General features: G+C 39.6%; 5 protein-coding genes across 10 annotated transcripts in view; 3 read left to right on the top strand and 2 right to left on the bottom strand.

Moving 5' to 3' along the window:
* Window positions 1–86,450: 86,450 nt before the first annotated feature.
* LOC133616770 (fetuin-B) lies at window positions 86,451–105,128 on the top strand. Its single transcript, XM_061976357.2, has 7 exons — window positions 86,451–86,734; window positions 92,040–92,150; window positions 96,156–96,243; window positions 99,308–99,474; window positions 99,676–99,783; window positions 101,944–102,030; window positions 104,492–105,128. The coding sequence occupies exons 1-7, from the start codon at window positions 86,510–86,512 to the stop codon at window positions 104,972–104,974; spliced, it is 1,269 nt and encodes a 422-aa protein (XP_061832341.2). The 5' UTR covers window positions 86,451–86,509; the 3' UTR covers window positions 104,975–105,128.
* A 13,774-nt stretch (window positions 105,129–118,902) lies between these two features.
* LOC133616423 (G-protein-signaling modulator 2-like) lies at window positions 118,903–148,851 on the top strand. Of its 2 annotated transcripts, none has more exons than XM_061975659.2 (16): window positions 118,903–119,044; window positions 128,926–129,147; window positions 132,322–132,457; window positions 132,686–132,825; window positions 133,144–133,267; window positions 133,745–133,860; window positions 138,342–138,497; window positions 138,889–138,997; window positions 139,248–139,401; window positions 139,577–139,641; window positions 139,729–139,911; window positions 144,583–144,685; window positions 146,094–146,279; window positions 146,350–146,465; window positions 148,136–148,158; window positions 148,238–148,851. In XM_061975659.2, exons 1-16 carry the CDS (start codon window positions 118,905–118,907, stop codon window positions 148,464–148,466), a joined length of 2,202 nt encoding a protein of 733 aa, XP_061831643.2. In that variant the 5' UTR covers window positions 118,903–118,904; the 3' UTR covers window positions 148,467–148,851. The 2 variants fall into 2 exon arrangements, with proteins under 2 accessions (XP_061831643.2, XP_061831642.2); XM_061975658.2 differs by having other exon boundaries at window positions 118,907–119,044; window positions 144,523–144,685.
* On the bottom strand, window positions 148,765–170,302 carry mcoln3b (mucolipin TRP cation channel 3b). Of its 3 annotated transcripts, none has more exons than XM_061975660.2 (15): window positions 170,179–170,229; window positions 164,093–164,178; window positions 162,669–162,892; window positions 162,431–162,598; window positions 162,060–162,213; window positions 161,908–161,983; window positions 159,210–159,306; window positions 158,871–158,970; window positions 158,669–158,781; window positions 157,222–157,371; window positions 157,038–157,139; window positions 154,981–155,103; window positions 154,657–154,863; window positions 154,431–154,558; window positions 148,765–149,121 (listed from the first exon to the last, which is right to left on the bottom strand). In XM_061975660.2, exons 3-15 carry the CDS (start codon window positions 162,888–162,890, stop codon window positions 149,082–149,084), a joined length of 1,680 nt encoding a protein of 559 aa, XP_061831644.1. In that variant the 5' UTR covers window positions 162,891–162,892; window positions 164,093–164,178; window positions 170,179–170,229; the 3' UTR covers window positions 148,765–149,081. The 3 variants fall into 3 exon arrangements, with proteins under 3 accessions (XP_061831644.1, XP_061831647.1, XP_061831646.1); XM_061975663.2 differs by having other exon boundaries at window positions 164,096–164,178; window positions 170,179–170,206; XM_061975662.2 differs by lacking the exon at window positions 164,093–164,178 and having other exon boundaries at window positions 170,179–170,302.
* Window positions 170,303–170,335: 33 nt separating this feature from the next.
* Window positions 170,336–214,141, top strand: dnai3 (dynein axonemal intermediate chain 3). Of its 2 annotated transcripts, none has more exons than XM_072914726.1 (22): window positions 170,336–170,398; window positions 172,182–172,269; window positions 184,777–184,961; window positions 185,208–185,312; window positions 186,634–186,762; window positions 186,840–187,039; window positions 187,923–188,039; window positions 188,316–188,512; window positions 188,831–188,934; window positions 189,526–189,615; window positions 189,695–189,784; window positions 191,538–191,657; window positions 192,142–192,215; window positions 193,184–193,334; window positions 193,641–193,731; window positions 197,630–197,712; window positions 200,220–200,280; window positions 201,039–201,181; window positions 201,372–201,579; window positions 201,779–201,870; window positions 208,522–208,629; window positions 213,261–214,141. In XM_072914726.1, exons 2-22 carry the CDS (start codon window positions 172,215–172,217, stop codon window positions 213,375–213,377), a joined length of 2,520 nt encoding a protein of 839 aa, XP_072770827.1. In that variant the 5' UTR covers window positions 170,336–170,398; window positions 172,182–172,214; the 3' UTR covers window positions 213,378–214,141. The 2 variants fall into 2 exon arrangements, with proteins under 2 accessions (XP_072770827.1, XP_061832342.2); XM_061976358.2 differs by having other exon boundaries at window positions 197,630–197,742.
* Window positions 214,142–270,923: 56,782 nt separating this feature from the next.
* The window catches only part of syde2 (synapse defective 1, Rho GTPase, homolog 2 (C. elegans)), a 72,059-nt gene continuing 54,624 nt past the window's right edge, over window positions 270,924–288,358 (bottom strand). For both annotated transcript variants that reach the window (XM_061975664.2, XM_061975665.2), the window contains exons 7-8: window positions 285,285–285,516; window positions 270,924–274,541 (exon numbers count right to left, since the gene is read on the bottom strand). In XM_061975664.2, coding sequence (XP_061831648.2) covers window positions 273,928–274,541; window positions 285,285–285,516 — 846 coding nt within the window. In that variant the 3' untranslated portion in view covers window positions 270,924–273,927. The remainder of the gene's footprint in view (window positions 274,542–285,284; window positions 285,517–288,358) is intronic.

The raw sequence follows: 288,358 nt of genomic DNA, 5'->3' as shown, positions 1-288,358 counted from the left end.
CAGAGGGGGGGGGGTTGATGTGTGAGGGAGCAGGGTTGGGGTGGGGGCGGGGTTTGGTGGTAGCAGGGGTGTATAATGTAGCCCGGAAGAGTCAGGGCTGCATGGGATTCTGGGTATTCATTCTGTTGTGTTTATGTTGTGTTAAGGTGCGGATGTTCTCTCGAAATGTGTTTGTCATTCTTGTTTGGTTTTGGTTCAAAGCCTGGTGCATTATTAGTAAGAGTCTTAAAGTTGTTTTATATGGTCACCGTCAGTGTAACCTGTGTGGCTGTTGACCAAGTATGCCTTGCTGTCACTTGCGTGTGCAAGCAGAAGTTGCTTATATCAAGAGGCTAGGCTGGCACGCTGTTAATACAGATTGTAGAGGGTGCTAAATACTGTACCATCATGATACGCCCTTATTATTGTTGTAAGGGTGAAAATCGGAGAATATTAATCCCGAGAGTTTACTGCAAGAGGCACTGTAATCCGGAAGTCTCCCGGGAAAATACGGGGGGGGTCGGCAAGTAAACTGCTGAGCCGCATCAGAGTGATCAAAGAGCCGCATGCGGCTCCGGAGCCGCGGGTTGCCGACCCCTGGTCTAGTCTAACTGTACAGCTCATGCTAAACAAAAAAGGAAAATGCATATTTTGAGATTAATTCCTTTGAAACTCCTATGGCCAGTGGCGGGCCGTGTGTATCCCACCTAGGCCTTCGGTGATCTCCTCCGACTTTAATGATTACCTCTCAAAATACCATAATTGATGTCACCACATGATCATTGCTGGAAAAATACTATTCAGGAACACATTTACACCCTACTTTGTATTGAATCACATCAAAAGTATACAAAACGGATTATTTTCTGCCGCATTTGAAAATCAATTAAAAGGCATCAGCAATTAAAACATATACCGTAAATTTATCTGCTTGGCTTATGCAACTTCCGGTCAATGAAGTTTAATTCAAAGTTAATGGTAAATGGGTCGTACTTGTATAGCGCTTTTCTACCTTTCTTTTTTAAGAAACTCAGAGCGCTTTGACACTATTTTCCACATTCACCCATTCACACACACACATTCACACATTCACACACTGATGGCGGGAGCTGCCATGCACGGCGCTAACCAGTCCCATCAGGAGCAAGGGTGAAGTGTCTTGCTCAAGGACACAACGGACGTGACTAGGATGGTAGAAGGTGGGGATTGAACCAGTAACCCTCAGATTGCTGGAACGGCCACTCTCCCAACTTCGCCACGCTGTCCCCAAAGTACACCATACTTGCCAACCTTGAGACCTCAGAATTAGGGAGGTATTCAAAAGGCCCGCTGAGGGTCACACACACACATATATATATATATATATATATATATATATATATATATATATATATATATATATATATATATATATATATATATATATATACAGTATATATATATATATCCATCCATCCATCCATCCATCTTCTTCCGCTTATCCGAGGTCGGGTCAAGGGGGAAGCAGCCTAAGCAAAGGAAGCCCAGCCTTTCCTCTCCCCAGCCACTTGGTCCAGCTCTTCCCGGGGGATCCCGAGGCGTTCCCAGGCCAGCCGGGAGACATAGTCTTCCCAACGTGTCCTGGGTCTTCCCCGTGGCCTTCTACCGGTTGGACGTGCCCTGAACACCTCCCTAGGGAGGCGTTCGGGTGGCTTCATGACCAGATGCCCGAACCACCTCCTCTGGCTTTTCTTGATGTGAAGGAGCAGCGGCTTTACTTTGAGCTCCCCCCCGGATGGCAGAGCTTCTCACCCTATCTCTAAGGGAGAGCCCTGCTACCCGGCGGAGGAAACTCATTTTGGCCGCTTGTACCTGTGATCTTGTCCTTTCGGTCATAACCCAAAGCTCATGGCCATAGGTGAGGATGGTAACGTAGATCGACCGGTAAATTGAGAGCCTTGCTTTCCAACTCAGCTCCTTCTTCAATACAACGGATCGATACAGCGTCCGCATTACTGAAGACGCCGCACCGATCCGCCTGTCGATATCACGATCCACTCTTCCCTCACTCGTGAACAAGACTCCGAGGTACTTGAACTCCTCCACTTGGGGCAAGATCTCCTCCCCAACCCGGAGATGGCACTCCACCCTTTTCCGGGGTGAGAACCATGGACTCGGACTTGGAGGTGCTGATTCTCACCCCAGTCGCTTCACACTCGGCTGCGAACCGATCCAGTGAGAGCTGAAGATCCTGGCCAGATGAAGCCATCAGGACCACATCATCTGCAAAAAGCAGAGACCTAATCCTGCAGCCACTAAACCGGAACCCCTCTACGCCTTGACTGCGCCTCGAAATTCTGACCATAAAAGTTATGAACAGAATGGGTGACAAAGGGCAGCCTTGGCGGAGTCCAACCCTCACTGGAAACGTGTCCGACAATCTGCCGGCAATGCGGACCAGGCTCTGACAATGAACATACAGGGAGCGGACCGCCACAATCAGACAGTCCGATACCCCTTACTCTCTGAGCACTCCCTTCTCCAAGTCCACAAAGCACATGTAGACTGGTTGGGCAAACTCCCATGCACCCTCAAGGACCCTGCCGAGAGTATAGAGCTGGTCCACAGTTCCACGACCAGGACAAAAACCACACTGTTCCTCCTGAATCCGAGGTTAGACTATCCAGCGTAGCCTCCTCTCCAGTACACCTGAATAGACCTTACCGGGAAGGCTGAGGAGTGTGATCCCACGATAGTTAGAACACACCCTCCGGTTCCCCTTCTTAAAGAGAGGAACCACCACCCCGGTCTGCCAATCCAGAGGTACCGCCCCCGATGTCCACGCGATGCTGCAGAGTCTTGTCAACAAAGACATCCCAACAGCATCCAGAGCCTTAAGGAACTACGGGCGGATCTCATCTACCCCCGGGGCTTTCCACCGAGGAGCTTTTTAACTACCTCAGCAACCTCAGCCCCAGAAAGAGGAGAGCCCACCACAGATTCCCCAGGCACTGCTTCCTCATAGGAAGACGTGTTGGTGGGATTGAGGAGGTCTTCGAAGTATTCCCTCCACCGATCCACAACATCCTCTGGGCCTTACTGACAACAACTCGTGATCTGATTGGCTATCGCAACTGTCTATCACTGTATGTGCCCGTTCGCTTACAGTGCACAGTGCCTCTGGCAGATTTCGTACAGCATGGCAACATAAACTAGCTGAATTCTGATAGGATACAAACTAAAACTAAAAACAGCACTGGAACAAGCATAATATGACATGAAGAGAACATGAATAATTTTAGATATTTAGGGAAAGTAAATAAAAAAATAATTTTATCTTTAATTATGATCATGATTTCTGGTTATGTTGGGCCAGCAGAGAAGGCCTTGCTGGCCTTGACGGCACACCACTGCCTGTGGACATAGTTAATCCCGCACATTTTTAAAATGACAATTCTGTTGCATGATGTCATCTTCAAAAGCTAAAAAAGGACCCAAAAAGGTCCTGGGTCGCCTTGAGGTTTAACCCTTGTTTGGTTTTGTACTGGTTCTGTGTGGAAAATGTATTTTCTGTCATTACAGTTCTCACCACATGCTCACTCAACACCAGTGTATTCATTTGTTTAATTTTCCATACATCCATCCATCCATTTTCTACCGCTTGTCCCTTTCGTGGTCATTTGAACATAAATGAATACATCTGTTAAAAATAATCATATAATACCATTCCGTCAAAGCAGTTCAACTCCTCAATTTAAGAGAAATAATATGAGAAATAGAGAATTGGGTATCTATTGACTCACAACACTGAAAACCTATCAACGTCACAGCATTTTAATTGAAATACCACAACAAGTTAGCTATGTAACATGTCGCATAACGGGTATGTTAAACTGGGCCAAGTGCAGTTATATCATGTTCCTTATTGGACATTTTGGTAGGCTTGTTTCCAATACTTCTTTATAGAAGAAGAGGTCAGATGAGCTAAATTGTCCTCCAATCTAACGGATGGAAGAGTGAGTGTCTTTGCAGCACTTTGCACAAAGTTTAATTAGTCAGTGTGGGCCAAAGCCCAGTCAGGCGTGTTTGTGGGTAGAACAACATGGTGCATGAACTCATCACAGGCAGAAATTGTCAGTGAAGAAGGGAAAAGGGGGAAGAATCAATGCAGGAAGAGATGGAAGCGCTTGTGTGTTTTCCTCACACAGTGAGTCATCGCAACACAACCTTACTATCACACTCGAATCCCCAGATAAATAATTAACACTCTTGTTTCTGACTGTGGCGTCTACTGGTTTACAGCATTTTTTTTTTTCTGGGCACTTGCCAAAAAGGAGAGTTGTCTCAGTCTCACTGTCTCTTTCTGTGTCACCGTCTCACCTCGCTTGTCCCACACACAACTCTCTGCAGGCAAGCCGCAATGGTGAGGCAGCGAGCTGTTTATTATTGACCTGCAGTCGGCAACCGTTGTCTCTATTGGCTAGGCGAGGAAAAATAAATACATAATCACCAGACTTACATATAAGTCTAGACACAATATGTAACATAAACACAATAGTGCATAATAAGATTCTCACATGATCACAAGGATGTGCTCAATCGTTTTAGAAGAAAGTATAAATGGAAGAAAGTATAAATTGCATACACCCTTAAAAATTGTATGTATCCTCTTCATTTTTGTAAAGATAGAAATATGTATTTTTCATATTTCCTTTTACATTGTTTGATGTTATTGCCTTGTTTGATTTCCTCATTGAATTGATATCACAGAGTCACTCCACCAAGTGATAGGCACATGTTTTAGTCCGGCCCAGGGATGACACCAAACCGGCCCCCAAGTTCAGTTCAAAACTTAGGAGACAAACATTTTTTCTGAAAATTACCTGTTGTCTCGAGGAACTTGGACCATGTAAACACATTGACAGATCATTCCATTGACATTTTATACAAGCTTAATTTAACCAGATAACCCAGGGGTCGGCAACCCAAAATGTTGAAAGAGCCATATTGCACCAAAAATACTAAAAACTAATCTGTCTGGAGCCGCAAAAAATGAAAAGCCGTATATAAGTCTTATAATGAAGGCAACACATGACGTGTCTATTTTAGCTAAAATAACAAATCAAAATGACTGTGTCGCAGGCTGAAGCAAATCTTCGTTGACAGAAATGTTGAAATGTAATATTTATTCTACACATTTTTACAACATTAGAAACCATTAGTAAATCAGAGGCGACTTAGAAGGTGAGATAACTCCTGGAAATTACTGGCTTTTAATGGCCAAAGGTATAGATGTGTGTGCCCAAGTTAAAAGAAACGGCAGGCTGTCTTCTTCTAATCGATTTATTACAATCTTTAGCAAGCTCGGTAATGTTTGCTGTGGTCTGGAACAACATGGCACACAAACAACTATCAGAAATGCAGCCAACATTACTAAATTATATACAAAGAGGATAAAAGTAAAGGATATCAAATGAGCTCAAATATACCTACAAATGAGGCATAATGATGTAATATGTACATACAGCTAGCTTACATAGCATGTTAGCATTGATTAGCTTGTAGTCATGCACTGACCAAATATGCCTGATTAGCACTCCAACAAGTCAATAACATCAACAAAGCTCACCTTTGTGCATTCACGCACAGCCATACTTGCCAACCCTCCCGGATTTTCCGGGAGACTCCCGAAATTCAGAGCCTCTCCCGAAAACCTCCCGGGACAAATTTTCTCCCGAAAATATCCCGAAATTCAGGCGGAGATGGAGGCCACGCCCCCTCCAGCTCCATGCGGACCTGAGTGACGTGTTGACAGCCTGTTCACACGTCCGCTTTCCCACCATATAAACAGCTAATGATCGAGGGCGAGTTCTTGGTTTCTTATGTATGTTTATTGTTAGGCAGTTTCATTAACGTCCTCCCAGCGCGGTAACAACACACAACAAGAGCAGTCAAGTTTTCGTCCCCCGTAAAGCAGTTCGTCTGCCGTAAACAGCAATGTTGTGACACTTTTAAAAAGGACAATACTGCCATCTACTGTACATGCATATGTGACCCACCCATAATGTGTCACATTTTTGTGTTGATTTATTTATTTTATTTTGTGGTTTGAATTCGTTTTTGGAGCTGTCATTACAGATTTATCAGTATTCACATTGGTCAGTAGGGGGCAGTAGGGCGTTTCTTCCCAATTGAATGCTATCACCTGCAGACCAGAAGTGTCTTGTCATTCTGATGAGAGCGACTAGTCTGTGAACAATTGAAACGTCTTGTGTGCTTTTTCCTCCTGTATAACGGGTTAGTTTTGGTGAATCAACTCACTGAATAATATCCATGCGATCTTTATAAGTTTAAGTACACATTCTGATGGTGGAGCCTAACTCTAATTGTTTGTGAGTTGTAGTTTGTATTTGTGAATGAATCCAGTGCACAGCTGCAGTAATCAATACAAAAAGGCGACGTGAGTGCGCAATGTTTATATAGGAACTTCTGATCCTAATTCAGACTCCCAAATCAGAGCTCCCGTTTTCTTATTGATTTTATAATGTATATTTGTATAATGTGTGTGTTCTGAAATAGTGACAGAGAATAGAACAAGGATGGACAATTCAACCCTTAACTCAACAATGAGTAGATGAGTGTTATGTGTGTGTAAATGTGTAAATAAATGAACACTGAAATTCAAGTATTTCTTTTTTTTATTTATATATATATATATATATATATATATATATATATATATATATATATATATATATATATATATATATATATATATATGAGCCGTCGGCCCCCGGACATGGCGACTCCAAAACCAACAAAGGCTGTAACTGTCGAAAGAAACCTGATTGCCCTCTCAACAGGGGTGCTTACAAACATCAGTTGTCTACCAATCTAAGGTAATACGCAAGGACATTAACACATCCGACACATATGTAGGATTAACCGAGGGAGAATTCAAAACCAGATGGAACAATCACAAGGCTTCTTTCAGGAACCAAAACCTGCGGAATACCACAGAACTCAGCAAACACATTTGGGACCTCAAAGACAATAATGTTGAATATTCAATAACATGGCAAATTCTTGCATCCAGCACACCTTACAATAGTGGTAATAAAAGATGCAACCTATGCTTGAAAGAGAAACTGTTTATTATTTACCGTCTAGACCTGTCATCCCTCAACAAGCGCAGCGAAATTGTAACAGCATGCCGCCACAGACGGAAACACCTCCTAGGTAACACATGAGCCAATCACCACGCCCCTACGCCAGCCTGTACCCACCCACTCTGTGCCCTATATAAACCATGATATGTGAATGCTCCCATTAAAATCTCCTGATGATTGAGGGAACCCCCCCTCATGAAACAGGCCTGTAGAGATGAAATAGTCTTGGGATTTTTTCCCACACATACATATATATATATATATATATATATATATATATATATATATATATATATATATATATATATATATATATATAGCTAGAATTCACTGAAAGTCAAGTATTTCTTTTATATATATATCTTAACCACGCCCCTAACCACGCCCCCCACCCCCCGAAATCGGAGGTCTCAAGGTTGGCAAGTATGCGCACAGTATGAAACTTTTGGTGGACAAAATAAGACAAAAGAGTGGAAGATGTTTCATGTAAACAAACTGTTGTGTCACAGTCCACATTATGGTGAGTTCAAGAACCGCCGAATTTAGTTGGACAAAACGATGTTCACCAAATACTCTCATCAGTGAAGCATACACACAAACATTAAACAGTGGGCTTTCTAACAATTGGGAAGGTTTGTGTCATGTTTGTCCTCACACATACTAAACAAAAACATACTAAAACAAAAAAATGATTTTCCCCCCATCCCTTTCCATTTTCAATCTTTTAAAAAAAATACTTTAGGGAACCACTAGGGCGGCACTAAAGAGCCACGGGTTGCTGACTCCCGAGATAACCCATTAAGATCAAGATCTCTTTCACAAGGGTGACCTGACCAAGAGGTCAGCTAAGTAAATAACTAAAATAATAAGTCAAGACACACATTTTAAGATGCATAAAAGGGAACTGTAAAACTACAAAACAATTTAAACCTCCTAGAGCAGTGGTTCTTAACCTGGGTTCGATCGAACCCTAGGGGTTCGGTGAGTCGGCCTCAGGGGTTTGGTGCAGCCTCCGCCACGGAGGTAAAGACACATCTGACTTATCGTGTAAATAAAAACTTCTCCCTATCGGCGTATTAACGATACCCCCAAACAATGTTCCCTTTAATTTTCCATCTGATTTGCAGGTTTTTTGATTGCAATCTTCTAGTAAAAGTTTCAATCGATCAAAGGAAGAGAATACATTATATGAAACAGTACAGTTTACACAGTACAGTACATATTCCGTACAATTGACCACTAAATGGTAACACCTGAATACGTTTTTCAACTTGTTTAAGTCGGGGTCCACGTTAATCAATTCATGGTAATGTGTGTAAGGTGTGTCATTTGTTGTGAGTTCATGCACTGTGTTGGTTTTGTTCTTTGAACAAGGTGATGTTCATGCACGGTTCATTTTGTGCACCAGTAAAAAAACATATAACTTTTTCTTGAATTTGAAAAAAAACAACATTTTATTTTTCACTAAAGAAGGGTTCGGTGAATGCACATATGAAACTGGTGGGGTTCGGTACCTCCAACGAGGTTAAGAACCACTGTCCTAGAGGCCAGCGTCCACTTATATTTTGCATACTGGGGCTAATTTCTTAAGAAATCTGTAACTGATAAAAGAAATAAACAAAAAACAAATGTCCACTGCAAAGGATGCTGGTTCTAAAAATAATAATATTGAAAGGAGAAGTCCATCCCTCCGGTCCGTAGCTTTTTGGAAATGTGGTTCCTAGAACAATTCGGTGGTAATAGCAATAGAGGAGTGTTTATTAAGGGTCTGACAAAATCCCGTGGCAAAATTAAAATGTGACAATATTCCTCAATGCGGGCAAAAGTCTGGTCGTTTCAGGTTTGTTTTTAATATTCAGAAGCACATTGGTCTTGCTGTGAGCGAGGGATTAGAAGCACACATTAAGTGCTTTGCGCAACGAGAGTTAGCAAACTCATTTGAGTTCCACAACCAAGTGTATGTCCATATAAAAAACGATCAGTCGAAGATGCCATTCTCCACGGCAGAAAAGCACTCCAAACACACTGGATTGTTTCTCCCAGCAGCAAGACGTCACTGCAGACATAACACAATACAGCTGAATCACTGCTACACTTGACAGCTGTGATATAAGAGGTGTAAAAGACCTTGCAAAGCATCTTAAAAAAAGACTATTTATTGAATTTACTTGCACTTGTTTTCAGTCACTAAGATGTGCTTACCTATACTTCAGATATTTCTAAACTCTTAACATGGACTCACACCTAAAACACAGTTGGCCAAAATGGATAATTTTCTTCTCAAAAACAGATTTGGCTAAATATAAACTAATTCTTAATTTCCAAATAGAACACATCTTTCTTGAACACTCTGACTTTACCAAAACACTGGGAATCTGTCTCAGAATGACATTATTCTGTCAAAGAATAACACTTGTTTTCACTTGACGAGGGGAATACAGGCAATCAAAGTACACCAGGTTTCAAAATACTGGCTATTGCTGAAATGACTAAAACTGCAAAGATTTTTATGTTTCAGTTTTACAGGTATTTGCATGCAAACAATCCACCATGTTTAAAATAATTTCTTGGTTGGGAACTGTATGTCCACATGTAATGTTCACAGTCAAAATCATTCCAGGAAAAAGCTAATCATTTGTTTCCCTTTACTGTTTAAGTTAAAGTTAAAGTACCAATGATTGTCACACATACACTAGGTGTGGTGAAATTTGTTCTCTGCATTTGACCCATCACCTTGATCACCCCCTGGGAGGTGAGGAGAGCAGTGGGCAGCAGCGGTGCCGCGCCCGGGAATCATTTTGGTGATTTAACCCCCAATTCCAACCCTTGATGCTGAGTGCCAAGCAGGGAGGTAATAGGTCCCATTTTTATAGTCTTTGGTATGACTCGGCCGGGGTTTGAACTCACAACCTACCGATCTCAGGGCGGACACTCTAACCACTAGGCAGGTACTACAGGAGGTACTGTAGACCTACTCTTTACAATATGATAGAACAGGGGATGTCAAACTCAGGGATTAATTTTTAGATCGGGGGCCACATGGAGAAAAATCTACTCCCAAGTGGCCCGGACTGGTAAAATCCCGGCACGATAACTTCAGATTGTTTTCTTTGTTTCTCTCTACCAACCGGTATAGCTCGGTTGGTAGAGCGGCCGTGCCAGCAACTTGAGGGTTGCAGGTTCGGTCCCCGCTTCTGCCATCCTAGTCACTGCAGTTGTGTCCTTGGGCAAGACACTTTACCCACCTGCTCCCAGTGCCACCCACACTGGTTTAAATGTAACTTAGATATTGGGTTTCACAATGTAAAGCGCTTTGAGTCACTTGAGAAAAAGCGCTATATAAATGTATTTCACTTCACTTCACTTCACTTTAAAAATAGAACAAGCACATTCTGAAAATGTACAAATCATAATGTTGTTAGATTTTTTTTTACACTCACATATTGCGGTCAATAGTATTCTACCTTTATTTGTCGTTATTTATACTTTCTGAATCAATTATGTGATAATGTTCATCAGTCAACTAATTGGTGTTAATTTTCAATCTATCAAGACATAAAATAATATCAAAATCAAATTACAGGATGTTATTTATGTAGTTTGCTCTTTTTCCTCGACTTGTGCACTAACATCATGTGGTTTATTTTTTTTACATATGTAGCATAATCTACAAAGATACAAAGAATTTTTCTTGCGACATCTAGTGGACACATTTAGAACAGCAGTTGCTTTCATTAAAAAATGTTGGCTAATTTTTATACTTGGAAAACTCATCGTGCGGGCCGGATAAAACCTGTTCGTACTGGCCGTACGTTTGACACAAACAACAAAATATTCATAAAAATTGTGAACAAAAAAACCCAGCAAAAAATCCAGATATGTGTTACTGTATGGCCTTATTGACATGTCAAGTGAGAATGGACACAATTCATATAAAATGCAACATCGAACTTATTTTGTGGGTTTGTTGAAAGATCCATATAACGGAGGCAAACGTTGACCGCCTCAAATTGAGCTGCAGTCTCTCACCAGTCTTTTCTGAGTGAAAGAATGTGTTTGATTACATGGTCAACGATAACGGCACCAATTACATTACTGACTACTGTTCTTGCAGCCCTTGGAATGCCACCACCACACATTTTTACACCGCTACCTAACCCTGTTCTTAGGCCTGCTCTTTCCCCTGGGCCCCTTGCTCCTACTCCTCTTCGTCCAGACAGTTTGTTTTTTTCTTTTTCCAAAAACATCACTTCTTAACGTCTTTTTGACCACTGCCACCGAGTCTAAGCCAAAATGGAATTAGCTGTGGTTGGCCCAATTTACCCAACATAAATTAGCAGTGTGTCAATTATTCAATTGTTTATCAGCTGAAATGTATTGTTTTGGAACTGATATCATTGCAGAAGCAGAGGTTTTTATATTGTATCTAAGGTTTGGAATATTGTTTTTGCTATTGTGGGATGTTGTGTGTTACCATTAAATAATACAAAATGAATCCATAATTTTGTTGTAAGATGTCGGTGGCACAGGGGTTAGTGCATGTGCCTCACAATACGAAGGTCCTGAGTCTGAGTTCAATCCCAGGCTCGGGATCTTTCTGTGTGGAGTTTGTATGTTCTCCCCGTGACTGCGTGGGTTCCCTCCGGGTACTCCGGCTTCCTCCCACCTCCAAAGACATGCACCTGGGGATAGGTTGATTGGCAACACTAAATTGGCCCTAGTGTGTGAATGTGAGTGTGAATGTTGTCTGTCTGTGTTGGCCCTGCGATGAGGTGGCGACTTGTCCAGGGTGTACCCCGCCTTCCGCCCGGATGCAGCTGAGTAGACTCCAGCACCCCCCGAGACCCCAAAAGGGACAAGCGGTAGAAAATGGATGGATGGATGTTGTAAGTCTGTTCAGAAAAGCATTGGGGAAATGTGTTCACTGACTGCATATTGTGTGAAAATAACATGAAATGTGTGAATGGAATGGCCACAAAAGACCGATGTTGTGCTTGTGTTTAGAGTTTTGAAAATGTGACAAGTGGTTGGAAAAACGCTTGTTAGCGATTGAAAAAAACTGCAATATTTATGTTCATACTTTTTTGTTTTTAATTGTGCAAACAAGTTCAACTGTCAAGCTCATGTGTAGGTCATGCATGCAAAGTTATATAGATTACAAACCCCGTTTCCATATGAGTTGGGAAATTGTGTTAGATGTAAATATAAATGGAATACAATGATTTGCAAATCATTTTCAACCCATATTCAGTTGAATATGCTACAAAGACAACATATTTGATGTTCAAACCTACAACTATAGTGTTAATGTTCACAGTTGCTCAGACAGCAATATGTTGAAAGTTTAGTTTGGTGTACGTTATTTCTTAATGAGTAAAGGCGTTAATGCCTTTACTCATCACAGGGCCAACACAGACAGACAACATTCAAACTCACATTCACACACTAGGGCCAATTTAGTGTTGCCAATCAACCTATCCCCAGGTGCATGTCTCCTCCACCACCCACAGGTTTAAATAGATGAGTTGGTGCAGTGTGACTCAATAGCCTGAGCGTCAGTTGCAAAGTGTGTTTTATTTTGTCCAACAATTTATTTCCTCACCGCGTACCGTAAGTAGCCTGCCAATCAAGAATGACTCAGTTAATTAAATAATAATCCGTTTAGAGTTAAAGCTTATATTTTTTTTGTTAGTGGAGAAGCGAGGAGGGTGGACACGATTGGCAATCAGCTCCTTTTGTGTTCACACCAAGAGGATGTCAGTGTGTTCCTTCAACTGTGCAACCCCATGGCTTGCTATCTACCACTAGTCCTGACAGATTCTGGTACTACGCTCAAGCTAGCTTTATAGACGTCTTCTTGGATTGCATTGTTGCTCCCAAGTTATTTTGTTGGCGTTTTTAATCAAACCGTACTAACTACGTTGCACTGTTTTTTTTTCTTTTTGTCATACTTACTTCTGTAACATAAAACTTCAGCTGCAGTAAAAAATACTCTGACAAATACAATTTATCCAAAAAGTTAGTATCACCAATATTGATCATGTACGCATGTTTCAGGATCATTAAATTATTTTGTAAATTTGTATTTTATTTTGTTGAATGTTATTTTATGATAAGAAAAAAAACACACCATAAAGATTTTCAGGCCAAAAAAAACACACTTTTTAGCCACCAATTTAACAACAATGTAACAATATCAACAAAATAACTGTCAGGACGTGGATTTTTACGCAGCTTGCTGCGAGATTTGTTCTCCCGTGATGCAAACGGACATGGCTTGTAGGTAAAAACATGATTTAATCTTGACTATAACTCAACGAAGTACAAAACAAAAAAGGCACGAACTTGGCGCAGGGAACAAACTAACACTTTAACGTAAACTTTGAACATAAAACAAAAAACACTTACTGTGGCTTGAAAAGAGCAGCATGAACTATGACATGAGCAGAGCATGAAATGAACATCAACAGAGCATGAAACTATCATCAAGAACTATGAAACGAACAATGTTGACAGGCAGACTAACTGACAAAGACAGGCTTGAATAATAATATCATGATTAGAACAGGTGCGTGCATAAGGCAGGTGAAACTAATGAGTAGTCATGGAAACCAAAACAAACAAGCGTGCACAAAAACAGGAACTATTTGGAGTCCAAAAACCAACAGAACATAACCAAACAAAACATGATCTAGACCAGTGGTCCCCAACCACCGGGCCACGGCCCGGTACCGGTCCGTGGATCGATTGGTACCGGGCCGCAAAATAAAGAAAAAAAGAAAAAAAAGAAAACTTTTTATTTTTATTTTTTTATTTTATTAAATCAACATAAACACAATATATACATTATATATCAATATAGATCAATACAGTCTGCAGGGATACACTCCGTAAGCACACATGATTGACAAGATCATGACAATAACACAACTATTTCCTTATTCCCGTTTATTACATACAATTGTCATTAAGCACTACTATCAACTCTTATTTAAATCTTTTAAAGGGACTTATTATGCAGAACCGACTTTTCTTACCTATTGGTGTCTGTTTTTGTGTATTTGGGATCTGTATAAATCCTGGAAATTTAAAATCAGACCAAAGAGGCATGGCCGAGATATTTATAGAACAATCTTGCCTCCCTTTATACTTCCTCCAAATGAGCCTTTTGGAATTCACCCTATTTGTGACGTTTTTCCCACATGTGATGTCAGCTGATATCTCCATATATGGTAAAGTTTTAGCTAAAGAGCTTCGAGCGTGTCCGCCATTGTAGTCCGATGCTGTAGTCCAGGGGTCACCCGCGGGCCCCAGGTAGCCCGTAAGGACCAGATGAGTCGCCCGCTGGCCTGTTCTAAAAATAGCTCAAATAGCAGCACTTACCAGGGAGCTGCCTCTATTTTTTAAATATTATTTATTTACTAGCAAGCTGGTCTGGCTTTGCTCGACATTTTTAATTCTAAGAGAGTCAAGATTCAAACAGAATTTGAAAATCCAAAAAAATATTTTAAAGACTTGGTCTTCACTTGTTTAAATAAATTCATTTATTTTTTTACTTTGCTTCTTACAACTTTCAGAAAGACAATTTTAGAGAAAAAATACAACCTTAAAAATGGTTTTAGGATTTTTAAACACATATACCTTTTTACTTTTTAAATTTCTTCCTCTTCTTTCCTGACAATTTAAATCAATGTTCAAGTAAAAAAAATTTTTTAATTGTAAATAATAATAAATACATTTTAATTTAATTCTTCATTTTAGCTTCTGTTTTTTCGATGAAGAATATTTGTGAAATATTTCTTCAAACTTATGATTAAAATTCAAAAAAAATATTCTGGCAAATTTAGAAAATCTGTAGAATCAAATTTAAATCTTCTTTCAAAGTCTTTTGAATTTCTTTTAAAATGTGTTCTGGAAAATCTAGAAGAAATAATGATTTGTCTTTGTTAGAAATATAGCTTGGTCCAATTTGTTATATATTCTAACAAAGGGCAGATTGGATTTTAACCTATTTAAAACATGTCATCAAAATTCTAAAATTAATCTTAATCAGGAAAAATTACTAATGATGTTCCAGAAATTCTTTTTTTATTTTTTTCAAAAAGATTCAAATTAGCTAGTTTTTCTCTTCTTTTTTTCGGTTGAATTTTAAAGAGTTGAAATTGAAGATAAACTATGTTTCAAAATTTAATTTTCATTTTTTTCGTCTTTTCTCCTCTTTTATAATTTCACAAGACTGTCTTAGAAGTGATCATTTGAAAATGTTCAATTTGAAAAATGTGCACTTAGAGAAAATATAAAAATAAAGTGTTGCATATTGATATTTATCTGTTTCTATATATATTTATTGTGAGAAATCATTAAGATGATCACTGTTTCCACAAAGATAAATATCATTAATTATTAATAATAACATAGAGTTAAAGGTAAATCGAGCAAATTGGCTAATTCTGGCAATTTTTTTAAGTGTGTATCAAACTGGTAGCCCTTCGCATTAATCAGTACCCAAGAAGTAGCTCTTGGTTTCAAAAAGGTTGGTGACCCCTGCTGTAGTCAATAAGCTCCTTCTTTTTTTCTATCCTCTTATTGTGGGGCAGACTGGCTCGTACATGCACATGCATCCTCCACTGTTGCCATTTCTAATAAAAAAACAGCATACAGTTGTAACATATATCTGTCAGTAATCTCGCCACACCTAGTGTGTGTGTGACAATCATTGGTACTTTAACTTTAACTTTAACTTTAACCTCCATATGGAAGCGTTAAAAACTACAACATGTCTGACGGGGAGAAGATACGGTCAAAGTGGAGGCACATAAATAAGATCACCCACAAAATGGTGCGTTATGATGAGACGGTCAGAAAGCGGCTTGAAGATGGTCTGTAAAACATGATTTATGCAAACATTTGACCACGTAACCACTATTACATGTTTATGACCACAAAAAAGTGTTTGGAATGTAGGGGAAAAAAACATTGTTTGACCCCTTTAAATTCTTCAAATGACAAATCATGTGTCCAACAATTGATTCCCTTTAGTTTAACAGTATATAAATGTATCAATTACGCTTAAGATACCAAGCAATAACCTCACATTTTTGTGCAAATTAACATACAAATAATAATAAAAATATCGATCAGGTATAGATAATAGCCATATTATGATCTACAGTATCTCCCCACCTACTTTAAAAAGGACATTTGATTTTTTTTTTTTTTTTTCATTTAAAACACTTCCTTGTGGTCTTTTTAACATGTAATGGTGGCTTTTTGGTCAACATTTTGCATAAATTATGTCATCTTCAAGCTGCTTTCTGACCATCTCTTCAGGATGCGCCGTTTTGTGGACGGTCTTATTTACGTGCCTCCACTTTGATTGCACATTCTCCTCGTCAGCAATGTTGTAGTTTTTAGTGTGTTCCATACGGAGTCTACTGACAGATATAAGTTACAACTATACGCTACCCTGTATTAGAAATGGCAACAACACAGGATGCCTGTGCGTGTACGAGCCAGTCTGCCTCACAACAAGAGGATAGAGAAAAAGAAGGAGCTTATTGACTACAGCGTCGGACTACAATGGCGGACTCGTCGAATTGATTAACGTGTACACCGACTTAAACAAGTTGAAAAACTTATTTGGGTGTTACCGTTTAGTGGTCAATTGTACACGTTGTGCGATTCAGAATCGATTCTCATTTTTTTTAAATCGATTTTTTTATTTATTTTTTTATTTTTTTAATTAATCAATCCATCAAAACAATACACAGCAATACCATAACAATGCAATCCAATTCCAAAACCAAACCCGACCCAGCAACACTCAGAACCACAAAAAACAGAGCAATTGAGAGGAGACACAAACACGACACAGAACAAACCAAAAGTAGTGAAACAAAAATGAATATTATCAACAACAGTATTAATATTAGTTACAATTTCAACATAGCAGTGATTAAAAATCCCTCATTGACATTATCATTAGACATTTACAGAAAAAAAAAAAAAGAATAGTGTCACAGTGGCTTATACTTGCATCGCATCTCATAAGCTTGACAACACACTGTGTCCAATATTTTCACAAAGATAAAATAAGTCATATTTTTGGTTCATTTAATGGTTGAAACAAATTTACATTATTGCAATCAGTTGATAAAACATTGTCCTTTACAATTATAAAAGCTTTTTACAAAAATCTACTACTCTGCTTGCATGTCAGCAGACTGGGGTAGATCCTGCTGAAATCCTATGTATTGAATGAATAGAGAATCGTTTTGAATCGGAAAAATATCGTTTTTGAATCGAGAAACGCGTTGAATCGAAAAAATCGATTTTGAATCGAATCGTGACCCCAAGAATCGATATTGAATCGAATCGTGGGGCACCCAAAGATTCACAGCCCTAGTAGGTAGGTAAACAAACTGTTCTGGTTATCAGTTTTGACTAAATACAATGTTAACTTGGCTATCTTATAAAAGCATTAAAAGATTACAGTTGGTACAAAATGCGGCTGCTAGACTTTTGACAAGAACAAGAAAGTGTGATCATATTACGCCTATACTGGCTCACCTGCACTGGCTTCCTGTGCGCTTAAGATGTGACTTTAAGGTTTTACTACTTACGTATAAAATACTACACGGTCTAGCTCCAGCCTATCTTGCCGATTGTATTGTACCATATGTCCCGGCAAGAAATCTGCGTTCAAAGAACTCCGGCTTATTAGTGATTCCCAGAGCCCAAAAAAAGTCTGCGGGCTATAGAGCGTTTTCTATTCGGGCTCCAGTACTCTGGAATGCCCTCCCGGTAACAGTTGGAGATGCTACCTCAGTAGAAACATTTAAGTCCTATCTTAAAACTCATTTGTATACTCTAGCCTTTAAATAGCCCCCGTTTTTTAGACCAATTGATCTGCCGTTTATTTTCCTTTCTCCTCTGCTCCCCTCTCCCTTGTGGAGGGGGAGACACACAGGTCCGGTGGCCATGGATGAAGTGCTGGCTGTCCAGAGTTGGGACCCGGGGTGGACCGCTCGCCTGTGCATCGGTTGGGAACATCTCTGCACTGCTAACCCGTCTCCGCTCGGGATGGTTTCCTGCCGGCCCCACTATGGACTGGACTCTTACAATATTATGTCAGACCCACTCGACGTCCATTGCATTCGGTCTCCCCTAGAGGGGGGGGTTACCTACATATGCAGTCCTCTCCAAGGTTTCTCATAGACATTCACATCGATGTCCCACTGGGGTGAGTTTTTCCTTGCCCTTATGTGGGCTCTGTACCGAGGATGTCGTTGTGGCTTGTGCAACCCTTTGAGACACTTGTGATTTAGGGCTATATAAATAAACATTGATTGATTGATTCATCTTTAAGTTGTGTATCCTGAGTTCAAAGCCATAAAAGTCCAAAAGTTGGCAGGAAAACAACAACAGCACAGCAATAAATGATGCGTGGGAAAACTGCGACCAAAGTCACAGAGGACATTTCTGCCTTTTGTGTCGCTTGTTTTGCTGTCAAACATCCCACTGGTATGTGTCCTAAATCACTTGACTTCACAGCAGGTGCACTAACGGAGAGGTTAAAGAAAACATGTCAAAGATTTCATTGTTGGGTTAATATGCTTGTTAATATGATGAAGGGAATCCCCTTTTCAGTATAAAAAAATGATTTCCGCTGCTGTGTGATGTGCTGCTGCATAAATCATGTTGAGATTACACAGCCAAATAATTAAAGTTGCATGATAAGCAGCTACTCGTTAGGGTTTTAACAAACCTAATCAGCTAGATATGAGTAGTGCTATGAAAATGTTAATGGGTTGGATACAAATGGTGTAGCTTTAATCACATTCCTGGCCCAATATGTGAAGTGTCAGAGGTCAAAATGTTCCTTTGCAATTTTTGCCTCATCTGCATTTTCTCCCCCCTCGTCTTCCCCTGCAGCCCTTCCTCCCAGCTCATTGCCTCTTTACCCTGCACACTCCAATCCCCCCTCACTTTCCTGCCTACGATTGTTCTTTCTCTCCTGAAGTCTCTGAAGTCTATATTTAGCAGGTGATTCTTCTGGAGGGACCTGCGCTTGTGTTGTCTTCCTTTGGTGCCCTCAGTGTTGGCAGGATGTATAGTTTAATGTGTGTTTTTCCTCATCTGAGGATCTCAAGCTCCTTGATAACATCGTCTGTATTTACTCACAATACTGACAGTGAATCACTCCAACAAATATTAAATTCCAGCTTTCGCCAGGCCACAAATGTCTGTATTTTTGTTAAAAATTATTTTAATTTCAGAAATTTGCTCAACAATAGGCAATTTTTTACCGCAGAATACACATCTAGTTCACACTCAGTCGATAATAATTTATACATACAAGCTTAACTGATTCTGTGACAGTGCTCTTAACTCAAAACACTCAAGTCAATGCCTCCCATTGATATTAATTGAAATCAATTGAATTGTTTAAAAAAAAACACTATTTTAACTAGAGATGTCCGATAATATCGGCCTGCCGATATTATCGGCCGATAAATGCGTTAAAATGTAATATCGGAAATTATCGGTATCGTTTTTTTATTATCAGTATCGTTTTTTTTTGTTTTTGTTTTTTTATTAAATCAACATAAAAAACACAAGATACACTTACAATTAGTGCACCAACCCAAAAAACCTCTCTCCCCCATTTACACTCATTCACACTCATTCACACAAAAGGGTTGTTTCTTTCTGTTATTAATATTCTGGTTCCTACATTATATATCAATATATATCAATACAGTCTGCAAGGGATACAGTCCGTAAGCACACATGATTGCTGGTCCACTAATAGTACTAACCTTTAACAGTTAATTTTACAAATGTTCATTAATTACTAGTTTCTATGTAACTGTTTTTATATTGTCTTACTTTCTTTTTTATTCAAGAAAATGTTTTTAATTTATTTATCTTATTTAATTTTATAATTTTTTTTTAAAAGTACCTTATTTTCACCAAATTGTCCAAATTAGGCATAATAATGTGTTAATTCCACGACTGTATATATCGGTTGATATCGGTATCGGTTGATATCGATATCGGTAATTAAAGAGTTGGACAATATCGGAATATCGGATATCGGCAAAAAGCCATTATCGGACATCCCTAATTTTAACATGTAGCATGCCGTTTAATAATAAAAACTAACTTTTAGGTGAGAAATATTGTCTAAAAACAATACAATGAATGTACTACAAACAAGTTAAAAGTACCATTGATTGTCACACACACACTAGGTGTGGTGAAATTTGTCCTCTGCATTCGACCCATCCACTTGTTCACCCCCTGGGAGGTGAGAGGAGCAGTGAGCAGCAGTGGTGGCCACGCCCGGGAATCATTTTGGTGATTTAAAATGAACAAGTAGTTTTATGAAGTATCATTTGGAGAGTGGACCTCAGTCAAACATCAGCAGCTTTTTCATAGTTTCATGGATAAATGTTCACCATTTACATATTTTAACATTAGACTCATTCTACTTCAGCATGGTGCAGACTAGCAGTGCTATGCTCTAACTGCTTCGCCAAGTTAGCTAGCTACACCCACTCTCATGTTTTAATTATTTATTTAATTCAAATATTATCCACTTCCTTTGTCCTTCACATGCACTTTCTTCATTCCAATTCTTGGAAAAACTAAGTTATGTCGATCTCTAGCTATAAGATAACGCTAAGGGGGTTCATTTGTCAAGTTCATTTGTCAATAATGGCATGGAAGCTTTTAAATCAAATTTCTGCGTGCAACTTAAAGCATAACAATCACCCGAGAGACTGCTCTTATCTCAAAACACTCTTAAGTTGGGGCGCTCTTAAATTGAGGTACCACTGCATCAGGGGTGGCGCGGTTCACAAAATCTGGTTTGTATCTTGTCACGGTTTTGTGACACGATTGTTGGTTCGGTCTGGTGTACATTGTTGTTCTTTTTAACACCCCAGAATACTATATATATATACTATATAATATATCTCAATAATCAACCATTACTATTTACCAGTTGTGGTTCTTACAAAAAATATTTTATAAAAAAACAAAAAACTAAATATGACCCCAAAGCTCTGACCCTTCAATTAGTATATAAAAGACAAACTATATCTCTATAACCACATTATATACTGTACAATCAACATAAAAAAAAGCACACATTTTATTGGTTTTCTTCTGTTTGAATCAAAGCAAAAAATGTCTGTTAATTAGATGCGAAATCTGTACATTTATTGATGCAATTTTGACCCGTATCTTAAGTTAAATTATAATGCTTTTGTAACATAAATATAACAATGAGTGCTTTAAGTAAAACATGTTTGTATGTAAGTTATTTTTTTGATGGGCAGCACGGTGGAAGAGGGGTTAAGGGGAAGGGATAAGCGGCAGAAAATGGATGGATGGATATATATATATATACAAATATACAGTACAGGCCAAAAGTTTAGACACATCTTCTCATTCAATGCGGTTTTTTTTTCTTTTTCATGACTATTTACATCGTAGATTTTCACTGAAGGCATCAAAACTGTGAATGAACACATGTAGAGTTACTGTATGTACTTAACAAAAAAAATTATCTTCTGGTTTCTTCAAAATAGCCACCCTTTGCTCTGATTACTGCTTTGCACACGCTTGGCATTCTCTCGATGAGCTTCAAGAGGTAGTCACTTGAAATGGTTTTCACTTCACAGGTGTCATAGTTATAATGCTTTCAGTGACAATCTAATAAATACAACTCACTGAAATTAGAAGGTATGTCCATACTTTTGGCCTGTACTGTATATATATGTGTATGTGTATGTGTAACAAAAATGTTGCTGTTTGGCCACAATACCCAGCAATATATTTGGAGGAGAAAAGGAACCATGGCTACCGTCAAGCATGGTGGTGGTAGTATTGTGCTCCGGGCCTGTTTTGCTGCCAATGGGACTGGTGCTTTATATAGAGTAAATGGGACAATGGCGACAGGGGGAGCGGGAAGAGGGGAGCCACACTGGCGACATGTTTGTACTTTGAAATAAGTTATTTTTTAAACTTATTACAGTGTTTCTCATCTTCTTTATCAAAGGGCTGCCACTTGCAACTTTTTTTGGCCCCATAGTGACTTTTTTTTTGCAGTCCCACTCAATACAAAAAAAATAGAGAGACTAAATCAATAACTTGTGGGATTCTATGTTTGGGCACATGATTCTGGAACGTGGCGATCGGGCAAACAAAGTCATACAAAAATTGGGCTGTATGAAAATCGACAAATACTTATTGTGAAGATGTCTCTGTCTCGGGTTCTTCTGGGACCACAGGAAAGGGCACAACACTTTGGATCGGCGTTTTACAATTCTTTTAATTATATTCTCACACAAGTCTCTGTCGGCTTTTCAGCTCTCCTCCGCCTCACAATGTCTCTCTTTTCGGCTTTTCAGCACTCTTCCGTGGCTTTTCAGCTCTCTTCCGTGGCTTTTCAGCTGCTTTCCAGGTCCCCTCTCCCTCATGGTCTCCGACGCTGCTTAATAAAGGAACAGGTGATTAGATAACTCGTTCCAGCTGAGTCATCCACTCACCTGTCTGCTGCTTCATGGCCGGCCTCCGCACACACCCCGCCCGCAGAGAACGCGTGAACCACGCCCCTCTCCACATGCCTCCACCGCCAGATTCGAGGCCGGGCAGCCGTCCGGCCGCGCTCACTTCCCCCCACCCCCTATAGCAGGCCGAGAGAGAAAATCGGCCACGGCCATCTGCGCGCCCGGCCTGTGGACCACCCGGAAGTTATAGGGCCGTAATGCCAGATACCACCGGATGATCTGTGCGTTGGCGTCCTTCATGCGGTGGAGCCACTGGAGAGGTTTGTGGTCTGAGCAGAGACTGAAGGCACGCCCCAACAGGTAGTAGCGGAGGGCCCCGACCGCCCACCGGATGGCAAGGCACTCCCTCTCCACCGTGCTGTACCTTGCCTCCCGGTCCGAGAGTTTCCGGCTGATATACAGCACGGGGCGGTCGACGTCCCCCACCCGCTGAGACAGCACCGCCCCCAGTCCCCGGCCCGACGCGTCCGCCTGCAGACAGAAAGGGATGTCAAAATTAGGCATGTGCAGCACCGGCTCCTCGCAGAGTGCTGTTTTTACCTTCTCAAACCCCCGCTGGCACTGCTCCGTCCACTGGACCAGTTCTGGAGCACCCTTTCGGGTGAGGTCAGTCAGTGGGCCGGTTAAGTCCGCGAACCGGGGAATGAACCGCCGGTAATAGCCCGCCAGTCCCAAAAACTGCCTCACCTCTTTTTTTGTCTTGGGGGGTGGACAGGCCGCGATTGCCGCTGTTTTGTCTACCTGCGGCCGTACCTGTCCCCCTCCCAAGTGGTACCCCAGATACTGTACCTCCCTCCGGCCAACCGCGCACTTCGCCGGGTTGGCGGTGAGCCCTGCCTGCCTCAGGGACTCTAGCACCGCCCCCACCCGCCGCACGTGTTGTTCCCAGCTGCTACTCTGGATGATGACATCATCCAGGTAGGCAGCCGCGTATGCAGCGTGGGGCGCAGCACTCGGTCCATGAGACGCTGGAACGTGGCGGGCGCACCAAACAAGCCAAACGGAAGTGTCACAAATTGGTACAAACCGTCCGGAGTGCAAAAGGCCGTTTTTTCTCGGGACTCTGGTGACAAGGGAATCTGCCAGTAGCCCTTGGTCAAATCCAGTGTCGTGAAAAATTGAGCAGTGCCTAGTCGATCCAGGAGCTCGTTGACCCGAGGCATTGGGTACGCGTCAAACCGTGATTGTTCATTCACCCTGCGGTAATCCACACAGAACCGCACAGTCCCATCCTTCTTCCCAACCAGAACAATGGGACTGCACCACGCGCTGTGGGATTCTTCTATCACCCCCAACTCAAGCATAGTTTTTAATTCCTCCCGAACTACTTTGCGCTTGTGTTCGGGAAGCCGATATGGCCGAGACCGCACCGTAACCCCCGGGCTGGTCTCAATATGATGTCGGATGAGATCCGTGCGACCGGGCCGCGAGGAGAACACATCAGAGAAGCGCCGCTGTAACTCAGCCACATCCGCCCTCTGCGCTGATGTGAGCTGGTCGTCACAGGACAGCCGGGGGGCCGGGCCAGAGCGCGGGACCTCCGGCCCCAACTCCTCCTCCTCCCCCACTACTGTCACCATGGAAGCAGGCTCCGCCTCTTTCCATGCCTTCAGCAGGTTCAAATGATAGATCTGAGTGTCTCCGCGTCGGTCCGAGCGCCGAACCTCATAATCGACATCACCCACTTGCCGTGCGACCTCAAAGGGTCCCTGCCACTTTGCAAGTAATTTGGAGTTTGAGGTTGGAAGTAATACAAGTACTTTTTCTCCCGGTGTGAATTTGCGTAGTTGGGTCCCCCTGTTATACGTGCGCCGCTGACGTTCTTGGGCACGGAGCAAATTCTCACGTGACAAGTGCCCCACCTTGTGGAGTTTTGCTCGCATGTCCATGACGTATTGAATTTCATTTTTGCTGGAGCTTGGACCCTCCTCCCAGCTTTCTTTAATGACGTCCAGCACTCCGCGAGGCCTCCGGCCGTACAACAACTCAAAAGGTGCAAAACCAACAGAGGCCTGGGGTACCTCCCGCATCGCAAACATTAGGGGGTCCAACCATTTATCCCAATTCTGTTTGTCCTCGTGCATAAACTTACGGATCATGGTTTTCAGCGTTTTATTTAATCTCTCCACCAGCCCATCCGTTTGCGGATGGTATACACTGGTGCGGATCGCTTTAATTCCCAGTAACCCGTAGAGTTCCTTTATCGTGCGTGACATAAAGGACGTGCCTTGGTCAGTCAGAATCTCTTTCGGGATTCCAACTCGGGAGATGACCTGAAACAGCGCTTGCGCAACACTCTTGGCAGAGATGGAGCGCAAAGGTACTGCTTCGGGATAACGCGTTGCATAATCCACCAGGACTAACACAAAGCGGTATCCCCGTGTGCTCGGGTGGAATGGTCCGATGAGGTCCATCCCAATTCTTTCCAACAGGACCTCCATGAGCGGTAATGGGCGCAAGGGCGCCTTTGGGGTGGCCGCTGGGTTCACCAGCTGGCAGTCCGGGCAGGCAGCGCACCAACGGCGCACGTCTGCTCGGAGGCCTGGCCAATAGAATCGGACCATTACCCGATTAAGTGTTTTATCATACCCTAAGTGGCCAGACATGGGATTAAAATGCGCCGCCTGAAAAACCATTTCCCGGCGGTGTTTTGGCACCAACAACTGGGTGTGTTCCTCCCCGGTTTGAGTGTCACGGCCCACTCTGTATAATCTATCCCTAATAATTGAAAAATGGGGGAATACCCGCGCTTTCCCCGGGCGCACCAGCTGACCGTCAATATAATCCACCTGGTCCCAGGCCTCGCGCAAGGTTTCATCACGGGACTGCTCGAGGGGAAAGTCCTCGGTAGGTTGCCACCGGGGGGCCGGGGGGGCCTCCCGCGAAGCCCCCACCGGTTCCCGCTCGGCAGCACCGGATGAAGCCGCGTTGCCGCTGAGAACCGCGCGGATACTCCCCTCGCCTACTGTCCGTGAACGCAACCCCACACATTGTGTCACCAAATGGTTAAATCCCGACCAATTCGTCCCTAGAATTACGGGGTGCGTAAGTTGCGCGCTTACGGAAACCTTAACCTTATGCTTTTGTTCCTTATATATAATTTCCACTGGCACCATAGGGTACTCGTGCACATCCCCATGAATACATCTAATTTTCACCCGTGTCGCCTGCCTCAACGCCCCGGGCCAAACCAGGTTTTGGTGGATCATGAACTGTTTGCAGCCCGAATCCACCATCGCCCGATATGTACCCCCTTGTACCCTTACCGGGACACAGTACGTCTCCCCCCGATCGGGGGCAGGTGCTGGAGGCCCGACAACCCGCAACACCTGCCCCACCTCCATCATGGAGCACTCCTGGCGCACGTGCCCGGGCCGTCCGCACCTCCAGCACACCGGCCCTGGGGTTTGAGGTGCCATCTGCGAGGGAAGCCCTCTCCCCGCAGCGTCGGTACCCTGCAATGCACAAATCACAGACATTTTATGACCCCGTGTTCCCCCCCTTGTCGTCTGTCTCTGGGTGTGTGTGGGTGCGAGTTCTTTTTTTATGTTCGTGTGGTGAACCTGTTCGCTGGCTCCGGGTGGCTCAGGCTGGCTTGGTTGCCACTGCGGAGATTCTCCCTCCACCCCCCCCAGAGCGGGGCGAGTCGTCGGCGGGGTGCTGGGGTGGGTCCCTTGGCCGTTTTAGTTGTTGTCTCCCGCTGTACCGCCAGGTGTTCCTCCGCCAGTTTCACCGCAGCTTTGACGTCCGGGGGGCTGTGGTACCGTACCCACGCGGAGGTCCTGGCCGGGATTGCCTCCACGAATCGCTCCAAGACGATGGCCTCCAGCGTTTTTGGGTCCAGTCCGTTTGGCTGGAGCCAACGGGTTGCTGCAACTCTCAGTTGGAATGCCAGTACGAAGGGTCGGTCCCCTTGCCCCAACATCATGGCCCGGAACTTCCGGCGATGGTCTTCGGGGCTGCTGCCGACCCGATCTAGTATGGCACAGCGCAAGTTTGTATACTGCATGCGGGCGGACGCCGGGAGACTCACCGCCGCCCGCTGCGCCTCCCCCACCAGGAGCGGCAGCAGCTTCGCGCCCCATTCCTCCTCCGGCCACCTGCACGATGTCGCCGTGGCCTCAAAGACATCGAGGAATGTCTGGGGGTCCTCCCCCTCCACCATGCGTTTCATGGCGGACATTCCTCCTGCCGCCTCTGCTCTGTCCATTAACGCCTGCAGCACTTGTGTCTGCTGCCGGCTTGCCGTTGACACCTCGGCCAGCACTTGGCCCACCGCCTCCAGCGGGGATGTTGTCGACATTCTCTGTGGTCCGTTCTGTTGGGCGCCACTGTGAAGATGTCTCTGTCTCGGGTTCTTCTGGGACCACAGGAAAGGGCACAACACTTTGGATCGGCGTTTTACAATTCTTTTAATTATATTCTCACACAAGTCTCTGTCGGCTTTTCAGCTCTCCTCTACCTCACAATGTCTCTCTTTTCGGCTTTTCAGCTCTCTTCCGTGGCTTTTCAGCTGCTTTCCAGGTCCCCTCTCCCTCATGGTCTCCGACGCTGCTTAATAAAGGAACAGGTGATTAGATAACTCATTCCAGCTGAGTCATCCACTCACCTGTCTGCTGCTTCATGGCCGGCCTCCGCACACACCCCGCCCGCAGGGAACGCGTGAACCACGCCCCTCTCCACACTTATTTTAGCACATTCTACATATGTCTGTTATTTGCAGAAATGTTATATTATGTGAGATAAGGATATGCTAAACTTAGATTAATCAGTTCCATATCAGTTTTTGATATCTTACAAATCACGTTCATTACTTTCTAAACCCCTCAGGCAGTACAAGAGTTAAATTGATTATGGAGAAAGCCCACCATCATGTGAACAAGTCAGTATACAGACTTTGATTTCAGAGATGGAATTGTTGGAGCTTGTTTTGGAATACCAGACAGAATAAATATTAGTAGCTGTCTTTGTCCTCGTCTCTATATTCTCTCCAACCTGCTTTGAACAAAACTGGTTTGTACTTGACAGAAGCCTGTGCAGTCCCCGGCCTTGTTAATATTTCACATGGTCACAAGGCAGAGCACACGCCTGATAGTGATGTCTTCACCTCATTTAACCTCCGGCTACTGATATTAAGCAGCAGTGTGGCATGAAGCCCGATGAGGTACATACTAACATTTACATTTTCTATGTTCTTGTGCTTCTAGACTACATATTTAGACTTGGATGTGTGGTTTTGCTTACATAGAGCACTAGTGTGCCGTGAGATACAGTCTGGTGTGCCGTGGGAGATTATCTAATTTCACCTATTTGGGTTAAAAATATTTTTTTGCAAACCAGTAATTCCATCCATCCATCCATCCATCCATCCATTTTCTACCTCTTGTCACATTCTATAGTCTGCAAATGATGTGTTGTTGTTGAGTGTCGGTGCTGTCTTGAACTCAGCAGAGTAACAGTGTAATACTCTTCCAAATCAGTAGTTGGCAGCAGGTAGCTAATTGCTTTGTAGATGTCGGAAACAGCGGGAGGCAGTGTGCAGGTAAAAAGGTGTCTAATGCTTAAACCAAAAATAAACAAAAGGTGTGTGCCCCTAAGAAAAGGCATTGAAGCTTAGGGAAGGCTATGCAGAACAAAACTAAAACTGAACTGGCTACAAAGTAAACAAAAACAGAATGCTGGACAACAGCAAAGACTTACAGTGGAGCAAAGACGGCGTCCACAATGTACATCCGAACATGATATGACAATCAACAATGTCCCCACAAAGAAGGATAAAAACAACTGAAATATTATTGATTGCTAAAACAAAGTAGATGCGGGAAATATCGCTCAAAGGAAGACATGAAACTGCTACAGGAAAATACCAAAAAAAGAGAAAAAGCCACCAAACGAGGAGCGCAAGGCAATAACTAAAACACTACACACAGGAAAACAGCAAAAAAGTCCAAATAAGTCAGGGCGTAATGTGACAGTACACCTACTTTGAGACAAGAGCTATATTGATGCATGGTTTGTTATGGTTTAAAGTCCATCCATCCATCCATTTTCTACCGCTTGTCCCTTTTGGAAGTCATATCCAACAATTGCGACAACGATTTTTTACTGTCAACTGAGGTTTTTTTTTTAATGATTTCTGCTGGTGGTGTGCCTCCGCATTTTTTCAATGCAAAAACTGTGCCTTGGCTCAAAAAAGGTTGAAAAACACTGACATAGAGTGTAGATAGAAAAAAAACTCCATCTTTGAGGTGTCCATACTGGAAAATGAACATAATCTGAAAAATATCAAACAAAACAATAAAATATAAAAAAAACTAATCAATAAAAGTATAAAATAGTAAAACATAATAGGAGTAATGATAGCAAAAAATACAATAGAAAATAACTCAGTAACAGTCAGTCTGTTCAGTTCTCGCCTTAGTTAAATACATCAATACACTAGAGCTCAAATTAGTCAGTGAATTATTCCAAATTGTCATCTTCCAGTGGATTATAATGAGGACTCCAGAGATGTTTGACCCTGATGGTAAAGTAAGGTTCAAAGGTCATGACCACAGATAAGATAAGCATTAAATAAATGACAAATTCATACATCCTTTTTTTATTAGGACTCCTTGTGATGGAGACTCTCACAAATGTGGTTCTTTCTCACCACAGTTGTATTTATACCAAATTGTATTAAACTCTGAAAATATAATTCTGTCCTACTTTGTATTTGGTTGGAAGAAGTAATCTGCGGTCAGTCAAACCATTGTCACAAAACATACATTATGGTCCACCTCAATGTTGTCTAATTGGTATTTTTTTAGAATGATTCCTTCATTTAGTTAGGGCTGCAGCTATCGATTATTTTAGTAACGGAGTAATCTATTCATTAGTTTGTTCAATTAATAAAATGAATGGAACAAACACACTTTGTAGCCTCAATGCATATTTTAGGGACAACGGTTGAAATAAACAAAAAAATATTCTGCTCGCCCTAGCCTTCATCCTCACTGTCAACATTGAAATTGTACTACTTTTTAACTTACACTTAAATAAACGTTCCGCTACTTGCCACGACACAGGTCACAGCACCCACACACCATTGCTCTCATGTGTGCTCTATTGCAGTGGCCGTGTGGAAAATATGTCTGTTTATTTACAGTTCTATTTTTTTACTTTTATCAATTTTTATTGGAACAGAATATAAACTGAAACGTTTTTCTAATAAAATAAATTGATTAATTTTTGGATTCCTACATTTAGTGCATAATTATGATGCATTTTTTTCCTGAGAAAATCCCAACCCAGCAAGCTGCAAGACATTAAAACAACGTTGAGGACTTGTTGAATTCAGTCCTTACGTTGAGCAATTCAAACCTAACCTTGGATCAACATGCTTTTTGACAATGTTTAATAAATGTTGGGTTCTGACGTTGATTTGACCATTGAATTTTGGTCATTTGCCAACCAATCTACTACACAAATGCAAAGTTGAAACAACATGCTTTTTGACGACGTTTATTCAATGTCAGGTTGTGACGTTGAATTGACCTTTTAAATTTGGTCATTTCCCAACCAACAATGTGGATCCAACATTAAACATCAATGTCTCAATTTACAAATACAACTATTTTGCAACGTTGTTTAGAAGTCAGTTTAAAAACATATACAAACCCCGTTTACATATGAGTTGGGAAATTGTGTTAAATGTAAATATAAACGGAATACAATGATTTGCAAATCCTTTTCAACCCATATTCAATTGAATGCACTACAAAGACAAGATATTTGATGTTCAAACTCATAAACTTAATTTTTTTTTGCAAATAATTAACCTAGAATTTCATGGCTGCAACACGTGCCAAAGTAGTTGGGAAAGGGCATGTTCACCACTGTGTTACATGGCCTTTCCTTTTAACAACACTCAATAAACGTTTGGGAACTGAGGAGACACATTTTTTAAGCTTCTCAGGTGGAATTCTTTCCCATTCTTGCTTGATGTACAGCTAAGTTGTGATTCCGTTGTGGTATTTTAGGCTTCATAATGCACCATACATTTTCAATGGGAGACAGGTCTGGACTACAGGCAGGCCAGTCTAGTACCCGCACTCTTTTACTATGAAGCCACGTTGATGTAACACACATGGCTTGGCATTGTCTTGTTGAAATAAGCAAGGGCGTCCATGGCAACATTGCTTGGATGGCAACATATGTTGCTCCAAAACCTGTATGTACCTTTCAGCATTAATGGCGCCTTCACAGATGTGTAAGTTACCCATGTCTTGGGCACTAATACACCCCCATACCATCACAGATGCTGGCTTTTCAACTTTGTGCCTATAACAATCCGGATGGTTCTTTTCCTCTTTGGTCCGGAGGACACGCCGTCCACAGTTTCAAAAAACAATTTGAAATGTGGACTCATCAGACCACAGAACACTTTTCCACTTTGTATCAGTCCATCTAAGATGAGCTCAGGCCCAGCGAAGCCGACGGCGTTTCTGGGTGTTGTTGATAAACCCGTTTTCGCCTTGCATAGGAGAGTTTTAACTTGCACTTACAGATGTAGCGACCAACTGTAGTTACTGACAGTGGTTTTCTGAAGTGTTCCTGAGCCCATGTGGTGATATCCTTTACACACTGATGTCGCATGTTGATGCAGTACAGCCTGAGGGATCGGAGGTCTTAGCTGCTTACGTGCAGTGATTTCTCCAGATTCTCTGAACCCTTTGATGATATTACGGACCGTAGATGGTGAAATCCCTAAATCCCTTGCAATAGCTGGTTGAGAAAGGTTTTTCTTAAACTGTTCAACAATTTGCTCACGCATTTGTTGACAAAGTGGTGACCCTCGCCCCATCCTTGTTTGTGAATGACTGAGCATTTCATGGAATCTACTTTTATTCCCAATCATGGCACCCACCTGTTCCCAATTTGCCTGTTCACCTGCGGGATGTTCCAAATAAGTGTTTGATGAGCATTCCTCAACTTGATCAGTATTTATTGCCACCTTTCCCAACTTCTTTGTCACATGTTGCTGGCATCAAATTCTAAAGTTAATGATTATTTGCAAAAAAAAATCAATATATGTTGTCTTTGTAGCATATTCAACTGAATATGTGTTGAAAATGATTTGCAAATCATTGTATTCCGTTTATATTTACATCTAACACAATTTCCCAACTCATATGGAAACGGGGTTTGTATATAATCAACGCTGAATAATGTCTTGTGCCGGCTGGGAATAAATCTTCATGACTGTTGATTAGCTAGACTTATTTCAATTAGTTAATAAAATAAAATGGCACGTATGATTCTATCATCGGGCGTGGCTTTGATAAATGTACTTAAACTTGTTAAGTATTAGAAGCTGCTAGAAATGCAAAATTTTAGGCAGTTGTGTATATTGTCTTGAAATTCATGGTTTGAAAGGGTTGAAACTAATCTCTCACTCTTCATCTCTGTCTCATTTTCACTCTTTGTATCGTTCTGTCTGAGCTGCAGCCGTCATCCAATTGGTCACAGTTTTCACAGAGGGTTTCACATGGAGGATGCACAATGAGCTTACAGCACCATCTTTTTGTTTTTGTTGATCTGCATCCATGCCTCCGTCTATTTTTTAGACCACTTGCACTCATAAACTGGAGCCTTTCCCAGCTGAACTTAGGTGACGCGGCCAATCACAGGACACATAAAGACAAACCACCATTCACACTTACATCTTTGGACTAATTCCAGGGGGATCTCCAACTTGCCAAATGTGGTGATCTTGATTGCCACTAGACAGAACACTACAATCACAATGTGAACACAACATGTAAGAACGCAACCATATACATATATATATATATATATATATATATATATATATATATATATATATATATATATATATATATACTCCCGTTCAAAAGTTTGGGGTCACCCAAACAATTTTGTGTTTTCCATGAAAAGTCACACTTATTCACCACCATACGTTGTGAAATGAATAGAAAATAGAGTCAAGACATTGACAAGGTTAGAAATAATGATTTGTATTTGAAATAAGATTTCTTTTACATCAAACTTTACTTTCGTCAAAGAATCCTCCATTTGCAGCAATTACAGCATTGCAGACCTTTGGCATTCTAGCTGTTAATTTGTTGAGGTAACCTGGAGAAATTGCACCCCACGCTTCTAGAAGCAGCTCCCACAAGTTGGATTGGTTGGATGGGCACGTCTTGCGTACCATACGGTCAAGCTGCTCCCACAACAGCTCAATGGGGTTCAGATCTGGTGACTGCGCTGGCCACTCCATTACCAATAGAATACCAGCTGCCTGCTTCTTCTCTAAATAGTTCTTGCACAATTTGGAGGTGTGTTTTGGGTCATTGTCCTGTTATAGGATGAAATTGGCTCCAATCAAGCGCTGTCCACTGGGTATGGCATGGTGTTGCAAAATGGAGTGATAGCCTTCCTTATTCAGAATCCCTTTTACCCTGCACAAATCTCCCATCTTACCAGCACCAAAGCAACCCCAGACCATCACATTACCTCCACCATGCTTAACAGATGGCGTCAGGCATTCTTCCAGCATCTTTTCAGTTGTTCTGCGGCTCACAAACATTCTTCTTTGTGATCCAAACACCTCAAACTTAGATTCATCCGTCCACAACACTTTTTTCCAGTCTTCCTCTGTCCAATGTCTGTGTTCTTTTGCCCAATCCTAATCTTTTTCTTTTATTGGCCAGTCTCAGATATGGCTTTTTCTTTGCCACTCTGCCATGAAGCCCAGAATCCCGCAGCCGCCTCTTCACTGTAGATGTTGACACTGGTGTTTTGCGGGTACTATTTAATGAAGATGCCAGTTGGGGACCTGTGAGGCGTCTGTTTCTCAAACTAGAGACTCTAATGTACTTATCTTCTTGCTCAGTTGTGCAACGCGGCCTCCCACTTCTTTTTCTACTCTGGTTAGAGCCTGTTTGTGCTGTCCTCTGAAGGGAGTAGTACACACCATTGTAGGAAATCTTCAATTTCTTAGCAATTTCTCGCATGGAATAGCCTTCATTTCTAAGAACAAGAATAGACTGTCGAGTTTCAGATGAAAGTTCTCTTTTTCTGGCCATTTTGAGTTTTTAATTGACCACACAAATGTGATGCTCCAGAAACTCAATCTGCTCAAAGGAAGGTCAGTTTTGTAGCTTCTGTAACGAGCTAAACTGTTTTCAGATGTGTGAACATGATTGCACAAGGGTTTTCTAATCATCAATTAGCCTTCTGAGCCAATGAGCAAACACCTTGTACCATTAGAACACTGGAGTGATAGTTGCTGGAAATGGGCCTCTATACACCTATGCAGATATTGCACCAAAAACCAGACATTTGCAGAATAGTCATTTACCACATTAGCAATGTATAGAGTGTATTTCTTTAATGTTAAGACTAGTTTAAAGTTATCTTCATTGAAAAGTACAGAGCTTATCCTTCAAAAATAAGGACATTTCAATGTGACCCCAAACTTTTGAACGGTAGTATATATATATATATATATATATATATATATATACAGTATATGCACTATATTGCCAAAAGTATTTGGCCACCTCCCTTGACTCACATATGAACTTGAAGTTCATATGTGAAACTATTCAGTTTACAAACTCTTGTGCCAAGCCAAATGTGTGCAAACGCTTCATTCATTCATTCATTGTGTGTCCCGCAGGCCGCAGGCAGCCATCTTGTGCTTTGTGGCATTGAGGAAGTCAGCCTCCTGCAGCAGCTCGTCTCCAATTGTGACAAGAAATAACTTTTTTTTTCGCAGTCAGAGGAGGAAACTTGTCCTTCCAGCGCACACACAGCCCTCATTCCCGCTCCCCTTTTCAGCTCATTCTCTTCTACTCTCTCTATCTCTCTCTCAGTTCTGCACTCAGCAAGCGCACAGCCCCCTCCGAGCTCCGAACTGTGAATTGATTTTTATTTTTAAATGTTTATCATTATAGCAATATGGAGGGACAAGCGGTAGAAAATGGATGGATGGATTGTTAAAGTTAAGAATTTTTGTGTTTTGTGAGACCACCAGAGAGACTTCTGTGTGTGTCCTCTTTATGCGCTGAGCTTGTCCACGTCATTGTTTTAACCTGTTAAGAAAGAGAAAGTTGATCCATCACTTCCTTGTTATGTTTGTTTTGTTACCGTATTTCCTTGAATTGCCACCGGGTATATAGTATGCGCCTGCCTAGAGTTACTGCCGGGTCAAACTCGTTTTGCAAAATAATTAGCGCATGCTTAGCAGTACCCCCGGCTCAGGATTAACGCCGGGTCAAACTCGTTTCGCAAAATATTATTTTTATTAGCACATGTCTAGAATTTCCGCTGGGTCAAACTCGTCACGTCACGAGTGACACTTCACCTGTCATCATTTTCAAAATGGAGGAGGCTGATTTCAATAATTTGAAATCGCATAAAGGGAAGAAGATTAAGAGCTATTCAGTAGGATTTAAGGTCCAAGTTATTGAATATGCTAAAAAGAACGGTAAGCAGCTATGTTTTATTAATATACCGTAGCTGCGTGTGTCAAATATGAGTCATTAAATGACTCCCGCCTCTTTCTCTCATTAAAAGCCGCTACAGTGTCATCTTAAATTGTGAAGATCGCTGTCCGCGGGTAAATCTCAAATGTATTAAAGTACGTCCACAGCGCGGACACGCTGCCTCCGCTCCAGACAACTCATAGTTAGACTTAGACTTAGACTTCCTTTTATTGTCATTCAAATTTGAACTTTACAGTACAGATACGAACAACATTTTGTTGCATTAGCTCGTTGTAGTGCAGGATAAAAGAGCAATAAGGTGCAGGATAAACCACAGAAACCTTGACTATATATATATATATATATGTATATACACAGTATATATATAGTGTGTGTATATATATATATATATATATATATATATATATATATATATATATATATATATTACACAGTATATATAGAGTGTGTTTATATATATATATATATATATATATATATATATATATATATATATATATATATATGTATATATATATATATATATATATATATATATATATATATATATATATATATATATATATATATATATATAAAATCTAATCAAATCACGACCGCAATTTTGAAGAAATAAAAAAATCGCAATTACATTTACTTTCAAAATCGTGCAGCCAGTGGGCACAGAAAGTATTAAGACCCCTTTAAATGTTTTACTCTTTATTTCATTGCAGCCATCTGATAAAATCCAAAAAAGTTCATTTTATATCCCATTAATGTACATTCAGCACCCCATCTTGACAGAAAAAAACAGAAATGTAGTTCATTTTGCAAATGTATTAAGAACTGAAAAGAAAATCAAAATCACATGTACATAGGTATACAGACCTTTGCTCCATACTTTGTTGATGCACATTTGGCAGCAAGTACAGCCTCAAGACGTTTTAAATATGATGCCACAAGCTTAGTACACCTATTTTTGGGCAGTTTCGCCCATTCCCCACACCCTTTCTGAGAATGACTGGCAGCTCGCGGTCGGTCTAATGGGCACCCCTGTTTATAGCAATGTTGTGCTCTATCCAAATAACAGTTTAAAAATTGTTCACATTTTAGTCTTATGCATTCCGTGTTGTAGTTTGTTCTCCTTTTTTATCTGGAACCCAACAAACCATAACACATTTTCACCTGACAGATTTATTGGCAAAACTAAAAGCAATTCCAGATATCAGCTCAGCAAGGTGCTGTCCATGGTTCTAATTGCACACGGGTGGTCTGTGGTACTGCGTGCACTCCTCTCATGCCTGACTGCTTTTATCCAAGTACTCGTAACGCCTTCTGCAAGGTTTTTGCTGGTGTAATTGATGGCATCCTGTCCTTTCTCCCATCCCATTGTTCAACACATGTGCAGGTGGCCGCATAGACCGTCTTATCACATCCTGAATTAACTCAACCCTTTTCTCTTGGGAAAGAAGAAAATGGTGTACTCTAAACAGTGATGCATACGGGCAGCGCCATGGTGCAGAGGTTAGCTCTTGTGTCTCACATGTTTCAATTCCCGGGCTCAGGGTCTTTCTTTGTGGCGTTTGCATGTTTTCCCTTTGACTGCGTAGGTTCTCTCCGAGTTCGCCGGCTTCCGCCCACCTTCAAAAACATGCACTTTGTATGCGTGTTTCCACTCCAAAATGCCACTCATAATCCTAGTTAAGGAAGTGCAATTTGTGTTAGCGTTTCCACTCATAATCCCAGTTAAGGAAGTACAATTTGTGTTAGCGTTACCACTCATAATCCTAGTTAAGGAAGTGCAATTTTTGTTAGTGTTTCCACTCATAATCCTAGTTAAGGAAGTGTAATTTTTGTTAGCGTTGCCACTCATAATCCTAGTTAAGGAAGTGCAGTGCGGATGCGTTTTGGTTGTCTTTTTCTTTAGATTACACATATATGATCCATGTTTTAGAATGGATTATGTTGTACCTCTTGTCCTGTCTCTTCAGTGCATTACACACTCCTGCTTACATGCAGAATCCCTCCTTCCACACACACACATATACAGAATTATACAAATGTCCCTGTGCTCAATCTGGGCTACAAGTGGGACATAACAACATCAATAGGGAGTTAAATATTGTTCACAGCAGCACAGAGACACAAACAATCAACAAGCACAAGGGAAAGGCTGAAAAATACACTTATTTCGTGAACAAGATGCACATCAGTTGGCTCTATCAATTTTCCTTCTGATTGCCATGAGACAGTTTGTCACCGTGTAGATGCATCGTTTGGCTTATGGCGTCGCACAGTGTTCATGGGGGTGGGGGGGGGTAATATGCGACATGGATTACATACATAATTATTGTTTTTGCCCCAAAATTGCATCCACCGAAGGAGGACTTGATGGTACAGAAGGTGTCTGTTCGATTTCCATTTGACGGCTTTCATTACAACACTTAGGTTTCTCTCCTACTGGGGCCTCCAAATCACTGGCAAAATAATCCACACTGCAGCACCGAGATAAGGATTAACTTTTACGAGAGGGGATAAGCTGCTAATTCTGTGCTGTGTAGCAGTGGTGATGTACAGAACAGGTAGCGTGTGCCACTTCATATTTAAATGAACCTACTAGTATGTTTCAAATGACTGCACCTGAGGAAAGCAGAAGTTACCAAAGCGGTGCAGTATCTTTATAAAAACTTTACAAATCAAGGTAGAACTAAGCGCAACAGTGAAGCATCACATATAGAAGTGCAGGGTTTCCCCCAGATTGCTACTATATATGTGCGATGGGGGCGTGGCTAGGGGTACGGATGGGCGTGGTCAATGTGACATCATCATATAATTGGCGTCGTGATAATATTGATTTGCAATAATGGATATATTTTCGTTAAAAAGGCTAAACAAATGTTTTATGTAAATGTAAAACAAGTCTGTGTTATGTACTCTATAATTAAAGACACATTTGTGTCATTAGTTATTAGAAATGACAAAGGGACAAGCAGTAGAAAATGGATGCATATTTTTTCTTATAACATAGACTTACATTTTCAATTGTTGCTGTTTATTGTAGAAGGTAACACAGGCTACACTATATTCTGCCATATCTGAATGTTGGAATGTAGTTTGCCAAATATGTAAACAGTCTTTTGATTAGAGATGAAAAAATAACTTTTGTTTTGTTTATTGATATTCTCCACAGTGAAGTCACTGTAAAACTACGCGCACGAAGGAAAGTACATTGTAGACAGATGTCCAAACAAAGCAGGGGTGCCCACACTTTTTCAGCAGGCGAGCTACTTTTCAAATGAGAAAGTCAAGGTGATCTACATCATCTTCACACATACACACACACACACACACACACACACACACACACACACACACACACACACACACACACACACACACACACACACACACACACATATGTATGCATATGTATACATATACAAATATAATATACTCTATATATCATATATATATATATATATATATATATATATATAATATTTAATTATTTATGAAACAGACGTTTTTTGTTAACACGTTAAAAGTTTTTAATAAAAATAAAAGCATGTCTAACACAGGTATAATGTTGTAATTGTATGCATGTTCAAAATAAACTCTAACCATAACCATAACATAAAGCTTCCTTTCTTTCATGCAGACTAGAATATAAGTTGTTGTATTACCTGATTCTGATGACTTGCATTGATTGGAATCAGACAGGATTCACAGTAGTGCTCATAACTTCCACATTTTCGAATTTACATTGTGGAAGAGAAAAAATCCTCCTTTCTGTCCATTAGCACATTAAAGTGGTTTGTTTTTGGCATCTTATTTGTCCAGCTTCCATACTTGTTTTATAAGAAATACATTGACAGAAAACTCCGTAGCTAGCTAGCTTGTGTGCGCTATTTTTCTGAGACTCTTATTTTGTTAGCGCAGGCAGGATGGAGCAGCGCTTTTATTGTGAAGACAGGATTCCTGTCGTTCATTATGTCTGTCACAAAATCCTCTCGTGCCACGAATGTCAATCAAGTGATGAAAGTGTCGTCATAGTGAAAATTGATGATCGGCAATTTTTAGGACTGTTTTTGAATGCCTGGCTGGCGATCGACTGACACACCATCCGCGATCGACCGGTAGCTCGCGATCGACATAATGGGCACCCCTGAAACAGACGTTTGAAGACCTTATTGTCGGTAGTAATGTTAAAATGGTAGAAATGCAGTGATTATTTGGAAATTACTTGCTTTTCAACTTTCTCTCCTCATTTTTGCCGGGTGTCAACTAAGTTTAGGTGCATAACCAGCTGTAGCGCTGCTGACAAGCAATTTAGACGCACAAATAATTTTTTTAAGTTGAGAGGAACCTTTCTATGGTACTTGAGATGTTTTTCAAACATATTATGGCCAATAGTCATAACTAATAGACTATACACATTATATGCATTCATACAATATATTACTTTTTCTTAAATTAGTTTTTATTTAAAAAAATATATATTTTCATGTAAAAAAAAACAACAACTTGATTTTGAAGGTTCGTCATGATCAATTACATGTAGGGGAAACCCTGAAGTGGATCTATTTAATACTTGATACTAGAGATGTCCGATAATGGCTTTTTTGCCGATATCCGATATTCCGATATTGTCCAACTCTAAATTACCGATTCCGATATCAACCGATACCGATATATAGAGTCGTGGAATCAACACATTATTATGCCTAATTTTGTTGTGATGCCCCGCTGGATGCATTAAACAATGTAACAAGGTTTTCCAAAATAAATCAACTCAAGTTATGGAAAAAAAATGCCAACATGGCACTGCCATATTTATTATTGAAGTCACAAAGTGCATTATTTTTTTTAACATGCTTCAAAACAGCAGCTTTGAATTTGGGACATGCTCTCCCTGAGAGATCATGAAGAGGTTGAGGTGGGCGGTGTTGGGGGGGGGGGGGGGGGGCTAGGGGGTAGCGGGGATGTATATTGTATCGTCCCGGAAGAGTTAGTGCTGCAAGGGGTTCTGGGTATTTGTTCTGTTGTGTTTATGTTGTGTTACGGTGCGGATGTTCTCCCGAAATGTGTTTGTCATTCTTGTTTGGTGTGGGTTCACAGTGTGGGGCATATTTGTAACAGTGTTGAAGTTGTTTATACGGCCACCCTCAGTGTGACCTGTATGGTTGTTGACCAAGTATGGATTGCATTGACTTGTGTGTGTGAAAAGCCGTAGATATTATGTGACTGGGCCGGCATGCAAAGGCAGTGCCTTTAAGGTTAATTGGCGCACAGCGATGGTGTACACAGCGATACCGATACTTTCCAATATCACATTTAAAGCATTTATCAGCCGATAATATCGGCAGCCCGATATTATCAGACATCCCTACTTGATACCTATTGCATATTGCATATATATCCATTTTCTATACAGCGTGTCTTGTCATGAAAGGTGGGATACATTCAGTCACCAGTCAAACTATTCTCGCCTAATAAATAATTTAAAGTACTGAATATTAGCCTACAGTAGGAAGGGGATTCATGCAGCCCCGTTTACCTGACACATGAAACGTGAAAAATTGGGGGTTGCACTATCCACTTTCACCGCCAGATGGCACTAAAGTGTTGAATATCTTAAAATGTGTTTTGAACACAATTTTGAACTCACTGTCAGTTGCTATATAGAGTGGTGCTTTCCATAATTTTCAGCACACGGCATTGCAAAATGATTTACCTCTCCTCTTCCTCTCACGCAAGATCCACCCAGGAATGGGGCCATATGAATCCCTTCCCTACTGTAACATGCATGTTTGGTATTGTGGAAGGATCCTCCACACAAAAATATTCCAACAGAGATTTAAACCCAAATAAGATGCTAAAAATGATGTATTATTGTCTGTTGTGACAAATTATTTATATGTGCAATATTTTTAGGCCTTGTGGCTGTTTATCTGAAAAATAAATATGTTTGTGTTAAGGAGGAGTATTTATATCCGGGACAGAGGGGCTTGGGATTTCAAGGAGAGTCATGGGAAGTTCTCCACAGGTTACAACAAAGGTAATAATAGCTGTATCTGTTTTTGATAGTCTATTGTCTTTGGGAGTCTATCCCAGTTACAGTGAAAGTAACAATGCTCTTTTGGCTCATACATGGACACTAAAGCAACAGTGAGTTAATGCGGAACTCAATTGCTGACTGCTTTATTTGTTCATTGTAAATCTAGTGTTTACACGGTTTTTTACTGCAGTTTTAGTTGTTGCATTGTAGTCTTTGCACAATAAATACCACCTGAGTACTCCAACCTGACTCAGCCTAATGGTTATGGTGACAAGAGCCCCATCCCATATTTGTTTTGGATTCTTTGTTAAGGTTTGTATTGTTTTCAATGAATGGCTTATGACTTGACCAACTACTGTACAACAAATAGACCTTAGACTCACTGAAACATTTTTTGTTGTGTCTTTAAAGATCTGGATTTAAATACTGCTGATATACTGAGTAATTAATCTGGAGTCTGGACTTCCTAAACAAATATGATAATTCATCTTAAAATGTGTAGCTCAGTCTGTTGCCAATATGTTGGTAATGTTGGTAATCAGGTTAAGTTTCTTACATTGATCATTACTCGTTATTAGATTGTAATACTTCAACAGTCAGTTGACCCTGAATAGGAAAAAAAATATATAATATTTAGCAAAAACTTCTAAAGTTGTACAGAATGTTGTTTTGACTATGCATTGCTTTGATTTGATATGTAAATGAAAAACACTATCAATCAATAATTGAAATTCAACAAATTATTTCAATATCACCTATTACTGTACGGTATAGATACTATTTCAAACCTACACAAATCGTTTTGTGTGTTCATTTATGCACACGGTAGTTAATAGAATTGGATGCACTTCAGTGTTAAGGTCATGTTTTTGACTTGACATCATAAATAATGAATTTGCTATGACCATTAAAGCAAGTGGAGAATCACTGGCTCAAATTTAATTTGTTTTTAAACCAAAATAAATTAAAGATAAGGAAAATACCATCGGCTACCTTATGTGACCATTAGGGGTTTCAAATGGCAGATTAAATGTCTATATATTTATAATTACAAATGAGTTTGAATACCAATTTACTAATTGTCATTTAGGTCGAATAAGATGGTTGGGGTTCATGGCGGTCAGTCCCGTCTTGCGGCGGCGGCCTTGCTTGACGAAGAGCTGGCGGTGCCTGGGGCCTCACAGGACGAAGAGCTGGCCGAAAATATAGCGGTGTCTGTGGCCTCGCTGGTCGAAAAACTGGCGGCGTGTGCAGCCTCCCTAAACAAAGAGCTGGCCACGTCTGCACCTTAGCTGGATGAAAGGCTGGAGAACGGGCTGGTGGTGTGGGTGCCCTTGCTGGACAAAGAGCAGGCGGCATGTGCGGCCCTGCTGGACGAAGTGCTGTCGGCTTCTGCGGCCTCACTGCAAGAAGATCTGGACGAAGTACAGGCTGCGGCCTCACTGAACGAAGAGATGGCAGTGTCTGCAGCCTTGCTGGACGAACAGCTGGCGGCGTGTGCAACCTCGCATGACGAAGAACTGACGGCGTCTACGGCCTCACCGAACGAATAGCTGGACACAGAGCTGGCAGTGTCTGTGGCCTTGCTGTACAAAGAGTTGGGGACGTCTGCAAACTCGCTGGACGAAAAGATGGCGGCGTGTGCGGCCTTGCTGGATGAAGAATTGGACGAAGAGCTGGCATAATAGGACCAACCTTGGTCTGTTGGAAAAGGTGTTTTAGCATTTCACACACGTTTCCTCTCTCGGATCTAAAAATCTCAATAAGACGAGGACTGTGTCGACCGATGCTCTCATAGAATTCCTGCTTATGGTTCTTGCCAACAAATCTTTTGAATTCCATTCACACCTGAGGAGGATGCTCAAACACTCTTATCTTAACAGCAACCAAAGCTGAAGCGCCAGCATGAGGGCAGCAATACAAATTCTACCGGTGCAAACAGGTTCAGCAGCAAGATGGATAGCTTATTACATTAAATAGTTACGGTAGATTTTTTGAGTAAAAACGCCTTTGACAAAAACAGTCATTTTATCTCGCACAACACGAGTTGCTTATCTACTGTTTGTGGTACTGTGTGACCTCCATGAATCCAAAAGGAAAAATAAACAATGCAATTTCACACCTATATAAATTATTCAATAGCTGTGTTACTCTATTCTGATTTGTACGTTACAGCATTTTAACATCTGTTACTCTGTTGTAGCAGACCATTGTCCTATATATATATATATATATAAATAAATATATATATATATATATATATATATATATATATATATATATATATATATATAAATAAATATATATATATATATATATATATATATATATACATACATACTTGCCAACCCTCCCGGATTTTCCGGGAGACTCCCGAAATTCAGCACCTCTCCCGAAAACCTCCCGGAAAAAATGTTGTCCCGAAAATCTCCCGGAATTCAGCCGGAGCTGGAGGCCACGCCCCCTCCAGCTCCATGCGGACCTGAGTCCAGTGTGCGCACACAAGGAGATGAAGCAGAAGAACGAGACCGTAGTCGAAGAGCGCAGGGGAGACACTTCTCCAGGGCCGATGTATGCTCGGGGCAACACCCTTCACCTTACCTGGCAGTGGGTCTCCACAGCGGACGACTTTAGGGTGAATGATGAGTCCAGCGATTAGTTGCAAATCTTGCTTTATTGATTGCTTGCACACAGCCAATCCAACACAAAACCAACTAGTCCCTCCCCGCACTCACGCTACCGCTCCCTCTCTTCTCTCGCCCACACACTCACTGACGTCACTCACCTCACATGCTGTCACCTATTAAAGGGCCACACACACACATACTCTACTCTCATAACACACAGTACAGTTAGTAGAACAACTGTGTTTTCATTACTGTGTATTTGATAGGTGCCATTGCCCCGAATTGTATTGCATTGTACTTTCAAGTACAACAATGAGTAGTGTTATGTGTGTGTATATGTGTAAATAAATGAACACTGAAATTCAAGTATTTCTTTTATTTATATATATAATAAAATAAATAAATAAATATATATATAGCTAGAATTCACTGAACGGCAAGTATTTCATACATATATATATATATGTGTGTATATATATATGAAATACTCGAGTTGGTGAATTCTAGCTGTAAACATACTCCTGTGTGTGTGTGTGTATATATATATATATATATATATATATATATATATATATATATATATATATATATATATATATATATATATAACTCATTTTCTCTGATATAACTAAGTATTTGCACGTCTTCTGAATCTGTAAAAACAAATTAGAAAACGTTTAGTACACTCGTCAATGACCGCACTTCACCATATTGTCTCCCTTTGAAATTTCTGTTCTCAGCTACAATTATTGTTTTTCTATTTCACATTCATTACAATTAGCTTAAATGAATTAGGCTCGACTTTCTAGCTGCAGACAATTGACAATAGTTAACAACTTTTATGACTTACCACCTCGCTATTTTGTCAGTTTGGGGATTAGGACATGGCCGATTAATGCATGGGGTAACTTGGGCTGAAGAAGACTATCCGCCTTTAACACCCGCCAATTCCCTTTTCTTCGGAAGATAAGTCCTCCTCGGGTACAATCCGTCACGTTCGGGACGCATTGTAGCGTGAGTTGGTTCTCAAGATGCAGAAGGAAAGGCAGGAAGCAGTCTGCAGGTAAGATGCTGATTTAATCCTTCTTTGAGCAAGGCAAAAATACATAGTGTCAAGGCGCTGCAGAAACATAAAGCTCTCAGCATAACTTGAACAACGGAGGTAGTAGGGTAAAGCCAAACTTAAACAGTCGCCAATGGAGAACAATGGACCAGTGCCTATTGAATGGTGAGACGGGTATAAATAAAGGGAATGACTAGCCCAAAACCAGTGGGAATACTAATCATTAACCGGAGACAGGTGTGGAGGATGGCACTCGGGAAGTGATTATGTCACAGCAGGACAACACACACAGGAAGGAGTAACCAAAAATAGGAGCACAAGAAACAGGACCAAACACAATATCTAGGAGAATAACAACAAAACCAACACAGGACAGGACATAAGTAACACAACATAATATTGTGTACACCGTGCGCCTGTGGCTTAGCTGCAAACTCAGAGCAGGGAAAGGTCAGGATATAATTCTCGCAGCACATTCAAAAGCTTGCGCCCTATAAGCAGTCAGTCTCTTTAAGGGATCTTAGACTTGAGATATTTTCAGATATTTGCTTAAAAAGCCATATAATGAAAATATAACGAATCAGTGACATTTTTAGTGGGTCTCCAACATCAATTCTGTTTAAATGATTATTTTTATTGAACGTTTGTAAAGGTTTTTGTTGGATGTGTGGAATGATTGTGTCACTGTTGGACGTGTTAAGTATCAGCAGGGTACAGACTGTGCTCTGAGTCAGCAGACAAAAGTGGTACTTAATGTGGAAGTGACTAAAAGCTAAATGACAGTTCAGTAATAATAATAACTGGGATTTATATAGCGCTTTTCTAAGTACCCAAAGTCGCTTTACATGTAGAACCCATCAATCATTCACACCATAGCCACAGCTGCCCTGGGGTAGACTGACGGAAGCGTGGCTGCAATTTGCGCCAACGGCCCCTCCGACCACCACCTATCATTCATCATTCAATTCACCGGTGTGAGTGGCACCGGGGGCAAAGGGTGAAGTGTCCCGCCCAAGGACACAACGGCAGCGATTGTTTTTGGATGGTAAGAGGCGGGGAGCGAACCTGCAACCCTCAGGTTTCTGGCACGGTTGCTCTACCCACTACGCCATGCCGCCCCACAGTTCAGTAATGAGAAACTGTCTGAGGCTTCCAAAATGAGTGTACACCAAATTCTGCAGTTTGATCAAGATCCACCCGTCATCCGTAACCCAAAACAAAAACAACAGTTTCTAAAAAGGTCATCTGTGACTTCAGCAATATCTTCTTTGCATATGATTTTGTATCTCAAGTGTGTGAGTGTTTTCTGATTAAACCTTTGTGTTGAACACGTCTCTCAAATAAGTGAGATGAATCTCTACATTTTTTTAAATTATTATCCACCATTATTACATAATTTCTAGATGTGACCTAGAAGAGTTCAGTAGTGGAAGACTTCAGAAAAATTGTGATGTGAATGAGAATGTGATGTGGTCAGACCAGATCAACATTGAGGTATTTGTCATCACTCCATGTGTTTAAAAGCAATGTAATGCTAAATGACACCAAGAACATTATCCCTACTGTCACATGTGGAGGGGTCTTCCAGCATGACAATCACCCAATTCTGCAAAAACCCAATGATTTGCAAATCCCTTTCAACCTATTTTCAATTGAATAGACTGCAAATACAAGATACTTAACGTTCAAATTGGAAAACTGTTTTATTTTTTGCAAATATTAGCTCATTTGGAATTTGATGCCTGCAACATGTTTAAAAAAAGCTTGCACAAGTGGCAAAAAAGACTGAGAAAGTTGAGGAATGCTCATCAAACACTTATTTGGAACATCCCACAAGTGTGCAGGCTAATTGGGAACAGCTGGGTACCATGATTGGTTATAAAAGCAGCTTCCATGAAATGCTCAGTCATTCACAAACAAGGATGGGGCGAGGGTCACCACTTTGTGAACAAATGCGTGAGCAAATTGTCGAACAGTTTAAGAACAACATTTCTCAACGAGCTATTGCAAGGAATTTAGGGATTTCACCATCTACGGTCTGTAATATCATAAAAAAGTTCAGAGAATCTGGAGAAATCACTGCATGTAAGCGATGATATCGATCCGTCAGGCGGTACTGCATCAAAAAGCAACGTCAGTGTATAAAAGATATCACCACATGGGCTCAGGAACACTTCAGAAAACCACTTTCGGTAACTACAGATCATCACTACATCTGTACGTGCAAATTAAAACTCCACTATGCAAAGCAAAACATCGCCGGCTTCGCTGGGCCCGAACTCATCTAAGATGGACTGATGCAAAGTGGAAACGTGTTCTGTGGTCTGACGAGTCCACATTTCAAATTGTTTTTGGAAACTGTGGACGTTGTGTCCTTCGGAACAAAGAGGAAAAACACCATCCGGATTGTTATAGGCGCAAAGTTGAAAAGCCAGCATCTGTGATGGTATGGGGGTGTATTAGTGCCCAAGGCATGGGTAACTTACACATCTGTGAAGGCATCATTAATGCTGAAAGGTACATACAGGTTTTGGAGCAACATATGTTGCCATCCAAACAAGGTTATCATGGACGCCCCTGCTTATTTCAGCAAGACAATGCCAAACCACGTGTTACAGCAGCGTGGCTTTGTAGTAAAAGAGTGCGGGTACTAGACTGGCCTGCCTGTAGTCCAGACCTGTCTCCCATTGAAAAGGTGTGGCGCAATATGAAGCCTAAAATACCACAACGGAGACCCCAGACTGTTGAACAACTTAAGCTGTACATCAAGCAAGAATGGGAAAGAATTCCACCTGAAAAGCTTCAAAAATTGGTCTCCTCAGTTCCCAAATGTTTACTGAGTGTTGTTAAAAGGAAAGGCCATGTGACACAGTGGTAAAAATGCCCCTGTGGCAACTTTTTTGCAATGTGTTGCTCCCATTAAATTCTAAGTTAATGATTATTTGCAAAAAAAAAAGGAAGTTTCTCAGTTTGAACATTAAATATATTGACTTGCAGTCCATTCAATTGAATATCAGTTGAAAAGGATTTGCAAATCATTGTATTCTGTTTTATTTACGAAGTACACAACGTGCCAACTTCACTGGTTTTGGGTTTTGTACATATACTTTCACCCTAAGGATCAGATCCCCCTGTGAGAAAAAGTGCGATGTGATGTATGAGATCCCTTGCCTAACCTGCAATAAAATATACATAGAAATAGACAGGACGACAGTTCAGCACACGAAAAAAGGAACACCAGAAAACAGAGAGAGCCACCTTATGGACTCAAATGTGGCCAAGGTCATCAGAACGGAAAGCAACAAGTTCCACCGGTGGATCAAAGAGACGGTTGAAATCAGGAAGCAGGCCCCAAAGACTAAAACGGGATGAAGGAGCCTACCAACTTTTCCACACCTGAGACAGAGTTCTGCAGGGCCGGGCTGTCTGACAAACCATCAGGTAGCCCCCCCTCCAGCCAATGCCACTAATTCAGGTGTGATGGCACAACCCATATAACTCATCACAGACAACGTCACAACATCTCATGACACCTCTCCTAAGGTTGCTGACACTTGTCAGGTACAAACCATTTTACTATTAAAGCTCTTCCAGACAAACCTTATTTATATGACTGATATTAATCAGACAAACTATTTTGGATGCTTTCCGCTGGGACAGCATTATAAATAAATGATGGCAAACTTAGGCCAATTATATTAATTTCACTTTTCGGATGCTTGTTTTTACAAACCCCGTTTCCATATGAGTTGGGAAATTGTGTTTGATGTAAATATAAACGGAATACAATGATTTGCAAATCATTTTCAACTCATATTCAGTTGAATATGCTACAAAGACAACATATTTGATGTTCAAACTGATAAACATTATTTTTATTGCAAATAATCATTAACTTTAGAATTTGATGCCAGCAACATGTGACAAAGAAGTTGGGAATGGTGGCAATAAATACTGATAAAGTTGAGGAATGCTCATCAAACACTTATTTGGAACATCCCACAGGTGTGCAGGCTAATTGGGAACAGGTGGGTGCCATGATTGGGTATAAAAACAGCTTCCCAAAAAATGCTCAGTCTTTCACAAGAAACCATGGGGCAAGGTACACCCCTTTGTCCACAACTGCGTGAGCAAATAGTCAAACAGTTTAAAGAACAACGTTTCTCAAAGTGCAATTGCAAGAAATTTAGGGATTTCAACATCTACGGTCCATAATATCATCAAAAGGTTCAGAGAATCTGGAGAAATCACTCCACGTAAGCGGCATGGCCGGAAACCAACATTGAATGGCCGTGACCTTCGATCCCTCAGATGGCAGTGTATCAAAAACCGACATCAATCTCTAAAGGATATCACCACATGGGCTCAGGAACACTTCAGAAAACCACTGTCACTAAATACAGTTTGTTGCTACATCTGTAAGTGCAAGTTAAAGCTCTACTATGCAAAGCGAAAGCCATTTATCAACAACATCCAGAAACGCCACCGGCTTCTCTGGACCCGAGATCATCTAAGATGGACTGATGCAAAGTGGAAAAGTGTTCTGTGGTCTGAGGAGTCCACATTTCAAATTGTTTTTGGAAATATTCGACATTGTGTCATCCGGACCAAAGGGGAAGCGAACCATCCAGACTGTTATCGACGCAAAGTTCAAAAGCCAGCATCTGTGATGGTATGGGGGTGCATTAGTGCCCAAGGCATGGGTAACTTACACATCTGTGAAGGCGCCATTAATGCTGAAAGGTACATACAGGTTTTGGAACAACATATGCTGCTATCTAAGAGCTGTCTTTTTCATGGACGCCCCTGCTTATTTCAGCAAGACAATGCCAAGCCACATCCAGCACGTGTTACAACAGCGTGGCTTCGTAAAAAAAGGGTGCGGGTACTTTCCTGGTCCGCCTGCAGTCCAGACCTGTCTCCCATCGAAAATGTGTGGCACATTATGAAGCGTAAAATACGACAGCGGAGACCCCGGACTGTTGAACGACTGAAGCTCCACATAAAACAAGAATGGGAAAGAATTCCACTTTCAAAGCTTCAACAATTAGTTTCCTCAGTTCCCAATCGTTTATTGAGTGTTGTTAAAAGAAAAGGTGATGTAACACAGTGGTGAACATGCCCTTTCCCAACTACTCTGGCACGTGTTGCAGCCATGAAATTCTAAGTTAATTATTATTTGCAAAAAAAATAAATAAAGTTTATGAGTTTGAACATCAAATATCTTGTCTTTGTAGTGCATTCAATTGAATATGGGTTAAAAAGGATTTGCAAATCATTGTATTCTGTTTATATTTACATCTAACACAATTTCCCAACTCATATGGAAACAGGGTTTGTAATTCAGTTTGATGTCATTGTATGTTTGTACTTCAGTCATATTCAGTTTGATAGCATAACTTTGCTTATGAACTGGCAATGGAAAAAAAACAGCCCGATCCAGTGCTATCCAGCACACCTTAAAAAAAGAAATCCTACTGAAAAATATATTTTTTTCCGACCGTTTTATCACTTGACGTGTTATTTGGTAGCATTTCGGTAACCAGGCTACAAACTCCCACCCCAGTCATCATCAGCCTCTTATGACAAAGCCAAGGAAGCTACTTTGATTTATCACACGACACAGAGTCAGTAATGATATTCCCCCTCTAGAATGATTGCAGGCCCTGTTTGTTGCTTTTGTTCAGATGCATCAATCTCACTGCTGAACGCAACAGACCTCTACCGCCTGTGTTCAGCATTCAAATGATCTGCCAGTCAATTAGTCATGAAGTTGAGAGAACACAGATGAAAGATTATTTTTATCCCACAACAATGGTCTGAATTATATAAAAAGTCACCAAACAGCAAGAGTCAAATACGCGACCAAAGAGAAAACTGAGGGCAAACATGATCTTGCACTCCCCAACGATGAGTGTAGAAAAAACCTCATTAAGATCAAAGACTTGTTTCTTTTAATTAATTTGTCGCTCTAGCCCTATTCTGCCTTCATGCATATGCACTCGTACACGCACCCATACATAAACAGCTGAAAACTAATTAGACCAAGGTTATTTTTAAACCAATCTCTGTTTTTGTGGACATTTTGAATGTGTTGGTGTACCCCATAACCCCATATCATTACTTTAATGGGCTACAGCAGAAATGGGCAAACTTTAAGCTTTTAAATACGGCCAGCCTAACTTTTCCAAATATAGTTTTTGACCTTTAAAGGGGAACTACACTTTTGGGGGGATTTTCCCTATCATTCACAAACCCTATGTGAGACAAGAACACAAGTCTTTCTTTTAGCGCAAATATGAGGTGGATAACAATGAAGCTCATGGGAGTAATCTATTGCGCCCAAAAAGCCCTCTAAAAAAACACTAACAACACCCTATTTACATTTTTATATTTACATTTTAACCAAGTATTTTGGCGATATTGTTATTATTAGCTGAGGAACTTCTTTGAGCGGCACCCTGATCAGAGAGAGGTAACTAGCTTATGCAGCTACTGACATACTGAGCTGCTGCATTGCCTCCAAGTTGGTAAAAGTTAATTTTATATCAGAAACAGAATCATCTTCATTGGCCAAGTATGTAACACACAAGTAATTATATATAAATCATGCCTCTCACTTGTATAAAAGTAGGTTATGACCATAAACCGAGAAGTTGGTCAACTTAAACATTCATCTTAGACCTGGAGACTGCAGGAAAGATATTATAAGACGTTGGTTTGCACCCAACTTTTTTTTAAATTTTTAACTGTGTGAGTATTGTAAATGATTCTTCGTCTAAACAGGAAGATATAAACAACTCATCAGTCAGCATCCCACTTAGAGCAGGCATTGTACAGTAAGTGATTGTTTTATGAGGTTTGTCTTTTGTTAGTGCTCCTTGCTGGATTTGTTTATTACTCAGCTTCTAAAACTTGTAGCTCATCTTCATTACATTCAGACTCAAAAATATGAACTTCTAAGTCATCATCTTTTCAAAAAAATAATAATTGTTGGCGTTCATAAAGTCTGCCACGATTAGTGGTAGTTGTGGTCGTTGTAGGAAATAGTGAACTTTGTGATGCGAGTGTGAAATTAATGCGCCACCATATGCTTAAAATATATAGATATTACATGTTATTATGAATGTGCCTGTTACTCCATTACATATATCAGGGTTTCCCCCAGACTGCCAATATACATGTAGCGGTGGGGGAGTGGCAATGGGCGTGGCCAATATGACATCACCGCATGTATAGTGTCACGATTCATTTAATCGGCAATGATAATAATGATACATTTATTTTGTAAGGCACCTTTCAAGGCATGTACTTTCTTTAAAAAGGCTAAACAAATAATTTTACATAAAAACAAATCGCTGTTATTAGTATTAACATGCAAATTTTCTTATATCGTTTTGCTCTATTTTTCAATTGTTGCTGCGTATTGTGCAATGAAACAAAGGCTGCACGATACTTTGCCCTCGCTGAATAATAGAATTTAGTTTGCCTAAAATGGGAACAGTCCTTTGAACTAAAGATGGACAAAAACAACTTGAGGTTGTTTATTGATATTCTTGACGATGAAGTCACTGTATAACCAAGCACATTAAGGAAAGTACATTGCATGAACTGCATATACATGTAGGAATCACGTTAAATTAATAATACCGAAAAAAAGCAATACAATTATTTAGGATGAAGGTTGTCCCTAATGCTTAGCTTATACTCTAATACTAGCTTAATGCTAGCATATGATGGACCAGGTCATTGACTCTTGTACTACAAACCATGAGCATATGGCACAACAAAAATGTAAATATAATCATTATTTCAGAATAATTCCCACCAATAGAGTAAGGTTGGTATCGATTTAAATTATTGTTTTGAAAATCTGCTACCGGTGATTGTTTAATTAATTTAAAAAATTTGGAAAAAACGGATACATGCTCAGTGGCTTTGAGGTTAGAGCGGTGGTTCTTAACCTTGTTGGAAGTACCGAACCCCACCAGTTTCATATGCACATTCACCGAACCTTTCTTTAGTGAAAAATAAAATGTTTTTTTTTTCAAATTCAAGACAAAGTTATATGTTTTTTGTAACATTTTAATATGGAGGACATATTCTAAGTAACAAAGACTTAATTTAGAGTTATTTGGACACTAGGGGAACATATTCTAAGTAATAAAGACTTAATTTAGAGTTATTTGGTTAGGGTTAAGGTCAGGGTTAGAGGGTTAGGGTTATAATAAGGCCATGCCGAATAAGGAATTAATAAGTACTTAATAATGACTAGTTAAGAGCCAATATGTTACTAAGCTGCATGTTAATAAGCAACTAATTAATGGTGAATATGTTCCCCATACTAAAGTGTCACCATGTTTTTTTTACTGGTGCATAAAATGAACCTTGCATGAACATCACATTGTTCAAAGAACAAAAGCAACACAGTGCATATACTCACAACAAATTACACACCTGCAAATCAGTCAGCTGTTGCCGTATCCGTAATACGCCGATAGGGAGAAGTTTGTATTTACACGATGAGTCAAGTGTGTTTTGACCTCCGCCGAACCCCTGAGGCCGACTCACCGAACCCCTAGGGTTCGATCGAACCCAGGTTAAGAACCACTGAGAGTGTCCGCCCTGAGATTGGTAGGTTGTGAGTTCAAACCCCGGCGGAGTCATACCAAAGACTATAAAATGGGACCCATTACCTCCTGCTTGGCACTCAGCATCAAGGGTTGGAGTTGGGGGTTAAATCACCAAAATGATTGCAGAGCGTAGCCACCGCTGCTCCTCACTGCTCCCCTCACCTCCCAGGGGGTGAACATGGGGATGGGTGAAATGCAGAGGGCAATTTCACCACACCTAGTGTGTGCGTGACTATAAGTGGTACTTTAATTTTAACTTTGCTCAACATACGGCTACCTTCAAAGGGCCATACATCCCGTCTATATTTTGAAGTATGGATGTTGTTACAATGGTTTATAAAAACTGCCTATGCACTTTCTAGTGATATACAGAAAACATACAGTAGGTACTGTGTCACTATGGAGCCAGGAAGACGATGCTTCGACACAACAAAAAATGGGTTTGGGTTAGTTTACAAAGCAGAGTGAGAAGCAAGTTTCTATGACAAAGTAGAAAAGCTAAATTTTATCAAATACTGTTCTTGCTAGAATGCAAAACATGTCTAGAAGGTCATTTGGGAAGTAAACAATGAGGGAGTTTACATATTGTTGATCTTCAATGTTTTATAGTTCATATTGTAAATCCCACACCCTTGTTAGTTTTGGTCAAGTGAAAATGGACTATACTGTAGTCCATTTGCTCTGCTTGTATGGTTCGTTTGGTCACGTGTGAACACATTTCAGAACCAGAAGCACCAGACCTTCCAGGTGGTTTGGCAAAGGAGAGCCCTACACCTCTGCTGTTGCCATGGTTCCAGCCTGACTTTAAAACCACACTAACCCATGGCCGATAGAGATGGCGCCATGACCGAGTACTGCAAAAGCTGACGGTTGTCATTGAAGCTTGCAGACTCGAAGCAAAGAAAAGCAAACCCAATAATAACTCACCAGCCCATCCAATTTGTTACAAATGGAGAGGCCCTCAACAGCACTGTAAATAAGAGGTCCTTGCTGTCCACTGGTGGCAAATAGGAGCTGAAAGCCTAAAGTTCCCCTTCAAGATTACAACAACTTCTCTATGCTGACATTGTGCTCTAGTGTACTGTCACAAAGTCTTGGCTGAACGGAAAGTCTCATGGGAAGAGGTGTTGGGAGCTGCTTTGAGAGGAAGACAGGGAAACATGCATACCTTTCAGCTGCCTGCAAATAATCTGGCTGGATATCTAACACCTACCCAGTAAAAGTCGATTGTAGAAGCTACACTGGAAACTCCACCCAGCAGTTCCTGAAGACTGGGCATCAGAGGCCCCAGACTAAGAAAGGCCCTGAAAGAATTTGCCGCGGAAGCAAAACAAGGAAGCTTCTGGTTATGGCTCAGGCAGAACGACAAGTCTTGGTAGAGGGAAGAGTCCCGGTAGTGGCTTCAGAGAGTGGAAGGGAGACATCCAGAGATATTTTGGTATAACAGGAGCAAAACATCTGTGAAGAGTGGCTCCTGGCTGACGACCCTGAAGGTGGCCCAATGGCACTTGAGGAAGTGCGACATGCAGAAATACTTTGCAGGCGGTTTCACCTGTGCCCACAACAGGCTGCCGCTGGTTTCAGTCCAGATGCCGGTGGACTGTAGTCTTTAGTGAGGCAAGGGTGAATGTCAGTTGTACCAACAGACCAAAACACTGGATGTGATGTTACCAAATGTCACCACCATAACCTGGAGATGCATTGCAACACTCAACAGAAAGCTAAATGAAAATCAGAAAAAAATAGAATTTGAATGTGAGCGCATAACATTTAATTACAGTGCAAAAGTGGTGCTCATTACAGTTCGGTGAGGGACCGCAGACGTCTTGGAGCACATCCCCAGGAACCTTTATAATGTTTATTTATATCATCTTGTTTGTTACATTCAGCTGGGGGAAAAAAGTTATATGTCACAGAAAAGGAAATTCCTACGATCGTTATGTGACCCACATGACTTCATGTTTGGAGTGCATGAGGTCATCAGAAAATGTGCACATCACATACGGCTTCCAATTGAGGCGCCACTATATGCATTGGACGTATGTCCATTTTTGCATCCTTTCATGAGTTTGCCTCCTAAAAGGCTGTCCATCTGTGGATTCTGATTCATGCGGAAATGAGTTCTGCATAGTGTTGCAACATTGCAAAAGCCTGACAGGAATATCAATGCACTGAATGTAAGGCTGCATAGAAAAGTAACACTAGAAAACTGTCAATGCTTAAATCCTATCCGACTGTGACAACTCGTGTTTTACATAGTGTGTGTGTGCATATGTTTGAATGTAATTTTCCCTACCGAGATGTGAAATTGGGTTGGATCTTTCCCACAGGAGTTAGGGAAACTCTAAGCGTCACTCCCTTATGACAACTCAAATGGTTTTAAGCCTATTTTTCTTCATTCTTTAACGACTCTAAAACCTAAGACGTGCAATCTGATTATGCTGGATCCAAATATGTCCCAGAACACCAAAATAAAAACAAAACAATGTAAGCATATGTGTCAATGAATACGATTTCTAATGTGTGTGTGTGTGTGTGTGTGTGTGTGTGTGTATGTGTGTGTGTGTGTGTGTGTGTGCGCGTGTGTGTGGGTGGGTGTATTTGTGTGTGTGATACACGTTGAACAAACACCTGCCACATCAAAGCCAGGTATGCAAGCACAGGGACTGTCTAAAAGGTGATCCACTGTGGGAGGTGCCCAAACAGTTCAGGGCATTGTTCGAACTGATTATACATGCAGAAAAATAGCAGCTGCTCTCGTTATTATGCCATAAACCACACTCTGACATCCATCCATCCATTTTCTACCGCTTGTCCCGTTCGGGGTCACTCTGACATCTTGTAGGAATTTGATCGGTCAAACTACATCATATTTTGAAAATCCTTCCGTTGACTTGCCTTGTTTTCTTTGGATGTTTTTTGGGTCTGTTCCTTCTCATGTCTTACTTCCTGCGTACCCAAACCCAATCACCCTATGAATAAAATACCAAGCACGCTGCCTTCCAAGCAATCATCTACATCAAGCAGTAATTTCCTGGCACCAAGTTGGTGATGGTGCGCTTAGGTCAGGGGTCGGCAACCCAAAATGTTGAAAGACCCATATTGGACCAAAAATCAAAAAAAAAAATCTGTCAGGAGCCGCAAAAAAAATAAAAGCCTTATATAAGTCTTATAATGAAGACAACACATGATGTGATGAATTGAATTACCATGAATTGATTAACGTGGACCCCGACTTAAACAAGTTGAAAAAAGTATTCGGGTGTTACCATTTAGTGGTCAATTGTACGGACTATGTACTGTACTGTGCAATCTACTAATAAAAGTCTCAATCAATGTAAGTGTCTATATTTGTTATATTAGCCTACAATCAAAGGCTGATGCAAATCTTCGTTGACAGAAATGTTGAAATGTAATATTTATTCTACACATTTTTGCAACATTGGAAATCATTAGTAAAATGGAGGCTTCTCACAGGATGAGATAACTTCTGGAAATTAGTACTTTTGAATGGCCAAAGGTATGTGTGTCCAGGTTAAAGGAAACAGCAGGCTGTCTTCTTCTAATAGATTTATAACAATCTTTGCAAGCTGGGTAACATTTGCTGTGGTCTGGAACAACATGGCACACAAACACCTATGAGAAATGCAGCCAATAATACTTCCAGATAATGTGTCATGAGACATGCGAATATCAATTTAATACACAGGGGACATAAGTAAAGGATATTAAATGAGCTCAAATATACCTACAAACGAAGCATAATGATGCAATATGAACATACAGCTAGCCTAAATAGCATGTTAGCATCGATTAGCTTGCAGTCATGGATTGACCAAATATGCCGGAAAAGCACTCCAACAAATCAATACAATCAACAAAGCTCACCTTTCTGCATTCACGCACAGCGTAAATCAATTGGTGGACAAAATGAGACAAAGAAGGAGTGGCTTAAAACACGTCTTTCTTTGGCAGCATCGGACAAAGTTGCACATGTAAACAAACTACGATGAGTTCAAGGATTGCTGAACAGGACAAAATGGTGCTTGCCAAATACTCTCATCAATGAAGCATGTATAACATAAACAGTGGGATTTCAAAAAATTAGGAAGGTGTGTGTCATGTTTGTCATCCTACAGAAAATATATTAAAAAAAAATATTTTTTTTTCTTCATCTTTTTCCATTTTCACACATCTCTGAAAGAGGTCCAGGGAGCCACTAGGGTGGCGCTAAAGAGCCACAGGTTGCAGACCCCCGGCTTACGTCTTCAGATATTGCCACCAAGGCTCTTATTTGGTCTGTTTATCGTTTTCGCTTTATAAATGTTGCTAATGTTTTCTTCCTGTCCAGCAGCTCTGTTCTGTAGGCTGCTTTCTGCATGAGTCATGCTCCAATGGAGGGTTAATTGGCTTTACAGAGACCTCGCATACCCACATTGATCGTCTGTTCCTGTTGCCTCCCACTGTCCAACACCTACACAGCGCACCTTGCATACCTGCCACATATTCCGTCTGCATACCGCAAACCATCTAAGGATCAATAAGTCAGCAGAATCCTTCTTCACAGGAAAGAGTGTGAGATTGTGTGTGTGTGTGTGGTGTGTGCGTGGAAATTCATAGAATTTAAAGGTTAGAACATCTATTATTAAAGTCTTAAATGACTACATGCTCCTCCGATTCTGAAGAAGCACTTTTGCGTTGGATGGCGAACATACACGCACATCTAAGATGACTTTCATGTTAAGCTTTAGAACAGAACAGTCATTTCAATGTAAATGTGCTCCATTAGCAGTAGAAATGTGGCAGCAATTTTATTCATCTGGAAGCATTTATACATTCCATCAGTGACGTGCAGTCAGGGGAGGCAGGTGAGGCAGGGCCTCACGTGCCATCATGGAAAGAAAAACAATTTAAAAAGAAAAAAAAATTAAATTAAATTGTTATATGTATCCAGTGATTATACTATAGTTATTTTCCATTTAACTTCACCAGTTTTAGATTATTTTTTATTAAAAATTGCTGAATTTTCACATTTGCCGTTCAAATACTGAGAAGAGACTTGCGGTGAGTCAGCAGCCAGTTGAGGCACGTCACTGAGTTGAGCCTCAACATGGATTGTGCAATGACTCGGCTAACTGCTGGCCTGCTGTACAGTGAGACCGTATTGCTATATGAATTATATTATACATTTCCATAGTTTAGTTAGCTGAGATATATAATGTACAGTGTATTTTGTCAACAACTGTTTGTGTGTAACGTATTTCTTGTGCTGAGCAATCATAAAACTGCTGCGAAGACGCACTGTGTGAGGCTCGCACTAATCCCGCCTCCTGGTGGTAGAGGGCGGTAGTGATCCCAGGGAGCATTTCTGCGACTACTCGGCTGCAGAATAAGTGACAAGCAGCAACAGTTTGCAGCGATCGTTTATTTTTTCCTCTTGCCTGGACTATTAACATGGAGGAATACATATCTAAAATAAAACAGTTTTCTAAACTGGACTTTCAATCGAAGCAGGAGGTAATACTTAAAAGAAGATCTCCATCGAGACAGAGAGACTTTTAAAACTGAAGAAAGATAAGGAAGACTTCTATAAACAAGTTATCGATGCTTTTGTTCAAAAGGAGCTGCACATGGACTTCATTTATAAGTAAAGGTAAGACCATAATAATGTTTTTTTTTTTATTAAATGGGCTTTTTTGTGTGCTACAGTTTGTATGTGTAAAGTTAAAGTTAAGTTAAAGTACCAATGATTGTCACACACACTATGTGTGGTGAAATTTGTCCTCTGCATTTGACCCATCCCCTTGCTCACCCCCTGGGAGGTGAGGGGAGCAGTGGGCAGCAGTGGTGCCGCGCCCGGGAATCATTTTTGGTGATTTAACCCCCAATTCCAAACCTTGATGCTGAGTGCCAAGCAGGGAAGAATGCTGGTATGAGCTTTTAAACATAACCCGTTAACTGCTGCCAATCAAATGGTGAATAAGATACTCTTTAGGGTTCATATGTTTGTAAATCTGACTGTGATGAAGTCAGTGCCTCACCAGCCATGAACCTCACCGCACGTCACTGCATTCCATACTTCTTCTATTGTGATACATAACTGTCAGGAAGAGGGTCTTATTTATTGAAGTAAAAACAATCAGAAAGGTAGAAACCCAGAGAGAGTAAAACACATGCATACACTTACTTTTTGTGCAGACACACTTTTTGTTTTTGCTATTTCCTGGGTCTTCTTTCGTTTTTCAAGGTTTTTGCACTTCTTTTTTCCCTGTCTGAGAGCAACAATCAGTAAGAGAATCAAGGGTTGCAAAGCAAAGAGTCATTCTATGAAAAACACAGATAGAAACTCTGTGAGAGTGGTAGAGAGATCTAAATTTGGATTTTCCCAATCGGTTTTCCATCTTCATTCTAACATTGAACTGCAATCCAACCAGTTGCAATCAAAGATGCAGTGTATGGATTTCGAGAAATAGGAAGGAGCATTCTTGAATGTGATTGGCTCTTAGCTGATATCCTTAGATTCCACCAAACAGTACAGATTTGGTTCACTTTATTACAGTACACATTTGGTTGTGTTTTACTTCTCAGTACCACTTACGACTGGGTTTACCTGTCTACACAAAATCAAACAATACTGAAGTAGAGTTGCACAACACATACCATCCACGAGGTGAGGGAAATAATCGATTTTTAGATGTAATATGGCAAGTTGGGACACTTTGCCAACCAATTTAGACCCAGCAATGGCAAGAAAGACAAGAAAAGATGTCTGGTTCCACCCACCTTCTCTTCGCGAGTATGATCGAAATGGGAATATAACACGATTCTATCAGTCGACATCCTAATGACAGCAGACATTGTACAGTAAGTGATGTTTGTTGGCTCTTATGAAGTCTGCAGTAAGTAGTAATCAGTGATGTTGTCGAAGATAAAAGCGAAATCATGATGCGTTAATGAAATCAATGCTCCATGTATGCTTAAAATGAGCAAGATATGTAAATATCACATCTTATTATAAATGTGCCTGTTACTACAATACATATATACTAACACCATGTATATAAAACCTTAATTGAAGTGTTTGGATTTTTTTTAAGGGCTTTATAGGCAGAATAGAGCGACTCCAATGGGCTCCATTGTAAGCAGACTTTTGATTGCATTTATGTACTATTTAGAAAGGCAAATATATAAGTGTGTGTGTGTGTGTGTGTGTGTGTGTGTGTGTGTGTGTGTGTGTGTGTGTGTGTGTGTCTTAAATAAGGCCTGTGAATGATTGGCAAAATTCCAAAAAACAGTGCAGTTCCCCTTTAAGGGCAAAAACTAAAGGATTTAAGTCAGAGCCAAGAGTAGGAAATAATTTAAACATTTAATAGATATTGTTACTCTGTGTTTTTGTTTGATTATAGTTATGATCAAAAATTTAAACATTCAATTATATTTTACATTTTAAATATCAGTATCAACATTGTTACCGTATGACCAATACTGCCTCTGTAACTACTCTGTATTGGATCGATACCCACATTTGCGGTATCGTTTAAAACTAATGTAAAGTAACCAAACAACAGAATAATAAGTGCTTGTTACATTTTAACAGAAGTGTACATAGAACCATGTTAGAACAGAAAGTAAACACCTAAGACAGTAAATTAGCTTGTAGATTAATAATAGTTTTGAGAAAATAATACAACTGGAAATTATAAAGTATGTTACTGCATACATCAACATCCAAATTAGCAACCTTTTTAACCCGTTTTGAAATGATTCTAACATTTACATAGCAAGTAATACATTGTGATATATATTGTTATCGCACAAGGCTGCAATACATATTACAATAAAATTGTTCCATTCCTTTACTGAAGCATTGGTGCTTTATGAAACACAAGGAATGATTCTGTGTCCCTCCATGTATATGTCACTTTGAGGAAAAAAACGCAGCTGCTGCATTTGACTACGAAGCGCCAAACTATGTTTATCAGGAAGCGCTCACGAGTGACAACTCGTTCTGAAAAAAGTCAGAGTTGCCGCTCGCATCTGTTTTCATCACCGTCATTGATCTAAAATGAACTGACAAAGAGACAAGTCCCAAACGATCATTTTACTCTAAATAATGTAAACGTTCTTTATTTTACTCTTTATTATTTGGTTCATTGACTAAAGTTCCCTGTTTTATATTCCTTTCTTTGTTTTGTATATTTGCTAACTATTCATTTTATTTTTTATTTCATCTGGCCAGAATCTTTAGCTCTCACTCGATCGGTTCGCAGCCGAGTGTGAAGCGAGTGGGATGAGAATCAGCACCTCCAAGTCCGAGTCCATGGTTCTCGCCCGGAAAACAGTGGAGTGCCATCTCCGAGTTGGGGACTAGAGAGAAGAGAAGTCTGTCTTCATATAGGAATCAGTGACAGAGCATGATGTGTACAGGAATGCGTTTGGGATCAAATTAATATGAAGCACCTTGTCATTCAAATACGCACAGCGTGTGTTTTGCGTGGCACCTGACTGACATGACAACGATATTATACCGACAGCGTTTCACATCAGTTTAATTCAGGTGCAATCAACATTAGCGACGTCTGTATAATTTACTGTTAATGTTATGTTGACAGCACATTTTGGATCGGATGATGTTTAAAGTAAACGTGGAATTCATTGCGTTATGTTGTCTGGATTCATTGCGTTATGTTGTCTGTCTGCGATGAGGTGGCGACTTGTCCAGGGTGTACCCCGCCTTCCGCCCGATTGTAGCTGAGATAGGCTCCAGCGCCCCCCGCGACCCCAAAGGGAATAAGCGGTAGAAAATGGATGGATGGATGGATGTTGTCTGGAGTTGTAGCCGGCTGTGCATGACCAAAAATGAGAGAGGATGATCTATCACATTGTGATGTACAGCGCACACGATGTCCTACACAAAATCAGTCATACCTAGGGTTGCAAAATTCCAGGAATATTCAAAGTTGGAAACTTTCCATGAGAATGAACGGGAATTAATGGGAATAAACATTGAATGCAACATGCTATATATTGCAGCATGATTATTAGCTAAAACAACCTGATTTAATGCAAATTCAGTAGAATTTCAACCCTGCACAGTGCATTCCTCCATCACATGCACAGATAATTCCCAGCATGCTACACACTACAGGGCTATTGAGGCCACACTAGTATTTGAGCCCAAGGACTTCACCCAGTCAGGTAAATTTTGAAGATATTACTGGGGTAAATATATTTGATCTATGGTATTTAAGTTTAATAGAGGTGTAATTGTGTGTTACTGTGTGACTGTAGACTACTCCAGCAGACTTCCACTCAAGCTAGCTAGCTGTTCCTGTACTTGTTAAATGATTTAGCTAGCTAGGTTTATGTACCACCACAGTCTCATAATGAACCGAAAATATTTCTCCGTTAGCCGTGATGCTAATTTTCTCTATGTTAATTCCCATTCATTTATGCTAACAACATTAGCGATCCGAATTTACCTTTTGTGTGATCTGTAAAGTTCAACTAGCAAATACTACATCAAAACGTGTAGTTTCCTCTGCCTTCTGTTCTGCTAGCCATTCTGTTGTCATACAATAATTTAGGTTATACCTTGATTTAGCATGCTGATTGAGTGTTAAGTTATTCATCTAGCCTATTGCTATTCATTTGTCCATCAGTAAAATATTTTTAAAGACTACTCCAATTGTTTATCTGACTATTGTGTGTGTGGTATTGCATTAGTGTTTCACAAGAATAAATAAATACAAACAGAATAATGCCACGTATACCATCTGATGTGTGGAGACATTTCACCCCAACCAATGTAGGCGGAAAGGCTGTGTACATTTGCAAATACTGTGCAAAGAGCTTTGTCAAAAATGCCACAAAGATTCAGCAGCATATAGACAAGTGCCCAATAATATATAAGTATTGTAATTCCCCATGTATTCCCATTAATTCCCATGGACGGTGTCCAACTTTGAATAATCAAAAAATGGTCAATATTTCCAAACTTCCCGAGCTTAACTTCCCGTGGTAAATTTCTGGAAAGTTTCCGGAAATTTCCCGGAAACTTTCCACCCCTTTGCAACCCTAGTCATACCATCTTCTTTTTGTCATTTAAAAAAATACAGAAGACATGACCTCGGTGTCTTCAATGGTCAGAACGACTACAATTGCATGCTTCCGGGCACAGCCACACGCATCATTGGTGTCCAACATGGCGCATGTTGTTTAGTTGTAAATACTTTCGCTATAAACTACGGAATTCTGGGGTAACGGCTACGGCTTAGGAGTAAGACACTAGGGCAGTACCTAAAACTGAAGAGCACATCACAGTAGTGAGTGCTAGATCCCTTCACAATTGCAGCAGATGTCTCGTGTTCTGTTCCTAAACTCTGTTTTAGGAAGTCTAGGAACAGAACGGTAGGATGTCTGCTGCCACCCATGATTCTGTGATGACCAGTGCAGCTGTGGCACAGGAACAGGTGGCAGCCGTACCTTGGCCCCCGTCTCAATCTAGTGAATTGTCTTATCTTCGATTGCCCAGCTGGGATAACTACTGTAACAAATCAGAAACAGGAACAGAGACCTGACTCCTCTCCAGCAGCAATAGGAACAATTTACTAAAGCGTCTCCAGGCACTTTGGCAGGAACAGGAACAAATAGCTAACCAGCTACAGACACGGAGACATGAATGGAGGGCTGACCAGCCTGTGGACCCTAACACGCCTCTTTGCACTAAGTCAAAATAGCTTTGCATGTGACTGGACAGGGCCTGAGGACCAGCCTCAGGGACTCCACAGGAACATCTAAATTAGTCGGCACTGAATTGACAAACAAGTTTTTAAAAAACTGACATTTGGGTGAATGTCAAGATTAAAACTAATCAAGAAATAATTTTGGGACCAGCAGACTAGTGATTTAGATCAATCTAGAGTCAGGCTAATTTTAGCCGTTGCATGAATGCAGTATGAAAGCAGTGTAGATGAGTTACAGTAAGCATGTTCTTGGAGACACTTATTAAAAAGATCTCACTATTTCAAAATGTATACAATGTATAGACATAAATAATGTTGTCAGTTGAATGGATGCTAAACAAGTTAAGAAGTTTGTTATCATGAAGCAAAACATGCAAAGCTCCACTCTTGCACATTTCCTAACTCATGCATACACTTTCATGCAAACACACACACAATCCCAGCATCCTCTGTGCACTTGGCTTTTCCTCCAGGGTAAGTTAGCGGTGCTTTTAAGTGCCGACATCAAAGAGGGCCGTATGGATGTATAAATAGGCTTCAGGGCTGAAAAAGTTTTACTTGTTATAAGTTCGATACCCTGTCGATTAGACAAGGTCATACATTAACTCGGTGAGTTCTTCTTAACCACCTGTCTCTCAAACACACTAAGATGCACCTACACTCAAGTAAATCAGTCCAAGCACACATTAAGATATGCAAACACATACGCATTAAGACAACCATATTCATGAGCATATGTCAAAATGTAGCCGAATAATTTATTTACTAAAACTGGTGTCCAGTTTTTGGGTTTGTGCCAAAAAGATCTACTACATCCTGGATCGATGCATCGTAAGAGCGGAGTTTCGGAAAAACCTTTCATGCTACTTCGATGACACGCTGGGAATAAGCCATTCCCGTCAGACTGTGTCATCACAATTCTAATACAGTATAGCTGTTGTGAGGGCTCAAAATGATGCATTATGCATCTAACTCATTTAACATGAATGTGCTGCGATGCAACTGCTTCTCATCATGCCTTTAGTCTAGTTCAGGCAACCTCTCTTTCTCACACATGTAATGCGTTTCCTAATTGCTTTTGTAACTATCTGAATGATGATGATGCTGTAATGTTGATACACTTGTTTATAAGGATGTTGTAGTCATTGGCATAGTGTGCATGTCTAAGGGTCTTGGGGGGGGGGGGGGGCACTTTAAAACCGTAACAATATTTTAGAACTTATCACTTTTTGCTGTGATGCAGTAATTAAATCATTACTAACAGGAATGTGATGATAGGGTCAGGCTTGTCACTGACAGTTTGGTTATGTCACAGTCTCTGTCTGTTTGTTTGTCTCTGTGTGTGTATTTGGGAGAGTGGGTGTGTTTTGGGCGTAGGCCTGGCTCCAGCTCTCAGCCTGGCACAGCTGATCCCAGCACCCTAATCACTCACCTGCCTGCCATCAACTCATCACCTGCAGCCTACAAATGTTTGGACTTCACTGCCAGATCGTTTCACCTTTCTACATGTGGTAACGCTTCTCGCCCCTTTGTTCTTGAATTGTAGCACTTTTGGATATCTTGCGAATCTGCCATGTTTGTGTTTTTGGCTCCTCATTCTACCTCTGTTTTTTCCCTCTGCCTTCAGTTCCCTACCTGCCGTGTGTGCCTGCTCAGCCTGCTAGCCTCAGCCTGCTAGCCTCAGCCTGCTAGCCTCAGCCTGCTAGCCTCAGCCTGCTCGCCACAGCCTGCTTGCCTCAGTGTGCTCTCCTGGACTGCCAAGCCAAGGATTACGAGCTCCCTCCTTTCCCTCTGGTTTTATTAATAATAACCCTTGAACTTTAAATCTGTGTCTTTTCTGCATTTGGGTCCACCAGTTTTACCAACCGTGACAGGTTATGTTTGGGTTTTCCTCAGTTTTTGTGTTTTAATTTCCTGTCAACGCTCTTATTTTGGTCCTAGTTCCTGCACGTCTCCCTGATCGCTCGTTTCCCTCAACTGTCCCTGATTGGCAGCCTGGCACACCTGGTGGCAATTGCCAATCAGGCTACTATTTATACCTGCCTCGCCCTCCAGTCAGTGCTGGAGGATTGTATGCTGTAGACTGTTTTCTGTCTGCAGTTTTCCTCGAGTCTTGTATCCTGTTGCCTGTTCCCTGCTTTCCTGGTATCCTGTTTTCTGTCTCCGGGTTCCTGGTTCGTGTTTCCCCTGCATTTTTTTACATTAAAATCATGTTTTCCTGCATCAAACCTGCCATCTGGGGCGGTATAGCTCGGTTGGTAGAGTGGCCGTGCCAGCAACTTGAGGGTTCTAGGTTCGATCCCCACTTCCGCCATCCTAGTCACTGCCGTTGTGTCCTTGGGCAAGACACTTTACCCACCTGCTCTCAGTGCCACCCACACTGGTTTAAATGTAACTTAGATGTTGGGTTTCACAATGTAAAATCGCTTTGAGTCACTAGAGAAAAGCGCTATATAAATATAATTTTTCATAACATGGTCACTACTGCCTAGTTTCTCTTGTTATATTCTTATTTTACTGTTATATTTTTATTCTCAATGTTGCTTTTTTATTTTTATTCTTATTGTAATATTTTTCTATTTTGTTTCCATTTATACCCCCATTATTTACTTTTTAAATTCTATCTCAATTCTGTACACTGCTGCTGGAATTTTAATTTTCCTGAGGGAACTCTCCTGAAGGAATCAATAAAGCACTATCTATCCATCTATCTATCTATCTATCTATCTATCTAATTCACTTCGCTCCTTCTCTGCATCTTGGGGTTCGTCACCAACACTTCCTGACAGATAGTTTACTTATTAATATATCAGTAATGTGAGTTACAATTCATGGTAACATAGTGGTGGCCAGAGTGATAAATAACTGTTACCAAAATAACGACTTCACTTGCGATGGGAATCTTTGGGCACCTCACGATTCGATTACGATTCAGCAGCTACAATTCGACTTGTTTTTTGTTTTTCTTTGTTTCTTGCATTGAACAAAGAGAGCAAAGTCTACCAAGTAAAATTCCTTCTCTGTGTCAGGTTTGTCCCTGACAGTTTGGTTAAGTTTTAGTTTTTCCTCTGTGTTTGTTTTATTTCCTGTCAGCATTCTTATTTTGGTTCAGTTTCCTGTTTGTCTCTCTGAGTGCTGTGTCCCCTCAGCTGTGGCTGATTGACACCTGGCCACACCTGGTGTCAATCAGCCAGCTGCTATTTGAACCTGCTTTGCACTCCAGTCAGGGCTGGAGTATTGTTGTTCGAGTAATACTTGTCGCTGTCGTTGTATGCCGTGGACTGTTTTCTGTCTCCAGCTCTCCCTGGTTCCTCGTCTTTTGTCAGCTGTTCCCTGGTTCCTGATTATTGTTCCTGCTTGCTGTCTCCTGTTTTCCTGGTTTCTGGTTTGTGCTTTTTTCTTTATTTTATGGACATTAAATCATGTTTTCCTGTACGAAGCCTGCCTTCTCCGCATCTTGGGGTTCGTCACCAACACAATGTGACACTCTGTTAAACATACTTGGCCAGTAAATCTTATTCTGATATTATAATGATATATTCTAAATATATTACATGTAATTATTAATAATATTGATAATATGTCGGCAAGGCTCCTCCTTACGGCTACTGATGTAGGGCTGGGCGATTAAAGAATATCAATATTACAATCATACTTGCCAACCCTCCCGAATTTTCCGGGAGACTCCCGAATTTCAGCGCCTCTCCTGAAAACCTCCCGGAACAAATATTCTCCCGAAAATCTACCGATTTCCAGCTGGAGCTGGAAGTCACGCCCCTTCCAGCTCCATGCGGACCTGAGTGACGAGTCGACAGCCTGTTTTCACGTCCGCTTTCCCACGATATAAACAGCGTGCCTGCCCAATCAAGTTATAAGATCTACGGCTTTTAGAGAGTGCACAACTGCGCACACAACAAGGAGACGAAGCAGAAGAACGAGGAAGATACAGCCATGGCGACGCCAACGACGTGTAAGATGAAGAAATACGCTTGTAAGTTCCAAAACGAATGGAAACAAGAATTTCAGTTTATCCAGGACAGTTCGAAGGTGAAGGGGTATGCTGCCTGTAAATTTTGTAGAACAGACTTCTCCATTGAACAAGGTGGCCGCAGCGCAGCACCGGTCACAGCCCAGTATTATGGGCCACCTCGCTAAATGGAGACACGAGGGTGTAACTTATGCCGAGACAAAGATGGCTATGCTGATAGCTGGAAGCAACATCCCGTTCTCATTTGCGGATGTCTTCAACAAATCCGTGAAGGATATGTTCCCGGATTCAGAGATTGTTCGCCAGTACGCAAATGACAGAACAAAGTCTACTCAAATAGTGAAAGGTAAGTGTTGTTTTTTTTTTTTTTTTAGTAAGCAGCAAGCTGTGCTTCTTGTCAGAGTTTGTAGGTGACGAACCCCAAGATGCAGAGAAGGCGGAAGGCATTGTACGAAAAAACATGATTTAATAAACACTAAGGCAAAACTACAAACGAAAGGGTAACAAAAAGCGTGCACAAGGCGGAGAACAAACTTGGCTATGAACTAAAATAGCACAGAGGCTAACTGTGGACAAGAAACCAAAAACACTTACTGTGACACGAAGGAACTAGGACATGAGCAGAGTGAAACAAAAGTAGACAGGGCTACAACGACACGTGTTAAGACAGGTAGTAGTGACAATGATCCAGCAATGACAGGAGGAGAAGGCAGGTTTAAATAGTAGCTGGCTGATTGACACCAGGTGTGGTCAGGTGCCAATCAGCCACAGCTGAGGGGAAGCAGCACTCAGGGAGACACTCAGGAAATGAAGACAAAATAAAAGCGCTGACAGGAAACTAAGACAAACACAGAGAAAAAACTAAAACAGTCAAACTGTCAGGGACAAGCCTGACAGTAGCCCCCCTTCCTATAACGGATACCAGACGTTCTAGAACCCCCCCCCCCAAAAAGTCCAAAGTCACGGGAGGGTGGAGGGAGGACAAGGTGGTGGGCCACCAGGCCAAGTGTCCCCGCAACCAGCGGGGAAGAGCTAGGTGGCGACGGCGAGTTGAACGCCGCCGCAATTGGCGAGGCGGCTCGACCGCCGGCATGGGAGGACCCACCGGAGACGATGGTGGCGCCCTCTGCTGGCCCACCGGAGAAGATGGTGGCTCCCTCTGCTGGCCCACCGGAGAAGATGGCGGTGGCGCCCTCTGCTGGCCCACCGGAGAAGATGGCGGTGGCGCCCTCTGCTGGCCCACCGGGGAGGATGGCGGTGGCGCCCTCTGCTGGCCCACCGGAGTGCATGGTGGCGGCGTCTGTTGGCTCACCGGAGAGGAGGATGGTTGCGCCCTCTGTTGCTGGCCCACCGGAGAAGAGGATGGTGGCGCCCTCTGCTGCTGGCCCACCGGAGAAGAGGATGGTGGCGCCCTCTGCTGCTGGCCCACCGGAGAAGAGGATGGTGGCGCCCTCTGCTGCTGGCCCACCGGAGAAGAGGATGGTGGCGCCCTCTGCTGCTGGCCCACCGGAGAAGAGGATGGTGGCGCCCTCTGCTGCTGGCCCACCGGAGAAGAGGATGGTGGCGCCCTCTGCTGCTGGCCCACCGGAGAGGAGGATGGTGGCGCCGTCTGCTGCTGGCCCACCGGAGAGGAGGATGGTGGCGCCGTCTGCTGCTGGCCCACCGGAGAGGAGGATGGTGGCGCCGTCTGCTGCTGGCCCACCGGAGAGGAGGATGGTGGCGCCGTCTGCTGCTGGCCCACCGGAGAGGAGGATGGTGGCGCCGTCTGCTGCTGGCCCACCGGAGAGGAGGATGGTGGCGCCGTCTGCTGCTGGCCCACCGGAGAGGAGGATGGTGGCGCCGTTGGTTGTAGACCCACCGGAGTGCATGGTGGCGTCTGCCGGCCCACCGGACTGCATGGTGGCGTCTGCCGGCCCACCGGACTGCATGGTGGCGTCTGCCGGCCCACCGGACCGCATGGTGGCGTCTGCCGGCCCACCGGACCGCACGGTGGCGTCTGCCGGCCCACCGGACCGCACGGTGGCGTCTGCCGGCCCACCGGACCGCACGGTGGCGTCTGCCGGCCCACCGGACCGCACGGTGGCGTCTGCCGGCCCACCGGACCGCACGGTGGCGTCTGCCGGCCCACCGGACCGCACGGTGGCGTCTGCCGGCCCACCGGAGTGCACGGTGGCGTCTGCCGGCCCACCGGACTGCACGGTGGCGTCTGCCGGCCCACCGGACTGCACGGTGGCGTCTGCCGGCCCATCGGACTGCACGGTGGCGTCTGCCGGCCCACCGGAGTGCATGGTGGCGCCGTAGGTTGCAGACCCACCGGAGATGATGGCGCCGTCTCTTGCAGACCCACTGGGGCAAGAAGTAGCTGTGCCTCCCCAGCTGCACTGCTACTCATAGCCCCTCCCCCAAGGGACGGATCCCAGACGTCCCCAGATAGGACCACAGACGACAGGGGTGGGAGGGAGAGGGCTTGAAAAGCGGCCGAACTTTTCTTCAGATTAGCCACTAAGTCCAAAACTTTGTTAAGCCTCTCCGCCATGGACATCTCTGCGAGATTCGAATTTGGCTGGATCATTGTCAGAGTTTGTAGGTGACGAACCCCAAGATGCAGAGAAGGCGGAAGGCATTGTACGAAAAAACATGATTTAATAAACACTAAGGCAAAACTACAAACGAAAGGGTAACAAAAAGCGCGCACAAGGCGGAGAACAAACTTGGCTTTGAACTAAAATAGCACAGAGGCTAACTGTGGACAAGAAACCAAAAACACTTACTGTGACATGAAGGAACTAGGACATGAGCAGAGTGAAACAAAAGTAGACAGGGCTACAACGACACGTGTTAAGACAGGTAGTAGTGACAATGATCCAGCAATGACTGGAGGAGAAGGCAGGTTTAAATAGTAGCTGGCTGATTGACACCAGGTGTGGCCAGGTGCCAATCAGTCACAGCTGAGGGGAAGCAGCACTCAGGGAGACACTCAGGAAATGAAGACAAAATAAAAGCGCTGACAGGAAACTAAGACAAACACAGAGAAAAAACTAAAACAGTCAAACTGTCAGGGACAAGCCTGACACTTCTGGCTGCAAAGCATTGCATTTACAAGTACAACAATGAGTAGATGAGTGTTATGTGTGTGTATATGTGTAAATAAATATTTAAAAAATAAATATATATATATATATATATATATATATATATATATATATATATATATATATATATATATATATATATATATATATATATATATATATATATATATATATATAGCTAGAATTCACTGAAAGTCAAGTATTTTCTTATACATATATATATTGGGGCGGTATAGCTCGGTTGGTGGAGCGGCCGTGCCAGCAACTTGAGGGTTGCAGGTTCGATCCCCGCTTCCGCCATCATAGTCACTGCCGTTGTGTCCCTGGGCAAGACACTTTACCCACCTGCGCCCAGTGCCACCCACACTGGTTTAAATGTAACTTAGATATTGGTTTCACTATGTAAAGCGCTTTGAGTCACTAGAGAATAAGCACTATATAAATATAATTCACTTCTATATATATATATATATATATATATATATATATATATATATATATATATATATATATATATATATATATATATGAAATACTTGACTTTTGGTGAATTCTAGCTGTAAATATACTCGTCCCCTCTTAACCACGCCCCCCGCCATGCCCCCGACCACGCCCCCCCCCACACCCATACCCCTCCCCCCCACCCCCACCCCCACCTCCCGAATTCGTAGGTCTCAAGGTTGGGAAGTATGATTACAATAGACACATACAGTAATCTATATCAATAAAAAATATGTTTGATTAAACTTTCCTCTTTTTTTTTTCTTCTTTGTCAGAAGAAACCAGAAGTTGTGAAGTCAAGGTTGGTTGCAGGAACAAAGACACTCGCTTTCTGGTAACCAAGCAGCACGACATCCTCGGCTCAGATCCCACATCAGGGCAAGAAAAAAACTCAACCCAATGGGATACAATGAGAAACCTTGGAGGGGGCCGCAGATGTGGGGACCCCTTGGGCGACCGGTACAATGGACGTCGAGTGGATCTAGTTAATAGTGTGAGAGTCCAGTCCATAGTGGGGCCAGCAGGGGATCATTTTGAGTGGAGACAAGTCAGCAGCGCAGAGACGTCCCCAACTGATACACAGATGAGAGGTCCAGCTGTTTGAACAGCTGGCGCATCGTTTTAGGTGTCTATGGCTGACACCTAAAAACCTCGCCACGCAGGAGAGAGGGGCAGAGCAGAAAACAGACGGCAGATCAACTGGTCTAAAAGGGGGGTCTATTTAAAGGCTAGTGTATACAAATGAGTTTTAAGATGGGACTTGAATGCTTCTACTGAGGTAGCATCTCTAACTGCCGAGATGCCATTCCAGAGTACTTGAGCCCGAATAAAAAACGCTCTATAGCCCGCAGACTTTTTTTGGGCTCTGGGAATCACTAATAAGCCGAAGTTCTTTGAACGCAGATTTCTTGCCGGGACATATGGTACAATACAATCAGCAAGATAAGATTGGAGCTAGACCGTGTAGTATTTTATACGTCAGTAGTAAAACCTTAAAGTCGCATCTTAAGTGCACAGGAAGCCAGTGCAGGTGAGCCAGTACAGGCTTAATATGATCAAACTTTCTTATTCTTGTCAAAAGTCTAGCAGCCGCATTTTGTACCAACTGTAATCTTTTAATGCTAGACATAGGGAGGCCCGAAAATAATACGTTACAGGTTATTTTTAAGTGTTTATTGTGATTTCAGAATTGTGTTACATGAATTGTTTGAGGGTTTTCCACGGTTGTGTTGACATTTCCCGCCCTTTCTGTCTTGATAGCTGAGGGACATGTTTACATTTAATACATTTTTCTCCTAACCCCTATTTTCGACAGGTAAAATTATCAGTAATTATTGATATTAACTGATATAAAACACTTCAGTTTTCAGCCATATCGCCCAGCCTTATATGCTGTATTGCGTCATTTCCATATTTAGACTTTAGTGCGCACAGCATAGATACCATATATATGGAAGACTAATTACGTGGTAACTGTAGTAGCCCTATGTGTAGAGAAAAACAAGAAGACCCTACTTGGCAAGCAGACATCCTTGATGTAATTGTTGTGCCTTCTAAAACCACAGAATGTTCAGACACTTTAGCCCTAGTTGCCATAAGCTTGCGACTCAATGATGTGTGTCGTCAATCTGCTCATTCACGTCTATGGCTGACAGACGTGCTTCCGTACTGTGTGGACATTTTTGCCTCTCCTGTCTTTTAATCTACTTGCTATTTTCCTCTCAGATAGATACTCTCTTCTGTCACGCGCTTCCTATTAACTCTCAGTTGAAGTGTACAACGCATTTGACCTTTTCTTGTTTTACGACTTTGCGCCACGGCTATCCTTCCCTGCTCTCTCCTGCATCTTTGTCCGCACTTGCCCAGCTAACACATAACGTTAAAACAATGTTTGTTAATAGTTCTCATTTGGGTAGTTACAAACCAAGAACTAATATTTAGAGAACATCAATGCCGCATTTTAGAACCGTCTGCATTACTTTATCAATTATATTATATACAAACCCCGTTTCCATATGAGTTGGGAAATTGTGTTAGATGTAAATATAAACAGAATACAATGATTTCCAAATCCTTTTCAACCCATATTCAATTGAATGCACTACAAAGACAAGATATTTGATGTTCAAACTCATAAACTTTATTTTTTTTTAACCAATAATAATTAACTTAGAATTTCATGGCTGCAACAAGTGCCAAAGTAGTTGGGAAAGGGCATGTTCACAACTGTGTTACATCACCTTTTCTTTTAACAACACTCAATAAACGATTGGGAACTGAGGAAACTAATTGTTGAAGCTTTGAAAGTGGAATTCTTTCCCATTCTTGTTTTATGTAGAGCTTCAGTCGTTCAACAGTCCGGGGTCTCCGCTGTTGTATTTTACGCTTCATAATGCGCCACACATTTTCGATGGGAGACAGGTCTGGACTGCAGGCGTGCCAGGAAAGTTCCCGCACTCTTTTTTTTTACGAAGCCACATTGGTCCGGATGATACGATGTCGAATGTTTCCAAAAACAATTTGAAATGTGGACTTGTCAGACCACAGAACACTTTTCCACTTTGCATGAGTCCATCTTAGATGATCTCTGGCCCAGAGAAGCCGGCGGCGTTTCTGGATGTTGTTGATAAATGGCTTTCGCTTTGCATAGTAGAGCTTTAACTTGCACTTACAGATGTAGTGACCAACTGTATATGTGACAGTGGTTTTCTGAAGTGTTCCTGAGCCCATGTGGTGATATCCTTTAGAGATTGATGTCGGTTTTTGATACAGTGCCGTCTGAGGGATCGAAGGACACGGTCATTCAATGTTGGTTTCCGGCCATGCCGCTTATGTGGAGTGATTTCTCCAGATTCTCTGAACCTTTTGATGATATTATGGACCGTAGATGTTGAAATCCCTAAATTTCTTGCAATTGCACTTTGAGAAACGTTGTTCTTAAACTGTTTGACTATTTGCTCACACAGTTGTGGACAAAGGGGTGTACCTCGCCCCATCCTTTCTTGTGAAAGACTGAGCATTTTTTGGGAAGCTGTTTTTATACCCAATCATGGCACCCACCTGTTCCCAAGTAGCCTGCACACCTGTGGGATGTTCCAAATAAGTGTTTGATGAGCATTCCTCAACTTTATCAGTATTTATTGCCACCTTTCCCAACTTCTTTGTCACGTGTTGCTAGCATCAAATTCTAAAGTTAATGATTATTTGCAAAAAACAAAATGTTTATCAGTTTGACCATCAAATATGTTGTCTTTGTAGCATATTCAACTGAATATGGGTTGAAAATGATTTGCAAATTATTGTATTCCGTTTACATTTACATCTAACACAATTTCCCAACTCATATGGAAACAGGGTTTGTATATTAATTATTTATTAATCAATGTTTGATTATTTGTCCATCAATTCATGTACCCACGTTCTAATTGTGATGCATCAATAAATCGATCATTTTGACCGTCCCTCGACTTTACATTGCATTCCATTTTCAAACGTTACCATGCTGTTAAAGTTAAAAAGTTAAAGTACCACTGATAGTCACACACACACTAGGTGTGGTGAAATTACCGTCTGTATATTACCCATCTCCTTGTTCCGACCCCTGGGAGGTGAGGGGAACAGTGAGCAGCAGCGTTGGCCGCGCTCGGGAATCATTTGGGTGATTTAACCCCCAATTCCCACCCTTGATGCTGAGTGCCAAGAAGGGAGGTAATGGGTCCCATTTCTATAGTTTTATAGTTACCGTTACTGACCATGAAATGTTATATAAAAGAAACTATTGTAGTGTCCCGTGACTCGTCCTCTACACACCGACACAACGATTCACCATTCAACACCAATCGCAATACGAACATCAACAAAAAACTGTTACTTTCAGAATGGAAGTAAAATAAGGTAAGACACCTTTTACAAAAAGCATTGTACCCTTATTTACAATATCTCATATTCAATTGAGTCATCCTCAGACGTTTGCCCTATCGGAGATTAAAATCCCTGCAGTACTCCATACACCTGTCCAGTTCTCTCTAGCCATGCGTCCATTCTTATACGTCCACAGAGAGCTCTGGAATTTACCAGTCCAACTTTCCTACCTTTACCTATGGTCCCGAGCTTTGGGTAGTGACCGAAAGACAAGATCATGGCCTAAAGTACAACATTGTGGATACAACAGGCCTCACCCTATTTCTCCCCAATAAATAGGGTAGGGAGCCTGGTCCTCCTTAGAGTAGAGCAGCTGCTCCTTCCCATTAAGAAGAGTCGGTTAAGGTGGCTCAGGCATCTAGCCGGATGCCTCCTGGATGCAGGTGGCCTGGGAATGCCTCAGTGTGCCCTCGCAAGAACGTTGTTGCTGGAGAACGGGAAGTCTGGTACCCCGAGACGCGGATAAGTGGAAGAAAATGGATGGATGGGCACATTGCAAATGTCTGCCTGAGATCATACTTATTAATATACGTATGTATGATGATTTGCGTCATATCAGTCGTGAGCCATCATGACTTATTTTGGACTTTTGTGTTTTTGTCTGTGTTTAGTGTTTTGTACTGTGCAGCGCTCTTATTTTGGTTCCTCTGACTGTTTTTATTCTATCTTTATGTGACTCCACTACGGCTTTTGAAGCCTGTTCTTTTCACCTGTCCCTGATTGCCAATTAGGAGGGTTTATCTGCCGGTGTCACCTTTCTTGTGATACTGATTCATTGTTCCAATGGTCGTGTGATGCCTTCTTAATTTTTTACCTTGCCTACCTTACCTTGTCTTGTCTTGTTTTTTTCTTATTTTTTCCAACCTGTATCTACTGCTGTGCTTCCTCAATTTTGGTATCTAATAAACAACCCTCTACTTACACATTGCCTGCCTTTTCTGCATCCTGGAATCATGCCAACCACAACACATGCAACTGTGACAATACCTAAGTAATGAAAGTATCTAGACCTGCCAAGCCCAAAAATTTTTTAAAGCGTGAAACACAAATAGCCTAAACATAAATAATAAAGTTCCTATATTTAGTGGCAATAACAATGATAGATAATAACTAGTTAGCCTTGCAGAAACGCTCTCAATAAATGTGTGAGCTTTAGGGTTGTCCCGATACAACTTTTTCACTTCCGATACAATACCGATATTGATTCGATACAATATCAGCAGGAATCATACATTTTCTTATTTTTTAGAGTGGAATATTAGAAAATGTTTGATCAAGTGAAATAAGTCAGACAAAGAACAATCTTTATTATTAACCGTCTGGGATGGACGAATGCTGTCTTTAGGTTGAAGTGGAGTTGTAAAAATGTTTTGGCGACACCTCGTGGTCACAATAGATGATTAAGCTCACGACTCAGTAAACTGAATGGTGCGGACACCTTTGTTACTGGATGAAGTCGACTATGCTTCTGTGTCGGAGACTTTATATATGTAAGTAATATGCAAATATAATTATTTGATACCTGCGATGAGGTGGCGACTTGTCCAGGGTGTACCCCGCCTTCCGCCCGATTGTAGCTGAGATAGGCTCCAGCGCCCCCCGCGACCCCGAAGGGATTAAGCGGTAAAAAATGGATGGATGGAATTATTTGATACTTGTCTATATTGACAAATGTGGTAATTTAGACTGCAATATTGTTCAATTAATTAGGATATGTATGTCTAGCTTTTTTGCTATGTGCTTAGCTGTCTAGTAGCCTTACAGTCTACCACGTTTACTATTTGTAAAGGACTTCACTGAAATAGAATAAAAGACCAACCTTCTGTGCTTATTAGGACATTTAGCTGTTAGCTGGCTGTCCAGCTTTGATCAAGTAAACAAGTAGGACTGCCTTTATTGGAGCTAAAATCAGATGCAAGCTGATCTAATCGGATACTTGTTTTTTTTTGTTGATATTAGACCCAACTCCGATATCAATATTGGTTCGGGACACCCCTAGTAAGCTTAAAACGACTTTAAAACAAGCTTAAACCCACCAAACGATTCAACTGGCCACATTTGGCCCCCGAATTCTACTTTGCGCACCCCAGACCCAGACAATAATACGTATATGGAAATAATTTGCTTACATCTCAGCTTTTACTTCTTATGATAGGGCTATACAAGTCCACAATGAAGATGTCGCAGTTTCAAGAGCTCAAGGGCTCAGGGGCCGGACATCGAAATGTGGGTGTTTCGTCAGAAAGTGCCTCCGCAGGTTATATTTCTTTGAGATTGCGTTTACTTAATTGTAAAGTAAACGCATCGGCTTTCTCACTGCACTGTCAATAAGTTCATTATTCTGCGGTTGCTACTTGTTTCCAGTATGTGCAACTCGTTAACAGCATGAAGAAAAATAAGCTCCAGTTTTTGTTGAGCATTGATGTTCCTTCTTTTGAATTATTGTCCTTCCTTAGTTTTATTTCTTTACACTTCTTCCTTCATTTAGGTTTGTAAGACTGAAAATATAAACATAAAATAAACATAAACAAAAGAATAACATCCATTGTATATTTTACATAAATATTGTCCAGGCCTAACATAACGAGGAATCATGATCATAATTAAAGATAAAGTAATTTGTTATGTACTTTCCCTAAATATCTAAAAGTATTCATATTATCTTCATGTCATATTATGCTACCTCCAGAGCTGTTGTTTTTAGGTTAAAGTTTTTATCCAATTAGAATTCAGCTAGTTTATGTTGCCATGCTGTACAAAATCTTCAGAATCAACAATGCGGGCGTCCGTGCACTGTAAGTGAACGGACACATAGGGTTGATAGATAATTGCGATAGCCAATCAGATCACGAGTTGTTGTTGCCAGTAAGGCCTTCTAGCTAGCCTCACGCTGAACATGACATTTACGCTTCCTGTGATTGGATACTCACTTGGGAGTCCCAAGTGAGTTTCTAATCACAAGTTGCGAAAACAGGAAGTGGCACCGGAGCCATACGAGCCATAGAAAGCCACAGAAAACTCACTAGTACTCTCTTTTTTAACCCACAAATAAGGAGAGCAAAATCTCGATTAGTTGGGAGATACATATTCGCAATGCCATTTTCAATAAGGATACTTAAGAGAAACTAGATGTTGTGAGACGAGGTCGGCCGATAGCTAAACTGTCCCGGCGGTGAAATGGTTTTCCCGCCACTTTCACACGAATCAACAGACTACGAGCGGTACCACTGGCTTAAACGGCGTCGGATGGGTTCTACAAATTGTGAGTTAAAATATTTTAAATCTTTTTTTTTTTAATATTTCGTTTGTTTTATACAAGTCTTTCATTTTTGACAGTACCACGTAAGAAATGCTTTAATTGCTGAAGCGGGTTTATTGAATGTTAAATGCGTCGAAAAATAGACCGTTTTTGACACTGTTGAGGGGGTTCAATGGACAGCAGTATGCAAGTGTGTTTTTGTATAGTATCTCCAGCCATGTCCATGTGGTGACATACAGTAAATTACGGTATTTTGAGAGGTGAAGTCGGACTAAGTAGGACAACACGGAAGGCCTAGGTGAGAAACGCACGGCCCGCCACTGATGTTCGTTGTGTATTTTACATAAATAATGTACATTGTGTATCTTACATAAATAAAATAGAAGGTTTAGTGTTAATATATTCACACAATAAACAACAAATGTTTACACTTATAGAAATTACACAACATTCACACACCAAACATTGTTTGTGACTTATCACTATTAGCGTTGTCGCCCTCTACTGGTCAAATGTAGCGCTACGTGTCTTAAACAAAGTTTGATTGTTACTCTCAGACAAAAACAACACAAATACAAAATACATCACAAAGTCATCACTTTCAATACAAAACAAACTAAATATTTTTATGCACAAATTATATTTACTTACAAATGTCTGACCAAGTTTTGTGATGAAGCTTACAGGCTGGGATTTCTACTATTGTTACTGCTTGTCTGGGTCAATGTGCATACTTGCCAACCCTCCCGATTTTCCCGGGAGACTCCCGAATTTCAGTGCTCCTCCCGAAAACATTGACATACTTGCCAACCTTGAGACCTCCGAATAAGGGAGATGGGGGGGGGGGGGGGGGGTAGAACATTCATACTTTGTTGTCCAGTTGTTGTTAAAAGTCAGATTTTTGCAATTTAATTTGATTTAAATTTTCCAGGGTTGAATGAGTGGTCTTCTTCTGCTCACCCTCTGCTGCTTCATTGTGACACACATGCCTCACTGTTGCCCCCTGCGGTGTGGCGGGAGTACTGCATCCATGATCAACCCTAGTTTTAATGGTTTCATCAAGTCTATTTGGATGATGTTCGGCGGGCCAAATGAAAAGCTTTGGTGGGCTGCATGTGGCCTGCGGGCCGCAAGTTAAATAGGAATGTCTTATAAACTATGCAAAACTAACTGCAGGAGCCCCAGTGATGTTGTTGTATATAGTTGGGTATCACTGCAGCATAGAGCAGAGGGGGGGAGTTCTCTGTGCTCACATCAAAGGAGGTCTGTCTAACTTGGGTCTGGCATTGTGCTAGTAGAGTGAGTCCTTGGAGCAGCTTCGCTCGTTCTTATCTAGCCCCTGCAGACTATTTTCTGCTGCAACACAACTGGCTGCAGAAAACACTGGCGCATGCAAGTGTGGCTCTGTGTGATCAAATGTGACCACTGACAAACAGCATGGTACACAATCACACACACAAGCGAAGGCGTGTTAATAGAAGAAATATGTAATGCCATGAAAGCCCCTCCCTTTTAGTGCCTGGTTCAGTAAACATTTGACAGGGATTAAATCATGGGTGTCAAACGTACAGACCGAGGGCCAGATAAGGCCCGCAAACAGGTTTTATCCGGCCCGCGGGATGAGTTCTTCTAAGTATAAAAATGTACCTGAAATTTTGGAATGAAAGAAACAGCTGTTCTAAATGTGTCCACTGGATGTCGAAATAGCAATTCTATGTATCTTTGTAGATGATGCTACATATGTACATGGTTAGAGTGTCAGCCCTGAGATCGGTAGGTAGTGAGTTCAAACCCCGGCCGAGTCATACCAAAGACTATAAAAATGGGACCCATTACCTCCCTGCTTGGCACTCAGCATCAAGGGTTGGAATTGGGGGTTAAATCACCAAAAATTATTCCCGGGCGCGGCCACCGCTGCTGCTCACTGCTCCCCTTAACTCCCAGGGGTGATCAAGGGTGATGGGTCAAATACAGAGAATAATTTTGCCACACCTAGTGTGTGTGTGACAATCATTGGTACTTTAACTTTAACTTTAACTTAATCCTGTCATGATCCGTGGTCCGGATCATGTTTTTGTGTTTTCTGTTAGTTTTGGACTCCTTTTGTTATTGCTTGTGCACCTGTGAGTTTGTTTCGTCACCATGGTTACTTATGATTTTCACCTGCTTCTGTTGTTTGGGACACACCTGTCGCTAATCATGAGATCACTATTTAAGTCCGCCTTTGTTAATCACTCGTCCTGGCTTCATTGTTTGTATCACGCCTGTTACCAAGTAAGTTTTGTAGTTCCATGTCATAGCATCGGTTTATGTGATTAGCCTCTCGTGTTTTAGGCACGCCTGCCTTTCTTTTTTGTTGTGTTGCCTGTACTGTTGGTAGTTTGGATTATTTATGTTATTTCTATTCTAATAAACCAAAGCCTACCTTCACGCTGTCGTCCGGAGCCGTCCATTGCTGCATTGAGAGAAAAAACCGCAGCAAGCTGCAACCTCCATGTGACAAATCCACATGATGTTAGTACATCAGTCGAGGAACATGATCAAACCACATAAATAACATCCTATAATTTGATTTTGGTATAATTTTTTCATCTTGATAGATTGAAAATTAACACCAATGAGTTGACTGATGAACATTATCGCATAATTTATTCAGAAAATATAAATAACGACAAATAAAGATAGAATACTATTAACTGCAACATGTAAGTGTAAAAAAAACAACTAACATTATGATTTGTACAATCTGAGAATGGGCTTGTTCTATTTTTAAACAAAGAAAACAATCTGAAGTTGTCTTTATTTTTAAGTTATCGTGTGATTTTACCAGTCCAGCCCACTTGGGAGTAGATTTTTCTCCATGTGGCCCCCGATCTAAAATGAATTTGACACCCCTGCATTAAATGATCACACGTGGATACAACCCAGTGCTGTTGCGGTTCATCTTTACTTTTATAAACCTATTGTGACAAAACGACGAAAATAAAACAACCTTTTGACAGATAAGCGCTGCCATTTTGGTCCATGTTTTCAGAATAAATGGGTTAACATTACCACATGAAGGTTTGCCATGTTGTTGGTACAAATACTGTCAGTTAATGCATACAAAATTGAGGCCGGTTGGTATACTCAAGTTAAACAGTTACTTTGTCCTAAATAAGAATTAAATATGCATGTGTTAGTGGTATACTAATAAACATCTTATACTGATAAGAATAATTCTGTCTGAGTTCATTCTAGTGGAGAAGCTTATAGTCAGGGCGAGGCAATAACTATAGTCCATCAGGTGTAGGATTAATAACCACATTGATGTGCAAATCCAACAAACCATTATTGGATTATGCAGTTTGGTGGAACCAAACTGACTGTACTGCCTGTGCGTATAAGCATATACATGTTTTATCCTACATGGGAGTAATTGCTGTACCCTGACATCAGTGACTCATTAACCCAGTTTTGCCTGGTGAACCAACATATTTCTTGATGAAGCAAATCAGACATACAGTGACACCTATTGGTAAAATATGCATATTGCAGCCAAATCCTGTGCCCACTGCCCCACAGTCAAAATTAAAGCTAAAGTTAAAGTGCCAGTGATTGTCACACACACACTAGGTGTGGCGAAATTATTCTCTGTATTTGACCCATCACCCTTGATCCCCTCCTGGAAGGTGAGGGGAGCAGTGAGCAGCAGCGGTGGCCGCGCCCGGGAATCATTTTGGTGATTTAAACCCCAATTCCAACCCTTGATGCTGAGTGCCAAACAGGGACGTAATGGGTCCCATTTTTATATTCTTTGGTATAAAAACCTACCGATCTCAGGGCGGACAATTCTATCCATCCATTCATCCATCCATCCATTTTCTACCGCTTGTCTCTTTTGGGGTCTGATTCTGCTGAATATATTCAACAGCAGATTATAATAAGTGTCACACTGTGTGACTGTGTTGCAAAGTCATAATGTTTGTGCAGCTACGGCAGGGGTCGGCAACTCAAAATGTTGAAAGAGCTATATTGGACCACAAATACAAAAAAGTAATCGGTCTGGAGCCGCAAAAAATTAAAAGACTTATAGAAGTGTTATAATGATGGCAACACATGATGTAAGTGACTAATTAGCTATATTAGCTGACACTATGTGTCGCAGGCTGACGAAAATCTTCGTTGACAGAAATGTTACATTTATTCTACACATTTTTACAACATTGGAAAACATTTGTAAAACTTCTCAGAGGGTGAGAGATAACTCCTGGAAATGACTTTCTTAGAATGACCAAAAGTATAGATGTGTGTGTCCAACTTAAAGGAAACGATTAGCTGTCTTCTTCTAATGGATTTATTACAATATTTGCAAGCTGGGTAACATTTGCTGTGGTCTGGAACAACGTGGCACACTAACAACTATCAGAAATGCAGCCATTATTACAAACAGATTGTCATGTCTGTTGATCATGTTTTTGTTTGACCATGTGCTGTTTGTTTTTGGACTCTTTTTAGTTCCTGGTTGCACTTCCTTGTTTGTTTGTTACCTTGACAACCATTAGTGTCACCTGTTTCACATCTTGGACTCACACACTTGATTAATTTGAACTCACGCACCTGTTTTCAATCACCACATGACTATTTAAGCCTGTCATTTTCTGTTGGTCGGGCTGGCGACATCACAGTCATGCTCTGCACTCTTGACACGCTGCTTACTCTGTCCAGGTCATAGTTCATGCTGCTCTTTTCTTGCCACGTAAGTTTTTTGTTTATTCAAGCCACTGTTTTGTACCTCCGCTGTGAGCGCCTTTTGTTTGTTCCTTTTTTCCATAGTTCTGCCTTTGTGCTAGTTTTGTTTTATTAGCCAAGTTTGTTCCCCGCCTTGTGCGCGCCTTTTGGTTATACTTTTTATAGTCTATTATTAAATCATGTATTTAACTTCACGCCATGTCCGGTCCAATTCTTATGCATCTCGGGAAAACAAACCACGCTAAAGTCCAAGTTTTGACACAGATAATGTGTCATGAGACATGCAAATATAAATTAAACACACAGAGGACATAAGTAAAGGAAATTAAATGAGCTCAAATATACCTACAGACGAGGCATAATGATGCAATATGTACATACAGCTAGCCTAAATAGCATGTTAGCATCGATTAGCTTGCAATCATGCAGTGACCAAATATGCCTGGTTAGCCCTCCAACAAGTCAATAACATCAACAAAGCTCACCTTTGTGCATTCACGCACAATATAAAACGTTTGGTGGACAAAATGAGACAAAGAAGGAGTGGCATAAAACACGTCTTTCTGTGGCAGCGTCGGAGAAAGTTATACATATAAACAAACTAAACAATCAATCATCCATCCATCCATTTTCTACCGCTTATTCCCTTTTGGGGTCGCGGGGGGCGCTGGAGCCTATCTCAGCTACAATCGGGCGGAAGGCGAGGTACACCCTGGACAAGTCGCCACCTCATCGCAGGGCCAACACAGATAGACAGACAACATTCACACTCACATTCACATCAATCAATGTTTATTTATATAGCCCTAAATCACAAGTGTCTCAAAGGGCTGCACAAGCCACAACGACATCCTCGGTACATAGCCCACATAAGGGCAAGGAAAAACTCACCCCAGTGGGACGTTGATGTCGATGAAAACAATGGATGTAACTTTTTGCAACTCAACGCTAAGAAAACGGAAATGCTGATTACCGGTCTTGCTAGACACCGACACCTATTTATCAATACCACATTAACATTTGACAACCAAACAATTACATAAGGCGACTCGGTAAAGAATCTGGGTATTATCTTCGACCCAACTCTCTCGTTTGAGTCACACATCAAGAGTGTTACTAAAACGGCCTTCTTTCATCTCCGTAACATCGCTAAAATTCGTTCCATTTTGTCCACTAGCGACGCTGAGATCATTATTCATGCGTTCGTTACGTCTCATCTCGATTACTGTAACGTATTATTTTCGGGTCTCCCTATGTCTAGCATTAAAAGATTACAGTTGGTACAAAATGTGGCTGCTAGACTTTTGACAATAACAAGAAAGTTTGATCATATTACGCCTATACTGGCTCACCTGCACTGGCTTCCTGTGCACTTAAGATGTGACTTTAAGGTTTTACTACTTACGTATAAAATACTACACGGTCTAGTTCCATCGTATCTTGCTGATTGTATTGTACCATATGTCCCGGCAAAAAATCTGCGTTCTAAGAAATCCGGCTTATTAGTGATTCCCAGAGCCCCAAAAAAGAGCGTTTTCTATTCGGGCTCCAGTACTCTGGAATGCCCTCCCGGTAACAGTTAGAGATGCTACCTCAGTAGAAGCATTTAAGTCCCATCTTAAAACTCATTTGTATACACTAGCCTTCAAATAGACCCCCCTTTTAGACCAGTTGATCTGCAGTTTCTTTTCTGCTCTGCCCCCCTCTCCTTTGTGGAGAGGGGGGCACAGGTTCGTTGGCCACGGATGAAATGCTGGCTGTTCAAAGTCGGGACCTGGGGTGGACCGCTCGTCTGTACATCGGTTGGGGACGTCTCTGCGCTGCTGACCTGTCTCCACTCGGGATGGTCTCCTGCTGGCCGCACTATGGACTGGACTCTCACTGTTATGTTAGATCCACTATGGACTGGACTCTCACAATATTATGCTAGATCCACTCAACATCCATTGCACCGGTCGCCCAGGGGGGTCCCCCACATCTGCGGTCCCCTCCAAGGTTTCTCATTGTCCCATTGGGTTGAGTTTTTCCTTGCCCTGATGTGGGATCTGAGCCGAGGATGTCGTTGTGGCTTGTGCAGCCCTTTGAGACACTCGTGATTTGGTGCTACATAAGTAAACATTGATTGATTGATTGAAACTGTTGAGTCACAGTCCACACAACGGTGAGTTCAAGGGCCGCTTAAATTAGTAGGACGAAACGGCGGTCGCCAAATACTCTCATCAGTGAAGCATAAACACAAACATATTAAACAGTGGGCTTTCTAACAATAGGGAAAGTTGGTGTCATGTTTGTCCTCTTACAGAAACCATATCACAACAAAAAACATATTTTTCACCCCATTTTTTTTAATTGTTCATACATTTTTGAAAAGCTCCATGGAGCCACCAGAGCGCCACTAAAGAGCCGCATGTGGCTCTAGAGCCGCAGGTTGCTGACCCCTGATTTATGGAGTGACTTGTTAAACAACTTAGTCTATAATTAAACTTTTTTTACAGCTCAAATGATTGTTAGTGTCCATTCACTAAAATAGCAACTTTTTTCCACCAAGCAAGCTTTGTCCTTGGCTTCATTCCAACAACCCTCCCTGTTTTGATTCCAAAAGTCACTGACCACGCTGAGAACAAACAGAAGAGAACAAACTTCACATTCAACTGAACCTACCCTCTTTACTCCAGTGGGAACCTCTGCCATGATGCACACGTCCATTTACTCGTCGTTGCTGTTTTTCAGCTCAATGCTGTGTGTGAATGGCGATGGGTTAGCGATGGCGCCAATTGAACTTGCTCCAGTTCCCTGCAATGACAAAGCCGTGGAGAAGCTGTCTCGTCTGGCTGCCACTTACATCAACGAGGACCGTGCTGACGGGTATAAGTTTGCCCTTAACCGCGTTGCCAACGTCCATCTACACGCTCAGGTGAGTGGGGGGCAGCATTGCCAACTCCCTGTGGGGCTGGCGACCTTTAATTTTTTTATTTGTGTTAAAGGAGTTTTATTCTATCCACAAAAGCTGAATGGAGGCACTACTATTCATTCAGAAGAGTCCTTTTGCATTGATTAAACCTTTTTGGATTGTATGACCGGAAGACTGACAATCTACACACACATATTTTTAAACTATTTGATTTCAACCAGAATGTAATTAGCTATGCAGGTCATGGACCAATACTAATACATTGAAAATTAAGTGTTCAATAGAAATACATTTAAATAGTTCTTTCATAACTTAACACAATAGTACCAGTATTAATTTAGTATGCAGCTTTATGATAGAGAAGGGGTCTCCAACTTTCCTCAGTATGAGAACTATTTTGACAAAAAAAGAAAGACGAGGTGAGATATCTGTCTTTTCATTTTACGACTGGCTACATTTGAATTGAATCACCTGTTGCTATGGTCTTTGTGCAATATTGTGACCATGTGTCATTAATAGAAGCATAACGACAGTTGCAGAAACTATCGTCTGTTGTTACTGTATCAGCAGCTAACTGTTGGAGATCCCTATAGTGTCATTATTATAAAGTGTAGTGTGAATAACTTCAAGTTTAGTGTGACTTTCAAAACGTTTATTGTCACTATATGTACTATGTAATGTGACTATCATAAAGTGTAGTGTCAATATCATAGAGTGTAGTGTGATTTTTATAAACATGTTTGTCACTTTCATAATGTGTAGTGTCAATATCATAAAGTGTAGTGTCACTATCATGAAGTTTATTGTCACTATTATAAAGTGTAGTGTCACTATCATAAAGTGTAGTGTGACTAACAAAATGTTGTGTCACTATAACAAAGTGTAGTGTGACTAACATTTAGTGTAGTGTCACTATCATAAAGTGTAGTGTCACTATCATATTGTGTAGTGTGACTATCATAAAGTATAGTGTGACTATCATAAAGCATAGTGTCACTATCATCAAGTTTATTGTCACTAGTATAAAGTGTAGTGTCACTATCGTAAAGTGTAGTGTCACTATGCTAAACTGTAATGTCACATCATAAAGTGTAGTGTGATTATCATAATATATAGTGTGACTATCATCACGTTTATTGTCACTATTATAAAATGTAGTGTCACTATCATCACGTTTATTGTCACTATTATAAAATGTAGTGTCACTATCATAATGTCTAGTCTCACTATCAAAAAGTGTAATGTCACTATCATAAAGTGTAGTGTGACTATCATAACGCTGCACACACTATATTTATGTTTAACAACTTAGATACACAACCAGTGTTTTGAGGAGAAGACATCAATATTGTAACAACATAAAGAGAGCAGAGTTGCTCAATAATAAAAAAAATATAAAAAAAGAATAATTATATTATTATAATCATCATGTTAGCATTTAAGATTGCTTGAGATTAGTACACAAATTGCCAGCTAGCGATTAGTGGCACAAGCTGCCAGCTAACGATTAGTGCGCTAGTTGTCAGCTAATGATTAGTGCACTATTGTCAGCTATTGATGAGTATGCTACTTATCAGTTAGCAATTATCACGCTGATTGCCAGATAGCGATTAGTGCACTAGTTGCAAGCTCCCTTTTAACCGTGCCATACTGTATTATTTTAATAACTTATTATTGCACAATAATAAGGTACCTTTAGGACCACTTTATTTAGAAAACCAACTGCATTTTCATACAGGGTATATATAGTAAGTAGGTGGTCCCTGCTCCGTCTCTTCTAAAGTTTGAGGGTCCTTGGCCTGGAAAACGTTGAAGACCCCCGGTCTAAATATGCTTTGGTGTGAATTTTGCTCCACAGTTACTTTTGTAACACGTTGTTTAAGTCTGTCTGCGAGATATTCGATTCTGTAGGCGTTCCCAGTTCGCAAATGAAACCCCACCCCACTCACTCCAAAAGTATCATAATGTATCTTTTGAAAATGTACACTGTTTAAATATATATTTTGAAGTCGTCACCACTATTTTTTACCCTAGACACAGTCAAAAAATAATTTCATAAACATTATATATATTCACCCGGTCACAACATTAGGTACACTTGCAACCGATCAATTGATTGAAATTGATTGATTGAAACTTTTATTAGTAGATTGTAAAGTACAGTACATATTCCGTACAATTGACCACTAAATGGTAACACCCGAATAAGTTTTTCAAATTGTTTAAGTCGGGGTCCACGTTAATCAATTCATGGTACAAATATATACTATCAGCATAATACAGTAATCACACAAGTTAATCATCAGAGTATACACATTGAATTATTTACATTATTTACAATCCGGGGGGTAGGATGTTGGGGGGGTGGGGTTAGGTTTGGTTGATATCAGCACTTCAGTCATCAACAATTGCATCATCTGAGAAATGGACATTGAAACAGTGTAGGTCTGACTTCGTAGGATATGTACAGCGAGCAGTGAACATCGTGAGTTCAGAAAGCATAAGAAAAAGTATATACATTTGATTATTTACATTTGATTATTTACAATCCGGAGAGGTGGAATGTGGAGGGGGGAGGGTGTTAGTCTAGGGTTGAAGTTGCCTGGAGTTGCCTAATTCCGACTCTGCATAAAAACAGCTGATTTTAGCAGCTGTTATGTCACTGAATGTTGCACGTAGGTGTTCATTATGCACATAAAATATAGATAAAAACAGTACTTTCCCCTACTCTTTTTGTGTTTTCTCATAGCCTGAAGCAGAGAGAAAGGAGCTCTCTGGCTGAGAGCTTTACTCATTGACTAAATTGTCCACCTTGTTGTAACGTCACAACGTAACCAGACTACAAAACCCTGCAAACGGAGGCATCTAAAACTGTGTGCAAGCTTATGGCAAAATGCATAAACCTTATGATTTGACGCTTTGTCATTGTTCAACACAAGTATCCAACATTGTTACATTTATATAAGTCCGAAAAGACAAAATTCATCGTAGGTGCCTTTAAACTATATCATGATTGATTGTAAGGCTTGATTGTAAAATTACTAAATTGAAAACTAATTTACAATATGCGGGGGAAAAAAGAAGAAAAAAAACATTTACAAACTTCAAAACAAATTTACAAAGTGTTTGGTGTTTGTCAAAATGTTTTGTATTTATTTAGAATTTTTGTTTTGGGTTTTGGACAGTTTTGTAATTTATTCTCAGGGCATTAAATCAATCGCAACTGGACTGTTTGGTTGGTCTTAGAAGATGTTTCACCTCTTATCCAAGTAGGATTTATCAGTTCATGCTCATAGTCTTCGATTGGTCATATCTAGTATAGCAGCTGCTACCAAAACTCCAAATATTTATACTCCAACACCAGAAGGGTGTGCCTGGGCAAGGATGGTTACACCCTATCGTAGAGAGAAAAACAACTGCTGAGATGCAAAAGAGCAAGCCTAACTGTAAAAGCCAACAACAGTTGTTAAAATGGTATTACCCCTTGTTAGCATTGAGGTATTGTGTGGCAGAACGATTGCTGTGTAATGACCATCATCAGCCCAAAATAGTCGGAATCACCCATGTTAGCATTCCATAAATAGCACACAAGTTGTGTGTTTCTAACTCCTGTTATTTGTTGGAGGCTAAATTGCAGAGACTTTTAGGAATGGTTGAAAGGCCAGTGTTGTGTGTGGGGGACAGGTGGTGTCGCAGACCTCCTCCTCTGTTTAGGGAAAAATGTGACAGACACCAAAGTACTGTCATTCCATATGTATCGGGTCAATCTGAAAAACTCAGAATAATTTTTCATCAACACAATTGGGGACGGCGTGGCGAAGTTGGTAGAGTGACCGTGCCAGCAATCGGAGTGTTGCTGGTTACTGGGGTTCAATCCCCTCCTTCTACCATCCTAGTCACGTCCGTTGTGTCCTTGGGCAAGACACTTCACCCCTTGTTCCTGATGGCTGCTGGTTAGCGCCTTGCATGGCAGCTCCCGCCAACAGTGTGTGAATGTATGTGTGAATGGGTGAATGTGGTAATAGTGTCAAAGCGCTTTGAGTACCTAGAAGGTAGAAAAGCGCTGTACAAGTATAACCCATTTATCATTTATCATTTATAACATCCCAGCACACTTCAAACCAGGCAACACCCTGAGATAGAGATTAGTGCTTCCTAAAGACCGGACAGGACACCCCACAAAAACAATCTGGTGTATGCTATCCAGTGCAATGATGAATGCTTTGATTCATATATTGGAGAAACAAAAGAACCACTAAGCCGACACTTGGCACAGGCCAAGACTCAGCTGTCTACCTGCACCTCAAAGAAAAGAGCTCTTCTTTGAGAACAAAAATGTACAGATTCTGGACAAGGAGGACGGATGGTAAGAAAGAAGAGTGAGGGCAGCCATCTACTTCATGTCAAGGTTGAAAAACCATCCCTGAAAAGTGGACGTGGTCTGCGACACTACTCGTCTCTCACATACAACACTGTCCTTTCAATTATTCCTAAAAGACTCTTCAATTTAGCCTCCAACAAATAACAGGTGTTATTTGTGCCATTTATTTACAACTGAATGGAATGCTAAGGTGGGTGATTCCAACTATTTCGGGCTGGTAGTAGTCGATCCGCAGCGATCGTTCTGCAACACCATACCTCAATGCAAACGAGAGGAAATTCCACTTCAACGACTGTTGTTGGCATTGACAGTAGGATGTTTCTTTTGCAAACATATGTTTTTCCCACTAGATCTGACCAATCTAAGTCTATGAGCATGAACTGATGACGCCTACTTGGATGAGAGGCGAAACGTCTTCTAAGACAAAACCAAACAGTCCGGTTATCAATTGAATGCCCTGAGAATGCAATGACCTGGATAAATAAGAACATTTTTGGTAATTTACTTTCCACATCATTGTTTTTCAGTCCGCTGTCGTTCTTTAATCCAGCAATGGCACCGATTGACTGTCAGCATTCACACAATGATTATGAATTGTATATTAACAAATGTAAATGTGTCAATAACAATGTTGCGCAATGCACTATGTATGACCAGAGGATATCTTTTCATGCTTTGAGCTCTGACTACTAGAAAAGAACATCTACTCTATTCATCAAGTTCATGCCCTGAGCTGCAGCAAATGTACATTTCAAAGTGTTGACACCCTTTGACACCCTTAATGATGTGATCCACAGCAACTTGACAGAAGTCTTTACATAAACTCAAAGCACATTTACATTGCTGCCAGTCTACTAACGAAAATCAAATTCCTCTGTAACATTTGCTGTCCTCTTCTCCTTTGCTTCTTTGTATTGTGCATGTCAGGGCCCAGCAGGCAACGTGTACTACCTGGACCTGGATGTCCTGGAGACTAAATGTCACATAGGCAGTCCCAAACCATGGAAGCGCTGTGGCATCAGGCCATTCATGGAAACAGTAGGAAACACACACTTCTGCAAACACAGAATCACGTGCAACCAAGCAACCTATGCACTTTGACTATGCATGTAAGCGCCCTCATTAGCATGTATCTACGAGGCAGGCAGACCATTAGAAACACGTGCAATATGTATAAGGACATCACGTATTGGGGCTGTATATAAGAAGTTGATCTAATTGGCTCACATTTTGCTACATGAGAAGTACAAACTGTTGGCTGTTAACTAATATAGCTATTAGTAAGTTCAAATTAAATGTGTAATTACAATAAGATAAGACTGAGAGGGCAGACCTCCACAATGAACACTCTATTCCTGACCCTTTAATGCACAAATTAAGATGACCTACTTCAGTATTTTTCCTATATGTTATTATTACTTTCTGGACATGGAAAAAAATGCAACGACTTTTAAAAAAAAAAACAACATACATTTTTCAAGGAGTTTGGAAATTGTCGACTAGGGTGTACGACTAATGACTAATGTAAAATGTTTTTTAATGATCTTTAATGATGTTCACATGTTAACTTGCCAATACTGTTAAATGTAGTCCAAAAACATTGAGTAGACTCGATAGGTCTATGATCCACGAAATATTGCTAAATTTTAATAGACTTAGACAAACGTTATTGATCCACAAAAGAAATTGTTCCACACAGTAGCTCAGTTACAAAGGATGGAAAGTGTAAGGATGGAAAGGATAATGCAGGTATAAAGTAGACTAAAATGTACCATAGTAGCAATATCAAATATAACATATATGTAATATTTACCTATTATATATACAGTATATAATATATACTGATATATTACATTGTTATATTATATTATATTTGTATATAATATATACAATATATAACAAATCCCAATTACCATGTACAATATTAGAGTATATGTAACAGCTGCAAAAAAAAAAAAAAGGGGGCAGCATAAAATAGAGAGTAGATCCAGCAGAAAATATACGTTATAAAAAAAGAGAGGCAGCTAACAATGGATGGAGTGCGGAATGAAGGAGTTCTTGAATCGAACACTGTGGGAACGAAGCTGAAGGAGCCTGTTGGAGTATGAGCTCCACTGTCCCTCAATTGTCTGGTGGAGTGGGTAGGGCAGAATTGTCCATGATGGCCAGCAGTTTGTCCAGTGTCCTCCTGTCCCTCACTGACACAAACGCCTCCAACTGCGTGCCAATAGTTTGGCCGGCTTTCCGGATCAGTTTGTCAATCCGGTTTAAGTCCCTTTCGCTGGTGCTGCTCTCCCAACAAACCACTGCAAAGTACAGGGCACTGGCCACAACAGACTGAAAACAGATTCCCAACAGCTTGCTGCACACATTAAAGGACCTAAGCTTCCTCAGGAAAAAGAGTCTGCTCATGCCTTTCTTGTATACAGCTTTGCTGTTGTCCTTCCAGTCCAGTCTGCTGTTCAAGTGGACTCCCAGGTACTTATACTGCCCCACTACTGCCACCATAATTTTCAGCAGACTGCATTGCAAAATGTATAACCCCCCACCCCCCTTCCTCTCACACGAGATCCACCCAAGAATAGAGCCTTATGAACCCCTTTCCTCCTGTACTGTACATGCAGAATATATGCTGATTACCAGAACGCCCACAAAACAGGGAGGAGAAAATGCAAATATCATCATTTAACGCTCGCAATGTGATTAATTAATCATGGAACTGTTTTGAGGACGCTGTTTTGCATCTTTATTAAAATGCTCCTGCAAACTGGCAGCCACATGGAGGAGGCGAATCCGTGCAATACGACAGACGATGGAGAGAGAGAATCGTCCGTGCTCGTGTCGACAATCAACATATTTCTGTCAGATAAATATTATTGTATTATAATATTAGACAGCCATTGCATATTTGAGCTACTGAATGACTGAAGGGCTGATTGTTAAGGATAATCTTTTTTTTTAATGTATTGGTGACACATATCTCCTATATGAAAAAAAACACGATATGTATTTTCTTGCATCTGAATCATTCCAGCACATGCCAGCCTCTCCCAGAGCACACCTTTGGCGATAAAAGGTGGGGTCCATTGTAGGTCACATTGCAGGACAACTTCAAAAATGCTCAGAAAAAGTGGCATGTATTAAACACCATAGGTAGGAGCATGATAAAATGAATATGCAGTAAATGAGTATGTGACAGCTGCATAGTATGCGCAAAAACCTAATTTAATTAAGGCAGTCTGCACCACTTTTGCACTTGTTATAAATTGTACATGCAGTCTTAAAAGATCACCCACAACACGCCCTAAGTATTTTCAAAAACAACAAAGTTGCACCAATACTATATCTGACAGTCAAAATATAGTCATGATCAAGTGGACATATGATTAATCACAATATCCTCAAAGCACAAAATCTGTATTTCGGAATGTCAAAAATGATGTCACTCCTTAAGCGTTGCTTGATGTACTCATATTTTTATACCTGCAGGGGTCTCCTAAAATACAAAGAATGTGCATATATTACAGTGACGTGCGGTGAGGTTCATGGCTGGTGAGGCACTGACTTCATCACAGTCAGATTTACAAACATATGAACCCTAAAGAGTATCTCATTCACCATTTGATTGGCAGCAGTTAACGGGTTATGTTTAAAAGCTCATACCAGCATTCTTCCCTGCTTGGCACTCAGCATCAAGGGTTGGAATTGGGGGTTAAATCACCAAAAATGATTCCCGGGCGCGGCGCCGCTGCTGCCCACTGCTCCCCTCACCTCACAGGGGGTGATCAAGGGGATGGGTCAAATGCAGAGGACAAATTTCACCACACCTAGTGTGTGTGTGACAATCATTGGTACTTTAACTTAACTTTAACTTTACACATACAAACAGTAGCACACAAAAAAGCACATTTAATTAAAAAAAACATTATCATGGTCTTACCTTTACTTATAAGTGCGGGAACAGTGGTGTTCGTGTTGGAGGAGTTGTGAATGAATGAAATATGAAATCCATGCTGCAGTCTGCAGGTGTACCTATTGTTGTGTCCCTGCAGTCGTTCACGGCGCCTCCGGCGCGAGCATTGTTGTTTTTGTACTTTTTGGCTTCTTGTTAAGTGACTTTTTTTGGGTGGATTCGGTCTTGCACGGGGAGGGTTTGGGTGTGGGCTTTGGTTGGTGTGGCGCTCCCGTCGGGGGGTGCATTCTGCGGCGGGGGTGCATTAACCGGCACCAGGAGGCGGGATTACTGCGAGCCTCACACAGTGCGTCTTCGCAGCAGTTTTATGATTGCTCAGCACAAGAAATACTTTACACACATACAGTTGTTGACAAAATACACTGTACATTATATACCTCAGCTAACTAAACTATGGAAATGTATAATATAATTCATATAGCAATACGGTCTCACTGCACAGCAGGCCAGCAGTTAGCCGAGTCCGCAATCCATGTTGAGGCACAGCTGAGTGACGTGCCTCAACTGGCTGCTGATCACCGCACCGTCTCTTCTCAGTATGTGAACGGCAAATGTGAAAATTCAGCGATTTTGAATAAAAATAATCTAAAACTGGTGAAGTTAAATGGAAAATAATTTTATAGTATAATCACTGAATACATATAACAATTTAATTAATTTTTTTTCTTTTTACATTTTTTTCTTTCCATGATGGCAGGTGAGGCCCTGCCTCACCTGCCTCCAGTGACCACACGTCACTGGTATATTACTACCTTGCTATGTACTTTTGCATATCTGATGGCTATCTTGTTAGTGAGGAAGTATTTTCAGTGAATTCCAATTGCGTCCACTGTAGTGACTAGTGTCCATGAAAGAGTTAAACATGTCTATCTGAATTGTTTGATTAATAACAAATGCAAGACCTTGTTTTTCCACTGCAGCATTGCAAGTGCAGTTCTATCTACTTGGTGTGCTTGGTCAATGTCAAGCAGTTATGTTGATCCGAGTTGTTAGATAGCTAAAATTTCAGTTGTAATTATTCATAGTGAATCAGTGAATCAATTCCAAACTCTCTTTTTTTCTATTTTCAGCAAATCTCTGGTAACTGCAACACTACCATCCTGCACACAACAGAGGGTTACTCCTACCTGTACAGTTATGACTGTACACTTGTGCCAGGTAATGTAAACATACAGACAGATGAGTTATTTATATTCATTTGAATTTTCATTTAATTTCATATTCAAGATTTTAATTTTATTCTGCATATTATCATCTTCCAATGATGCTTTATGACTGAATAAGCTAAATATTCTAAGATTGTTCTTCATTTGTAGTAAAAGATCAACATACATTTTCCTGCAGCTGCCCTAAGGCAATGTATACTTCAAAGTTCAAATATAATGTACATCTGTGTGCTTGCTTCACTGCATGTTCCAATTATTTAGGTTTGTATATTGTTAAAGTTAGCAGCTTCACTTTATCGCAGATTTTTTATTAATCATATTAAATTTTGTATTAAATATTGATTAAATATAAAGCATGTTTATGCATTATTGGCCTAAATTAAGCATTTTCAAGCATAACAATGGCTAAATGAACCAAGGATATCAATACTAATGTGATGATCTCACATGACAGTAGGATTTATATTTTATATGATTTCCTATCCAGTTCTCTTTTTTTTTAATCTCACATCCTGTTTGATTTCATTGAACTGGTCCAAGCGCTGGCTCCCTCACCTGTTCCTGTTTGACACTGAGGACACACCTGTCCTTGCTTGCCAATTAGGATGCTTCTCATGCCATGCTGCATTTGCTCTGGTTTGTTCTTCGTGCTGTTTGTGCACTTCCCAGCTGCACATTGTAGTTTTTTGTGATACCTGCATTTTCCATAATAAAAAGGGCTTTTTTTATGCACTTGCCTGATGTCTCTGCATACACCAGAGCGTAACAACTACAGTATTATTGGCCAAGAAAATAGACCAATCAGAGCACGTTGTTCTGAACCGTGGCCACTGATTGGCTCAGCCTCAGGCTGCATTACTATATTGCAGGGGTCTTCAACGTTTTCTAGGGCAAGGACCCCCACAATGACAGAGAGATGAAGCGGGACCAGCTACTTATATATCCTGTATAAAATTGCAATTGTGTTTCAAATTAAACTCTTTCTTATACTTCTTATTATTTTGCAATAATAAGATATTCAAATAATACAGGATAACACCGCTAATAGCTCGCTGGCAACTAACGCATTAATCACTACCTGGCAACTGCCGCACTAATTTCTAGCTGGCAGTTTGCGCAACTAATCATTAGCTGGCAGCTTGCACACTAATGGCTAGCTGACAACTAGTGCACTAATCATTAGCTGGCAGCATGTCCCTGTAATTGCGAGCTGACAAATAGTGCACTAGTCACTAATCGATTGCTGATTACTAGCGCACTATTTGCTAACTGACAATAGCGCACAAATCGTTAGCTTACAGCTTGTGTCATTAATTGCCAGCTGACAACTAGCTAACTAATTATTAGCTGACCACTAAAGCGCTAAATGCTAGCTGGTAATTAGTGTACTTACTAGCAAGCTATCTTATATGCTAACATAATGAATATAATAATATAGTTATTCATCCATGTTTTTATTTTAAACCTGGAAGGTACAGCAAGTATGGTGGCCATGCCACTGACATTTCTACCACTGTGTTACATGGCCTTTTCTTTTTACAACACTCCGTAAACGTTTGGGAACTGAGGAGACCATTTTTGAAGCTTTTCAGGTGGAATTCTTTCCCATTCTTGCTTGATGTACAGCTTAAGTTGTTCAACACTCCGGGGGTCTCCTTTGTGGTATTTTACGCTTCATATTGCGCCACACATTTTCAATGGGAGACAGGTCTGGACTACAGGCAGGCCAGTCTAGTACCTGCACTCTTTTACTATGAAGTCACGCTATTGTAACACGTGGCTTGGCATTGTTTTGCTGAAATAAGCAGGGGCGTCCATGATAACGTTGCTTGGAGGGCAACATATGTTGCTCCAAAACCTGTATGTACCTTTCAGCATTAATGGTGCCTTCACAGATATGTAATTTACCCATGTCTTGGGCACTAATACAACTCCCAAGCCATCACAGATGCTGGCTTTTGAACTTTGCGCCAAAGACAGTACAGATGGTTCTTTTCCTCTTTGGTTCGGAGGACACAACGTCCACAGTTTCAAAAAACAATTTGAAATGTGGACTCGTCAGACCACAGAACACTTTTCCACTTTGCATCAGTCCATCTTAGATAAGCTCGGGCCCAGCGAAGCGTTTCTGGGTGTTGTTGATAAATGGCTTTGGCTTTGCATAGTAGAGTTTTAACTTGCACTTACTGATGTAACGACCAACTGTAGTTACTGACAGTGGTTTTCTGAAGTGTTCCTGAACCCATGTGGTGATACCCTTTACACACTGATGTCGCTTTTTGATGCAGCACCGCTTGAGGGATCGAAGTTTGCGGGTCTTGCCACTTACGTGCAGTATTTTCACCAGACTTTTTTAACCTTTTGATGATAATACGGACCGTAGATGGTGAAATCCCTAAATTCCTTGCAATAGCTTGTTGAGAAATGTTGTTCTTAAACTGTTGGACAATTTGCTTACGCATTTGATCACAAAGTGGTGACCCTCTTCCCATCCTTGTTTGTGAATGACTGAGCATTTCATGGAAGCTGCTATTATACCCAATCATGGCACCCACCTGTTCCCAATTAGCCTGTTCACCTGTGGGATGTTCCAAATAAGCGTTTCATAAGCATTCCTCAACTTTTTTGCCACTTGTGCCAGCTTTTTTGAAACATGTTGCAGGCATCAAATTCGAAATTAGCTAATATTTGCAAAGAATTAACAAAGTTTGCCAGTTGGAACGTTAAGTGTCTTGTCTTTGCAATCTATTCAATTGAATATAGGTTGAAAAGGATTTGCAAATCATTGTATTCTGTTTTTATTTACCATTTACACAACGTGCCAACTTCACTGGTTTTGGGTTTTGTATATTAGATTAAATGGACAAAAAGAATGAGTAATGGTAACTATGTGAATGTTACTCCATTTCTAGACGGCTTTCATAATGTTAAAACACGTATTCAAAAGGTCGTAAACAAGATTTTATGCTCTAACATTGAAAATACTATAAATTATAGCTTTAATTTCAATTCAAACTTAATTATATGCTTTATTTGGTTACATATTTTTCATGCAGACCCCGCAGAGAAGCTGCAACAGACTTGTCCAACCTGCCCGGTCCTTCTGCCTGTTGACAGCCCGCTAGCTGTGACTGCTGCTCAGGTCACTCTGGCATCCTATAAGAGGCAGTCCGCTCTGGGTGCAGGGCTCGGGGTGAAGCGGATCACCCGAGCCGCAGAGCAAGTACGACTATTTATGCATTTATTAACTTCTGATTAAACTGAGCTGTGTGGTAGATTAAATTGCATGGCAATTATCTCAGTGTTTTGTCCGCCTTGCAATTATTGAGTACAGTCCCATGGGCGGACTGCAGGAAAGTGTGCGTATGCTAGTTTTTTGTGTATATTTTTGCTTGTGTCTCACAGTATTTGTTGTATGTTTCAGACTTTGCCAGTGAAAGCCAGATTTGTGGAATATACGGTCGAAGAGTGTCCAGAGGGAGTGACAGAGAGGAACACCTGTCAGCGGTTAGCATCTGCTTCGGACACTGAGGTCTGCAAAAAACACTCTCAGGGGTCAACAAATAATGAGTACCTTGAGTATCATCGTTTCATTTACTTTCTTTAGATATTCTGTTTTAAAACATAAACATTTTGCCTATAATATCACAGGATTGTGCTTAAGTGTGTATATACCGTGTTTCCTCAGTGTGTTTCACTCAAATGGTGTCTGGCACTTTGAAAACACACAAACCTTAAAACAATCTGATACAAGATCAAAAAGTATAAGAATAAGATTGTAATACAATATAAAATAAATTGCATTATGTATACATTTCTGATCATGCATAATAACATATACACTGGTTGTATATGTTCATGTAACAGATGCCAGCTAATGCGGCTGTGCTGTAGTACATCTTTTAAACCTCACTTTCCGACACCTTGGACTGGACCTTAGCTGTGGCTAATGAGCTAAGCCTCATGTGCTGTACTTTAAGCTTAATCAGTGGGGATCTGTGGATCCGGGTTTGAGCCCGTGCGTGGCCACTGTTACGCTGGTGCCGTGACCCAGATGAGAGAGTGGACAGGTTTAGAGGGGTGATTGTGATGGATGCAAGCTCGTCCATAGCTGTGCTGTACAGTGGACCCTCAATTTATGAACTTATTAAGTGGTTCTTGAACAGGGTTTGGAAATTTAAAAAGTATATTGAAGCAAATTACCCCATAAAAAACAATGTAAACATGAATAATGGTTTTCCAGCCTTGACAAAAGTCCATATTTTGGTAAAAGTTTGCACACTTTCAACACAATATGAGAGCTACATAACAGGGGTCCACAAACTTTTTGACTCGGGGGCCGCATTGGGTTAAAGAAATTTGGCCGGGGGCCGGGCTGTATATACATATATATATATAAAAATAAAAATAAAAAAAATTATATATATATATATATATATATAATTTTTTTTATATATATATATATATATATATATATATATTCCGAGCGCGATGATGGAGACACCGAGAGTAACAAGTGGTTGAAAATGGATTAGAAAGGACAGATTTTAAAAAAGAATAATTTAAAAAAATAAAGTTTGTATTTTATTTTTATTTTTTTTAACTTGGATCTTCCCGCGGGCCGGATTTTGGGGACCACTGGGCTATACAGTATTGTATATCAAACAAATGGATAATGGTAATGGATCAACTTTAGATTTATTACTAAAATCAAGACAACAACAATTGCCCTGACTGTCCTCATTTTCACCCACCCTGCCGACACGCACACACACTGTCACTAGCCCAGTGACACACTCACAATTTGAAATCACAAAACTCCTTTACCTCAACAGCCAAGCCGCTACAATGATTTGAATAGAAAATGAAATCCACTGTTTCTTGTCGGTTTATCTTCTTGGGAGTGGACAGGGGGCAATGTTGCCAGCACTGTGGCTACTTCCTGAATGTATCAAACCACACATCCCTTGTCCATTGCTTTTTTTGGACTCTTATTAAGCTACTAAAACTCGAAAAAAGCTGTAAAAGTCTAAAAAACACTAAAAAAAACTAGCTAAAAAAAAGTAACTCAGTTGCTAATGTCAACACTGCTTTGCTGACTGAATAAGCTCCGGATATCGATCAGCTCGCCCACAATGGCTATGCTGCCGGGCACAAAATGGCACAAAATGGCTATGCTGCCGGGCACACAATGGGTGGGTGAAACGTTCGTACACTGAGACCATAAGTGCATATTTTTATTTGCCTTGTAGTCCACAAATCGAAACTCCGCACAATGAGGTGTTCGTAAATGGAGGTTGCACTGTAGTACTGTATGTTGTGTAACCCTTACCTGCAGTACTTAGGCCTTGAGAACCGCGCAGGACAATGATCTGACAGCTCAGGGCTTTTAGCTCATTGCGTAGCGCTTCTGCACTTAGATCCCTGATGTGCGCAGGGCAGGACTACAAAGCATTTGATTCATTATTTATTAATTTGGAGATTTTTTAACAATAACATTATACATTTATAGGAATAAAACATAACTGGTATCCTCTGCAACTGAGTAAACAAACGTACATGGCCAATAACGTACTGAATATTGCCCAAAAAACTATTAAGATAGAATCTGACAAGCAGTCTGACGTTGTTTAAGTGTTCACCAGCCAATATTCTACAGCAATTAATTTTGTCTGTCATGTTCTCCCTCTAGACTGCAGGCTTTTGTACAGGTTCTGTGCATGGTGACCTGCATGATCATCCGGACGTTCAAGTGTCCTGTGAGATGTTCAAAATACAGGTAAGAAGCACATTTTCACCTATACCAGGGGTCGGCAACCCAAAATGTTGAAAGAGCCATATTGGACCAAAAATACAAAAAACAAATCTGTTTGGAGCCGCAAAAAAATGAAAAGCCAAGTGTTATAATGAAGGCAACAGATGACGTAAGTGTCTATATTAGTTATAATAGCCTACTATGAAAATAACTATGTGTCGCAAGCTGAAGCAATTCTTCGTTGATAGAAATGTTGAAATGTAATATTTATTCTACACATTTTTACAACATTGAAAAACATTAGTAAATCAGAGGCTACTCAGAAGGTGAGATAACTCCTGGAAATTACTGGCTTTTAATGGCCAAAGGTATAGATGTGTGTGTCCAAGTTAAAGGAAATGGCAGGCTGTCTTCTTTTAATAGATTTATTACAATCTTTGGCAAGCTAGGTAATGTTTGCTGTGGTCTGGAACAACAGGGCACACAAAATCTGAAATGCAGCCAATATTACATAGATATAATGTGTCATGAGACATGCAAAACTAAATTATATACAAAGAGGATACAAGTAAAGGATATTGAATGAGCTCAAATATACCAACAAATGAGGCATAATGAAGCAATATGTACATACAGCTAGCCTAAATAGCATGTTAGCATTGATTAGCTTGCAATAACATCAACAAAGCTCACGTTTGTGCATTCATGCACAGCATAAAACGTTTGGTGGACAAAATGAGACAAAGAAGGAGTGGAAGATTTTACATGTAAACAAACTCTTGCGTCACAGTCCACACTATGGTAGTTCAAGAACCGCCAAAATTAGAAGGACAAAACAATGTTCACCAAATACTCTCATCGTGGCACCATTCCTAGGCAAATCTCGCATGAGAGGAAGAGGGGGGGTTAATAATTTTGTAATGCAGTCTGCTAAAAGTGTTGGAAAGCGCCACTCTACATAGCAACTGTCGCTGTGGTTAAAATTGGAATTGCCACAAAACACATTTTAAGATATTCACCCTGTTCTGTCCCGTTTCTTGTGCTGGGTAAATCGTGACGATTGGGAGCATATAAATCCCCTTCCTACTGTATGTTTAACAATTACACTCATTAAAGTCCATGAGTAATCCAAGCGTGTTAGCTAAATGAAATCATAATCCCAATCATAATCCCCCCTAGAGGTTGTCTCCTGTAGCTGCATATGCATATTTCAGTGCAAAATACAGTAATTACCTTTAAAGAAAAGCGACCTTCTTGCATTAGAAGGGTGTGGTTGAAGCAATCATGGCACTGTATGCTAATAATTGAGAATTATACACATTCCTTACAGTATGAGCAGACATGATGTCACGCAGCACATTAAATACCACAGACTCCTTCACAAATTTTGCAAGCTGATAACATGCACATGATATTTCAAATCAAAAGTTGAGAAACAAAAGTAGAAACATTTCACTTTATTTATACATATACATACATCGGCAAGTTGCAACACAAAGTGTTTTACACCAAAAAAAAAAAAAGAAAACACACACACATGCACACACTGAGAATTGAGGAAAAATGCCACCTTTGAGGCATCTACATTGGAGAATAACAAATTAACATAATATAAAAAAGAATATAAAAAATATATATAATATATATATATATATATATATATATATATATATATATATATATATATATATATATATATATATATATATATATATATATATATATATATATATATATATATATATATATATATATATATATATATATATATATATATATATATATATATATATATATATATATATACAATATCAATTTACATTAGTATAAACATAAAATAGGGAGAATAATAGTAGTAATAACAGCAATAAATACAATTTAAAATAAACAACTAAAAATTCAGAACCCATAAGAAGAGCTTGAAATGATCATAATAGGCTATATTTAATAACTGTTTTTTTGGGGGGGTTTTTTGCTCTGATTTGTTTCATGTTTTTGAGATGACCGACTGACCTGTTAAGAGTTGGTAAAAAGAACATGCTGAGTTGAACATATTGAATTGAAGCGGGAATAACTGAACAATAAATTAGTTAGTAAGCTGGTCTGATAAACTGGTGCGTGGGACAAGAAAGAATGCCCAAGTCCCGCTTGATAAACATTTATTGATCCCAACATAGTACTAATTGAATGTAATAAATACAACTTCATTAAACAATTAATTTAGTCTAAAAACATAGAATATGCTTTTTATTTATTTTACTTTTATTAAATCCATGACGTATTAAAGTAAAGTTTAGCACCCACTCTGTAATGCACATTGGTTTTAAATTCGTCACCTAGTGTATTTTGAAATATTGTATAGTGCTACATCATACTTTGCAATGTCCTTTTAGTTATGTTCTCTATCTATTTAGTGCTATATTGCAATGAAACATGACCACTGAAAATGAGTTTTTAAATCTCAATTTGATTTGTTCCTTCTCAGAATGGGGATGTCCCACGGCCAGTAGAGCCACAAGGTCATGACCTCCCCTCACAGCCTGATATCCCAACACTGCCTCCATTCGATTACCCGGAAAAAGATCAGCAGCCCACTCCTTCTGACCCCACACAACATCCTGATACTGAACCAGCACCACTTGACCCCACGCAGATTCTCCCCGGTCCCTTGGACCCTTCACTTAGTCCACCGACTACCTCCTCCTCGTCTTCTAGTGAGTCTGAAGAAGGTTTTTTCAATCGCCGGCCCTCATCCACCGGACTTTTTGATTCGTCTTCTGAAGAGATGGGAGGCCCTCTGGCACTGCGTCCACCCTTTGACTTTCACTATAAGAAGCATGACCGCAAAAAACGGCAGGCCTTGGCGGAACTCTCACCGTCCCGCAAACCAACATTCCTGTCTGATTTCCCAAGTGGGCCGTCGCCTTTCCGCTCCTGCCCTGGCCCTGCTCGATACACCACAGTTTAAAGGGCCAGTGCTGGTGATAATGCCATGGACAAATAACCTTACTATATACAGCAGTGCTCACAACATTATTGAAACCTGAATCAAATGTATGGAGAATTTGACAGCATATAAACTACTTGAGCAATTAAAGCTTGGATTTGAAGCTAACATTTTTCATCTGTGCTTCTTTAGTATTATTTTTTGCATTTAATATATTTTAAACTTTAACTTTAAGCATCCGACAAAGTAATGTTTAAGTTTCACTTTTGTATCTCATAGCGCAGTGGTTCTCAAACTTTTTCAACAAGTACCACTTCAGAAAAACACTTGGCTCTCCAAGTACCAATATAATGACCAACATTAAAACACAGTAGCACAGTAGGCCTAAATATTCATGAAGAACAAGGCAGAGGTTTTAGTTAACAAACATATTTAATATTTTGGCCACTGTAACATTACACAAAGTTTGAACAGTAACACTGTGCTTGAATATTTAATTAAGTGATTCTCTGGTGTACCAGGAGATGGGGGAGGCTTAACCCCCAGTAGATGCACTAATAATATTAATTTAACAATGATGTGTTATTATTAGGGATGTCCGATAATATCGGACTGCCGATTTTATCGGCCGATAAATGCTTTAAAATGTAATATGGGAAATTATCGGTATCGGTTTCAAAATTATCGGTATCGGTTTCAAAAAGTAAAATGTATGACATTTTAAAACGCCACTGTGTACACGGACGTAGGGAGAAGTACAGAGCGCCAACAAACCTTAAAGGCACTGCCTTTGTGTGCCGACCCAGTCACATAATGTCTACGGCTTTTCACACACACAAGTGAATGCAAATGATACTTGATCAACAGTCATACAGGTCACACTGAGGGTGGCTGTATAGACAACTTTAACACTGTTACAAATATGCGCCACACTGTGAACCCACACCAAACAAGAATGACAAACACATTTCGGGAGAACATCCGCACCGTAACACAACATAAACACAACAGAACAAATACCCAGAACCCCTTGCAGCACTAACTCTTCCGGGACGCTACAATATACACCCTCCCAACCTTGCCCACCTCAACCTCCTCATGCTCTCTCAGGGAGAGCATGTCCCAAATTCTAAGCTGCTGTTTTGAGGCATGTTAAAAAAAATTATGCACTTTGTGACTTCAATAATAAATATGGCAGTGCCATGTTGGCATTTTTTCCATAATTTGAGTTGATTTATTTTGGAAAACCTTGTTACATTGTTTAATGCATCCAGCGGGGCATCACAACAAAATTAGGCATAATAATGTGTTAATTCCACGACTGTATATATCGGTATCGGTTGATATCGGAATCGGTAATTAAGAGTTGGACAATATCGGAATATCGGATATCGGCAAAAAAGCCATTATCGGACATCTCTAGTTATTATAATTATTATTATTACTTACTGATAATAATATGACAGGAATCAGCTAATCTCTACTTTACACTTTAAAGTGTAAGTGTTGGCGTGGTTTATGAGAGCTGTTTATAAAGATGAAGCGGAGCTACCCAAGTGGAGTGGAGAAGAGGAGAAGGCGAAAAAGAAAAATGTTTTATTAAAACTTCCCAAGGCGTCAACCTGTCAATCAAATGTAGTGGTGTGCCGTCAGGGCCAGCAATGCCTTCTCTGCTGGCCTAACATAACCAGAAAAGTATTTTTTTATTTACTTTCCCTAAATATCTACAAGTATTCATATTCTCTTTATGTCATATTATGCTCCTTCCAGTGCTGTTGTTTTTAATTTATTGAGTTTTTATCCAATCAAAATTTAGCTAGCTTATGTTGCCATGCTGTACGAAATCTGCCAGAGGCCTTCAGATTCAACAATGCTGGCATCTGTGCGCTGTAAGTGAATGGAGACATACAGTGATAATCAGTTGCAATAGCCAATCAGATCACGCGTTGTTGTCAGTAAGGCCTTGTAGATGTGAAGTGGAGTGTGAAGTGAATTATATTTATATAGCGCTTTTCTCTATTGACTCAAAGCGTTATTACATAGTGAAACCCAATATATAAGTTACATTTAAACCAGTGTGGGTGGCACTGGGAGCAGGTGGGTAAAGTGTCTTCCCCAAAGACACAACGACAGTGACTAGGATGGCGGAAGCAGGGATCGAACCTGGAACCCTCAAGTTGCTGGCACGGCCACTCTACCAACCGAGCTATACCGCCCCAAGATGGCCTAAGGCAGATATATAGTGATGTTATGAGCCAGGTAACATAAGAACTCCATTACCTAGCATGCCACAGTAGTGAAGCGCATGCACAGTAACTCCGCTTAGGTTGTTGAATGCAGACATGCCGTCAGCGGGATGTTTTTGATGAGCACGCTGTGGAGTTAACTTTAAGAACTCAGCCAACACGCCTCGTCTGCATCTTTTAGATAGATAGATAGATAGATAGATAGTACTTTATTGATTCCTTCAGGAGAGTTCCCTCAGTAAAATTGAAATGTTATGATTAGACAAGACAACACATATATTTGCAAGGCCATTTTCAAGAAGGATATTTAAAGAGAAACTACATCTTGTGAGACCATGTCGGCCAACCCCGGAAACGAGCTCAGCTGTTGATGAAATGTGAGTTCAGATATTTTATTTCTTTATTTTTTCACGTTTAAAATGTTTTTTGCAATTTTAATGTTGACAGTACCACATAAGATATGTTTTGATTGCTGATGTGGGTTTATTGATTTTTATATGCGCCAGAAAATAACCCGATTTGTACAATGCCCAGTAGTGCGTAAATGTGTTTCTGTATAGAATTTCTCCACCAATGGTCATGTGGGGCAGGGCCGGCCCGTGGCATAGGCCGTATAGGCAAATGCTAAGGGCGCCGTCCATCAGGGGGCGCCACGCCAGTGCCACAAATGTTGGAGAAAAAAAAAAAAAAAAAAAAAAAAAGTTGGTACTATTATTTCTAAATACAAAAAATAATCCCACGTTAATTAAAATGGAAAGTAAAGCCTATTTAATAGAAATATTATTTGTAACAACATTACGCCCCCCCCCTGCCCCCGCACGGTGCGCCCCCTCCCTTCCCGTATCATGACTCTTTTTGGACGTCACCACATCAAAAAATCAACACAAGATGTCAAAACGGCCAAAACTGTCAGGTGCCCAGGGAAGAAAAAAGAGAAAAGAAGAGGAGGAGAAACGAGAAAAGACAGAGGTAGCAGGTAGGTAACGTTAGCCTACATGAAATTATTTGTCTGTTACAGAATGTGATAGTAACCTGGCTTTTTAGCATTAAGCTAATGTTGCATGATTCGGCAATTGCTAATCAATAAATAGCTAGTTCTGTTTTAACGTCGGGTTAATATTGTGGAGGGGGCTAAATTGTTATGGAAAATAATAATGTAACGTTAGGTAATTACAGTACTCCCACCTTACATTCCTTAGGGACATTTGTATTAGATCTTTTAAGCAGGTGTTTTTTGTTTACATTGTTATTGCCTTTTGGTTAGCTAATGTTTGCCCTGCAGGTAATAGTCACTTTTCCACCCCTTTATATATTAGGTACAGTTGTAAGTAAAAAAAGGTCAAAGACAAAGCTATTCGGTTTCTTGTGAGTATGTACACTTCACTGCCGATGTGGGGGGGCGCCACCTAAAATCTTGCCTAGGGCGCCACATTGGTTAGGACCGGGCCTGATGTGGGGACATATATTATGGTATTTTGAGAGGTAATCATTGAAGTCGGACATCACTGAAGGCCTAGGTGGGAAACGCACGGCCCGCCACTGCTCAAATGTAGTGCTCGCTCCACGAAAATCGAGAGACACTTTTTAAAGTCAACAGTCTAATGTAGTTCAAACACGGCCACTGTCAAGAGCTCTCTTTTTCCCACCAGTCACACACTTACGGCCTTCACAAAAATTGCGCTACATGTCACATTTGGTTGAATTACGCTTACAAAATAATGATCTCCGAAAAAATGGGTCACACTTTATTCAATGCAGCATATCAGTATGTGGAATTAAATTATGGAATGGATTAAGTAAAGAAGTTAAACATTGTACTGATATGATCCAGTTTAAGAGGTTGTTCAAAATAATAGTGCTTACAAAGTACAAGGAATAAGAATTATGAGAAATACTTTCAACCTTATTGAAAATAAGATATTCTTCATCTCAGTGTGTTAATAATGACTGAATTAACTAATTACATATTACAAAACTGTTGCGTATACTAATTCACAGATGTTATTTTATTATACAAAAAGGTCAGTAGATGATTCTATATATTTGTAAACGCTCTGAAGTGGGAAAGGGGTAGGATTAAATAAGCTTTGCTTCTTCCTACTCCTTTTCGGATATGATGTAAAGTGAAACGATATGAAATTGTGTGATGTATTATACTGTAAGTGTGTTCATGTTCGAAATAAACTAAAGAAAGAAAGAAAGAATGCTGATTAATGTTCCTAACTTCCTATCAATTACAGAACAAAGTGTTGAGATCAGTGATACTCATTGTGCGGCTCTCAAAGCTGTGCAGCTTTAATATAATATCATAAAAACTTACTTGACTAAACCTAAAATGTTGCAAATTTCCAGTTTCTTGTACAGTACCATAATTGGTTTCGTCATTTGCTGTTATTTTGGATGATTTTCCTAATTTGTTCACCTATTAATTTTTTGAAAAGTACATTCCTTTGAATGCATTTGTAATTGAAAGCAAAACAAACATGGCATTCAGATGTATGATAATTCCCATGACGACACGATTATTTCACCTTCTGTGTGATCAATAATTGAAATGATCAGGAGGATTCATATCGGGGTAAAAAACAACAACAATAAAGAAAATAGAAACAATACAATAAACAGAGTAAAAAAAACAATATTAGATACCAATTTCAAAACCCTCTACAATATTCAATATCTGACAAACAGGCAGATAGTTTGACCCTGTATTACATGACTAATGTAATGACTATTCAACACAAACAGAGTGCGACCCCGATAGGGACAAGCAGTAAAAAAATGGATGGATGGTTGGTTGGAGGTCCATCATAATGATGATAGTGTGCATTGTTTTACAACGTGCCTCTTTACAGCCAGCTGGGGGCACTGTTCACTGTTTCTCCAAAAGTGATTACAAACTAAATCTGTGGTCATTATTTTTAATGTTAAACTGTAGCAGAGGCTCCCGAGCAACAGGATATGTACGGTGCATTTTCTCAAAATATAATAATTTTAAGCTTGTGATACGATCATTTGTAATTTCCTACCTGGCAACGCCGATGGCATTCCATTCTATTTGTGGGGCGTTTCAAGCAAGCTCGTTACCTTTTGCTGCAGGGGGCGACAGAGGTCTACACGTGTCTTTTATTATAAAGTTGCTCTCACGGCAATAATGATTTGTTTCGAATACCTAAGAAAAGAACACAGAAAAATGTTAGGCCGGGGTATCACCTATAACATGTTACCAAATTGTAGCCTGTTTACAGCATTGCGTTATAATCTTGTATAGTTGTGACATTTCCGATTGTCCTTGAACGCAGCAATGGTGTTTCTAAATTCGAAGCAGATTTTTGGGGGAGGGAGGAGTGTCTTTCCCAACTTCTGCTTTGCCAACAAACGGAATCGTCACCCTCCTTGATGGACGGACGCATCCTTTCTGTAAACACCCAGTGATAGAATAGGACTTACCACTTTTCAAGGATCACAGCAAGGTAAATATATTTTTGATCAGGTTTATAGCGTCCTCGCGCATTTCAGTGTGAAGTAATTTAGCTAATTAGCAATGTGTTACATTTAAAGTTGGAAATGACTCGCTGACGTACGTGCCGCTAGTTGACTCTTCAGAAACACGATGTTGCTTTTTTTTAATTTTAACTTTAAAATGTTCTTTTTAATATATTTTATTTGTCGAACAGGACACATATGATGACATTCATCCCATTATGACTCATTTTCAGTTTTAGATGACGTAATTTCTCAGACACTCGTCATCAACAAGTCATGCTTTACTCAGAATACTAAGGACAAAATGTCTCTTCTTGATCTCGCTTTAAAAAAAATACAAATAAAATAAAGAGTATTGTGAGTTATATGTAGAGCAATAGTTCTCAAAATGTACCACCTCAGAAAACACTTGGCTCTCCAAGTAATAATGACCAACATTATATTACAGTTGCGTTGTAGACCTAAGTATTCATTAAAACAAGGTTGTATTTAACATGTATATTTAATATTTTGCGCTAATAATTTTATTTGGGTCATTGTTTAAGTACAACAATTTATTTTCCTATAGTCAACACAGTATTACTGTTCAAACTGTGTGTAATGCTACACAGTTTGAACAGTAACACTGTGTTTGACTATAGGAAAATAAAACGGTGTACGTAAACAATGACTCAAAATTAATTGCGCACAATTAAGTGATTTTTCTGAGAATCACTGATCTAGATAGAGAGTTTAGAATTGGAAGTAAAAATAATATATATTGATATTTGACCTATTTTAAACACCTTTATGAGTGGAGGTCTTTCGGATCCCCATATCTTTAGTCTGTTTTTTAAACTGTCCTTGTTGTCATGAATTTAAAAGCAATGTTCTTTTTTATGACTTGTTTGCCTATTTAAGGCTCCAATTACTTCACATCAAATATTCCACTTTGAATATTTTTTGGGTGAAAATATTGCATATTTTGTGTTGTTGCCATAAAAAAACAGGACTTTCATTGACAAAGGGGAATAAAACATACCAAACAAAACTACATGTCAAAGGACAAATCTAAAGTTGAACTCTGGATATTTTAGCATTGGAAGTACAAAAAAAAGAAGTATATCTGATTTAACACTTTAATGACTGAGACCCCTTGGGGTCCCCGGAACCTTAATCGTTCACCAAAATGGAATGGATCTCTAATGGTTACAATAAGTATTGTATTGGGTTTGAAAATGAAAAATATAATTTTTCCTTGTGCGGCCCTTAGTGTAAAAAGTTTGGACACTCCTAATGGAGTGTCTATTCTGAGAGATTGTAGGGTCATGGTAGATTATACAGTGTTCACTACTGTCAGTACTAATAAAACAGTTTATTCAAGGGGAGTAATTACAAAACTGCCCACAGTGTTGCAACTCGGATTATCCTCAAAATTGCTGAGGAAAACATATATTTTGAAGCCTTAAGTGTATCACATGCAGTAGTTATTGGGTTAGGCGTTGGCTGCATGTGTTCTCATGGAAATACTTCTGGTTAAAGATGTCACATGAACTTTAATGGCATGCAACTTAATTATTGCATGTTTGTTTTGTACTGTTTTTTTTTCTTTTGCATCCAGTCTAATATGGAGTTCTAAGTTCTATAACTCAGCACACTTCTGTCTTTTTCCGTCTTTTTCTAACCGAAAAATATAATATCTTATTTTACCAATAGTGGTTTAACCGAGCATACAGCATATACTGTATTTTTAAAGTGTATACATTTTTTCACTATAACTAACTATATTAAAAAAATTACTTACGGCCCAAATAATTTGTATGGCATTGAGGCTTCTCGTTTATATACAGTGGCCTAGTGGTTAGAGTGTCCGCCCTGAGATCGGTAGGTTGTGAGTTCAAACCCCGGCTGAGTCATACCAAAGACTATAAAAATGGGACCCATTACCTCCCTGTTTGGCACTCAGCATCAAGGGTTGGAATTGGGGGTTGAATCACAAAAAATTATTCCCGGGCGCGGCCACCGCTGCTGCCCACTGCTCCCCTCACCCCCAGGGGGTGAACAATTAGGGGATGGGTCAAATGCAGAGGACAAATTTCACCACACTTAGTGTGTGTGTGACAATCATTGGTACTTTAACTTTAACTGTAACACATACTGTAGACAGAAGCAGTCCAATAGAAGCGGCGTGGCGCAGTGGAAGAATGGCCGTGCGCGACCCGAGGGTCCCTGGTTCAATCCCCACCTAGTACCAACCTCGTCATGTCCGTTGTGTCCTGAGCAAGACACTTCACCCTTGCTCCTGATGGGTGCTGGTTAGCGCCTTGCATGGCAGCTCCCTCCATCAGTGTGTGAATGTGTGTGTGAATGGGTAAATGTGGAAGTAGTGTCAAAGTGCTTTGAGTACCTTGAAGGTAGAAAAGCGCTATACAAGTACAACCCATTTATCATTTATCATAAGCAACTAACAATTTGTAGTCTTGTTGTAGTTACGATAGAATATACATTTAATGATAGCTAATGTTACACAAAGCTAGTACGCGAGCGCACGTCACGCACAGGCGTAGTTTACATTGGAAAGTTAGCGTCCTCTAGGCATCTGCGTAAAAAGCATAGAGAAAGCATAGAAAAAAACCACCATTGTAATGGCCTGTTTTGACTCACTATTTAAAAATGGAGTGAATTATTTTCAATCGTGGATAACATGTTAATGACCTTGTCTAAATTGGTTCTATATGGGCATTCCACTCTTTACGTCACTAAATGACGTTGGATTTTGATGTTGTTGTATTTAATGTTAAATGTTGGTTGTGGATGTTTTTCCACACTCATTGAAATATGTTTATTGAGAGGCAGAGAATACCTTTTTTGCAGCCTACCGCCAAACTACAGATGTGTAATTTTTTGGTCTATTTTAAGTTTAATTTCTAAAGCATGTGTCTGTAAACTTTGTGTGATTAAGCCTAAATAGCTTTGATTTTCTAAATCTTTAGCACTATGCTTTCCCACCCGAATTCAACATGATGATCTAACCAACAATGGAAAAAAACAGCAGCAAATAGCCAGCTGGAGTTTTTGGCAGGAAAGCACAGTCACTGAGTGACATCATACTAAAACAATTTGCTTTAGCAAGCAGAATATTTCACAATGACTACCACCTGTACATAGACATCAAAATGAATGATGTTTGTTTGAATAGGGTCATATTAAAATGGTGCCAGTATTTTTCCCAGGATGGTCACAATATATGAGCAGCCAAAGAAGATTCTCCAAGTTTATACTCCTTCATATTCCACTGGGATGCATTTGATTTAAAAACATTCATCTGCCTCCAAATCCACCACAGTTTAAATTTCTAATAAAATCACAGGGTACAGTTTTATGTAAACTTCTATGTATCCCAATTAACCACTATGGATTGCAGAGTGAGGGTTTTCTAGGTAAGAGTTCTAGGTTAATGTGTAGCTGGTAAAACCCCCAAAACAAAAAAAGTGTTTTTCTCAAATGAAATATAAGATATAAAATATATTTATTTAAAGAATAATGTTTTATAGAACAATTGTATTTACACACGTTTTTTTACAAAAGAAAAACAACATTTTAAGATATAAGTAGTGTTTAGCCAACATAAAAGTGAAAAGTGTTTAACACAGTTGAAGTAATGCTGAGAGACCGACATGTTACAATTAGATAGCTGGGGTAGACTCACTTTCCTGTCCACCAGTGTAGGGTTGTATCAAAGGATAGAAAATCTCTCTCTACCTCTTCTGAACTCCTGTTTTTATGCTGAAGTTGTAATAATCAGAAAAATGTCCAAGGGGGTTTTGCAATAGCATAGACATCTGTGCTAATGTTGGCCTTAGCTAATGTTGTGTTGTTCTTTGTCAGGCTACATAGTCTAAATTTCAATATTGCATTAATTTCTTCACAACAGATTAATACATAAGGAAAATACTCACTCATGCTTTCTGTTTTACTGTGATCTGGTTAAATGCAGGAGACAAATGATGTAACATTGCATTTAACTTGTGCGGAAACTATGTTGGTGCATTTGAAGTTTCTGCAACTCCATGCGGTTCAGATTTTATCACTTATTTGTAGGGATGATGTTTGAAATCGGTTCTCCTGGTTGTTCGATAAGAAAATAACCGATTCCATGGACTCGAATCCCTTTTTGAGAACCGGTTCCCGTTATCGAGGCCACTATAGTAATGAAAAAGAGTTGGTTCTTTATTCGAATCCCTGGGAACGAATCCCTTCCCACGTACAGGAAATGCCCTGTGGGACCTGAAATGTTATGCCCATTTGATTGTAAACTCTTACTGACACCTTGTGGCAATATGAAAATACTACGCGTCATTAGTTTGGGCACTTCCGGGTTGAGACAATTGAGAAGTAGACAAGTTGTGTTAGCTCTTACAAGCCTTGGAAAAAGATAAGTCTGTAAGTAAACTGTTTAACTTGTTTATGTAACTCAATATTAAGGTGAAAGGTGGTTAAGTTTGATACTAAGATGTTTATTGAAAAACGATTTTTGTGCACTGTTTCAATGGATGTTTTGAGGACTTAAAATTGCTGCCAGTCGTATATTTCCACCATCGAAATAGTTTCAACACTCAGAAGTATTTGTTTGATGATAGTGCTGTATATTTGTGTGAAGCTAATATTTACATATTGTGTATTACATTTCAGTATGTTAATTGAATCACATAGCTTACACATTTGTCATTGTGTGTATTTCATTTTTTTTTAAAACAACAGTCTAGTGCAAGACAAAAGTAAAGATAGGAAAAGACAAAGTAAGATCAACAACAATAAAGAGCCTAAATGGATGAATCTGCTTTGGATTGTTTGTTAGCTGTCTGCCAAGCTGTATAACCTCAACACGTATAGTGAGGGCAGAACAGGCAATATGCAATTATTGCCAGGCTTCGCTCTCATGTAAGGGGGGAAGAATTGTTGATTGATGACTGTGGTGTTCTTAGTGTCATAGTGTGTGTAGTTAGTATGTTCCAATAGCAGCAGAAGTGCACTTTTTGGAGAGCTGTATTATTTTCAGTTTTGTGCCCAAGGGACTGATTTTATTTAACACTATATTATTATTTATACACCTATAGTGATCACAGAGACAGGTTGTTTTTGTGTTACTGTATATATTTGTTTTTCTGAAAAATCCCACTTACCGGTACCGGTAATATACTTTGGGTAACAACAGTCAATATTTTTTTTTTTTTTTTTTTTTTTTTTTTTAGGGGGGTAACAGTCAATATTTATTTATTTATTTTATTTTATTTTTTTCTTATAAAATAAAAGTGAACTTTTGTTAAACCAAATATTGTGGTTTTTTTCATATACAACAACCTATCTGGATTCGATAAGGGAATCGATAAGGAATCGGCTCGATAAGAGGATTTGATAATGGGGTCGAACTCGATAATTTCTTATCAAACATCATCCTTACTTATTAGTTACATTCATTAAACGATTAATCGAAACAACATAATATAAATTGAAGCTTTTTCTATTTGAATTAATCGCTGCATTACATGTACCAGTACAGTATTTTACTAGGCTAGACCCACTTGTGTTGAGGACACTCTGTAAACACATACAGTATGTAGTCTCAGGCTGTTGTTGACTTTGATTAGATTATTACTGTACGCTACACCTTTTATTTTGGTTACTTTGAAGCCATACTCTATTTTTTTTTAAAAAGCACAGTGTGTTCAATGGTAATAAAACCAAGACATGGTAGGATAACCAAGGTATATTTCTGCTGCTCTTGTCATATAGTCGACACGCTTTATGATTAAACATATTTTGATGTAAGGTATTGCACACAAGCCAAGACAAGCCACAGACAACCTTGGCAAAGTTTTCCCTTGATGAATTCCATTCTCATCGTGCAATCCCAGACTAACCTGCAGAGCAAGATGATAATCAAGATTGTGGCTGTAGTGGTGTCAGTGCTAGCTATGTTCCAGGAAGAACAACATCAAGGTTGCGTCCTTCCTACATTAGGTTATCAATATGATTTGGCTTGTTTTCTTGTTTTATTTTTTTCAGTGACAGGACACTCACAATGTAAGGCTTTGAGATGTGTTGTAATTCCTTAGCACACATCGCCACCTGCACTTTCAAGTGAAACCAATACTGTGCATGGATTATTCTGTTGCTACAGGTGAAATGCATTTACTATACTGTTTTTTTACATGTGCAATATTGTTTTTTTTATACTGCTTTTCTTAGGTGAAATTGTGTACAGTACACCATATTTGTCATTAAGTTTAATATTTTGTAGTTGTAGCTTAACTGTTGCCATTTGCAATTGTTAATGCTGTCAATTTTATACTGGTAAAAGTTTCAGATAATTTTGGATTTAATATATGTTGGATTTAATGTGGTATTTCTCCGTTTAAGAAAGCACTTTTGGTGTCTTTAAAGGAATACGGTCAATTTATATTTATAAAAACATTTCACATGCATTTTAGTCTGCAAAGGTTTTTTGTTATATTATTTTTACACTTATTTTTCAAAACAAGAACTGGGTTGGTAAACGATTCTTGTGTGCAGGCAACTAATTTAAATACTTTTTGAAATAGGAGATGTCTCTTACAAATCAACAGTTTTGGCTGAAACTTAAGCCTTCATCAAAACTATGTCGGCACACAAAAATACCTATGTTTTAAGATGACATACTGGACACTATTGATCTAAGAATTGGGTTTTCACTTTTATTTTGGTTATCTTAGAATATCAGGAAGTTTTCCAGTAGTCACAGGTTTTGTCTACTCTGTAAATAAATACATTTTGGCGAGCAGGAGTCATGCCTCGCCAGAGTCATGACAACCAAGAAGAAACCTAAAAAAACATATTCCGCTTGTAGGGTTCTGTTTGGAAACACTTTGCCTTCCCCTTGTAACACTTTACCAAACAAAGACATGTAGATACAATGAAAGCCGTGTGTTGGGATTGATCAATAACGAGCGGAAACAGGGCTTCAAACTGGAACTATCAGGTAATAAAGAACATTAATTTCCTAGAAATAAAATAGTAAATTAGACTGTTCCCACTGTTGGTGTTGCACTTGTCTGTATTGTTACACTTTGCTAAAATTAAATGTTTTTCTTTCTTTTACTTGAATTATTTTGTATTTATTGGAGAATCTCATATGTTAATCTAGACTGGATTAATCACTGTCAAATAAAATTAATAAATTGGCTATTATTTCCTTGCTTAGAAAAGTTGTTATTGGTATCGAGGTCGGTGATTGGACTACAGTAAATCTCATATGCAAATCTGGCTATCATTACTTAATGGGTTACAGTGCATCCGTAAAGTATTCACAGCACTTCAAATTTTCTACATTTTGTTATGTTGCAGCCTTATTCAAAAATGGAATACATTAATTTTTGTCCTCAAAATTCTACACGTAAAACCTTATGACAATGTGAAAAGTATTTTTATTTTGCAAATGTATTAAAACATAGACAAATACACAAGTATTCACAACAAAGTATTGAGCAAAGGCTGTGAATACATATGTACATGTAATTTTATTTAATTTATTTTTTTAGTTTTAATACATTCGCAAAATTTCTCATAAAAAACCTTTTCTCATTGTCATTTTAAGGACAAAAGTAATTTATTTTATTTTGGAATAAGGCTGTAGCATGATGAAATACTGAAAAAGTGAAGCGCTGTGAATACTTTCTGGATGCACTGTATAATCCCTGTGGCGTTTACATAGTAGTGAAAGGCATTCAGGTGTGTGTTGTTGTGGATTTTTTTCTGAAGCATTTCCAGCACCCCCAGGATGTCTGCTGCTCATTGATTATTTCATGGAGTGTTGAGCAAATAGCCTTAGGGTTGACTGGAGCCATTTAAAGTAGCTATAATTACCACTGAGATCTGACTTGATTGGAAGTGACACACATCACCGTTTGGCTTAGAGATACTTCTTACCATCTACTAAGTGGTCGAGAACTATACCTATTCACAGCACCGTTGCTGAGCAGTGTCTGTTTAAAATTTCTTCTTAGTATCAACCTGCTAATAATCTGTGTTTGGCTACATAACAGATCTCTGTCCTGGCACTAGGCTGTGAGCTCTGAGCGGATTAAGTCCTTTTGTTTTGCTGTTACCGCAAGTTAACGGAGCTCCAAGTAGGACCGCTGCAGCTGATTTATGGAACCTTTGTTTTTGTTCTCTGCATGGCATTGGGACACACTGCCTGCGTTATGTGTATGCACAAGAAGGAATTGAAGGCGAAGGGTGTTGTGTTGGAAAAGCTAGATTTGCTTCAAAGGGTAATCGAGAAGCTTGAAATGTCCATCTTGTCAGACTGCCTTAAGTGCATACGAATGGGAAGAAGCAACAGGTATGCGAGTTATCACTTGACTGAGTAATGCATTGGTCTGATTAATGTCTGGAAGCATGTTTGTACAGACAAAATGATGGTGAAATTATTTGTATTCAAATCAATGTATAGGTATTACAAAGTAAGTTGACATGAATATGCATGCAATTGTGGTTCCACTGTTTTATCGCATTAATTTATATATTGTACTCTTATGAAAAATCTGTCCAGAAAATGCATATAAACTGACCAATTCAAGATGTAGTCTAAACATTGGGAAATATTTGATTACCTAGACTGATTTTGTTCTTGTGAAAGTCTTGTTTTTAATCAACTTTCCAGTCCTGCTGCAGTGGTGGCATTTCTTATATTCAGTCATATCTCCTCTCTCAAAAATTAGGTAATATGTTTACATAGAGCTGGGTCTACCAACTTTGATCACTATTAGAGCTATTTTGACAAAAAAAAGTAGAAGTAAGCAATTTGTGTTTTATTTGACCTGGAAAAATGTCAACATGTACTTTATATACAAAACAGAACTCCACCCCGTGTGTTATGCTATTTCACAGTATTTAAGATAGGTTCCAGCCACCGCCGCGACCTTGACAGGGACAAGCGATAGAAAATGGATGGATGGATAGTCATTACATAGATTCATAATGTCAGAATTGAACAGGTCTAAAGCTGAAAAGAGTTTAGTCAAATATACTTTGACCCTTTTGTAAGCTACTCAAAATCAGATGGTGAGCTACCTGTTGGGAACTCCTCCTCTTACGTCTTGAGTTGAACTTGTGTTTATAAAATCCATCCATCCATCCATCCATTTTCTACCGCTTGTCCAATTCTAGTGTTGAGATGCTTAAAAGTCTTTGCTTGGAAATAGAGATGGGTACCTTTCACATTTGAACCAATATTGTATACATTTTTGGCACTCATGTGGTAGTAAAAATGTATTTGTTTAATCCTAAACTCACTTTTTATTTGACATTTAACCTTGAGCCAATAATGATAACTGTGTTGTCCAGTTGTCATCAACGTTTCCTCTAAGGTGCGCGCCTGTGCAATTGCGCACTGCTCAAGCGTCCTCTGCGCACTATGCCACGCACAAAATCTAATAAAAAAAATAAGCGCATAACAATTTTCGACACACGGACATGACAGAGAAAACAGTTTTGTCATCATTGTTCAAATATTGTAACGTCTGTCGAGACGCTTTGAGGACATGAATTCGATCGATCACTTTACTGAGCGCCATAAACACATCACCAAAACATTAGTAAAAAAAATGATATCTAGCAAAACTGGTCATTATTCTGCAGTACAAACCAGACCAAAAGCAACTTTGTTATATCAACAGCAGCCGCTCGTTCTTTCTCACTTGCGCCAACACATGCACATATGGCACTTAACCAGTGATGCGTTTACAGCCACACAAAAAGTCGGACAACTCCAACACCACACATAAAGTGTCATTCCAGGCCGTTACACTATGATTTACCAATCAAATGTGTGCTTATTTTAGTGTCATTTATTATGAATCTTAATTTATAAATATTAATCATGAAATGCTTTTAGGATATTAAACAAATACTAATAAAAATATATTTTTTACAAACAGGAAGTTGCAGGAATGTACACATGATCCCCTGCTTACATCTCATTGTGCAACATGTGAATGTTTTAATGGGAACTAAATGCAATGTCTGAAAGGGGTACAAATTATTTCCAAAGCAGGACCTCCACCCAGACAAACAATACAAGTACACAGTTCATGAAAAACAATATTTTTTTGTCATTGTCATTGTAAGTGGGCCTAAACACTTATATTAGAAAATTATCTCATGGAAATGACTGCTGTCATTTGATTGTAATAATAAGAGAATGTTGTCTGTCTATCTGTGTTGGCCCTGCAATGAGGTGGGGACTTGTCCAGGGTGTACCCCGCCTTCCGCCCGAATGCAGCTGAGATAGGCTCCAGCACCCCCCCGCGACCCCGAAAGGGACAAGCGGTAGAAAATGGATGGATGGATGGAAATTTAACTTGTTATTTAGTCTGGTTTGGGACAGGTGTGCTGCTGGTGTAGCCACAGTGTGCACGTCTGATGTTGCTCACATGGGCTCCACTGAATGCTCAGGGAGTTTTTGCGTTTGCTCACACACATGAAAAATTAGAGGGAACATTGGTTGTCATATCTTGTTTTCTTACCCTTCTGAGTCATATTTTCAGGATTGTAAAGTGCACCTGTAAATGAGCTGCACTCACCAAATTTTAGGGAAAACATTTTTTCCGTATATTAGCCGCACCAGACTATAAGCCACAAATATGTTGCGAAAGGAGTCATTTAAACAGAGATAAAGGTTTATTTACGTACCTACCGTATTTTCCGCATCATAAGGCGCCCTGGGTTAAAAGCCGCGCCTTCAATGAACGGCATATTTCAAAACGTTGTCCACCAATAAGCCGCCCCGTGTTGTAAGCCGCATCTAACTGCGCTAAAGGAATGTCAAAAAAACAGTCAGATAGGTCAGTCAAACTTTAATAATATATTAAAAACCAGCGTTCTAACAACTCTGTTCACTCCCAAAATGTACGCAAATGTGCAATCACAAACATACGTATATCAACATGGACAGAGCTGCGTGAAAAAAGCCACCCGGCCTCTTCGCGTAAACTTAAACTTACCTTAACCACTCGCTCATCTTTTCTTCATCCATCCCTTCGAGTTAGCTTTTATGATGACGCCGGCTGGAAAGGTCTCTTTTGGCAAGGTCTTCCTTTTGAATATCACCATGGGTGGAAGTTAGCATGGCAAGCTAGAACCACAGTGAAGGATGACTTCTCATTCCCTGTGGTGCGAATATTCACCGTACGTGCTCCCGTTGCACAGTGCGGTTCACAGGAATATCAGTTGCTGTGAAATACGGTAGTAATCCGTGTGCGGATGGAGAGATTGCGTCTTTTCATGAACCGGATCCTTGTCGCTTAGTAGGAGCCATTTTGTGGTCTTTACAGATGTAAACAGGAAATGAAACGTACGGTGATATCCGCGCGTTTTTTCTTCTTCTTCCGGGGGCGGGTGGTTGCTTACAGTAGAAGAAGAAGCGCTTCCTGTTCTATGGGGGCGGGTGCTTACCTTGGCGGTTGCTTGCGTAGAAGAAGAAGCGCTTCCTGTTCTACCGGGAAAAAAGATGGCGGCTGTTTACCTAAGTTGCGAGATCGAAACTTTATGAAAATGAATCTTAATATTTATCCATATATAAAGCGCACCGGGTTAAAAGCCGCACTGTCAGCTTTTGAGTAAATTTGTGGTTTTTAGGTGCGGCTAATGGTGCGGAAAATACGGTAATTGTTTACTAACGGTGTCTGTAACACAGCATTAAACAGCTGATCAAACAAAATAGAAGTCATCTTAATGGACCAACTAGCTGCGGAAGCTAGCTTTCCAATCAGCTCAACAGACTCAATAACTCTATGCTGACGTCTTGGGGATTTTATTGCGGAATTTATGAAACTGAAATAATACAAAAAGAATGCTGTTGTAAGTTTAATAATACTAACACAGACACTCGTAAACGTGTTAGCATATTAGCTATTGCTAACGACGTTAGTGTCATTACATTATGATAGCTTGTACAAATATGCATGAAAACGCTCCTTCTGACATCATACATGGGACGGTTTAGTAAGTATGAATTGTTTTAGTTGTATTGTAAATCTTACAAACGTTGCTTGACATGATGAAGAATCCATAGGAGGAGAAAGATTATGGACGGCTAGAAGACTAAACTCCACTCCGGTTGAAAAACAAAGCACTACTGGAAGGACACTAGCACCTGCAGTGAGCGAACTTGTCCAAAAGATGAAAACACCTTTTCAGCGTATTTACTTGTTCTTTTTTTAAATTTTTTAAAAATATTTTCTTATGGCCTCAGCTAGGGCTGGGCGATATATCGATATACGCGATATATCGCGGGTTTGTCTCTGTGCGATATAGAAAATGACTATATCGTGATATCGAGTATATGTTCTCACGCAGTTGCTTTTAGCTGCGGGCATTACACTACAGGCTCTTCTCCTCTTTCCTGTCTCTGCTTCTCACAGGCAGCAAGCGCACCTTCTTACAAACGTCACATACTGTCACGTCATACGTCACATACGTATACGCCCTCCACGAGCAGAGAGGTAGCAGCATGGCTAACGTTAGCTGTGATGCTAGCGGAGCGGTGCGAGCGCTAATACAAGAGAAAGAAGGTGCGAATCTGGTAACAAATGGAGGAATAATTAATTCCCAAGAAAAACAGCAGGGGGTCCATCGTCTGGCGGTGGTTTGGCTTCAAGTGGGAATATGTCGAACAGACAACCGTAATTTGTCAAGTGTGGGGCAAAAGCGTTGCTATAAAAAGTAGCATTTCTGCTGTAACAAACAGTTCAGGGTGTCCCAAGTTACCGGAGTGTGTTAGGTAAGGAGGAGGAGTTTTGTCCCTACAGAGTTGTTGCCGTAGGGCTGTGACGTAGGGTGTGTGTGGTTGTGGAAGGAGGTGTTTGATGTTGCCATTATAGAAGCGGTGGCTACCGAACCTGCTCTAATGTCTCCTGCTTATTATTTTATTAGATAAGTACACTGTATAGGCGAACCCAGGACACTCGGCTACACTGCTAATATGTAGCATCATTTGAAAAGTCACCCGCTAGACAAGGAAGAGGGCTTACTCCGCACGTCAATATCTCCGTTTGGTGCCACACGCCCACACCATCAAAATGCCGAGGCAAACATTTCCAGATCAACACCGTATGAAAAAAATAGTGATTTTTTTTGTTGTGATTTCCTTCTCTGTATGAAAGTTTAAAAGTAGCATATATTAATGCAGTATGAAGAAGAATGTTTTAATGTAGACACATAGAATCATCATACTGCTGTGATTATATGCATCAAGTGTTCATTCAAGGCTAAGGCAAAATATCGAGATATACATTGTGGATCGCGATATGTCCTTAAAATATCGCGATATTAAAAAAAGGCTAGGGCTGGGCGATTATATAGATGTGATCATTGATCGCGAATAATTTGAGTTTGATCACGGTGATCAGCTGTTAGCATATTTCCTCGATCAAACATGGCGGAACTGTTTGTTAGAAGCTACAATGCTTGGTATAATCCTGCACGGAACAATCCACCTTCATTGACCATGATCATGTGTGTCTGTGAATGTGTGTGTTTGTGTACGTTTGTGTGAACGTGTGAGTGTGCGACCGTCCTGTTCCCCTGTCGCGAAAGTTAGGCTCCTCACAACGTAATTAATGTTCAATCAGCGTTGTGCCTCGTCCCCTTATACAGCCGGAAGTGCAGCCCAGAAGAACAAAATTAAGAAATATGACTAACACTAGCATAGAAGTCGAAACAACATTTAGAAAGAGCAGCGGCTTTAGTGACAGGCTTTAGTTTGTTGCAGCGGACCAGTAATTGTGCCCTGAATGCGGACTTGCAGGCACAAACAAGAGTCTTTATTAGTCCCGACTGGGAGAATAAACACACCCACTAATTTATTCAGAAAAAGGCATTTTTACATCTAAATATTTTTTGATCAGACTTTTAGTTTGTGTCTGCAAAGATTCAGTTGCTCTGATGTATGAATGAAAACTCTGCATACAGACACTTTGTGTTCAAATCATTTTTGACTTTGTGGATGAAAAAAAACGTGTTCCTGAAATAATCATTAAACTTGTTTTATGTGTTAGTACACATTATTTTACAGTACCTCAAAGTCAACTGCACTTTAATGCAATTTTATTCAATATATATTACAGTATTTGAGTTTTAAAAAACGCCACAATCTGGGTCACCGCTTGCCGTTTTCCACAAACACTGGTGAGAAGCACTGATGTATACAAGGATTTAAATCATTTACCATTTGAAAGTGTTGTTTAGTAAATGTATTGAAGTAAAAGTCTTGTAGTATTCAGTACACCACTGATACTTTATTTACTGCAGAATGCATTTTTTGATGACAAGCAAAATAACTAAAGAACTTTGAGAGGGAAAAAAGTTGTCTTTACTTTAACAAAATGTACTGAGAAAGAAGCAACATTGTGGTCCTAAAACCCAGGTACGGACCATAGTCGTTGCACCTCTAGTAAGCTCAATTATAGATATGAACAAAAAGACACTTGTCAGCTGTGAGCATATATTACCTTGATCAAACATGGCGGAAATGTCGGTTACAAGATACTGCAATAGTATACAGTAGGGATGCAACGGTAATCGCTATAATCGTGCTTGGGACAATCCAACTTTAATTTAAAAAAAAATTGGGATATTAATCGAGATCAGATAATATGAAAAAATTAATTGTGATAATTTTTTTGCCATATTTCCCAACCCTCGCCTCAACGAGGAAAAACATCCAGCCGCACCGTTTTATAAGCCGCAGGGTTTAAAGTGTAAGAAAAAAGTAAATGGTAAATACCTTCAAGGTTCTCAAAGCGCTTTGACACTATTTCCGCATTCACCCATTCACACACACATTCACACACTGATGGCAGCAGCTGCCATGCAAGGCCCTAACCACGACCTATCAGGAGCAAGGGTGAAGTGTCTTGCTCAAGGACACAACGGACGTGACTAGGTTGGTAGAAGGTGGGGATCGAACCAGGAACTCTCAGGTTGCTAGCACGGCCACTCTCCCAACTACGCCACGCCGTAAGGGCTTATAGTACGTAATTGACAGGATTCATTAACGGTCATTTTCAATGTTTCCAAGCTTTGTTGTCGTAGTCAGGAAGAAGTATTTGCATTAAGTTGAATGTGCCTGTCTTGTCTGTTGTTGAGCCCTGTAAAGTGTTAATAGTTCATACAGTTGGTCTTGTATTTATTACGCTCAAGTTGTTGGATTGTAATATGCATATTAGTTTTAGTTTTGATTGGGGACGGCGTGGCTTGGATGGTAAATTGGTCAGCAATTTTAGGGTTCATGGTTCGATCCCAGCTTCCGCCATCCTAGTCAAGTTCGTTGTGTCCTTGGGCAAGTTACTTCACACTTGCTCCTGATGGGTCGTGGTTCGGGCCTTGCACGGCAGCTCCTGCCATCAGTGTGTGAATGTGTGGGTGAATGTGTGTGTGAATGGGTGAATGTGGAAATAGTGTCAAAGCGCTTTGAGTACCTTGAAGGTAGAAAAGCGCTATACAAGTATTACCCATTTACCATTACCACATTTGAATGTGTGGGACTGTAACAACTAACGACAAGCTGCATTCACAGACAGTCCCATTATCATAATTTATGAGAATGTAGCAACAAAAACTTTTTGTAGAGGGCTTGATTAATTAATTTAAACTTATGATATTGTTAGATTTCTGTGATAGATGAGTATTGTTTAATTCACCACAAAACACACCCATGATGTCCGCATCTGTGTTAAAGCATGTTATTATACTCGAAGGACCTGTTACAACACTCTCGGCGGCAAAAAGGAAGTTGCAACACACATTATATAAACATCGATATTATTATTTTTTTATTCTAAAATTTGAAGTGCACTGTAAAACTTCAGACTGGGTATTGTTCATCAAAGTTACTTTTGTGAACTGGTTTTTGTATTGCAAATGATGTTGATTTAATGTTTGGGACTATTTTAACTATTTCATATAATCAAAATATCTTTAGTTTTTTTTTTACCAATTTTTTTTGGTTCTTTTTAAAAACATAAAAATACAATACAAGATTACATTCTTGAATATTAGCATGAATTCATATTATTGAACTCGGTTTTATTGTTTAAAAAAATGTGTCAAGGCCAACAGGCCATACACCATTGTATGTGGCCCATGAGAGCTTTATAGGTTAGTATTTATGCGGACACTTTTATTTCAAGCCCTTTTATTTTGAAAGTGTCACTTCAGCTTCCGGTTCTGCTCACATACATACTACATTTACTTATTATATAATTATAGTATATAAAGAGTTTAGTTCATGTTGCTGCTGTTAAAAAGGCATGGTACGCCAAGGCTTATTCTATTATCAGTAGCGTCTCTTAATCAAATGTAAACTTAAGTAGACTGACACAATTAACAATTACCATATTTTATGGACTAAAAGGCACCCGTAAAATTCTTAAATTTTCTCAAAAATTGACAGGGCGCCTTATAACCCGGTGTGCCTTGTCTAAATATTATTTCTGCTTGTGCTAACTGACTGATTTTATGTGATTCGAGGTGTAATGATAAGTGTGACCAGTAGATGGAAGTCACACACAAACGATGCGTGTGGACTGCAGGTTGATGCCTATTCAATGAAAAAAATAAAATAAAAACAATCATAATATGACACATTTTAGAGTTTATTCCATTTGCTTACACACAATTTTACTAACTGTGTGTCTTTTTTTCAAAAGTATTTACACACTTTTCCAAGAACAACATTCAATTTTCTTAATCCCTAGATTATTTGCAAAATGACACACTTCAGTCAAAGCTTATGCCCATTCATCAAAATAAAGCAAGCATTTGTAAAAATGCAGTTTTATTGTCATCTCACTCACACATACTTCAAATGATAAGACACTATTGGAGTGAGTTACCCAGAACAGCGATAAATACAAAACACATTTGTAAAAACCCCTATTTTACTATAAGAAATCACATGTTTGGGGCATTTTGCCCGATCGTTTTAGCATATCTGATGAATGATTACTGTAACTTGACAAAATAGATTGGCAAATCCATAGCAATCGTCATTGTTTACTTTGAGGTGGGCCTATACATAAGGACCTCAAGAGAAAGTAAAAATATCCTGTAATCTTTTCAAGAAGTGCTCAACAATGATGCTGCAAACTGAAAATATGTATTTTTACCACAGTCAGGTAAAGTAACCTACCACAGTAGTCAACAATGACATGCAGTACAAATTAAAACCTGAGACAAATAAAAAGGTTTGAAAAAAAATCTCGAGATAAATAAAAATGACAGCATAGAGTATAGGCTACATGTGCAGACTTAGGCAACAGCAACTCTATGAAAGAACATACTCAAAAACCTCAGTTACTGATTCTACCGGTAATCATCACCTGCCCGTCTAGCTGGATCAGCCCATAGTATCTGATCCACATCACATGTGCAAGATGGGAAAGTGTGTAAAGCATTGTTTAATTCTTCGCAAAAACTGTGAAGCATAGTCTATGCCTGATATTAGGCAAATCTGCACAGTGGTTTTGTTTACTGTGTGTAGACTTTTGTTAACTGTGTGAAAATGTAAAATTTAGTGTGTAAGCAATTGGAAAAAGCTGTAATGCGCCTTTTAATCTGGTGAACCTTGTGTATGAAAATAGACCCGAATGGCCCGGTCATCGACAGTGCGCCTTACAATACAGTGCGCCTTATGGTCTGAAAAATACAGTACATACATCAAGTTACCATTTGACGGTGTAAAAAAGGGCTGCTAATAAACCTTTTTTTTTGATTAAAAAGAAAATAAATACAAATTCAGAAGCCTAAACTTTGCTGAACAGAGATGCACGATGGTTTTAATCGAATAATAACAACTTGTAGGGCTATTATTTATTTTGGCATGTTCAACTTATGTTCTTGCTGGTTTGTTTTTGCCTGTACTAATTTGTTACATGAAAAAAAAATATATAATTATAGGGGGGCTTTGGAACTTTTTATGGGGGCTAAAGCCACCCTAAAATAAACCTAATGACGTCTATGCTGGCGAGCCACCCAGGGTGTGCCTCTCCTCTCGTCCAAAGTCAACTAGCATAGGGCCAAGCTCAATAATTATGACTCCAATGAATGAATACAACTTACTGATGTTATAAGTCAACTGTGAGATTTGTTGAAACACTTCATACCTCTGGAAATATACTGAATTTCACTTACATTCCTTATGTGTGTCTTGCTGCTTTGCAGGATGGAGTCGTCATGTCTGGACCTGGCCCTGGAAGGTGAACGACTCTGTAAGGCCGGCAATTATCGTGCTGGTGTGTCTTTCTTTGAGTCAGCCATCCAGGTTGGAACCGAGGACCTCCAAATCCTCAGCGCCATCTACAGCCAGCTTGGCAATGCTTACTTTCACCTGCAGGAATTTAACAAAGCCTTGGAGTACCACCGGCATGATCTCACGCTTACAAGGTAGGAAGTTAAACAGTTCAGTTTTTTAATTGTTCTTTGTTAGAATTTTCAGAACGGTTTTGTGTGGATGCAACACAAAGCGAAGTGTTGTACATTTACTGTAAAGTTTATAATTTTTGGTTTATCTGTTACTAGGGATGCAACAATTACCTGATTTCACAGTTATTTTACACTGTGTGCTTCAGAGTTTCTCACTCGCTAGAAACGGACAGTGTTGGGCGGTAGCTCGCGACAAGTAGCAACGCTACGTAGCTTGACTACAATTACCCAGTAGTGTGATTGGTTGGTTTCCGAATTATGTGTCACGATTGGCTAAGGTTAGGGCGAAACATTACGGACTGGCCAATCAGAGGCAAGATAGGGAGGGTCATCGAAGCCAGGAAGCAAAATCACATTACATCTAAACGTCCAACACAAATTTAAGAAAACACAGTAAGGTGAGTTGAGTTCATGAAAATTTTTACTGCATATTATTAACTGTCCTCAAACAACACACAAGTCATTGTACTTTTTTGTCAAGATCTAGAAAGCTGCTGTTTGCATTTACTGTAGGCAGAGAAAATACACAGTATAACATTGTAGGGGTGCGCCAAAGAATAGGCAAACTAAAATAAATACATACAGTAGGGTGTGGGGACCCCCAGAAGGAGTTGTAGGGTGTTTCCAACTAAATGACAGATAGTAATGGACCCTTTTTAGGGTCCATATGGTTCCATATGTACACTATCATTTACATTAACATTGATACTGTACATGTGGGCCCATAGATAGAAATGCCATTAAATGGGGGACTGTATCTTTGTGCAAGTCAAACTGGGGGTCCTTGAAATTAAAATGGGGGATGACTACTAGAGCTGTAATACCTGTAAATCTTTTTTTAATGGGGATCCATGGCATATCTTTTCGAATGAGGGTCCTTGGAGTAGGGCTGGGCGATATATCGATATGCGCGATATATCGCGGGTTTGTCTCTGTGCGATATAGAAAATGACTATATCGTGATATTGGAGTATACGTTCTCACGCAGTTGCTTTTCGCTGCCGGCATTACACTACATGCTCTCCTTGCACTTTCCTGTCTCTCCTTCTCACAGACAGCAAGCGCAGCTTCTACACACGTCACATACTGTCACGTCATACGTCACATACGTATACGCCCTCGCGGAGCAGAGAGGTAGCAGCACGGCTAACGTTAGCTGTGATGCGAGCGGTAATACGAGCGAAAGAAGGTGCGAATCTGGTAACAAATGAAGGAATAATTAATTTCCCCAAAAAACAGCAGGGGGTCCATCGTCTGGCGGTGGTTTGGCTTCAAGTGGGAATATGTTGAACAGACAGCCGTAATTTGTCAAGTGTGGAGCAAAAGCGTTGCTATAAAAAGTCGCAGTAGCCTACTGCTAATATGTAGCATCATTTGAAAAGTCCCTTGCTAGTAAATGAAGAGTGCTCACTCCAATCCAATCCACTTTATTTATATAGCACATTTAAACAACAAAAATGTTTCCAAAGTGCTGCACAACAATATTAAAAACAATCTTTACGTCAACATCTCCATTCGATGCCACACGTCCACACCATAAAATGCCGAGGCAAACATTTCCAGATCAACACCGTAAGAAAAAAATAGTGTTTTTTTTTTAGTTGTGATTTCCTTCTCTGCATGAAAGTTTAAAAGTAGCATATATTAATGCAGTATGAAGAAGAATGTTTTAATGTAGACACATAGAATCCTCATACTGCTGTGATTATATGCATCAAGTGTTCATTAAAGGCTAAGGCAAAATATCGAGATATATATCATGTATCGCGATATAGCCTTAAAATATTGCAATATTAAAAAAAGGCCATATCGCCCAGCCCTACCTTGGAGCCAATGAGTGTTAATTCAACTTGTAGTGTTAATGTAGCGAGCTACTTTTGCCATGTGGCTTGTAGTTCAGCTCGCTACAATTATTTGGGGATAGCTTCACCTGTAGTTTAGCTACATTTAATTCAGCGTTAACTAGTAACTGAGCTTACAACATTTTCCAAGTAGCTTGCCCATCACTGTAAATGGACATTATGTTTTGTGCGTTATTTGCAGCATAACCTGCATGGAACGAAAACAAAAACTTACACCAGTGGTGTAAGTTTTCTTATAGACACCTATCGAGAGTAGGGCTGCAACAACTAATCGATTAAAATCGATTATAAAAATAGTTGGCGATTAATTTAGTCATCGATTCGTTGGATCTATGCTATGCGCATGCGCAGAGGCAATTTATTTTTTTATTTTTTTATTTTATTTTTATTTTTATTTTTTATAAACCTTTATTATAAACTGCAACATGTACAAACAGCTGAGAAACAATAATCAAAATAAGTATGGTGCCAGTAGGGTAAAATACTGGAAAGGATAGAAATGTAGTTTGTCTCTTTTATCCGATTATTAATCAATTAATAAAAGTAATAATCGACAGACTAATCGATTATCAAGTTAATCGTTAGTTGCAGCCCTAATCGAGAGACACGCTGGTATGTAACATTAGGTTAAAAAAGGTAGCAGGACAAAGCAGTGATCTGTTCCCACCCAAAAAATAGGGAACATTGAGAGTAGTAAATGCCAAAGTAAAGCTAAGACATAATAGAGTTGAATCATGTTAGTGGCTTTATGAAGAATGGCGTTGAATATAAATGTGTCACTTAAAATCAGTAGCTTAGCGTTGAGTCAGTTTAGTGTAAACAAACAGCAACATGGAGTCATTCAGTGACTATTTATTGTTAGAGATTGCTTGCTTTTTCCTGTCTGTTCAATAAACCGTATACTTTGTAGGTAAATATAGCTAGTGTAGAACACTAACATAACATCAGGATGATTACAGAGCAGAGGTTACTTTTATTTAATTGAAAGAGACATTTTGTTTATATTTATTGTTTTGTACTGTTATGTTATTTGATTATTTCCGACAGTAAATAATAATAATAATAATCGTGATACTTATGAAACCGTGATTATTACTCAGACTATAATTGTACAGTTAAAATCTAGAATCGTTGCATCCCTAGCTATGAAATGCTTTTTCTTGCTACTTTTTTTTTTTTTTTTACACAAAAGAACAGAAATCATTTATAATCACATTTATATTACACACTTAATTCCATTGTTATTGATCACTGGGTGGGTCATTTCTTTTAGGACGATTGGGGATGAAGTTGGTGAGGCCAAAGCCAGCGGCAACCTTGGGAACACCTTAAAGCTTTTAGGAAGATACAATGAAGCGGTGGTTTGTTGCCAAAGACATTTAGACATCACAAGAGCTATGTGTGATAAGGTGGGTTCTATGACTTCTAAAGACTTATAAGCATATTTTACAACATTTACCGTACTACAAAAGCCAAATGAATATATATTCAAACGACGGGTCAGCATTCAATACAACAACTGTTGCCCTAGTTTGCTGCATATAAGCAGGTATTACTGTCAGTGTATTTTTAAGTATATGATTACAGCGCTGGTCACTGTGGTTTCCATCCGTGAAAATCTGTTGTGCATGTTGTAGGTTGGGCAGGCCCGAGCACTATATAATTTTGGGAACGTTTACCACGCCAAGGGCAAAAGCATCTGTTGGTCGGGGACAGAGCCGGGAGAGTTTCCAGAGGAAGCCAGGATAGCCCTGAGGAAAGCTGCACAGTACTATGAGTAAGTTGGTACCTTGTTTTATGAATAATCTAGTGTACAAGTGAAGAGTTGCATGAGAGTGACGCAGATGTAAAACTGCCGGTTTGTAATACATTGAAAGTACTTTCAAGAAGATGCCAAATACTTTGTTTTAAATTACACATGTGCTGTGTTTGTTGAGTAACTTTAAGGTAAACTGAAGAACTCTGTTTTTAATTGCCTAAATGCTTAACACTGCACAGACCACTCATGAAAATATTTGGAAAATATTTCTAAAATGCTTCCCACTTCCAAATGTATTTCAGAGGGTAAATAAACATATCTTGGTTGCTATTTTAGAGCAAACCTGTGTCTTGTGAAGGAGTTGGGAGATCATGCAGCCCAGGGTCGCACTTATGGGAACCTTGGTAACACCTATTATCTACTGGGGGACTTTGAAACTGCTGTTGTAGCGCATGAAAAGGTAAGTTAATTTGATGTATTTTTGCACTAATGGACTTTTTTTTTTTTTAAACAGGCGAAATTCCACAATGATCGTGTGATTTATTGATCGGTTTAATGATGAAAAATTATTTTTTAAATTGTCTAAATGTGCGGAGTATTGGTAATAGCCTTAAACAATGAGAGCAAGATGGCAACATGTAATATCTAATAATATTCCATGTGAACAATGGTGTGCACCATTGCATAATTTTGTAATTAATCACCTAATGTATGCAGATGATTTTGGTCAGTTTTAGCCCATACGGTGCTGGTGTTCAACAGCCTCTGAGAATATTCACACAGTGTGGTTCTAATTTTGCTATCATATACAATGCTGTCTAATGTTGTCCTACCACAATGGTTAAGGCTGCTTTGCTTCTTTTCTTGCCTACTTGGCGAATATTACACCTGGTTTTGAATGAAGTGGTGTTTACAATTATATGTGTTTGTTTGGCAGCGCCTTCTCGTTGCTAAAGAGTTCGGGGACAAGTCTGCTGAGAGGAGGGCACACTGTAACCTTGGTAACGCTCACATCTTCCTCAGCCAATTTGAAGTGGCAGCTGGTCATTACAAGTAAGTTAACTTTTTTTTGTCTATCATAGGGATGCGCGATATAGACAATATCCATCCATCCAGTTTCTACCGCTTATTCCCTTTGGGGTCGCGGAGGGCGCTGGAGCCTATCTCAGCTACAGTCGGGCGGAAGGCGGGGTACACCCTGGACAAGTCGCCACCTCATCGCAAGGCCAACACAGATAGACGGACAACATTCACACCCACATCCACACACTAGGGCCAATTTAGTGTTGCCAATCAACCTATCCCCAGGTGCATGTCTTTGGAGGTGGGAGGAAGCCGGAGTACCCGGAGGGAACCCACGCAGTCACGGGGAGAACATGCAAACTCCACACTGAAAGATCCCGAGCCCGGGATTGAACCCAAGACTACTCAGGACCTTCGTATTGTGAGGCAGATGCACTAACCCCTCTCCCCCACCGTGCTGCCTCGACAATATCCAATATAAATTATATCAATTTGGCCTACAATAGAGCTTTTAATACTATTGTTATATTTTAATAATGCATGTTGATGACACATCCTAGCTATGTCCCACAAAGATGACGGATAATAAACGAACGCATCCTCAACGCAATGTAGCATTCTAGCTAGCGGCTAATGTTCCTCCACATTGCGAAGCCACTTCTAAATCAGCAATCCTCTAAACTACGTTTCTTTCAAGTATTATTATCACTGGAAGACGAGGAATAGCTGAACATGCTATATTACACATCGTAGGAGTATAAGCTAACCGCAAGCTAAAGCTCTTGAATGTAAACAAGGTGGGCGAATCAATACAAATATCAACAGTAACGATACCAAGTACCGTATTTTTCGGACTATAAGTCGACGTTTTTTTCATAGTTTGGCCGTGGGTGCGACATATACTCCGGAGCGACTTATGTGTGAAATTATTAACATATTACCGTAAAATATTCAATAATATTATTTATCTCATTCGCGTGAGCGACGAAGCAAATGGCAGCAATCGTCACTCACACGCCAACCAATAAGAATTCGGCGGGGAAGGGTCATGGCAGAAGTGGATTGTGGGTTTTGGAATGCTAACTGCTATATGCTACTGCCAGAGCTATTAAAATGGATCACATCAACGTTGGCGGTAACTTATAAAAACTGAGAAAGACTGAACTAAAATGGCACCGAAAAGGAAATCATATACTGCAGATTACAAGCTGGACGTAGTGAAATATGCAGCAGAGAACGGCAATCGAGCAGCAGAAAGAAAGGACGCTAGCGGGGCGCATACCAGAGGCAACACCGAGGTGGAAGATTTCATCGGATTTAGCGATCGGGAGTGACAGATTGTTTGGTAAACGTATAGCATGTTCTATATGTTATAGTTATTTGAATGACTCTTGCCATGATGTGTTGCGGTAACAAACCAGGCACGTTCTCAGTTGGTTATTTGTGCGTCATATGGCGTACACTTATTCAGCCTGTTCCCTATTTATTTATTTTAAGTTGCCTTTCAAATGTCTATTCTTGGTGTTGGATTTTATCGAATAAATTTCCCCCAAAAATGCGACTTATACTCCAGTGCGACGTATATGTTTTTTTCTTCTTTATTGTGCATTTTCGACCGGCGCGACGTATACTCCGGAGCGACTTATAGTCCGAAAAATACGGTAGTATAGTATCAGATCGATACCACAGTGGTTGGAGCGATATTTTTTTATTATCAAAAATTATTTTGTCATTTATTCTTATTGTTTATACACTCAGGAAATACGTCCCTGGAAACAGGAGGACTTCAAAGACAAAAACCAAAGGATTTGGTCAGAGCCAATAGCAGGAAATAATTGTAATATTTCATTGGTATTGTTACATCGCCAACCTGCATTGATCAAATGTAATAATTTGATCATCTTGAAAATTTTAAGTATCAGTATTAGCATATATATGGCCAATACTTCCCCCGTAACTACTTGGCATTGGATTGATACCCAAATTTGTAGTATTACCCAAAACTCATTTAAAGTATACAAACAACTGAAGAATAAGTGCTTATTACTTTTGACACAAGTGCAGATAGAAAATGTTAAAACAAAAAGTAACCAGATATTAACCGTAAATTAACAAGTATATATAATTAGTTTTGAGAAAATAATATAACCAGATATGATGCAATATGTTATTGCATATGTCAGCGGCTAAATTAGGAGCCGTTGTAGCCTATTTTGAAGCGGTTCTATTATCATTTTTATATCAAATAATATATCATGATATATATTGTTATCGCAGAAGGCTCCAATATGTATTGCAATACATATTTTAGTGCACCATACTATTCGGGCTACAGAATTTTGGACACATTTTATTTTGTACATATATTGACGACAGATATCTGTCAGTCACAGGTGTGCACATTGAAACATGAAATATTTACACAGACGCTTCTGTTCATTCACAAATTTAACAAAAGACTGTGCCTGTAACATGGCAAACAGTAAGTAGCGTTCGCTGTCTTTTTCCTCCTCCTGCGTGCTTAGCCCGCTGCGGTCCTCTTCTTCAGCGTCAGGGTTGAGAGGACTCAGGGTTGCATCATCCGGCGTTTTCTCCGCCTTGTTTTCACTTTCACGGATTTCCGTTCTGTGGGGTGGGTGTTTTCTTTTTCAATGGCCAGGTCAGTTAACTTAGGCTTAGGGGATGCGTCTTGTGCTTTTCGACATGTCTTCTCCATGTTGAGGGTGAGTCCATAACGCGCTAAATGGCTGACTGAATGATTGTGTTAGTGCGTTTGATTTAACCTGAACAGTTAAATTGGTCCACCGTGACTCGTTCGGCAATTTCATTGGTCTGATGTGACAAGGTAAACAATTTTGGCGGCTTTTGAATCCGGAAAATCTATGAATTAGCCACAGCAATATATAAAGCGCTGTGTTTAAATCGTGGGGAAAGAGTTGCAGTTTATAGTCCGTAAATTACAGCAATCATAATTAAAAACCAACCATTCTAGTTGTCTTGTCACCTTCACAAACATTCTTATTGTCTGTCTGTTTGAACTAAGTGCTGATATAGCTCAGATACTGTACATAAGTCAAACACATTATTATCATTTAAAAAATATTGGTTTGTGATTTGCAACCAGTAGGGATGTGAATCTTACAACAACTCACAATTAATTTCGATTCCAATGAGTGTGGTGACAATTTGATTCGGAATCAATTTTCGATTCAAGACGATTGTGGCAAGATATTATTTGTTATAAAAATCATAAAACCTTTTCAAAACAGGTTACAGGCTACAAAAGCTCCTCTTGGCTGCTGGTGTGCATGAGCAGTGAGTAAGCGTGGGGGGGGGGAACGTCTTTGTGTGGTGTTCGGGTCTGTGGGACCCGTTTTCATTTTTTATTAAAAGAAAAATGATACAATTAATTAATTTTTCGAACTGAGACTCACTGACTTTGGCTCATTTTCTGTGACGAACATATATCAGAATACATATTTAATGACCACACACCATACACCCCCCACACACACACACACATTTCTATAACATATAAGATGTCGGTCAACTGGAACCGGGGCTAATAGAAGTGTGGAAATTGATGTTCTGTGTACCACACACACACACACACACACACGCACACGCACACGCACACACACAGCAGCAGGCCTAAACAGGAGGAGGACAGAGTGTAGGTACACAGAACATCAGAGGGTCAAATGTGCGAGAAAATGAGAGCAGACAGTGTTGACAAACAATGTTGCAACCTTGTGTGGGAACCGCAGGTGCAGAAACACAAAAGAAGAAAAATCCCTGTGGGATGCAGAAACTGGCAGATCAATTTTCCGTGCAACGTTTATATTGTTGTTACTCAGCCAGTGTTTGTGGGTCTGATGGACCCGTTGCATTTTGTGGCTTTTAATGCCAATAATCAAACACTTTTATGTTAAAATACTGAACAGATGTTTACCTTATCCCAATAAACATCTGTTCAGTATTTTAACATAAAAGTGTTTGATTTTGAGGCATTAAAAGCCACAAAATGCAACGGGTCCATCAAACCCACAAACGCTGGTAACAACAATATGAACATTACACAAGGGATAAAAAATGTATTCATAAAATTATTTTTTTAATCAATTTTGGAAAATTATGAATCGATTTAGAATCTGAGTAAATAAGATTGCGATTCGAATTAATGTTTTTTCAACAACCACCGTTTTGTAAATAGTTTGTGGTATACTTACCCACCAACTTTGGTGATGAATTCAAAATCCTACTGCAGACCAAACACAACCTCAATTGGAGTCATATTTACACATTCAAGTGAAATGCGTCATGTTACACTTTACGCCTAAAAATGGCTTGTTCATACAGTTTTGTAGCCTACAGGTATGTAAAAATATAAATTATCTACTAAACAATTCCTTGAAGGAGAAGCTAACAAAAGGGGAAAAAAAGAATGAGATACCTTTCATTCCACTGCACCCATCTGAGACGTTCTTTGACCTCCTCTGGTTTGCCCTCAGGAGGACTCTGCAGCTCGCCAGGCTTTTGAAGGACAAGGCGGTGGAGGCCCAGGCCTGTTACAGTCTGGGTAACACCTACACACTACTTCAGGACTACGAGAGAGCCATTGATTATCACCTCAAACATCTGGTCATTGCTCAAGACCTCAACGACAGGTAAAACACCATCAACAACATGAAGCACAGTGTTTTACATTCCTCCTGCTTTTCTGTAACACTTGAAACATCACTCAAGCTGCTGTTTTGATTTGTTTTATATTCACATTATTAATGATTTTACTAAAATTACTTGTCAAGAGCGTCTCTTTGCGTTGTCCTGTCAAAAGTAAACAGTGTAGTGTAAATGTGCTTTTTACTGTTATTGACGTCTGGACACAAGGACATCATGTTATTAAATGTAATGTATAACCACTCAATATATACACTGGTAATGGTGGCCATGTACAGTAAGAGTATTCTCCCCTCCCGAGTTAGAACGCTGACCAAGACATATCCCTGTCTTACATAATCTCATTTTTAAGCTTCTTTCCTCTGTTTTTTTCTCCAGAATTGGGGAAGGAAGGGCCTACTGGAGTCTAGGAAATGCCCACACTGCCCTTGGGAACCACGAGCAAGCTATGCACTTTGCTGAAAAACATCTGGAAATTGCCAAAGAAGTAAGTAATTACTGCTTTTTTGTGTAACAGAGGGCAGCAACATCCCCATCTACTGGTTTGTGGGGAAACTACACTCAAATGCAGCTATAAGTTATTAGCTTCCCTGTTAAGAAATATACTTTAAAACTTGTTTTTATTCATTCCACAACAAAGTATACTCCTGTAAATTGTAGACCAACACAATTGTCGTATTCTCTATCTATGATTGCCTTGACTTTATGATCGATATCGTTGCCTGCGCTTTATTTAGACAGAAGACAAAAGTGGTGAGGCGACGGCGCGGATGAATCTGTCTGACCTCCGGCTGGTTGTAGGCCTAAAGTCCAGCATCTATTCCAACATCTTCAGCAAAACTAACAGCTCTGCACATTCAGTTAGCCATCAGAGTTACCTCAGCATGTCAGGTAAATATTTTACATCCTGTCCTGCATCAAAGAGCTGCTTTGATTTTACTCATTGAAGAAACTTTCCAATGTTTACCTCATGTTTGGCTAAAAACACAAAGCACTTGTTACACTCATTATTAGTGACTTTGAAGTTATTTAGTCTTACATAGGATTTGTTTCATGTGTGTTACAGGAACAAAGTCTCCATTAAAGAAGGAAGGTAGTGCAGATCTAAGTCCAAATTCATCATTAAGTCAGGTGTGTAAGAATGTTGTCACATTTTGTCATGCAAATTTACATCCTGAGTATTTGGAAGTTTATTGATATCCCTTGTAATTTTTGCAGGACTGGGAGGAAGATAAACTCTCCAGGTCATCAAAAAATAACACCATCAAGGCTTCCACTAAACTTTTTCTTTTTCACCGACTAAAAAGTAAAAAACGGAAGAGCAACAAATCTCCCAAAGAGCAGCATGACAGTGCCTCAGACCTCTCAGTGCCTGATTTGGACCCGCCAAAGTCTTCCCAGGTACTTTTCCATGCAGCAGCTTGCACTGCCAATGCATGATGAGTGTAGGTAAAGGTGTTTACAACTAATAGGCTGCTTCCTATTGGGCGCTCACATTCAAAAGAGCTGGAACCATTCTATTCCACTTCCTGGTCTGGTTTAAACAGCCCCTTGAAAATTACAATTAAAGGCCTACTGAAACCCACTACTACCGACCACGCAGTCTGATAGTTTATACGGTATATCAATGATGAAATCTTAACATTGCAACACATGCCAATACAGCCGGGTTAGCTTACTAAAGTGCAATTTTAAATTTTGCGCGAAATATCCTGCTGAAAACGTCTCGGTATGATGACGCCTGCGCGTGACGTCACGGATTGTAGAGGACATTTTGGGACAGCATGGTGGCCAGCTATTAAGTCGTCTGTATTCATCGCAAAATTCCACAGTATTCTGGACATCTGTGTTGGTGAATCTTTTGCAATTTGTTCAATGAACAATGGAGACAGCAAAGAAGAAAGCTGTAGGTAGGAAGCGGTGTATTGCGGCAGGTGTTGTGCCGGATAATGCACCCCCGCCGTAGAATGCACCCCTTGACTGTTGTGCCGGATAACACAGCCGGTGTTTCATTGTTTACATTCCCGAAAGATGACAGTCAAGCTTTACCATTGGTCTGTGGAGAACTGGGACAACAGAGACTCTTACCAGGAGGACTTTGAGTTGGATACGCAAACACGGTACCGTGAGTACGCATGCAGCTGCAGCTTCCAAACATTTGATGGCTTGCCCGTACGTGCGTGCCGCTATGTGCATGTCACGTACGTACCGTAACTTTGGGGATTTTGGGGAAATATATGTGCTGTATGAACTGTGGTGAGGTGAACGGCACTTTGGGCTGTGGGATTGAGTGTGTTGTGCAGGTGTTTGAGTTGTATTGGTGGGTTATATGGACGGGAGGGGGGAGGTGTTTGTTATGCGGGATTCATTTGTGGCATATTAAATATAAGCCTGGTTGTGTTGTGGCTAATAGAGTATATATATGTCTTGTGTTTATTTACTGTTTTAGTCATTCCCAGCTGATTATCAGGTCCCACCCGCCTCTCACAGCACCTTCCCTATCTGAATCGCTCCCACTGCCCTCTAGTCCTTCACTCTCACTTTCCTCATCCACAAATCTTTTATCCTCGCTCAAATTAATGGAGAAATCGTCGCTTTCTCGGTCCGAGTCGCTCTCGCTGCTGTAAACAATGTGCAGATGTGAGGAGCTCCACAACCTGTGACGTCACGCGCATATCGTCTGCTACTTCCGGTACAGGCAAGGCTTTTTTTATCAGCGACCAAAAGTTGCGAACTTTATCGTTGATGTTCTCTACTAAATCCTTTCAGCAAAAATATGGCAATATCGCAAAATGATCAAGTATGACACATAGAATGGACCTGCTATCCCCGTTTAAATAAGAAAATCGCATTTCAGTAGGCCTTTAACTGTTCTCATAAAAAAATAAGTAGACTAATAAAAGGCTCATACAATGCTTATTTACTGTTTTCTAACTCTTGAATAGTATATATTATATAATGTTAGATGAAGAGATGGGTAACAAATTTGGTACTTTTATAGGTACCGACCGAAGTCTGTCAGTACTACCGGATATCAATTCATGGTAAATCAAACGGTGCCATATTTCAATACCTTCACGTCCGATTACAGCATCTGTTCAGTTCAGTTCATTTATTTATTTCATTCATAAAAATAAATCAGTCAATATAACATTCAACATTCGGCACCAGCTCAATCACTTGGCCGGGAAACAAGCAGCCAAGACTCAGAGCAGACTTAGCCGGACTGCCTCTAGGTCAGTGGTTCTTAACCTGGGTTCGATCGAACCTAGGGGTTTGGTGATTCGGACTCAGGGGTTCGGCGGAGGTCAAACCACACCCGACTCATCGTGTAAATACAAACTTCTCCCTATCGGCGTATTACGGATACGGCAACAGCTGACTGGTTTGCAGGTGTGTAATTTGTTGTGAGTTTATGCACTGTGTTGGTTTTGTTGTTTGAACAAGGTGATGTTCATGCACGGTTCATTTTATGCACCAGTAAAAAAAACATGGTAACACTTTAGTATGGGGAACATATTCACCATTAATTAGTTGCTTATTAACATGCAAATTAGTAACTAGTCATTATTAAGTACTTATTAATGCCTTATTCGGCATGGCCTTATTATAACCCTAACCCTCTAACCATGACCTTAACCCTAACCAAATAACTCTAAATTAAGACTTTATTACTTAGAATATGTTCCCTATACTAAAGTGTTACGAAAAACGAATAACTTTGTCTTGAATTTGAAAAAAAAAACATTTTATTTTTCACTAAAGAAGGGTTCGGTGAATGCGCATATGAAACTGGTGGGGTTCGGTACCTCCAACAAGGTTAAGAACCACTGCTTTAGGTAATGTTACAATTTTCCATGCCAACTAAGCAAAAAGAAGGCGCTCAAAAGTGCAGTAAGACTCCACTTTTCAAAATGTGCTCGTTCGATGTTAATTTGTATTGGATTTGCTATAGACATGCTACCGATTGGCATTAGCGATTTTACATGCCGATTTCAACGTTTCTAAATTTGGTCATGAAAACTACAACTAAGATGCACGTTACAATCAAACAGCTGGTGTGTTATAAATACAATACTTGCAGTTTAAACACTTCATAGGGCTCAACAAAAGAAAAGACTGGCACATTCAGCTTAATGGCAAAGACACTTCCTGATTAAGGCAACACACAGTAGCCTATACACTACTGCCATCTAACGTCTTGCAATTGCAACTGCATGCAAAGTCTACTATATAATACAATATTGTAGAGTCCTTGCAAATGAGACAGAAGTGTAAAAAACATGATAATTGTGTTAAATTAAAAAAAAATAGATTTTATTATTAAACAATTAACATTTATTAACTCATTTAAAATACACACAATAATACTGAAAATTGGTACCATGAAGTACTGGCATCGATTCCCAAGTACCGGGAATTGTTAATACATTGATTCAAATGTGTCATGTCTGTTGATCATGTTTTGTTTGAGTTATGTTCCGTTTGGGTTTTGTACACTTAGTTCCTGCTTTTCACTCCCTTGTTTTGTCACCATAGCAACCATTAGTTTCACCTGTTTCACGTTTTGAGTCACGCACCTGTTTTCACTGCTATTTAAGCCTGTCTGTTTCTGTTGATCGTCCTGGTGACATCATCCATACTACCTCTGCTACCCATGAGATTCCTGTTTATTAATTATAGTTCATTCTTCATGCCATGTCACAGTAAGTTTTTGTTTCGTGTTCATAGTTAATTGCCTTTGTGCTAGTCTTTTGGTTTCATAAGTCAAGTTTGTTCTCCGCCATTGTGCGGGCCTTTTGTTTGCTTTTTTTTAAATGTAAGTACATATTTATTTAAACACTAACAATCTACAAAAAAAAGAAACAAACAAAAGGCGCGCGCAATGGCGGAAAACAAACTTGACTTATGAAACCAAAAGACTAGCACAAAGGCAATTAACTATGAACACGAAACAAAACTTACTGTGGCATGGCATGAAGCATGAACTATAATAAACAGTAATCTCATGGGTAGCAGAGGTAGTATGGATGATGTCACCAAGACGATCAACAGAAACAGACAGGCTTAAATAGCAGTGACATGATCAGTGAAAACAGGTGCGTGACTCAAAACGTGAAACAGGTGAAACTAATGGTTGCTATGGTGACGAAAGAAGGGAGTGAAAAGCAGGAACTAAGTGTACAAAACCCAAACGGAACATAACTTAAACAAAACATGATCAACAGACATGACAACATGTGAAAGGTACCCATTCCTTGTTAGATGTTTAAGTTTTTATTTAAAATGATAGGAAAAACTGAGATTGATTACTGCACTTTAAAAACTCACGGACTGACAAGCGCCAGCTCAAGCTTTAATGGTAACATGTAAATGAGAGACATTTACGTCTTTCCAAATCAAGAAACGACATCTAAACTTATACAAACACATTGCTGTCTGAGCAACTAAACTATTTCATTGTGCACATTGAACCTATAAGCTGTGTTTTCTTATAACAGAGTGATCAGCCGAGGAGTTTTTATGGGGCGTTGAAGGACCGTTGAACAGAGTAGGACGTCTCCACACCCGCCAGAAATAATTCATAATAATATATTTTATTTGTTACGCGCGTTTCATTTAAATACATCTTAAAGTGCCACAGTCAAACCAATATTCTAAACCATAAAAGCTTAGCCATTCAAACAGATAAGATAATAACACTGAAACGCTATGAGTGAAGCATTAGAAACACAAAACATTGACATTGTGTCTATTTATTTTATTTTTTAATAACTTGGTCAAAAGATTTCAGTGTGTGTATACAGTAAGTACTTTTTGAGAACATTCAACAAAACCACAATAATAATATAAGATAATCGTGATGATTTTGGTCACAATAACTGTGATATGAAATGTTCATATCATTACATGCCTTAAATATAGTCGTAGATTGTTAAAGAACAAACTAAGGATGCTCAGACAAAGAGATGCAAGTCTGTTTGCTGATTTTTTTGTTTTTGTTTCCTGTAGCAAGTGTCACATGACACAATTGGGGAGGATAGCTTTTTCGACCTCCTCTCTCGTTTCCAGGGCAACCGAATGGACGACCAAAGGTGCTCTCTTATAGATGGCTTGAACCATCAGCCCGCCAGCTCCTCTCCCTCGTCCACCCCTGTTGTAGCTGAAAGGAAATGTAAGTCTGCCCCCCGTGTTTGTACGTCTGTGCTCACACCGTACTAAACTTGACCTGACGTCACACCATAATAACCTGTTGGCTTCAACGTTAAATTCAACTTTATTCAGTGACATTAAAAATGTGTTGGTGCTTTCCATCTGTAACCCCCCTGATTATGGTGTGAATGCAGAATATTCAGACTTGTCCTTAACATTTGACCTACACACATACTTGCCAACCTTGAGACCTCCGATTTCAGGAGTTGGGGGGGCGTGGTTAAGAGGGGAGGAGTATATTTACAGCTAGAATTCACCAAGTCAAGTATTTCATATATATATATATAAGAAATACTTGACTTTCAGTGAATTCTAGCTTTATTTATATATATATATATATATATATATATGTCTTAATAAGGTTATCCAAAAAATAGTGCTCGATACCGTAGTAGAGCGCAATATATGTAAGTGGGGGAAAAAAATCACAAGACTATTTCATCTCTACAGGCCCCTCATGAAACAGGCCTGTAGAGATGAAATAGTCTTGTGATTTTTTTCCCACACTTACATTATATATATTTATATATATATAAAGACAAATACTTGAATTTCAGCGTTCATTTATTTACACATATACACACATAACACTCATCTACTCATTGTTGAGTTAAGGGTTGAATTGTCCATCCTTGTTCTATTCTGTCACTATTTTTCTAACCATGCTGAACACCCTCTCTGATGATGCATTCTGCTTCGTCTCCTTGTTATGTGCGCAGTTGTGCACTGCACTCTCTAAAAGCCGTAGATGTTATTGTCACATATGCATGCACAGTAGATGGCAGTATTGTCCTGTTTAAGAGTGTCACAACATTGCTGTTTACGGCAGACGAACTGCTGTTTACGGCAGACGAACTGCTTTACGGTAAACGAAAACGTGACTGCTGTTGTGTGTTGTTGCCGCGCTGGGAGGACGTTAATGAAACTGCCTAACAATAAACCCACATAAGAAACTAAGAACTCGCCCTCGATCATTCTACAGTTATAATGTGATTGGGCAGGCATGCTGTTTATATTGTGGGAAAGCGGACTTGAAAACAGGCTGTCGACACGTCACTCAGGTCCGCCTGAATTTCGGGAAAAAATGTGTCCCTGGAGGTTTTCGGGAGAGGCGCTGAATTTCGGGAGTCTCACGGAAAATCCGGGAGGGTTGGCAAGTATGCCTACACAACATATTTGGTACGAGAACCAGATAAATGGAGCCTTGAATGCCCACTTTTCAAGCCAGCAATCAGATATTCATGGCTTGCTTGGAAATGATCTGCATTTTCTATGTATTTGTTCAGTATTTATCCTCTTGTTGCATGACAACTGGCAAAAACAAGTATGAATCATTGCAATGTGTGTACTGTTGCCTATTGTGTGTCTAGCTATACTGGACGGCGAAGCGCCATTGCAGGATCCTGGTCATTTCCTGGAGCTGCTGGCCAGCTCCCAGGCCCGTCGGCTGGACGACCAGCGAGTAAGCCTGAGCCATTTTCCTGGCTTGAGACTCAGCACCTGCAACCGGCCCAGTACACCCTCCACCTCCAGCGAAAACCAAGCCCCCGTTCAAGGTGACGACAAACTAACTATGGTAAATCTGTACACCCTGTTGCTAATGTTTGTTCTGTCTGCTCCTTCCAGCCCATATTTCCAGTCCAGATCCAGCTCACATACAATCCCAGTACAACTGCATGGAGCCCAGCACTGAGCAGCCTGAGGGGGATGACGTCTTCTTTGACATGCTAGTCAAGTGCCAGGTGAGCAAACCAAACATAATTTTTCTTAATTTATTCACTTTGTGATTACTGTCTAATCAGAGTCTAGTTTTAGGAAAATCTTTCCTAAATCTAGTTATAGGAAAATCTTAGCTAGCATATCCTACATAAGTTGAATTTATTTTAGAAGTTCAATTCAGACTAACCCTTGTGCACCCTTAAGGCCCAAAATGGGTATTACGTATGTTTCTTATGCGATATGATTTTTTAGGTTGAAGGTTACCGGTCACAAATTTATCCAGAGAGTTTTTCTTAGAAATTTGTCTTATAAAATTGCATTGATTTTGATTGTAATTTAAAAAACAATATGGATAGATGGATATAAGTTATTAAAAGTTGAACGTATAAAACTTATTTATTGCTGACTTATTACACTTTCATAACTGGGTCCCTTTTGGACGCTAAGAGTAGACGCACCTGTTTTCACTGATCATGTCACTGCTATTTAAGGTGGTTTAAAATACAAATCCTTGATCCACAATAGAAAAAGGAGAGAGTGTGGAATCCAATGAGCCCTTGTACCTAAGTTACGGTCAGAGCGAAAAAGATGCGTCCTGCACTGCACTCTAGTCCTTCACTCTCACGTTCCTCATCCTCTTGAAAATGAGGGTCGAGAACGCGAAATGGACATTCACAGTGACTTATCTCCACGACAATACATCGGTGAAGCACTTTAGCTACGGAGCTAACGTGATAGCATCGGGCTTAACTGCAGATAGAAACAAAATAAATAAACCTCTGACTGGAAGGATAGACAGAAAATCAACAATACTATTAAACATGGACCTGTAACTACACGGTTAATGCTTTCCAGCCTGGCGAAGCTTAACAATGCTGTTGCTAACGACGCCATTGAATCTAACTTAGCTACGGACCTCGACAGGGCTATGATAAAAACATTAGCTCTCCACTTACGCCAACCCTCATCTGCTCATCAACACCGAAGCTCACCTGCGTTCCAGCGATCGACGGAGCGACGAAGGACTTCACCCGATCATGGATGCGGTCGGCGGCTAGCGTCGGATAGCGCGTCTGCTATCCAAGTCAAAGTCCTCCTGGTTGTGTTGCTGTAGCCAGACGCTAATACACCGATCGCATCTACAGCTTTCCTTATTGCAGTCTCCATTGTTCATTAAATAAATTGCAAAAGATTCACCAACACAGATGTCCAGAATACTGTGGAATTTTGTGATGAAAACTGAGCTTTTTGTATTGGATACAATGGCGTCCCAATACTTCCGTTTCAACCATCGACGTCATGCGCATACGTCATCATACCTAGACGTTTTCAACCGGAAGTTTCGCAGGATATTTAAAATTGCACTTTATAAGTTAACCGGCCGTATTGGCATGTGTTGCAATGTTAAGATTTCATCATTGATATATAAACTATCAGACTGCGTGGTCGGTAGTAGTGGGTTTCAGTAGGCCTTTAATAATCATTGAAATGTTTAAATCAGTAATAATACATAATATGTGTGTACTGTGTAGTAAAGTTTCTCTTTTGAAATAATCTACTGCAATAAATGTACATTAGTTCACTGAGATGAACCTGTTAAGTAAATGTGGGTGTTCTATTACCACTGCCTTCATACGGACTGTTTCAATAACCATCAGCTGCTTTTAATAACTTTTCTGCCTCATTATTCAAGGGCTCCAGACTGAATGACCAGAGGTGCGCTGCTCCACCTTCTGCCGCACGAGGAATGACTGTCCCAGATGATGATTTCTTTAGTCTCATCTTGCGTTCTCAGGCAAACAGGATGGAGGAACAGCGGGTCCTGCCTCCATCTGACGTCACTCAGTCTAAACCGGACTGATGGAATGGAAGGAACTACTATATATTGCATTTTTTTATTTTATGGAAGGAACTACTATATATTGCATTTTTTTATTTTAGGAGTCAAACTGGAACTATTAATCTTTTTTTTTAACTATTTTTTTATCCCACTCACTCTTCAATTGAGGAGTAATACAACATAGTAATTGTATGGATCAGGAATATAGAGCTTTCACGCTGGAAGTTGACCGGAAGATTCACATCAATCATATTTGGTAGTGCCTCTCTGTTATGCCATTCACAAGGCCTACATAGAAAAAAGATGATGTACTTACTGTACAAGAACATCCTTGCCTTTTAACTACATTCTCTGCTTCCCCAGGTACAAATCATTTGGCATAACGGTCTTGATTTATCCTTTGAAAGAATGAACTCTTTCTGCATGTACTGCACATGTAATTGCCAACATATTTGAGATGGTTTTATTTGAAATAAGACTGCTCATGTGGTAAAAGGAAAATATGTTTAGAATGTTACACTCACAATCTCTCAGAAGAACAATCAAAAAATAAAATAATTACATGCCGATGTTTTCACACTTGATTTCTTAAGTGCAAAACTTTGCATTCAAAATGACATTATGTATGAAACACATACAGTATCTCTGGTTTTAAGAGTGGAAATAATACATATATCTGAAATCACATCAAATCAATTTCTCATGCTAATAGCTTTCATGCTGATTTTACAACCCTTCTGCTTATTTTCTTATTTTTTTTAAAAATTAAATTTTGCATTGTTTCGACAATATGTACACGCTATGCCTCTGAAGTCAACCTCTCATGATGGTCCCTGCACCTATAATGAGAAACAAAATGGTTTAGAGCCGACTCTCCATCAGTGTGTGAATGTGTGTGTGAATGGGTAAATGTGGAAGTAGTGTCAAAGCGCTTTGAGTACCTTGAAGGTAGAAAAGCGCTATACAAGTACAACCCACAACCCATATTGCCACCATGATTGTTACAGTCAATGCACTAATGCAGTGTTTCTTAATTAACCATATGTAACATTGTTGTGCTGCCAAAAAATATCTGTTTCTCAGCTGTGGTCCATATGGGCCGCAGCAGTACTCAGTTGTAATACACTTTTCCACCACTTGTGGCAGTAATGACAATCTCGAACAAATAGAAAAAATATGGAGGTAAAGTCTTAGAGAAGTTTTGTAAGCGCAAAAAATATGACTAAACTGTATTTTCATTGGCACCTTAATTTTACTGGCAGTTTAGTCAAGAAACATATACAGTACAGGCCAAAGGCTGGACACACCTCATTCAATGCGTTTTCTGTATTTTTTTGGACTATTTTAGATTGTCACTGAAGGCATCAAAACTATGAATGAACACATGTGGAGTTCGGTACTTAACAAAAAAAGGTGAAATAACTGAAAACATGTTTTATATTCTCCTTTCTTCAAAATAGCCACTCTTTGCTTTGATTACTGCTTTGCACACTTTTGGCATTATCTCAATGAGCTTCAAGAGGAAGTCACCTGAAATGGTTTTAATTTCACAGGTGTGCCTTATCAGGGTTGATTAGTGGAATTTCTTGCTTTATCAATGGGGTTGGTACCATCAGTTATGTTGTGAATGAGAAGGTGTGTCCAAACTTCTGGCCTGTACTGTATATATTATTTATTATTACTTACGTTTATTTTAGCACAACATAGTTGTATGTAAGTGTATTTTTCATCAGTTATTTATGATTCCCTTTTTATGCAGTATATTTGGTCAGTACTTATTCTTCTAACCAGCCTGACCAAAGCCTAAGGTTTATGTGTTTAATCAATTATAATTGTAATTAAAGCTGCAAGCAGCGATGGACGGGACCGAATTTGACGGCACATAAAATCCAAACCGAAACAGTAATTAAAACTCTTTGGTCAAGTTTTAATCAGAAGGGTTCAATCTCTCTCCTGTGCTAGTTTGAAGCTGACACGACAAACGCGCTCAGAGGAGATAATGTTTGAAAAAAGGTGACCGGTTTTTACAAAACTTTTGTTTTGAAGTGGGTATTGCAAACTTCCTGTTGATTTTTGCTGGGGGTTTTCAATATATGAAATGTAGGTCTAAGTAAAACCTACATAGAGGTTTTTGTTTCATGTCTCGTAAGACATTCCTACTGGAAGTTACAGGCAGTTTTGTCTGAGTTTTCCCCCTAGGAGCAGTTGTGTCTGTGTTTTCTTCCTAGGGGGCGCTAGAGCGCAATTTTGAGTTTTGGGGTTGGGTTTTTTATTAGATCGCAATTTTTGCCAGTCCTGATGTGTGTGTCCAGTTTGGTGAGTTTTGAAGAATGCTAAGGGGGTCAAATTACAGCTCAAAGAGGCAAAAGTGACTGTTGTTATTAACATTTTGTTTTGAAGGGGGAATTGCCAACTTTCTGTTGATTTTTGCTAAAGGATGTCAATGTATGAAATCTAGGTCTAAGTCAGACCTACATAGAGGTTTTTGTTTCATGTCTCTACGACATTTTTACCGGAAGTTACAAGCAGTTTTGTCTGTGTTTTTTTCTAGGGGGCGCTAGAGCGCAATTTTGAGTTTTGGGGTTTGGTTTTTTTATTAGATGGCAACGTGGTGAGTTTTGAAGCATGTTAAGGGGGTCAAATTAGAGCTCAAAGAGGCGGCGGAATAATAATGATAATAAAACACATGAAATACAATAGGGTCCTCTGTCCCAAAGGGACATTGCGGTCCCTAATTAACACATGCTTTCATATCATTTGACAAGGTTGTAAATTGTAAGTAGGTTATTGGACAACCAACAAGTTAGATGTGGATTAATAAATTATTTTAGAATGTGACATAATGCGAGATTAGTGGGTTCATCTTCATTGCCAAGGTTTAAAGCTTTACTTTCGCCTCACATTTATCTGTGTTTCATTATTCAACTTTAGTCTCCATAACAGTCAACCTGCATAATCAACAACCTGTAGCTTAGTTGGTTCAGAGCAAAGGGAACGAATAAATAAATGTATGAGCTGTGCAGGACTTGTTAGGTCTGTGTGATCAAAGCTACTGTAGGAAAACAGACATAACTCACACACTGAAATACAGTGCTACCTCAATTTATGAGTAATTTGATTCAGCTTTTTATTATGCTTTAAGTTGCAAGCATTTCCACACTTGGTTGAAATATTTGTAACAGGGTTGTGCAGTTTGAGCAATAAAAAAATTAATATATTGTTACACATAAACAAGCTTAGATTTAGGTGATGGGCGCGTTTGAATGCCGCTCAGAGATTGACACAATCCTGCCATCCAACCATCAGAACTATGGAAGTTAGGACGAAGGAGAGGAAGTGGAAGACCGAATCAGAGAAACAAACCATTACATATATGTCCGACCTGTTAGCATTCTACCTGGCTAGTCAGCTGGCATCACATAAGCTACAGCCAAAACGTCCAAACGTCGGATATATATCCATGAAAATATTGAGAAGCTGCAGATGCTCTGTTTGACCTTTTTCAATTTGTTCTTTTTAGTCCTGACTACAAACTGGATGGTCGAGCATTGCATTTGGTAGACAGACATACATATTGTTTGTTGTCAACTCGGATTTCTCAAGTCCATCACTAAAATACATCCATGTGGAACATAAACAGTGATTTCCTAGTTCCTATTGTTACATGACAGAGAGAGTCTTGCCAGATGTCACAAGAAAACAAGCAACCAGCTCTTTAAAAACAAGTCTGTCATGATTCCACATGACCGTTTGGACTTTGTTAGGTGTTTTCCTGCATTCTGCATTATTTATTGTCCTGGTGCTCTTATTTTGGTTGTACTTCCTTGTTTTGCTGCACCTTCAATACCAGTTGTGTGTCCTACAAGCACACCAGTTTTCTATTCTAACAATTCTATTTAGGTTCATGCGTTGCTCCTTGCCAGAGCTGGCCGATTTCCTTTCATCGGTGTGCATGAGTAACTCTGCTGCCACAACGTGCCTTGCACTAGCCTTTTGTCCCTGCTGTTTATGCTATCTTAGTAAAAAAAAAAAATTATTTGACCTGCACTCCATTCTGTCTCTGTATCCTGGGGTTACGCCATCAGCCGACATGCCCCACCGTAAAAAAGCGAATAATACACAGACTTGGCAACACTGGACAAAGGACACGCCGCATCAGGTAAATGCTGAACAATATTACATTGTTTCATAAAACTGCTGTGGTTGTTTGTAGTATACACTATTGTAATGTTTTTCAAACAATCTTTCTGTGCTAAAAGTTTGTTTTTCTTTTAAAAAAGCATATTACTTGTCAAAATGGCGGCGTTTTGGGAAGGCCAAACACGGCGTAATTTTATCATTATACATTTCAATCGGTGGGGCTGCTCTGTGATCCGAGTGTTTTGAGTTATGAGTTCGGTCATAGAAAGTAATGTGCTCATAAGTTAACCTACTACTGTACAGTAGAGAAAATGCTACAAACCCCGTTTCCATGAGTTGGGAAATTGTGTTAGATGTAAATATAAACGGAATACAATGATTTGCAAATCCTTTTCAACCCATATTCAATTGAATGCACTACAAAGACAAGATATTTGATGTCATAAACTCATAAATTTAATTTTATTTTTTTTTTTAAATAATAACTAACTTTGAATTTCATGGCTGCAACCCGTGCCAAAGTAGTTGGGAAAGGGCATGTTCAACACTGTGTTACATCACCTTTTCTTTTAACAACACTCAATAAACGATTGGGAACTGAGGAAACTAATTGTTGAAGCTTTGAAAGTGGAATTATTTCCCATTCTTGCTGCGTTGTCGTATTTTACGCTTCATAATGCGCCACACATTTTCGATGGGAGACAGGTCTGGACTGCAGGCGAGCCAGGAAAGTACCCGCACTCTTTTTTTACGAAGCCACGCTGTTGTAACACGTGCTGAATGTGGCTTGGCATTGTCTTGCTGAAATAAGCAGGGGCGTCCATGAAAAAGACTGCGCTTAGATGGCAGCATATGTTGTTCCAAAACCTGTATGTACCTTTCAGCATTAATAGTGCCTTCAAAGATGTGTAAGTTACCCATGCCTTGGGCACTAATGCACCCCCATACCATCACAGATGCTGGCTTTTGAACTTTGCGTCGATAACAGTCTGGATGGTTCGCTTCCCCTTTGGTCCGGATGGCACAATGTCGAATATTTCCAAAAACAATTTGAAATGTGGACTCGTCAGACCACAGAACACTTTTCCACTTTGCATGAGTTCATCTTAGATGATCTCGGGCCCAGAGAAGCCGGCGGCGTTTCTGGATGTTGTTGATAAATGGCTTTCGTTTTGCATAGTAGAGCTTTAACTTGCACTTACAGATGTAGCGACAAACTGTATTTGGTGACAGTGGTTTTCTGAAGTGTTCCTGAGCCCATGTGGTGATATCCTTTAGAGATTGATGTTGGTTTTTGATACAGGGATCGAAGGTCACGGTCATTCAATGTTGGTTTCCGGCCATGCCGCTTACGTGGAGTGATTTCTCCAGATTCTCTGAACCTTTTGATGATATTATGGACCGTAGATGTTGAAATCCCTAAATTTCTTGCAATTGCACTTTGAGAAACGTTTTTTTAAACTGTTTTGACTATTTGCTCACACAGTTGTGTACAAAGAGGTGTACCTCGCCCCATCCTTTCTTGTGAAAGACTGAGCATTGTTTGGGAAGCTGTTTTTATACCCAATCATGGCACTCACCTGTTCCCAATTAGCCTGCACACCTGTGGGATGTTCCAAATAAGTGTTTGATGAGCATTTCTCAACTTTATCAGTATTTATTGCCACCTTTCCCAACTTCTTTGTCACGTGTTGCTGGCATCAAATTCTAAAGTTAATGATTATTTGCAAAAAAAAAAAAAGTGTATCAGTTTGAACATCAAATATGTTGTCTTTGTAGCATATTCAACTGAATATGGGTTGAAAATGATTTGCAAATCATTGTATTCTGTTTATATTTACATCTAACACAATTTCCCAACTCATATGGAAACGGGGTTTGTAGATGTTGACGTCCTCTCCAGCCTGCATACAGGTTGTTGACTAGGTAGCACATTCATTCAAAAACACAATGATCCCTGTGGTTGCATGGTGCTTTTAGGTGAAAATCTAAACTGTATTTGACCTACTTGTTCATGCAGCTGTGCAAGAAGCAGCTGTTCTTGTCAAGTCTGTAGACTCCAGAGTTTGGGAGATCTTTACACTCCGATAGAAATCGATGGAGCTCTGATGTCGGGATACCACTTTGCTGTTGTTGCTGCAAACCACAAAGTCCGTATGGTTTTGGGATTAATTATTTTGAAAGATGGAGCGTTTCTTGGGACAACTGATAAGCTGGACGACAGGAAATATTACCTTGATGGTGTCGTAGGTGTCGGTTATGATTGTGATGAACAGGCTGAGGATCATGTAGATGAAAAGCGAGACAAAGGTATAGAGGTAGACTCTGCTAAAAATCCAAATGAGGTTGCTCTTCTGCTTCATGTTTTTAAAGGTGGGAAACATGTCATCTCCATTGATCAACGAGAAGAGACACTCGGACACTGTGTTCAAGGTCCGGAACTTTTGGGGAGGAATCAAAAATGTAACATTGGCAACCAGGAATAGCAGAACATTATTTGAAAAGCAAAATAATTAATGCCTGTGTTATGATTTTTCTTGAATTTAAAACAGCCTTACCTTTTCGTGATACGGGCCAAGGACAATCCAGCCACACAAGCAGTAGCTCAGATAGACTATTCCAGCGCAGCAGATGAAACGAATTACATTTGGAAAAGCCGCCCTGAGAGTCAGGATGAGGATCTGGAAAAGAGCACACAGTAATCAGGAATGTAACAAGTCTGGTGAGTCATTTTTTATACAACTTATAAAGAGGCTATATTATAACTACAAACCCTGTTTCCATGAGTTGGGAAATTGTGTTAGATGTAAATATAAACGGAATACAATGATTTGCAAATCCTTTTCAACCCATATTCAATTGAATGCACTACAAAGACAAGATATTTGATGTTCAAACTCATAAACTTTATTTATTTTTTTTGCAAATAAGAATTAACTTAGAATTTCATGGCTGCAACACCTGCCAAAGTAGTTGGGAAAGGGCATGTTCACCACTGTGTTACATCACCTTTTCTTTTAACAACACTCAATAAACGGTTGGGAACTGAGGAAACTAATTGTTGAAACTTTGAAAGTGGAATTTTTTCCCATTCTTGTTTTATGTACAGCTTCAGTCGTTCAACAGTCCGGGGTCTCCGCTGTCGTATTTTACGCTTCATAATGCCTGTATGTACCTTTCAGCATTAATGGTGCCTTCACAGATGTGTAAGTTACCCATGCCTTGGGCACTAATGCACCCCCATACCATCACAGATGCTGGCTTTTGAACTTTGCGTCGATAACAGTCTGAATGGTTCGCTTCCCCTTTGGTCCGGATGACACGATGTCGAATATTGCCAAAAACAATTTGAAATGTGGACTCGTCAGACCACAGAACACTTTTCCACTTTGCATGAGTCCATCTTAGATGATCTCAGGCCCAGAGAAGCCGGCGGCGTTTCTGGATGTTGTTGATAAATGGCTTTCGCTTTGCATAGTAGAGCTTTAACTTGCACTTACAGATGTAGCGACAAACTGTATTTAGTGACAGTGGTTTTCTGAAGTGTTCCTGAGCCCATGTGGTGATATCCTTTAGAGATTGATGTCGGCTTTTGATACAGTGCCGTCTGAGGGATCGATGGTCACGGTCATTCAATGTTGGTTTACGTGGAGTGATTTCTCCAGATTCTCTGAACCTTTTGATGATATTATGGACCGTAGATGTTGAAATCCCTACATTTCTTGCAATTGCACTTTGAGAAACGTTGTTCTTAAACTGTTTGACTACTTGCTCACGCAGTTGTGGACAAAGGGGTGTACCTCGCCCCATCCTTTCTTGTGAAAGACTGAGCATTTTTTGGGAAGCTGTTTTTATACCCAATCATGGCACCCACCTGTTCCCAATTAGCCTGCACACCGTGGGATGTTCCAAATAAGTGTTTGATGAGCATTCCTCAACTTTATCAGTATTTATTGCCACCTTTCCCAACTTCTTTGTCACGTGTTGCTGGCATCAAATTCTAAAGTTAATGATTATTTCCAAAAAAAAAAAAATGTTTATCAGTTTGAACATCAAATATGTTGTCTTTGTAGCATATTCAACTGAATATGGGTTGAAAATGATTTGCAAATCATTGTATTCCGTTTATATTTACATCTAACACAATTTCCCAACTCATATGGAAACGGGGTTTGTACAAACTGTTACAGTGGTTCTGGGTTAGTTTTTGACTCATCCCTCACTGAAAGTGTGAGTGAAGAATGCCTGAAGAATGCACTACCCACCTGATAAAACCTTATTAGTCCAAAAAGGAAAGAAATGAAACAATAGCATCTTCTCACAGATGCTATTTGAGCACGCAGCAGCTAATCGCACCACTCCTTAATTCTTCAGGATTCTCACAGGAATGAGGCGAAAATACAACCAAACCTACTGTACTGACAAGGTCGATTAGATCAGACCAATCTAGATCTGACCAATCTAAGTCTATGAGCATGAACTGATGCAGACTACTTGGATGAGAGGCAAAACGTCTTCTAAGACTAACCAACCAGTCCATTTGTGATCGATTGAATGCTCTGAGAATACAATGACCTGGATGAATGAGAACATCCATAGAAATACAAGCTCTTACGTTGTACTTGCGAAAGTAGCCCATGTAGCGGATGACCCCAATCCAAACAAACATGGTGCCTAGACCAAGAAATATGCTGCATATGTCGTAGCTTGTCAGAACCTAAAAGGAAAATAAAGTTCAATGTTAAATAATAATTTGTGATACATGTGAAAGCACTTGAGTAATAACATTAGTATAATACCTTGGTTTGAATATCGATCTTCAGAATAGAGCCAGTGATGGTTAACAAGTCACTGGCAATAATTAGGATATACCAGCCATTGATAAATTCCAGTCTGTCAGACCAAGGGACATCTTTACCACTGAGCTTCCTGTAGTAGTGTGTGTACTCCTGTTCACAACAAAACATAAACACAGTCAACCTAAAAGGCTGTAAAAAAAAAACACTGAAAAGTTTCCTTATTTCAAAGCAAAAAATATACAACCCCGGGCAAAAATTATGGCATGACCAGACTAAGAGGACGGTCATTCAGTGGTTTAACTTTGTAGTAAAAAAAAAAAGCAGATAACCGATGTGACACAAAACTGTTGTCGTTTCAAATGGAAACTCTCTGGCTTGGAGAGACACTAAAATAAATAAAATCAACAATATAAATTCTGGTAGTCGGTGACAGTTAAATATAGAATAACATGGAATCACTCAATTCTGAAGGCAAATTATGCAATCAACCAAAAACTACTAACAACACACCACTAATACTTTTTGCACCACCTCTGTTTTTTCTGAGGCATGGACTTAACAAGTGACAAACAGTACTCTAATTTCCACCACAGATCTTCATTTATATCGAGATCTGCAGGCCATGACATTGACCTTCAGGGGAATATTTTGCAGTTTTTGCTCTATGGCAAAATGTATCATCATCTTGAAATATCATGTCATCATCCCCAAACATCCTTTTGATTGATGAAATAAGAAAAGTGTCAAAAATGTCAATGTAAACTTGTGCATTTATTAAAGATGTAATGGCAGCCATCTCCCCAGTGCCATCAACTGACATATTCCACAATTGTTTTTCGGTAGCTCATTGTAAACTTGTTTTTGTCTGTTTAGAATAGATGTTAATGACTGCTTTTTATTTTATTTTTAGCTTTTCTGTAGAAATCCCTTTTTTTAAGGCGGTTTCTTACAATTTGGTCACAAACGGTGACTCAAGTTTCAAGAAGGTATCTTGAGAGGTTTGATAGTACCTTCCTTTGTTTTAATTGACAGCTCACGTTTTAAGAGCCATAATTCATGTCACTCCACCTGAATGCACCAGCTCTCCAAAGTGTGAACACTCCTTTTTAACTGCAGACTAGTATTGAACAGATTTAATCTGATGCAGGTGTTATCCTTAGAAATAAAAATTTACAGGGTGATTACATTATTTTTCGTCATGAATAATTGATTCCATTATGTTTTCACTCTGCTTGATCTAAAAAAACAAAAAAACTGTTACTGACTACCACAATGTATATTCTTGATTTCCTTTAGTGTTTCTTTAAGCCAGAAAATTGCCATTTGAATTGTCCATAGTTTTGTGTCATGTGTGTTATGTTTATTTTTCTACAAAATTGAACTACTGAATGACCGTCCTCAAAGTCTGGTCATTCCATATTCTTACCAGGTGTTGTAGTTGACTTACAAACTGCAGTTGTATCCCATTGAACACAGAGCGCATGCAGAGAGCGCAGGAGGTGATGCATGTTACGATGATGAGGCAGTCGAACAGCAGGGTCAGGTATATGCTTTTAGCAGCTGACAAAACAAAGAAATGATAATAAGTCTGACCTAAAAAGGAAGCACAAATATCAATCATTCATAAAAGGCCAGGTCAGCAAACATACAAGCTCCTGTTACTTTCCAATCTCTGCATTCATTGATCTCTACATCATTTTCCAGGTCCACTTTTATCCTGCCGCTGTGGACTTGGTTGTTGAAAGTGATCTGGGAATCAGACAATTTAATCCATAAATAATAGGTATGCACAAATAGCAGCAGTGCAGACTACAACCAAATAATCAATGAAAGTAATAGGATTGTATAGCCTATTTTCAATACAGCTCTTACTGAATATTCAGTCTAATAGGTGAAATTAAGCTGTTTTTTGGTGAATGTACATTCATTCAACAGGTCTTAAAACTAATATTAAGTATGTAAATAGCAGGAAGGTACGCATGACACACAATGACGTTGAAGTCGTAGCAGTCTGGCAGCTCTCGGTGTCTAACTGTCTGTAAATTGATGGCTTTGAGAACGAAGGTGATCTTGACAGACAGCATCCTGGAAAACACAGCATGAGCAGTACATGAAGTGAGATTTCTCCCATCAAACCAGACAGAAAAATACAAGAGTAGCTATGTTTTCGTCAGTACAGTAATCTGTTCCAAAACTGTCCGACGAAGACTGACATGTATGAAAACCGAACATGAAATAAGTCAAATCTGTACAGACATTAAATAATATTGACACAAAAAAACATTTTATAGCACATTTATTCAACTGGTGGCCCACAGGCCAAATTTGACCTGGGAATGACACCAGACCTGCCTGCGGTTTAATTTAATAACTAGACAAACATTTTTGCAACACTAGAGCGCTCCTGTAGTACAGAGGAACTTGGACTTGTGTCAACACATTGGCAGATCCTTGCATTGACATTTTAACCTTTTTTTTTTTTTATAGCACAGCTACTTTTTTCTGAAATGTGTAACTCTGAGAAAAGAAAGACAGAAAACAAATGTTAACTAGGGAGGATACTGGTTCTTATAATAAGAATAATAGTGAAGAAAGAAGTCCGGCCACCCGGTTCTTAGCTTTCTGGAAATGTGACCTCAAGAACAATCTTGTTGAACAGCCCTGCTTTATAGAGAATGTGGAGGAGGGCGTGGTCGGCGCCCACCTGCAGGAATGGGGTGTGTATGGCCTGGCCTCGAAGCCAGTGGCAGGTGAGTAGATTGTCCAGCTGGGGCTGATTATCTAATCACCTGTCGCCCTTATTAGCAGCAGTCGGAACGAGACAGGTGGGGGGAGTTGGAGCCAGAGAGAGAGAGAGAGAGAGAGAGAGAGAGAGAGAGAGAGAGAGAGAGAGACACACACATACGAGACAGAGACTGCTGGAAAGCAATTCAAACCTGTTTATGTCAATAAAAACTTGCTCAACCCTGTACACCGGGCTTAAGGAAGATCTATCGGACTCAGGAGAACCCTCCACGAGCAAAGACTCTCACAGAGAATAATTAGTTTTGCATGCAAAAAACAAAGTTAATAAATACATATAACTCACTTTTGCTTTTTATTGAAGACTCTTGCTAGCAAAGGTGACAATAAGGTGAAAGGTAGGAAAGCCACACGGACGCCACTTTGTACGAGTTATTTCTTGAATTTAGTATAGTGTTTGTCACCTTTTTATCAAAGTGCTGACACCTAGCAAAATTATTTTGCTGTCATACTCAAATAACCCTCTAGGGACAATCAATCTTCCATCCATCCATCACACATCCTTAAAGCCACACAACACATAAAAGTCCTAAAAGAGGAACTGCACATTTTTTTTTAGAATTTTGGTCATTGGTCACAATCATTATTAAAGACATGACGACAGATGGATTTTTTTTTTAATACATTCTAAATATTAAATAAAAACTAAAAAAAAGTCAATGGTAGTTCCACTATCTTGTCCATAAAATCAATAAATAACCATTCAAAAAGCGCCAACAATACTCCATTTACATTGTGTGACTTGAATATTAACCAAGTGTTAGTGATATTGTTATTATAAGCGCAAACGCAGACAAACTATTTATAGCGGTGCCGTGATCACAAGCTTGTGTCCCTATGTTTACATCATTGCGTGGTCTGATGTTTCCTCACTGTCTTGCTGCCTGTAAGTTTATTGTAGATCATAAATCATGTATTTCACCTGCACAGAAGTCGCCTGAGAAGGTAATCGGACAAGTTGGGACACTATGACAGCCATTTAAGATCTGAAAGTGGCGAGAAAGACACGAAAAGTGCTTGTTCTCCCCACCCCCAATTCAGTTTTAAACAAAAGTATCATTCATATACTTTTTTTCTTGAAAATGTCACAAGTTTAAATTAGTAAAATAACTAATGTTATGCAAATGTATACTAATTGACAGCTGTGATAGAATTTGACCAAAGGCCTTTAAAAGGTTAAAATATTTGTAAAATAAAAACATTACATGTTTGGTATTTTTGTTTCAGGATAAAGTTGATTAAGAGATTCGAGCAATGAAAGAAAAAAAAAAAAGAATCCAGAATGTTGGGCCTTTTTGAAAAATGAAGGATTGTTATGACCCGTTTGGCTTTGAGGTATTGTCGAAAAGCTGCCATTGTATCAAACACATGTGAAAGAATTGGACATTGACATTTTAAACATATAACATGAAAGAAAACCCTCTTTAAAAAATCTCGTAAAAGGAGAATGACATAAAAAATGATTGCAAATACAGCACAAATTTACTGAAATGACAAAAAAGTCAGCCTTTTTCTCCAGCGGGTAAAAAAACAGAGACTTGTGTAACTGTGTTAGTTAGCAAAGAACTACAGAGTCAACCAGTGATGATGTTATTGAGGGGCAACGGAGCTGGGGGAGAACGACGTGGGGTAGGGAGTCGAAAGCAGGCTTTAACACAGGCGCACGCTTTGTAAAAAAAGATGCCTTGAAAAAGATAGTGACTCACAGAGTATACTAATAAAATGACTCTTTGGGTACTTATTTCCCTCCAATGAAGTGCGAGCAAATAGTTTGTTAGGCGCAATTTTTGAATGTAGGATAACCGAGAAGGTAGACAAAAACCGGTGCAAACTCTTGGCAGATATTTTCATGTAAAAATGGGCCATACAAAAATGAAGATATACCTTTTGAAGTGCAACTCAAAATGTGGAAGCACGTCTTGAGACGACGACTGATTCATTGGATCAATGTCAATGCAATCTGTGTGACACACACCACAATCCATCATCACTATGATTTATGAAAAATCCTGTATACAAGCAACAATCCTGCATACCAGTTTCCACATGTGCATCAATTTCAAAGGTGTCTTTGCCAGGGTAGATGGTGCCATTCCTGTAGAACTCCTGACACACTGACAAGGGTGTGTAAACGGAGCCGTTTTTCTCATACTCATGGTTTCCCACTGTGGTGTTATGCAGACGTCCATACTAGTAAAGAAAAGTCATGAGACTATTTTAGAAGCATGAATCAACATGTCCAAAGTTCTTTCACACATTGCAACTTCGACCATGAAAGCATGCAGCATAATGAAGCTCAATCAATGATTGACTGTCACACAAAAGGATCTGTTTGAACAACATAAATGACTTCCAGTATAGCAAGACAACATGTCTCCCTTCATGTGTAGTGTCCACCTTCACTTACCTGTTCAATGATGTAATTGATGTGATCATAAACATCTGCTTGTCTGTAAACAGCATATGTGTCAATGCCCCTATCAACAAAATCCTTTAAGAAGAGATGTTGGAATGTCATCAAGCTTTCCTCCTTAAAAGTCACAACCATCTGGTTGCTCAGACCAAACGACACCAACTGAGATGAAAAAAAAAAGAGAAGAGGACATTAGCAAATGACGAGTGTATATTTACATCTGTGATATTACCTGTATAGTGATGATGGCAATTTTGATGAGCTGCAGTATGAGTTTCCATGGTTTTCGTCCACGAGCGTGATACTTTTCACAGGGGTTCATAAAGTAATATTTGGTTTTCCTTCTGAGGCACTCCACGTTGTCCAATTCCTCCATGGATTGATGCCGCTGATTGGCCAACACCAAGTGGGAGTCCGTCTCATGCACACCATTCAAGTCACTAGACTCCTGCATATCTAAATGTAAATAGTACAACTTGTTGTTTCATTTACAAACAGCTTTAAATTGTGTGCATCTGTTTCCCACCGAGGACCTTCGAGAAGTTTTGAAGGTTTTTTTTTTGTCAGTAACATTGCATCAGCCTGTGATTTTACACATTTGTTATCTACATCTTCTATGCAACCTTAACTCCCCCAAAAGCACAGTGTTCCATCTGATGAAATTCTTACACATGTGACCAATCCACACAAATGCGTACACAGCCTGGAAAACAAACACCTCCAAAGGCTCCCTTATTGTCCGCCCTGCTCTGTCCTCCACAAGTTGCAGACATTCTGAGTGTATGTTTTGTGGTTAAAAAGTGCTTGGCGCTCAAACACCTTCATTTATATTCCAACACATGCATACATTTTACCCACAGCAATCTAAAGCATAGCGCTGTAACGATATGAAAACATCATATCACAGTTACTGTGACCAAAATTATCATGGTTATCATTATCATCACAGTATTGTTGAATGGAGGGATGTAGCGATTAATTGATTAAATTGAATAATTTGATTAAAAAAAGCTTGCTTCAATGAATCGTTTAATAAGTGTAACTAATAAAACATTTATAAAATCCAGACCGCATGCAGTGCCCGTATTTTTAAACATGTGGAAATAAGTTCTGCAAGGCCGCTGCAAAAGCACACATGAAAACGGTGGTGTGTGGGTTCCGTAATCTTTGGGGCGGTGAACAGATTATTTGTTTTAAAAGTATTTCAATTTTTTATTAAGGAAAACATGTTAAAAGTTAATTTTCAATGTTGATAATGTGCAGGCAGAATTGTTTATTTTATTTCAACTAGTTTCCCAAAAAGTGTGTTTTTATCCGATTACTCAAACAAACGAATGAATAGATTACTAAAATAATCGATAGCTGCAGCCCTTATTTATGTGCTTAAAAAGTACTTGTACACTCTACTGGTGTGCCAATTTTTTTTTATTAACATCACAATCGGCATTCTTATTTATTACGATTTTAAATATATATTTTTTTTCAACAATTTTTTTTTGTTAAGAAAATCAAAGACACAAAAAATAATTCGAAGAATCCATTTTTAAAAATATGTTTTTTTTTACTCGCTGCGTGTGTACATCATACTTCAGCAGTAAGGAGGATCTATTGTAACCTGTAGCCTGTTTTGAAAAGGTTTAATTAGAATTTTTATACCACATAATGAGGTGGTGACTTGTCCAGGGTGTACACCACCTTCCGCCCGAGTGCAGCTGGGATAGGCTCCATCACCCCCCGTGACCCTGAAAATGGATGGATGGATAATATATTGCAAAATCCGTTTGGATCTAGACTTGTGTCCAATTAAGAATCCATTTTGAATCACTCAATGCATCTAATTGTGAGTTGTAAGATGTCCATCCTTAATGCACACACTGAAATCTTTTATCCAAGTTTTATTCAGGTTGATAAACAGACACAAAATATACTTTCGTTGCTTGAAGCATTAATTAATGTTCTGGCTTCTTAAGTGCCATATTATTTGAATGTATTATTATGTTTATTTTCTTCCGTTTTCATTTGAAAAGGTTTTAGAGTGTTGCTTAATGATAAAGGAAATACTCGGGTTGTGCGCTTGACTTCTGGTTTATGAGACGTCATGCGAGTTCACTTCCTGTTGGATCTTCAAATCTATCACTCTGTTCTAAGAAAATAGCCTGTAGGTTCAATGTGCACAATTGAATAGTGCAGCAATATACTTAAACAAGTTTATATTGGGGTATGACGTTTGTAATGGGGAGAGACATTATTGTGCCTTGTATTTATGTTTGTATATAGATAGCTAGTTTAAATTGGTGGTTACAGTTTTATGATAGTTACATTTTTAAATGGTAACACTAACCACTGGGAATTTAAGCAGGGTTTATCAATATATTGTTGCGTTCCTATAATAACAGTGATTTGTGTAAATGAGCAATGATAAGAGATTATTGTCACACTTTCATTTCTGTCAAGAAAGTGAGGACTTGGGTGAGTAATGCAGGGACACGTTTGTCAAACGTACGGCCCAAGGGCTCGCGAACAGGTTTTATCCAGCCCGCGGGATGAGTTTGCTAAGTATAAAAATTAACCTGAAATGTTTTGAATGAAAGAAATAGCTGTTCTAAATGTGTCCACTGGATGTCACAATAGCAATTCTTTGTATCTTTGTAGATGATGCTACATATGCACAAAATAAACCACATGATGTTAGTACATCAGTCGAGAAAAATGATCAAACTACATGAATAACATACTGTAATTTGATTTCGAAATAATTTTTTTTATCTTGATAGATTGAAAATTAACACCAATGTGTTGACTAATGAACATTATCACATAATTTATTCAGAAAATATAAATAACGACAAATAAAAATAAAATACTATTAACGGCAACATGTAAGTGTAAAAAAACCTCAACAACATTATGATTTATACAATTTCAGAATGTGCTCATTCTATTTTTAAACAAAGAAAACAATCTGAAGTTTTCTTTATTTTTAAGTTATCGTGCCGTGATTTTACCAGTCCGGCCCACTTGGGAGTACATTTTTCTCCATGTGGCTACTGATCTAAAATAAGTTTGACACCCCTGGGTTAGACCGTTGACGGGCACGTTTGACAAATTTGTTTGGTGGAAATAACGGTGATTAGTCATAAAGTGAGGATAAGTTGTAAGCATTAGACAAAGTTTCAAGGCAGCACATAATTTGCGGGGATTGGTTGCATGTGCGTCACTTGGGTCAATAGCAACATCGCCAAATCCTGTAGAGTCTAATTAATGAAGCTAAAGTCAATCCAACGTTGCTTAACTGTCTGATCAAAACATCCACATTTTAGTTTTGTGCTATTGGTGACAAAGCAAAAAAGTTTTAGGGATTGGTGATATGGCTTAAAGTCTATACCACGATATAGATTGCATCCTCTTGCGATAACGATATATATTTGTATTTGTTTATTCAAAGGACAATGTGTAGTTACATTAAAAAGATGGCTGCACCAGAATTAGGACAATGCAAATTTCCATCCGTAGTCCTTTTAAGGCACATTTAGTATCCACAATTAACATTACACAACAAAAATAAAAATACATAATAAGATTCAAATAAATTAATAATAAAGCAATTTAAAATACAAGTGCAATATATATATACAAGTGCTCGTTACAAAAATCATTGTGCAATGCCATCCAGTTACAATATTTTAGCAGCATCATTTAAAGTGCAGAAGTACAGTATATAAGTGTAACCAGTCAAGTACATAAAACATATAGAGTGTGGTAGCCATCTGATGTTATCCACCAAGGTATCATCCAATAGCTATATACTGTACCTCATTGGTACTACATAGGTAGACAAGATGGCGTTATTACACCAATACACTATTAGGCTGATATTCTGGTAGCCATCAGACAAAGTGCCCGTCAGAAGCTGTGAAAATCTGTGTTGTTCTTCAGATTGTCTGAGAGCCCATTCCACTCTGATGTCTTTGTAAGAAAACGCTGATTGTGAGAAGGCAGATTTGAATCCTGAATACAGACCTTAACACTCTTCTTGTTAGTTGAGAGCATAGCTGTACATATATATATATATTAGAGGGGGTGGGGAAGCATCATTTGGGATCTTATGTACCAGGCGGATATTGGAGTTCCAGATCAAGTTTTCCAAAGCTTAGTATACTATATTTTTCAAGTATGTTACAATGGTGGTATCGCCAAAATTTTTATAGAAGATTTTCAATGCTTGATTATGTAATCATCTACAAGGATTTAAAACAATCTGTATGGCTTCAGACCATGATGACACACAGTACAATATATGTAACTTAGTCATTGCATTGAAAAACAATGTTGCTGCCTCCAATGATAAAGAGCTGGAAGATGGCAATGTTATATTTTAGAACATGACATACCTATGTAACATATCTTTTTTAATTTAGTGTAGCATCCAGTGTCACACCCAGGTATTTGACTTCAACATTTTTACATAGATATTTTGGAGAACATTTTTATTTTCTTTGTTCGAAAAATACATTGTGACAGTTTTATCTGTGTACAGTGTAAGGCATGACTTTGTCAACAATTTTTCTGCTTTGGTCATTGCTACAGATAGCGAAGCTGCAACAAGATTTGCATCGAAACCGTTAGTAAAAAAAAAAAAAGAAAAATTGTCGTCAGCATACAATTAGATCTCCACATCATCGCAGATGGAAGGTAGGTCATTGATGTACCCCGATATAATACTGTAATATGCACGGTAATGATAATAGAACCATTTCAAAACTGGTTATGAAGGCTCCTTGTCATGATCTGTGGTCTGGATCATGTTTTTTGTTATTTTCAATTTGTTTAAGACTCCATAGTTCCTGTTTTTGCGCTCCCTTGTTTGGTCACCATGGCGACTCATTGGCTTCACCTGCCTCATGTGACACACGCACCTGGCTCTAATCAAAGAGACTATTTAAGCCTGTCGTGGTCAGTTACCGGTAGTCGGCCTGGCGACATTGCTCTGTTGACGTGCTTTTCATGCACTGTTCATACCATAGTTCATGCTGCTCGTTTCATGCCACAGTAATTGTTGTTTGTTTTATGTCCATAGTTTACTCTAACTGTTAGTTTTTGTTTCCTTCGCTAAGTTGTGCCTTCGCCTTGAGCGCTTTTTGTTTGTACCCCTTTTATAGTCATAATTAAAAATGTTCCTACCTTCAAGCCTTGTCCGATATAGTCCGTTTGCTTCCTGGGAAAACAATCCTTGCAGTAAGCTGCAAAAACCTCCACGTTATGCCACTCCTAGTTTGGCTGCTGACATATGTGGTAAAATACTGCGTCATTTCTAGCTGTGTTATTGTCTCAAAACTATTCATAATCTACTTGGTAATTTACTGTTAATAGCTGGTTACTTTCTGGATCTTTCTACACTTCTGGTAAAGTGTACCTTGCACTTATTCATCTGTTGGATAGATTACTTTAGTTTTAGGTCATACTACAAATTTGGGTACAGATCCTTCTAATACCAAGTACTTCCAGTAGCAGAATTTGCATTACTAATGCTGATATTTAAAATTTTCAGGAATATTAAATGATTACACTTTTGATCACAACTGGAATCTTGACAAAACACAGGATGGCAGAGTAACACATTAACAATATCAATTTGAATGATTTCCTTCCTTCCTTTTATTACGTCTAAATTTATAATAAAGAAAGAGTGCAAACTAACTAAACAAAAGCAAAAACTACTAGTGGATCTTATTTCTTGAGTTTTTTGTTAATAAAATATATCGATCTAATTACCCTATTATCGTCCATATACTGATACTGCACTTGGTATCGTTACTATCGATATTTGTATTGATTTCCCTGCCCCTGTTTACATTCAAGAGCTCTAACTTAGCGGTTTGTTACGCATTTTGTAAAGTGGTGTAAAGTGTAGCATGTTTAGCTTAGACATGCAGTATATTTGCCGCCATGGAGATGAGGATTAACGATTTTAAAAGCTGCACTGTTGAGGGACATTAGCCACTAGCTGAGTCATACCAAAGACTATAAAAATGGGACCCATTGCCTCCCTGCTTGGCACTCAGTATCAAGGGTTGGAATTGGGGGTTAAATCACCAAAATGATTCCCGGGCGCGGCCACTGCTGCTGCCCACTGCTCCCCTCACCTCCCAGGGGGTGATCAAGGGTGATGGGTCAAATGCAGAGAATAATTTCGCCACACCTAGTGTGTGTGTGACAATCATTGGTACTTAAACTTTAACTTTAACTTTAGCTCATTAGCGACCATTTTTCATTGGGTTGAGGACACCTCTGTTCGCTTGTTGTTGCGGTTAAATTTGCGGGACACATCTAGGATATGTCAGCAACATGCATTGTCACGATATGGCGACAGAATTAAAATCTCTATCATCGGCCAAATTTAAAACATTTATATTGTTTTAATCGGCAACCTTAATTGGTTTGATATGTATTGATATATCTAAGTAATAATTATATCTCAACAATATATATTACTATAATATTAAAGGCTAAAAAGAAACAAGCTGCGGACTGAAAATGTCCCCCGAGCCAGAGCTTAGAGCTTAATTTCATTACAACATTCATACTGAACAAGTGTTGTCATATGGTGAGTGTTTTACAAATTTGGGTACAGATTCTTCCAATACCAAGTACTTCCAGGAGCAGAATTTCCATTACTAATGCTGATATTTAACATTTTCAGGAATATTAAATGATTACACTTTTGATCACGACTGGAATCTTGACAAAACACAGAATGGCAGAGTAACAAATTAACAATATCAATTAAACATTTGAATGATTTCCTTACTTCCTTTTATTACATCTAAATGTATAATAAAGACAAGAGTGCAAACTAACTAAAAAAAAGTAAAAACTACTGGTGGATCTTATTTCCTGAGTTTTTTTAAAATAAAAAAATATCGATCTAATTACTGTAGTATCATCTATATACTGATACTATACTTGGTATCGTTACTATGGATATTTGTATTGATTTGCCTACCCCTGTTTACATTCAAGAGCTCTAGCTTAGCGGTTCATTGCGCTTTTTGTACAGTGGTGTAAAGTGTAGCATTTTTAGCTTAGACATGGAGTATATTTGACGCCATGGAGAAGAGGATTATTGATTTAAAAGCTGCACTGTTGAGGGACATTAGCCACTAGCTCATTAGTGACCATTTTTCATTGGGTTAAGGACGCCTCTGTTTGCTTGTTGTTGCGGTCAAATTTGTGGCAACATGGCAACAGAATTAAAAGCTCTATCGTCGGCCGAATTTATAACATTTATACTGTCTTATTCGGCAACCTTAATTAGTTTGATAATAGTTAATACATCTAATGAATAATTATATCTTAACAATATTTTATACTATAATATTAAAGGCTAAAAATAAACAAGCTGCGGACCGAAAATGGCCCCCGAGCCGCAGCTTGGACACGCTTTAGTTTACACAGTGCACTGTTAACAAATTTCATTACAACATTCATCCTGAACAAGTGTTGTGTCATATGGTAAGTGTTAATTTTTAATGGCTACCAATTGTTTTCATACAAGAACATAAATACAAGACAACAGACCTAATATGTATTGTTTTCGGTTGCTGCCATTACGGATTTCATTTTATGACGTCAGGTATTAAATAAACACAAGTTACATACTGTTTAAAACAGCATGAAAGTCAAATCCAAATCAATATGTTTTATATTTGAATAATTCCATTTACATTTATGTGACGACTGACCTTTTTATGTTCGATTGGACTTCAGAAATGAGCCCGACGTCAACCTGCAAATACTTCAGGAAACTAAAGACAAATGTGACGTCAGTTAATGACCGACTCTGGTTGGTTGTTGACCTTGTCCGTCAATATAGTAACGCCCCCATATTGCCACTGGCAACCAAACAACAGTCTTGTTAAAAAAAAAAAGGAGTTGATGCTTGTGAAGAGGATACAAATACCGGTGATGTTTATATTTCCCTTTTATACAGATATCAGTAGTAACAATTAAAAAATGTTCTTTGAAAAATATATCAGCATGTTAAAAAATAATAATACATCAGCATGCCGAAAGACAATACATCACGTTTCCGTCCTCAGCAAACACGTGTCGTCGATTCCTTTTTAAGCTAACGTTTAACATTTTTTGCCGCATTCAAATGATTGCACTATGATATAATATCTTATTCGTTGTAGTAGTATGTTGTTTTGGTCATTTATTTCATTACTTTTTTAACATTGTGTTTTGGTCTAACGCATACAGGGAGTTTTTTTTTGCTAAATTGCTAATTTCTTTGAAAAAGCGAGTTTACTTTTAACTTTTGAGTATAGGCTAAACTACAGTTTAAATCAGTGGTGTTCAAAGTACGGCCTGAGGGCCATTTGCGGCCTGCAATGCATTTTTTATAGGCCCACAATATACTCTAAAGACAAAATAAACACATCCCAGATAAGAACATTAAACAAAAAATTTATTTGGCCCAAATCCTCTCAAATATGGAACCTGAAAACTCAAATTGCCGACAACCTACATCTGTGCCTTAAATGTGGTATTTTATTATTTCTGTGTGAGCTGTCATGGTAAACATGTACACATATATTCAAGTTTTTGAGCGTGCTAAAGTAAAGAATGATATAGATACAGCTTTTTTACCTGTAACACAAAGCTATGATGTGGATGTTTTTGTTCAGATAATTTACCATATATTGATTGATCTACACTGTATTGGTTTTACTATCTTTAATGTACAAAATGTATCACATTGGCACCAACATCCTTTCATTTTTTTGTATGTGGCCCTCACTGGAAAAAGTTCGGACACCCTGGTTTAATTTGATAAAATACTTTCTATATAGATCAATTTGTCGAACTATTAAACTGTCTTTTCATTTTGTTATTCATTATTCTTAATTTTTCTTTAACATTTGTACACTTTAGACTTTCCTTTTCTTTCATTACTGATAGATTTCTTCCACATTCTATTTCTAAACTACGCTGAATAATTTATATGTCTAGTATTACTCATTTTGTTGTCTCCCAATTAGAAAATGGCAATGTGTGAATAATTTTAAGACATAATTGTTGAGACATAAGAAATGTTAGGGTTAAATAAGATATGCTTCTTCCTACTCCTTTTCTGGCATGTTGAATTGGGCAAGTGTCATCCAAGCAGGCACAAGACATTAAAACAACATTGAGTACTTGTTGAATTAGGTCTTGATGTTGAGCAACTCAAACATAACATTAAAACAATATGCTTTTTGACAACTTAATCAATGTTGAGTTCTGACGTTGATTTGACCATTGAAATTTGGTTATTTCCCAACCACCAACGTGGATCCAACGTTGGACATCAACGTTGTCTCAATTTACAAATACAACTATTTTGCAACGTTGTTTCAAAGTCAGTTTTAAAGGACATGAATATGTAATCAACGTTGTATCAATGTCGTATGCCTGCTGGGATGTCTTGTTTTCAAAGTAAATTGTAAAGTATGAAACAAAATTAACCTTTACCACTCTATGTATATGTATTTAATGGAATTAAATGAGTATAAATGGTATTTAGTCATTTACTTTTATTATAGCCACATTTGAGACTTTTTGATTGAAAACAAATAACGACTATTCTATTTTGCCACAAGATGTCACCACTTGCATAGAAAATGGCTTACAGTGCCACTTGGGGTGTTAAAAACCCAGGTACACTTCGTTTTGTTGATAACTATGATTATTATTTTTACAGGGTTGGAGCTGATGAACCATCACAAAATCAAGCATGCCATCTAAAACAAGTTCAGCCAACAGTACAGGCAGCAAGAGCAATGACCAAGGTGGGTGTAATGCCATTTATTGTAATGAAATGACTTTTTTAATGTTACTGTAAATGCATCATTGATAGATATGCTTCGAAATGTCAACATACAAATACAATATTTGTTGTTTCTTTCTTTTTTTGGGGGGTGGGGGGGTGGTATGGGTGGGATATAAACAAAAATATTTTGACATTTAGGGCAGACAATAGATATATGATTTATGTGAATATGATGTAATGGATAGGAATGTCTGATGCTGGATGTCAATAAAAATAAAATGAAAAAATAAAGAATAAAATACAATATTTGTAGAAACTGCTGTATTTTACTTTAAAATGATGAGTTGCCGTACTTATCGATTGCATTTTAATCAGTTGTATTCTGCATTCTTACTGCATAATGCATTATGATTAAAAAAAAAAAACAGCCTTTGAAACATTGACGTTCCAGAAACTAATGAGAAAACACAATATTTTTGAGTGTTTGTTAATATTAATTTTGTTGATATTTTCTGGGGAATTTTGTTGCATAGCCTTTGGACATACTTAGTACTTACCATTGCAGGTTTACTTTGAACATGCAACAAACTTTTGGTCAAATGGTCATTGGTTCTTAGCTGAGTTGAAATTAATGGGTTTAGGGGTCAACAGGATTAGAATCGCTTCATTACAAGGAGAATGTATTTTCAATAACTAATGATTATAAATCATTTAACATGAATACCCCCAAAAATATTACATCAACTACCTTTCTCTTGCGGTAAAAATATGAAAACCATTAAGTTAGGGGTTTTAAAAGTGAGGCACATTGAGCTTTGCCTCAGAGTATAATAAGGTTGGGACATCCTTCAATTCTCAAAAAGTGTTTTCTGCTCATATTTTCTTATTGTCTCACTGCATTTAGATTATAGCAACAATTTTGTTCTAAATATGTCAATTTTTTAATATTTTACACACTTTTGATAAATATTCATTATATATGTGAATTCAACATGTTCATATTCAGTGGAAATCCCTTGTATCAAAAAATATTTAAAAAATACATATTTTTAGAATTGATTGGCTGTTGCTCTTGTGAGTATTTTCTGTCTTTGGCTAATCAACCAAAATAACTATTTTCAGGCAGCATTCCAGATAGATTTTAAAGATATGGCCATCCACTTTACTGTTCATGACTCAAGAGTACACAAGAGGAAAGCATCCTTAGACATTAGAATGTTGTACTGAGACTTGATGTACAAATGCATTTTAATTATACTATTCTGCGTTATGGGACATACTGTTTTCTTTGATTCTCAGACAAATATTCCCCTTGAATTCATCACCATAGTTGTGTGTGGGAATTTCCACTACAATGATTTTGGTGTGAAGCCTAAATGAGTCGAGTGGGAGAGGGTGACACACCCAGCTGGGAAGTGGGTTTACTTAAGCTGTATTCCAGCATTCTCTTCGGCAACCTTGTGGGTAGATTTTGAAAAGAGAGACCGCAGGCAGGATCAAAACTGTCATTACACAGCACCATGTTTACGATAGATGGTTCTAGGCTGAGCATTCCTTTATACAAGGGTTATGTATGAAGAAAACAATATTGCATTGAGAAAGTGAGTGCATGTAATTTTGGTCACCATGGTATCGAAATTTAAGCATGTTTTTACTACTGCTGTCAAAAATAACAAGTTAACTCTTGTAGTTCATTACCAAAATGATAGCATTGCACATGCTCCTTTATCTAACTGGGGATGGTTACCTGTGTGTTGTCTTACTGTCTGTCAGTGATCAGGTCAATGCATATGTCAGTGCAAAGGTAAGCAAAATGACTTTGAACACTGACACATTTTAGTTTATATTGAAAACCCCAACTGGACTTTAGATAAAACTGTAAGCAAGTTTTGAACAAATAAATGACATCACATTCAAGTTAAACATTACAAAAAAATCCTGTATATATTCTTGACAATAAAATTGCATTTGTGTCAAAATATTTTTTTTTTAAGTTAATTAAAATTATGCAAGCCTGTGATGAATCATAATAAATCCAAATTCAAAAGGGTAATTCATCTGACTGAAAAATGTAATCATTTGACAGCACAAGTTTTTACATGTTAACAGATAAATAGGCTACTTTCTGTTCAGGTGTGTAGAAACTGGATGCAGACTATTAACAAAGATGTTTCGCCCATGATGTTGTAATTCTGGTACACCATAAAGCAGGGGTCCCCAAACTTTTTGACTCAGGGGCTGCATTGGGTTGAAAAAAATTCCCGGGGGCCAGGCTATATATATATATATATATATATATATATATATTAGGGCTGTGAATCTTTGGGTGTCCCACGATTCAATTCAATATCGATTCTTGGGGTCACGATTCGATTCAAAATCGATTTTTTTTTCAATTCAACACAATTCTCGATTCAAAAACGATTTTTTTCCCGATTCAAAACTATTCTCTATTCATTCAATACATAGGATTTCAGCAGGATCCCCAGTTTGCTGACATGCAAGCATAGTAGATTTTTGTAAAAAAGCTTTTATAATTGTAAAGGACAATGTTTTATCAACTGATTGCAATAATGTAAATTTGTTTTTAACTATTAAATTAACCAAAAATATGACTTACTTTATCTTTGTGAAAATATTGGACTTATATTGGCTTATGAGATGCGATGCAAGTGTAAGCCACTGTGACACTATTGTTAATTTTTTTTTATTTTTTATAAATGTCTAATGATAATGTCAATGAGGGATTTTTAATCACTGCTATGTTGAAATTGTAACTAATATTGATACTGTCGTTGATAATATAAATTTTTGTTACACTACTTTTGGTTTGTTCTGTGTCGTGTTTGTTCAATTGCTCTGTTTATTGCAGTTCTGAGTGTTGCTGGGTCGGGTTTGGTTTTGGAATTGGATTGCATTGTTATGGTATTGCTGTGTATTGTTTTGTTGGATTTATAAATAAATAAATTAAAAAAAAAAAAAAAAAAAATTAATTTAAAAAAAATCGATTTAAAAAAAATTAGAATCGATTATGAATCGTACAACGTGAGAATCGCGATTCGAATTCAAATCGATTTTTTCCCACACCCCTAATATATATATATATATATATATATATATATATATATATATACATATATATATATATATATATATATATATGTATATATATATATATATATATATATATAGCGCACTTTCCACGCGCACGATGATGTCACGTTATCGATGAGAAAATGCAATATGATTTGCCTATGCGGCTAGGAGACACTGTGAGTAGCAAGCGGTACAAAGTGGATAAGAAAAGACAGAAAAAAATAAATATATTTTTATTTTTTTATTTTTAATACTTGGGACTTCACGCGGGCCTGATTTTGGACGCGGCTGTAGTTTGGGGACCCCTGCCCTAAAGGGTGGGCTTGCCTTAAGAGAGAGGCGTTGTTGATTATTTGATCTGGAAAGCTGGGTCAAGAAACTTTTCACGGTCTGTCTGCTGTCAGGCTTGTCTTTTGTGTGAACTTCACTTGACAAGTCAGGTTCAAATTCTCATTTATGGTGTGTTGTACATCGAGAGGTCAGATCATGGTGTCAGTTTGTCGCTTTTTCCATCAGCATTTCAAAACCACTGATTTGTAGGTATTTTCTCTACAAACTGGCTAAATTCACTGATGTTTACCTTATATTGAATATTCCGGACATATATTTATCCAAAGACCATAACACAACCTTGCAAATAAATTATCCATCCGTTATTTATATAACTGAAGCCTAGCCTAGCTGAGGTTGAGCGGTGTAGACACACTCTAGACAATTGACCAATCACAGTGCTGACGAGGGCTGTCTTCAACTAAAGATTTTCATAGTTGAATGTGATCCGTTAGCTTTTGGCCATAGTCGGCAATCAGTCAAATCTAAGGCAGGTTTTTTTTTAAGAGAAATCAAATCAAATCGAATCGTCAAATTTTCGACTATTTGAAGACAGCCTGAGTGCTGACACATGAAGACAAAGACCGCCATTCACATGTGAATAAGGACTTGGGCCCTCTCTGCATCAGTTGAGTTGAGTTGAGTTTGAATTTATTTCCAAAATGCATGCATACAACATGATATATCATAATTTCCGTTCTTTCTTTTCAAAATGTTCGAAAAGAAGTAGGAAGAAGCAGAGCTTATTTATTTCTTCCCATTTTCCTTTACATAGCAGTTGCTAACACTTTTGTTCACTTCCTGTTCTCAATTTATTCACATTATACTCCATAAGTAATAACATTGAAAAATAAATAAATATTTAGTGAAGTCAGTTGTATTTCATAGGGTGAGATAAATAATATTATCAATAAATTCAGAATGTTTGTCATGGTTCTTCTTCTTTGTACTTTTTAAACACTTTAATTTTGAATAGTTTCTTGAATAGGATCATATTAGTACAATGTTTGATTTCTTTGCTAAATACATTACATAATTTAATTACACATGCTAATATACTAAACCTCTCAAGTGTTGTACATGCATACAAATGTTTTAAATACAATTTTTCTCTAAGGTCATATTTATTCTTTTGTGTTGAGAATAACTGTTGTATGTTCTTCAGTAGCAGGTTCTAGCTTGCTTTATGCATAATTTTAGCTGTTTGCAAATTCACTATGTCATGGAATTTCAATATTTTCGATTCAATACATAAAGTGTTTGAATGTTCTCTATATCCAACTCCAAATCCTCACTGATCTTTTTGCTAACACAGTTATTAATGAATGAAGTGTACTTTTGTAGTTATTTCCCCATATTTCTGCACAGTAACTCAGATATGATAACACTAGCGAGCAGTAGAGAATATGGAGGTTTTTTTTGGTCCAATGCATATTTAGCTTTATTCATTATTGACATGTTTCTTGCCACCTTATGTTGTATATTTTTATAGGAGATTTCCAGTTCATTTTATCATCAATCATTATACCTAGAAATTTGGTTTCTAAAATGTATTTTCCGTCTATTTGTGTTTGACTTTCCCTTCTACTGGTATCGAACAGCATTATTTTAGTTTTACTGAGGTTTGATTAAGGGTAGTCTGTTTTTTGTCAAACCATCTTTTTAATGTGTTCATTTCTTCTGTTATTATTTGTATTAGCTTCTGTGTGTTCTCTCTTGAACAAAACGCTGTTGTATCGTCCGCGAATAATACTAAAAGTCTTTTGTGACTTCACAAATGTCATTTATACAAAATTAAACACTTTTGGTCCCAGTATTGATCCCTGTGGTACACCACAGGATATATGTAGTGTTGTAGATTTTTTTTCGCCTAGCTTCACGTATTGTTTCCTGTTTATGTAGCTTCTAATACAGTTTAAGACCAACCCTCTGATGCCGTACCGTTCTACTTGTTTTATTAAAATATTGTCATTAATTGTGTCAAATGCTTTAGTTTGATCCATAAACACTGCTGCTGCACATTTTTTACTATCTATTGTGATTAACGCCATTGAAGTTAAAATATTAGCGCAGCATCCATATTGGTTCTCAGCGAGTATTCTATATTTGTTTATGAAACTCTCCAATCTGTTATTGAACAGTGGTTCAATGATTTTAAAAATTTTGGAAGTAAAGAAACAGGTCTATAATTTGTAAATTAGTGTTTGGGCCCAGCCTTTTAAATTGATACAACTTTAGCTATTTTCATTTTGTTTGGGAATTTGCCTGTTTGAAATGATAGGTTACTAATATACTGTACATTAATGGTCCTGCGATCTCTTCAATAACTTGTTTTTATCGTTTCCATATCAATTCCATTACAATCGATTGAAGTCTCAGATTTGCATTTGTTAACGATTTTAACTTATTTCCTCTTGTGTCACTTTGTTGAGGAACAATGAGTTGGGATTTCTATCTATGGTGTCATTGAAGTCCTCAGTTGAAACTGGGTTTGGAATCCTCTCCTCCAATTTTGGTATAATATTTACAAAGTAATTATTAAAGCTTTCAACTACTTCCTTCATGTTGTCATTATTTATGTTTGCGTCTGAGAAGTATTGGGAGATTACTTCCAATACTTCTCTTAGTGCCATTTTTAATAATGCTTTTGAGGATGTCCCATGTTGCTCTCATATTGTTTTTGTTCCTGTCTAATAATTGACTGTAATATTATATTCAGAATATTTGTAGTATTTTAGTTAGGTTGTTTTTATACTTTTGGTACTTATTTTCTGTCTCTGTAGTTCTTTGTGTTATACATTTTCTATATAATGTATTCTTCTTATTACAAGTATTTTTTAATCATTTTGTCATCCGTGGTTGATTGTTCTTTTTCTGATTTCTACTGAGTTGTTTCTATGGACAATGTTTGTCATAGAGTATTATGAACATGTTTAAAAATGTTTCATATGCTTCATCAACATAATTTTCATTGTACACATTGTCCCAATTTTGCTTTTGTAGCAAATTTTTGAAGGCAATCATACTCTTCTCTGTGCATAGTTTTCGAAATGTATGTTTGTCATCCATGTTCCTCTCCTTTTTTTTTACATCATATATTGACAAAACTCGCAGATGATCACTAATGTCAGGTATAAGTAGACCATTTGTAGTGTGTGTGGGCAGCACGGTACGGTGAAACATAGGTTAGTACATGTGCCTCACAATACAAATGTCGTGGGTTCGATCCCCGGGCTCGGGGTATTTCTGTGTGGAGTTTGCATGTTCTCCCTGTGATTGTGTGGGTTGCCTCTGGGCACTCCGGCTTCTTCCCACTTCCAAAGACATGTACCCCGGGGATAGGTTGATTGGCAACACTAAATTGGCCAGAGTGTGTGAATGTGAGTGTGAATGTTGTCTGTCTATCTGTGTTGGCCCTGCGACTTGTCCAGGGTGTACTCCTCCTTCCGCCCGAATGCAGCCGAGATAGGGACAAGCGGTAGCAAATGGATGGATGGCACTTAGACTTAGACAAACTTTAATGACCCACAAGGGAAATTGTTCAACACAGTAGCTCAGTTACAATGATGGAAAGTGTAAGGATGGAAAGGACAATGCAGGTATAAATAGACTAAATATAGCGATATAAAATATAACATAACATATACGAATATATACATAATATGTGTACAGTATATTATATATACAGATATATTATATTATGTCTATAACATATATACAATATATACCAATGACCATGTACAATATTACAGTATAGAATAGAATAGAAAGTACTTTATTGATCCCTGGGGGAAATTCAGCACCACAGTTCGCTCACAATAGACAATAATAATAATAAATAATGTATATGTGACAGCAGCAGCATAAAATAGAGAGTAGATCCAGCAGAAAATAGAAAATAAACATTAAAAACAAAGAGAAGTAGCTGACATGTCAGGTGTCAGGTAATAGACGGATATCATCTATTGCTGTATGGCGAGTGATTATATAGCTGGATGGAGTGCGGAATGAAGGAGTTCTTGAATCGCACAGTGCGGGAAGGAAGCTGAAGGAGCCTGTTGGAGTATGAGCTCCGCTGTCCCTTAATTGTCAGGTGGAGTGGGTGAGCAGGATTGTCCATGATGGCCAGCAGTTTGTCCAGTGTCCTCCTGTCCCTCACTGACACAAACACCTCCAACTGCGTGCCAATAGTTTGGCCGGCTTTCCGGATCAGTTTATCAATCCGGTTTGAGTCCCTTTTGCTGGTGCTGCGCCCCCAACAAACCACTGCAAAGTACAGGGCACTGGCCACAACAGACTGATAAAATATCTCCAACAGTTTGCTGCACACATTAAAGGACCTAAGCTTCCTCAGAAAAAAAGAGTCTGCTCATGCCCTTCTTGTAAACAGCTTTGCAGTTGTCCTTCCAGTCCAGTCTGCTGTTCAAATGGACTCCCAGGTACTTATACTGCCCCACTACTGCCACCTCCCGGCCCTGGATCTTGATGGGCTCCACCGGGGTCACTCTTTTCCTGAAGTCGATGACCAGCTCCTTGGTCTTGTCCACATTAAGGACCAGATGGTTCGGCTGAGACCACTCCACAAAGTCAGCGATCAGTGTCCTGTACTCCAATTCCTGTCCCTCTCTGATACACCCGACCACAGCAGAGTCGTCAGAGTATTTCTGCAGATGGCAGGACCTGGAACTGTACTGGAAGTATGAGGTGTGCAGGGTGAACAGGAAAGGAGACAGGACGGTCCCCTGTGGAGCACCTACACCACTGACCACAGTATCCGACAGGGAGCTCCCCAGTCGCACAAACTGGGGCATGTCAGACAAGTAATCAGTGATCCAGGAGACAATGGTTGAACTGACACCCATCCTGAGCAACTTGTCACTCATCAGAATTGGCTGAATGGTGTTAAAGGCACTGGAGAAATCAAAGAACATGATCCTCACAGTGCCCTTCCCATCATCCAGGTGAGAGTGAGCATGATGCAGCAGGTAGATAACAGCATCATCCACTCCTACATGGGGCTGATATACAAACTGTAGAGGATCCAGGGAAGGAGCCACCAGGGGTCTCAGCTGATCCAGCACAAGTCTCTCGAGGACCTTCATGACCTGGGACGTCAGGGCAACAGGTCTGAAGTCGTTCAAGCCCGATAGGATGGGCTTCTTGGGCACCGGCACTATGCAGGATGTTTTCCATAGCACTGGTATCCGTTCTAGCTTCAGACTCAGGTTGAAGGTGAAGTGCAGGATCTCAGTTAGCTGAGCAGCGCAAGTCTTCAGGACCCAGGGGTTGACTCGGTCAGGGCCTGCTGACTTGGCTGGATTGACTCTCTACAGCTGTCGTCTTACATGTCCAGGTGTCAGACACACCGTGCTGGCTTTCTCAGTGGGGGTGGAAGTGGGGGGAAAAGAAACAGCGGTGGCAGGTAACAGAGAAGGAGTTTGTGTATTGAAGTTCAGGGGAGGTGTGAGGACAGGAGTAGTGGGAGAGGGCCAGTAAGGGGTGCATTGCTAAATCTATTGGAAAAACAAATTCAGCTCGTTGGCTCTATCTACACCCCCATCCAGCAGTTTGGCTTTGTTGTTGAAGCCTGTGATGGCTTTCATTCCTTTCCACACATCACAAGTGTTGTTCTGTTGGAGTTTAGCCTATAGCTTCCTCCTGTAGGCATATTTCCCTTCTTGCAGCTGAACTTTAAGTTGCCACTAAATCCTCCTCAACTCGTCCCGATCACCGGATCTGAAGGCTAGCTTCTTTTTATTCAGCAGCACCTTAAGCTGGCTGGTGATCCAGGGCTTGTTATTTGGGTAACAATGGACAGTAGTGTTATTATCAAAATCGAGGGTATTATAATATATATATTATCTCCTGTGATTCTGCTTGGCTTTGTGATTTTAAGTTAGCAATGGACTTTTGCTTATTAGGCTTCAAGTCAATATTGAAGTCACCACATAAGAAAAATACTTTTTGACCAGTGTCCATAACCTTTTCCTTATCCAGTCTTCAAATGTTTCAATACTTGACTATGATGATCTATATATACAACTGATGAATATGTTTTTGCTTTTTTCCTGACATATTTCAATGGTTATGCATTCTAAGATATTATCAATAGCAAATTACATTGTTTTTTTTACCACTGTGTAGTTCAGTTTCTTCATCACGTACACAGCTACTCCTCCTTTGTTTTTGTTGGTTCTGTTGATGTAATTTTGTTCATATCCTTCCAGATCAAAATATATTCCTTTTTTATCATCGACCCATTTTTCTGTGACAGCGATCATTTTGAAGGGTTTGTTGACTTGTTCTAAAAAGGGCTTCATGTTGTTATAATTTGCGTACAAGGTTCTGCTATTAAAATGAATAATTGACAATTTGTTATCATATTTAATGTTGCTGTTTATAATATTGTTCATCTGTATAGTGAAAAAAATTACTACTGATGTGGGAGAAAACATTTGTATCTGTATCTATATAATTGTTTTTATGGTCTTTGTTGCAGAAGTTTTTCAGTTCCATATTTTCTTGTTCAACAATATTTGATGTTGTTTCAATAATTTCTATAATTGTACGTAGATGAGCTCCTGAATCTAGGTCTTCTTCTTGTTTAGTGATTCCTTGGAACATAGTAGTGTTGGTGTTGAATTTAGGTGTTTGTTTTCCGTCAGACTCCATTATCATCATCGTTGCGGAAGCAGTGTCAACTTCAATATTTGTCCAGGTTGTTGATGTCATGGACAACAAATACTCTTGCTTATGGACCTCCATTCAGCTTGATGTAGATTTTACAGTTGGCGCTCCAAGTTCCCAGAATTTTTCCCTGCTTTCTCAAGTCACGTGCTTTCTTGTCGATTTCAGCATTAGGTTTTGTGAGATGCTCATTCATGTACACATTTCTTCCCTTCAGCTTCATTTCCTGTTTCAGCAGTGCCCTTTTAGATTTTCTGTTCATGTTTCTGTGTGGATTTCTGGATCACTGTGTGAAAACGATGTGATACATATACCATACCTACATGCAACGCCTAAACAAACAAAAAGAGCCACCAAACACACTAAAACTATAGAAGAAAGAGTGCATGCGCATAAAGTCGGTTGTCTTCCGCTACACATAAAATAAACACTAGAAGATACCGGGGCGGCATGGCGTAGTGGGTAGAGCAACCGTGCCAGAAACCTGAGGGTTGCAGGTTCGCTCCCTGCCTCTTACCATCCAAAAAATCGCTGCCGTTGTGTCCTTGGGCGGGACACTTCACCCTTTGCCCCCGGTGCCACTCACACCGGTGAATTGAATGATGAATGATAGGTGGTGGTCGGAGGGGCCGTTGGCGCAAATTGCAGCCACGCTTCCGTCAGTCTACCCCAGGGCAGCTGTGGCTATGAAAGTAGCTTACCACCACCAGGTGTGAATGAATGATGAGTTCTACATGTAAAGCGACTTTGGGTACTCAGAAAAGCGCTATATAAATCCCAGTTATTATTATTATTAAGATGATGATGATGGCAAACGCATGCAAAAAATCGGAATCTCTTGACTTTGGTGTAGAATTACGAGTCATGTCGACTGGGAGTCATGCCTGACAGTATTTTTATTGCAATAGTGGTAATAGCACAAACATAGTTCTGTTTTTCTGTAGGTATGCACGATATAGTATAGACAATATACGATTAGTGATATACATTTGACCAACGATAGAGCTTTTAATACTATCGTAATATTGTGATAATGCATGTTGATTGCAAATTTTTGCTGGGTCCAGCATTTTTGATGGCGACAAGCAAACGAACGCGTCCTCAACGCAATGTATCATTCTCGCTAACGTCCCTACACAGTGTAATGCCACTTATCCAGTAAGTTAGTAATCTTAGCCTCCATGGCGGCAAAAAAGCTGTGTCTTGCGAGTATCAATTACTGGAGTACAAGGAATAGCTAAGCACGTTACACTACACACTTTAGGAAGATATGCTAACCGCTAGGCTGGAGCTCTTGACAGTGAACAAAGGTGGGCACATTGATGCAAATATTGACAGTAACAATAGCAATTGTAGTATCAGTATATGGTTGACAGTACAGTGGTTGGATCGATATTTTTCATTATCAAAAAAAATATATGTGTTGTTTTTATTATTGTTTACAAACTCGGAAATGAATCCCTGTACACAGGAGGGCTTCAATGGCAAACAAAAAATGATTAAAATCAAAGCCAATAGTAGGAAATAATTGCAAATATTTAATTGATATTGTTACACCGACATCCTGTGTTTTTGTCTGATTATAATTGGCGTCAAAAATGTCATCATTCAATGATCTTAAAAATTAAAATGTTCAGTATTAGCATATAGCCAATACTGCCCCTGTAACATGGTGTTGGAGTGATTCCCAATTGTTTAATTTTGCCCAAAACTAATATAAAGTATCCAAACAACAGAATAATAAATACTTATTATATTTTACAGAAGTGTACATAGAACCACGTTACAGGAAAAAGTAATCAGCTGTTAACAGTAAATTAGCAAGTAGATTAATAATAGTTTTGAGAAAATAATAGAACATGACATGACAAAATATATTACCACATAGGTCTGCAGCCAAATTAGGAGCCTTTGCAACCCATTTTGAAATGTTTCTATTACCATTTACATACTAAATAATATATATTGTGCAATAACTCGTTACCGCAGGAGGCGGAAATATATATCTCGATGTAGGTGGCGGCTTGTCCAGGGTGTACCCCGCCTTCTGCCCGTGTGCAGCTGAGATAGGCTCCAGCACCCCCCGCGACCCCGTAAGGTACAAGCGGTAAAAAATGGATGGATGGATGGATGGATGTATATTTTAGGCCATATCACCCATCCCTATTATCCACCATTGTTGTTCTTGCTACCGGATGTTACCGGCGTGCGGGGCTAGACAGGGACTTATAGACAATAACAGCATATTGGAAAGCTAATATGCCTGTTATTGTTTTGTGAAGGAAATGGAAGAGAATCAATGCTAAGAGTAACCCAGAACCAAGACAAATAAACCAACAAAACTATAAATTGCTAGTGTTATGTAATAAGCACTGTTTCAAACCTTTTAAAGCATGATTGAACCCTCCTCAAGGTCACCCTGAGGACATCATCCCCATGGTGTTGACATCTGCCACTCAGGAGTTGTTTGGTTGCCGTGCTGATGAGGACGTCACAGGGGAGAACCCTTACAAGCTGCTGAAAAAAGATGACATCATAGAAGACATGAGGGCAAAAGCTGCAGTGTCTGATTTCAGCCCTGTGAAGCAGATTATTCTGGTAAAGCTTTTTTTTTTTTTTTTTTATTGTACTATGGATTACCTGGAAAAACCCCCCAGATGCTGTGAAAGTACACAGATACAAGCGAAGGGCTGTGGAAAATAACATATTTAGCCCAATTTTGTATTGGATGATTAGATAAGCAATATGCAGGCTAATTTGGGCATTGCCATTGGTTTATAAAATATACCTGGGTGTAATTATTGATGTGTCGTGTATTTACATATATTTTTGTTCTCTTGGCAGGATTATCCAGAGAGTGAGCTTTTGTTGGTGTTTGACAGGGACTTTACTTATGGACAATGCTTCTACTTAGTTACAACCCCAGAAGCAAAGGAAAAAATCCTCAATGTAAGCAAACACTTTGCTGGGAATTTGATATTTGGTTTCCTATACACGGAATGTATAAAGAATGTTTTAGTTATTATCAGTGACGTACGGTGAGGTTCATGACTGGTGAGGCACTGACTTCATTACAGTCAGATTTACAAACATATGAACCCTAAAGAGTATCTTATTCACCATTTGATTGGCAGAGTTAACGGGTTATGTTTAAAAGCTCATACCAGCATTCTTCCCTGCTTGGCACTCAGCATCAAGGGTTGGAATTGGGGGTTAAATCACCAACAATTATTCCCGGGGACGGCGCCGCTGCTGCCCACTGCTCCCCTCACATCCCAGGGGGTGAGCAAGAGGATGGGTCAAATGCAGAGGACAAATTTCACCACACCTAGTGTGTGTGTGTGACAATCATTGGTACTTTAACTTTACTTTAACTTTACACATACAAACTGTAGCACACAAAAAAGCACATTTAATAAAAATAAAAAATAAACGTTATTATGGTCTTACCTGTACTTATAAGTGCGGGAACAGTGGTGTTCGTGTTGGAGGAGTTGTGAATGAATGAAATATGAAATCTGTGCTGCAGTCTGCAGGTGTACCTAATGTTGTGTCCCTGCAGTCGTTCACGGCTCCTCCGGCGCGAGCAATGTTGTTTGTGCACTTTTTGGCTTCTTGTTAAGTGACTTATTTTGGGTGGATTCGGTCTTGCACGTGGAGGGTTTGGGTGTGGGCTTTGGTTAGTGTGGCGCTCCCGTTGGGGGGTGCAGTCTGCGGCGGAGGTGCCTTAACTGGCACCAGGAGGCGGGGTTACGCGAGCCTCAGCAGTGCGTCTTCGCAGCAGTTTTATGATCGCACAGCACAAGATATACGTTGCACACATACAGATGTTGACAAAATACACTGTACATTATATACCTCAGCTAACTAAACCATGGAAATGTATAATATAATTCATATAGCAATACGATCTCACTGCACAGCAGGCCAGCAGTTAGCCAAGTCCGCAATCCATGGTGAGGCACAATTGAGTGACGTGCCTCAACTGGCTGCTGATCACCGCACCGTCTCTTCTCAGTATTTGAACGGCAAATGTGAAAATTCAGCGATTTTGAATAAAAATAATCTAAAACTGGTGAAGTTAAATGGAAAATAACTTTATAGTATAATCACTGGATACATATAACAATTTAATTTTTTATTTTTTTTTTAACTTTTTTTTTCTTTCCATGATGGCAGGTGAGGCCCTGCCTCACCTGCCTCTAGTGACCGCACGTCACTGGTTATTATGCTAAAAATGTTTGTTGTGTGTCGTGTGTGTATTCTACAGCCCCCAGAATCTGAGCCTGAAGAAGATTCAGTGAACGATATCATTAAAACCCCAGAACCAAAGGAATGGGTATCTCTCGGTAGTGAAAAGGAAATAGATGAGGAATCCCTTCGAGAAACAAGAGTAAAGGTACTGCAGTAAAAATGAAAAAACACATTAAGCATTTGGAGTTTTTTCAGTCGCCTCTCTTCTGGCTTCCTCATTAGCTGCTGTACAAGTTCTCCAGAGCTCGGAAAGAATTTGGAATGCCAGTGTCTTTTTCAGACCGCAATGTTGCAGATGCCAAGGATGGCAATTTGGAGTGCGTGTCCTTCGCAGACAGGCGATTCAACATCAAGCTGATGCAGAGGGACTGTGCGGTGCAGGCTATCCCTGATATCCAGAGTAGCAGTGCCCAGACACAATGGTACAGTTTGCTAGCATATGACAACCAGCAAGCCATCCATACATCCATCCATTTTGATACCACTCACCCTTATTAGGGTCAAGCGTAAGCTGTAGTTTTTTTTTTGTCAGTCTGGAATCTCTCTGCGATGTTTTGGGTTCATCCTGGACTGGTAGCCAGTCAGTCATAAGACACATACAGTAGACAAATAACAATACGCTAACACATTCACACCTATCAGCAATTTACTGTGGATTTTTGAGTAACCTAACATGCATGTTTTTGGTATGTGGTAGGAAGCCAGAGTTACTGCAGAAAAGCCACGCTCGGGGCAAAATATAAACTCAGAACATAGAAATATTCCAAAAGGGATTTGACCCAAAATCTCAAGACTGAGGCTATGGTGCTAACCACTAAGCCACCACGTGGTCCAGACTTGCAATCAGTATAACAAGTCTCACACATCAGTTTCATACATCCAATTTCTACCGCGTGTCCCTCTCAGGGTTGCGGGAGAAGCCTATCGAGCTGCACTTGGGCAGAAGGCAGTGTACACCCTGGACAAGTCGCCAGCTCATCGCATGGCCAATGCTCACATTCAAAAACTAGGGCCAATTTAGTGTTGCTAATTAGCATATCCCCAGGTGCATGTCTTTTTATTTATTTTATTTCTATTTAACCTTTAGTTAACCAGGAAAGTTCCATTGAGATTAAAAAACATCTGGCAAGCAAAAGTTACAGTTACATGAATAAAAATGTCATACACATTAAGAAAAACTGTTACAATTTAAAAAAAGGTAATCTCAATTGCTTTGGCGGTGGGAAGAAGCCAAACATTTTTTTCTTTTGTCTTCAATACACTGCAGAAGCATCCTTGGTAATGGTATATTTCTGAACTTTCTAGGAAGTATATGAAGAATAGCTGTACACAGTACACACCAGGAGAATTGAACGAAAAGGAAAAGGAAAAGACTCTGGATCCAAAAAGCATAAATGATTTCTGCAATACGGTGGCCAACAGGTAAAGCATAATATTAGTATACAGTGTCCTGAGTACCATCTACTGATCAAACCGTTCTAATAAATAGGACTAAAAGCCAACTCAAGGGATCCATTCTTTATGACAGCTGAATCAGCATAAGAGTTTCACATAACTATTCAATACATTACTGGATGTATGTTGTTGTTTTAAGTATTTTAGGTTGTGTGTCTTTGTGCTGACCATAGAAGGCCCTGTATGTTCTGTTTTTTAGTGGACCACAAACCACAGCTTCTAAAAACATCTTCCTTTTTGTAGGGTTCTGCATGCTCTTCAGCAAGAGGATATTATGAATGTGTTTAAAGATGACTGGATGGCTTTGGGGACAGACCACGAGGACTTTGAGTGGACTGGGAAGCTGTCTGATGTTTTGATGCTTTATCAGGCCTTTACAGACAACAAGTACACTCAGGACAAGGGGATCAGCTGCATGCATTGGCATCCCACCATCCACGGTAAAGCTCAGTCAAGGCACCAGTCTTATTACTATTGTAAGGTATACAAATTGTCTTACCGTAATAATATAAAACATGTTAATTGTCAATAAACAATGTTTTATGCTGATCTGAATGTTTTTTTTGACACTGGAATAGATGATCAATGTGTGCTTGTTGGTACAAGTTATCCTCATTCAATGACAGCGAGAAACATTCATCCAGTATCTTAATACCGAGCCAGTGCAGTTTATTAAATATACTCTTTAGTGAATATTTATAACAATACTTTTGGGACTCAATTGCGTTTGGTTAAAGTTCATGTTTTTGATATTCTAGGTGTAATAGCTGTAACGTTGGCAGAGAAGAAAAAGCAGAAGTGGACCATGTCCAACGGACCTCTCATAGGGTTTTACAGCTTCTCTGACCCCACTCATATCAAAGTATGGCAAATGACCTTTTGTAAAGTGAAAGTTTGTTCTATTTATTTGAAACACTGCATGTTTATTAAATACAAATTTTACTTTTTGATTTTTTTTTTTGCATAATCCATATAATCCTCTAAAGCTCTTGGTTTGCTTTGTGGCAAAATGTGAGACTTGTATTGATTGATCACAGATGTTTGATCATTATCTGGGTTTGTCAAAGAGTGCAACCAAATCCTTCTAAAGTAAAGCAAGTTCAACATTATTAATGTCTTCTCGGAATCCATGTATGGCTTGGATTTGATCTCCAGCTGAATCTTGTATCAAATTAGCACAAGTTGTAAAATACACCACAATGATTTCTAAATTATAAAATACACAAATATCTGTTTATCAGTAGTGCAGCTGCTATTATTATTACAATCATCATCTAAGTATTTCAACGGGATGCTGAATAATAGCAGCTCTGTATTACAGCCGTACTCCCTCCAGATCCTCCTTCAAGCTAGAATCTTGTATTTTTATTTGGTTTTTTTTTTTAATTAAAAAAGATTAACTGCAAACTACTGTACATGAAAAAGCCTTGTTTGAACTTATCCTGTGTTGTAGATACTGCTGGAGTGCCCAGATGACATTCTTACCTTTGAGTTCTGCCCCTCTGATCCAAATATTATTGTTGGTGGCTGTTCGAACGGCCAGGTGCTTATTTATTCGTCAATTGTGTGGTATATTCTGTTAAACCAAAGCATAATACAGTAACAAACTGTGTTTGCTTTAGATCGTGTTGTGGGAAATATCTGCTTACGTCGCACGTTTGATGCCGGTCACACATGGTGCTAAACTTGAATCTGTCAAAACTGGCGTGCTGGTGAGTACCCATATCCTGCCACTAATAAGCAGCATGGTGTTCTGCAATGATGTTATAGTATGACAATGCAAAGGTATATTATTTAGTGTGACTTAGGAGAAACAGAAATATTAGTTCCAAGGGTTGTCTCTGGAGATGAATTTGGACAAGTCTTTTAAACACCAAATACTCCGCTGAAACGTTCCAAATGGTAAAACAGCTCTGTCACTCAGTGTATGGCTTCCACTACCACTTTTAACCTTGGCTGCTTTATTTAAACAGACACATCTGCCCACATTTGCTTTGTGTGTTTTATTGTCCTTACAGTGGACCAGCTGTCTCCATCTCTCTCCCCACTCCCTCTCTTTGTGGCTACCTCTATTCTCTTTCTCCCCTTGTTTACTCTTCATTTCCAAAAACAGCTTCAGCTCACACACTCCAGCTGTTATGTAGACCCACTTCCCTCCACCCCCAACTACCGCCACAGGTTTTCCCTGAAGATAACACACAGGCAAATCAGATTCTCTATTTGTGGTGTAAACAAAACTTTATTTAATTCATTATTGAGTGGTGTGGAAAGTTACAGGAAGCTGTGGTCGTTTGTCATAAAATGAAGTTAAAGGGGAACTGCACATTTTTTTTTAATTTTGCCTATCATTCACAATGCTTATGTAAGACAAGAACACATGTTTTTCTTTTTTTTTTTTACACATTCTAAATAGCAAATAAATGCAATCAAAAGTCTGCTTACAAATGAGCCTATGGGAGTCACTCTATTCTGCATATACAAGCCCTTAAAAAAACAGCCAAACACATCAATTAAGGTTTTATATAGACACTATTAAGTATATATGTAATGTGGTAATTTGTCATTACATTTATATTTACGTATTTTGATCATTTTAAGAATATACGGCGCATAATATTATATTATTTACATGTGAATAATGCTGTATAACAGACTGTATTTATATTATTCACATGTGAATAATGCTGTATAATAGACTGTATTTATATTATTCACATGTAAAAAATACCTAAGTGTTTATTGTTTATTGTGAGCGAACTGTGGTGCTGAATTCCCCCAGGGATCATTAAAGTACTTTCTATTCTATTCTATTCTATTCTATTCAATTAATTTCAAGCATCTTTTCATGTTGTCTTTGCCATTTCCGGGTCTAAAGTAGCTCTCAAAAGTTTACCAACTTGTCGGAATACGTCCTCATCCCTCTACAATCCAGGTGAGAGGCATAATTTATGATCTACAATAAACTTCCAAAAGCAAGGAAGCAAGAAAGCAGCTTACAACTGGATGGTATCAATACAGGCACACAAGATTGTGATCACGGCACAGCTATAAATAGCTAATAAGTACGGTAGTTTGTGTGCATTAGTTCTTATAATAATATCACTAATACTTGGTTAATATTCAAGTCACGAACTGTAAATGGAGTATTGTTGGCGCTTTTTGGATGGTTATTTATTGGGTTTTATGGGCAGAATAGAGGACTTTCTATTAGCTCCCTAGTAAGCAGACGTTTATTTATCTTTATTTACAAGTTAGAATGCATTAAAAAAAAAAAAACAGATCCGTCGTCATGATTGTGAACAATAGGCAAAATTCCAAAAAAAAGTGCAGTTCCTTTTTTAAATACTTCAATTTTCCATTCCTGCCTTAAATAATTGAAACAAGGGTGTAGCACATGGGTGGGATGACATGCATATTCATAATTAATGTGGGCACAGAATGTATTCCTATTTATCTCTACTGCAGGACCTTGAAGATAACAAAGACAATAAAGTCCCTATTGTGCGCTACAGTGCAATGTCTGGAGTGGAGAACAGCCACACAGGACCAATTACAGACGTCCACTGGCTGCCTCAAACATTTGAGGTATGAGACATGTGTACTGTACGTGACCGGGAGAGACTGTGTATTTACTGCACCTGATCACATTCTGGTTTTGAAGGATTTGGTTCTTGACCAGCCTGTCTTTAGGGATGTGTTTTTGATACTGAAGTTGGCTTGATATTTTCTAATAATAAATGCAAACTTGCTCAGATTTAGGTGCTCTGTTGTGTGTAAATATGCTACTCACGTATTTTATTATATAGTGCCGCAATATTAGCTAATTAGCTAATTGTTTCCCAGTTGGATGCATTGGGTTAATGTTTATCAAATAATACAAGCCTTACATTACTTTAACAACACTTTGGCTTGGTCTGCATCTGTTGACCTTCAAGTATTGTGGCCAATTTGATATAATTTGGTCTCTAACAAATACACAGAGGTGCGACATGCACACTGTCACCATTTCTAAAATTATCTCGCACACTGCATGTTGTTGATTTTGTAACACTGATTGTGCTATTTTTAGGTAACTGCACAAGGCATGCCAGTGGAGAACAAATACAATATTTCCGTTCAGCTCATTACCTGCTCTCCTGATGGGTAAGTTGTCAAAAAATATTCTGATAAATATGAAGCAATAAATAATAAAATAAAATAAAACATGTCCAAAAAGGAATAGGGACAATTTATTTATGAATCCTCCATTTCAGCAATTTCACATGATCCGCAAAACAGATGAACTAATGTGTTTTTATTTCATTGCTTTGGTGTATATTTATACTCTTCTTGGTTCGTTTAATTTCCTGTTCCTGTACCTGCCTTTGAGCGCTGGTTCCTCACCTGTTCCTGATTAGCACTTAGGTGGCTCACTTGTCGGTGATTGCTAATCATAAAGTTTCTAATGCCCATTGTCATCAGTTGGACGGTCATTGCCATTTTATTTTGTTGATTTATGCGTCTTGCAATTTTAGCTTTGTCTGTCTTTCACAGTGCACTTTTCCCCGGGTTTTGCCCTCTGTCTTTTCATCGTTTCCTGCACTTAAGATGCTAGAGTGAGTTTGAACAACTCTGTAGTTGCTGTTTTTGACAGAGAATAAATTAAAATACAGATTAAGGTTGAATAAATGCAGAAACAAATTAATACAGCGGTAAGATTTGACAGAAACGTGTATATACGTAACATTTATAAAATTATAGACTGAACAATACCATGTCATATTTATGTTACATTTAAAGCAAAACTATGTAGTTACAGTAGACCAATTCCAAAGTTTAAAAATGACTTTCAATTGTAAACAGGCTTTGCAATGATATTAGAGACATTATGGTATACAGTACAGTAACAAGTAGGACATTTTATTTTGCCAGTCTTTGTTAATAAAGTAAATGTTTACTGCTGTCAAATTTGGTTTGGGTAACACATTGTTAATATTTTGTTGAATGATAATAATACCTTTCATATATAGATACTATAATTTTGTAAATTTGTTTTTGTTCAGTTTTTTCCAGTTATGATAATTCAGTTATGTAACATATATGTAACTGCTCCTTTGTCATCTTTTTGAAAGATCTTTTATGTTCTGGGATATACGAATGCCAAAACAGCTACGCCAGACAGCATCAGACAAGAAGCAGAGTGATTCTGAGCCGCAAATGGCAAATTACAGTGACAACAACCCTTTCAAACATTTGGATAAGACATGGAAACCCTTGTTCAAGGTACGAGAGCAGGCAATTATTTATTACTCATTTATAGAATACTAATGTGTATTAGCAAAAATGTCGTTTGACTTTCTTATCATCAGCCAACTGGACTTTTATTTATTTATTTTTTTACTTCAATAGGTATATATGCTCAACTCAAACATTTTATTCACATTCATATACTTTTTCATGTGCAATAACAACAAAGTCCCAGTTGGTGTATTCAATGGTTTGTATGCCTTACTAGCAAGAAAATGATTGAAGGTGCTTTATTTTTAATAAGTAATTTTTGTCACATAGACATTTCCTCTTATGTTTTAGGTATCTTTAGTACACATGGAGCGCGGTGGTGAATATGCCCCTTTAAGATTCAGCCTTGACTACTATACCAGTAATAACACTACAATCCCAGGTAATGGTTTCAAAATTTCTGGCAGATGAATTTATTTGTATCATGTCAAAAGTGCAGATTTTGCACAGGTGGGTGTAATGTCCATAACTTTTTCATTGACATTAAAAACAACTACCGTATTTTCCGCACTATAAGGCGCATCGGATTATTAGCCGCACCTTCAATGAATTACATATTTCATAACTTTGTCCACCAATAAGCCGCCCCGGATTATAAGCCGCGCCTACGCTGCGCTAAAGGGAATGTCAAAAAAACAGTCAGATAGTTCAGTCAAACTTTAATAATATATTGAAAACCAGCGTTCTAACAACTCTGTCCCAAAATGTACGCAAATGTGCAATCACAAACATAGTAAAATTCAAAATGGTGTAGAGCAATAGCAACATAATGTTGCTCGAACGTTAATGTCACAACACACAAAATAAACATAGCGCTCACCTTCTGAAGTTATTCTTCATTCGTAAATCCTTCGAATTCTTCGTCTTCGGTGTCCGAATTGAAAAGTTGCGCAAGCGTGGTATCCAAAATGGCCGGTTCCGTCTCGTCGAAGTCATCGGAGTCAGTGTCGCTGTTGTCCAGCAGTTCTGTGAATCCTGCCTTCCGGAAAGCTCGGACCACAGTTGTGACCGAAATATCTGCCCAGGCATTTACGATCCACTGGCAAATGTTGGCGTATGTCGTCCGGCGCTGTCTGCCCGTCTTAGTGAAGGTGTGTTCGCCTTCGGAGCTGTGTGAAAAAAGCCACCCGGCCTCTTCGCGTAAACTTCCCTTAACCACTCGCTCATCTTTTCTTCATCCATCCATCCCTTCGAGTTAGCTTTTATGATGACGCCGGCTGGAAAGGTCTCTTTTGGCAAGGTCTTCCTTTTGAATATCACCATGGGTGGAAGTTAGCATGGCAAGCTAGAACCACAGTGAAGGATGACTTCTCATTCCCTGTGGTGCGAATATTCACCGTACGTGCTCCCGTTCCACAGTGCGGTTCACAGGAATATCAGTTGCTGTGAAATACGGTAGTAATCCGTGTGCGGATGGAGAGATTGCGTCTTTTTATGAACCGGATCCTTGTCGCTTAGTAGGAGCCATTTTGTGGTCTTTACAGATGTAAACAGGAAATGAAACGTACGGTGATATCCGCGCGTTTTTTCTTCTTCTTCCGGGGGCGGGTGGTTGCTTACAGTAGAAGAAGAAGCGCTTCCTGTTCTATGGGGGCGGGTGCTTTCCTTGGCGGTTGCTTGCGTAGAAGAAGAAGCGCTTCCTGTTCTACCGGGAAAAAAGATGGCGGCTGTTTACCGAAGTTGCGAGATCGAAACTTTATGAAAATGAATCGTAATAAAGCGCACCGGGTTATAAGGCGCACTGTAAGCTTTTGAGAAAATTTGTGGTTTTTAGGTGCGCCTTATAGTGCGGAAAATACGGTATGTGCTGTATGGATCTGCACCATTGATCATCAATAATCTAATTGTTTCTTCCTTGGACTACACCACACCTTATCTACTAAGCTTCAATAGAAAACTTTTGAAAATAGGTTGGTGAATATATAGCCCCCTTTGACAGGTGCAGTATTTAATACTTAACATAAAAAATACTCAAGATGACTGACTTTATTTTGGAAATTGATCAGATGTTGATACAGCCATAGTATTTACATCTGTGTAATCCTAGTCACAACTAAAAGTGGCGAACATACCCTTTTCCTGGCTAAGAAAAGCTAGCTCGCCTGCAAGTTAGCCGACCAATCCTGACGATGTTGAACTGTTCTGGAAATGTCCGCCATGAAATGTATTTGTAGGAAAAATCTGACACCAAGGTTTCCTGTATGTAACTGATTGTGCTGCACCGCCACAGCAAAATTGAAGCCAAAAAGGCTGTTGTTTACGTTAAAACAAACTAAACTAATATAACGTAATGTAGCCTCCATAAGAAGTCAAAAGTCTGACACTACTTTTAGCTTTCATTGCCAATCTTATTATAATAAGAACCGGCCCAATTCCAACGGGTATTCCCTCCCGTGCAAACACTTTTGTCTCTGTGCTTCCCCAGACACACAACAACACTATCTCATTTTTGGCTAATCCCCTTTTAGGCACGGACGGTGTGTTCGCGATCATGGGAACATCCATCCATCCATCCATCCATTTTCTACCGCTTATTCCCTTTGAGGTCGCGGGGGGCGCTGCACATCCATCCATCCATTTTCTACCGCTTATTCCCTTCGGGGTCGCGGGGGGCGCTGGAGCCTATCTCAGCTACAATCGGGCGGAAGGCGGGGTAGACCCTGGACAAGTCACCACCTAATCGCAGCACAATGAACATGAAATCTAAACCACACACACTTAAAACATTACCACCAGCAGGCCATTGCAGTATGACTGCTTATTCCCTTCGGGGTCGCGGGGGGCGCTGGAGCCTATCTCAGCTACAATCGGGCGGAAGGCGGGGTAGACCCTGGACAAGTCGCCACCTAATCGCAGCACAATGAACATGAAATCTAAACCACACACACTTAAAACATTACCACCAGCAGGCCATTGCAGTATGAAGGTATATATAAGCCACTGTCTTAGGACTTGCACATTTTGTAGATAGCTGTATGCGAGTATATCTTGGATGGATCAAAGTTACATCCAAATCGCAGACATTGTTTACATTTTGAAGGGACACAACACCCGGTTTCGGCAGAGCTGTTTTCAGTGATCAAACTCTTCGTTCGGCAGCCAAATTTTTGGTGAATCACTAGTCAGTAGTGCGCAAATAATTGGCTATGTATATATACCTTCATAGTGTAATGACCTGCTGGTGGTAATGTTTTAAGTGTGTGTGGTTTAGATTTGATGTTCATTGTTCCCATGATCGTGAACACACTGTCCGTGCCTAAAAGGGGATTGGCCAAAAATGAGATAGTGTTGTTGCGTGTCTGGGGAAGTACAAAGACAAAAGTGTTTGCACGGGAGGGAATACCCGTTGGAATTGGGCCGGTTGTTATAAGATTGGCAATGAAAGCTAAAAATAGCGTCAGACTTTTGACTTCTTCTGGAGGCTACATTACGTTATATCAGTTTAGTTTGTTTTAACGTAAACAACAGCTTCTGTGGCTTAAATTTTGCTGTGGCGTCGCAGCACAATCAGTTACATACGGGAAACCCTGGTGTCAGACTTTTCCTACAAATACATTTCATGGCGGACATTTCCAGAACAGTTCAAAATCGTCAGGAGTGGTCGGCTAACCCGCAGGCAAGCTAGCTTTGAGCCTAAATGTAGGTACAGTAAATGGGCTTCTAATACTGTGTAGGCCAGCTGAGAAGGCCTTTCCACTGCTTAGAGTAATTGAGGGGCTATTGTAAGATCTGTAAAAGCGTCACAACCAGGGGAAGTAGATTGGGAAGATATGAGATTTGGTAATACGATCATACTTTCAAGAACCAATCTATTACAGTAATTGAGGGGCTATTGTAAGATCTGTACCAGCGTCACAACCAAGGGAAGTAGATTGGGAAGATATGAGATTAAGTAATGCAATCGGACTTTCAAGAACCAATCTAGTTGAGTACAGTAAAAGGAACTGTAAAGACAACAGCAATGGAGTAATTGAACCGTCCTGTCTTGTCTCCGACTTTTTGGCTTTTGTAATGGAGAGCTGTCCCATCATGTTCGCATTATCATCCACTTGGCTACATCATACCACTGTTGCTATGACCATTACCTCTTAACTTTCTTTTCCTCACAAACATTTTCTCACCAGGTAAGATTACCTAGCCAAATGCAGAAATGTATGTAGTTTTACATCCCTCTTCAATGTTTTCTTGCTAAATTACATTTTACAAAATACTAATAAACGTTAAAAGGCGAAAAATGGCTTGTTTTTCTGACATTTTAACATATGTTTTCATTTATCAAGAAATTGCTGAAGACCCTGGAGAAATTCCAGACTACAGCCAACTACAAGTGCCCTCAGGCAAAGGCCTTGCAGCTCTGGAAGATGTAAATACCAAGATTTATATTGGAACAAGGGTAAACATTCCTGAATATTCATCCTCAGTGTAGCTGTCTTTGATGATAATTTTTTGGGGCAATAACTTTCTTTTGTCCAAAGTGATCTTATGTGATTGGCAAAATGAACCTCATTGTGTGAATGCTGTCTCTATGTCATGATCTTACATGACAGTTTGGACTTTTTTGGTTCTTTATTTTCCTGTTTGATCTAATTTTCTGTCTTGTTTTAGTAGTATTTCCCGTTTAGTCTCAGTGTTTTTGCGGCACATAAACCTTGTGTTCCTTGTCTGGCCAGCACACCGGTTCTACATTATTAATTTGTATTCTTTAGTTCCGCCTTGTTCCATCCTTCACTGCTTCTTCATTAACTAGTGCTGGGTTGTCCAAAGTGCGGCCCAGGGCATATTATAATGAAATACTATTACAAAAAAAAAAAAAGTGGAATAAAAGAGCAAACAGGAAATGTAACAAGTAAAAGTTGCAATGTTGACTCTAATAACAAAGCTGCTGTGCAATATGTTTTATTTTTATTTTAAAGCTATGATTGCTAAAAAATAATAATGAATCAAATCAAGTTGCTATGAATTATTGACCTATTTAAGGCTCTAAGTACTTTTGGTTTATCGTTTAAGTTTATTACAACATGATACATCACAATTTTTTTCTGTGTTTGGCATAAAAAAGTTTTCTTTGACAAAAAGCATAACAAATAATAAAAACTTATAATCGACAGATCTGAAGTTGATCTAAAGACTTAGTGTTGAAAGGAAAGAAAATGTATGACTTATCTTTTTTACTGTCCTTTTATAGAGCCCCAAGAATTTTAGTGGTCATTGCGCAAAAAATAATAATGAATCAATGGTGTTATGAATTATTGTCCAAATACTTCACATCAAATTTTCCACGTTTAATTTTTTTAGTGGAAAGATTGCACATCTTTATTATTGCCATAAAAAACAGGTTTGACAAAAGGGTCATAAAGCATTAAAAAAACGTATATTGACAGATAGACCTCAAACACATGCTTAGTGTTTTAAGCATTGGAAAAAGAAAAAAAACAACTTATTTATAACATTATATATAACATTTTTATGACTGACACCATCTTGGGTCCCCGGGACCAAACTTGAGGGGAGCCCTAAAGGTTAAAAAATATATGTGTTTGTGTATGTATATATAAATAGTAAACATATATATATATATATGTGTGTGTATGTGATTACTATGATTAATTACCGGTTATTAATTGCTTGCATAAATAACATATGCTTAAACGTTTTTTGAACTGCAAGTCATTGATTTGCTCAACACTTAGTGACAAAAAGTATAGTATAAATTCAGTGCAGACTTTTAAAGTCTTTGCAAAAATATTGCAAAGTAGGTAGTAGGTACAGATCTCCATACTGCAAATAATAACCGCTGCAAGTGCTTTGGAACTGGGAAGAGGCTCAGAGCTCGTTGAGGACAGTACTGCTGCGTGTCTCCAAGAAACAAAAAAGTCTCCAATACCACCAAAGGTCGCCAAGAGCATTGGAAAGTCGCCAGATTTGGCAACAAATTCGCCAAGCTGTCCATTTAGAAAATAATGTTTTTAACGGATCTGTGGTGAATGCAGGTAAACTGCCACTAGCAAAGTTTGTTGTGATCTGTTTGCTGTCCATGTAGCATTTATGCGAGCGATGCCATCCTCACGTTCATGTTTCGCTTTAAGATGCTATTTTAAAGTTGATGTATGCCGATGATAAGAAAGTTTCTCGCTGCAATACTAACTTATTACCTCAGTATAAAGTTCAGACGGATTTAGTTTTAAATTTACATGTAAATGTTGAATGTAAACCTAAATGTTAAATATAAATCTCAATGTTTAATGTAAATATTTAATCTAAATGTGAGCGCTAAATGTTAAATCTAAAGCTAAATCTAAAAAGGAGCGCTAAATCTCTTGCCAAGTGTAAAACATTTGATGAAATTGAAATTTTATGAGTCTATGAGCCACATTTTTATCCAGGCTCTCAACAGTATTGTGTGGGTACTACCTTAGATTATGTACCTCAAAGTTTGGTAAAAATCTGTCCTGTTTTTTTTGTGATATGTTCAACCATGTCTTCTTCCCGTTTGTAGAGAAAAGAAAATGGAGACACAAGTTATTTTGTAAAAACAAATATAGGATGTGAACAGATTATCTGTAACATCTGAAATATGGAAAGGGTGCAAGATTAAATAAACTTTGATTCTTCTCATACTGCTTTTTGAGTTTGTTACATACTTTCAAAATAACTGAACACTTTTGAGTATTAATATGTATTGTTTACTACTCCTTATCAAAATGACTGCTGTGAAAAAGGTCATGAAAAAACTTTAAGCAAATGGTGGCATAAGATTTGTCCACGTATTGCACTATTTTAATTGGCTTTTCTTTGGACAACTTATTCTCTTTGGAAAAAATGTGCTCCCAAATGAATTTCATCCAACCTAATGTATATTTCTGTGTCTAGGATGGGGAGATTGTTTACACTGACTGGAAACTGGAGAAAAATGACCTTGATCAACTAATTCGTGAGTTAATAAGCTTGTCAAGAACAATTAAATTGAACTACAGCAAATTGGAAAGTTTTATTGTCACTATATATTACACAGTGGTACCTCGGTTCAGAAAGGTCTAATGCAGAGCAAATCGTTCATAATAGTACACATATAATTATTCTATTCTAGAAACCCAAAAATAGTATTACACTCTATAGAGAATTATTGAAGATGTACTTTCAGGAAAAAAAATTGAAATACATAGAAATTACTCTTGTTGGCTAAGACGGCGACTAGTGGAAATGGAGAAGGGGAATGGAGAGAGAGATACATTGAAGCCATCTTTGTAGTTTTTTCTAGAATTCTGTAGTGTTTCTCAACATTTTTATCAAAGTGATGACACTTGTAACCTTCTTTGGCTCCATGCTGGCTTATTTTGAAGCTATATACTCATGGTTGGGAGTTGAGAGCAGGCTAACAAAGGCATGTTTTGGACAAAGACATGTTAAGAACATAATTGGACTCATACAGTGTATTGATAATGCCACAAAACTGAGTTACATTGGATTATGCGAAAAGATACACAGGTAAATGGATTAGTTTGTAAGGTGCAATGTTTGGGCATATGATAACCGAGACAAAAAAACGAAAAAACCTTTCCTACAAAAAGTGGGTTGTGCAAAAACCAAGGTACCTCTGTAATTATACTCTCTACTAATGAACTAGTTCATTACAACTCAGTAAAACACATGATTCTAAATGTTAACCACCAACTATTTCTGTCTGTCCAGATCCCAAACCTCTTTGTAGTTTTAGAATCCATCCCTGCTTGGTGAATACAATTGACCGCTCACCCTTTTTTAAAGACATCGTTTTGACTGGAACTTCACTATACGGAAGCTGCAATATTGCCATATGGAAGGAGGGAGTGTTGGTAAAAATAATTTAAATTTTAACTAAACAAAGGCTTTTAACTATTGGTTCATTGCCCTGGATTGTGACTGAAAATAGACATCAAAGGGCATTTAAACGAAATGTATTAGCAAATGTTTTTTTAATCACATAAGATTGTACTAAACTTTTAAAGTTGACCTATTTCTACATGTTTGCTAACCAACCTTCAGGACGGCCCTCTTTTTCTGATGCCGACCTTGGAGGGGCATTGTACAGTGGCATGCTGGTCTTTGACCCGGCCAGCAGTTTTTTTTGTTGGTAAAGGAGATGGAAAAATTGAGGTGTGGAACTTACTGGAGAAAACTGGAGAAGCTGTGCACGTGCAAGAGCACATGACTAATGGCAAAATAACCTGCATCAAACCATGGACTGTCTCCTGTGAGTCTTGGAGAGACATATTTATATACTCTCATAAGCAACATCACTTCAGACACACTTAGATTCACACCTATGCACAATTTAGAGTTAAATTTACAAGATCTACACAGAAAAACTCTACACTTAACAACCTTCTGGTAGAGTTTGTTAATTTCTCAATTATGTTTGGAAGTTTATTTGTATATCTTTGTGCCTACAGCAAAGCAGCACTTTCTGGCTGTGGCTGACGATGTTGGAATAGTCCGTGTATTTCAAATTCCGCCTGTTTACTACATTGCTCCAAGAAATGAGGTAAGGCTGACGTATTGATGATTCTTGATGAAGTATACTGGATCACACATTTGGTTGGTTGGTTGAAGTTTAAAATCGAACATGTATACAGTTTCAATATGATGCATCACATATTTTACATATTTTGACTTAGATTTTTTTTTCTTAACATGTCCAAAACGGAGTATGAAGAAGCAAAGCTTTTTTAATCCTACTCCTTTTCTACTTCCCAACAACACATATGTTCTCTTCCTGTTCTTAATTTGTACACAATATACATTAATTCCTTCTTAATACAACAGTTCTCTTCATAAATAGTTTAGTAGTAGGTAAGTCAGTTGTTATTCAATTAATGAGATGAATAATATCTGATTTTCAATAAGTTCATGATGTTTTCCGTAATTCTTGTACTTTACAAACACTTGAAGCTTAAACAGCCCCTTAAAGTGAATCCCATTAGTACATTGTTTGGCTTCTTTGCTAAATTCATTCCATAATTTAGTACCTCATACTGATATGCTGTAGGTCTTAAGTGTTGTACGTGCATACAAATGTTTTAAGTTTTTCTCTGGAGGTTATATTTCTCCTCTTATATTAAGAATAATGTTTGTACATCAGGGCCGGCTCTACGTAGGGGCAAGAGGGGGCAGAGTTCCCTTAAATTAATGTCTTGCAACCCTCAAATCAAAATGTTTGAAGTTGTAAAAGTACATTTTAATATACCCACAAAATGAATGTACTACAAGTTGACAAAATTAGCTGCAGTCGTTGATAAATACACTGAAAAGGGGACACGCTACCACACTCTTCAAAGTTTATTTATATAGCCCTTTATCACAAATGCCTCAAAGGGCTGCACAAACCACAAAGATATCCTCGGTTCTAATCACATATCAGGGTAAGAAAAAACTCAACCCATTGGGTACAATGAGAAACCTTGGAAGGGACCGCAGATGTGGAAACTGATCCGTGGCCACTTGATAACCTCTCGTCTTATGATGTCATGTTCCCGGTTTTCTGTCCATCACCTGTGTCATGTTTCGCGAGTCCGCACGCACACAGACACACACACCCCTCCCTCCACCCTCAGCAAACCAGTGTCGACGAATTAAAAACAAGACTAAAAGTTGTCGGAAACAAAATCCAATCATATTTAATTTCGTCTTGAAATTGGGTGGGACAAGTTCGGAATATATCCAATAAAAGTTATTTAATAGCGTACAACATGAGAGAGGTAGGAGGTTAGCGGCAAATGAGAGCCAATCAGATCCTTTTCATTGTGAGATAAGGAAGTTTATTTTTTCACCCGCAGCACCAAAACAAAAAAGTGATGATTTAATATGTTGTACATTGCAATATGTTAACACCTGGGAGAAAGTAAAGAGGACACACTTTATTTTTGATGCTATTTGACGCCATCAGAAGGCGAGCCCTCGATGGTGACATCTACTCAATTGTAAGTCAAAGCTGTGTGTATTTGCTGCTTCAGGTGTTCTGTCAAAATGAGCTGTTTAGTCGAAAAGAGCTTTTGCTATTACTGTTTAAACAGTGATGAAAAGGAATATGTAGGCTACCATTATTTGCGTCATAGTGAAATTCCTTACGCTCCAAGTGTCTACATGCTTACTGGTCAGAGAACACAATTAAATAAATATAATTTAAAAGAACAGGGGAAACTGATGACTCTTGGTTAGTTAGTACAGTAAAACACAACTTGAAAAAAAAGGCCCGATGTTTAAGAAACACTGATATACAATTTATGCTATCAACGTGCCGAGGACCATATATTTGCAAAGAAACACGCCCAGCGCTCCCACAACTTCAGCGTTATAGTGAGTTGATTTTTCATGCTCATTTTTTGCTGTTTTTATCTGCCACACGTGGAAAGCCGGTCCGTGAAAATAATGCATACATTAAACCTGGTGGGAAAAAAGGTTGGGGATCCCTGCCGTATAGTTCACGCAAAATCTTCATTTACAAACCCCGTTTCCATATGAGTTGGGAAATTGTGTTCCATGTAAATATAAACGGAATACAATGATTTGCAAATCCTTTTCAACCCATATTCAGTTTAATATGCTTCAAAGACAACATATTTGATGTTCAAACTGATAAACTTTTTTTTTTGTGCAAATAATCATTAACTTTAGAATGCCAGCAACACGTGACAAAGAAGTTGGAAAGGTGGCAATAAATACTGATAAAGTTGAGGAATGCTCATCAAACACTTATTTGGAACATCCCGCAGGTGTGCAGGCTAATTGGGAACAGGTGGGTGCCATGATTGGGTATAAAAACAGCTTCCCAAAAAATGTTCAGTATTTCACAAGAAAGGATGGGGCGAGGTACACCCCTTTGTCCACAACTGCGTGAGCAAATAGTCAAACAGTTTAAGAACAACGTTTCTCAAAGTGCAATTGCAAGAAATTTAGGGATTTCAACATCTAAGGTCCATAATATCATCAAAAGGTTAAGAGAATCTGGAGAAATCACTCCACGTAAGCGGCATGGCCGGAAACCAACATTGAATGACCGTGACCTTCAATCCCTCAGACGGCACTGTATCAAAAACCGACATCAATCTATAAAGGATATCACCACATGGACTCAGAAACACTTCAGAAAACCATCCATCCATCTTCTTCCGCTTATCCGAGGTCGGGTCGCGGGGGAAGCAGCCTAAGCAGGGAAGCCCAGACTTCCCTCTCCCCAGCCACTTCGTCCAGCTCCTCCCGGGGGATCCCGAGGCGTTCCCAGGCCAGCCGGGAGACATAGTCTTCCCAGCGTGTCCTGGGTCTTCCTCGTGGCCTCCTACCGGTCGGACGTGCCCTAAACACCTCCCGAGGGAGGCGATCGGGTGGCATCCTGACCAGATGCCCAAACCACCTCATCTGGCTCCTCTCGATGTGGAGGAGCAGCGGCTTTACTTTGAGCTCCCCCCGGATGACAGAGCTTCTCACCCTATCTCTAAGGGAGAGCCCTGCCACCCGGCGGAGGAAACTCATTTCGGCCGCTTGTACCCGTGATCTTGTCCTTTCGGTCATAACCCAAAGCTCATGACCATAGGTGAGGATGGGAACGTAGATCGACCGGTAAATTGAGAGCTTTGCCTTCCGGCTCAGCTCCTTCTTCACCACAACGGATCGATACAACGTCCGCATTACTAAAGATGCCGCACCGATCCGCCTGTCGATCTCACGATCCACTCTTCCCTCACTCATGAACAAGACTCCGAGGTACTTGAACTCCTCCACTTGGGGCAGGGTCTCCTTCCCAACCCGAAGATGGCATTCCACCCTTTTCCGGGCGAGAACCATGGACTCGGACTTGGAGGTGCTGATTCTCATCCCAGTCGCTTCACACTCGGCTGCGAACCGATCCAGCGAGAGCTGAAGATCCTGGCCAGATGAAGCCATCAGGACCACATCATCTGCAAAAAGCAGAGACCTAATCCTGCAGCCACCAAACCAGATCCCCTCAACGCCTTGACTGCGCCTAGAAATTCTGTCCATAAAAGTTATGAACAGAATCGGTGACAAAGGGCAGCCTTGGCGGAGTCCAACCCTCACTGGAAACGTGTCCGACTTACTGCCGGCAATGCGGACCAAGCTCTGACACTGATCATACAGGGAGCGGACCGCCAAAATCAGACAGTCCGATACCCCATACTCTCTAAGCACTCCCCACAGGACTTCCAGGGGTAAATGGTCGAATGCCTTCTCCAAGTCCATAAAGCACATGTAGACTAGTTGGGCAAACTCCCATGCACCCTCAAGGACCCTGCCGAGAGTATAAAGCTGGTCCGCAGTTCCACGACCAGGACGTAAACCACACTGTTCCTCCTGAATCCGAGGTTCGACTATCCGGCGTAGCCTCTTCTCCAGTACACATGAATAGACCTTACCGGGAAGACTGAGGAGTGTGATCTCACGATAGTTGAAACACACCCTCTGGTTCCCCTTCTTAAAGAGAGGAACCACCACCCCGGTCTGCCAATCCAGAGGTACCTCCCCCGATGTCCACGCGATGCTGCAGAGTCTTGTCAACCAAGACAGCCCCACAGCATCCAGAGCCTTAAGGAACTCCGGGTGGATCTCATCCACCCCCGGGGCCTTGCCACCGAGGAGCTTTTTAACTACCTCAGCAACCTCAGCCCCAGAAATAGAAGAGCCCACCACAGATTCCCCAGGCACTGCTTCCTCATAGGAAGACGTGTTGGTGGGATTGAGGAGGTCTTCGAAGTATTCCCTCCACCGATCCACAACATCCGCAGTCGAGGTCAGCAGAACACCATCCTCACCATACACGGTGTTGATAGTGCACTGCTTCCCCTTCCTGAGGCGGCAGATGGTGGTCCAGAATCGCGTCGAAGCCGTCCGGAAGTCGTTTTCCATGGCTTCCCCGAACTCCTCCCATGTCCGAGTTTTTGCCTCCGCAACCGCTGAAGCCGCACACCACTTGACCTGTCGGTACCTGTCCGCTGCCTCAGGAGTCCTATGAGCCAAAAGAACCCGATAGGACTCCTTCTTCAGCTTGACGGCATCCCTCACCGCCGGTGTCCACCAACGGGTTCTAGGATTACCGCCACGACAGGCACCAACTACCTTGCGGCCACAGCTCCAATCAGCTGCCTCGACAATAGAGGTGCGGAACATGGTCCACTCAATGTCCAGCACCTCCCTCGTGGCATGTTCAAAGTTCTTCCGGAGGTGGGAATTGAAACTCTCTCTGACAGGAGACTCTGCCAGACGTTCCCAGCAAACCCTCACAATGCGTTTGGGCCTGCCAGGTCCACTTCAGAAAACCACTGCCATTAAATACAGTTGGTCACTACATCTGTAAGTGCAAGTTAAAGCTCTACTATGCAAAGCGAAAGCCATTTATCAACAACATCCAGCAACGCCGCCGGCTTCTCTCTAAGATGGACTCATGCAAAGTGGAAAAGTGTTCTGTGGTCTGACGAGTCCACATTTCAAATTGTTTTTGGAAATATTCGACATCGTGTCATTCGGACCAAAGGGGAAGCGAACCATCCAGACTGTTAGCGACGCAAAGTTCAAAAGCCAGCATCTGTGATGGTATGGTGGTGCATTAGTGCCCAAGGCATGGGTAACTTACACATCTGTGAAGGCACCATTAATGCTGAAAGGTACATACAGGTTTTAGAACAACATATGCTGCCATCTAAGCGCCGTCTTTTTCATGGACGTCACTGCTTATTTCAGCAAGACAATGCCAAGCCACATTCAGCACGTGTTACAACAGCGTGGCTTTGTAAAAAAAGAGTGCGGTTACTTTCCTGGCCCGCCTGCAGTCCAGACCTGTCTCCCATCAAAAATGTGTGGCGCATTATGAAGCGTAAAATACGACAGCGGAGACCCCGGACTGTTGAACGACTGAAGCTCTACATAAAACAAGAATGGGAAAGAATTCCACTTTCAAATCTTCAACAATTAGTTTCCTCAGTTCCCAATCGTTTATTGATTGTTGTTAAAAGAAAACGTGATGTAACACAGTGGTGAACATGCCCTTTCCCAACTACTTTGACACGTGTTGCAGCCATGAAATTCTAAGTTAATTATTATTTGCAAAAAAAAAAAAAAGTCTATGAGTTTGAACATCAAATATCGTGTCTTTGTAGTGCATTCAATTGAATATGGGTTGAAAAGGATTTGCAAATCATTGTATTCCGTTTATATTTACATCTAACACAATTTCCCAACTCATATGGAAACGGGGTTTGTAAATAAAGCGGTCTGCACCACTTTACAATGGTACATACAGTCCTTGTAAATCACACGCAACACGCCCACTAATAGTACAGGCTATTTTATAGATTGCTGTTTAGTGTGTGGTATTTGGTTTTTATTAAGTCAGGCCGATACTATAGCTAACAACAACATTTTATGAAGAAGGCAATGTTAGTACTGTATTAGCACAAACAAAAAGTGTGTGAGTATGATGGAATAGCGTGTACACATGATGCCCCCTTCACATTTCTGACTGCCCCTTCATATATGCCTGCCGAGAATCAGCCCTGTTGTACATTCTTGGGTAGCAGGTTATAATTTGCTTTGTGCATAGTTTTAGCTGTTTGTAAATGCACCAAATCATTGAAATTCAATATTTTGGGTTTTAAAAATTAAGGATTAGTATGTTCTCTGTATCCAGCATTATGTATTATTCTAACTGACCTTTTTTTGTAACACGGTTAGTGACTGAAGTGGACTTTTGTAATTATTTCCCCATATTTCTACACAATAACTTAGATATGGTAACACTAGCGGGCAGTAAAGAGTGTACAGTGAGTTTTGGTCTAGAACATATTTTGCTTTATTCTTTTTAAAAATATTTCTTGCCACCTTATGTTGCATGTTTTTATATTACATTTTTAGTTAATTTCTTCATCTATTATTGCACCCACAAATGTGATTTATTTTACTCTTTCGATATCTACTTCGTCTATTTGTATTTGTGTTTGACTTTCTCTTCTACTGTTACTGAATAGCCTGTTTTTGTCAAACCATCTCTTTAATTTGTTGATTTCTTCTGTTATTAATTGTATTAGCTTTTGTGTGCTCTCTGCTGAGTCGCCCAGAAGTTCCTTACTGCAACCTTGTTTGTCTTTATTTTGTTTTCAAACCGTTTAATTTCTCCTGCATATGTGTGCAGAGGGTGAACATGGGCAAATGCATTCAGCAGCAGCAAGAGAGGCTGAATGATCTTTTAAGGAGGAGAGAGTTGTGGCAAAACCAGCCAGCACCTGAAGGGAAGAAAGTGGTGAGATTCATATTCTTGACTGTAGTTTTGGTGTGCGCTACAATATTTTACTAAAGAGATGACCTGAATAACAGCAACAATCTGGCAGATAATAACCCCCCTAAGTGTGAGCACCAGCTCAGTGTGGCTATTAGTTTGGCCATCACAGTGTGTGGAGTTGGCAAGTTCGCCTCACGCACGCGTGAGTTTTCTTGAGTCTTCCAGCTTCGGCCCACATACCGAAAACAGGTTTGGTTGATTGGAAATTGTCTGAATGTGAGCGGAATGATTGTTTGAGTATATGTGTCTTGTGATAGGCTGGGGACCAGTCCGGTTTGCACCACACAGCTAGTGCCCGAAGTCAAATTCAGACAATGAATGGATGGGTGGATAGTTATTCAAAGCCAGACACGATTTAAAAAAAAACATTGATACAGGAGAGCCCATTTATTTGTCTATTGATTATAGAAACAGAATTGTTTACTGTCTGTACTTGATGACATACAGTACATGGTAAAAAACTATTGATTGCAGTTTTTTTTGTAGGGGTGGTCCCAATCAGGGTTTTTTGATGCTGATACCAATACCGACCAATACTGATCACATGTATTAACTCTAACTTTTTTAATGTATGTATGGTAAGTGCTATTGACATTGTAAACTTATCAACACAATATTTAAACTAGTTCCTTATTTTCTTATATTACATGCAATTTTTTAGCAAAACAAATCATTACTAAAGTAAATGATTGATTATATGCATGACTGCATGTATGCATATGTGCTTGTATATATGTACAGTATGTGTATATGTATGTTTGCACAGTGAATGTGTGTGTGTACCGTGAGTGTGTATGTATGTACTGTATTTGTCTATGTATGTGGGTAAGTACCAATGTGTGCGCATATGCATGTATTAATGAATTAATACACGTATGTGTGTATATACAGTCATGGTCAAAAGTTGACATACACTTCTAAAGAACATAATGTCATGGCTGTCTTGAGTTTCCAATCATTTCTACAACTCCTATTTTTTTGTGATGGAGTGATTGGAGCACAACCTTGTTAGTCACAAAAAACATTCATGAAGTTTGGTTCTTTTATGAATTTATTATGGGTCTACTGAAAATGTGACCAAATCTGCTGTGTCAAAAGTATACATACAGCAATGTTAATATTTGGTTACATGTCCCTTGGCAAGTTTCACTGCAATAAGGCGCTTTTGGTAGCCATCCACAAGCTTCTGGCAAACTTCTAGTTGAATTTTTGACTACTCCTCTTGACAAAATTGGTGCAAAATGTGTTGTTTTTCTGACTTGTTTCTTCAGCATTGTCCACATGTTCTCAATGGGGTTTAAGTCAGGACTTTGGGAAGGCCATTCTAAAACCTTAATTCTAGCCTGATTTAGCCATTCCTTTACCACTTTTGACGTGTGTTTGGGGTCATTGTCCTGTTGGAACAACTGCGCCCAAGACCTTACCTCCGGGCTGATGATTTTAGGTTGTACTGAAGAATTTGGAGGTAATCCTCCTTTTTCATTGTCCCATTTACTCTCTGTAAAGCACCAGTTTTATTGACAGCAAAACAGGCCCAGAGCATAATACTACCACCACCATGCTTGACAGTATCCTTGGTGTTCCTGGGATTAAAGGCCTCACTTCTCCAAACATATTGCTGAGTATTGTGGCCAAACAGCTCAATTTGTGTTTCATCAGACCACAGAACTGTCCTCCAGAAGGTCTTATCTTTGTCCATGTGATCAGCAGCAAACTTTAAATGAGCCTTAAGGTGTCGCTTCTGGAGCAAGGGCTTCCTTCTTGCATGGTAGCCTCTCAATCCATGGCAATGCAAAACATGCTTGACTGTGGACACTGACACCTGTTCCAGCAGCTTCCAATTCATTGCAGACCTGCTTTTTGGTGGTTCTTGGTTGACTCTTGATCATCCTGACCAATTTTCTCTCAGCAGCAGGTGATAGCTTGCGTTTTCTTCATGATCGTGGCAGTGACAAAACTGTGGCATACACTTTATATTTACGAACAATTGTCTGCACAGTTGCTCTTGGGACCTTAAGCTGCTTTGAAATGGCTCCAAGTGACTTTCCTGACTTGTTCAAGTCAATTATTCGTTTTTTCAGATCTGTGCTGAGTTCCTTTGACTTTCCCATTGTCGCGTTTGTAACTGAGTCTAATGACTGCATCACATCAGCCCTATTTAAATGGGCTCAGAGAAGTCAACAGGTGTCGTCAATCATACTCACTCACATGAAGTTAAGAGGCCATGCCATGAAGCTAATTTGATTTGATTGTAACTTTTCTTCATCACCAAAATTGATAATGAATTTTGCTGTATGTATACTTTTGACCCAGCAGATTTGGTCACATTTTCAGTAGACCCTTAATAAATTAATAAAAGAACCAAACTTCATGAATGTTTTTGTTACCAACAAGTATGTACTCCAATCATTCTATCACAAAAAAATAAGAGTTGGAGAAATTATTGGAAACTCAAGACAGCCAGTACTGTATGTATGTAAAATTGTGTGTATGTGAGTATGTATGTGAATTTGTATGGACAAAACCCAAAACCAGTGAAGTTGGCAAGTTGTGTAAATCGTAAATAAAAACAGAATACAATGATTTGCTAATCCTTTTCAACCTGTATTCAATTGAATAGACTGCAAAGACAAGATACTTAACGTCCAAACTGGAACCTTGTTATTTTTTGTAAATATTAACTCATTTGGAATCTGATGCCTGCAACATGTTTCAAAAAAGCTGGCACAAGTGGCAAAAAAGACTGAGAAAGTTGAGGAATGCTCATCAAACACTTTTTTGGAACATCCCACAGGTGAACAGGCTAATTGGGAACAAGTGGGTGCCATGATTGGGTATAAAAGCGGCTTCCATGAAATGCTCAGTCATTCACAAACATGGATGGGGCGAGGGTCACCACTTTGTGAACAAATGCGTGAGCAAATTGTCGAATAGTTTAAGAACAACATTTCTCAAAGAGCTATTACAAGGAATTTAGGGATTTCACCATCTGCGGTCCGTAATATCATCAAAAGTTTCAGAGAATCTGGAGAAATCACTGTAAGCGATGATATTACGGACCTTTGATCCCTCATCAAAAACAGACACTTGGGCTCAGGAACACTTCAGAAAACCACTGTCAGTAGCTACAGTTCGTCGCTACATCTGTAAGTGCAAATTAAAGCCATTTATCAACAACACCTAGAAACGCTGCAGGCTTCGCTGGGCCCAAGCTCATCTAAGATGGACTGATGCAAAGTGTAAAAGTGTTCTGTGGTCTGACGAGTCCACATTTCAAATTGTTTTTGGAAACTGTGGACGCCGTGTCCTCCGGACCAAAGAGGAAAACAACCATCCGGATAGTTTTAGGTGCAAAGTTCAAAAGTCAGCATCTGTGATGATATGGGGGTGTATTAGTGCCCAAAGCATGGGTAACTTACACATTTGTGAAGGCACCATTAATGCTGAAAGGTACATACAGGTTTTGGAGCAACATATGTTGCCATCCAAGCAATGTTATCATGGACGCCCCTGCTTATTTCAGCAAGACATTGTCAAGCCACGTGTTAAAACAGCGTGGTATCGTAGTAAAAGAGTGTGGGTACTAGACAGGCCTGCCTGTAGTCCAGACCTGTCTCCCATTGAAAATGTGTGGCGCAAATACGTAAAATACGCAAAGCTTAAATACGACAACATAGACCCCGGACTGTTAAACAACTTAAGCTGTACATCAAGCAAGAATGGGAAAGAATTCCACCTGAAAAGCTTCAAAAATTGGTCTCCTCAGTTCCCAAACGTTTACTGAGTGTTGTTAAAAGGAAAGGCCACGTAACACAGTGGTAGAAATGCCCCTGTGCCAATTAATGATTATTTGCAAATAAAACAATTTGTTCCTCAGTTCGAACATTAAATATCTTGTCTTTGCGGTCTATTCAATTGAATATAAGTTGAAAAGGATTTGCAAATCATCGTATTCTGTTTTTATTTACGAATTACACAACGTGCCAACTTCACTTGTTTTGGGTTTTGTACAACATATATCTACTACCTTTTTAAATCATTTGTAATTTGCCCTCAAAGTCTTCCTGTGTCCAGGGACGTATTCCCTGGGTTTGTAATCATAACTAAAACAACAACAAAAATGATTTAGAAAACAACAAAAATATAGACTTAATAACTCAAGTATCGATCATATACTGACACTACTCTTGGTATCGACACCACCAATTTATGGATCGATCCACCTTCCTTTAACATATTGTGCATTGTCTCCAACAATACTGACACACTAAGAGTTGCTGTTCATAGCTGCTTAGTTTCTGCTGCAACACAGTTCCATTTACACTTCTTAAAGTTTACTACGCACTTATTTATCGGTGTCACTTCAAGTTAGCTTAGCTATAAACAGGAATGAATCATTAATGGCCATCACGTACTTTCGATCGGAACACATCCCGAGTTTTTAGGTTTTGTTTTTTTATTCTCAATAAATAACACAGAATAACACAGTGTCAGAAGAATATTTTCCATAGGGGGGAAAAGTATCAGTGTGATTGTGACACAGCGTTATACAAATGCCTCATGTTCAAAGGGTTCATTTTTCTTTTTCAAAGACGACTGAGAAGCCGGGGTCACCCACAGAAGAAGAAGAAGCAGATGAGATGAAAGAGTACGATGATTTTCTAGTGCTAGAAGAGAACGTCCTGCAAGGCATGGGATTGACACCATAGCATGGTGGGCAGCATGGTTTGTTTCACTAAACTATTTTTATTCACATGCCCTCTAGATACAACACAGACAGTAATTGTTCTTTGGAAAATGTATATGTATTTATTGTAAGCATTTAAATTTTCTCATATCTCAACACTAAAATGTGTATTACAAAAGTTTTCTGTAGCTATATTTTACAACAAATGTGGACCTAAACGTGAAAATAATACAGTTCCAAAAACGAACAAACTGACTCATCATGTCATCAATATTCCCTCTTTTGGGGCTTCAGTGGTCACCAGTGTATTTTTATCCCCACAGCCACAGATGTGAGATTTGGTTTCTGGGCAATGTGATCCAGTAGTGTTCTTTTTTTCATCGCTCTTCAATGTTAGAGCCTGGGCTTTGTCAAACATTTGACATTTGAAGGAAGTAATTTTAAGGCTGCTTTAATTTCATGATGTTTATCTGTTGTTGATAGGCCTCTCCAATATATAAAGTTATTATTCCCAGACCATCACATGCTGTTGATAGACTAAGACTCAGACAAACTTCATTGACCCACAAAGGAAATCGTTCCACACAGTAACTCAGTTTCAATGGATGGACAGGGTAAGGATGGAAATGATAATGCAGGTATTAAGTAGACTAAAAATGTACCATAGTAGCAATCTAAAATATAACATATCTGTAATATTTACATATTATATATACAGTATATAATATATACTGATATATTATTATAGTATATTATAAATAATATTAATATATATATATATATATATATATATATATATATATATATATATATATATATATATGATGAGCAGCTTTCACTATGATGAGAGGATCTGTGGCCCTAAACGTGTTGTAAAAGTCAAAAAACCATTCATCTTGATTTAGGTGAGTAGTTTCCTGTAGTGTGCTGCATGTTGGCCTTTATTGGTGTGATGATAATTTGCATATGACAAATGAAACAATAACATTGTTATATCAATAAAACTGTTAATTAAAATAAAAAAATGTGTTTACCGGTATGTTGGTCGCCTTCTGTTTGTTTAACTTCTTCCTGTTAGCATATCTGAACAACAAACCAACTGGCAAATTGAATAATGTGTTATTTTATTTCTCATTCAAATGATGTCCTTCTTTCAAGACTGTACGTTCTACATTTTAGTCTCTATAATTTTGTTGTAGACCTTGTAAAGTTGGTACATGTACCGGTAAAAGTAATACATTTAGGAAAATATATTTTGTCCTATATGGTCAAGGTAGCTGAGTTCAAAGGTCAGATCGGTCTTAACATGTTCCTGGCTACTACTTACATGTTATATGTGTTTTATGTTGCACGATTGCACCAAGAAAAATTCCTAGTTTGTAAACCCGTTCTCAAACAATGGCAATAAAAACTATTCTGATTCTGATTCTGATTACAGTTTTCAAACAGCTTCCTAATGTTCAAATCAAGAACCATATTGATTTTCAACGATATTTGAGACGAGGTGACACCTGTAACAGTCGATCTTAATGTTTGTAACCCATGGCAAGGATGTACAGTAGCTAAGATCAAATGCCCCATTTGTTGCTATCTGTTAGGGCTGCAATGATTATTTAGTTAATTGGATTGAGAAAAAAGCTTTAATTTATATTCTGCTGCTTCAATTAATAGTTTAACCAGTTTTAATTAATAAAAATGTATCAAATCCGAACCACATTGAGTCCCCGCAACTTTAAACACGCCAACATAGTTTCTGCACGGCTGCTGCAATGGGGCACGCTTGAGCAAGGTGGTGTGTGGCGGATAACAGCGGACAGTTTTTTTTACAATTGTGTTATTGATGCACATAGATTAAAAGGTCCATTGATGATGTGCATTTTGTACAAAAAAAGTAAAGGTTATGGCACGCAGAAAAATCGTAGAAAATTTCAACTAAGTTGGCTGTAAAAAACAACAACACATGGAGGCCATTAATTTAGTTTTTATCCGATTACTCGAGTAATCGAACAAACTAATTGATAGATTACTCAACTACAAAAGTAACTGATAGCTGAAGCCTTACTACAAACATTTTTCTGCCCGTTTTTCGAAAAGTTGTCAGTTATGGATTTGAGAGTTAAAGTTAAAAGTTAATGTACCACTGATAGTCACACACACTAGGTGTGGTGAAATCACCTTCTGCATTTGACCCATTCTCTTGTTCCACCCCCTGGGAGGTGAGGGGAGCAGTGAGCAGCAGCGGTGGCCGCGCTCGGGAATCAGTTTTGGTCATTTAACCCCCAATTCCAACCCTTGATGCTGAGTGCCCAACAGGGAGGTAATGGCTTGGTGTTCTGGACTGCCACATTTTGAGTTAAGGTTCTTTGTTTTTATGTGGTTGAATGGATATCGTTTGGCTAGAAATTAATCAATGTGTGTTCCATTCCACAATGTGAGCATGCAGTATTTATCCATGTTTTTGTTTTATTTTCTCCAGCACCCCCCGCGACCCCAAAAGGGACAAGCGGTAGCAAATGGATGGATGGATGGATTTTTACCTCACTTTAACATAAAGCCAGACTATTTATGTAAATAAGGTAATCTGCAATGAAACACACATGATGCTGCCTGTGGTTATTTTTTAAAGTAAAAAAGAGTCAGTGCTATACTGGTTGAATTAACCAAAGTAGCGCTGCAGGTCTACAGTATAGTTTAGTAAACACTTGACAAGCCCTGTGTGTTGGCAGCTAATGCCAAGGCACTGCTCATATGCAGTTGCATGTCTGAAATGGAAAGTGCTATTAAGACATTTTCTTTTAGTTCACTTTTTACTGCAACACAAAACATTTACAAAAATTAAACACCAACAAGCAGTTTAATAGCTAAAAGACAAAACACTTTTCTCTCCTCGTTAATGTCAAAAGACCCTTTTCTGCCACATTGTTCTCAACATTTATGAGAATGTTCTCTCCTTGAAGTGTACTGCCAGAGGCCCTGTGGACTCAATTAGTTTCACTCCTCCAAGGGGATAAAATGTGGATGCCTCCGAGTGCCAGGTCCAACTCAGGTCAAGAGCAGCCCGGCAAGCCTATAGTTACTACTTCACAGCTGCTATCTGGCCAGAAAAGAGGCAGGGGTGACACAGGGAGACAGAGTTGGAATGGAAATGGGGGAGTACTGCATGATACAAGGCCAAATATCTTTCGCCAACTTTTCACACTATGTTTAAAAAAAACAGCCTCAACGAGGAGAATAACAAATAGTTGAATGCTGGGAAGCAGAATGGGGGTAAAGAGGGTCTAAAATAGAAAACCAATATACTTGTATTCATCTTGGCCATGATCCATGCTCATGGATGGTGGTGTCATGAAGCAGAGGGGGTGGAGGAGTGGGAAGAATGGGCTGATGTGAGGAAGGCGTCCATATGGCCCCTGAGGCACCAGCAAGGCCTCGGTGACAAAGGGGGCCTCCGCTCTTCACTTTTTCTCTTCTTCAAACCTTTGGGAATGTGTTTTTAGGCCCTCTCTCCTCAACGGAGCCTCTCACTTTCTCCCTGGCCAGCTCAGGAATGTGCCTTCTACAATCCAACACACACACACGAGCACTCACGCACGTGTCTTCCCCATGCCTGGTTAGTTATTATCATGACTGACGCGTAGAATGTGCGCCAGCGCTGTAAGCACAAACCTAACATGCAGTCAGAAAAGGCCAATAAACACTTGGAGGCAATTCTTTAGATCAGGGGTCGCCAACATTTTGACCTCTGTATCAGCTAGTTTCTGTTAAACGTCTTATTGCTCTAGTTGTCTCGTAATCTCATTCTATTGTCATCTAAACCTGCATAAACAAAGAAAAGCAATATGCAAAACACTCATAAATGAATATTTACTTGATCAGTGTGAGAGTTCAGGTTGTTTTCCAGAGAGAAGGTGATAACAGCGTGGTTTGGCAAGCATAGCGTGTTTTTAAAATCCAATTTGTTTTCATTTTTCTTCATCTCCCCATTATACTAAGGTCTTTTCAGCAGCAGTGAGAAAGTTTGTTACACATGCCAGTAGTGAACGTGTACAGTACAAGGCCAAAAGTTTGGACACACCTTCTCATTTCAATGCATTTTCTTTATTTTCATGACTATCTACATTGTAGATTGTCACTGAAGGCATCAAAACTATGACACCTGTGAAGTGAAAACCATTTCAGGTGCCTACCTCTTGAAGCTCATCGAGAGAATGCCAAGAGTGTGCGAAACAGTAATCAGAGCAAAGGGTGGCTATTTTGAAGAAGCTATAATACAACACGTGTTTTCAGTTATTTCACCTTTTTTTGTTAAGTACATAACTCCACATGTGTTCATTCATAGTTGTGATGCCTTCAGTGACAATCTACAATGCAAATAGTCATGGAAATAAAGAAAAGAGAAGGTGTGTCCAAACTTTTCGCCTGTACCGTACAAGCTCTACTTTGACCATGAGGTAGTGTCAGAATCAAATATTTATTTACATATTTCTCAACTAAAACAAACCACATAATTTCTAAATTTGTTTGCACCAAATTTGCTTGTTGAATCTCTCAAAATAACCTTACATTTCTATATTTTATCCCAACTTTTAATCCAGGGGTTTTCTTTGGGGTTTTAGTTTTCTTTGTTTAAAAATAGAACAAGCACATTCTGAAAATGTACAAATCATAATGTTGTTGGGTTTTTTTTACACTTACATGTTGCGGGTAATAGTATTCTATTTTTATTTGTCGTTATTTATATTTTCTGAATAAATTATGTGATAAAGTTCATCTGTCAACTCATTGGTGTTAATTGTCAATCTATCAAGTTAAAAAAGTATATCAAAATCAAATTACAGGATGTTTTTTACGTAGTAAGATAATTTTCCTTGACTGATGTACTAACATCATGTGGTTTATTTTGTACATACATCATCTACAACAAATAATTGCTATTGCGACATCTAGTGGACACATTTAGAACAGCGGTTTCTTTCATTCAAAAATTTCAGGTACATTTTGAAACTTAGAAAAACTCATCCCGCGGGCCGGATAAAACCTGTTATCCTTATCTGGCCCTCGGGCCGTACGTTTGACACCCCTGTTTTAATCTAATGATACACATATTGAACTACTCAGGCATTTTTTTTGTGCAAGGTTCCTTTTGGTGAAGTTAGCTAATTTAAGTAACTGGACTGAAAATAACAGGAATGAGTTTTTAGCATAGCATTAGCAAATAAATATAATATAGCTGCATGGAAATTGTCAGTTGTCATGATCTCTAATGACAGTTAATAGTCCCTGGTATTTAGTTTTATTTCCTGTCCAGCACTCGTATTTTTGTTTCCACCTTCTGTTTACCTCCATTTGCCACCACTTCTCCTTTGATCCGAGCACTGGCTCCAACACCTGTCCCTGATTGGCAATCAGGACACACCTATGCCTGACTGACAATCAGGAAACCTCTTAAGCCAGCCTTGTCAGTAGGACAGGGCTAGATCATTTTTCTTGTTCGCTCATTTTCCTGCTGCACTATTGATGTCATTAAATACATTTTTGCATGCATGATGCCTGCTGTCTCTGCATCCTGGGGTCATATTTGAAGGTTTCTCACATCAAAAAGTCATACTAATATACAAACCCCGTTTCCATATGAGTTGGGAAATTGTATTAGATGTAAATATAAACGGAATACAATTATTTGCAAATCCTTTTCAACCCATATCCAGTTGAATGCACTACAAAGACAAGATATTTGATGTTCAAACTCATAAACTTTTTTTTTTTTTTGCAAATAATAATTAACTTAGAATTTCTGGACTGCAACACGTGACAAAGTAGTTGGGAAAGGGCATGTTCACCACCGTGTTACATCACCTTTCCTTTTAACAACACTAAGTAAATGTTTGGGAACTGTGGAGACACATTGTTTAAGCTTCTCAGGTGGAATTCTTTCCCATTCTTGCTTGATGTACAGCTTAAGTTGTTCAACAGTCCGGGGGTCTCCTGTGTGGTATTTTAGGCATCACATTTTCAATGGGAGACAGATCTGGACTACAGGCAGGCCAGTCTAGTACCCGCATTCTTTTACTATGAAGCCACGTTGATGTAACATGTGGCTTGGCATTGTCTTTCTGAAATAAGCAGGGGCATCCATGGTAACGTTGCTTGGATGGCAACATATGTTGCTCCAAAACCTGTATGTACCTTTCAGCATTAATGGTGCCTTCACAGATGTGTAAGTTTCCCATGTCTTGGGCACTAATACACCCCCATACCATCACAGATGCTGGCTTTTCAACTTTGCGCCTATAACAATCCGGATGGTTGTTTTCCTCTTTGGTCCGGAGGACACGACGTCCACAGTTTCCAAAAACAATTTGAAATGTGGACTCGTCAGACCACAGAACACTTTTCCACTTTGTATCAGTCCATCTTAGATGAGCTCAGGCCCAGCGAAGCCGACGGCGTTTCTGGGTGTTGTTGATAAACGGTTTTCGCCTTGCATAGGAGAGTTTTAACTTGCACTTACAGATGTAGCGACCAACTGTAGTTACTGACAGTGGGTTGCTGAAGTGTTCCTGAGCCTATGTGGTGATATCCTTTACACACTGATGTCACACAATTTGCTCACGCATTTGTTGACAAAGTGGTGACTCTCGCCCCATCCTTGTTTGTGAATGACCGAGCATTTCATGGAATCTACTTTTATACCCAATCATGGCACCCACCTGTTCCCAATTTGCCTGTTCACCTATGGGATGTTCCAAATAAGTGTTTGAATGAGCATTCCTCAACTTTATCAGTATTTATTGCCACCTTTCCCAACTTCTCTGTCACGTGTTGCTGGCATCAAATTCTAAAGTTAATGATTATTTGCAAAAAAAAAAGAAAAGTTTATCAGTTGAACATCAAATATGTTTTCTTTGTAGCATATTCAACTGAATATGGGTTGAAAATGATTTGCAAATCATTGTATTCCGTTTATATGTACATCTAACACAATTTCCCAACTCATATGGAAACGGGGTTTGTAGCATGTGGACGCTAATCACATTGTAGTGATGCTACAGACATTTCTATTTTAAAAATAAACAGGAAAGAAAACATTTATGTAACAGGACTGTACTTATGATAACCCCCCACCCCATTCATAGTTAAAGTATTATGAAATATCATCAAATATAAAGTAGAGCAATCCTTTGTTGGGATCATTTTCCTTTTCAACAAAAGCATTCAATCCACATTCTTCCCTGTTGCCCAAGGTGCTGCAGAGTTGCTAAAATGATCCTTTCTAAACCGTGATAATAAACCACACAACTATGTTCTTTAAACCCTGTGAGAGCTGTGTGGAAGGGTTCATTAGTTGACCTTTGACCTCATAAGAGATCAGGTGACCAGGGCTTCACTTTGGAATGTTTCTTCTTGACTCTTTTTCATTTTCTAATTTAAAAGCTTTCAGCAGTTTGGGATTCTTGTCATTTTTAAATAATTTCCATGTCCACGTGGACCATTTAGGGGCGTCACCGTGGTTGCTTCAGTATTGGGCCTAAGTCACTAGTATGTTCAAAGAATTTTCTTGAATTCCTTTTTTGTTTTATATTGAGGGGGTGACAGCAGACTGACCAACATTAAATATAACTGTACCTCAATATCTCAGGCCCTGATTGGTGTTTGCTTATGTTTATAAAAATTATATAGGTGCTTGTGTTCATTCAGAAATTTGGGAAAATACAGTGCCTGTAACAGTGCATGCAGCCGCGGCGGTCCGGCCTTTTGGGGCCCTTTGGTGGATTTCCATTCTGGCCACTTTTTTGATGGCCTGGTCGATCGCTTTCGGCTTAGATGCAACATTTATTGGTGGTATGTGAAGCCGGGAAAATCCATAAATAAGCCACAGCGTTGAATAGAGAGCTGGTTTTAAAGTAGGGGGAAAAAGAATCGGCCTATTATGGAGAACGATACCTCACAAAAGTATAAATAACAGGGATAATACTGGGATAAATCAATAAAAGAACGACTAAATGATTGAATAATTAAATGCCTGAATAAATAACTGGTAAATAAATGGGACCTACCTGGTAAATAATTAAAAGTTTTTAAATTAATTTCTACATTTATTTATTTCTACATTATTATTATTTACTTATAAAGTTAAAGTACCACTGATAGTCACACACTAGGTCGTGAGTTCAAACCCCAGCCGAGTAATGGGTCCCATTGTTATAGTCTTTGGTATGACTCGGACTCATGATCTACCGCAGGGTGGACACTCTAACCACAAGGCCACTGAGCAGTTTATACTTATTTGTACAAACCCCGTTTCCATATGAGTTGGGAAATTGTGTTGGATGTAAATATAAACGGAATACAATGATTTGCAAATCCTTTTCAACCCATATTCAATTGAATGCACTACAAAGACAAGATATTTGATGTTCAAACTCATAAACTTTTTTTTTTTTTTGCAAATAATAATTAACTTAGAATTTCATGGCTGTAACACGTGCCAAAGTAGTTGGGAAAGGGCATGTTCACCACTGTGTTACATCACCTTTTCTTTTAACAACACTCAATAAACGATCGGTAACTGAGGAAACTAATTGTTGAAGCTTTGAAAGTGGAATTCTTTCCCATTCTTGTTTTATGTAGAGCTTCAGTCGTTCAACAGTCCGGGGTTTCCGCTACCGTATTTTACGCTAGGCTCCAGCGCCCCCGCGACCCCAAAGGGAATAAGCGGTAGAAAATGGATGGATGGATAATGCGCCACACATTTTCGATGGGAGACAGGTCTGGACTGCAGGCGGGCGAGGAAAGTACCCGCACTCTTTTTTTTTTTTACGAAGCCACGCTGTTGTAACACGTGCTGAATGTGGCTTGGCATTGTCTTGCTGAAATAAGCAGGCGCGTCCATGAAAAAGACGGCGCTTAGATGGCAGCATATGTTGTTCCAAAACCTGTATGTACCTTTCAACATTAATGGTGCCTTCACAGATGTGTAAGTTTCCCATGCCTTGGGCACTAATGCACCCCCATACCATCACAGATGCTGGCTTTTGAACTTTGCGTTGATAACAGTCTGGATTGATTTGTGCACTGGTGCACAGTCATGTTGGAAGAGGAAGGGGCCCGCTCCGAAGTGTTCCCACAAGGTTGGGAGCATGGAATTGTCCAAAATGTTTTGGGGTCCTGGAGCATTCAAAGTTAATTTCACTGGAACTAAGGGGCCAAGCCCAACTCCTGAAAAACAACCCCACACCATAATTCCTCCTCCACCAAATTTCACACTCGGCACAATGCAGTCCGAAATGAACCTCCAAACCCAGACTCCTCCATCATATTGCCAGATGGAAAAGCGTGATTCATCACTCCAGAGAACGTCTCTCCACTGCTCTAGAGTCCAGTGGTGACGTGCTTTACACCACTGCATCCTACACTTTGCATTGGACTTGGTGATGTGTGGCTTAGATGCAGTTGCTCGGCCATGGAAACCCATTCAATGAAGCTCTCTGCATACTGTATGTGGGCTAATTGGAAGGTCACATGAAGTTTGGAGCTCTGTAGCAACTGACTGTGCAGAAAGTCGACCACCTCTTTGCACTATGCGCTTCAGCATCCGCTGACCCTCTCTGTCAGTTTACGTGGCCTACCACGTTGTGGCTGAGTTGCTGTTGTTCCCAAACCCTTCCATATTCTTATAATAAAGCCAACAGTTGACTTTGGAATATTTAGGAGCGAGGACATTTCACGACTGGATTTGTTGCACAGGTGGCATCCTATGACAGTTCCACACTGGAAATCACTGCGCTCCTGAGAGCGGCCCATTCTTTCACAAATGTTTGTAGAAACAGTCTCCATGCCTAAGTGCTTGATTATATGCACCTGTGGCCAGGCCAAGTGATTAAGACACCTGATGCTGATCATTTGGATGGGTGGCTAAATACTTTGGCAATATAGTGTATATGATAATAGCTTCACTATAGAGGCAATTTGTTTTTCCACTCTACTGCTACTTTGAGATCTGGGTAGTAGCTGATTGAGTACCTGATTTCTTTCAACACTCAGGCAGTTGTTTTTTTCTTCCATTTTTCTTCAATATTCTGTTTTGTTGAAATGACTGCCTCAGGCGGCTTTCCTTCTTGTAGTGACAGTTACATTCTCTGCAAAACAACAATTTGTCAGTTCCCCACAACTGTGCGCCACAATTTAGTGGCAACAACTCTTGTCATCAGTTCCCTCCCAAAAAAAGAGCTTCCTCGAGTCGAAAATATTCACAGTGACAACGCGAGACAAGTCACACCTGTTCATGTGTGATGATGATTTACTTAACATATTTTGTCAAAATTCAGCTTGTACTTGGCTTAAATCCAAACCAGGATGCCTTGAGTGGAATCTGTTCTATTTTACAAGCCAAAATATGTGAAAATGTTGAACATACATCTCTATAAAGTATTATCAGCAACAGAAAAATGAAAGAGCACCTGTGACAGACAGAAACTAATTGGAAACCAAAAAGAAAGCTAACATGCATGTTGAGTTTGGTTTTTAGACAATTCACACATGAATCTATAATGGGATGGGTTGGGATTTTGTTTTCGAGGGCTTTTGCTTGAGGGAACGTGAAAGAATTGTTCTTACTGAGAATTTGACAGGACTGACATGGACTTGGTTATACTGTATATACTTAGTGGCAACAACATCAGGTACACATGTAAGAAATTTAATAGCATATTTTAATAAACTTTTTCATAAGACTTTGTCCTAATATACAGTGCATTATCGAGAGCAGTGGTTCTCAAACCTTAGTACCACCTCAGAAAAGACTTTGCTCTTCAAGTACCACCATAATGACCTACATTAAAATGCGGTAGTGTAGTAGGCCTAAGTATTTATTAAAAACTATATTTATTTGTTTATTTGTCACAGTTTCAACAGTAACACGTATTTAAATATAGAAAAAATAAAACACAGTTCTTTAATAAAGTGATTCTTTTGCGTACCACTAATGCTACAACTACCACAGTTTGTAAATCACTGATCTAGTTTACTTAATGGTGTGGCAAAAGTCTGTTTATAACATTTTCAAACTCGATTTGAAATGCAGATAAATAATCAATTATTTGTATTCCCACACACGGTTACTGCAATAACTTGCTATGATAAAACATTTCAGTTCAGTTCAGTTCAGTTTCAGTTTATTTGGAACATGCATACGATACTATGTAATGCATCACATAATTCCAGTTGTTTCATTACAGCACGTCCGAAAAGTGGTAGGAAGAAGCAGAGCTTATATAATCCTACCCCTTTTCATACCATAGCATTTTAATCCAATTTTCTTGTTCTCTGTAACAGAACAGTGAACACATAAATAATATACCATAGTAAGCAAACAAATATTAAATACATAAATAATCTTTGTCTCAATAAAAAAAAAAGGGTTCAAGATGTTCACGATAATTCTTGTTTTGTGTACTTTTTGAACACTTGTAGTTTGAACAGTCTCTTAAACTGAATCATATTGGTATTTTGTTTGATTTCTTTGGTTAATCCGTTCCATAATTTAATTCCACATACAGATACACAAAGGTTTTAAGTGTTGCACAAGCATACAAATATTTGAAATTAGATTCTCCTCTAAGGTTATATTTCTCCTCTTTTGTTGAGAAGAATTGTTGTACATTCTTGGGTAGCAGGTTATAGTTTACTTTGTACATAATTTTAGCTGTTTGCAAATGCACCAAATCGTTTAATTTCAATAATTGTAATTTAATAAATAAAGGGTTTGTATGTTCTCTATATCCAACATTATGTATTATTCTAATTGATCTTTTTTGAACGAAGCGCACATTTGTAGTTGTTTCCCCATTTTTCGACACAGTAACTCAGATATGATAACACTAGCGAGCAGTAGAGAATATGAAGTGATTTTTGGTCTACAACATGTTTTGCTTTATTTATTATTGACGTGTTTCTTGCTTCTTATGTCGTATATTTTTTACATGCGATTTCCAATTCATTTTATCATCTATTATTACACCCAAAAATGTGTTTTTGTTTACCCTTTCAATATTTACTCTGTCTATTTGTAATTGTGTTTGACTTTCTCTTCTACTGTTACCAAATAGCATTATTTGAGTTTTACTGAGATTCAAATATAGTCTGTTTTTGTCAAACCATATCTTTAATTTGTTAATTTCTTCTGTTATTATTTGTATAATCTTCTGTGTGTTCTCTCCTGAATAACATCATGTTGTATCATCTGCAAATAATACTAACTTTAAGTCTTATGTAACTTTACAAATGTTATTTATATAGAGATTGAACAATTTTGGTCCGAGTATTGATCCCTGAGGTACGCCACAAAATATTTTTAGCTCTGTGGAAGTGTGTTCGCCTATCTTCACGTATTGCTTCCTGTTGGTTAAGTAGCTTTTTATCCAGTTCAAGACAAACCCTCTGATGCCATACCGTTCTAATTTGTTTATTAAGATGCTGTGATTAATTGTGTCAAATGCTTTTGGTAAATCCATAAACACTGCAGCAGCACATTTTTTTTACTATCTATTGCATTTGTGATCTCTTCCGTTATTTCGATTAATGCCATTGATGTTGAGATGTTGGCTCTGTATCCATATTGGTTGTCTGTGAGTGTTTTGTTTTTATTCATGAATTTGTCTGCTCTGCTGTTAAACAGTTTTCCAATGACTTTAGAAAATTGTGGAAGTAGAGAAACAGTTCTGTAGTTTGTAAACTGGTGTTTGTCTCAAGTCTTATCAATCAGTACGATTTTTGCTATTTTCATTTTATCAGGGAATTTGCCTGTTTGAAATGATAGGTTGCTGATATATGTTAAAGGTTCTGAAATCTCTTCTTTTTTCATAATATTGATTATTTCCTCTTTTGTCACTCCCAGATTTGGTCCAATGTTCACAAAGTACTTTTTGAAGCTTTCAACTACTTCGTTCATATTGTCATTTTTTATATTTCCATCTAAGAAGTATTTAGGATAGTCCTTTTTAGCACCATTTTTAATAATGCTATTTAAGATACCCCATGTTGCTCTCATATTGTTTTTGTTCTGGTCCAATAATTGACTGTAATATTATTTTCTACATGTTCGTAGTATGCCAGTTAGCTTGTTCTTATACGTTTTGTACTTGTTTGATTATTTTTCTTTTGCTTCTTACTAAGTTGTTACGATGGACAGTGTTTGTCATAAAGCATCTTGAAGGTATTAAAAAAAATACCATATGCATCACCGACATCATTTTCACTGTAGACATTGTCCCAACTCTGTTTTTTCAGATCATTTTTGAGAGCTGTCACACTTTGTTCTGTACATATTCTTCGAAAAGTATTTTTGTCATCGATGTTTCTCTTCTTGTAGTTTCCGTCGTAGATTATGAAAACTGGCAGATGATCACTGATGTCGGATATTAGCAGGCCACTTGTGGTATTGTTATCAAAATCATTAGTAAAAATATTATCAATAAGTGTGGCGCTGTGTCCTGAGATTCCGCTTGGCCTTGTGATTTTAGGATTCACACTCAGGCTATACATTGTGTCCATAAAGTCGTCTATGGGCTTTTGTTTGTTAGGGTTCAAGAGGTCAATGTTGAAGTCTCCAAATACGAAGGTTCTTTTTTGACTGATTTCAGTAAAAGTTGCCCTAATCCAGTTCTCAAACGTATCAATGTTTGACTTCGGTGATCTATATATACAACTGATCAGTACGTTTTTGCTCTTTTCTTGACATATTTCAATGGTAATACATTCTAAGATGTTATCAATAGTTACTGACATACTCTTTACCACATTATAGTTTAGGTTCTTCATCACGTACACAGCTACTCCCCCTCTGTTCTTCTTGATTCTGTTAATATAGTTTAGTTCATATCCTTCGAGTTCAAAATACATTCCTTTTTTAGCATCCATCCATGTTTCTGAGATAGCGATAATTTTGAAGGGTTTGTTAAATTGCTCCAAAAAATGCTTCACATTGTTGTAGTTAGCATACAAACTTCTTCCCTTGTGTGGTGTTCGGGTCTATGGGACCCGTTTTCATTTTTTTTAAAAGAAAAATGATACAATTAATACATTTTTCAAACTGAGACTCACTGACTTTGGCTCATTTTCTGTGAAGAACATATATCAGAATACATATTTAATGACCACACACCATACACCCCCCTACACAGCAGGCCTAGACAGGAGGAGGACACAGTGTAGGTACACAGAACATCAGAGGGTCAAAAGTGCGAGAAAATGAGAGCAGACAGTGTTGACAAACAATGTTGCAACCTTGTGTGGGAACCGCAGGTGCAGAAACACAAAAGAAGAATCCCTGTGGGATGCAGAAACTGGCAGAGAAATTTTCTGTGCAACGTTCATATTGTTGTTACTCAGCCAGCGTTTGTGGGTCTGACGGACCCGTTGCATTTTGTGACTTTTAATGCCTCACAATCAAACACTTTTATGTTAAAATACTGAACAGATGTTTATTGGGATAAGGTAAACATGTGAGTAACAACAATATGAACATTACACAAGGGTTAAATGAATAATCAACAGTTAGTTGTCTATTTTAATGTATCCGTTATATTGTTCGTCTGAATAATAAAAACAATTATTCCTTGCGTGAAAGAAAAAAAGTGTATCTGGATCTATGTCCTTATCTAATTCCGGACTATTGTAATCTATGCTGCTGAAGGTTTTCAGTTGCATACTTTCCTGTTCTCCAATCATTTGTGTTGCTCTCTGAATGTCTATAAGTGTAGATGAATGTGCACCTGAGTGAAGATCATCTTGTTCCGCAGTCCAATGTCAATGTTTGTTTTCTGTCAGACTCCATTATTGTTGTTGTTGTTGTGGTTGCTGGGCGTTCTGATATTCGTCCAAATCCTTGATGTCATTGACAACCAGGACTCTTGCTTCTGGGTCCCCATTTATCAACCTAACAAGCAATGTTTTAAGTATCATTTGAAATGTCTCTCATGCAAGTACAAGACAGTGATTTGTATTTGTATAGTAAAACTAAAGTACTATAATATAAAATGACTTGTGACAGCATTGTGCTTTAACATGCAATAGTCACATACATACAGTATGTATAAGTTCATTCGTGCAGTCATTACAGAGTTGTTCGATTGTGCCTATTTTGGATTGTCGATTATGTTTTTTATTAACTCTCTGCTATTGTTGTATTGTAAAATTAATTGATATTATTGACATATATTTGTAAATATTATCTTAATTTGTTGTCTAGAACACAAAGCTAAGATTTGTAAAGATTTTTAAGCATTTTTTTTTGTTACAATATTTGGTTTTATCTCCAAAGCACAAATTCCCTCGTACCCTTGTATTACTAAAATTGCTGTCAAGATGAACTTGATTTATCATATAATCCATCTTTCAAAAAAATTGTTGCACAGCAGCTAAATGAACACTTAGCATCTAACAATCTCTGTGAACCCTTTCAGTCCGGTCTCAGGGCAAATCACTCTACAGAGACAGCCCTCGTAAAAATGACTAATGATCTATTGCTAACGATGGATGCTGATGCGTCATCCATGTTGCTGCTACTTGATCTTAGAGCTGCTTTTGATACCGTCGATCATAACATTCTATTAAAACGTATCAAAACACGTATTGGTATGTCAGACTTAGCCTTTTCTTTGTTTAACTCCCATCTTACTGACAGGATGCAGTGAATCTCCCATAAAAACGTGACCTCGGAGTATGTTAAAGTAACGTGCGGAGTTCCACAGGATTCAGTTAATGGCCCTGCCCTAGGTGACGTCATACGTAAATACAGTGTTAGCTTTCACGGTTATGCTGATGACACCCAAATCTACATGCCCCTAGAGCTGAGCAACACGCCAGATTGTAGTCACCTGGAGGCGTGTCTTAAAGAAATTAAACAATGGATGTCCAGCAACTGTTTGCAGCTTAATGCAAAGAAAACGGAAATGCTGATTATCGGTCCTGCTAGTCACTGGCACCTATTTATTAAAACCACCTTAACATTTGACAACCAAACAATTACACAAAGCGACTCGGTAAAAAATCTGGGTATTATCTTCGACCCAACTCTCTCATTTGAGTCACACATTAAGATTGTTATTAAAACAGTCTTCTTTCATCTCTGTAATATCGCTAAAATTCGTCCCATTTTGTCCACCACTGACGCTGAGATCATTATTCATGCGTTCATTAAGTCTCTTCTCGATTACTGTACCGTATTATTTTCGGGTGTCCTTATATCTAGTATTAAAAGATTACAGTTGGTACAAAATGCGGCTGCTAGACTTTTGACAAGAACAAGAAAGTTTGATCATATTACGCCTGCACTGCCTTCCTGTGCACTGAAGACGTGACTTTAAGGTTTTACTACTTACGTATAAAATACTAAACGGTCTAGCTCCATCCTATCCTGCTGATTGTATTGTACCATATGTCCCGGCCAGAAATCTGCGTTCAAAGAACTCCGGCTTATTAGTGATTCCCTTCCAAGGTTTCTTGTTGTTCCCATTGGGTTTTTTCTTGCCCTGATGTGGGATCCGAGCCGAGGATGTCGTTGTGGCTTGTGCAGCCCTTTGAGACATTTGTGATTAAGTAAGTAAACTTTGATTGATTGATTGATCACCATTATTTACCTACTGTTAATGCAATTAAACCATCTTTGGCACAGAATGACTCAAAATACCTGAAATGTCTCTGGCACGAATTTCAGATAGTTTGTCCAAGTAGTGTTGCCGTCGTGCATCTGCAAATGTGCAGTTGATGCGATAATGATTGGCTTAAGAGGGCAAACAAGTCAATATGGAAGAAATTAAACAGCATGTTGTCCCTCCTACTGGGACATTTAAGTACAAAAAACATGATAGATCAGTTGGTTGACATCAAGTATTATGCACACTTTACAGGAAGGAGTTTTCAACAATTCATTTTCAGCTTAAAATGGCACATTAATAACACAAAAAGAGTAACAGATCCACATAATTGTGGATAGAAGTTTTTTGGAAACATGAAAATGATGTTAAATATGTTTCATAAACACATCATTATTCCTTTATTGAATCTCTTTGCTCGTGCAAAATCAAACAGGATTAAAATAGATAAAAAATATGAATATCTAGTTGCGTTTAATTGGACTCAACAATCCTGTGGTTTAAATGATTTGTTTGAACGCGCTAATTATATACTATATATGTATGTATATGTGTATAAATACATGTGTGTACATATGTATATATATATATTTATACATGTATATGTGTGTGTGTATGTATACTTTATATATATATTTATATATATACCTTATATATATATATATATATATATATATATATATATATATATATATATATATATATATATATATACCCCAGTGAGGTGATGTTCCACGTCCCAAGAGCTAGCCTATGTAGCCGACTATCGCCCAGCTCACATTGCACCCGACCTCTATGGCCCCTTCTAGGAGTGGTAAGCCCATTGGAGGGGGGACCCATGTTACCTCTTCGGTAACATGTTGTCGGGGGCAGGCCCGGACAACATAGCTCCTAGGATTATTGGGACACGCAAACTCCTCTACCACGATAAGGTGGCAGCTATATATATATATATATATATATATATATATATATATATATATATATATATATATATATGTATATATGTATACACACATATATATACACCCATATACACATATAAATATATATTTATATATATACATATGTATATAATAGGGCTCATACTCAACAGCTAATCATTCATACACATAGTCTCCCACCATACACCCCTTTTGGATTAGTCACACTTCATTTCCTTAATTTATATTATTATTGTTTGATTATTACATATATATATATATATAAAATAAATCATAGAGCGACATAGCCCTCTTGTGTCTGTGCTGTCAACTCCTCCTGCAACCATAACACAAACAAGAGCATCAACTTGCAACTACAGCCTGAATGTGAATGTATTTTGCTTTCTGGAGAACGTTGGACATCTTTAAGTAATCACGAGCTGGTGTCGCATTGTACGAAAAAAAAAAGAGATCAGCATCGTCATCTGAAAAAGGTAAACAAGCTTGTTTGTTTCAACAACTGTTTAAACTAAAGAGTAAAAGGTGCACTACGTTAAGTTGTTTATGAGTGCTTTTAATACATTACCGATTAGTAACTGTACCTTGTTTGCAAGATTATTGCAAACTGCATAGACTTTCAAAATGTGCACAAAATTTTTACTATACTTATTTACACCGAGTTTTGAGCAAATTAATGACTTGCAGTTCATTAAAACATTTAAAACATTCCTGTATGACATTCTGACCACTAAATTGTATCTGTACACAAATATTGGGGTATTTTGGGGGGGAAATTGTATTTATGCCATCAAATAATAACCTGTGATTAATCATGATTAATTAATTGGTATATATAGTGGATATATATATATATATATATATATATATATATATATATATATATATATATATATATATATATATATGAGCCCCCCGCGACCCCGAAGATGGATGGATGGATATATATATATATATATATATATATATATATATATATATATATATATATATATATATATGTGTATATATATATATATATATATATATATATATATATATATATATATATATATATATATATATATATATATATATATATATATCCATCCATCCATCCATTTTCTACCGCTTGTCCTTTCGGGGTTGCGGGGGGTATATATACATATATATATATATATATATATATATATATATATATATATATATATCAGTGACGTGCGGTGAGGTTCATGACTGGTGAGGCACTGACTTCATCACAGTCAGATTTACAAACATATAAACCCTAAAGAGTATCTTATTCACCATTTGATTGGCAGCAGTTAACGAGTTATGTTTAAAAGCTCATACCAGCATTCTTCCCTGCTTAGCACTCAGCATCAAAAGTTGGAATTGGGGGTTAAATCACCAACAATTATTCCCGGGCGCGGCGCCGCTGCTGCCCACTGCTCCACTCACATCCCAGGGGGTGAGCAAGAGGATGGGTCAAATGCAGAGGACAAATTTCACCACAGCTAGTGTGTGTGTGAAAATCATTGATACTTTAACTTAACTTTAACTTTACACATACAAACTGTAGCACACAAAAAAGCACATTTAATAAAAAAAAAACGTTATTATGGTCTTACCTTTATTTATAAGTGCGGGAACAGTGGTGTTCGTGTTGGAGGAGTTGTGAATGAATGAAATATGAAATCCGTGCTGCAGTCTGCAGGTGTACCTAATGTTGTGTCCCTGTTCACGGCTCCTCTGGCGCGAGCAATGTTGTTTTTGCACTTTTTGGCTTCTTGTTAAGTGACTTTTTTTGGGTGGATTCGGTCTTGCACGTGGAGGGTTTGGGTGTGGGCTTTGGTTGGTGTGGTGTTCCCGTCGGGGGGTGCAGTCTGCGGCGAAGGTGCATTAACCGGCACCAGGAGGCGGGATTACGCGAGCCTCTCACACAGTGCGTCTTCGCAGCAGTTTTATGATCGCTCAGCACAAGAAATACGTTACACACATACAGTTGTTGACAAAATACACTGTACACCATAGTGTACAGTGTATTTTGTATTTATAGTAATAGTTCAGCTAACTAAACTATGGAAATGTATAATATAATTCATATAGCAATACGGTCTCACTGCACAGCAGGCCAGCAGTTAGCCGAGACCGCAATCCATGGTGAGGCACAATTGAGTGACGTGCCTCAACTGGCTGCTGTTCACCGTCTCTTCTCAGTATTTGAACGGCAAATGTGAAAATTCAGCTATTTTGAATAAAAATAATCTAAAACTGGTGAAGTTAAATGGAAAATAACTTTATAGTATAATCACTGGATACATATAACAATTTAATTTTTTTTTTTTCTTTTTACATTTTTTTTCTTTCCATGATGGCAGGCCCCGCCTCACCTGCCTCTAGTGACCGCATGTCACTGATATATATATATATATATATATATATATATATATATATATATATGTGATGTTTCCTCCTTGTGGTTTCTCCTGACCGTAATAGACCTCCCCGTGAGCCCGTTAGTCTGGGGTAACAAAGTCTTTTATTCGTGCGCACACACACCAACACAGCACACTGTTCTTGCAACTTTCCAGTCTCAGTCTCTCCTGCTGCTCTGCTCTGCTCTCCAGCGTGTGTCTCGCTCTGCTCTTCACCATGTGTCTCGCTCTCGCTCCAACTCCAACCACGTGTCTCGGTCCGGCTGCCGCTAATAAGGGCGACAGGTGATTAGATAACCTGCCCCAGCTGGGCAATCCACTCACCTGCCGCTGGCTTCGAGGCCGGTCCTTGCACACCCTGCTCCGCGGCAAGCCCGCAGACCACGCCCCCCCTCCACATGTATGTGTAAATATATACATATATACTATATATATATATATATATATATATATATATATATATATATATATATATATATATATATATATGTATATATATATATATATATATATATATATATATATATATATATATATATGTATGTATATATATATAAGTGTGTGTGTGTGTGTGTGTGTGTGTGTGTATGTATATATGTGTATGAGTGTATTTGTATTTATATATATGTATCCAGAAAGTATTCACAGGGCTTCACTTGTTCCACATCGTGTTGTGTTACAGCCTTATTCAAAAATGGAATAAGTTTATTTTTATTCTCAAAGTTTTACACACAATACTCAATAATGTCAATGTAAAAAATGTTTTTTAAGTCTGAAGTCCAGTCGCTGGCTTGGCCACTCAAGGGCGTTTATGTAGTTGTCCTGAAGCCATTCCTTTGATATCTTGGATGTGTGGTTCGGGTCGTTGTTCGGCTGAAAGATGATCCGTCTCCCCAGTCTTGAGTTCAAGAGTGCTCTGGAGCAGGTTTTCATCCAGGATGTCTCTGTACATTGCTGCATTCATTTTCCCCTCTATCCTGACTAGTCTCCTAGTTCCTTCTGCTGAAAGACATCCCCAACAACAAGATGCTGCCACCAACATGCTTCACTGTAGGGATGGTATTGGCCTGGTAATAAGTGGTGCCTGGTTTTCTCCAAACATGACGCCTGCCATTTCTGCCAAAGAGTTCGATCTTTGTCTCATCAGACCAGAGAATTGTGTTTCTCATGGTCGAAGAGTCTTTCAGGTGCAAACTGGCGAACTCCAGGCAGGCTGTGATGTGCTTTTTACAAAGAAATGGCTTCCGTGTAAAGGCCTGATTGGTGGATTGCTGCAGAGATGATTGTCCTTCTGAAAGGTTCTCCTCTCTCCACAGAGAAAATGCTGTAGTTGTCATACTGGACATATTACCACCTACATCAGGAAAGTCCTACATGGGTGAAGCTGGAGACACATTCTTGTGGTTCTGCTTCCTTAGCAGCCCTAATGGGTGCAGCTTTGCCTCCATCAGTGAAGACAATCAACATTAATCCTGTAGTTAGTCACTCGCTCAAAATATACTGTCAATTTAGAAAACATTTTAAAGGCCTATTGAAATGCGATTTTCTTATTTAAACGGGGATAGCAGGTCCATTCTATGTGTCATACTTGATCATTTCGCGATATTGCCATATTTTTGCTGAAAGGATTTAGTAGAGAACATCGACGATAAAGTTCGCAACTTTTGGTCGCTGATAAAAAAGCCTTGCCTGTACCGGAAGTAGCAGACGATATGCGCGTGACGTCACAGGTTGTGGAGCTCCTCACATCTGCACATTGTTTACAATCACGGCCACCAGCAGCGAGAGCGATTCGGACCGAGAAAGCGATGATTTCCCCATTAATTTGAGCGAGGATGAAAGATTCGTGGATGAGGAAAGTGAGAGTGAAGGACTAGAGGGCAGTGGGAGCGATTCAGATAGGGAAGATGCTGTGAGAGGCGGGTGGGACCTGATATTCAGCTGGGAGTGACTAAAACAGTAAATAAACACAAGACATATATATACTCTATTAGCCACAACACAACCAGGCTTATATTTAATATGCCACAAATGAATACCGCATAACAAACACCTCCCCCCTACCGTCCATATAACCCGCCAATACAACTCAAACACCTGCACAACACACTCAATCCCACAGCCCAAAGTACTGTTCACCTCCCCAAAGTTCATACAGCACATATATTTCCCCAAAGTCCCCAAAGTTTCGTACGTGACATGCACATAGCGGCGCGCACATACGGGCAAGCGATCAAATGTTTGGAAGCCGCAGCTGCATGCGTACTCACGGTACCGTGTCTGCGTATCCAACTCAAAGTCCTCCTGGTAAAAGTCTCTGTTGTCCCAGTTCTCCACAGGCCAATGGTAAAGCTTGACTGTCATCTTTCGGGAATGTAAACAATGAAACACCGGCTGTGTTATCCGGCACAACAGTCAGGGGGTGCATTCTACGGCGGGGGTGCGTTATCCAGCACAACACCTGCCGCAATACACCGCTTCCCACCTACAGCTTTCTTCTTTGCTGTCTCCATTGTTCATTGAACAAATTGCAAAAGATTCACCAACACAGATGTCCAGAATACTGTGGAATTTTGCAATGAAAACAGACGACTTAATAGCTGGCCACCATGCTGTCCCAAAATGTCCTCTACAATCCGTGACGTGCTGACGTCATCATACCGAGACGTTTTCAGCAGGATATTTTGTGTTAAATTTAAAATTGCACTTTAGTAAGCTATGTGTTGCAATGTTAAGATCCAATCCAATCCAATCCAATCCACTTTATTTATATAGCACATTTAAACAACAAAATGTTTCCAAAGTGCTGCACAACGATATTAAACACAATTAAAAACAATATAAAATAAATATGATTAAAAACAATTTCAAAGGGTAAAACCAATTAAAACAGTAAATAGAAAGCAACATTTTAAAAACACAAAGGACAACAGAGGACCACACAACTCACGTAGTGTTAAAAGCCAAAGAATAAAAGTGGGTCTTAAGACGAGACTTAAAACACTCCACTGTGGGAGCAGTTCGAACATGGAGGGGCAGAGTGTTCCAGAGCTTAGGGCCGACCACAGAGAAGGCCCTGTCTCCCCTGGTTTTAAGTCTCGTCTTGGACACCACGAGCTGGAGCTGGCTCTCGGACCTCAGAGCGCGCGCAGGATTGTAAGTTTGGATGAGGTCCGAGATATACTGAGGTGCCAGTCCATGTAAAGCTTTAAAAACAAACAGCAAGGTTTTAAAATCAATTCTAAAATGAACAGGGAGCCAGTGCAAACTCTCAAGGATTGGGGTTATATGCTGGTGTCTCCTGGCCCCTATTAAAAGTCGTGCTGCCGCATTCTGGACTAACTGCAACCGGGAGAGAGCTTTTTGGCTAATGCCAGCATAAAGTGCATTGCAGTAGTCCAAGCGACTTGAAATAAAAGCATGCACGACTTGTTCAAAAAGGTTAAAAGATAAAAACGGTTTTACCTTTGCTAAAAGACGAAGATGATAAAAACACGATTTTAAAACGCCATTGACTTGTTTGTCAAGTTTAAAATCGCTGTCTATAGTGACGCCAAGGCTGGTGACTTTGGGACGCACATAATTTTGCAATGGTCCCAAGTCAGTGAGGGCACCAAACACTAAAATTTCAGTTTTTCCCTCATTCATTATTAAAAAATTCTGGGCTAACCAAGCCTTGACGTCGCATAGACAGTTGAGAAGGGGTGTCAGGGGGCCGTGGCCTTTTGAAATAGGCATATAAATTTGGCAGTCGTCTGCATAAAAGTGATAAGACACTCCATGCCTCTTAAAAATCTCTCCAAGAGGGAGGAGATATAGAGCGAACAGGATGGGGCCTAGAATAGATCCCTGGGGGACACCACAGTAAAGCAGAGCAGAAGAAGAAGTGGCGTCCCCCAGCCTGACAGAGAAGGACCTTTCTGACAGGTAGGATCTGAACCACTCTAATGCAGTCCCCCTGACACCCACACAGTCTCTCAGGCGATCTAAAAGAATTGTGTGGTCGACTGTGTCAAAGGCAGCTGTAAGATCTAAAAGCACTAAAATGGCAGAGCTGCCAGAATCAGACATTAAAAGCAAATCATTAAAAACCTTTAAAAGTGCAGATTCAGTACTGTGCAAAGCTTTGTATCCAGACTGAAATGGATCTAAAGTGCTATTTTCATCTAAAAAAGGCTGTAGTTGCGCTAAAACACATTTCTCCAAAATTTTTGAAACAAAAGGTAATTTAGAAATGGGCCGATAATTTGACAAACTTGTAGAATCAAGACCTGTTTTTTTTATCAAAGGCTCAACAACAGCTCCTTTACAAAAAGAGGGCACACTGCCAGAAATCAAGCTGCTGTTGATGATGTCCCTAACAGACAAGTCAATAGAGTCCCAGACTTCTTTAAAAAAGCGAGGGGGGACTGGGTCTGTGAGACAGGACGAGGGTTTTAGTTTGTCAACTATTCCTGTAAGCTCAGGCATGGACACAGGCTCAAACTGACAAAACACAGCCGAGCACCGAGTGGCCACATTGAAACTAAATGGAGAAGGAGAAAGATTTGCCCGAATAGTAGCAACCTTGTCGTTAAAAAAGGAGAGACATTTTTCACAAGTTTCCCTTGTCATCTCCAGTGAAGTGGCTGGATTCGGATTAAGAACAGAACTATTTTGATGATGATCAATGATTTCATCATTGATATATAAACTATCAGACTGCGTGGTCGGTAGTAGTGGGTTTCAGTAGGCCTTTAACCTGCAAGGAATGAGCCTTTTCAGCCCAGTAGCATCAAATCACTGCTTTCCACCTTCAACACTTGACACAGCTTTTAATATGTGGCATCAGAGGGGTTTTAAATGCTTCAATGATCTCTTTATAGACGATATATTTGCTTCTTTTATGGAGTTGTCCAAGAAATTTAATCGACCCAGTTCCCATATATTTAGATATTTCCAGATAAGGGATTATGTTAAAACAGTTCTTCCGCAGTTCCCCAACAAACCCTCTAAATCAACCACAGATGAAGGGGGGCAACCTCACATATACTTAATTTACTCTCCGGATTAGAATGCACTTCCATGCTAAGAATTAGAACGGCATGGGAACAAGACCTCCAAACATCAATAGATGACGGAACCTGGGCAAAAATTGTGAAAAGGGTTCACTCGTCTTCAATGTGCGCACGACACTCACTGGTCCAATTTAAAGTGATACGCCGGGTGCACTTCTCAAAAGCAAAATTAGCTAAAATATTTCCCCAAATTAACCCATTATGTGATAGATGTAAACTAGATAACACAACATTAATACACATGTTTTGGCTTTGTCCGAAGCTAAAGGGGTACTGGAAGTCTATCTTCGAAGCACTCTCCACAGTCTTAACAGTTCAAATTGATCCAAACCCTTTAATGTCTATATTTGGAATCATTCCTGAAGGGATGGAGCTACCTATAGGGGGTCACAAAATAGTTGCCTTTACCACCCTCCTTTCACACTGCCTGATACTGTTGAACTGGAAAGAGGCTGTCCCACCCTCAGTCTCCCACTGGATAAGGGATGTGCTATCAAACCTGAAGCTGGAGAAAATAAGGTATACATTACCGGGCTCTGAAAACAAGTTTTTTAAAGTGTGGAGACCTTTTTTGATTCATTTTGTCAAATCCTCTACACAAGTGCAGGAATAGACCTAGACACGTACCTGAATATGACTGCCGACGTCTCAGGCCTTGTCATGCTGCTTCTACAGTGTGTTTCAGCTTTCGATTACTTTGTCTCAAGTGCCTTGTATTGAACTTTTTTTTTGTTTTTACTCTGGGTACTTTTGTACTCTTACTTTTGTTTTGTTTTGTTTTGAGTGACAGCAAGGGTAGGGGATGAAGCGGGGTTGGGATGTTTTGTTAATGTGAATGTGAAAATCAATAAAAAGAACTATGAAAGAAATGCTGTAGCTCTGACAGAGTGACCATCGGGTTCTTGGTCACCTCCCTGAATAGGGATCTTCTTGTCAGGCTTGTCACTGACAGTTTGGTTAAGTTCGGGTTTTTCTCTGTGTGTGTGTTTTATTTCCTTCTTATTTTCGTTCCTTTTCCTGCACGTCTCCCCAAGCGCTTATTTCCCTCTGTTATGGACCCGAGTGGTGGAATATTAAAATCTAGTAAAATGTTGCTTAAAACAAATGGAAATATTAAGAACCCAATGTAGTGAGAGCAACCTTCCCAAAATAAGGAAAGATAATGATGCTCATTTACAATTTATTCAATAAAAATTAAAAATACAGCCAAGTTGATAACACTAAAAATACCAATTGGTAAACAATAATATAGGTGAGGGTACAGCCACGGCAGACGTGGTCAGTGTCCTGGCTGCGCTCACTTCCACGGCGTCCTCCTGCACACAAATTAAATCGGAGGCAGGCCACGGGGATAAAATAATCTAAAAACACGGAGACGCTCTCAGGGCTGACGTCACACTTACACACAAGGCAGGGTTTCCCCTGCCTCTGCTGTAGTTCCGCGTAGAAATATTGAGTACGCCCACTCTCCTCACCAGTCTCCGGTGGGACCTACGTGGCCGTACATGTCTCGCTCCCGGGAGTCACCGCAGGTCTCTAGGTCCCGACTGCTCCTGCCCACAGGACAACACAGCCAGCGTACAACGCACAAGCCCACAAGCCCACAGCCAAAGGCAGTTTGATCACCCCCACATATCCACAATCCACGACACTTACTTCGGAGGCAGAGTTTCCTCTGCCCCTGCGTGTTGTTGGCTTCTTGGGGTTCACTCCGGTAGCTTACGGGGTCTGCTGCGTAGTCCTGGATTCCTTCCCAGCCTGCAGGCGTCCACCCGGACGCTCTTGGCAAAGCCTGTCAATACTCTCCGGTCGCTCTTCCTTCCGTTCCCTTCCTCCTCCTGTCGCTTCCCTCGATCCTTGCCCGTTCTCTCCTTTTAAATGTGCAGTCCTAATGCTCCACAGGTGCGTCTAAATTTCAGGTGCCGTTCGATTGGGCTCCTTGGTTGCTAGGGGCAACAAGCTAAAAGGGGCAACGTCTTAAAATACCAGCAAAGTCCACATGGAGTAAAAACATGCAATTAAAATCGACAACAGTAAAAACACTCTAAGACATGCATGGCAATGAAACATAAAAAATAGAATCCCCTATTTGTGTCCCATCACACCTCACCTGTCCCTGATTGGCAGTCTGGCAATTGCCACCAGGTTTCCCAATCAAGCTACTATTTATACCTGCCTCGCCCTTCAGTCAGTGCTGGAGTATTGCTAGCTGTTTGCTGGTTGCTGTCTCCTGGTTCCTCGTATTTTGCATTCTGTTTCCTGCTTGCTGGTTCCTGTTTGCTGTCTCCAGTTCTCCTTGATTTCTGTATCCTGTTGCCTGTTGATTGTTTCCTGGTTCCTGGTTTTTGATTCCTGTTTTCCTGCATTTGGACATTAAAATAATGTTTTCCTGCAACAAGCCTGCCATCTCTGCATCTTGGGGTTCGTCACAGACACTTCCTTACACTTCTCCTCCGATCGCTCAGTTTAAACGGCCGGCAAGCTCTGGGAAGATTCCTGGTGATTCCAAACTTCTCCAATTTATGTTTCATGGAGGCCACTGGGCTCATTGGGACCTTCAAGGCAGCAGATATTTTTCTCTACACTTCCCCAGATTTGTGCCTTGAGACAATCCTGACTCGGAAGTCTACGGACAATTCCTTCGAACATCATGCGTGGTTTGTGCTCTGCCAAGCACTGTCAGGGGTGGACCTTATATAAAGACAGGTGTGTGCCTTTATAAATCATGTCCAGTCAACTGAATTTACCACAGGTAAATTTGTACTATTTTACTCATTTGTCATCGTCAAAAGAGGACAAATGCTTGGCTGTACAGTATTAAGGTGAGCCTCACCTCAGCACAGGTGAGGTTCGTGTCAGTGCTGTCAGGTGTCAGTTGATAACATTGAACTTTTGTTAAAGACGGCTTGGGGCATAAGTCGGTGTTTTGAAAGAAAGGAAAAAAAGCCACCTGTAAGTGCATCAAACATGAGAGGCCCAAATCTTCTGATGCGGCCTCTTTTTAGTCTCACCTTTCACATTTTTCTCTTCTTTTCAAGCGGAGCAAACCCTCATCCTTCCCTCACTCTGAAAAGGAGATTGCTCCCTTGCAGGACAGGGAGGGGTGACGGGCAGCTTACTTCTGAGAGGGATTAGACTTATTAAAAATGAAACAGTCCTGAGTGACAGGCCAATGGAGATGGAGGTATAGGAGGAGTGTGCAGGGATCTGAGGCGCCGCTCCTCTTTATTCTTTTACTTTCACCTCCTTGCTCTCTGCTCATCTTCTCCCCTCCTGCACCGTCCGGCTCTCATCTCGGTGGCTTACCATAACAGGCAGCTCTGTCTGCAGTGTGTCAAGAGACATGTGCTGAAGCCCTCAGAAGACCTGCCAAGTACAGCAGGTCCGATGGTGGGGAACAAAAGACCCTCCAAAACACACCAGAGATCTTTACAAAAAAAAAAGTGTTCAATAGCCCTCGCATTGAAGGACACGTGGACTTTCTTGCAGGGTCACTGAATAGAAGCTCCCCACATTTCATGGGACTTAGCTCTCATGTATGCTGTGGAAAAAATGACCTAAGTTGAGCCTCTTGCGGTCATTTATTTGAATTAGGGGGCCTTCTTATAAAAGCTTGGTTGTTTACGTGTGAAAGGTGTTTTGCTGCCTTAAAACATGGACAAGAGGGTATGGAAACAAAAATTATGTTCATAAGTGTTCAGTTTACGATGCCAACATACTTGTTTCTAGTCTCAGTCGCGGTTTTGCTCCTTTATGATTTTTTTCCCCCCTCCTTATTTTTTCCCCGCCCTTCTAAATATGCCGCCCGGTGGAGGAGCAGGTACAATTTGAAATGACTCTTTTTCAGCACGCAGCATATCATGCAGTGTCCTGCATAAAGAAGCTTATTTCCGAGACAACAGCATCAAAGCGACCACAAGTCAAGCATGTGACTTAAAGCCAGTCGGCATGACTCCTGCCGTAGTTTGAGCACATTACATCAGTGTTTTTCAACCACTGTTGAAATACAGTCTGGTTTTCCGTGGGAGATTATGTAATTTCACCTAATTGGGTTAAAAATATTTTTTGTAAACAAGTAATTATAATCTGTAAATAATGTGCCGTTGTTTGAGTGTTTTTACTGTCGAGAGCTCGGCAGAGTAACCACGTTATACTCTTCCATATCAGTAGGTGGCAGCAAGTTGCTAATTGCTTTGTAGATGTCGGAAAAAAGTTGTATCATGATCACAATATGCAGAGGACAGCGGGAAGCAGCGTGCAGGTAATAAGGTATCTTATGCTTAAAACCAAAAAGAAAAGGCATTGAAGCTTAGGCATGGCTACGCAAAACAAAACTAAAACTGAACTGGCTGAAAAGTAAACAAAACACAAAATGCTGGACGACAGCAAAGACTTACAGCGTGTGGAGCAGAGACGGCGTCCACAAAGTACATCCGTACATGACATGACAATCAACAATGTCCCCACAAAGAAGGAAAGCGTCCACACAACTTAAATAGTCTGGATTGCGAAAACAAAGCAGGTGTGGAGAATAGCGCTCAAGGAAGACAGGACAAAAACACCAAAATAGGAGCGCAAGAGAAGGACTAAAACTGTTACGGCTCAGGCTCCTGCCAACGCCGCTCATCCGTCTGTGCGCACCTCGGGACACGCCCACTGGTGCGCACATCCAGGGACGCGCCGCGCGCGTCTCCGCCCTGCTGCAGCCACCAGCTGCAATCACTCGCTGGCAATCTGCACACCTGCGACTGATCAGAGCGAGATCAATAAAGGACCAGTGGACCCAAGGATCGTCGCGGGAACTTAGTCTTTCTCATGGTGTACCTACCCTCCGTCGCCTGCGTCTCAATTTCCCCTGGATCTCCCTCTGGACTCCGACTGCTTCCTTCGTTCCTCGACCTCTTGCTCGCCCCTGGATTCTGACGCCTCGCTCTCGCCCCTGATCAGCTGCCTGCCCCCTGGACTTCCGCGTATCTCGTTCAACACGTTGGTAACACTCACTTCAGTTAAATTCTACACATAGTCTTACACCATTCCCTTTTGTATTCTAGTTCACACTCCATTTCCTTAGTTTAGTAATATTGTTTATTATTATTTATATATATATATATATGTTGACTATATATATATAATAAATAATTGTATATACCGCCCCCTGGTGTCTGAGCCGTCACCTCTCTCAGTAAACACAACAGTAAGTTCCCGCCAAAATTATTAAAGGACCTGACGGCACAGTTCCTAAGACCCGCCCCTAGTGACTTTCGTTCCGCCCCCTGTGAATTTTTTTTTCTCTCCTCTTTTTGCCCCATTCACCATGGCTTTTTCTTTTTTTCGCTTCAAACCAGAGGAGTTGTCTTGTCCTGCCGAGCTGTCATGGAAAGGCATGTTCAGTAGCGAGATGAGCAAGGAGGAATTTTCTCGTCGCCTGGACACCCTCCTCCCACCCTTAGAGACTCAGTCAGCAGGAAGCGTCTGGCATCCACTTTCAGAGGGGGGGGGGTAGTACTGGTGGCTGTGCTGGTGTGGTGGCGCAGCTGCACCCAGACAGGCTACCTCCTGCCAGACAAATTCCATCTGTCTCCCGTTTTTCCCAGCCGCAGCCACCAGCCCCCTGGCTAGCCCCTGAGCTAGCACCAGTCCCTCGGCTAGCGTCCGAGCTAGCATCACTCCCTCGGCTAGCTTCCGAGCTAGCATCACTCCCTCGGCTAGCGTCCGAGCTAGCACCATTCCCTCGGCTAGCGTCCGAGCTAGCACCACTCCCTCGGCTAGCGTCCGAGCTAGCACCAGTCCCTCGGCTAGCGTCCGAGCTAGCACCAGTCCCTCGGCTAGCGTCCGAGCTAGCACCTGTCCCTCGGCTAGCGTCCGAGCTAGCACCTGTCCCTCGGCTAGCGTCCGAGCTAGCACCTGTCCCTCGGCTAGCGTCCGAGCTAGCACCTGTCCCTCGGCTAGCGTCCGAGCTAGCACCTGTCCCTCGGCTAGCGTCCGAGCTAGCACCTGTCCCTCGGCTAGCGTCCGAGCTAGCACCTGTCCCTCGGCTAGCGTCCGAGCTAGCACCTGTCCCTCGGCTAGCGTCCGAGCTAGCACCAGTCCCTCGGCTAGCGTCCGAGCTAGCACCTGTCCCTCGGCTAGCGTCCGAGCTAGCACCTGTCCCTCGGCTAGCGTCCGAGCTAGCACCTGTCCCTCGGCTAGCGTCCGAGCTAGCACCTGTCCCTCGGCTAGCGTCCGAGCTAGCACCTGTCCCTCGGCTAGCGTCCGAGCTAGCACCTGTCCCTCGGCTAGCGTCCGAGCTAGCACCTGTCCCTCGGCTAGCGTCCGAGCTAGCACCTGTCCCTCGGCTAGCGTCCGAGCTAGCACCTGTCCCTCGGCTAGCGTCCGAGCTAGCACCTGTCCCTCGGCTAGCGTCCGAGCTAGCACCTGCCCCTCGGCTAGCGTCCGAGCTAGCACCTGCCCCTCGGCTGGCGTCCGAGCTAGCACCTGCCCCTCGGCTAGCGTCCGAGCTAGCACCTGCCCCTCGGCTAGCGTCCGAGCTAGCACCTGCCCCTCGGCTAGCGTCCGAGCTAGCACCAGCCCCTCGGCTAGCGTCCGAGCTAGCACCTGTCCCCAGACTAGCGTCCGAGCTAGCACCTGTCCCCAGGCTGGCCCCCACGTCTCCACCAGCTCCCAGGCTGGCCCCCACGTCTCCACCAGCTCCCAGGCTGGCCTCGACCTCAGCACCTCGGCCTGCTCCGCCGACTCCAGCACCTCGGCCTGCTCCGCCGACTCCAGCACCTCGGCCTGCTCCGCCGACTCCAGCACCTCGGCCTGCTCCGCCGACTCCAGCACCTCGGCCTGCTCCGCCGACTCCAGCACCTCGGCCTGCTCCGCCGACTCCAGCACCTCGGCCTGCTCCGCCGACTCCAGCACCTCGGCCTGCTCCGCCGACTCCAGCACCTCGGCCTGTTCCGCCGACTTCAGCACCTCGGCCAGCTTCTCAGCTGCCCTCCTCGTCTCCGGCTTTGATGTCCGCCGCTTCCACGCCTTTGACGTCTGCCGCTTCCACGGCGCCGATGACGTCTGCCGCTTCCACGGCGCCGATGACGTCTGCCGCTTCCACGGCGCCGATGACGTCTGCCGCTTCCACGCCGCCGATGACGTCTGCCGCTTCCACGCCGCCGATGACGTCTGCCGCTTCCACGCCGCCGATGACGTCTGCCGCTTCCACGCCGCCGATGACGTCTGCCGCTTCCACGCCGCCGATGACGTCTGCCGCTTCCACGCCGCCGATGACGTCTTCCTCCACGCCTGCCTCGCCGATGACGTCTTCCTCCACACCGCCGCCGATGTCATATCCTCGTTTCCGGCGAGACGCACCATGGCGCCAATCACGTCCGCCTTCCCGACGGCCAAGATGGTGGCCGTCCCTTGGTCGCCCGCCTCGCCGGCTTCAGCGGCGTTCTTCTCGCCGCCGCCATCAGACTCGTCCTCGGTGGATTCGGGGACACTGGGGCCGGCGACCCACCACCAGTTCTCCCCTCCACCCTCCCTTGTTTCGTGAGTATGTTGGACATCTGGAATCTGTCCATAGGGGGGGGATACTGTTACGGCTCAGGCTCCTGCCAACGCCGCTCATCCGTCTGTGCGCACCTCGGGACACGCCCACTGGTGCGCACATCCAGGGACGCGCCGCGCGCGTCTCCGCCCTGCTGCAGCCACCAGCTGCAATCACTCGCTGGCAATCTGCACACCTGCGACTGATCAGAGCGAGATCAATAAAGGACCAGTGGACCCAAGGATCGTCGCGGGAACTTAGTTTTTCTCATGGTGTACCGTAAGCCTTATGCGCTCTTACTGTGTTGTTTTTCCCTCCGTGATTCTGACGTCTGTTGCTTTTTCCGCAGTGCCTTCCCGAGTCTTCCCTCCTCGAGATCTCCCGTTGTTTCCCCGGTGTTTTGGACTGCCTTCTTCGTTTCCCAACTCCTCACTCGCCCCTGGACTCTGACGTCTCTCTCTGCCCCACGGACCCCTCGCTGAACTTGGACCCCTTTTGCCTTGCCCTCTTTGGACTTGTCTGCCTTTTCTCATCAACACTTGGTAACACACTTCAGATATCTACACACATAGTCTTACACTACACACACACTCTTGTATTTTAGTCACACACTCTATTTCTATAGTTTAGTTGTAAATGTTTATTATTATATATATTTGTTATATATAATAAATTATTGTATATACTGCCCCCTGGTGTCTGAGCCGTCACCTCTCTCAGTAAACACAACAAAAACACTACCCTCATATAGCGTACACTTATTCAGCCTGTTGTTCACTATTCTTTATTTATTTTAAATTGCCTTTCAAATGTCTATTCTTGGTGTTGGGTTTTATCAAATGAATGTCCCCCAAAAATGCGACTTATACTCTAGTGCGGCCCTGCGATGAGGTGGCGACTTGTCCAGGGTGTACCCCGCCTTCTGCCCGATTGTAGCTGAGATAGGCTCCAGCGCCCCCCGCGACCCCAAAGGGAATAAGCGGTAGAAAATGGATGGATGGATGGATACTCTAGTGCGACTTATAAATGTTTTTTTTCTTTTTTCTTATGCATTTTTGGCCGGTGCGACTTATACTCCGGAGGGACTTATACTCCGGAGGGACTTATACTCCGAAAAATATGGTAAATTCATATCCAACAATTCCGAGAACAACTTTTTGTTGTAAAATATCGGCTACTGAGTTTCGTTTTTTAATGATTTCTGCTTGTGGTGTGCCTCAGGATTTTTTCAATGAAAACAATGTGCCTTGGCTCAAAAAGGTTGAAAAACACTGTATTACATCACCACCGTGTCGTTATTTGTTCACAGATTTGGAACATATTGCCGTCAAAATGAATCCCGACATTGACATAGAGTGGAACCGAGCCTGCCTGCCTCCATACTACTGTATGTTCTGTGAGTACCAACCCTCACATGGAACAGTACGGTAATTCCAACTATGCCACTGGGAAATGGTGCTTAGTCATTTTCTTAGTGATCTAACTAAACGATGCCTACTGGCATAATATGCATTTTACAGTGTTGACATTCGTTTTTTGTAGGTCCATTTGTCCTAAGTGAAATTTGCAGGATCTGCCTGTGTTTGTGTTCGTTTCCCCCAAGTACTCTACACACTAAAAAATGCTGGGTTATTTTGAGAACCCAATTTATGAGTTGCGAGTGTTGGGTTAAATTTTAGAGTTATTTTAATGAAGAGCTATCGATTTTTGGGGGTTATAAGTAGGGATGTCCGATAATAACGGACTGCTATTATAAATGCTTTAAAATGTAATATCGGAAATTATCGGTATCGGTTTCAAAATTATCGGTATCGGTTTCAAAAACAAAAATTCATGACTTTTTAAAACGCCGCTGTACGGAGTGGTACACGGACGTAGGGAGAAGTACAGAGCGCCAATAAACCTTAAACGCACTGCCTTTGCCTGCCGGCCCAGTCACATACTATCTACGGCTTTTCACACACACAAGTGAATGCAAGGCATACTTGGTCAACAGCCATACAGGTCACACTGAGGGTGGGCGTATAAACAACTTTAACACTGTTACAAATATGCGCCACACTGTGAACCCACACCAAACAAGAATGGCAAACACATTTCAGGAGAACATCCGCACCGTAACACAACATAAACACAACAGAACAAATACCCAGAACCCCTTGCAGCACTAACTCTTCCGGGACGCTACAATATACACCCCCCCTACCTCCCCTCACCTCAACCCCGCCCACCTCAACCTCCTCTCAAATTCCAAACTGCTGTTTTGAGGCATGTTAAAAAAAAATAATGCACTTTGTGACTTCAATAATAAATATGGCAGTGCCATGTTGGCATTTTTTTCCATAACTTGAGTTGATTTATTTTGGAAAACCTTGTTACATTGTTTAATACATCCAGCGGGGCATCACAACAAAATTAGGCATAATAATGTGTTCATTCCACGACTGTATATATCGGTATCGGTTGATATCGGAATCGGTAATTAATCGGAGTATCGGATATCGACAAAAAAGCCATTATCGGATATCTCTAGTTATAAGGGTATTATTTTTAACTCAATTTCTGGGTTTTCAGAACTATGAACCATTTTTGGGTTGTTTTTCAATGAGTAGCGCGTTTTTGGGTAAAAGGCTTTTTTGTATTAAAAAGGTACTTTTTTCTTGAAGGGAATTTTGTTAAGAATTATTCTCATTAACATTATTTACAATCACACATCTTATGTACATGAACATATTTGAGCATGCTGTATAGAACTACTATTGTCATGATTTGTTTAGTTTTTCACTCCCTCAGTTGCTATTTTTGACTCCTTCAGTTGCTATTTTGAGCACCCCCGGGTGCAGATTGTCTTCACCTGTCTCTGATTAGTGTTCGGGACGCTCGCCTGCTCCTGGGCACTAATCAGAGAGCTACTTATTCCCTGCTTTTCGCCACACAACACGCAACAGTTACGACGGCTACTAATTTGATTCCTAAACTAACTCCTTTTTGTTTGCCTGTTTACATGCTAAGCTTTTCTTGTTCGCTATTCCGTTAGCTTCCTGTGCTATCGGCACGCTGGTGCTCTTTTATTTGTTTAATAAATTATTTCCTTACCTGCACCTTGTCTCCGGAGTCCCGTCTGCATCCTGGGAGAACGATCCACGCAGTAAAATGCGACTCCGCCGTGACAACTATGACCATCCATTGCAATTTTTGTAAAAAAAAAAATGTCAGTCATATTTTGCTTTTGAGTATATTTTAACGGAATAAAAATAATTTTTGATCATTAGTTGGGAAGGAGTAGGACAAACCAGCAGTACAATGTATAATGTATAACCAACTATTGGGTCAAAGAGCGCTAAATTGCGCAACCCAATAGTTGGGTTTGGAATAACCCAACATTGTAGTGAGGATAACTCAGTTTTTGTGTGAAATTAATGCAACCCTATAGTTGGGTTATGAATCAACCAACATTGAGTTAGCATAACTCAACTTTTGGGTGAAATAATGTAACCCAATATTTTTGGTTGGAAATAACTAGAGATGTCCGATAATATTGGCCTGCCGATATTATCGGCTGATAAATGCTTTAAAATGTAATATCGGAAATTATCGGTAACCTTTTTTTTATTATCGGTATGGTTTTTTTTTTTTGTTTGTTTTTGTTTTTTTTATTAAATCAACATAAAAAACTCAAGATACACTTACAATTAGTGCACCAACCCAAAAAACCTTCCTCCCCCATTCACACTCATTCACACAAAAGGGTTGTTTCTTTCTGCGTGGTTAAGAGGGGAGGAGTATATTTACAGCTAGAATTCACCAAGTCAAGTATTTCACACACACACATATATATATATATATATATATATATATATATATATATATATATATATATATATATATATATATATATATATATATAATAAAAATAAATATATATATATATAGCTAAAATTCACTGAACGTCAAGTATTTCTTATGTATATATATATATATATATATATATATATATATATATATATATATATATATATATATATATATATATATATATATATATATATATAATATATATATAGCTAGAATTCACTGAAAGTCAAGTATTTCTTATATATACTGTGTATATATATATATATATATATATATATATATATATATATATATATATATATATATATATATATATATATATATATATATATATGTGTGTGTGAAATACTTGACTTGGTGAATTCTAGCTGTAAATATACTCCTCCCCTCTTAACCACGCCCCCGCCACCCTCCAACCCCCACCTCCCGAAATCGGAGGTCTCAAGGTTGGCAAGTATGCCATACCTGGTTGTCCAAATTAGGCATAATAATGTGTTAATTCCACGACTGTATATATCGGTATTGGTTGATATCGGTATCGGTAATTAAGAGTTGGACAATATCGGAATATCGATTATCGGCAAAAAAGCCATTATTGGACATCCCTAGAAATAACCCAACATTAAGTTATCATAACTTAACTTTTTGGTTAAATAATTCAATGCAAAAGTTAGGTTGAAAAAATGTACCCAAAATGTTGAGTTAAAATAACTCAAATAAGGGGTTCGTCCTTTTCTGAACCAGCAGCTGGGTTAATATTGGGTTTATTTTTTAACCCAACATTTTTTAGTGTGTACTTCCTCACACAGTCCAAAAACATGTTTGTCGGTTAGTAGACTGTGAGTGTTGTTTAATGGTTGTTTTTCCTCCATGTGTCATTCCTCTCGTAGGCAGGTCCACTCAAGTAATAAATCTCCAATGTTCAGTTGGACTTGTTCATGCTAGATGTATGACAAGTCAAAAGAATGTGAAAGGTTTCAGTACATATCCTGTAGAATGGATAGACGACACATTTTTGTCATGTGTATAAATGTACATTTTTCGGGTTAATCTGAGTTTTCAGGTGTGGTTAACTATGGTTGGTTGCTCATCAAAATACAAAATAAAAGTTTTATGTTGATACGTTTTTATCTGTCAGGACTTAGTCGGACCTCGATTTTATGAACTTGATTGGTTCTTGAACATGGTTCGTAAATCGAAAAGTTGGTATCGTGAAGCAGAGTTCCCCAATGTTATCATGAATAATTGGTTCTAGGCTTGACAAAAGTCCCCATTTCAGTAAAAGTTTGTACCCTTTGAACACAATTTGAAGCACTATACAGTAATGCAGTGGTTCTTAACCTTGTTGGAGGTACCGAACCCCACCAGTTTCATATGCGCATTCACCGAACCCTTCTTTAGTGAAAAATAAAATGTTTTATTTTTTTTTGTTCAAATTCAAGAAAAAGTTATATGTTTTTTTTTACTGGTGCACAAAATGAACCGTGCAAGAACATCACCTTGTTCAAAGAACAAAACCAACACAGTGCATGAACTCACAACAAATTACACACTTGCAAATCAGATGAAAAATTAGAGGGAACATTGTTTTAGGGTATCCATAATACTTAGACTTAGACTTCCTTTTTATTGTCATTCAAATGTTAACTTTACAGTACAGATACGCCGATAGGGAGAAGCTTTTATTTACACGACTGATTGATTGAATGAAACTTTTATTACTAGATTGCACAGTACAGTACATATTCCGTACAATTGACGACTAAATGTTAACACCCGAATAAGTTTTTCAACTTGTTAAGTCGGGGTCCACGTTAATCAATTCATGAGTCGGGTGTGTCTTGACCGCTGCGGCGGAGGCTCTGCCAAACCCCTGAGGCCGACTCACCGAACCCCTAGGGTTCGATCGAACCCAGGTTAAGAACCACTGCAGTAATGTATGCAAAACATCTGCACACTTTCAAGACACTATAACAGTGGTTCTTAACCTGGGTTCGATCGAACCCTAGCGGTTCGGTGAGTCGGGCTCAGGGGTTCGGCGGAGGTCAAGACACACCCGACTCATCGTGTAAATAAAAACTTCGGATACGGATACGGCAACAGCAGAAGTCACACTGATTTGCAGGCGTGTAATTTGTTGTGAGTTTATGCACTGTGTTGGTTTTGTTCTTTGAACAAGGTGATGTTCATGCACGGTTCATTTTGTGCACCAGTAATAAAACATGGTAACACTTTAGTATGGGGAACATATTCACCATTAATTAGTTGCTTATTAACATGCAAATTAGTAACATATCAGCTCTTGACTAGTCATTATTAAGTACTTATTAATGCCTTACCCTAACCCTCTAACCCTGGCCCTAACCCTCTAACCCTAACCCTAACCAAATAACTCTAAATTAAGTCTTTGTTACTTAGAATATGTTCCCCATACTAAAGTGTTTCCAAAAACATATAACTTTGTCTTGAATTTGAAAAAAAAACCAACATTTTATTTTTCACTAAAGAAGGGTTTGGTGAATGCGCATATGAAACTGGTGGGGTTCGGTACCTCCAACAAGGTTAAGAACCACTGGACTATAACATACATGTATAATATAATATACAGTCGTGGTCAAAAGTTTACATACACTTGTAAAGAACATAATGTCATGGCTGTCTTGAGTTTCCAATCATTTCTAAAACTCCTATTTTTGTTGTGATAGAGTGATTGGAGCACATACTTGTTGGTCACAAAAAAACATTCATGAAGTTTGGTTCTTTTATGAATTTATTATGGGTCTACTGAAAATGTGACCAAATCTGCTGGGTCAAAAGTATACATACAGCAATGTTAATATTTGGTTACATGTCCCTTGGCAAGTTTCACTGCAATAAGGCGCTTTTGGTAGCCATCCACAAGCTTCTGGTTGAATTTTTGACCACTCCTCTTGACAAAATTGGTGCAGTTCAGCTAAAATTGTTGGTTTTCTGACTTGTTTCATCAGCATTGTCCATATGTTCTCAATGGGGTTTAAGTCAGGACTTTGGGAAGGCCATTCTAAAACCTTCTAGCCTGATTTAGCCATTCCTTTACCACTTTTGACGTGTGTTTGGGGTCATTGTCCTGTTAGATTACCCAACTGCGCCCAAGACCCAACCTCCGGGCGGATGATTTTAGGTTGACCTGAAGAATATGGAGGTAATCCTCCTTTTTCATTGTCCCATTTACACTCTGTAAAGCACCAGTTCTATTGGCAGCAAAACAGGCCCAGAGCATAATACTACCACCACCATGCTTGACGGTAGGTTTGGTGTTCCTTGAATTGAAGGTCTTACCTTTTCTCCTCCAAATATATTGCTGGGTATTGTGGCCAAACAGCTCAATTTTTGTTTCATCTGACATCACATGGACAAAGATAAGACCTTCAGGAGGAAAGTTCTGTGTGCATATTGGGATGATGTGGCGTGGTTGTGAGAGTGGCCGTGCCAGCAACCTGAGGGTTCCTGGTTCAATTCCCACCTTCTACCAACTTCGTCACGTCCGTTGTGTCCTTGAGCAAGACACTTCACCCTTGCTCCTGATGGGTTGTGGTTAGCGCCTTGCATGGCAGCTCCCGCCATCAGTGTGTGAATGGGTGAATGTGGAAATAGTGTCAAAGCGCTTTGAGTACCTTGAAGGTAGAAAAGCGCTATACAAGTAAAACCCATTTACCATTTATTCATCCGTCCATCCATTTTTCTCCGCTTATCCGAGGTCGGGTCATGGGGGCAGCAGCCTAAGCAGAGAAGCCCAGACTTCCCTCTCCCCAGCCGCTTTGTCCAGCTACAGATGAGTACAACTTTCCATTGCTATTTAGTAGAGATGTCCGATAATATCGGGCTGCCGATATTATCGGCCGATAAATGCTTTAAAATGTAATATCGGAAATTATCGGTATCGGTTTGGAAATTATCGGTATCGGTTTCAAAAAGTAAAATGCAGGACTTTATAAAACGCCGCTGTACGTAGTGGTACTCGGACGTAGGGAGAAATACAGAGCGCCAATAAATGAATGCAAATGCATACTTGGTCAAAAGCCATACAGGTCACACTGAGGGTGGGCGTATAAACAACTTTAACACTGTTACAAATATGCGCCACACTGTGAACCCACACTAAACAAGAATGACAAACACATTTCGGGAGAACATCCGCACCGTAACACAACATAAACACAACAGAACAAATACCCAGAACCCCTTGCAACACTAACTCTTCCGGGACGCTACAATATACACCCCTCGCTACCCCCATCCCCCCACCTCAACCCCGCACCCCCCAACCCCGCCCACCTCAACCTCCTCATGCTCTCTCAGGGAGAGCATGTCCCAAATTCCAAGCTGCTGTTTTGAGGCATGTTAAAAAAATAAAGCACTTTGTGGCTTCAATAATAAATATGGCAGTGCCATGTTGGCATTCTTTTCCATAACTTGAGTTGATTTATTTTGGAAAACCTTGTTACATTGTTTAATGCATCCAGTGGGGCATCACAACACAATTAGGCATAATAATGTGTTGATTCCACGACTGTATATATCGGTATCAGTAATTAAGAGTTGGACAATATCGGAATATCGGATATTGGCAAAAAAGCCATTATCGGACATCTCTACTGTATAGTGTTGTTGGTAATGTGTTAATGTGTTTGAATGATACTTGTGGTTATTAGGATCATCAGAGACGTACAAAAATATCTCTTTTTTTAGTCAACCGTTTTATGTGGTTCCTGTTCACCGGTTGAAATTAAACGGAGCGTTTCTTCGTCACACAAATACTCAAGTAAAAGCAAAAAGTGTTACATTAAAACTACTCTGACGAGTACAAATGATCCAAATTTAAATGTAAATGTAGCATGTTACTTTCTACTCACCTCTGCCTGAAGGTAGTAGCAGCAGACTAACACCCCCCCCCCACCACATCCCAACCTCCCCGGATTGTAATTAATCAAATGTAAATAATCAAATGTATATACTTTTTCTTACGCTTTCTGAGCTCACTATGTTCACTGCTCGCTGTACATATCCTACCAAGTCAGACCTACACTGTTTCAATGTCCATTTCTCTGATGATATTATTGTTGATGACTGAAGTGCTGATATCAACCAAACCTAACCCCCCTGCCCCAACACCCTCCACATCCCACCCCCCGGATTGTAAATAATGTAAATAATTCAATGTATATACTCTGATGATTAACTTGTGTGATGACTGTATTATGCTGATAGTATATATTTGTACCATGAATTGATTAACGTGGACCCCGACTTAAACAAGTTGAAAAATTTATTCGGGTGTTACCATTTAGTGGTCAATTGTACGGAATATGTACTGTACTGTGCAATCTACTAATAAAAGTCTCAATCAATCAATCAAGCAACATAATGACCTTTGAGGTTCCATATGTAATATTTACAGTGACGTGTCATCACCAACAGTTTCATGTTCCTTATTAAGACCTTACTGTACAGACCGTGTGCTGGTGAAAGCTTCAAACAAAGGCCGTGTGTTTGCGCGCTTGACTTGCTGCCATGATCGCAACTCAAAGGTTAGCAGAGATTAAGGGAAGTGAGGAAGAGCGGGAGAAGATCTGGTTTCACATGCAGGTGGCTTTCAAGGATGTTTACCTAACATCTCCAGTCTCTCCCAAATTAGAATTTAACCAAAGTTCAGTCCAGTTCCCTCTGACAGGCAGCCGATATCAAATGGAGACCCTGACTATCCAAACAAGACTGTTGTTATGTCTACCTCGCTGCTCGGATGGAGTTTCACTCTTTATTTTTTCTGCGACTGGGAAACTTTGTCTGTAAAGGTCTGATCCAACTGTTCGGAATCAGATGTCATGTAAATCCAATTAACCCATTCCAAACATGCAGAAATATCAACACAGGACACATTTCACAGAGCATGATTGTACAAACCCCGTTTCCAAATGAGTTGGGAAATTGTGTTAGATGTAAATATAAACGGAATACAATGATTTGCAAATCCTTTTCAACCCATATTCAATTGAATGCACTACAAAGACAAGATATTTGATGTTCAAACTCATAAACTTTATTTATTTTTTGCAAATAATAATTAACTTAGAATTTCATGGCTGCAACACGTGCCAAAGTAGTTGGAAAAGGGCATGTTCACCACTGTGTTACATGGCCTTTCCTTTTAACAACACTCAGTAAACGTTTGGGAACTGAGGAGACACATTTTTTAAGCTTCTCAGGTGGAATTCTTTCCCATTCTTGCTTGATGTACAGCTTAAGTTGTTCAACAGTCCGGGGGTCTCCGTTGTGGTTTTTTAGGCTTCATAATGCGCCACACATTTTCAATGGGAGACAGGTCTGGACTACAGGCAGGCCAGTCTAGTACCCGCACTCTTTTACTATGTAGCCACGTTGATGTAACACGTGGCTTGGCATTGTCTTGCTGAAATAAGCAGGGGCGTCCAGGGTAATGTTGCTTGGATGGCAACATATGTGGCTCCAAAACCTGTATGTACCTTTCAGCATTAATGGCGCCTTCACAGATGTGTAAGTTACCCATGTCTTGGGCACTAATACACCCCCATACCATCACAGATGCTGGCTTTTCAACTTTGCGCCTATAACAATCCGGATGGTTCTTTTCCTCTTTGTTCCGGAGGACACGACGTCCACAGATTCCAAAAACAATTTGAAATGTGGACTCGTCAGACCACAGAACACTTTTCCACTTTGTATCAGTCCATCTTAGATGAGCTCGGGCCCAGCGAAGTCGACGGCGTTTCTGGGTGTTGTTGATAAACGGTTTTCGCCTTGCATAGGAGAGTTTTAACTTGCACTTACAGATGTAGCGACCAACTGTAGTTACTGACAGTGGGTTTCTGAAGTATTCCTGAGCCCATGTGGTGATATCCTTTACACACTGATGTCGCTTGTTGATGCAGTACAGCCTGAGGGATCGAAGGTCACAGGCTTATCTGCTTACGTGCAGTGATTTCTCCAGATTCTCTGAACCCTTTGATGATATTACGGACCGTAGATGGTGAAATCCCTAAATTCCTTGCAATAGCTGGTTGAGAAAGGTTTTTCTTAAACGGTTCAACAATTTGCTCACGCATTTGTTGACAAAGTGGTGACCCTCGCCCCATCCTTGTTTGTGAATGACTGAGCATTTCATGGAATCTACTTTTATACCCAATCATGGCACCCACCTGTTCCCAATTTGCCTGTTCACCTGTGGGATGTTCCAAATAAGTGTTTGATGAGAATTCCTCAACTTTATCAGTATTTATTGCCACCTTTCCCAACTTCTTTGTCACGTGTTGCTGGCATCAAATTCTAAAGTTAATGATTATTTTCAAAAAAAAAAAAGTTTATCAGTTTGAACATCAAATATGTTGTCTTTGTAGCATATTCAACTGAATATGGGTTGAAAATGATTGGCAAATCATTGTATTCCGTTTATATTTACATCTAACACAGTTTCCCAACTCATATGGAAACGGGGTTTGTAGACTTGTGTCCACATGCTGAGTTATTTTGCAGTCGTGCTCGTCAAAAAAGTGCCACTGAGTCACCATGGTGTGGAATGCTATGCAGGCCAAAGGATGAGTTTGTTACACGCACCAAGACGGAATACAAAAATTGGGGAACATTTAAGGAGCAAGAACAAGGCATCACTGCGGTTAATGAAGGTTTTATAATGTTTGGTTCTGGTATGAATCAATTTCACAAGGCAAAAATAATAATAATAATTAGGAACTGATCGAGAAAAGTCAGACACACAGGGTAGACTTGACATTAGGAAAATACAGGCGGCTGCCCACTGCCCCAAGATTTCTAGTGGTCCCCAAACATCTCATAAAAAATAATAATTATGTTTTATTCTATTTAAAACAAGAACCCTTTTTCCGGACTGTAAGCCGTTACTTTTTTTCCCCAAGCTTTAAAAACCCTGCGGTTTATACAAAGGTGTGGCTGTTCAAACTCAAAGTGTTTACAAAGTACAAGGAGGAGGAATCCTGATAAACATCTTGAACCTAATTAACAAAGGAGAATATCTTATTCATCTCATAAAGGATGAATAAAGACATTTATAAATAAAGTTGATTTGATTTGATTTGATCAATGACTTTTCTGTTTTGTTTCATCAGCCGTTTTACTGCCATGTTGCAGGCACCGTTTGGAGACAATTAAGGTATGTAAATAAATATTTACAAATTCTTTTGACGTAAGTATCACATGTCACAAGTATATATCTGATGCTTATTGTCAGGTGTGGCTAATATTTAAAAATATATATATAATACAATTTAGTGGGTGTGTCTTATAGTCGGGAAAATACAGTATTTCTTAATTTTTATCTAAATTCCAAATCCAGTTTCAACTGAGGATTTTTTTTTTGTCCTGTCCAGCTTCTCAGGGAAATCATATTGTTGTCGTCGATGCCCATATCGCCTGTACAAATTTACTTCACAAAAGAGAAGTTTGGGATACTTCTCTTGTTGCCATATTTGTATTTGACTTTATTAAATGTATTTATATTATCATTTGGTGCAGCCGGGCCGGAGCAGGAGGGGATATAAAGAGAAAAAAAGGAAGACAGAGGGGGAAATTGCAGGGACAAGAGGGGGATAAGACAGAGAGACAAAAACAACAACAGCAAACACAACAATAATAACAACAACAACAACAATAGAACAACATCAGCGAATACGATATGTGATAGTAATACAAAATATGATAGTAAAAGTGATAGCGAAGAAGTAGTTAGTGAAATAAATAATAATACATGCAAATGTGTATATATGTGTGTGTATATATGTATAAAGAGCGCACTTGCTGCATGTCACGTTATCGATGGTAAAATGCATTTTTAGACAATATGATTTGCCTGAGTGACGGTAGAAAATGGACGAGTAAGGACAAATTAAAAAAAAAAAAAAAAAAAAAAAATATATATATATATATATTCTATTTTTTTTTTTTTAAACTTGGGACTTCCCGCAGGCCGGATTTTGGACGCTGGGGGGCCGTATCTGGCCCGCGGGCCGTAGTTTGGGGACCCTTGCCCTAAGGCAACAACGTTAATATATGTTTGATGAAACGTGATTATATGCATGAGTGTATGCATGTATATGTACAACTGAGGACTTCAATGACACCATAGATATAAATCCCAACTCAATGTTCCTGGCGGAAGTGACACAAGAGGAAATAGTTAAAATCCAAGACTTCAATCGGTTGTAATGGAATTGATATGGAAACGATAAAAAAGTTTATTGAAGAAATCTCAGGACCATTAATTATTAGTAATGTTTCATTTCAAACAGGCAAAAACAGGCAAAATCCCAAACAAAATGAAAATAGCTAAAGTTGTACCGATTTATAAGAATGGAGACAAACACTAATTTACAAATTATAGACCTGTTCCTTTACTTCCACAATGTTTAAAATTAGAGATGTCCGATAATATCTAACTGCCGATATTATCGGCCGATAAATGCTTTAGAATGTAATATCGTAAATTATCGGTATCGGTTTCAAAAAGTAAAATTTATGACTTTTTAAAACACTGCTGTGTACACGGACGTAGGGAGAAGTACAGAGCGCCAATACATCTTAAAGGCACTGCCTTTGCGAACCGGCCCAGTCACATCATATCTACGGCTTTTCACACACACAAGGGAATGCAAGACAAACTTGATCAACAGCCATACAGGTCACATTGAGCATAAACAACTTTAACACTGTTACAAATATGCGCCACACTGTGAACCCACACCAAACAAGATAATGCACTTTGTGACTTCCAATAATAAATATGGCAGTGCCATGATGGCATGTTTTTCTATAACTTGAGTTGATTTACTTTGGAAAACCTTGTTACATTGTTTAATGCATCCAGCGGGGCATCACAACAGAATTAGGCATAATAATGTGTTAATTCCACGACTGATATCGTAATCGGTAATTAAATGTTGGACAATATCGGATTATCGGCAAAAAAGCCATTATCGGACATCTCTATTTAAAATCTTTGAAAAACTGTTCAATAACATATTGGAGAGTTTTACTAAAAAAAAATAGAATACTCACTGAGAACCAATATGGATGCAGAGCTAATATTTCAACTTCAATGGCTTTAATCGAAATAATAGAGGAAATTACCAATGTAATAGATGGTAAACAGTGTGCAGCAGCAGTGTTTATGGATTTAACTTAAGCATTTGACACAATTAATCACAATATTCTAATTAAAAAATTAGAACGGTATGGCATCAGAGGGTTGGTCTTAAACTGGATTAGAAGCTACTTAATCAACAGGAAGCAATATGTGAAGCTAGGTGAACACACGTCTACAACGCCAAATATATCCTGTGGCGTACCTCAGGGATCAATACTGGGACCAAAAGTGTTCAATCTTTGTATAAATGACATTTGTAAAGTCACAAAAGACTTATAGTTAGTATTAACGAACGCAAAGAAGATAATACAAATAATAACAGAAGAAATTAATAGATTAAAAAGATGGTTTGACAAAAACAGACTATCCCTAAATCTCAGTAAAACTAAAATAATGCTGTTCGTTAACACTAGAAGAGAAAGTCAAACACAAGTACATATAGACGTAATAGAAATTGAAAGAGTAAATGAAACCAAACTTCTAGGTGTAATGATTAATGATAAAAATGAACTGGAAATCTCGTATAAAAAATATACAACATAAGGTGGCAAGAAACACGCCAATAATGAATAAAGCTAAATATGCATTGGACCAAAAACCACTCCATATTCTCTACTGCTCGCATGCTAGTGTTACCATATCTGAGTTATTGTGCAGAAATATGGGGAATAACTACAAAAGTATGCTTCAGTCACTAACCGTGTTACGAAAAAGATCAGGTAGAATAATACATAATGTTAGATATAGAGAACATACAAACCCTGTATTTATTGAATCAACAACACCGGGTGTCAAACGTACGGCCCGAGGGCCGGATCAGGCCCGCGAACAGGTTTGATCCGGCCAGTGGGATGACTTGGCTAAGTATAAAAATAAACCTGAAATGTTTGAATGAAAGAAACAGCTGTTCTAAATGTATCCACTGGATGTCGCAATAGCAATTCTTTGTATCTTTGTAGATGATGCTACATATGTACAAAATAAACCACATGATGTTAGTACATCAGTCGAGGAAAATGATCAAACTACATAAATAACATACTGTAATTTGATTTTGATATAATTTTTTTATCTTGATAGATTGAAAATCAACACCAATGAGTTGACTGATGAACGTTATCACATAATGTATTCAGAAAATATAAATAACGACAAAATATGTATACTATTAACCGCAACAGCTAATTGGAAAAAACAACAACAACAACATTATGATTTGTACAATTTCAGAATGTGCTTGTTCTAGTTTTAAACAAAGAAAACAATCTGAACTGGAGCGGTATGGCGTCGTGGGTAGAACGGCCGTGCCAGAAACCTGAGGGTTGCAGGTTCGCTCCCCGCCTCTTGACATCCAAATCGCTGCCGTTGTGTCCTTGGGCAGGACAATTCACCCTTGCCCCCAATGGTGAATGAATGATGAATGAATGATAGGTGGTGGTCGTAGGCGCAAACTGGCAGCCACGCTTTCGTCAGTCTACCCCAGGGCAGCTGTGGCTCCAAATGTAGCTTACCACCACCATCGGTTCCCACTTCTCTGTGAGCGCTTTGAGTATCTAACAATAGAAAAGCACGATATAAAATCTTCTCCATTATTATTAGGGATGTCCGATAATGGCTTTTTTGCCGATATCCGATATTCCGATATTGTCCAACTCTTAATTACCGATACCGATATCAACCGATACCAGAGGTGTGGACTCGAGTCACATGACTTGGACTCGAGTCAGACTCGAGTCATGAATTTGATGACTTTAGACTCGACTTGACAAAATGTAAAAAGACTTGCAACTCGACTTAGACTTTAACATCAATGACTTGTGACTTCACTTGGACTTGAGCCTTTTGAATTGACATGACTTGACATGACTTGCTACTTTCCCCAAAACCCAAAGATGAAAAAGTTATTCGGGAGAGCTCCGTATTTTTCATTGTGTACTTGTCTATCAGCGTTGCGTGTGTCAGCTGGTGTGCTCTAGAGCACACCAGCTGTTGTACTGAGCTCAGTACAACAGCCAATCAAATTAGATCTACTTTGGTTTCATCACACAGCATTCATCCAATCAAATTGCAGGACAACCAACGAAGAAGACGTGTCCAAACCACACGCCAGTGAACAAAAAATGATACCTAAAATAATTTTGTTTGGGTATAAAAATTACAAGGTGGTCAACACAAAACGGTTTGCAGTATGCAACACATGCGGTTCGAAAATTACTGATGGAGAGGCAACAACTTCCAACTTCGTCCGGCATTTGAAGTTGCACAAAGAACGGTAAGTTTTGAATGTAAGATAACGTTTATTGGCTAAGTAACGTGACTTTTATTTGCTGTGTAGTTAAATCAGTGAGGCTGTAAACTCACTGCTAACGTTTTAACGTTATTGCAAACACGGGAATCTGTTGCAGTTCACTACCTTATTCATACTTTTTGTTCAGTGATTTTTTTTAAGCAGGGTTACGTTAGTCAATATATCACACGTAACGTTAGACGGCGGTCAGCAGCACCGCGTATTTTAGCCACCTAAAAAAAGACAAAAATAGTAAAATAAAGGTAAAATAAATACTACGCCCCCATCGTGCACAAATGACTGACAGACTCTTGGCTAATTTGGTCTTTTGCAAATGCAATGCAGCATAGGGTCCTGACATATAAAAAGTACAACTTTTTTGTTATGTTCACGTATATGTCATGTTTTTTCAATGTTAACACTTTTGTACAAATAAGTACATTTGCACTTTATTTTTTAATGTGTTTGTTCTGTAAAGGAATGAGTTAATGTTTAAAATGACTGGTTAATAGTGCTATTATAAAGTGCAATGTCAGCACAATTTTCTTTCCTGCAATTTAAAATGCACTTGTTTTAATAAATAAATACAGCGTTTGAAAAGCATTAATATAATAATAAGCAATATAAGTGTTAATATATTAGTCTGTGGTTAAAAGGACTTGAAAGGACTCGAAACTCAAAATGCAGGACTTAGGACTTGACTTGAGACTTTCCAGTCTTGACTTTGGACTTGACTCGGGGCTTGCCTGTCTTGACTCGGGACTTGACTCGGACTTGAGGGCAAAGACTTGAGACTTACTTGTGACTTGCAAAACAATGACTTGGTCCCACCTCTGACCGATACCGATATATACAGTCGTGGAATTAACACATTATTATGCCTAATTTGGACAACCAGTTATGGTGAAGATAAGGTCCTTTTTTAAAAAATTAATAAAATAAAATAAGATAAATAAATTAAAAACATTTTCTTGAATAAAAAAGAAAGTAAAACGATATAAAAACATAGAAACTAGTAATTAATGAAAATGAGTAAAATTAACTGTTAAAGGTTAGTACTATTAGTGGACCAATCATGTGTGCTTACGGACTGTATCCCTTGCAGACTGTATTGATATATATTGATATATAATGTAGGAACCAGAATATTAATAACAGAAAGAAACAACCTTTTTGTGTGAATGAGAGTGAAAAAAATGCATTTCTAATCACGTTTTCAGGGGAGGGAGGTTTTTTGGGTATGGTGCACTAATTGTAATTGTATTTTGTGTTTTTTATGTTGATTTAATCAAATTAAAAAAATTAAAATTTTAAAAAAAAAACGAAACCGATAATTTCCGATATTACATTTTAAAGCATTTATCAGCCGATAATATCGGCAGGCCGATATGATCGGACATCTCTAATTATTATTATTATTAAGTTGTCTTTATTTTTAAGTTATCGTGCCGTGATTTTACCAGTCCGGCCCACTTGGGAGTAGGTTTTTCTCCATGTGGCTCTCGATCTAAAATTAGTTTTGACACCTCTGCTTTAAACCTGCGATGAGGTGGCGCCTTGTCCCGCCTTCCGCCCGAATGCAGCTGAGATAGGCTCCAGCACCAAACCCCCCCCTGCGACCCCGAAAGGGACAAGCGGTAGGAAATGGATGGATGGATGGATGCTTTAAAGCTAAGATGAAAAGGGCAGTTTTTAATTTCAACAATGAACATTGTGGAAGGATAAAAGTGATTTAAATGTGATTATTACAGCTTATCAGATACTTTGGCAAACTGTTGTAGAAAGAAAAAAAAAGTAAAATGCCTTTATTTTGGTAAATTTTTTTGTCAAGTAAAAGGGTTATACTTGTATAGCACTTTTCTACCTTTAAGGTACTTAAAGCGCTTAGACGCTGCAGACACGGACAGTGCAGGTTGAAGTGATGTACCGTATTTTCCGCACTATAAGGCGCACCTTCAATGAATGGCCTATTTTAAAACTTTGTTCATATATAAGACGCACCGCATTATAAGGCACATAGAATAGACGCTACAGTAGAGGCTGGGGTTACGTTATACATCCCGTAGTTGCGAGACCTGTTGTGGCTCAATATTGGTCCTTATATAAGGCGCACCGGATTATAAAATGCACTGTCAGTTTTTGAGAAAATTTGAGGTTTTTAGGTGCGCCTTATAGTGCGAAAAATACGGTACTGTACTTTCAAGAATTGTCATCCATAATTACATTTTTTTTTTTACATTCTCAGCAGTCAAATAAAAACGTGGCTATCATATGCACATACTTTTAGTGGAAGTCTGAGTCCCGGGACAGGCTGGGATTATAAAACAAGCTGTTGTTGACAGGCGAGTACATTCAGTCCTATAACATGTTGAATTCACGGTGCAAAGAGGCGATGCAAACCCGTCAACAGTGTCTTAAAAACCATTATGGAGCTAAGAGGCCTCAGGCGGAAAACTCGCTCACCTGCAGCCTGAGATCATTTTTCACTAAAGCCTTTTAGCCATTCTGGCTCGGAACGAATGATTGAAGTCATGTTAGGCCTATCTACTGTATATCTATTACTCTTACTCCAAACCTGCATCTATACAATTGTGTGCACCTTAGACATTCGTCACTGGAAAGTGCCACATTCCGCCAGAGACTTTTGCAGACAGAATGTCCCTGAAGCTATACGATAGTTTTTGGGGAGATTCCCAGAATTCAACAAGGTCAATTCCAAGACGTGTTAATCTACACATGCAAGGCTGAGCGATAACGATGAGAAAAACAACCATTTTGGATGAATGGTTAGTTAAAAAACTTTATATAAACAGTATTTAAAGTAGTGCCGTCAAAGGATACATTTAAAAAATCTGATTAATCACACTTTTGGATTTGGATTAATCATGATTAATCACAGGTTATTAATCGCTTGCATGGATTGGATAAGGTTGTGAAGTTGGCACGTTGTGTAAATCATAAATAAAAACAGAATACAATAATTTGCAAATCCTTTTCAACTTATATTCAATTGAACAGACTGCAAAGACAAGATACTTAACGTTCAAACTGGAAAACTTTATTTTTTTGCAAATATTAGCTCATTTGGAATTTGATGCCTGCAACATGTTTAAAAAAAGCTGGCACAAGTGGCAAAAAAGACTGAGAAAGTTGAGGAATGCTAATCAAACACTTATTTGGAATATCCCACAGGTGAACAGGCTAATTGGGAACAGGTGGGTGCCATGATTGGGTATAACAGCAGCTTCCATGAAATGCTCAAGGATGGGGCGAGGGTCACCACTTTGTGAACAAATGCGTGAGCAAATTGTGTTACAGTTTAAGAACAACATTTCCCAATGAGCTATTGCAAGGAATTTAGGGATTTCCCCATCTACTGTCCGTAATATCATCAAAGGGTTCAGCGAATCTGGAGAAATCACTGCACGTAACAATGAATGCCCGTGACCTTGGATCCCTCAACATCAAAAAGCGACATCAGTGTGTAAAAGATATCACCACATGGGCTCAGGAAACTTCAGAAAACCACTGTCAGTAACTACAGTTGGTCGCTACATCTGTAAGTGCAAGTTAAAACTCTACTATGCAAAGCGAAAGCCATTTATCAACAACACCCAGAAAAGCCGCCGGCTTCGCTGGGCCCGAGCTCACCTAAGATGGACTGATGCAAAGTAGAAAAGTGTTCTGTGGTCTGACGAGTCCACATTTCAAATTGTTTCTGGAAACTGTGGACGTCGTGTCCTCCGGACCAAAGAGGAAAAGAACCATCCGGATTGTTATAGGCGCAAAGTTCAAAAGCCAGCATCTGTGATGGTATGGGGGTGTATTAGTGCCCAAGACATGGGTAACTTACACATCTGTGAAGTCACCATTAATGCTGAAAGGTACATACAGGTTTTGGAGCAACGTTATCATGGACGCCCCTGCTTATTTCAGCAAGACACGCCACGTGTTACAACAGTGTGGCTTCATAGTAAAAAAATGGGGGTACTAGACTGGCCTGCCTGTAGTCCAGACCTGTCTCCCATTGTAAATGTGTGGCACATTATGAAGCCTAAAATACCACAACGGAGACCCCCGGACTGTTGAACAACTTAAGCTGTACATCAAGCAAGAATGGGAAAGAATTCCACCTGAAAAGCTTCAAAAATTGATCTCCTCAGTTCCCAAATGTTAACTGAGTGTTGTTAAAAGGAAAGGCCGTGTAACACAGTGCTAAAAATGCCCCTGTGCCAACTTGTTTGCAATGTGTTGCTGCCATTAAATTCTAAGTTAATGATTATTTGCAAAAAGATATTGAGTTGCTCAGTTCGAACGTTAAATATCTTGTCTTTGCAGTCTATTTAATTGAATATAAGTTGAAAAAGATTTGAAAATCATTGTATTGTGTTTTTATTTATGAATTACACAACGTGCCAACTTCACTGGTTTTGGGTTTTGTAGGATAGGATTGGAGAGACTTTATCCATAATGGGGAAATTATGTGGTTGCAGTGCAGATTTTTACATACATTAAAAAAAGTAAATCGTAATTGAAACTAAAAATGAGTAATAGATATTGTAATTTTCGGGTTATAGAGTGCCTCAGTATTTGTGAGGTGAATTATCTTTTTCTCGAGAGACTCAAAGCGCTTTACTATGTGAAACCCATTATCTACATTTAAACCAGTGTGGGTGGCACTGAGCGCAAGGGTAAAGTGTCTTGCCCAGGGACACAACATAGTGACTAGAATGGTGGAAGCGAGAATCGAACCTGGAACCCTCAAATTGCTGGCAGGGCCACTCTACCAACCAATATTTTTTACATATATTAACCACAACGGATTATATAAGCCAAATATATATACCAGTACAAAATATGTTTGTAAACGTTTATTTACATACCTTAATTGTTTCCAAAGGGTGCCTGTCACACAGCAGTAAAACGGCTGGTGAAACAAAACAGAAGTCATCATCATAGACCCACTAGCTGTGGAAGCTAGCTCTCCAATCAGCTAAACAGACTCAATAACTCTACAGTGATGTTTTTGGTGAATATACGAAACTGAAAAAATACAAAAAGAATGCCATTGCAAGTTAATAATACTAAGACCTGTAAATGTCTTAGCGTATTCTCTAATGCTAACGACGCTAGCGCGTACAAATATGCATGAAAACACTTCTACAGAATTCACACATGGGTCAGTTTAGTAAGTATGAATTGTTTTAGTTGTATTGTAAAACTTACAAACGTTGTTTGGAGTGAAAAATTAAGAAGCCTTTTTGGGCAGAACCACTATGGACGGTTTTACTTCCGGTCCAAGGCATGGAAAAGGGAGTACATTTTCAACCCGCACCACCTGCAGTGAGCAAATTCGTCCAAAAGATGGCACTATAGCACAAACAATAACACACCGTTTTAGCGTCTGTCGGTGCAGTATTAATCAATCAATCAATGTTTATTTATATAACCCTAAATCACAAGTGTCTCAAAGGGCTGCACAAGCCACAACGACATCCTCGGTACAAAGCCCACATAAGCGCAAGGAAAAACTCACAACCCAGTGGGATGTCAATATAAATGACTATGAGAAACCTTGGAGAGGACCGCAGATGTGGGTGACCCACCCCCTCTAGGGGAGACCGGATGCAATGGACGTCGAGTGGGTCTAGCATAATATTGTGAAAGTCCAGTCCATAGTGGATCCAACATAATAGTGTTGTATGGACAGTCCATAGTGGGGCCAGCAGGAGACCATCCCGAGCGGAGATGGGTCAGCAGCGCCAAGATGTCCCCAACCGATACACAGGCGAGATCCACCCCGGGTCCCGACTCTGAACAGCCAGCACTTCATCCATGGCCACCGGACCTGTGCCCCACCCTTCCACAAGGGAGAGGGGGGCAGAAAAGAAAAGAAACGGCAGATCAACTGGTCTAAAAAGGGGGTCTATTTAAAGGCATACAAATGACTTTTAAGATGGGACTTAAATGCTTCTACTGAGGTAGCATCTCTAACTGTTACCGGGAGGGCATTCCATAGTACTGTATTCAACAATTATTTGTTGAATACAAAAAAATATGGTTGTTTGCGCAGAAAAATCCATTAATTACTCTCACCGTTTTATAAGTTGCAGGGCTCAAAGAGTTGGAAAAAAGTGGCGGCTTACAGTCCAGAAAATATGGTAATACATAGTGTGCATTAAACGCAAATAAATGATAAAACAAAAACACTATTATTTCATTATGATAATAATGGTGATTTATATGCATGAGTGTATATAATAAAGGGGGTCTATTTAAAGGCTAGATATACCCCCTTTACACAGCTCATTATGCTCAATATGCACCAATTTGGCAGTTTTTGGGGACTTTGATTTAGTTTCAAAATAAAAAAGCGACGGGGTCCCTCCACCACACTCTGGACACTCCTGCTTTAATAGCTCTTTGTCCGGGTTCAACGTGTGATCCTGCGTCAACTCTGTGAGCATCCTCAATTCCCGTCGACTATTTAAATCAGGGGTCCCCAAACTATGGCCCGCGGGCCAAATACGGCCCGCCAGTGTCCAAAATCCTGACGGTGGGAAGTCTCAAGTTTTTAAAAATTTGTCCAACCGCTTCTATGTTAGATACCTCTCTCTTTGTTATAATGTCTATTTTCTGCTGGATCTACTCTCTATTTTATGCTGCCCTTTTTTTTTTTTTTTTGCTGCAGCTGTTACATATACTGTAATATTGTACATCAGAGGTGTCCAACTCATTTGAGCTCAGGGGCCGCGCGGAGGGATAAATCTGTGCACACGCGAAACGGACTATTAAAACCATGGCATTAAAACTACAAATTGAAACCATGGCATTAAAACTAAAACATAAAAGTTAAGTTAAAGTTAAAGTACCAATGATTGTCACACACACACTAGGTGTGGCGGAATTATTCTCTGCATTGATCCATCCCCTTGATCACCCCCTGGGAGGTGAGGGGAGCAGTGGGCAGCAGCGGTGGCCGCGCCCGGGAATCATTTTTGGCGATTTAACCCCCAATTCCAAGACAACTTCAGATTGTTTTCTGTGTCTTACTTTGGCCAAAAATAGAACAAACGCATTCTAAAATATTACAATAAAATTATAGAAAAAAATACCCGGCAGCGGAAAAGTTTAGATCAGGTCCCCAAACTACGCCAGCGTCCAAAATCCGGCCCGCGGGAAGTCTCAAGTTTAAATTTTTTTTAAAATTGATCCTTTCTAATCTATTTTCTACCACTTGTTACTCTCGGTGTCTCCTCGCCGCTCAGGCAAACCATATTGTCTAAAAATGCATTTTCCCATCGATAACGTGACATCGATAGTTAATTAGTGCATAAGGAATAAATATATATATATATATATATATATATATATATATATATATATATATATATATATATATATATATATATATTAGAGATGTCCGATAATATCGGCCAATAAATGCTTTAAACTGTGATATCGGAAATAATCGGTATCGGTTTCATAAAGTTAAATTTATGACTTTTTAAAACGTCGCTATGTACACGGACGTAGGGAGAAGTACAGAGCACCAATAAACCTTAAAGGCACTGCCTTTGCGTACCGGCCCAGTCACACAATATCTACGGCTTTTCACACACACAAGTGAATGCAAAGTAAAATTGGTCAACAGCCATACAGGTCACACTGAGGGTGGGCGTATAAACAACTTTAACACTGTTACAAATATGCGCCACACTGTGAACCCACACCAAACAAGAATGACAAACACATTTCGGGAGAACATTCGCACCGTAACACAACATAAACACAACAGAACAAATACCCAGAACCCCTTGCAGCACTAACTCTTCCGGGACGCTACAATATACCCCCCAACCCGCCCACCTCCTCATGCTCTCTGAGAGCATGTCCTAAATTCCAAGCTGCTGTTTTGAGGCATGTTACAAAAAATAATGCACTTTGTGACTTCAATAATAAATATGGCAGTGCCATGTTGGCATTTTTTTCCATAACTTGAGTTGATTTATTTTGGAAAACCTTGTTACATTGTTTAATGCATCCAGCGGGGCATCACAACAAAATTAGGCATAATAATGTGTTAATTCCACGACTGTATATATCGGTATCGTTTGATATCGTAATCGGTAATTAAGAGTTGGACAATATCGGAATATCGGATATCGGCAAAAAAGCCATTATCGGACATCTCTAATATATATATATATATATATATATATATATATATATATATACACACACACACACACACACACACACACAGCCCGGCCCCCGACCAAATTTTTTTAACCCAATGCAGCCCTCGAGTCACAAAGTTTGGGGACCGCTGATTTAAATTGTTATTTTCCGCCTTCGCCAGCAAAAAGAATAAAGAGAGAGGCGGAGTGTTATTGCAGCTGGAACTAATCGATTCAATACGACACTCATATTACAAGCCGGCCGATCGCAGCCCTTACGGTTTGCAAGGTTACATTTTAACTTGAGTGCACGTCACGCTACTACGCAAAAGGGGGAGGAGTGAGACATTATCCAGGTTTACCAAAATAAACTCCAAAATGCAACAAAATGAGTGCAGACAAATGCCAACATGTTTGCAGGTCTGTGACACACAAACAGGTGAGACTTGAAGGTAAAATAATGTACTTTATTACTGTATGATCATACACCACTCAGGATCAATACAAGGTAATATTGTGTTTTTATTTCAGGGATGTTTTGCTTGTGGCATTTTTAATGTGAAAACATGGCGACAAACAAGCGTCCATTGCAAAATAATCTTTTTACACATAAATACAAACGCAGATGAGAAATAGCCTTATTTGTCTCAGTAAAGCTTTTGACCGTGCGGCGTCCGCCAGTACCTTAAAAAATATATCACAACACGAAAAAACGCTGAACACAGCTCAGTCCACTGGAGACCAAAAAAAAAAAAAAAGTCAACTATATACACAATATAACAAAAATAACAATATATTGTCTGTTTTAGCATCAATTTTACAGCTTAAGTTGTACCATGAATCCAGCACGTTAAGATGTGTACAGGTAGCACGAAGGGCAGAAAAGCAACTATTGCTACAAGAAGTATTTAAATACAAGCTCCCAATACACGTACAATAATATATACATCATCATATAGGTTAAATACTGTCTTTTAGGAATCCATCCCTGGATTGCTGAGAATTGTTGATTTTGGCAGCTAAGTCAGAATGTTCACATTTAGCTGAACGCAATGACACCGTGTTACGTTGTGAGGAATTTGAGTAAATAAATAATGAATGCATGTCTTTTACAAAATGGAGAAGATCAAAATAGTATTTTATGTATTTTTGTAAGCAATGTTTGGGCACTGAAGAACAGGAGCCATCTCCTGCAATGCCAGTTTAGTCCTCACGAGGCAGTAGTGAGCCATGGCGCATGATTATTGAGCGTATGTACACACTGCAGGCTAGGATTTTTTTTGTAAAATCCGATATTTTACACAAAAAGTGATTCCTGTCATTAAATAGAACCTTGTTATGTGTGTTTGATTGTTTGTTTGGGTTGTGAGTTTTTCCTTGCCCTTATGTGTTTTTATTCATGCTTGAACAATACGTCTTGTTTTTAAATATTGCAAATTGAGTTGATAAACTTACTATTTAAATTGTTTTAATTTGTTGCAAATATATGTACTCATTCTACAAACCCCGTTTCCATGTGAGTTGGGAAATTGTGTTGGATGTCAATTTAAACGGAATACAATGATTTGCAAATCCTTTTCAACCCATATTCAGTTGAATATGCTACAAAGACAACATATTTGATGTTCAAACTGATAAACTTTTTTTTTTTTGCAAATAATCATTAACTTTAAAATTTGATGCCAGCAAAACATGACAAAGAAGTTGGAAAAGGTGGCAATAAATACTGATAAAGTTGAGGAATGCTCATCAAACACTTATTTGGAATATCCCACAGGTGAACAGGCACATTTGGAACAGGTGGGTGCCATGATTGGGTATAAAAGTAGATTCCATGAAATGCTCAGTCATTCACAAACAAAGATGGGGCGAGGGTCACCACTTTGTGAACAAATGCGTGAGCAAATTGTTGAACAGTTTAAGAAAAACCTTTCTCAAGCAGCTATTGCAAGGAATTTAGGGATTTCACCATCTACGGTCCGTAATATCAGCAAAGGGTTCAGAGAATCTGGAGAAATCACTGCACGTAAGCAGCTAAGCCCGTGACCTTCGATCCCTCAGGCTGTACTGCATCAATACGCGACATCAGTGTGTAAAGGATATCACCACATGGGGTCAGGAACACTTCAGAAACCCACTGTCAGTAACTACAGTTGGTCGCTAAGAATTCCACCTGAGAAGCTTAAAAAATGTGTCTCCTCAGTTCCTAATTGTTTACCGAGTGTTGTTAAAAGGAAAGGTCATGTAACACAGTGGTGAACATGCACTTTCCCAACTACTTTGGCACGTGTTGCAGCCATGAAATTCTAAGTTCATTATTATTTGCAACAAAAAAATAAAGTTTATGAGTTTGAACATCAAATATGTTGTCTTTGTAGTGCATTCAATTGAATATGGGTTGAAAAGGATTTGCAAATCATTGTATTCCGTTTATATTTACATCTAACACAATTTCCCAACTCATCTGGAAACGGGGTTTGTATTTGTATAAGCAGGTGGTTGTATGCAGCAACTCATACAGTGATTTGTACAGACAGGCAAATAAATATTAGCTTCTCAATATTATATCATTAATTACAAAATTGAGAACCACCAGCATAATCTTTTTCAACTAAAATCTAGCCTGGGGAGATAGTTGACAAATGGGTCAAAATAATAATTTTATCCATATTTGTTTTTTATAATGCTGCCAACAATACTCTTTTCTCAGTATGCCCCCCCCTGAACTACAATAACAAACTTTTTAAGTGCGTTCATGTTGTACACATGTGCGTGTTGGAAATGTCAGCGTGAGAGCTTCAAAGGGAATCTTCAATATGAGAACACATAACAAACTCATAAAAGGGGAATGTTGTTCACATTTTGTGTGCTAAATAATCAACGTTGCTGACAGCCGAGTGCAATATGACACAATCCCACTTAATAAATATAAGCTTTCATGCTGGAAAGCAGACAAATCTTCAAAGTTTTCCCCGTGGAAACTTCAGGAGTAAGGTCTGCCTGTTAATAACGGCCCTAAAAAAAATGATAACGCAGGGCTTCTTTTTTTTTTGTCTGATGATGGGTTTTCTCAGCACTTTTTTTCTTTTAATACCCCGATTACCTATTTTTGTTGGAATATAACACTTGATCGAAAGCGTCTGAAATTCTTTCCTACTGCTGAAAAGATGCGAAAGTGTTCCGCATGACGAATGTTGCTTCAAAAGCCAGCCAGGAAAAAAAACAAAAACATTCTCTTAATCCTGGCAGCAACTTTCTATTTAACACGACTGATTATCTGAGTTTTCTACATGGCGGACCACCTTCACACAATTAAGGCACCTTTTAAAGCCCTGAGAGGGTCGAGGGGTTCTTCTAATAAGAAGAAAAGCGACAACGTGAAACGTGAGCCGAGTCAAAGAAGAAGTCAGGAATGTGTGTGGGGGAAGAGAAGTGCCATGTTCTGTTTTTCTCAGATTGAAGAAGAGAGACGTTAATATCCCACGTTGATCTTGTTCTTGTTGAGTTCTCTCTCCAGGTTCCCGATCAGAGTGTCGATGCTCTCCTGAAGGTCTCTCAGGTTGACCCTGTCGCTCAGCACGGGGCTGATGTCCTGCATCTTCATGTAAGTCTGATATGTGGGGAGCCTCGGAGGTAAGATGTGCTCGCACACACTTTCCTTCTCTTCCTCCTCCTTCTCCTCCTCCTTCTTATTCTCTTCCTGCTTCTCCTCTTCCGCTTCCTCCTCCTCCTTCTCATCCTCCTCCTGCACCGCGTCCTGATCTGCAGGACCAGGCAAAGGGTTCGCAGCGTCCTCGGGTGGTTCTGCGTCTGACTCCTCTGAGGGCACGTCGTCGTAGTCCGCCTCCTCTTTGCCGGAAGGAAGTGGCGTCTCGGAGGGGAAGTAGCTCTCGCCGCAGCCGCTCCAGTCGCCGGCGTAGCGGTTGCTCGGGCTGTCGAGGCGTCCTGCTTTGGGACGCAGGACGCCGGCCATCTCAGCTTCTGTGAGGTTTAACACCTGAGGGCGCTCTTTTCGCCGCCGTAGGGGAGGGGCTGTGAGCGAGTCGGAGGCTTCGGGCGAGGCGGACTGATCATGAGGGTCCACAACTGGGGGACAGGAAAAGAGAAAAACATTTATTAAAAATCAATCCGGTGGAAGATTCCCCACTGGCCATTTTACAAACCCCAAAACCAGTGAATTTGGCATGTTGTGTAAATCGTAAATAAAAACAGAAAACAATGATTTGCAAATCCTTTTCAACTTATATTCAATTGAATAGACTGCAAAAACAAGATATTTAATGTTCGAACTGAGAAACTCAATTTTTTTTCAAATAATCACTAACTTAGAATTTAATGGCAGCAGCATATTGCAAAATAGTTGGCATTTTTACCACTGTATTACATGGCCTTTCCTTTTAACAACACTCAGTTAACATTTGAGAACTGAGGAGATCAATTTTTGAAGCTTTTCTGGTGGAATTCTTTCCCATTCTTGCTTGATGTACAGCTTAAGTTGTTCAACAGTCCGGGGGTCTCCGTTGTCGTATTTTACGCTTCATATTGTGCCACACATTTTCAATGGGAGACAGGTCTGGACTACTACTACGAAGCCACGTTGTTGTTAAACGTGGCTTGGCATTGTCTTGCTTAAATAAGCATGGGCGTCCATGATAACGTTGCTTGGATGGCAAAATATGTTGCTCCAAAACCTGTATGTACCTTTCAGCATTGATGGTGCCTTCACAGATGTGTAAGTTACCCATGCCTTGGGCACTAATACACCCCCATAACATCACAGATGCTGGCTTTTCAACTTTGCGCCTATAACAATCTGGATGATTATTTTCCTCTTTGTTCCGGAGGAAACGACATCCACAGTTTCCAAAAACAATTTGAAATGTGGACTCGTCAGACCACAGAACACTTTTCCAATTTGCATCAGTCCATCTTAGATGAGCTCGGTCCCAGCAAAGCCGGCGGCGTTTCTGGGTGTTGTTGATAAATGGCTTTCGCTTTGCATAGTAGAGTTTTAAGTTTACAGATGTAGCGACGAACTGTAGTTACTGACAGTGGTTTTTTGAAGTGTTCCTGAGCCCATGTGGTGATATCCTTTACACACTGATATCGGTTTTTGATGCAGTACTGCCTGAGGGATCGAAGGTCACGGCATTGCCGCTTACATGCACTGATTTCTCCAGATTCTCTGAACCTTTTGATGATATTATGGACTGTAGATGGTAAAATCCCTAAGTTCCTTGCAATAGGTCGTTGAGAAATGTTGTTCTTAAACTGTTGGACAATTTGCTCACGCATTTGTTAACAAAGTGGTGACCCTCGCCCCATCCTTGTTTGTGAATGACTGAGCATTTCATGGAAGCTGCTTTTATACCCAATCATGGCACCCACCTGTTCCCAATTAGCCTGTTCACCTGTAGGTTGTTCCAAATAAGAGTTTGATGAGCATTCCTCAACTTTCTCAGTCTTTTTTGCCACTTGTTCCAGCTTTTTTGAAACATGTTGCAGGCATCAAATCCCAAATGAGCTAATATTTGCAAAAAATAAAAACATTTTCCAGTTCGAACGTTAAGTATCTTGTCTTTGAATTCTATTTAATTGAAAATAAGTTGAAAAGGATTTGCAAATCATTGTTTTCTGTTTTTATTTACGTGCCAACTTACCTGGTTTTGAGTTGTGTATTAAGCACACTAGCAGTAGGGTTGCGTGATATAGACGATATAAATGATATCAATTTGGCCCATGATAGAGCTTTAAGTACTACGTTATATCGTGATAATGCATGTTGATGACACATTCTAGCTGTGTCCTGCAAATTTGACAGCGACAATCGATCAAAAGTGTCCTCAATGCCATGTAGCATTATTGCTAGCGGCTAACGTCCCCCCACACTGCAAAGTTGCTTTTAAGTCGGCGTGGCGGCAAATCAACTCCATGTACCAATATCACTGGAGGATGAGGAATAGCTAAACATGCTACATGACACACCGTAGGAGGATATGCTAACCCCAAACTGCTAAGATGGAGCTCTTGTATGTAAACAGGGGTGGGCGGCTCGATACAAATATCGACAGTAACGATACAAAGTACATGATCAATACATTGATCATTTTTATTATCACAAAATCTTTTGTCGGTTTTGTTATTGTTTAAAAACTCAGGAAGTAAGTCCCTGGACACAGAAGGACTTCAGGGGCAAAAATAAAGGATTTAAATCAGAGCCAACAGTAGGTTTATATTTATATTGAATTAATATCATTATGTCGCCATCCTGTGTTTTTGTCTGATTAGAATTATGATACAAATGTAATCATTCAATGATCTTGAAAACAATTATTGCCAGCATCAGCATTGCCATGAACAATACTGCCCCTGTAACTACTTGGATTTGGATTGATACCCAAATGTGTGGTATTGCCCAAAACATATGTAAAGTGTCCAAACCACTGAAGAACAAGTGCTTATTACATTTGAACAGAAGTGTGGATAAAACATGTTACAACAGAAGGTATCTTAACAGAAAATTAGCAAGTAGATTAATAATAGTTTTAACAAAATAATACTACCAGAATTTCCGCAATATGTTGCTGCATACATCAGCAGCTAAATTAGGATTGTGACCCATTTATGGTTCTATCATCTTCTACATACTATATAGTGTATTGTCAAATATATCCTTAGAGCAGGAGGCGGCAATATATATCGCGATATAGATTTTCGACCATAACTCTATAGACCCAATAGACCGCTTTTCAAAGGTCAACGATGAGAAGCTTTGAATGACACAAAAGAAGCAATTGTCTTTATAATTAGTCTGTTAATCAAACCGACTGCAAACTAAACCAAACTTGTCAGTAGTATTACTTTCATAAAGTCATTTTGACACAGCATGTATTAGATCTGATGTGTGCAGCTATTCCTAATGAAGAGGGTATTGTATATTTTTAAGAGCAATCTCAAAGCAGTGCACAGTTGGCCTATCTAGAATCCAGCCTTAATTTAATATGCTGACATTGTATTACTGAAGGTTTGGAGTGAGAGTCGCTCTGCTGCCCATTGGTTGCACAATACAGCCTCAAAAGTCACTTTACAAACATTTCTTCAAACATTGAATACTTCAGCTGCAAACTTATTAACAGAAGAAAAAAACCACCCCCTTAGTGGAGGTCATTACAGTACAAAACAATAACAAAATACACTAACAATGGTGAAGCAACTTTTTTTTTTTCAGAACTCAGATACCGTATTTTTCGGACTATAAGTCGCAGTTTTTTTCATAGTTTGGCCGGGGGTGCGACTTATACTCAGGAGCTACTTAGCGTGAAATTATTAACACATTAGCGTAAAATATCAAATAATATTATTTAGCTCATTCACGTAAGAGACTAGACGTATAAGATTTCATGGGATTTAGCGATTAGGAGTGACAGATTGTTTGGTAAACGTATAGCATGTTCTATATGTTATAGTTATTTGAATGACTCTTACCATAATATGTTACGTTAACTTTCAAGGCACGTTCTCAGTTGGTTATTTATGCCTCATATAACGTACACTTATTCAGCCTGTTGTTCACTATTCTTTATTTATTTTAAATTGCCTTTCAAATGTCTATTCTTGGTGTTGGGTTTTATCAAATAAATTTCCCCAAAAAATGCGACTTATACTCCAGTGCGACTTATACATGTTTTTTTCCTTCTTTATTGTGCATTTTCGGCCGGTGCGACTTATACTCCGAAAAATACGGTACTTCTTAAAATGCCGTTTTCTGAGATGAAAGTGATTATGTACCCCTCCTTAACCTCTTAAGGCCCAAGCTGTTTGTTCACATGCTTTTTTTAAAAATTATTTCTCTTTGCTATTTGGGCTTATTGGACCCTAATTAGAATAAAAACTAAGAATCATCTTTTCATATGATGTACTTAGTCCATAAGTAACAAACGTGTACTTCATGTTTAGTGACATGCTAATTCTTATTTTTACACTTTTTTTTCTCCAAATTCCATTGTATGTTATACTCTTCTGACACCACCAGATAGCAGTATAAGTGTCCACATAAGGACCATAAGACTCTAATTCAGTAGTGTAGACAATTTTGGAAATAAGAGCTAAAAGATGCTGTCCACGCATGTGGCCACTCAGGCCTTTAGAGGTTAAGTCCCCCAAAACTGGCAAAAAAAATAGCTTTTGAGAACCTTAGGGTCCAAGTGCCAAACTCAAGGCCTGGGTGCCAGATATGGCCAGCCACATAATTTTATATGGGAATAATATGTGTTAGTTGTTCTAACTAAATATATTTGTTCTCTCCATCTTGACATTACAAATACACGTACTGCATGCAATTAAATATATTTTAAACGTGAATATTATCTAATTGTATAACAATATTATATCATCATAACTTCTAGCGTTTTTTTAAAATACAAATAGATGTATAGATTTACGTCTAACTTATGATTTCAAAGCAAGTTATCCATCAAATTGTACACTGTAAAATGACAATAAATTATACGCCAGAATCTTACTGTTAAAATAACTGTGGTACCATTTTTACATTTGTGTTTTACAACACAAATTTACATGGTTTTATGTAAATGTTTGGTTATTATTACATCGTAATAACAACCAAAGATTTTATAAAAAAAAACCCTGTTGTACTGTTGTTAAATTTACAGTGAATATAGTAAAGACAACCATAGATTTTACAGTAAAAAAAAAGAAAACTGTCAGCTCAGTTTCCGGAATTACATAACAGTGGTACCGTTTTTCCATTTACAAAAATATGCTGCAAAAACTATTTTTAATAATTAAATCATTCAAATAATTGAATTTAATTTAAGTATTTCATAATTTTGGCGACTGAACTGCCAGTGTTTAACCGTAAAACGTACAAAAAATGTTGTGTCCAGAAAAAAAAATATAATGGTCAAATGCTTCACCTTAAACATGTATATTCATATATCATTTACTGTTACAAAAGGCAATGGGACGAGTTTGACACCCCTGCCTTGCATCTGACGTCTGCAATGAGAGCAGACAAAAGTGATTATGGAGCAGTTCCATTTTGTTCATGAGTCAGCAAATGTCACAGTGACTCAAAAAGTAAAAATTAAATTAAATTTCAACACCATCACTACGATCTTCACAAAGATTTAATGTACTCTAGTTTAGTTCATGCACTAAATATATGTATATATTTTTTGCACAACCCTCCCCACTATTTATATACTATATTTAAAGGGCGATAAAAGAACAAAGTTCATGGTGCACAATGCTTCTGTACATGCTAGTCAAGCGAGCAACACAATTACATGGAACTCTCAGAGGGAAACATGCTAGAATCACGCCAAAGCAACCAGAGATTATTTTCTTCAGTTTTCTGCTGACTACACTTTTTCTAACTGACCTGAGATCTGTTAAGAACAGCTGCACTCAACCAGCAATCCAGCCAGCATAAAGTTACCTGTCTGTGTGTATTTATGTTTGTTGACCCCCACTAGCCTTCCCATACTGGAATGGAAAGGGACAAGAACAAAGCAAGCATTAGGACTACCTATTATGTAAAAGTACTCAAAATGTACTTTTGTTTTTTGTTGCTGTTGAAAGTTCAAAGATTGTGGCTTTATGATTTTTTTAAAGCTTATTTATATATTTGTTGGCTTAAATTAGGCATTTCCAAGCATAAAAACAGATAAATTAACTATCCATCCATCCATCCATCCATCCATCCATCCATTTACTACCGCTTGTCCCTTTTGAGGTTGCGGGGGGTGCTGTAGCCTATCTCAGCTGCATTCGGGCGGAAGACTCTGGACAAGTCATCACAGGGCCAACACAGACAGACAGACAACATTCACACTCACATTCACACACTAAAACTTTTCAATTGTACAGTAGTATTGGCCACTAGATAGGACCAATCAGAGCGCGCTGTTCAGTATCGTGGCCACTGATTGGTTCAGTCTCATGCAGCATTACTATATTGATTTGATTAAGTGTACATATTATGTTATTTCATGTCTAGAGGGTTATCATAATGTTAAAAAACGTATAATTAATAATTCCTCACAATCTCCCCATTAGAATTAATGCACCTCCTGCATCTGCACATGTGTATGAATCCAAGGAATGCCGAAATTAAATTGAGCATTGAATGACTCTTTTTATGTGAGTACAATTGTTACACTAAAAAAAGCTACCGGTATATTTTTGTATTTTATCATTTAATATAGATGTTTCACACTGCAAACAGTTAAACAATCTAAGATACAATTTATTAGGACATGGGTTAATTACCGATTCCGATATCAACCGATACCGATATATACAGTCGTGGAATTAACACATTATTATGCCTAATTTTGTTGTGATGCCCCGCTGGATGCATTAAACAATGTAACAAGGTTTTCCAAGATAAATCAACTCAAGTTATGGAAAAAAATGCCACATGGCACTGCCATATTTATTATTGAAGTCACAAAGTGCAATATTTTTTTTAACATGCCTCAAAACAGCAGCTTGGAATTTGGGACATGCTCTCCCTGAGAGAGCATGAGGAGGTTGGGGGGGGTTGGGGTGGGGTGGGGTGGGGTGGGGGGGGGTTGCGGGGGGGTGTATATTGTAGCGTCCTGGAAGAGTTAGTGCTGCAAGGGGTTCTGGGTATTTGTTCTGTTGTGTTTATGTTGTGTTACGGTGCGGATGTTCTCCCGAAATGTGTTTGTCATTCTTGTTTAGTGTGGGTTCACAGTGTGGCGCATATTTGTAACAGTGTTAAAGTTGTTTATACGGCCACCTTCAGTGTGACCTGTATGGCTGTTGACCAAGTATGCATGTGCGTTCACTTGTGTATTATGTGACTGGGCCGGCACGCAAAGGCAATGCCTTTAAGGTTTATTGGCGCTCTGTACTTCTCCCTACGTCCGTGTACACAGCGGCGTTTTAAAAAAGTCATAAATTTTACTTTTTGAAACCGATACCGATAATTTTGAAACCAATACCGATAATTTGCAATATTACATTTTAAAGCATTTATCGGTGGATAATATCGGCAGTCCGATATTATCGGACATCTATAAATGTTACCATGAGTTTTTCAAAGTCTGGTAATCAACCAAGGTTTGACGATGATTACAATTTGAAACGTTAATAGTAACCATCCAGAGTTTTACACTGTTTTTTTATTAACACATTAATCGTTATATTCTTACGCTCTCCTAACGGTCAAAGAATATTTGCCTCAATTGTTAGTATTTTAATAAATGTTATATTACAAATGCAAATGGACATGAAATAGCATAAAAACAATGACCACACTGTTTGAGTGGAGATCTGCCTTGTATGTAAAGAACAACTCAAATGTTTGCAGTCAACTTTCATTTTGTCATTGTGATGAAAGTTGGAGACCCCTGATTTGAAATAGGATCTTGATGCTAGACAAATCATCTCTACAACTTGTCGTTAGCCTCATGCAATTTTTACGACATTATGCATTTTCATTTTATGAGGCTCCAAAGGCATCGTGTCCTTGTGTTCTTCGTACGATTTAAAAGACCCTAGTATAAAAACCATAAACATCCTCCTTTTCCTGTCATTCTTCACACTCACGCCCCCTCACATATTCATCCGGCAAAGGATACTGTTTTATGTCATAAAGATCTTGCACGCATTCCCCTGCGTCTTTGCACATCCTGCAGGAAGTGTTAGGGTTTTTTGTTTTTTTTTGCAGTAAAGACTAATCGGATGGCAGTCATTCAAAAGGCATGCAAACTGTCAGAGAGGTGTGAAAAGGTGGCTGAAAATATCCCATAATGATTGTGAAGCGTTGAGGGGCGAAGGTTAAGTCTGGAATGTTTTTAATTACGGTGCAGGCGTCTTGTGTAGTCTGCTGGAAAAGGAAAGAAAAAGAGATGCTGCTCGGGGTGAAAGCGCTATTAGGTACGTCTGCGTGTGTTCTTAATTACACCTGGAGGGTTTTTGGTGACACCATTTGACCCAGTATGGGTTCAATTCAAATACATTGGACATTTTTCACATTCTAGTGAACTCCACGCTTTCCTTAAAAAAAAAAAAAAAAGTATTACGATTACAGTAGATCCCCACTATTTCGATAAATGGACGCAGCCATAAAAATCCCTACGTGTGCCACTCTAAACTCTATAATTGTGATTTTAAATTCAGTTTGACTCATTAAGAAACAATTAAAGGCTTTCAGTATGCAGTTAGACAACATCATGCCTTGTCAAAGCATCTTCCAGCTGAAAAATATTCATTGAATTACAGAGTGAAACAGCATCTTCTGATGATTCATAGCTACAGCGCTCTTTTGTTCCCCCCTCTCTGCAGATAGCGCCATCAAACCACTTTAGGCCCTATTCTCCTGTTTGCACTTAAGTGTTTTTTACGCACTTGAAGTTACGCACGCTTCTCTAATTCATATTCTCCCATCCAGCCTGCAGACACGCCTACCCCACGATAGTCAGGGAACTCGTAAATGACGGCGGGCTCATTACTAATGAGGCGCACTTTGCCGCGATGCATTTTGCTCTTGGTTGTGTGACAATTGTGGAACATGAAGTTTTACTAACACTTGTGAATGTCATTAAGATCCACGTGTGTCACCACGGTGATGTAGTGACTGTATGTACAAGTTACCAAACATTCACACACCAGTGTGGGTGGTACTGGGAAATAGGTAGTGGCAGCTGAATTCAGACCAGGAACCCTTAAGTTTCTGGACGACCGCGCAACAATCTGAGCCATGCCGCCCCAGTCGAAATGTAGTCTTCATAAAAGCAGCTCATAAATAAATTAGAGCAGTGGTTCTCAAACTTTTTTCACCTAGTACCACCTCAGAAAAAAGCACTGGCTCTCCAGTAGGGATGTAATAAAAAACGGTAGAATGATGAACCGCGGTACAAATCCCGACAGTTAGTATTATCGTTTTAAATCAAAATTATCGTAAAACCGTGATTGATAACACTTGAATAAATTAATGGACAGTTGATAGTGCTCATTTACTGGAGAAGCATGCTTGCGCTATCTCATTACCTAGCTTTAATGCTAACGCAAATACGAGAGACGTTAACGTAACAATGACATACACCACATATAAACTTGTATAAACACATTGCTGTCTGAGAAATTAAACTGTTCAATTGTGCACATTAAACCTATAGATTGTGCTATCTTAGACAGAGGGACCGCTCTTTAGTCTGTACTCAAAGAGATAATGACAACAGGAAAATAACTTGTGTGACGTCATATAAACCGAAAGTGATGCGCCAAAACCCTGTTTTTTATTTATCATTAAAAACATTCTAGAACCTTTACAAATTAAAACGGAAGAAGATAAACATATTTTAACATTCAGATAAAAATAATATGGCTCTTAAGAAGCCAGAACCCATCCATCCATCCATTTTCTACCGCTTGTCCCTTTCGGGGTCGCGGGGGGTGTTGGAGCCTATCTCAGCTGCAATCGGGCAAGTCGCTACCTCATCACAGGGCCAACACAGGTAGACAGACAACATTCACACTCACATTCACACACTAGGGCCAATTTAGTGTTGCCAATCAACCTATCCCCAGGTGCATGTCTTTGGAGGTGGGAGGAAGCCGGAGTACCCGGAGGGAACCCACGTAGTCACGGGGAGAACATGCAAACTCCACACAGAAAGATCCCAAGAAGCCAGAACAATATTAATATTTATTCTGCCAATGAAAGTGTATTCTGTGTCAATCTATTTTATAAAAATGTTTAACTAAAACCTGTTTCAAAGATTTCAGAGTGTGTATAAGTACTTGTTGAGCGCATTCAACAATACAGTGATAATAATGATAACCGTGATAATTTTGGTCACAATTACCATAATATAAAATGTTCATATCATTACATCCCTAATCTCCAAGTACCACCATAATGACCAACATTGAAATACAGTAGCTTAGAAGGCCTAAGTATTCATTAAAAACAAGGCAGAGGTTTTATTTACCAAGTATATTTAATATTTTAGGATTTTTTCGGATAGTATTTTATGTTTTTAATACTTTTCTAAATGATTCATATTGTAACGCACCGGTCCTGTTATGTTCCACATGTAGTATATTCAACGTTTAACAAATGTTGTGGTTTCCAATGGCCTTGAAAGCATCATTATTATGTGCAGCTTTCTCTGTTCGTTTTTGTTTACATGTGTTCTGCATGTTGATTAGCTGAGAGGCTGGAAAAGCGTAGCTATAAGCGGAGAATGTGGGGAACATTCGGTTTCCACAGGTGTTGAGTGATAGAAATGACGGAGTAAGACGGTTCGGTTTGCGTCTTGTTTATTTTGGCGTCGACTGCGGCTTACAGTAGTCTTCCATTATTCCATTATTCAATTAAAAAAGCTGATAAACCTTTGATAACGGCTCGAGTCACGTCAATTAGATATTTAATTGATTATTTGGCGTACCACTAAATGGGGCCCACGTACCACTAGGGGTATGCGTACCATAGTTTGAGAATCACTGAATTAGACATTAGCTGCGTTTTCACTTTTCGCACTAAACTGCAGCTGGCATCAACGGCTGTTAAGTTGTGCTTGTGCTGCCCTTGTTTGGTGGGTTTTCTAAAGGAAAGGGGGCCCCAACTCCAATGGTTGACTTAAACTAGGTGGTACAAAAACACAGTCGGCCATATTGAAACCCTCTATGGCCAGTTTTGTCTGTGAAGAGGAAACAGATGGCAGCTGATTGCTGTCAAATGGTGGTGGATATCCTCAGCAATCAAAAGTTCTTATGTGTAGTTACAGTAGATTATTTCGAGACACACCCATAGAACCATGGAATCATTACCTGGCCACAGCTGCAGCAAGTAGTGCAAGACTTCGATGTGCTTTTTAAAGTGGAGCGCACTAGCGAGTTCCTCTGAGTCGATGAAGACCCGGTTGCTGTGACAGGACGCCTCCTGGCGCTGGCTGAGCAACACGGGGCCGAAACACACCGCCAGGTTCTGACAGGTCATCTTGTTCACTTCCTGGTGGGACGCCACCAACTTGAGGTGGTCGAGAAGTATCCGCAGTGTCATCTGAAACGAGTACAAACATGTCATTATTATGATTAGTAGTCGCAGGAGTTCCCCTAGTAAAAGCGTTGCTGTGCTGCAAAAATGGCTCTTAAAAATGTGGTCAAGGATGGAATGGAAATAACATTGAGATACAGTGGACCATTTACGAACCCCTCATTGTACAAACTTTTTGGTTTATGATCAAGAGACCGAATAAAAACATGCTATCATCCACCTGTTGCGTGCCATTTTGTGTCCGGAAGCACTTCCATTGTGGGCTGCTGTTAGCTACTGTGCTTAGGTCCTTTTTTCGCCTTTTTAAACCATTTTTATGGCTTTCAAAGACTTTCAGGAAGTATCGACAGTAGGGATGTCCAATAATGGCTTTTTGTCGATATCCGATATTCTGATATTGTCCAACGCTTTAAATACCGATACCGATATCAACCGATATATGCAGTCATGGAATTAACACATTATTATGCTTAATTATTTGGACAACCAGGTATGGTGAAGATAAGGTACTTTTTAAAAAAATTAATAAAATAAGATAAATAAATTAAAAACATTTTCTTGAATAAAAAATAAAGTGAAACAACATAAAAACAGTTACATAGAAACTAGTAATTAATGAAAATTAGTAAAATTAACTGTTAAAGGTTAGTACTATTAGTGGACCAGCAGCACGCACAGTCATTTGGGCTTACGGACTGTATCCCTTGCAGACTGTATTGATATATATTGATATATAATGTAGGAAGCAGAATATTAATAACAGAAAGAAACAACCCTTTTGTGTGAATGAGTGGGAGGGAGGTTTTTTGGGTTGGTGCACTAATTGTAAGTGTATCTTGTGTTTTTAATGTTGATTTAATAAAAAATAAAAAAAATAAAAAATAAAAAAACGATACCGATAATAAAAAAAATGATACCGATAATTTCCGATATTACATTTTAACGCATTTATCGGCCTGCCGATATCTCTAATCGACAGTGTTGTTGACACTATTTCCCCCCTGACCGTTCCACTGCACGCCAAGAAGATTAGCGGATAAGGTAAAGTGGGTTTTATTTTTTTATTCCTAATCATTGTAGCGACCATGCTGTTAAAGTTAAGGAGTTTTGAGATTTCCAACTGAGTGCACCACAGGGCTAGTGACAGTGTGTGTGTGTTGTCAAATGAAGACAGTTCAGCTAGCTGTTGTTTTTTTGACTTTGTTGTTAAATAGAACATTAATCCATCACCCCATTGTTCTGTTTGTTTTGCATACAGTACTGTATAGAGCTTTATACTGTGTTCAAAGTGTACAAACGTTTGCTAAAATATGAACCTTTGTCAAGGCTGGCACCCAATATTCATGTTTACATTGTCTGAAAGGTGCTTAAATATGCATGCTTTTCTGTTTATGAATCCTGTTCAAAAACCAAAACCAAACCAGTTCATAAATTGAAGTTCCACCGTATATTTATCAAATATAAGCAGCTTAAAAAATAATTTCATGTTGTGCTTGTGTATTTTTTTTCATGTTGAAAAACCAGTTACACACACCAGTTACACACATTTTACTATCTGAGTTTAGAGTTTAATGTAAACATGAAGCTTGGATATGAATGTTTTTAATACATGCTTGTGCAAAAAATACAGTAAGTTTGATTTGTTATGAAATAGGTGAGTTTCTATCACCTACAACACTTATTTGTTAGTTGTTAGGTCAAGAACCTCAAACTAGTCCAGCCTTCATACGACTTACTTGTCAAAAAATGTAACTACCCTGTAAAATCTAATGAGATCCAATGGTAGAGTTGAACCTAAAATGATGCTTTTACAAAACCCAATTTAACAATGTGGCTGTTTTTACACTATATGATGACAGTGGTATGTAACTGCAAATCTTACAAAAAGGTGGTTCTAATATTGTGCCTTTTAGCTAAAACACAGTTTTCCCATAAATTAAATTATCAGTGGCAGTCCGCTATGAATACATGTGTGTTTGGCGCGACCTATTAGGTGGCAATCCTGCCATCACACCACCAAAACTAAGAACATGGGTGCGAAGGATGACACCATTAAACAAACCAATAAAAACATGTCCTACTGTGTAAAACCACAGTCTGTCATGTCTGTGTGATCATGTTTTGTTTTAGTCATGTTCGGTTTTGTTTTTGGACTTTTTGTGCACTTTTGTTTGTTTTGTCACCATAGCAACCATTAGTTTTCACCTGTCATGTCACGCACCTGTCTCACGTTCGGACTCACACACACCTGTCACCAATCATGTCACTGTTATTTAAGCCTACCTTTGTTCATCACTCTTTCTGCCTGCATTGTCTTTGTCACACCGATTTATGTGTTGGTCTGACCAAGTAAGTTTCCCTGTCCATGCCCTAGCTTCTGCTAATTAGCAGCTTCTTGTGTTTTAGACACACTTGCCTTTTTTGGTTGTATTTTATGTGTTTTGTGGTAGTGCGTGGTTTATGTTAATAAATCCTAGCCTACCTTCACGATGTCGTCCGGAGCCGTCTCTTTGCATTGGAAGAACAACCCCGCGCGAGCTGCGACCCCCACGTGACACAGTCATTGTTTATAGTACATTTCATTGTATTGCTTTTCAAACACTATTTATTTTAAAAAAATATTTCAAAGGGCATGTTACATGTTAAAGAGACAAAGGTATAATGTTACAAGCTGGCCCGAGAACTAATTGAGCTCGTAAGATGAAGTACGACTGTATCTCAATCGTTTGGTGTAGCTCAATAGATTATCATTATTTATATTATAGACCACAATGAACTCTGTCCAAGCCACCTGCGCTATCTACAAAGAGTACTGTATAGAGCAGGCCAAGAATATTTAGGGGATCTT

The sequence above is a fragment of the Nerophis lumbriciformis genome, linkage group LG14 (assembly GCF_033978685.3).
Source record: "Nerophis lumbriciformis linkage group LG14, RoL_Nlum_v2.1, whole genome shotgun sequence".
Classification (NCBI taxonomy): Eukaryota; Metazoa; Chordata; class Actinopteri; order Syngnathiformes; family Syngnathidae; genus Nerophis; species Nerophis lumbriciformis.
This window is presented reverse-complemented; position numbering and strand designations above follow the sequence as displayed.

What these genes read in the sequence shown, in the direction of transcription:
- mcoln3b (XM_061975662.2), bottom strand. Translation starts at nt 162,890, where the DNA reads ATGCAGGAGTCTAGTGACTTGAATGGTGTGCATGAGACGGACTCCCAC. An exon ending in TTGGAAAGTAACAGGAGCTT is followed by an intron (nt 158,782 to 158,870) that starts GTATGTTTGCTG and finishes TTGTTTTGTCAG; the next exon opens with CTGCTAAAAGCATATACCTG. An exon ending in ACACCTACGACACCATCAAG is followed by an intron (nt 154,559 to 154,656) that starts GTAATATTTCCT and finishes TGTGGTTTGCAG; the next exon opens with CAACAACAGCAAAGTGGTAT.
- LOC133616770 (XM_061976357.2), top strand. Translation starts at nt 86,510, where the DNA reads ATGATGCACACGTCCATTTACTCGTCGTTGCTGTTTTTCAGCTCAATG. An exon ending in TCACCCGAGCCGCAGAGCAA is followed by an intron (nt 99,475 to 99,675) that starts GTACGACTATTT and finishes TGTATGTTTCAG; the next exon opens with ACTTTGCCAGTGAAAGCCAG. An exon ending in GTGAGATGTTCAAAATACAG is followed by an intron (nt 102,031 to 104,491) that starts GTAAGAAGCACA and finishes GTTCCTTCTCAG; the next exon opens with AATGGGGATGTCCCACGGCC.
- dnai3 (XM_061976358.2), top strand. Translation starts at nt 172,215, where the DNA reads ATGCCATCTAAAACAAGTTCAGCCAACAGTACAGGCAGCAAGAGCAAT. An exon ending in CTGTCAAAACTGGCGTGCTG is followed by an intron (nt 189,785 to 191,537) that starts GTGAGTACCCAT and finishes TCTCTACTGCAG; the next exon opens with GACCTTGAAGATAACAAAGA. An exon ending in CACCTGAAGGGAAGAAAGTG is followed by an intron (nt 208,630 to 213,260) that starts GTGAGATTCATA and finishes TCTTTTTCAAAG; the next exon opens with ACGACTGAGAAGCCGGGGTC.
- LOC133616423 (XM_061975658.2), top strand. Translation starts at nt 118,911, where the DNA reads ATGCACAAGAAGGAATTGAAGGCGAAGGGTGTTGTGTTGGAAAAGCTA. An exon ending in TGTTGTAGCTGAAAGGAAAT is followed by an intron (nt 144,686 to 146,093) that starts GTAAGTCTGCCC and finishes TTGTGTGTCTAG; the next exon opens with CTATACTGGACGGCGAAGCG. An exon ending in AAACCAAGCCCCCGTTCAAG is followed by an intron (nt 146,280 to 146,349) that starts GTGACGACAAAC and finishes TGCTCCTTCCAG; the next exon opens with CCCATATTTCCAGTCCAGAT.